Raw genomic sequence first — 288,358 nt, 5'->3', positions numbered from 1 at the left:
AGAATTCTAGACCGGACTCTGTGGTTTTAATTTTAGGCGATTTTAATCACGTGGACTTAAAGAAATCACTACCCAAGTTCAAGCAGCAGATTCATACTGCTTCCAGGGGTGAAAAGATACTGGATAAATGCTACTGTGTAATTTCTAATGCATATCATTCTATTGCTTGGCCCCCTTTGGGACTGTCAGATCATAACACTATCTTCCTCATCCCTCGATATCGTCAGAGACTGAAATTTACTAAGCCAACAAAAAAAGTGATCAAACAATGGTCTATACAACCACAAAACGAACTAAAAGAATGCCTTCATACTACTGACTGGTCTGTCTTTAGGGATGAGATCACTACCCTGGTCGAATACTGTGATGCTGTTACTTCATATATTCACTTTGCTGAAAATAAGGATATAGTTTAGTAAGGATTATAGAATGTTGTTGTGGTGGTGGTGGTGGCGCAGTGGATAAGACACATGCCTTTGGTGTGAGAGACCCGGGTTCGAATCCACTGTGAGACACCAATGTGTCCCTGAGCAAGACACTTAACCCCTAGTTGCTCCAGAGGCGTGCGACCTCTGACATACATAGCAATTGTAAGTCGCTTTGGATAAAAGCGTCAGCTAAATGAATAAATGTAAATGTAAATGTAAATGTGAATGTTGTATCTGGAGAGAAAAAGTGCTTTTCAGAGTGGAGATATCTGTCAGTATTCTCTGGCTAAATATGCATTTGAAAAGGCTGTTAGAAAAGCTAAAGCTGACTATAGGGCTAAGCTTGAAGCTAAGCTTGGTGTCCATGATAACAGGGGTGTTTGGCAAAGCCTAGGGCTGGATGATTAATCGAAAAATAATCGAAACCGAAATTCAGAGCCTATAACCAACGTAATTTTACCATGTCGGTTATTTCGGTTTTTTAATCCTATTAATATTTCCGCCCACTGTGTGTTAATGTACTTTCCCCTTAAAACATATGTTTATTCACGTAACTCCGCCCCGTCCAGTCTGCGACATTGAAGCAACATGAGCCCCTTTCACACAGCGCGTTGATCCCGGGAAATTGCCAGAACAAACACCTTCTGTGTGAACGCAAGCACGACCCGGGATTGATGCCAGGTTGGGGACATAGTAACATTGCCATGTTCAGTCCCGGAACGCGCGGTGTGTGAACCATAATCAATGCCGTGTCGTAATGATGGCGCTAAGACGGGATCGTTCGCCAGCGTGTAACGGTTCGTAATGCGCTAGTTTATGATCGAATCAGAGAAAAAAAATGCACAAGCGTGGTTTCTCGAGAGAAATAAGCAAACTATAGACGCCGCTGGGACATGTCACGTGTCTTTGCGGGTTGTGTGTGTCTGTGAACGCACTCTCTTGATTCCGGAAAATCACTGGCAGTGTGAATGAACCAAAGTCAAACGAACCCGGGTCAAATGCTACAAATTTTTTACAAATGCTACACAATATAAAAAGGATTAGTTTTTTTAGTTTTATACAAGTTATATTTTACTTTTAAGATGGTAATATTTACAATGATTTATTTTGTTTACTAAAGGACTATTTTCTACATTTTTAGGAAACTTTCTTTTTACATTAAAACTAAATTACTTTTTTATAAGACGTTTTTATTTCAAGCATTGTATGCTTTGTTTGATTCAATTGTTTGAAATATTTAATAAGTAAGCATTAAAAACTATCTGTGTGTTTCCTTATTTTAGAATCACAAGGATATGATTATGCATTCTTTCATAAAAAAAAAAAAACCGTGAACATATTTACAGTATACGCCTTGCCAGTGACACATGAGAAAGATTTTTTTTAAAATAATCGTTCAATAATCGTAATCGAGGTAACTTGTTCGATTAATCGCGATTATGATTTTAGCCAAAATCGTCCAGCTCTAGCAAAGCCTTCAACAGGTTACTAATTATAAAAACAATTATACAGTTTCTGATGATGACCCTTCACTACCTAATAAGCGAAATTAATTTTATTGTTGATTTGAATGTAATTCTGAATGTTCAGTCATCTCTAATTTCCTCAATGACATAGCTCCTCTTGAACCACCTTTTCTGATAGAAGAAACAGAGGTCAGATCTCTGTTGAGGAAACAAAATTGTAGGAAGGCATCAGGCCCTGACCAGGTCTCTGCTGCCACTATTAAATGGTGTGCCAATGAGTTGTCGTATGTCTTCACTGACATTTTTAATTGGTCCCTTAGAGTATGTAAAGTCCCAGCATGTTTTAAATCAGCTGTAATCATTCCTGTGCCCAAGAAGTCGAATGCGAGTTGTTTGAATGACTACAGACCAGTGGCCCTAACCTCTGTTATCATGAAAGTTTTTGAGCGATTAGTGGCTAATCATCTCTCAGCTACGTCACTTGATCCTCATCAATTTGCATATAGGGAGAACAGGTCTGTTGAAGATGCAGTTTCTCTTTGTACTCATAATATTCTTCAACATTTGGAGGGGCCAGCTACATATGCACGGGTTCTGTTTATTGATTTTAGTTCTGCTTTTAATAATATTATACCAATGAGATTGTGTGACAAACTCCTGGGGTTGGGGGTTAAGGAGTCCATATGTAAGTGGATTCTAGACTTTTTAACTGATAGATCTCAAGTGGTTAGGGTTAATGACCTTTTGTCAAAATCAATGTCCACCAGCATTGGCGCCCCCCAGGGGTGTGTTCTGTCTCCCCATTTATACTCATTTTACACCAATGACTGTTTTTCTCACCATGACTCAGTCAAAATTTTTGAATTTGCAGACTATACCACTGTGGTAGGCCTCATTACTAACGATGATGAATCGGCCTACAGAACAGAAGTGTCCTTTCTATCTGAGTGGTGCACAATTAACAACTTGTCCCTTAACATCTCTAAAACTAAGGAGATGGTTGTTGATTTTAGGAGCAAAAATATTAAGTCGCTCCAGCCCCTGGCCATCAAGGACAAAACTGTAGAGTGGGTGGAAAGTTTCAGGTTCCTTGGGACGATTATATCCTCCAGTCTCAAATGGAACCTTAATGTCAGCCAGATTGTTAAAAAAGCTCATCAGCGACTTTTCTTTTTGAGACAACTTAGGAAATTTAAAGTGTCCAAGGCTGGAATGCTTCACTTTTACAGGGCTGTGATTGAGAGCATTTTCACTTTCTCGATCACTGTATGGTGGGGTAGCTGCTCGGCGGAGGATAAGTCTGCATTGAACAGGGTAGTTAGCACTGCATCAAGAATAATAGGGTTGGACCTCCCTAAGATCTGTGACATTTATAACATCCGTCTACTCAAAACTGGTCTGAAAATACTCAAGGATTCATTACACCCTGCTAATTCCCTTTTCATCCCTCTACCATCAGGCAGAAGGTTAGGAAGCATAAGATCCAGAACCACCCGTTTTTCTAATAGTATTTACCCGCAGGCTGTGAGGGCTCTCAACTCACAACAACAATCTCTATCTACTTTACTTATACAGACACAGCTATGCCCTCCTTCTTCTTAGGGTCACTAAACGCACTAGCACTTTGTCTGATTAATTTTATTACTATTTATTAGCAGTAATCTAAGTATTTGTTCTCTGTTTAGATTTCATTTTTTTATTGCATATATTATGTTGCATTGTCTTGTGTTCGAGCCAATTCACCAAAATGAATTCCAGGCGATGTGGGTCGTTCTGGCAAAATAAAGACTTGAACTTGAACTTGACATAGACAAATGCAGATAACAACAACATTTCACAAGGTTACCACCACAAAACCTGCAATGTAGAAAGACAAAAAAGGGGGAAGAAGAAAAAATTTAAGTAGGTGGTACTTCATAATAGATGTTGGACTATTTTCATTGCCTTTCAATGTTTAATCTGAGGGGTTGGTGAGAAAAGAAGGATCAGAAGGGGCAAATGACAAGAATCAACAGACGTGACACAGCATCTGAATTAAGCCCCACATATTTACTCTTGTGCGCAAACTGGAAGGACTGTTTTTTGGCATGATGACTATGTTTCTGTTGTAGTCATAGGTCACGACTTACAAAATCCAGGGCACAAGAAGTCAACAGGAAGTTAATGCGATTTCTCAACTTCAACAAAAGAAAACTGCTCTGACTGCTTTAAATGCTGATGCTCCATAAACCAGGGAACTACACTGCGACCAAAATGGTCGCATATGCGACCTTTAGAAATGCCATTGCGACCCTAATTTTTAATGGGTCGCAAATGTATCACCGTTTGATTATTTTTGTACCTACCTAATGTTTTAGGCAATATGCTATGATTTACTATGAGTATTTATTAAAACAGAAATGTGTATTTTAAGAATACGTTTTATAACGCGCTCTGAGCATTCAACACATCAAGTTGGCTTCGCGGATTCGCGCTTGTTTAACTGAGAGAACGAGCAGAGAGAGAGTGAAAGCCCCAGTCGCGCGCGCGCTCTCTCTCCCTCCCTCGCTCATAATAATGAATTGAGTTGAATGAATATCTTTGAGAATACACGATGGTAAAAGGTCGGAAGACCGAAGTTTTTTTTTTCTGAACTACCACTGGTTGTGAATTGTGCTAAAATAACGTTGCCTCATCTTCTCTGAAAAGCTTTCCACACATTCAGATGGCATAAACCACTCTTTCAATAAACAAAACAAAAAATCTATCTGGTGATGAAATGTTTTCTGTGTTGAGACAAATCTTGTGCGATGTCCTAAACTGCCTGGATAATCACACAACGTGTGCCGTGGTCCGTTAATGACACGTCCGATTCGCGAACTGACTCCTTTGAACCGATTCACTTTAATGAATGGTTAAAATAACAACTGATCTGTCCAACACTGAACTCAAGAGTCATTCTAGAATGATTCATTCTTTCCAAGTAGAGCTATTCAAGTCATCTGGTGAAATTGTTTTTATATCGCAATATATATCGCAGAAAAATCAAATATCGCAATGTCATTTTTTTACCAATATCGTGCAGCCCTACTGTAAATTCTGTGGGCCTTCAATTGCAGGACTGTCCAAGTTTGTAACTGCGTCAAAACAATTCAAACACGAATCATTGAAGCTTCACAATGACATATATTTATTTTACTTTTCCTTAAGAGTTCACAAGTCTGCCCATCTGTGCCAACCATAGCATGGTGAAATCCAAAAGAAATTAATTTAGCACTTTATTGTGTAGGCTACTGTATTTTCTATTGCAGTAAATCTATCCCAACCATTTTTAAAGAAAACAAGAAGGCATGTGTTTTAAAAGATGGAGAGTAAAATAAAAAGCAGATCTGTATGCAATACAGTTTCACTATTGGTCATGATTATCCAGAGCGGCTTACTATATAAATAATTTGTGCGACCAAATCATGTTTTGCGCTAGTAACTGAAGAAGTTAGTAGCGCAAGTGCCACCAGTGGAAAATGTTAGTGTAGTTCCCTGCCATAAACATACAGACCTTATCAGTTTGTGCGCAGCAATTCTGTGCAACATTAAGGAGATTATCATGCAAGATTTACATAAACATCAAACTCATGTCGATTTCAGTGTCACTAGGTCAATCTATTAACTCCTAGCAGGAGACTTTGGAGAGGGTTTTTACTGTAAATAAAAACTTCATAGGTCCTATGCATGCCTGCTCTGGTATTTTCTTGAAACTTTGTATACTAAATTGTAAGTCACATTGGTAGGAACTTGACTCCTAAAACCAGAAATTCTGTATTAGATTTGTTAACTATGTGCTTTCCAAATGTATAAATCAAAAAATCTTTAATGTTGCCTCATCTAAGACATGAACTAGGAAGTTAAACTAAAATGTAGATTAAGCAAAAAAGCCTTTTAACACTGTACAGCCGAGGTAAAATGTGATATTCTAAGCTGTATGAAAAACCCTTTCTGACATTCACGACAGCCCGCTGTATTAAACATTAACATATTCTGAACTGAGGATATTATTAGAAGCGCATAGAATCAGGACGTCAATAATAATAATAAAAAAGACTAAATGAGCCACATCTGAGAATGTAATAGTCTCAGTATTAAAATAACTGGAGTAATGCTAAAAAGTGACAGCAGTGACATTCACTATACTGCTACTACACTTCTACCTACAACTACATTGTCATCATCAGACAAGATTTTGCCATTTTTTTATGTAAATTTATAAAACTTCTGTTTGGGTAGATTTATAATTTTGCTTTGTTTTTGCAGAAACTAACCTGTATAGCCTAATGTTGCTGTTGGTTATAGCAGTGATAAAAAACACCCAGAAAGGAATATAGCCTGCATGGTATTTAGTATTTCACGTTATCAAAAGAAACATAACTTTTCAACATCACAATATTTTTATATAACAATTTATTCTCTCAGTTTGTCCGTTGTTGCTCATTTGACCACTTCTGGGACAGGCGTAATAGTTAGTTGATATAACCATCTTTGCGATGGCGAATGCAATTCCATTCATCAACATAGCGACATTTGCACTCGGTTCTTATCAAAAGGATATTAAATACTTTAAACAACATTGTCAATATAGAGGTTTTCTCTCTATTTCGACAATGAAAATAGTTCTGAAAAAAGCAGAACTGTTGCGCTTCTCAGAATTAATATAATACTGCATGGCATTGTGATACTACTTGGTATCATGATAAATCAGCTGGTAGTACTTTAAGATGTGTTTATGGTATCGTGTCGAACCTAATTCACACGAAACACTCGTGAACTAGAAGAGATTACTTCCACTGTGCTACTTTTCCATGTTTTTTTTTTTTTATGTGCTAGACAGACGTCTTTAACCGCTGCGTTAACATCTTTTTTAGCTCAAAGAACACCTACATTTGCTCAAACTTTTAAGTTTTGATTCGGGTCCCGTCACAGACATACTCATAGTAACGAACAAAACCAAGCGTTTGCAAAATTTACAGATTGCACATATTATTTCACTCTCAAAAGGTTGTACGACCCCTGAAATGAATAATGTAAAAACATTCGACTATTTGTGCCACAATACCATTGTTACAGTTAGCATGACTACATTAAATCATGGTGAATGTTGGTAATTTGAGGACTGGAAAGCCTTCTATAACTTCATTCATGGCGCAAAGTTTCTCCTGGTACCACATCAGCGCTGCTTGATCTGATACGGTTTATAACAGTTCTGCTCTGAATTTGAATGCTCTCACAAGAACTCACAGTGATGCTATTAATTCGGCAGCTAATTTAAAAGCTTTCTCACTGGATCTCCCAGCGTTGTGTAGTAACTTTGTTGGGTGATCAAAGATCGACAAGCGAGTACCTGTTTGTGAGCTCGCATTGTCTATTATTGCTCCGAGCTGATAAACGGCCCATGGTGCGCAGCTCAAACGAGAGAGTGTGGTTTCGTTCTGCTTTTGTTTTCTTTGTCATATGCAACAGAAATCAGCTCTTATCAGTTGTGTAAAATTTAGTTGCACCGACTGGTAAAAGGGTCACAAAATATAACCATTTGGTCACAATCAGGAGCCCTGAGAATGTAAGAATATCTTAAGTTAACTGCTCCAGTGAAAATCAGTCAAGGTAAAAAAATGTGGTACTTCTGAGCGGGTTCTAGGCAAACACATGCCATTATTCACTCCATTGTGCAGCAACACACTGTTATTCACCAGTACGTTGACTCATCCATCATAAATGATTGCGGCAATCAATGTTAGTAATGTGTGTGTACTTACGTGAAGCAGAAGAAGAGTGTGGTTGATCCAACCAAGAAGGCCGTTGCCGCAGAGACCGGCACGTAGCGGCTAGGCCGGAGAGGCCTTGATGGAACGGTGGGCTGGGGTGGGGAAGTGGGTCCAGACACGCCCCCACTCATGCTGCCGCTCGGCATCACCCAGGGGGCAGGATGGCAGCACGCCCCGGAAAATTTTCCGTTTGGGAGTGTGTTTGTGTTGATGAGACAGCACAAATGCAAAGAAAGACTAAGGGAGAAGTCGTTGTCCTTGTAGCATTATTAAAAAAGGCCACAAGATGAGCATTGTTTTAAAAGTACAAAGAAAAATCCTTAAAAGAGAGAATTTGGAAAAAGTTTAAAATATATATATTTTAATAAGTTGTAAACTGAAGAAATTTTGGGTTTCAGCAAATTCTTAAATTAAAGTTTCTGATGTTTGTACGCATATAAATTATTAAATGTATAAAGCAAATTACTGAACAAAATTTGCACAAAACTTCTATATTTTGTCAAGTCTAAACATTACTATTTTGGTCATGAAAAATAATTATTGAAAAAGCAAACTTAATAGGCTTAGGAAGAAATCTATAAAATGCCAAGAAAAATGACTCGAATATGGGAATTGCTTTTTTTTTTAACTCAAAAATGTCTAACCACTTCCACAGTCTAAATCTTCAGTGATGCTTAAAAATGTAACCAAAAATTTGAAAATGGTTTACCTTATGAGAAAGATTTGGTGGTACTGTATGAAATAAGAGGTAGAGGAGAATAATGTTTAGGAACTTTTCTTTTTTTGATGCCAACAAATATTTTAAATATATATTATTTGAGTTTGATTTTTTGATAGGCAGCCCTGTAGACAGTTTAAGGATTTCAAAAGTTGCCAAATTGTTTCCTTCTACTGTGAATGGGAGTTGAATAGATCACCAAAATATACATAAAAAAATGAAATGGCGAGAGACAAAGAAAGGTACAGGAGGATTTTTCTCAGTTTTGGGGTAGTTCAGTTTTGAAGGGAGCAACGACAATGAAGGAATCAAACGGCAGTCACAACCGTTAACAGTTTCCCCCCACCGTCCGCACTATCAGAAAATATAAAAATGTCTCTCCTTCATTTCAACCAACATGTGCTACACTGCACCTTAAGAAATGGAGCCTTGTGTGTCTCTCTCCTGAGTCGAAGCATTGCTGATTCACAGGGTAGTTATAAAGAACAGGCCAGTATCTTCCCAAGTAAACAGGCTCACACCTGCATGGCTGAATAGATCAAATTCTCGCTCTTTGAAGAATGGTCCAGCAAAAAAAACTTTCTTAATGGAGCTTGCACAGAGACAAAAACAGGTGAGAAGAGCAGCACTTCGCTCGCACAACTCAAATCTCCAGGGAATTGATCCAGGTCAGTAGAGCAATTCTGAAATGAAGACGTTGGAGTGCAAAGGAATCCCAGGATGCACAGGTGCTTATGTGAGGATTGTGGGATGAGGGGTTCAAAGAGATAACAATGGACAAGAGTTCAACTTCTCTCTTGGGACAGTTCAGGGACTTCCTTATGCGTGTTTGTGTGTGTCAGGCCCAGCTGATGTCTATTAGCAGATGAGGAGGCATTACATAAGAATCTCAGGGGGACGCGGCCTCAAGGGAGCGCCTTGCGCCATGCCGACACTTCCTTTTCTGACTCTGTGGAGTTCTCTCCTCTTTCAGCGGACCATATGCACACTCATAAACAGAGTTAGCACGCACTCATTAAATGATGGGCTTCCAGAGAGGGTGTACTGGAGAGAATGGAAATAAACTCCACCTGAAAAGAACAAAAGATGAATTTTGTTTTAATTCTGAACCAAAAAAAGACTTGAGCAGCAACTTGAAATAGGGTTGACATGAACAACAAATTTGGTAAATAATGTGCCTAAGATTTATTTAAACAATGAAAACATTTCAGTTCATTTAATTTATTCTATAAGTTGTGTGTGAAAAGTACATGAAAAAGGTTTGGTTAAAATGTAAATTATAAATAATTCAATTTAAGTTGTCCTCGTGGGCTGCACGCAAAAATAAACAAACCGTGTGATCAATGTAAATAAATATCTATATATATATATATATAAAATGTAAATCCATTTATACACTTTTTAATGTCACATTATGTTTTATTGTCTCATCCAATTTGCCTCCTCGCTAGAAACGTAATGTTTGTTAACCAAACAGAAATTTGTTGTAGAGATGACATCACATAAGCTTTCACTAACAAATGTTATGTTAACAAAGGTGACGTCTAGATGTTTGCAAAGCCTCAAGGTTTTCTGTCTTTGTGTGTTTAGTCTGTGCACACTATCATAACTGAACTGTGTGAACCTGTAGGTCTACACATTGTAATGTCAAGTAAAACCTTTGATGTCATTGGGTCTTTGTTATCCATAAAACTGAGCTTAGTCGGTCTGACAATGACATTTTTGTGATTGTGTAGTTAAAAATGAACAGAGAAAAAAGGAGGAGAACATTAAAAGTAACAGCAGCATAGATGGTGGTTGACAGATGTCCTGATTAATTAATGAATAAAGGAGTGAAGGTGCAATTCAGAATAGCAATTAATACAGTAACTAACTCTTTCAGGAGAGACTCATGTTACTGTGTCTTATCTTAAAAGAGCAGCTTTAAAAGATTATATAAGATATCATGTGATGATTTTTATTTTTAGGGTGAACTATTCTTTTAAAATACCATATTAATCATAATCATATTATTTGTTCTCACAACACAATTTAAGAAACCTGATTTACAGTTCTGTCAGGTCTTAAAGCATTCCGTTCCAATGTTATTCCACTGCTATTACATTGAATCACACCGTTCTCCTCTTTGAAAGTGCCAATATTATGCCATTTTAAAGGTTGCTAATTTAGTTTTGTAGATCTCCTACAATAGATGTACAGGCATTCAAGGTAAAAAAAAACTTAAAATATATATGGCACATCACCTAATTTCTCAATGAGTGCAAATGATTTGTACGAAAATTCTGCTCCGATTGATCAGATGGCACAGTCTGTTGTGATTGGTCTATCGCTTACAGCGCGTGTTGGAAATGAAATGCCTAATGCCATATCTGAATTTCAGCTCCAGAGGCTTCCTCAGCGCTTTATACACAGTGGCATTAATTTCGTTAACGAAAAATTATGGTTGACTTTTTTCCCCATGACTAAGACGAGACGATAAGATGACACCAACGTCATTAAACGATAACTGTGACTATATTAACATGCATTACTGTTGTCGAATAAAAGAGACAAAATTTTACGATGTTTTTAACAGGCCGCTATGAGCTTTCATGCTTACAGTTGCCAGATTTCAAGAATTTAAATCCCCAATCAGAGCTTTTCTGTTAAAAGAATGTGCGGAATCATGATCTGAAAACCGACAAACAAGTAAGCTGCAGTTTAACGATCTTCATTTGAGATATTCTGCTTACATGAAAGTGTCATTCAGCCGGTCTGTGTTCTGCCACGAGCCACTTGCGTTATATTTCAGATTGTAGTTGCTGAATAAATGCACGCACTTGTGCACCCTCTGTGTGACAATACAAATACTTTTTTGCTGTTGTTTTTATAGAAAAACATTCATGTAATTTGGAATTATTGGATTTCATTTTTGAGAGAAGTTTTGTATAGGAAGTAAGTCCAATTTCTAAAAAAAAATTGGGTCGCTGTATAATGACCATGGTAAAATGTGGTTGAGAACCAATTGAGAACCACTGATGTAGACGTTCACAGGAAGACAATTAAGATAGGCTGGCATTATGCAATATATCTTTTTTACAACTGCACAAGTTGTTTTTACAACTGCACAAGTTGTTTTTACAACTGCACTAGTTCGGTCTATGGACAGTTTTGGGACATCTTTTCTTTAAGATCTGCAGAAGTAAACCTGCTCAGCCAAGCAGTTCAAACCAATTTCAGACAGCCTTGTTATCAGTTTAGCCATGCCTGACATTTGGTAACCTGACCTGGGGTTTGGTCTAAAATTTCCATAGCTGTGTAACCCTGCATAAGGTCCCAGGGACAACACTCCAAAGTATGTCAGTGTGGAGCTGCATATCTGAACAGCTTTGGTTTGTAGACACTGAGACACAACATAAAATCACAGACTTGGGGAAGCCTGATCCTAGATCAGCATCCATTGAAGCAGTGCATCCTACAGCAAGTACCTTTGTGAGAGCCAGTATGAACTACTGGATCAGGTAGTTGAGTCATCAACAGACAGGAAATCTGGCTGATATTTTGACCAGAATTTAGGAAAGGCTTGGTATGGTGTGTATGTTAAGAGAAATAAAAAAACAAGGAATCAACAAGACCAGAACACAATAATCATTAATCAGTCTATTGGTTTTACTTTCATATTGATGTGAATTATAAAATGTAGTGCACAGGGAAACATTTTCACAGCAAGATTGCCTATACTAGTCTATTTGGAAATAAGAAAAAATATAAAATATATATAATAATACAAAAAAAATCAATATATATATATATATATATATATATATATATATGAGCCCGTTCTCATCCTTTGGCGGCATATGTGACGCCATATGACAAAACGGCGAAATACTACGCACATGGCACCCTTTAGCGTGAATATAACACGCGAACCCAAGGCGTCAAAGTTGACTGGCATCCTTTAGCGTGAATATGAGACGCAGACCCTACCCCACACCTAAACCTACCCATCACAGTGCGTGTTATATTGACGATAAAGGGTGCCATGTGCGTAGTATTTCGCCGTTTTGTCATATGGCGTCACATATGACGCCAAAGGATGAGAATGCGTTATATATATATATTGCTAATTTGAAAGTAAAATGCGCATGGCTGCACCGGCATTCGTAATGAGGGAGAGTTTTCAATAGATTCCTATGGAAGTTGAGAAATAGGCACTTTTACATTCAGTCAGCTCCTCACTTTCGTGCTGGTCTATGACGCGACTCTCGTTCAGCTCACGCAGCATTGAGCAGACACATTCAGTCTTTAATTGTAGTGTCTATTCTCTAACTGAACTAAATTATTTTTACTACTATTAAAAAATCTAAATGAGGGTGGGCGCAGTAGGCAAGTGATGTAACCGGTGTTGCGGCTGAACACCCATAACATCTATCGCAGCAAGCCTAATACATATGTGCCTAATTTCAATGCTATGGCCTTTGGGTTTATGTTCAAAGATGGCCATCTGTAAGCAAGACTGAATGGATTTATATGAAATTGTAACACTTTACAATTAGGGTTGCGGCGGTGAGGAAATTTTCCCACCGGTTAATCGACGTGTGACAACACCGGTAATCGCGGTGTCACCGTGGGGGGCGGGGCGGGGAAGTTAAATAGCTTTTAAATGCGTGCGCGTTATACTTTCACTTTCGAAATAAGCGTCAATTGGCAATTCAGCGTCAATTGCTTGAATGGACAAAAAAAAAAAAAACTAGCTGATAATAAAACTTTTATTTATAGACAGAACTTTTATTAGCATAACGAACGAATAAAAATAACCCCATGCATAGGCTGAAAAAAGTGAAAATCGGCAAACTGGGCCCAAACAAATAAGAACCATAAAACATTTATTAACGAATAAGAAAATAAAATAGGCCAAAATAAATTACACAAAGTTTAAATAAGATAAAACCAAATAAATAAGACCCCATTTACACCTGGTATTAAAATGCGATCTGTATCCAGATAAGTTATCCAGATAATAAAAACCGCATGTTAATGCAAGGTGTAAATACGTTGTGATCGGATTGTGATCGGATCTGCCTGACCACATCTGGAGGTAGTCTGGCTGCATTGTGTTCGGATCTTTACTAGGTGTAAACGCAATCTGGTTGTTGAAACCACATATGTATATTTTACTCCTCCCAAAAATGCTAAAAAAAATAAACGTGTGAGAGTGTTATATAGGCTATTTCATGTCAGATATGACGACGCTACTGCAACACGCATTACCGCAGATGAGCAGCTGAGCGTCTATTCATCAAGCCAACGTGCAAACATCGCAAATAAAAGTGAAAGTAAGTCACAGACACAGACGCTTAACACACAATCATCTTCAAGTAAAAAAACGAAATTATCTTACCAGGGCTGTCGCCACTTTTTCTTATTGCTGTCTTTGATTTTGAAATGAGCTGATGATCAATAAAATGCAGCTCACCTCTGTTGCTTTCGGTGGCGTGCAATCCATTAAATCATAGCGCGGGAGTTGAAGTCGGATTTATATCCGTTTTGCAAAAACACATTTATGTGGCCAGGTGTAAATGGAATCGGTAAGATCAGAACACTTATTATCCGGATAACTTATCTGGATACAGATCTCATTTTAATACCAGGTGTAAATGGGGTCTAAGAGACGAATATAAAATCTCCACACGTGCTAAATGGAATTTGACTCCTGATGCTTGCTGATCATGACTGGCTCTTGGCACGCACTGCGCAGTTCAGTTTTTAATTATAATGTATGCTCTCTTCTGAACTAAATAATTGATAATTATTATTTTTAATGAATTCAAATAAATATTTTAGCAAAAACGAATACTTTAAAAAAGTCAAGACATCGCGGTGTCACGGTGGGAAAGTGATGTCACCGGTGATGGCGCTTAAAACCGGTAACACCGTCAACACCGTCTATCGCGGCAAGCCTATTTACAATATGTTTCCACTTGTAACATTAACTAAGGTTAATATAAGTGTTGTTCATTTCAAAATTTACTAATAGATTTTTACATTTTAAAGTTGCATCTCTTAACAATTGTTAATGCATGTATGAACTAACATAAATAATGATCAAGGTATAATTAATATATATATATATATTTTATATTCAAAAAGTACAGTACATTTTCATGGTTAGAATTTTTTTAATAAAGTTCAGCACTATATTATGTGTTATGTTTGTTTTCAATCAGTAGGCCTATCCATTTTAAAAACTATCGGTTGATTAATCGATTATCGGCCAGTGCGTTCCAACCTAGTTGTTATCAGTAAAATCCATTATCAGTCAACGTCTATTAAGCATGTTTAAATTATAAAATCATTACCACTGAGTGAACTGATGTCCACAAACCTACATTGATTATGCTTAAGTTTAACCCAAGTCACGTAAAGGCCTTAAACCTGAAAAGCACTATTTATTTTATTGGTATCTTTTCTATATTGAATTTATTTGTGCTATTGTTATAGTGTGATTATTTGACAGAAGTCCTTTTTTTCCCTGAACACAGCATATATTGAAACAGTGAACCTAAAACCGTGACAAAAACCAAACCGTGAGTAATTTGAACCATTATACCCCTTTAAACTTATAAAATATTGGATGACAACTCAGTGACAATTTGACATTTTATAACAGTCAAACAAGTATTTCACTAGGCTATACCTTTACATATATATATATAAAAAAAAATGTATGGGTTGCATCGATTCAGCATATTGTAAGTCATTTGATTGATGCACCAATCTTATTTTTTTTACATTGTTTCAGCCCTAGAAAAGATAACTTTTATCATGTGTTGCATTTGGTTTAGGACACAGTGTTACAGGTGGTTATTCAATGTATGCATTTCTGTCAACATTTGTGACATCAAAATTACAATAATTATGACAATTATTTCATATAAACATGGCTTTGTTGCAGTGTCATTTTTAGAATGAGAATGAGCTGAGTTTTGTAAACATGTTTATGAATGAGAATGAGTTTAGATTTGCTCCAAACAGATTATAGTTTTCTGAAGGATTAGAACATCCCCATGTCAGTGACTCTCCTGACACTTTTGGTTTTTATAAAACCTAAGAATATGGTTAAATAAGGCATTGCGGTCTGACATGTTTCGAAATGCAACAGCACAAAATGATGCTTGCATAGGTATGGGAATGTGCAATTATGTATTTGTGTAGAGTATGTTTCAGGTTTAAGTCACACAGTGTACGTATTCCTCCACTTCATTAATCCCTTTTTATGTGAATTCCCTTTCTTCTACTCCTCACTGTCCACTAACACAACAGAATGACTGAAACCTAAAGCCATGTGGCATTACACTCCCTGCCAACTGAGGCAACCTGCATTTCTTACAATCCAATAAATGCCTGCCAATTTCACATGGTGAGAGTGAAGCAAAGCCTCTCTTTGATTCAATAAGGAGAGAGAGATAGAGAGAGGGAGAGAGAGAGACATCTGTCACCCTTTTGAACTTTTTTATTTTCCAGTCTTCCCTGACACACCCCTCTGCACTTCAAATGGAAATAAAGATAAACACCAGACCTAAGCTGGTACACCTAGTTATGCGTAATACTAGAAAAACACACTGGACTACAGCCAGAAAAGATGATTTTCACGTGCACAGCTCAAATTCAGCACGTTTTCATTCAAACGTGAGTCACTGATGGCATGTAACCTGGTTTGTGCAAGGTTTTGTTAACAGAAATTACAGTAGGTGATCTGATGTTAAAGAATGACTCCCGTATGCCTAAAATGCAAAACGTGCAGAACTGATAAACATGATCTCATTATGCTAAGGTGGCACGATTAAATAGCTAAAAGGAACCAAAAAGCAGTGCGGCGTTGTCTTACTTTGAGGAGGTGAGTGTATCTTTTGGGTGTGTTTCGCTGCAGCGGCACTGTTTAGGCCCTGACATGAATCCGCGCGACGCCGATACCGAGCGCGCGGTCAAGGCTTTGGTATCGCGCGAAGCACAACGGGGCCTCGATCGATTACCTCAGTTAAACCGAATCGAAAATGCAATTTAATACACACATTCCAAGCTTTTACCTTAACACTGCAGCGAGTACATGTCAATGTAAAGTCAGTCTGTAGTCACACCCTTAAAAACACGACTTATTTTGCTACACGAGGAATGAGAGCAAATACATGCACAGAATAAACTACTCGTGTTTAAGGAAATCAATAAATTGTTAACATGAAAGCGTTAGATTGACATATTATCATAACTAGTTGTAGCACAGCTGGGCAGGACCATTAGCATGACAGCTAGCATTATATAGCCTCTTTTTCAAAACAGTGTTTGCGTTGACATAATATACAGGCCACTGGCGACCTACCTGTCAGTTCATCGGCGTCGCTGCTTTAGAGGATTGGTGTGTGTGACATCGGTTGTCCTCTTTAATAGATTAGATGATGGCTTTAATCTCCGTTTCAATCTTTGGGTGGTGGGGTCTTGCCGACGGCTCACTTAAGTTAGCCAGTTAGCCTGCGTCCAAAACTATGAATCTTTTGCCTTTTTTACCCACTCGAGTTTATAAAATCTGGGCGCTCTCGATAAGCATTTAAATCTATATTCTGTCGCGTATGACTTGATAAAGCTCGCGTAGCTTAAAGCTAACGACAGGTTTAACGTATTTTCGCTCAGCTCAGCTCAGCTCAGCTCAGCGCAGTGGCACGAGCTCCAGTCCACATCCACGAGCCTCCCAGAACAGTCTGACATCCCCGCCCTCCTGTGAGCTCATTGGCCGAGAGCTGCTGTCGGTCCATCCGGAGCTACCAATGAGAAGACGCAAGGAAGCGTTTGACGGGACTTGTCAAACTCACTCGTTCGATTCTCAGGTGTTTGTGAAAAGAGCGTAACGGACACCTGGACGAACGCTGGTGTAGGAACGTGAGAAGAACGAGCAGTGGTAGGACTTCCAAACGGTTTATGTTAATATTTTTTAGCCTGTAATGACCTGACAGACATAAACAGCTTAATGAAGGATAAAAAGTGACACAGTCAGTGACATATTAAATACGTGTGTCTGAGAGGGAGGCAGACAGACAAGACGCTTGTGTTGCTCTCAGGATTAAAGGGACAGCAGGAGTTTTACAGATAAGCGTCTCCCCCACCCACACTAATATCCCCACAAATCTGACCAACATCTGTCACTGTCACACCACCTCTTTTAGACCAAATAACACAAATCTACTACTCAGAGTACAAACCACATAAAACAAGAGCACCCTGACAGATGCCAGGGTTAGACTGTAATTTACTGGGAAATATACAGGAAAACATCAACTCTCTGACATGCCTATATATGGCCAAAATGGCAATAAGTGTAAAAATAAAGTAGCCAACTAGAATACAGTATTATGTCTGGCAATGGGGTATGCACACAATATCCTACATGATGTGTGACCTTTCAAACAAGTTCATCATAACAAATGCTAATCCATCTTTTAGTAGAAGCTCATGTATTCCTGTAAACAGACTCTGAATTTGGGCGTTCATAGGACACAGATTAAAGTAAAGTAACAACAATTTGGGGTGCAGATCATCTAGTGCAGCATTAACCCGTTTAAACCCCCATTTTTTCTTGCAATTTGAGTACATGCATTTTACTCCTTAGACCTCCTTAATACACAAACTTTATGCCCTCTTTGATTTTATGTTGATTAAATTAGTGAAATATTAGGTTTTATACTCGGTCACAATAGTGATCGGTGGGAAACACCAGTCAGAATTCATACAACTTCTTCAATTAGACCTATTAACACAACACATTCCAAGACATCCATAGCCTCGTTTTGTCTTTCATGAAGGAGGCTTAGTGGTGAAAAGGTTGTCATGTACAAAGATACACTCTGAAGGAACTTCTGCTTGTTCGGCTAGACCTCTATGGGCTAGACCATGACTACACTTTGTCCTTGGCCCTCTAATGGCCAGTTTCAGGGAGATGTGTGCACTCATTCAGTGCACTGAAGATGGGCCGTACTTTGTAGAAAGGGTTGTTTGTGGTCATGTGTGGGGAACACCAATTGGTTCTCATGAACATCTGCCTAATCCTCCAGATAGTTCACCTCTGCATCGCCATTCAATAGTCTACCTGGGCAAATGGGCCGTTACATCCTGGTACTCCCTATCTGAGCCATCACTATCACAGTCACTTTCAACTGTTTGAAAGAGCGGAGGGGGGGAGTGGGGGGTCACATACGTCTCTAGGAGGTTCAACACATCTGATAGTTTTAAACTGTGTAAAAATAAACAATTGATAACTAGAATTAACAGCCAAAACCTGTGTTTTCAATTGAAGCACTGTGTTATACTACCACTCACAATTGTGACAGTTAACAAATTTACACATCTTACTCTCAAAATGTATCAGTAGTAGATCCTCTAAAGAATATATGTACAAATTATGATAGTTCTATCTGTAAATTAAGGTGTTGTACATACTAGGGTAAGAGTACCTATTAAGCCCACCAAAATCTAAGTCTAGGTTTTTTTCATAGATACTGCAGTTTATGAAAAATCATTTGTTAAAATGCAAGATTTATTTCTCATTTGAAAATGTATTAATTAGTTGATGTACATTTTAGAATATAAAATTAAGATAATTTAGGAATTAAGTCAGAAGTCTGGCATGGGCTTAATTGGTACTTTGGCAGCATTTAAGCCCGCATGTGTTCCAAATAAGCCCACATCATCATTGATTCACAAAATATAAAAATTAATTGATTTTAAAGAAGTGAAACATCAATATATTTATTCAGTGAAAGGGAAGTACTAAAAAAATAATTTTGCTAATGTTTGATTAGAGCCCTTGTTGGGATGTTTAACCGGGTGTATCTTGGGAAGGAAGCCGAGTTGGGGCTCCATACTCTGGGCTTAGGGGGGCCTCCTAGTGGGCCCCCCACACCGGGACTATGCAGCCTTAGGTCGGCTTGACTCTGGAGTTATGCCCGATCAAAGTTCCACAGGAAGTGACCATATCTCGGGAAGAAAGCAGAGTTAGGGCTCAATACTCCTGGCATAGAGGGCCCATTGGGTGACCCCTCCATGCCTGGAGTTCGTAGCCCCAACTCGGCTTGGGTCCCGAGTTTTAACCGGTCAAAGCTGGACAGGAAGTGGCGGTATCTCGGAGCGGGACAGTCCCAGGGGCTCCGGACTGTGGGGAATGTAGGGTCCCTCTGGGACCTTTCCATGCCCGGAATCTCAAGCCTTAACTCGGCTTGTCTCCCGAATTATGCCCGGTTATACATAAAGGACTTTAGGACAAAACGGGCTCTATCTCATTTCAATGAATGTGTGTAATTTGTAGGCCTATCTAAATATAGTTGTAAATTAAGGTAGTAAGAAAGGTAAGGTTAAAATGTTAGTAAAGTAAAAGCACACAAAGAAATGTTATCATTAAACACTTTCAGAAAAAATAATCAAAGTTTCCAATTAGGGATTACTCATTGAAATACACAAGGTGGGTTTAAATGGTTCCACAGTGAGTAATGGTGAAAAAAGACAATGTTTTCCTTTAAAAACTGTAAGATACGTTTACAAATACATGCATGGAGCTTAAATATACTGTGGACTAAGTATCATAGTAATTTTCATTGTGCCCACATTGAGAAATGTTTCGTTTTTTTCATACAAGATTAGCTTCTGTTGGCTATAGTTTGCATGCGTTGTGTGGCACTATACCATTTTAGCCCATCTTTTTTTAAAAAAAGTTAATTTATGAAGATAATCTTCCCTACAAAACAATTTATGATGTATTTGTAAATGAATGTAAAATGAATCACACAACATTTATTGTTGGCAGTTCACATGCTTAATTCTTATGCAGTCTAGCCTTTCTAAAGCTAATGGTTTGACCTAGAGTAGGGCTGCAACAACTAATCGATAAAATCGATTATAATCGATTATGAAAATCGTTGTCAACGAATGTCATTATCGATTAGTTGGTCTGCTTACGTCACGGGGAGCGTTTACTGGTACGCACACACACGCAAGGTCTCTCTCCCTCAGGCGCTCTGCCGAGCGCGCGCGCTACACGGTTTGGAGCAGTCTCTTATGTCTCGCATGCGCGCTCTTGCTTTTGCGCGCTCTAGATTTCGCGAATTTGAACTAATTCGCGGGCATCAGGGAGCCGCAATCAATATGCGGGAGACTCCCGGGACTTCCGGGATGTCTGTATTTTGTCTCGAGCATCAGGTTGTGCAATCAGTTCGCTCCCAACGTAAGTGATGGATTAAAATAGCGCTACCGCAGAAATAGGTTAAATTAAAACGGTGTTTACAAAGTGAAGCATTAAATACAAACGGTGTTTACAAAGTGAAGCATTAAATATAAAGGCAGTTAATAACAGCAGCAGTAAAATATTGTTTTTTAGTCACTGTACTCAGTGGTTTTCAGCGAATGCTTGTGCACTAATGCATAATTTCTCCTGTCCTTTACTCAAGCCTGTTAGCTTGCTGGGTAACGTCACCTCCATTCCGTTCTCTTTTTATAGCATTTGTCTACTAAGTTTTAATTGTTTTTCAAACGCGATCTACTGCGGCTCTACATTCACACAATTGTTTTCAGTCTTTCTATATTTATTTAATCAATTTATCCTTATATTATATTATTTTCTATATTATATATATATAATATATATTATATTCTCTATCCTTATATTCCTTATATATAATTAATTTTAAATAAAAATTAAATGAATTATATATTTTAGATGTTTTTAGTTTGTTTTTAGTTCAGATATTCACATCTGAACAACATGTCTGTGTAAATTTGTTTTAACAAAAATTTTGTTAAAACATAATATGTTGGATATCATTTATAACAATAATCATGTTTGTCAACTTGCCATCAGCAATTATCATTAAAAACAATGCAAATATTGATATTAGTAAAACTCAATGTGTGGCTTTTGCACTTTTTAAAGTACACTTTTACACATAAATACCCTGATTTACGGTTTTATTTAGTTATAATAAAAAAAAATCTAATTTAATTTCTATCCGATTAATCGATTAATCGAAAAAATAATCGTCCGATTAATCGATTATCAAAATAATCGTTAGTTGCAGCCCTAACCTAGAGTTTAACTTTGAACGCAAACTAATAAAGCTCATCTTTCCATTTAAAGGAAAATTATATAAAATGATAACGTACTATTTGTTGATTCACAGAAAACAATACATGTATCTCTTATTTGATATAATATCAATGTAGTTACTAAAGAAATGGCTGAAAATTGCAGAAATGTGTTGATTTCTGAAGGGTCCCGAAACACCAAAGTTTTGGGGTGACTTGAGGTCCCCTGAGACAACATGCATATGGGTGGGGCTAACTCAACATTGCCAAATGTGATTAGTATGCAATAAAAAATGCCAGGGAAGTAACAAATCACTGGATTGTTTAAAATAATGAGCAGCATAAAATATTATTTTCTCTTTTTTTAATTTGACTTCAGAGTTGAAAGTGGGCTTAATGGGTACACTCACCCTACTTTTTGTAGTAGTCTGAGGAAGAAATCTTCTTCTAGATGTGCAAGCAGGAAGTAAACTGATCTGGTCATGTGACCTTTCACACTAGTCACATGACACTGATACATTTTAATCAAGACAATCTATTTTTCATTTAAAAGTCGAATTTCTTGCCGAAAGCCAATAACTTTCAGAGCTTCCAGAAAGAAGAAAAAAGATGCGGTCACAGTTGTGACCGGTGGGATTAAACGGGTTCATAGTGCTCAGTATACTCTTTTGTGTCTCTCATTTCTATATAAATATGTACAAAAAAAATCAGCATTTAGTATGAGGATGATTATTAATGTGAGATGCACATGTTTCAATAGCACCACTATCTTCACTTAAAATGGGATAAAATACTCTGTTAGTTCAATTTATATTTGAAAGGGGTTTCCTTATTTTCTCCTCTGCTCTCATGTAATGTTTCTGGATTTGTGGAGGCTTTTTGTACTGTGTCCATGTTTACATTATAAATGTCATATGAATGCTTAAATTGAAAATCTTCCAAAATGTTTGATATGTTTAAATTAAAGCTCCAAAAAGTACAAAATCACCACAAAAGTGATCCATATGACTCGCGTGCACATATTCCAAGTGTCATATTACAGTTGTAATGTAATTGTAAAAGTAATTGAAATAGCTCAACACAACAAATGTTTCAAGTGGTTTCACCAAATTAAATTGAAAATGCAACTTTTAATGACTTCTGCAGTCTCAAAATCATTCAACCCCCTGAATAGAATCCCTCACATTAGCACAAATCTGCAAAACAGGTGTTGTTTCAAGAACACTTGATGCAAATAATCAAGGGCATCATTAGTTGCATCAGGTGTGCTTGAGCTACAACACATGAAATACCTGAACTGCCCAGGTTTGTTGAGTGTCATGTTTGACTGCATGTTAGAAATACCGCTCATAAATATGGCTCAAGTCAAAAGAATGGTTCAAAAAGTTCAGATAAAATATCACCACAAGTTCAAAGTTAAATAAATAAATCATATAAATACGCCACAGAAGTTTTGGGATTCTGTTCTGTGGAGCGATGAAACTAAACTGGAACTTTTCGGCCCTATGGATCAGCGGTTATGTTTGGTCAGTGATGAAGCTGAGGCTGGGGTGTCATTGGACCTTCCAACAGGAATATAATCCCAAGCATACCTCAAATTCCACCAAGGCTTGGTTGCAGAAGAAGTCCTGGAAGATTATACAGTGGCTATCACAGTCACCTGACTTGAACCTCATAAAAAATCTCTGGTGGGATTTGAAGAAGGTGGTTGCAGCACGCAAACCCATGAATATTACTGAACTGGAGGCCATTGTTCATGAGTAATGGGCTAATATTCCTCAGAAATGCTGGCAGAAGCTGGTGTCTGGTTATACATCTCGTTTGCGGCAGGTCAAAACAGCAAAAGGGTTCAATAAAGTATTAAAGATGCTTGCCTTGAAGGGGTTGAATAATTTTGAGACCGCTGAAGTCATAAAGAGTTGCATTTTCAGCTAAATTTAGGGAAACCACATGAGACATTTGTTGTGCATATGATTTGTCTATTGCAAACGACTGAAAGTTTGTAAATTTTGCCATTAAACCTATTTTTCAATGGGGTTTGAATAATTTTGATCACAACATATGAAGTTATATTATACTTGATACTGTAATACACTTAAAATCTCACTCTTTGTTGCCAGTATTTGCAGAATGAAGAACGAAATTATAGAGCTTTCGAGGCTATATGAATGATTTGAAGTGGACTTTTGGTCTTCTTCCCGTGCAAAGCTACTATTTGACATCAGATGACTTTATTATGATTTACCACTTATGGTGTTTTTGTTCCTTTTTGAAGCCTGACAGTTGTGGTCAAAAATGTCTCCCTTTGTGTTCCACAGACAAAACCACTATACTGGGTAGGATCCACACAAGGGTGAGTAAATGATGGTAACATTTTAATTAAACTATTATTTATTACAAAAAAATTATAATTAATGTAGTATGTCAGAACAATCATATTCTGTTCCCCGCCCCTAAAAAATAGGCTGTTGTTGAATCATACAGCACTGCGAATTTGTGTCAGTGTATTTATCCAAAGCAACTTACACTACATTCAGGGCACACACTTTATCAGTTCATGTATTCCCCACGAAGCTTTGGCACAATATTACAGAAGTGAAATTTAAGCAGTTACATCTGAATAATACTTATTAATTTCTTATTTGTGTTCATTGCTTCTTGCATAACAAGCCATGTAATTCCGTGTTCAATGCATTAACCAATGCATTTGCTATAATCCTAAGGCCGTGTGTCCACCAAAGCGTTTTTAGCCGGCTGAAAACGCTAGACGCTCTGCTGAAAACGCCTATCTGTGGGCGCTTGAGAGCGTTTTGGCAGCGCCGCGTTTTTTCAATTGAGACGATTCGTTGCTATGATACCGAATATCCGCAGCACAGTTTACTTGTAACTGATTTGGCAGATAATTTGTTTCATCCTAAAAATTCATTTTTCAACCATTTTGTTCGGTTAGCTCTGCTGGTTGACATCGTTGTACAGAAAGAATGTTGTGACAGTTGGTCGTGTGATATTTGTCCCGCCCCTCCTCCACTGTGATTGGGCGGCTGTGTAAAAAGTGACAGTGATGAGCGCTGTGTTTTATCCAATGTTGAACAGTTTTCAACTCTCGGCGACCAGTAAAAAACGCAGAACGCTCAGCGCTTGAGCGTTAAATACTCGCTCAGCGCCTCGTTACGCTCATGGCGTTTAAAAAACGCGGCGCTCCCATTGAAAACAATTAGAACTTTACGCCAGCTGCGTGAAAAAACGCTTTGGTGGACACACGGCCTTAAGCTAAAACCATGCAGTGTTACACATACACAGTTTTAAAAATGACCAATTCTGTTCTTGTTCTTTATGTTTAACCTAGAAGATCAGCTGATTAATTCAGACATATATTTCTTACGATATGCTTTGTTTAAATATAATTATTTTGTATTCACCTAAAACAAAAATTGTTTTACTTTGCACTGTGTTCAAATCGGTTCAAATGCAGATATTTGAACAATGCTGCCCTCTGGTATCCAGAATGTGTATCTAATTTTGTGGGAAGGTGTATCACAGATTTGTGGGCAGAAGAAAGCAGCCCAATATTTCAAGATGTCCTTGCTGTAGCCTGTATTGCGTACACTCTCAGAAATCTTTTTCTAAAAATTGTACCTTTATTGTACCATATTTGTTTTTACCTTATTCAGCCTACTCAGGTACTAATATTTAGGGGTAAAAAAGGTACAAAGATGTCCTTTTAAGGATACTGCCCCAGTGACAAGCTGTTTTCCCCTTTAAGGTAAAATTATTACACACCTTTTCTGAGAGTGTACTGCATTAATTCCAATACGGATTGGATGTGTTTTCCCCCCCCAAGTCAGTCTAAGGTTAGGGTATAGGTTTAGGGTTTAGTGTCTGTAGCATTATGTAGGCAATCAGCACTGTGATTGAATGTAATGACATTTCAATGAGTAATGACATTTTAGAATAGACTGTTTGGGGAATAAAAAAAGCATTCGTCCACTACGTATTGGATTTAATGCAGTACGTCATCATCTACCAGTAATAAAAAAGCAACTTAACAATTAATCCGAAACATAAAAACTATGCTTTTATTGATAAAACCATCACTGACACTGATGATCGCTATACAAATAGGAGTTTATACATCAGCTAAAACTTTTATATGCCATCAAAATTTGAGAATTTTTATTTAGTTATTATAGTTGTTGTTGTTGTTGTTTTAAATCACTTTAGTGCATAGGCAACACAATTCTCGGTTATGAAATGAACAGACAGATTATAAACAGACAAAGCATTCCCATAGACCGAATCAACAGATTAGTTATTATTAATAAAAACCATACTGATCAGCAGAGGCAAATCTGGGTCATTGGATAACTCTGTTGCAAACTTTTTCCTCTTGAGGGCATCGGAAGACCACGAAAACTACAAATGGTCAGGATCAGATGCGGAAGCAAAAGGATTTAATGTCCTTAATGTAAAATGCAGTACATTCCAGGTGTCTCCATCTCCTGCCTCAAACAGTTGGGTGTTAATACTTATTTTCTGGTTAAATGTATATGCTTTAAAAACCATCACATAACTGATTTATCTATCTATCTATCTATCTATCTATCTATCTATCTATCTATCTATCTATCTATCTATCTATCTATCTATCTATCTATCTATCTCTGTCTGTCCATCCGTCCGTGTAGGAAGAAGATAGTTTTTCTCTAAGATTGCAAAGTCTGGCAGGCAAACGATTAGAGAGGCAGCGGATGACTCATTATCGTCGGCCATCTTGAGAGGGATGATAGGGGATCCGTCATTGTCCCAGGGCACAACTCTGCATCTGCCCTGGTTTATTTTTGACTCACTGAGATCCTTCTACGCACTGCCGAGACAAGCAGGAGCAAAAATAGGCTGAGGCGGGAATTGGAACAAAGAGAGAAAGGAGTTTGAAGAGGAGACATGAGAAAGGGTGTAGAAGAAGAAGAGGCAGGAATTTAAACAAAAGAGAATAGAATGACGAAAACAGCAGCAGGGAGGACGTAGACAAGATGATGCAGAGAGCGACAGTGTGCGTGCAGTGAAAGTAGGGGGATCAGAACATTTAAAAGACTTGATAATGAATGCAGGAAGGAAGACATAAATATGGGCATAAACGTGTGATTATTAAAAAGCTCTTTTAATAAAAATAGTATTCATTCTGTAAATCCTGACATATGAAATATATTTCTTAGATGGAAAAGTTTATTGAACCTTTAATCAAAATCTTTTAAAAAAAGTTTTAGTTTGTTTAGTATCATATTTAAGACAATGTTTTTATAAATGATATGATATAGGAGAACAGAGGTCATAAGCTAAAAATATGCAATTTAGGGCAGTTGCTGATATTTATATGGCCAAAAAGTAAGAAGAAATTCTGATAGCTTGTAATATAAATCAATAAGACCTTTATTACAGTATAGCAGACTATTTACATAAAATCCATCAGTTGTCACTCTATCTCCCAATAATATGTAGTAAGATGATATTTAAATGTTTAGTTTCATGAAAAAAGCTCTGTAGTTTTTTATTGGGGGGGGGGGGGGGGGGGCAACACATATAATGCAATGCAATACAGTGATGATTGAGAGATGTTCAAATAAACATTCCTCAAAAGTATGATGCATCATATTTCATGCTCACATTTTAACATGACATTTCTAAAAAAAAATATGTATGGATAATCAACTAAGCCTAATTCTTTTAATAGCCTAATATTTTTTTTGATTACTATAAAAACTTTTATTACTGAATATTGCCAACAATATAAAACGAGTTCTTAAGTTCACAGCAAAAACTACCACTTATCACAACCTGAAAATTATAATAAATGGCCTTTTACTCAGTAAAAAAGTATAAACTATCAACCAGATGACATAAGGCAGATAGAAGATTGTGTGCTTTTTTCATCAATATTTTGATCATGTTGATGATTTAGAGGCCCTAAATATTTTCTGTATCAAATATGATACAGTAAATTTATTTGGTTATGGGTAGTGGTAGGTTAACAGTCAGTACTAGCTTTAATAAAGAACATTGCGCAAATTAAATGTAGATTTTTGCCCGCTTGCAACAACTGATTCATGTTTGCAAATCTATTGGTCTGTCACATTAAACGTAGACATAATCCGAAACATTACAAAGCAGAACAAATCACTTTTATTTAAAACTGCCTTGAAAATTCTAATAATTGTAAGGATGCAAGCAGTATTACAGAAATCCAAATAAAGAGGGATAGTGGTATTTATATTACGTTAAGTGCAGCAGACAAACATCTAGCTTCTGTCTTTATTGACTGTGACGTGTCACGTGAGTCAGTGATGTTGGTTGCTCCAGATGATATTGAGCATTGAAATGACTCAAACTTTAGATATCACACAAAATTAGTGAGTATGTGACTACAGCTTCATCACAAAAAGCTCAGAGTATTCAAAGCACAATAAGAAAGAAAAGAAGCTTGGCGGATGTTCATGTCAGTGTATTAGTGGTGCCAGGGTCTGACTGATTATGACTCTGGATGCGGAATCAAAGGATTGACGGGAGTAGGAACAAATGGATGACGCTTAATTTGTTCATATGTTTCGTCATCAACTGTCTGGTGAAAATTTATTAATAGTGTAGTGTGGGTCGATGGGAAGCAAAACTAAAACTCTCCTCACAATACTTTTTTTCTCACCTGAAAGAAATATGCTGCAATTGAGAAGAACAACAGCACTAGACTGTTAGAATCAATGCCAAATACCAGGGACTTATGGGTACGCTTCCAGTAGTGTAGTGAAGAAAGAAATAGGAATTTGAGTAACAAGTAACATGGGCAGTTACCTCTTTTTCTTTTTTTCCCATTAAGATTTAGGTTTACAATTTATATGTATATAACAGAGTGCGGTTTTTAGGTGCTGTCTGTGAGTAGTCAGGATCTCAGGATATTTTCCTTTTTTTAGCGTCTTCTGCCATGTCATAAGATGTCAAGTGAAAAATAGTTCAGCTTTTAAAAGTGTCTGTAGACTGTCTCTGTGTTCTGCTCTGTCTAGCTGTTTTGAATGCAAGAGCACATCCCGTATGAACGGCCCCTTAGAGATGAAAGCTTGCATCTCATCTCCACTGTTCCGTCTTGAATCCTGATTTGGTAGTTAATGCAAACAAGTGTGCTTAATCTAGCTTTGCAGAAATACGTGTGTATTCACCTTCTGTGGCAGCTGGCTAAATGCATCACCTTTGCGTCTATTTTAGCCTGTATTTTACATAATATTTCAAGCATGATTAGACCTCGCTATTTGACGTCATGTCAACTACCCAAAAACTTCACATGCATTGAACCAAATGAGTCAAACGTTCCAGATGATGGAGTGGTGTAATGGAGGCCAGCTAGTAAGAGCTGTGCGAGCAAACCTCACTCCCCTGGCCTCAAGAGGCGCACTAGCGACTGATGCTAGAGGTTGCGGTCTTTAGTGCCCTTGTTAGTGTGCCCGCCTCCCATGCTGGTTCAAATCCCGCTTGGAGCGAAGCACGTAGGTTGCCATTGCAACCGTCTTTCTCACTCTTGATTTATCTTCAGTGCACACACCAAAAAGACACACACTCACATACACACCTTGTGTCCAAATATGCATATCCCTGGTAAATAATATGCAAAAAGCAGTATACTTTTTTATGGAGAGGTCACACTGGAGCAATAGCAAAGAACTGTAAATTCTGAGTGGGCGTTTCTTCAAATTTGGTTTCTATAATTTTGCTACTAATAACGTTTTTTTTTTTAAGTTAGTGTACCTGGTTGCCAAGGAGACAACAGTATCAGTGTGTAGAGCATGCTTGGAAAAAAAATAAATGTCAAGGTAAATAGAGAATATTTTATTGCAGGTCATTTTCAATTGAGCTGTAATTTTAATAAATTATGCAAGAAGTCCAATATATTCTGTATTTAGGATACATCAGATGCTCGTTAGGAAATTAGCCCTGGCTAAACAAAGTAGTCTGGCATTTTATTCCAAAAATGTTAAAAGTGTAATTTCCACCATTGTCATTTCCACAACAGAAATCAATTAAACACCGTACATAATTGGGATGTGCTGGAAATGACCTAATTTCTTTTGATGCATTCATTTTCAATGTTGGATGTTGTTATTTTGACTAAATAAAATAAGTGTGAAAAGTGTTACATTTATGTTTTAAATGTCCTCAGAGACAAAAGTTATTAAAGAATCACCCAAGTCCTATATACCAAGAAATTTGTTAATCATGGTTAAATTGTGCTTCAGTTGAGTCAATTATTTTTGCATTTGATCACAATGACGGATGTAGGATGGGGAAAAAAAATCTGAAAATAACAAATTGCTTGGCCCCAATACCTAAAGTCCCCTCTTACACTTACCCTAACCTTAAAGGGTTAGTTCGCCCATTTAAGACATGAAGTTGTATGCAATCATTACCAGCACTATAGTGTATACACACTGACCCACTCTGTTGTCACCCCCCTGGTCCGAGTTCTGACCGCTGGAAGTTTTTGAATGAAGTAATCCCGGCTACTTTCCGGGGCCACAAAACTGTGCGTTTTTACGTGAAAAAAAGATTTGCGTTTCAAAGCTTGATTAATTTAACACAAAAAAAAAAAACACGCCGGGCAAAATTCATACCTCAGTTTTAATGCGGCACTATTTTCCTTCCGTTTCTATCAATCCGCGCTGCTGTCAATGTCAACAGTGCGCACGTGACGATCAGCTCTTCCATAGTGTTTACACAATCGATCGACAACAAGGTAAAAAATATTAAATTAACAATGGTGCGAACTTGTAAATTCCCAGGCTGTGACAACAAGGATGTGCCGGGATCAAAGTTCAAATTTCATCGTTTTCCTGTATCAAATATGAATATGAGACAGCTTTGGCTGGTTGCCATCGGCTACTCAGCGGGAGCTAAATTATCTGGAATAAAGGATTTTCGTGTGTGTAGTGCTCACTTCAGCGAAGACGATTACATCTCCAACCAAGGAGGAAAAGGAAAAAACATGATTTTAAAGAGTTTTGCTGTACCAGTACCACGGGTAAGCTCTATTTACTAACTTTATGATCCCATGTCTAAACTGTACGGTAAACAAGATGATGTTTAGACTCCATTATAAAACACGTGAAAAGATGTGTAAAAAAAATATATATATATATATTGTTACAATTTGCTGTGAAAAATATTTGATTGAACACACCATTTGTCATTCATCCTGCCTCTTGCTACAGCTGTGGGCCCAGCATCAGATTGGACAACTTCTCTGTCCTCTCGCTCTCTCTCTTCCCGTTCTTTGTCCATCTGCTCAAGTTCGGCATCGGTATACTCCGGTTCATAAAGATATCCCTTTGTCGTTGAGTTAAAATTACTGTCTTCATCTGATCCGTCTGACACTGTGCTAAAATTAGTTTCATCATCTGAAGTTTCGTAGTCGGACATGTTGTCGGCGAGTCGCGCTATCAACAGCTAATCGTCACGTGCGCACTGTTGACATTGACAGCAGCGCGGATTGATAGAAACGGAAGGAAAATAGTGCCGAATTAAAACTGAGGTATGAATTTTGCCCGGCGTGTTTTTTTTGTGTTAAATTAATCAAGCTTTGAAACGCAAATCTTTTTTTCACGTAAAAACGCACAGTTTTGTGGCCCCGGAAAGTAGCCGGGATTACTTCATTCAAAAACTTCCAGCGGTCAGAACTCGGACCAGGGGGGTGACAACAGAGTGGGTCAGTGTGTAAACACTATAGTGCTGGTAAGGATTGCATACAACTTCATGTCTTAAATGGGCGAACTAACCCTTTAACCATGTAGGTCTGCTGATTGGCTTGCTTTTGTACCGACCAATAAAGCACTGTTTTTGTTATGCATATTAACATGCCCAGTGTTGTCAAGTCAAGTCACCTTTATTTATAAAGCGCTTTTACAATACAAATGGTTTCAAAGCAGCTTTACAGAGATAACAGGAAAGTAAAGTTGTAATAGTATTGTTAAATTAAAAATGAAATGTTAAATGTCCCTAACTAAGCAAGCCAAAAGCCAATGGCGAATGAAGGCGGAAAAAAAAGGCGACAGTGGCAAGGAACCAAAACTACCTCAGGTGACAGAATGGAGAAAAAAACCTTGGGAGAACCCAGGCTCAGTCGGTGGGCCAGTCCTCCTTTGGCCAACAAACGAACCGTGTATGATTATGATTTAGGCGGCATAATAGGTCAGAAGTCAGATTGGATCAGAACTTTCACAATATTTATCCAGTTCATCTGGTTAGGGGTCGGAGTCATCACGCCGGTATGGAGATGAGTTTGTTGAGGTGTCCATGAGGCCTTCACAGTGTTGATGAGGCTGGCACTTCAGGGATGCATTGTCGTCGTGTCCATGTGATTGTCCTTCATCAGATCTGGATATGGCCTGGATCCGGCAGACAGCGGTAAACCTCGGGATAAACAGAGAGACTAATATTAGCGTAGACGCCATCCCTCTTATGATGTACAAAATTAATCAGGATTTATGGGAAGTGTTCCCGGTTCCGGCTGATCTAAACTATGCAGCCTAACATTGCATTATAGCAATCTATAATGTGTTATGTGTATGCTAAGCCAAAGAGATGTGTTTTTAGTCTAGATTTGAACTGACAGACTGTGTCTGCTTCCCGGACAATGTTAGGAAGATTGTTCCAAAGTTTTGGTGCCAAGTAGGAAAAGGATCTACCACCAGCAGTTGATTTTGATATTCTAGTTATTATCAACTGGCCTGAATTTTGAGATCGCAATAGACGTGAAGGAGTATAATGGGTTAAGAGCTCGCTCAAGTACAGTACTGCGGAGCTAAACCATTTAGTGCTTTCTTAGTAATCAGCAATATTTTAAAATGTATATGATGTTTAATAGGGAGCCAATGCAGTGTTGACAGAACCGGGCTAATATGGTCATACTTCCTGGTTCTGGTAAGAACTCTAGCGGCTGCATTTTGGACCAGCTGTAGTTTGTTTATTAAGCGTGCAGGGCAGCCACCCAGTAGAGCATTACAAAAATCTAGCTTTGATGTCATGAACTAATTGTTCCGCATTTGTCATTGAGAGCATATGACGTAATTTAGATATATTTTTAAGACGGAAAAATGGCCTTTTACAGATACTAGACATGTGACTTTCAAATGAGAGATTGGTATCAAAGAGCACACCCAGGTTCCTAACTGACGACGAAGAATTGACAGAGCAGCCATCAAGTGTTAAACAGTATTCTAGGTTATTACATGTGGAAGTTTTTTGTCCAATAATTAGAATCTGTTTTTTCAGAATTTAGTATAAGGAAATTACTAGTCATCCAATTTTTTTTTTATATGAGCTATGCATTCCGTTAATTTTGTGAATTGGTAAGTTTCGTTAGGTTTTGAGGAAATATAGAGCTGAGTATCATCAGCTCTAGATTTCCTCAAAACCTAACGAAACTTACCAATTCACAAAATTAACGGAATGAATAGCTGATACAAAAATAAAAAAATTGGATGACTAGTAATTTCCTTCTACTAAATTCTGGAAAAACAGAGATTCTAATTATTGTAACTTGAGTTACGTAATCAGAATACTTTTCAATGAACTAGTAAAGTAATGCAGTACTTTTAAATTTACAACAAAATATCTGACTTACCTTTTCAAATACTTTGTTTTTCCATTTATTGACTGGCAACTCTCCTGTCCCTATGTTGGGAGAAATTGTAAGTAAGTGCAGAGGCGTTGTGTGTGCTGTGTGTAAACATGATGGTTATTGTAGTTCTAGACTAAATGTGAGCAGGCATTTACTCACTCACTTGCAAAAAAAACAGATTCAGTATTACTCAAAATGAATAAAAACAGTGAAAAGCAAACTCTGAATATTACAGAAACCTGCAATAATTAAATATAATAAATTACACAAATATACTTCTATTTTTTTCATTCTTTGACAATCCACTTTAACCATACTAATAAGCAAAAATGACTTTAGATAATCACATTTGTGTTTAAAGAAAAAAAAAATATATTATTGCTGAACTTTCTTCTCCTGCATACTATTCTTCTTCAGTCCAGAATGGCAAAACAGCTGAACATCTTTTAACTGTGCCCTCTACTGTACATTTGTGAATTTTCATTTCTTTCAGCCTGAGGCTTATTCATTTCAATTTTGGTGTGAAAGGGCCTTTACATTTGCCAAAAATATAACTTTTTTGTTTTTAGTAAAAGGTAAACAAGCAAGGTGGAGTGCCCAGGTGAGAAAGTAACGCAAAAGTAATGTAACATTACTTTCCATAAAAAAGTAACTAAGTAACGCAATTAGTTACTTTTTAGGGAGTAAAGCAATATTGTAATGCATTTTTTATGTGGGTGGCGGATGAACCCAGGCGCAGACAGGATGCGGTGACACAACGTTTAATAATAGACAAAAAACAGGGAAAACAAAACCCACGTGGGGGCAAAACGGGACTGGAACAGGAATGACTAGTCTAAGACTTGACAAACTAGACTATAAACTAACAACAGAAACAGGTACAATAATACACTAGACAAAACTCACAAGGTACTCACAGGTAAGTAAACACACAGATAGGAATCACAGTATCAAACAACATCAAAAAATGAACCGACACAGGACAGCAAACACAAGGGGATTATAAAGGGAACACTAATGACAAGGACAGGTGAAACTGACTAGACAATGACAAGACGAGGATAACAAGGGGGCGGGGTTATGTGACGAGACAAGACAAGCACATGGCCATGTGCTTGTACACAAAGCATGGGTCTGTCATGACTCTGCCACCAGACCAAAGAAATCAAAAGACATGGCAGAATCATGACAGAACCCCAACCTTAAGGAGCGGCTACCAGGCGCTCCTCAAAGGGAAACTAAACACAAGACAAGACAAACCGTGACATGGATAAAAACCAACAAAACATGGAAAACACTAGTTAAGGGCATAAAAGAAAAAACAATAACAGGGTTAGGGTGGAACATCAAAAACAACATACAAGGCAGGGGAGATGGAGGAAACAAAGTTCTTAGGGGGCAGTCCAGGGTGAATAGGTGGACTAGGGGTCTTGGGTTGACGAGGTGATGATCTTGGGCGGGGAGTACGGGGAGAACTGGATGGGCACACACGAGGAACAGTCCGAGGGGAGGTGGAGACAGGGGAAACAGTTCGGGGACTAGTGGCAACAGGGACAAACGGAGAAACAGTCCGGGAATTAGTGGAGACAGGGGCGACCGGGAAGACAGACTGGGATACTGTATTGGTGGCAGCAGCAACAGACTCAGAGGATGAGGAAACGGGACTCCTGACGGGGAACATGGCAGGCGAAGGGGCAGGACTGGGTGCAGCGCTCTGTGGCAGACTTGGGTGCAACGCTCATAGGGACAGAATCGGGGGCAGTGCTCACAGGGACAGGATCAGGTGCAGCGCTCACAGGGACAGGATCGGGTGCGGCGCTCACAGTGGTAGGCTTGGGAATAGAGCTCACAGACACAGTGGGCTCGGGACAAGACATGACGGGCACATCGAGGATCTTGACAAGCTTGGCAAGGTAGTCTGCTAGAGTCTCGGCAGCAATGATAGGCAACCTCTGACGAGCAGACACCGCTTGCAGGACTGCTTCTGCAGCTTGATCGGCCGCAGCTCTCACAGAGGCAGATTCGGTAACCGGGAAACCAGCTGCTGATTCAGGAACAGCACTTGCAGCAGCAGATTCAGGACAAGCGTTCACAGATGCCGCCTCCGGAACAGTGGTCACAGCTGCAGACTCAGGAACAGCGCTTAGCGTTGCAGCTTCCGGAACAGCGCTCTCAGCCACAGACTCTGGAACAATGCTTATAGTTGCGGCCTCAGGAACAGCGGTCGTGGCTGCAGACTCTGGAACAGCGCTAACTGTTGCAGCCTCAGGAAAAGCGGTCGCGGCTGCAGATTCAGGAACAGCGCTTAATGCAGCAGACCTGTATTCTGAGCTCTCAGTTGCAGCAGCAGGCTCTGGAACTCCGCTTGCAGTAGCGGGCTCTGGAACTCCGCTTGCAGTAGCGGGCTCTGGAACAGCGCTTGACGAAGGATGGGAGGCTCCCCTCTTCCTCTTTCTCCTAGGTCGGGAAGCAATGGTTACAGCAGGACTCGTGATCGGCTGGACGGGCTCAACGGAAGACAAAACAGGAACTGGGAAGACCACTTCTGGTAGGGTGAGCTCAGATGACGATGACTCCGAGGGGGAATCCCAAGAAACCCGTCTCCCTCGTTTACCACGGAGGTCAGCGGGTGTGGAAGACGCCTCTGAAGTCGTGGGGGAACCAGCCTAGTCCCCAAGCGTCGCGATGCCTATCATTCGACCCTCGGGAATGATAGGTAGGCGGGCAGAAGGTGAAGACCTCGAGGATGCCGCCTCGGACTCCTCCCGGGAGAAGTGGTCATACAGACGAAAGAAGTTCGACAAGATCCACTCACCCTCGGGTGAGTATGGAAGGGTGACACTCCTCTTGTTGAGGGGAGAAGACAACCAGACTTCTCTATGGGGGTCCGGATAACGCTTGGCAGGGACGGGCAAACGGTCTGCAGGGTTCAGTCTTGGTCGGTTCATTCTGTTATGTGGGTGGCGGATGAACCCAGGCGCAGACAGGATGCGGTGACACAACGTTTAATAATAGACAAAAACAGGGAAAACAAAACCCACGAGGGGGCAAAACAGGACTGGAACAGGAATGACTAAACTAGACTAAGACTTGACTAAGAACTGACGCTTTTGACCATGCGTCAACATGCCGACGCACATGGCACCCTTTCAACGTCAATATGAGACGTTCATCCTCGGGCGTCATCTAACTGACGCTTTTGACCATGCGTCTAAATCCGACGCACATGGCATCCTTTAGCGTCAGTTAGATGACGCTTCCGTTATGGGTAGGTTTAGGTCTGGGGTAGGGTTAGGGTTAAACCACTAGGAGGCGCGTCTCATATTGACGCTTAAAGGGTGCCATGTGCGTCGGCATGTTGACGCATGGTCAAACATGGTCAAACACGTCAGTTAGATGACGCCTTGGGATGAGACTGGGCTGGAATCACAGTATCGAACAATGAACCGACACAGGACAGCAAACACAAGGGGATTATATAGGGAACACTAATGACGAGGACAGGTGAAACTGACTAGACAATAATGACAAGACGAGGGTAACAAGGGGGCAGAGTTACATAACAAGACAACACAAGCACATGGCCCAAATAACAGACCATGCGGTTGTACACAAAACATGATTCTGTCATGATCCTGCCTCACGACCAGGGAAAATCAAGAACACTAAGGCAGAATCATGACAGCATTACTTTTAAAAGTAATTTTTCTCCAACACTGAACATACCTCCCTATACCATCCTACATTTCAAGTCTGTGAATTTATTCAATTATTTATACCACACTACTACACTTCTGTATGATGCACTTCAGTGATGAAGCAAGTTCTATATCGAATACTATATATAGTTTAAAAGTATGCATAGCAATATGCTAACACCTACTATTGTAGTTTTAACTGACAGCTATAATCAGACTTATATGAATGCAGTGAATGTGAGTGTTTAGGATTAAGGTCTTTGCTTTAAGTTTCACATGAAAGCAGTATCGTCAGACAGTTAAGTTGCAGGTATGTGTGTGAGATTGATATGCAGGCAGTGGAAGCACGTGAACCATCCACGGTCCAGTGATGAGAGCAATGACGCACTCCATTTAAAAACCGTCTGCCTCACTGCAGGAAGAGTGCAGCGCTCTTTGAAAGTGTGATTAGAGCTAAATGATTGTGTATGTGTGCAACCGCGCAAGTGTGTGACTTTGCATACGCAGTTCTTAAACTCTCCAAATGTCTGTGGCGCCGGAATCTGCCAAGAATGTGACTCAGATATCTCACATCTCCTCTCACTCCTCCCTGCATTTTATTCACCGCTTCACACACTATTTCAGCCCTGCTGATGTCTCTTGCAGTCTGTCTTTCTCTCTCCTTTTGGTACCCTTTCAAGTTTTAATGTCATCCACTGTCTCTTTCGTCCATTTACGCAGAGGAATATGAGTTTGATGGTGCTCATACTTTGAAGGCACATCAAAACATACAAGATGACAACCTGTCAATGTGTTTAATGGATAAATGGGAGTTGGGTTAGGGAGTTGACGCACTCTCTCCACTCTTTATTTTCATCACTCAACAGATATTCTTACTGGTAATGAGAACATCATTAAATGCTGGGCATCTATTACAAATCTATACTTGGGTTCATTATTTAACTAAGTACCTGTTTCTGAACACCTTTAATTAAACCTAAAAGACGGAGAAAAGAAGGGAGTGTCAAGGGAGATGAGTGATGTGAAGATAAAGGTGACATGCTCTTGTCAAGAAGAGCTGGAAAAAGTAAGGAAGCAGAGGGAGTGAATTGGAAAATGTTGGTGAGGGATGGGTGAGAGAGGAGCTGATGATGACATACAGAACCGAAAGAACGAAAGAAGAAAGAGTGTGAATAAAACCGAATGTGTAATAAAGAAAGAGAGCTTTGAGGTGTGCTGAACTGCATGCTAGACAGAGATGTGGGAATGTATTACAATTATTGATAATTTATACTGAATGAAATCCCAGCAGCAGCTAGAAATGAGAAATGTGTGATAAGTTTGTAATCATGTTTGTTAGAGAGAAAATGTGATTTCAGCTCTGCAAAAGTGTGCACCTCTCTGCATAAATGAGCTGAACAACACACTAATGGTTTGTTTGTTTGTAAATGTTAAAACATTCGAGGAACTTTATTTATTTGACATTTCTTTCTCGTGGGGGCGATTATTAACACTTGCAAACACTCACTGTGATGAGCAACTTCCGGTAAACTCACTTGCACACAAACACACACGTGTACAAACACAAAGTAAGTCGTTGCCACTCCCATTTCTGTCTTCCTCACACATTTCCCCCATCCAGGCGATGCTATGACTCATTCTTGAACTAATATTCAGTGATATGACGTGGTCGCCACCCCTCCTTTGCTAGCCAACTCATTGTGTCTCATTGTTAAGTAGCGTGGCCGACAGCCAATGTGAATGCAGATGGTGGGTGGGATGGTGAAGGGACAATTTGCGCAACTGTACTCCATCCAATGGGACATCAAGATTCAGATGTCTTGCAAAGGCCTGATTCAAAAAATAGCCTCATGCATCATAATTGGCCATAAACAATTTACTCAATTGATGGATGATTGACTGGTTGAATATAGTTATCAGAGTCTGGAAGAGTCTACAAAAGCATAATTCATATGACACTGACATATTTAATCTGCAATCAGTGCTAGATGTAACGCAAACAGGCTGAAGATTAAGCATTGGATGGAAAATGAAACAGCCTGCTGGCAGTAGTTTTTATGGACATTTATGTGGAATTGAGAGAAAAAGCACTTGAGCCTCTCACAGGGATTGTGTGTGTGCGTTCACGTTTGTGTTAAGCACAGCCTGCCTTTGCACATGGTGGGAGACTGAAGCAAGCTTTCTGCATCTTGCTGCTCTTTCAGTGGGACCAATCTGCGGAAGACTGTAAAGCTTCAGAAAGAAAGAAGAAAGAAACAGAAAGAAAGTCTTTCTGAATCTTAATTGACAGAAAAAACCCAATTCAATAGCACAGCTGGAGTGCTTTGTGAATACCTTTTCCAATAACATCATCATTTTGCATCTTTTTGTCAGCCTAAGGGGTGCGTTTACTTGCATTGGCCAGTGTGCACACGTCTTGCATACTCTGCAACTCTGAAATGAATTGAAGCTCTGAATGGTGGCCAGTGCGTTGCGTGGTAACTGCATGCTATAGTGAATGATGTTGCCTTCAAAGAACTTTACAAGCAGTGAGGAGTAGATGTGTGTACACCAGTGTGTCTGTCTATTTGTCTGTCTGTATGTGTCAAGGGAGGTCAGACTGAAAGTTGCGAGGGAGAGAAGGCACATGTAGAGTCGTAGCCGCTGGATGAAGATATAAAGAAAGTACTCCCACACCAAAGATGTTTGATATCCACAGATAAGCATTTATTTATTTGTCATGCTTTCTGTCCGTCAATTTGTGTTGTAGTGAAAAGATTCAGCAGCTCATTTTTTTCACATTCTTACAATCAACTGCATACATTCTGGGTAAAAAGGTATAACTAATTCTTTGGTCATCTTTAAGCGACCTCACAGACATGGTCGCTCGAGAGCACCTCAAGGCAGTTTGACCTTACCCGTCCAGCTGAGATATACATTCACACTTCATAAAAACAATACATTTGTCATGGAAACATCTGTAGGACAAAAAGAGCAGTATTATCTGCTTCTCTACTGTCTCAGGGTAAACACAAAACAGGATATTGCTAGAATTAACAGTTGACAAAAAAAAATCTTTCCGATCTTTACCTATTAACTTTAGATTGCATTTCTCCTTCTTTATCAGCATGTCCATCCTTTTTCATCCATCTCTTCGCCTCTACCGCCCACATCCACCCCTGCTCTCTTTATCTCCTTTTCCTTTTCCTTTTCTCTCTCCTCTTGTCCTTGCTCTCTCTGTTTGTTTTCCCTTAAGCCTTTCGATTCTGTATTGCAGTTCGAAAGAGGAGGAAAAGGGAATAGGCAAGAACCAAAGAAATCCATTGTCTTCAGCATGCCCACAAAGAGCAGCCCAAACAGTCTGTATTTGCACCTGCTCTCATCACAACAGTGACCAATGGTAGACATAATTCTGAATGTCGACCAATCTGTCAGTAAGCACATTTTACTGATATTCCAATTGGCTTTGCTCAATTAGTCAATTCACATCAAGAAACAGGTCTTTCCACAGTGTCCTCAATATATTGCCTTGCCTTGGATTCAGTCTTAGTTTTAGCATTTTGCCTATTCTTTTTTGACTAGCTGCAAGCTGTTGATTGACTGGTTTGATTTTAAATCAATACTTGAAATGAAAAAGGATGGCATTTGCTGTTATCCTGATAAAATCAGTTAAACTTGGATTTGAACAGAATAATAAAAGAACAAAAGTCTTGGAAACAATGTAGGTTGTGTATTTTACAGTAATAACATAACATGTTAACAGTATTTTGACAAAATTGTGATAAAAAACAACAGCATTCGCACACTCTTGTCTTGTGTCATTGATCTTTCCATGCACTGACCATTGAAATAATATCACAGACATTACTCACAGTGGCATTGTTGGCCATTCAGAACAGTGACAAACATGTGGCCTTTCATAGCGCTATTTACAGCTCCCTCTGCCAAGATGTCATATTTACACAAGTGATAATTGCTGTCATAGCTAGTTGGTGATGTAATGAAATCTTTCGCCTTCTCTTGTGCGTACTCTCTGTCTCTCCTTCTCCTGCGCGTGCTTTCTCTCTCTCATTGTGTGTCTTATCTTGATTTAGCTGCATTGTAACACTTTCAAACTCCTCACTCCAGTATGCTTTGTCTATCTTGCTTTGTTGCTGCACGCCATTCCTTTGTGCTTTTCGAGCCCTGAATGGGTTTGAGACCCTTCTGTTATAATAGAGGAAATATTACATTCGATCACTCCCAAGGGGAATAAAAAGATTTGCTCATTATGCTATTGTTACCAGTAACTACTGAAAAAATTGAGCTATAGCGTTGTTGGAAAGAGGGTGTCATAGTGACATCACAAGCTATAATTACAACTATCATAGAAGCACTTAGCGTGGCTGAAAAGTCTAAAAGCATACAAATATTGTATGTAAACATAAGATGGAAATTTCTATCCTCTGTCTGCACTGACTGTGACAGAAATGGCTTAGAATACACTTGTCCTCAAAAAATAAGGACCGAGTATCTGCTAAACTAGCCAAGCCCTGTGAACAGCTTTCATTACTTTCCATTAAGGCCCTTTACTGCCCAACGTTCCCTGCTTACCCACTGTATCCTAAATCAGTGTAGTGCCCTCTAGATACCAGGAACTAGAGGCTCAAACTGAACAGAACAAAGATACAGGTGAGGTTGATTGTAAACAGGAATCAAGGCATTGAAGAGTTAAATCGAGCAAACAGGGTTTTCCCTCCTCTAGAGAGGAGAAAAAATTAAGGGGAAGAGTTCTTCTGACATATTCAGCCAAACAGAAGATGGATGCAGACAGTCAAGACAGACATGGAGAGTAGCAAGAGAACAGAAGATGAGGAGCGAGAAGAGGAGGAAGATGGTGGCAGAGAGTCAAATTCGGGAGGGCACTCAAGCTCGAAGCAACGCAGGGAGGTGATACCCGCATCTTCATTGCCGTAGTTGGCCCAATACTCTTCTGGGTCAAGCTTGGGAAGCAGAGCCTCTTCCTCCCCAAGCTCATACTTTGTGGATGTAGATGTGATAGAGGGATGTTGTGATTTTCCTCCATTCAAGGGGTACGCCCTGGTCTCTGAGCTTTTCTCATAGATACCCTTGGAAGTGCTGACGGGCTTGTTCTTGGAGAACCACCAGCGAGTCTTGGTGCTGAAGGTGGTGGTGGTGGAGCCAGCGAGGGAGCCGGGGTCGGGAAGTGGGCACAGAGCGAAGTCCATTTCCCTCAGGAAGCGCAGGTCCTGTCCACGACGAGGAGCTGGGGAAGCGCACAGAACCTCTGAGCTGGACAGACGGGAACTTCTGAAGAACTCCCACAGGGGACGAGCCTCGCAGCCGCATGCCCAGGGGTTGTTGTTCAGCCGCAAGAACTCAATGGAGGAGATGTCACGCATGGCCTGACCGGGCAGCTCTGCCAGGGAGTTGTTGAAGAGAAAGAGCATGGTGAGCCGGCCCAGGTCGCGGAAAGCACGACGATTGACCTGACGGACTCTGTTGTCATGCAGTAGCAGGCGATCAAGGTTGACCAGGCCATGGAACACATTCTCGGACAGAGTGCGGATGCGGTTGCCGTGCAGGAAGAGCTGACTGAGGTTGATCAAGTCGGCGAAGAGGTCATCCTGGATGAAGTGGAGCTGGTTTTCCTGCAGGTAGAGGAACTGCAGGCTGTAGAGCTTGTGGAAGATGTCATGGGGAACGGCGGCTAGCCGGCAGCGGTGCATGTGGAGGCTCTGAAGCTTCTCCAGGCCACGGAAAGCTCCACCCTCAAGGCGGTGCAGGTGAGGGTTGTCACCCAGATCGAGCTCCTCCAGATCACGCAGCTCGCTGAATGCACCAGCCTCAATCCAGGTGATGTTGTTGGAGAAGAGCCACAAAACCTGGTATGTGATGAATTGATGGACAGAAAGGAAAGGAAAAGGGTAGAGGGGAGGTAAAGGTAATGAGGTGAAGATGTTGAGAAGGAATACAAAATTAGTAAATTACACAACCAAAAGGACTGATACCTTTCAAATGTATATTTACAAATGTAAATATTAAATGTTCTGTTCTGTCACATATATAGAGCCCACATACACTTCCTTACCTGTGTGCCAAAAGCAAAAGACCCCACTCTCAGTTCAGTGATGCGGTTGTTCTGCAGAAAAACGCGCTGGGATTCGAATGGCATGCCGTGGGGCACAATGGTGAAGTTCTGCGCCTGGCAGCTCACAGTCATGGGGGTCGGGTAACACACACACCGGTGAGGGCAGTTCTGCGCAGGCACGGGTTTTACCACGACCAGCCAGACAACCAGCCAGAGCGAGAGCGCGCCTGATGGAAAGAGAGGAGCGCGTCACTTCACTTAGTCTTATTAGCGCATTGCATGTTTCCTGCTTAATGTCTAGAAGGGAGCTCTCCTGGTCCGTAAGTCTCATTTTATGTACGTGAAAATAAAATACAAAAGATAACAATGACTACTGATTTTTGAAAAATGTTTAAAATTCATGAATCTCAAAATGAATTTTCTACAGATAAACTAAAATGTTTCCTTCATTATTACAACTTATTTGTTTCCATCCATGTAATTTGTGAAAATCATTTATCTTACTACACGATATTATTATTTTCAACTCCTAAATTTTAAGTTAATTTTCACGTTTTAATTTTAAATTTGAACTTATCACTGCAGATTGTCACTTACAAATGTAATGCAACAATTCAGATTTTTTTTTACATCCAATTACTTCAATCATTATTCTATCCATCTAAATGTATTTCCAAGTTCAGAAAACATTTAACTTTTAAATACATGCGTACACTTGGTACAAATAAAATATTAATGTAAAGGACTAAAACATTAATGCAAAACATCGTAGCACCAAAGAAAAATACATTCCAACCAACTGTCCCTGAGTAAAGCCTAGCACATTTATTCTAAATTCTTGAATTATTTTAAATGCATTCATTTCCATTAGAACAGGTAAGAAATGTAGCTAAGCATTTAAAAATCACATTCATACTAAAGATGAAAATTGAAGAAGCAGAAACTCACTCTTAAAGTTGTGCGCAAAGGAGCGTTGGCTCCGCGTAAAAGTTGATGTTTCCATTCCGAACCAAAGCCGAGAGCGAGTTAGCCTGAGGAGTTTAGCCACTGATTCCCTGCTATCTCCGCTAATGCTCTGGTTCCCGAGTCGGAGCGACTGAGAGAGTGCCGAATGATGGGTCCTGGGCCCATTTTATACCCGAGCACAGCGCGCGCCTACGGCTGTGGGCACCACGGAATCTCTCATACGTCACTAGTCGGGTCAAGCCCAAGCGAGGGTGGCAAACGGAAAAGGCGGGACGGAGAGAGGAGGGGAGGGCTCTCGCGCACCAGTTTGGACCGAGGGAAGTTCGACGTCTTAGCTCAGAGTTACGATTGTGGAGACGTAGTTTGAAAAGGGTGGGGGTGCGCAGGCACGGCGCCCGGTAATGACTGAACGAAGAGCATGCGAGGAGGAGCGCACGAGGCACATGAAAGAGGCACACAGCTCGTTTTTTGGCTTTGCATCTGCGTCTCTTTGGATTATGTTGTCCTCCGCATTATTAATGAAACAAACGCATTGTTTATGCTCTAGAGACATAAGAGTCATGACTTCAAATATAGAATATGAAGCTTTAACACTGAGATAGTCGTTAAGGGATTAAATAACGGGAGACTAAAGCAATTACTGGCATTTACTGTTGAAAGGAAAGAAAAACCAATACCAAATTTGTTCAAAATATGTGCAGCTTCCTGGAGTCTTAAACCAATGGAACGTTATTTACTCCAAAGCTTTTTGCAATGTATGTATAGGTATAGGCCTATGCTATAGCACTGTCTGGCCCATATCCAATTTATATTAGATTCATTAAAAGTATATACAGTATGTGGGAAGTGCTTCTTATGCCCTTGCATTCCTGTATATTCCTGTCCTGATAATCTAAGGCCAGATGTTCATTTCTCCAGAATAAACCCAGACGAGTTCATGTAGGACCCTGACTCAAAATAAACAAATAGATGGACATGAAATATTGATTTGAGTTGAAATTATTATATGTGAAAATTAAGTGTGTCCAAGAAAACTGAACTCAACCATATTGATCAACCTGTCCGTTTTTAAGTTATATTGCTTCTTAGGTTTCTTGTAGAGACTACGAAGAGAGCAAACACACACACACATCTAGGCTATGTAGGTAACAGGGTTTCAGGGTGAGTGGACAGGTATACAGTACTGCCCTAGACATTGGTCATTATTCAGAGGTAATTCAGAATACCATGACTGACCGACCAGCATCAGAGAGCCTGGTAATAAACAGACAGACAAACTGAAAGACGGTAGACCCGAGGATGTCCATGTTGTTGTTTAGTGCCTCCTCCATTGGCTCATGTTCTGGACACCTCTCTCTTTTCCTCCCTCCCTCTCCACCTCCACAAAAACTCAAGATGACTGGAAGAACAGGCTTTCCCCGCTCCACCTACACCTACCAGCTGGACGTGTGAGTGTGTGTGAAGGTTTTCATGTCTCATGTATATTACCCTATCGCCAACAGTAAGCCAAGTGAATGCCATGACTGACAGCATCTGTGTTGTGGTACAGTCGTCTAAGAAAATGAATGAAAAAGCAACAACAAAAAGACAGAGGTGGGGGAAGAATAGGATAAGGGGGAAGTACTGAGTGTGGTTGGAAAGGAGGAGTTTATGGAATTAAAAACATGGGAGAGAAGTGACACATGACTCATAGTGAAACAAGAGTGAAATGGGACTGCACTTAGAGGGATGTTGCGCATAAGGCTTGATTAGTGTGCGGGCCAGCAGCCTAATGCATGAAAGCTGTATCCCCTGTAGTTTTCCAAGAGTGGCTTTGTAGTGCCCTAAGGGAGTGCTCTACAGTGGCAGCCCACATACAATGACAGATTTGCTTTGCCCTGTTGCACAGAGATAGCAGAATAAAATCAGCACTGATAACTTTAGAGACCTGCGTCATGACCCTCATTGGTTTTCTGCGTGTTATAGAAGCAAATTTGGGGCGAATGGGTGGTTTGGAGGAGTCTGATCCCCAAATTAGGGGGAAATTTTCCCCTAATTCTGCAATTATTTATTAACTCTCATTTTCTCCATACAATGAAACTGTAAATAGGGTTCAGTGTTGTTTGGATTCTTAAAAAAAAATCTTTTGTGTTTGTGTGTTCTGCAGAAGATGTAAAGTCGTACAGGTTTGGAACAACAGAAGGGTGAGTAAACATGTGTGCGTTAACATACTCTTTTAAGAATTAATGTAATAAAATATAAAGGTTTACATTTACTAGACAACATAAGTGAATTTAATTTGATATTTTATTTAAATATTTTGGTCACACTCTAGATCAGGGTCCAATTCTCACTATTAACTTTGACTTTGGAGGAGAGGGTGGGGGTGATTATCTATAAAAAATAAATATATTTTTTTAAACATATTTTTTGCCCACTGGAAATGGAAATATATAGGAATGAGGACAAAGTAAAATAATTAAAGATATGAAAGTTTCTGTTGTCTATCAAGTAAATGGAGGTGCAGTGAGGGATGTTGTGTGTACGTACTACATTATCGGGATGATTTCATATACTGAGGCCATCACTGTTCTGTTCCAGTGTACTGTAACTCCCTCAGCATGGGTACAATAATAGTCATAACAAAGCCAATAGCACTGTAATCAGACTTCAGGAGAATCTAATGATGTACAACCACAATCAAATGTTAAAATCCCCTGGGGTACCTTTACTCTCTCTCTCTCTCTCTTTCTCTTTCTCTCTTTTTCCCTCGCTTGCTCATTATTTCTTCCTTCCTGAACTCTTTAAGTCTTGCTGCTTCTGGCACCAGTGCCAGGAGTTTGTTTCAATCTTCATCCTCCTGTGTGCATACTTTGTGGTTATATCTTTATTATCAATGTTTGACCATTGTTTATTTTGTTTTTTGAACCTTAATCCATGTATAAATTCACATATTGTACCAAGAGCCTATGCTAATGTAAACTGTCATCACACCTACACTCATCAATTAATTCAATGAATATGTATGCACATATGCAGTCTATATGTGTAAATAACTTCTAAATGTGTTATCTGTGTTTTAGAATGTATGACAGACGAAAATGTGGATTATGTCTTTATTAGATTGGCTTTATAGGCCCTCTGAAAACGTGCTTTGATTGCTCTGATAAGATGAAATCCATTTTAGAGACTTTAGCTGGGCAATTCAAAACAAAGTGTCCACTAGAGATTCGGCAGAAATTTTTGCTGCTATTGTCTAAAGCATTAAGGTTTGCTCAAGTGGATCATCTTGAAGACTGTTAAATATAATGAAAATGCTGCCATGATTGCATAAGAAACAAAAAGTTATAGGGCTTTACAACAATCCCATTTGGATCATGAGGCCAAAATAATGTGAGACACTTGTTCAGTATAGAGTCACAGAAAGACCCAAACCTTAAATTCAAGCGTTTGGGCACCTTTGGCCTAACACACTAGTTTGATAGGGACCTGTTATGAACAAATTGCATTTTCATCTCAAACCAGCATTAAATGCACAATTAAATAATATATATATATTTTAAACCTTTTTTATTTAACAAGGCTACAGCTTTATATTATATGACTCACAGTGAAAATATTCTGTTCACAAGTGATATTTCCCTTGAGTTGTCCACTTCTTCACAGATCACATATTTCTCATACCATATTTTCTTCAAGTCTCATATTTCATCATATTCTTGCTCTTTACCAGCACCGTTTGGTCCTTGGTAAACAAGGTCACTTGTAAACTTTATTAGTAGCAAAAGTTTTCACACAATAAATGCTATAATGATTTTATTATAATGATTCTACAGTACATGCAATAATTCATATTTTTAGGGAGATAACATTGAAACAAGACCTTTTTTTTAAATTAAAACAAGATTGTTTAATGTGAACTAACATTTTTTTTTAAAAGTTGGATTTAAAAGTGCCCATAGTTAAAGAAACGCCTATAGTTAAAGAAACACCCATTTGCATCTGGAAAGTTTTTCAGCCTTTTACATCACTGCCTACTATGACAACACAAGATTATAATTAGTTAGAGACGTCAAGTCACGCTTCAGACAAAAAGAGAACGACAAGCTGTCAGACTCTTCCTGTCTGTCTTGACAGAAGCATTGTATTTAGTTAATCGTTTTCTTTCTCTCTCCCCTGCCTACTTACAGAGCCACTTCCTCTCCGTGTTTCTCATATTTGTTCACGCTCTCTTTAAAACAGCTGTCATGCACTCTGCACTGGCCATGAATTACTGATATCATCAATTTCTGTTACAATACAAAAATCGATCAAACTAAATCTAGTGTTAAGTATTAAAACAACATCCATGTAAGGAAAGATAGACACTTTTTCAAACAAAAAACTCATAAAAAGAAGTTGAGGTTCAGTTATGATTTCTCCACACGTAATGGAACATGTACATGATTATGAACTTCCTAGATTTGAAGTGTAAAAAATAATCATAATTTTAACGGTAAACGACTGTTAAAATGAGACCGTAAAAACTTTTTAATTGGTTAATGGTGAATTTCTTTTAAAATACTGTTAAATAAAGTTTTTAAAATGATAAAGAGCAAGTCATCTTATAATTTACAGTGAAAATCCATAATTGACATTCTCTGAATTCTCTGACAGCTCACATTTGATGGTTCTTGACTGTTTCTTCTTTGTTTTGTTTTCCTTATCTGTTATGTAAAAATAAAGATTTATGTTAGATCTTATGTTGGTAAATTAATGTTTATTGCATTATTTTAGTGTCATGTGTTACCATGGTAATGTTTTGTTTTTGTGTGCTTGACTCTGCGTGAACCTTCTATGGCATTTACATCAGCTTGTAGAAAGTTGTCATGAACTTTGATTCATTAATAAGTGAACTTTGGGTTGCACTTTATTTTACAGTTAGTACACTGTCAATGTACAGTATCTTGCAGTGTATTTACCCACAAAAGTACTGAGTATAGTGTAAGGTAACTAAATGGGTTAATTTAAAGCTCCAGTAGGTAACTTTTGTAAACAAATATTTGTTAAAACTGTCATTATGTCCTGACAGTAGAATATGAGACGGATAATCTGTGAAAAAATCAAGCTCCTCTGGCTCCTCCCTGTGGTCCTATAGCCATTTGCAGAAATACACCGCTCCCGGTCAGATACAACCAATCAGAGCCAGGAGGAATGTCTTAGCAGTGTAAATCACGCTCGTGTACGCGCTGATCACCCCTCTCTTGCACAGCGCGAGCGCGTACCGTCGTTCGTGACTCTCCTGTTCAAACTCGTTCATCCAAATGAACGAATCTTTTTTCAAGTCATTTCGTTCATTCAACGAACAAAATGACTCGAAAAAAGATTTGTTCATTTTGATGAACGAGTTCGAACAGGATCACGAACGTGCATCACAGAACAGAGCAAGGCGAGCATTTGTGCTTATAAAACTTAAAGTTTTTTATTTATTTTCGAAATGACCGATCGTCTCGCTAGATAAGACCCTTATTCATCGTCTGGTATCGTTTAAAGCCCTTTGAAGCTGGCGTGAAACTGTCATTTGGTCCTTGAAACGTTTGTGTCCTATTGAAGTCCATTATATGGAGAAAAAGCCTGGAATGTTTTCATCAAAAACCTTCATTTCTTTTCGACTGAAGAAAGAAAGACATGGACATCTTGGATGACATGGGGGTGATTCAATTATCAGCAAAAGTTTTTTTTCACGGCAGGCTCCGCTGTGGGGGAGGAGCTGTGGAGGGAGGGCTGTAGCGTAGCAGAGGGCAAGGGGGTTGGACCTGTAAGTTGTGCTTGTTCAAATTTTCAGGCTAAGTCAACATTTTCTCAAAACTCCCTACTGCAGCTTTAAGGTTTAGGGGTAGGATCAGGGTTAGTAGACATACATCATCGCATGTTCTTGCGAAACAGGACAGTAAATTAAAGTGCTCCCGAATTTTTTGGCTTTCTCATTATCGCCTGTTTTTTTGTTTTTGTTTTAGTTTTGGTGGTTGTCAGGGCATTATAAAGGGGCAAAACAGATTTAAGTACTTTAGTAGGTTGGTATTTTAATATAATATTGCTAAAAATAAATTCCCGGTTAAGTTCTTGCAATCACGGTTGCTTTTGTTTTTTACCATAAATGAAAAAAATAAAATAAATAGTATGTGGTTATTCTGCTGTGACATCATCGTCATTTTCTTGCAAATGCCCCTTGTTTTGATATTTTGTTACCTAATGCACTTCTATTCAAACGTTTTTAAGTATATGTGTTTTGGCGGCCAGAGTAAAACAAACGGAAAAGGTATAAGATTAAATACAGTAAGCTGACTGTACACATAATACACTGAATGTGTCACAATACTAAAATCAACACTAGACTCCTTTCTTTTGGAGTCTGTGATGACATCAACCAAGCAAAAAAAAAAAACACATAAAGCAGCCTAGTTGCGCATTCAAACGCTTTGTGTTTAAATGCCTGATGCCTGCGACTTTGAATTCATTTGAAAAGATTTTTTCCCCACATATAGCGTAGCTACTGTGGTTTGTGTCAACGTCGTACACCATGATGAGAATACTACAAGCATGAAAAGGCCTTCATGTGATTCAGTGTGAATGTAAGACTATAAAATGTTCATCTGACACTCTCAGATCTTTGTACAGGGCGAGATGGTTTATTAATTATGTATTGCAAAGTGCAAAATGCGGCTCTTATACACTAAGAAGCTGAATGTCTCTGATGTTTTTTATAAAGTATATCTTGTTAAAGGCTGTGTCACTGTGCTGTGGTTTTCATCCTCAGTATCTCATCATGGTATAACAAAATTATTTATGGGCTACTCAAGCTTCTATCTAAAATGCTAAACTGAAGCTTTAAGTCGTTACTACTGTTGTCTTTATATATTTTTACCACAGTTTAATGATATACTCAATTGGCTGGGCGATATGTAAAAAATATTGTAATGATAATCGCCTTAAAAAATATCAATTATATCGTCTACCCAAGCCCCGCCCCCAACATACACCGTTTGGGTTTGGCTGCACTTTTTTTTATTTTTTATAGCCTGCGATTCAGTTGGTTTAATTTAATGATTGAAATGTTAAAGGTTTTACTTTGGATAGTTTGAGCTTAAACGAACATAAAATATAGCTTTGCTGTTATGTAAGTGTTGCTAATAATTTCCACACTGTTCTTATCGCATCTGTGTTTGAAACGAATTTCGTTTCGTGAGGAGAACTGTTGAATACAACTGAACAGAACAGAACCCAATTTGGTGATTGTAAGAATGGTGAATGCATGTTGATGTCAGGGTGTCTTGCCTTTTTGTTTTTCATAAGGTCCGATGTTTCTTCCTTTTTTGGCATTATCGCCTGATTTAATGATGATACGTTTAGCTTTCTGACATTTAGCGCTGTTTTTAAAAGCAAACTATAATATATTTGTTATTTGTCTAAAATTAGGGATTAAAAACGAATTGTTTAATTCTGCATGAGCAGAAACGCTTTCTGGTTTTAGAGTTCCAAGGTCACCTTAAGCCACTTACGAAATAAAAATGACTGCTTTATTTATTTAGAAACAGAATAAAAATGATATGTGGGTATATATATATATATATATATATATATATATATATATATATATATATATATATATATATATATATACAGGTCCTTCTCAAAAAATTAGCATATTGTGATAAAGTTCATTATTTTCCATAATGTAATGATAAAAATTAAACTTTCATATATTTTAGATTCATTGCACACCAACTGAAATATTTCAGGTGTTTTATTGTTTTAATACTGATGATTTTGGCATACAGCTCATGAAAACCCAAAATTCCTGTCTCAAAAAATTAGCATATTTCATCCGACCAATAAAAGAAGTGTTTTTAATACAAAAAAAAAAAGTCAACCTTCAAATAATTATGTTCAGTTATGCACACAATAGTCAATACTTGGTCGGGAATCCTTTTGCAGAAATGACTGCTTCAATGCGGCGTGGCATGGAGGCAATCAGCCTGTGGCACTGCTGAGGTGTTATGGAGGCCCAGGATGCTTCGATAGCAGCCTTAAGCTCATCCAGAGTGTTGGGTCTTGCGTCTCTCAACTTTCTCTTCACAATATCCCACAGATTCTCTATGGGGTTCAGGTCAGGAGAGTTGGCAGGCCAATTGAGCACAGTAATACCATGGTCAGTAAACCATTTACCAGTGGTTTTGGCACTGTGAGCAGGTGCCAGGTCGTGCTGAAAAATGAAATCTTCATCTCCATAAAGCTTTTCAGCAGATGGAAGCATGAAGTGCTCCAAAATCTCCTGATAGCTAGCTGCATTGACCCTGCCCTTGATAAAACACAGTGGACCAACACCAGCAGCTGACATGGCACCCCAGACCATCACTGACTGTGGGTACTTGACACTGGACTTCAGGCATTTTGGCATTTCCTTCTCCCCAGTCTTCCTCCAGACTCTGGCACCTTGATTTCCGAATGACATGCAAAACTGAGCAACAGTCCAGTGCTGCTTCTCTGTAGCCCAGGTCAGGCGCTTCTGCCGCTGTTTCTGGTTCAAAAGTGGCTTGACCTGGGGAATGCGGCACCTGTAGCCCATTTCCTGCACACGCCTGTGCACGGTGGCTCTGGATGTTTCTACTCCAGACTCAGTCCACTGCTTCCGCAGGTCCCCCAAGGTCTGGAATCGGTCCTTCTCCACAATCTTCCTCAGGGTCCGGTCACCTCTTCTCGTTGTGCAGCGTTTTTTGCCACACTTTTTCCTTCCCACAGACTTCCCACTGAGGTGCCTTGATACAGCACTCTGGGAACAGCCTATTTGTTCAGAATTTCTTTCTGTGTCTTACCCTCTCTGCAGTCTTACCCATGATTGCGGTTTTGAGTAATGAAACAGGCTGGGAGTTTTTAAAAGCCTCAGGAATCTTTTGCAGGTGTTTATAATTAATTAGTTGATTCAGATGATTAGGTTAATAGCTCGTTTAGAGACCCTTTTCATGATATGCTAATTTTTTGAGACAGGAATTTTGGGTTTTCATGAGCTGTATGCCAAAATCATCAGTATTAAAACAATAAAATACCTGAAATATTTCAGTTGGTGTGCAATGAATCTAAAATATATGAAAGTTTACTTTTTATCATTACATTATGGAAAATAATTAACTTTATCACAATATGCTAATTTTTTGAGAAGGACCTGTATATATATATATATATTGTTTATTTTTTAATCTAAAGTAAAGTATAACACTCCCAAAATGCTGTAACAGAGCTGCCAAAATTGTAAACTCCAAATGCATGCATGAGATATTCAAAGCAACTCAATTTCTTTATCCGCAATATAGGGCTTAATGAAATTGTATTTTAGTTTCAATTACAATGATCATGTTTGTGTTTTTTTATTAGGCCTAATTATTATGTGCAACATTTAAATTAATATTTAGAAACGGGTAACTTTTATTATACTGCAAATCAAAATAAAATAGACCTAGGCTACTTGATAATATTTTTCGTATATAGTCATTTTTATACAATTTATTTTGTTCTGCAGACGAAAAAATTAAACTATTTTGATATTCAGAATAGCAGAGATTCTGAATTCTGAAGCCTATTTCTGAATTCTGAAGCCTATATTTTAAAACGCAGTGCAGCTACACAGTGAACACAGCAGAGCGTCTAGCTCGCCCATTGGCTATGCTGCGGCAACTGCACATCCAATGAGCCAATGGGCGAGCTAGATGCTCTGCTGTGTTCGCTGTGCAGCTGCACTGCATTTTAAAATATAGGCTTCAATATTTCTTGAGTAAATGAGTTTCCCCACTGCATATTAGCTACGCAATACTCGCTCCCTACTCTCCGGGCACCAAGGTTACTTTAGTAACAGAGTATGATATCTCTGCTATTCTGAATATCAGAATAGTTTAATTTTTTTGTCTGCAGAACAAAATAAATTGTATAAAAACGAATATATACGAATAAAAAAATCACATAAAGATCAAGAAATCCAGAAAAAATGTTTAACAAATTTAAGAACATAAGGATAAATGATGTTTGACAGGAAACGCATCTCAAAGTCACACAGACTCATTTTACCATTGGAGCAGTCAGCGCCGAACAACAGGCAAATATAATATTTAGCTAATTAAAGTTACAAATGTTCAGTGAGTGATTATCTTTTTCTTTTGTTCTTTGATCAACATTAAATGTTGGCAGCGAGTGCACTAGCTATATGAGAGGCGGCGCTTTGTGCGCTTTGGATGTTTGCGCAGCTCCCGGGAGGGTCCGAAAACCAGTCAGTATCTGGTGTGACCACCATTTGCCTCAATCAGACATGATTATTGCACAGGTGTACCTTAGGCTGGCCTGGTCTCAAATGTGCAGTTTTACTGTATTGGGAGGGGGTCTGGGGGATACCCGGAAAGCTGGATCCAAATGCAAAAAAGACCAACAGAGACCAGGGAACCATGGAAACAGAATGAGCAGCACCAAATGTAAATCTATTTCGGATAGGACTTGACAAAGAACACAAAAAACACTGGGGTTTAAATACACAAAGGGTAATGAGAAAACAAGACACACCTGGGAATAATCACATAACTAATCAACTAGAAAAACTACAAAGGACTACAAAAATGCCGCACAGGACAGGAAACAGGAACAGGGTAAAATACTAACTAAAAGTCCAATAAAAAACAACAACACACAAAACACAAAAGCCAGAGAACATGTAACAATAGGTATCTTTCAGTATCTATATCTTTATCTTCACTCTTAAAAATAAACGTTCTTTATTGTCATCTGTGGTTCCATGAAGAGGTTACCCCGAACACGGCAAATTTTTGATGCTTTCTTTATCCTATGGATAACTCTTGAGGTTTGTCTTGGAGTTTAATGAGTTGAATCAGGTGTGTTTGATTAGGAAAACATCTATAATGGGCAGTGTTTTCTATAGGCCTGCATCTACACCTACATCTACGCGTAACAAACTCTTCCCTTCCAGTTCTTTTTGCAGTTGTTGCATAACCCTGACCCACATCCTTCAGTCCATTTCTGTTATTTTCTCACTCATCTGTTTCCTCTGCCTTTGATGATCCATAGTCACTGCTGAGTGGCTGCCTTCATTTTCTCCCAAATAAAACCCTCATTGCACAGTAGTCTCCAAAAGCAGGCTCTCTCACTCTCTCTGCGGTTCCCTCTTTCTGCTTTTCTTTCAGGCACACTTCTTCTCTTTAGCTCTTTCTGACATATCCCTTTTGTGATTCTTTCTAACTCTCTTCCTGCCTCATTCTTTCTCACTTATTTTGTTTTGCTTTTTCGTCTTCTGGTGACATCTTCACTGTCCTCCTCTACCGTGCTGTTTTCCTCTCTCACTCGTTCTTTTCTTCCTCACCTTCTTTTCTGCACTGACTCTTTGTCAGACTCAAAGAGAGGGATGCAAGTGTTAGTTTGCTCACTGCCTTCTGTGTGTGGGCAAAGTGTGTGATGTCTTTGTGTACAGACACAGCTAGAACTGTACGACCCTGTATGTGTGTGAGAACAACTAACATTGTGGAATTGTGCTTGTGTGTCACTCAGCTTGAACCACTACATTGTGTTTATGTGTTTTTCTGTGAATGTGACAATGTTATCATATCTGTCATTTCCTGTTTTTTATACAATCAGACTCAGTCCTCTAATTTGATTGGTCGAGTCATGAGTGATATCAGAGACCTAAGGAGGAGACCGACCACACATAGAAAAATGATTGGAGGAATCTTAATGCTCAATACCCTTATTCAGAGTGCCCTTCCAAATTAGATTTTTGTGCCTATTCAATTGGAATTTCACATGCCACATAAACGTGAACATGAGTTAGACGTTGTTGCAGAACTTGCATGTCTTGATGGGCAAGAAAGGGTCGTAGATGTGTGGATCAGGGTGAGTAGCACTGACTGGTGTACTTGTTTGGTACCCAACTTAGATGAAGGGATGTGGCTGTCAAACTTCAGAATGGACACATTCACCATGATTTGTATAAAAAAATAGTTGAATGCTACACATAATGATGTAAGACAACATCTGTTTTGCAAAACCCATGTTGCTGTTGTTGTTTTTTGGCATAATATGGCTACCTGTCATGATTCCTGTCTTGTATTCCCCTTGTCTTGTGTGGACTTTAGTTTGTTATTCCCTCCTCTGTGCCATGTTTTGTAGTCCTTTGTAGTTTTTCTTGTTGATTAGTTCCTGATTGTTCCCAGGTGTGTCTTGTTTGCCAATCTCCCCTTGAGTGTATATACCCCAGTGTTTCCCATGGTCTGGTGTTGTCCTTAGTGAATGTTTGGTGTGAGTTGGTGCAGTGTCCGGATTCTCCTGTGTTTGGATTGTTTTGCTCTTTGCCTGGTTTCTTGTTATGCTCCGCTGGTTTCTTGTTATCCTCCGCCTGGATTTACTTTCTGATTTTTTTGTTAATAATGATGGTCAAACTGCACCTGGATTCAATGCCCTGTCTTAACTGGAACAGCCTACGTTACAGCTACCAATGCAACATCATTGCCATCAGGCACGTGTACAGATAGACCCTAACTGCTGCTCAAGCACCTGACCTTTTGGCGTCTGACTAACTTTTTTTCTAAGACTAAGACTTTTTGTATCTTATAGTTTTTTGTTGAAAATCGGCCCGTGGCATCAATTATCAATTAAGCATGTGCCCGACAACTTATTCTTAAAAATTCTGCGATACTGCACAAGTCCTTCTCACTCTCAGACGTCCCTGTCACAGTCACCACAGTGCAGCATCCAAGTCTTCACGTCACATTGGCCAAGTTACGATTGTGTTTTCCCAAAACTTCTGCACTGTTTGTCACTGTTGTGGAATGAAACAACTATTAAAACATCTTAATACAGCCAACCTAACTCTATTAGGCTTTACAACAAACAAGGTAGTTTTGCATTGACTTAAAATAGCGTCATGCCACTGAAATGAATAAAAAATGCCCCCAAAATTCAAGATATGAATACTCTGTATGAGTTCTTGTATTTTGTGCTTATAACATAATATATAGATGAGCAACAATACACAAGCACTAGACAATAATCATTCAAACTATTTTCTTGAATATCAGTATGATTATAACTATGATATTAATTTTATACAACAGTCCAATAAACAATAAGTTGATTTATATAAATTGACCATTTTTAGACATAACATTGTCAATTTTGGCTGTTTTTGCTCTATTTTGCCAACAGAAATAGTTCCAAACAAAGCAGAAAAGTTGAGTCTCTCAGCAACACATGGTAATGTTTCATAATACACCGTTTTTTAACTAATCGGGTAAGTCAATGATTCAATATCCCATTCATGAAGTTGACATGAACAATTTGAAAAAATTGTTTGAGCGAATGATTCTATGATTCACTTATTATGACTTGCCACCACTTACTCGCGGTTTAGGAAGTGGTTTTAGTAAGTGGTTTATGTCATTATCATTTCATTTCCCCCTACATTTCATATTTTTCTATTAAAATGTTATATTTAGAGCATTCATCTCATAATATTATTTAGGCAATTGTAATTGCAGTGTAAATGGATATTGATCAATGGTAAGATGGATTTTGTGCATACTCATTTCAAATAGTGTAATTCATTATAAGATGATTAATATTTACCTTTATTTTTATAAATAATTATAAGAGGGGTGCCTTTATTTCACTTGAGCACCTTCCCCCTAAAATGTCTGTGCATGCCCTGCCCTGATTGCCATAGAAACCAAAGCAGAAATTCTGGAAAATGAAATAGCGCCACAGGACACACAAATCGAATCTAAACAGTTGTGATGCACGGTGTGGACAGTCAATGATTTAGATCAGATTCCAATCAGTTAAATATTCGGATTTGTATTCGTAGCCCCTATGGAGGCTATAGGAATGGAAGTCCCACATTTTAGATAAAAACTGTAGGACTTCAGTCACACTTTAATTAATAATGATAATTAATAGTTAGTAAGGTGTTAAGTGTAGATATTGGGTAGGATTAAGGGATATAGAATATGGTCATGCAGAATAAAGCATTAATATGTCCTTTATAAGTACTAATAAACAGCCAATATCCTAGTAATATTCATACTAATTAGCAACTAGGTTATAAGTGTCACCGGGACTTCTATTGTTACTCTAGAACAGGGTTTCATACAGGGAATGTGCTCTCATAATCTTTAATCAGATTCCCCTCCCATCAAAATCAAGTCCCACTCTACATTAGATCTTTTTCAAGAAGCCGCTTCACTGGCATACTGTACATCACAATAGGAAGGAAGAAAAGACTATCGCAACTTCTGTTTCATGCCAACTTTATATGATTGAAATGTTAACTCAAAATCTCACAGGGTACTTTAAGTAAATGTTTTATTTCAAAGGGGTTCGGTTGACAAATAATTTTTAGCCTATAACATAAACTTAGCCTATAGCTTTTAGGATTTTCCTGTCCATTCAAGTAACAGAACTGTCCAGAGGTTCTTCCAAAATAGCCATGAAACTAACTTGCTGTAAAGGGACTTTTATGACAATCAGTTAAACAACCCATATTTCACTGTTGATAGCCTATCACTGTCATGTCATGGAAAGAGAGCACGATTGCGTACAGAGAGGCCTTAAAAGCTGCTAGATCTGCATATTTTTCAAACCTATTAGAAGAAAATAAACAAAACCCTAGCTATTTATTTGAAACAGTTGCTAAACTGACGAAAAATAAAGTTTCAAGCCCAGAAGTTTGCAAGCTGCACAGCAGCAATAACTTTTTACTTACAAGATTGATAATATCAGGGAGAAAATTATAACTATGCAACCGTCTACTACAGTATGGCATCAGACAGTGCATTGTAGTCTCGCTGACGAAAAATTCGATTCATTCATTGCTATTGGAGAGGAAGAATTTTCAAAACAGTTAAATTATCTAAATCGACAACATGTATGTTAGACCCTAGGGGTGACCCCGAACAGTCGAAGATTCGGTGCATCGATAGGAGGAGCCTGATTAGACTACCAATCTCACAGTCGAATCTTCGCAGAGGTTATATAAGGGTGCTCAATGTCTGATTTCACATAGAACTACCAGTTTTCTGTCAATACGTTAATATAGGGTGGCTATTATGATAATGCTGTAAATACAAATGTGCAAAGGAAGAAGCTTTAAATAAATATTTTTAACGTGCATGAATAAATCCAAACACCCCCGTGACAGAATTAAGTTTCACTTTCGATCCGTGACCGATAGAGGAGGTTTTTGGCGGCAGGGATTTAAATCTTTAAAAATGTCTGGGATAAGAAAATCTGAAGTGTGGATGCAAACCATCAGAAAGGATAATTTCCCAGACTGGATTTAGCATCAGGAAAACCGTGATCGCACTTCTGCAGGCAAACGTTAACAAGTTGGTTTTCCTCGGGACATTCTTTTAAAACGCGTATAGTGTATGGCAAGCCGTTTTAACTTTTATTCATTTCCAGGATATGAATTCTTGATATCAACAATTCAATTTTTGATATCAACAATTACATTTTTGATATCAACAATTACATTTTTGATATCAACAATTACATTTTTGATATCAACAATTTAATTCTTGATATCAACAATTTAATTCTTGATATCAACAATTTAATTCTTGATATCAACAATTAGATTCTTGATATCAACAATTGAATTCTTGATATCTGTAATTGTATTTTCACTAGTGAAATGTCACCATAGGCTGCCATTCAAAATTAATTGTTGATATCAACAATTGATTTCTTACTAGTAGAAATATAATTTTTCATATCAATAATTACATTGTTACTAGTAAGAATGTGAATTCCTGATATCAATAATTCAATTGTCACTAGTTGAAATGACTATTCTTGATATCAACAATTTAATTGCTACTAGTAAAAACTTTCATTTTTGATATCTGAAAATGTATTTCTGATATCAATATTATTTCAGATATCTAAAATGGCTTTCTTACTAGTAACAATCACATTCATGATATCAGAAATTAACATAGTCACTAGTGAAAATGGAATTATTGATGTCAAAAATGAACATTGTTACTAGTAGCAATTCAATTGTTGATATCAAGAATAGACATTTCAACTAGTGACAATTGAATTCTTGATATCAAAAATAAAGGTTTTTACTAGTAAGAATTGTATTTCTGATATGTGAAATTGGAATTGCAACTAGTAAGAAATCAATTATTGATATCAACAATTAATTTTGAATGGCAGCCTGTGACATTTCACTAGTGAAAATACAATTACAGATATCAAGAATTATAGTTTTTACTAGTTGAAATACAATTCTTGATATCTAGAATGAGCATTTTAATTAGTAAAAATGTGATTGTTGATATCAAGAATTAGCATTGTTACTAGTGGAAATGTAATTTCTGATATCAAAAATTGCCATTGTTACTAGTATAAATCTAATTCCTGATATCAATAACTATAATTTTAACTAGTTAAAATTGAATTGTTGATATCAAGAATTCATATCCTGGAAATGAATAAAAGTTAAAACGGCTTGCCATATATAGTGGGCTACCTCATTAAGAAACCATTCAATGTGCAGATAAGCAGATGAACCCAGAATATGAACTCAACGTGTTCCTCCTATAGAAAGTCACGTAAAGCGTTTTCTTTATAGGCTAATAACGGTTTTCAATTGGAGGAAAATTAGCGTTTAATTAAACGCGTTGCGTTCATATTCTGGACTCATCTGCTTTTCTGTAGGCTATACAGTATGCTTTATTAATGGGTGTGTATAGAATTTGATCTTTTAATATAACGGTCTTAGGACATTAATTAAACGTTTTTCATGTTAAGCGTTTTAGAATGTATTTTATCCGCGCGCACAATTTGAAAAGACTGAAACGGACACAGAGACACAGACTAGATTTTCTCTCTCGATCAGGTAACGTTACGGTACAAGTGATTAAAAACATTTCAGCCGGTTCTAATTTGATTTTTGGATGCTGTGAACATGTTTAGATAAACTGTCACTCGAGTTTAGCGTTTATTGTTGTTTCTGCAGTTAAAAAAACAAAGTTGACCATTCTGGCTATACTGTCGATATTTTAATAATATCTTTATTTTTTTAATTTATTGATCAATAATACATTTATAATCTAATTTAACTATTCGTGGCTTGTGTTTTGAATATATGTTCCCCTGCACTTTAGGCACTTTGCACACATTTGTTCTGCATCTTGTGACTTGATTCAGACTTATTTCGTTTTTTTTTTTTAGAAAGGTATATTCTGTTCTAATTTAATTCTGTAAATTAATTGTTGATTATTTTTCGGTGCATAGATGTTGCGCTCTGTAGGCACAGGCAATTTAGCCGATTTAACTTGATTTGCATGTGAAATGCAAATCCTGTCTGCAGTGTGGCCTTTCTGCAGTTATTTGTGTTATTTCTTAGTGCTATTGGTCCGAAATGTTTTTCTAATTTTTTTTCTGTATCTCTGTGTGATGTTCTGTACATCGCGGCTTTAAAATGTTAAAGCCCCGCCCCCTCCCCGACCCCCCACACACACACGATTCGACTATTAGTCGACTATAGAGAAGACGTGACGATTCTGATTCGACTATGAAAATCCTTAGTCGGGGACACCCCTAGACCCTATACCGACTAAACTATTGAAAGAGATGCTTCCAGAGGTCATATATCCTCTTCTCAATATCATTAATTCATCTTTGTCATTAGGATACGTACCAAAACCTTTTAAGCTGGCTATGATTAAACCGCTTGTTAAAAAACCGAAACTTGATCCTACAGAATTAGTCCAATTACAGGCCGATCTCGATTCTACCTTTTCTGTCAAAGATACTAGAAAAGTCAGTATCCTCACAACTATGTACCTTTTTGAAAGAAATGATATCTGCAAGGATTTTCAGTCAGGAATTAGACCGTGCCATAGTACTGAGACAGCTCTCAGAGTCACAAATGATTTGCTCGTATCATCCGATCGTGGTTGTATCTCTCTATTAGTGTTACTCGATCTTAGTGCTGTATTTGAGACTATTGACCACAACATTCTTTTAAATTAGCTTGAAAATTATGTTGGCATTAGTGGAGTTGCATTAGCATGGGTTAAATCATACTTATCTGACCGTTATCAGTTTGTAGCAGTAAATGAAGAGATGTCTTATCGATCAAAAGTTCAGTATGGCGTACCACAAGTCTCAGTATTAGGACCGTTGCTGTTCACTCTGTACATGCTACCCTTAGGAGAGTTTTCACTGTTATGGTTATGATACTCAGCTCTATATTTCTTCACGCCCTGACAAAACTTACCAATTCACAAAATTAACGGAATGCATTGCTGATATAAAAAACTGGATGACTAGTAAATTCCTACTCCTTAATTCTGAAAAAACAGAGATTCTGATTAGCGGACAAAAAACTTCCTCACATACTAACCTAGAATACTGTCTAACACTTGATGGCTTCTTTGTCATGTCTTCGTCATCGGTTAGGAACCTGGGTGTGCTCTTTGATACCAATATTTAGTAATATTATGTACACAAAAAGTATTCTCATCGCTTGATAAACTTATGGTTGAGCCATTGTAGTCACTTGGACTATTTTAAACATTGTCTTTACTAACTTTCTGGGCCGGCAAATTTCGATCCCATAGAAGCCTATGGAGGAGTGATCCACCTCTCAGATTTAATAAAAAATATCTTAATTTGTGTTCCGAAGATGAACAAAAGTCTTACGGGATTGGAACAACATGAGAGCGAGTAATTACTGACAGAATTTTAATTTTTGGGGGAACTAACCCTTTAATAGCTTAATGATTATATATGCAAACAAACGCATGAATTGAACTGCCTGTCTCCGAAAGCTGAGAAATTAAGGTAGAACGGCAGCAAGGCACATCCAAATCCAATGATCATATCACATCCTGCCTACAGAAATACCTTATCTGATCGATTTTTGAATGCAGCATGTATCATACACAGTTTATGATGTCCGTTAATCTGTGCATGTGATTCTGTAACTTCAGCGATTAAAAAAAACAATGGCATCTGAATGTTGTGGCTGGCATTTTGTGCATGAATGTAGTTTTTTGCCACATTTTTCATTCTCCAGTCCCTCCTGGGTGTCTGGTGGTAGTTGGCCCCGATTCAAAACAATGATTTCAGGGTCTCTTCGTCAAAAGGCGCGATGACAGAACTGTTCAGTGTAACTAAAAAAATCAAGTCCCTTCTGGCCAATCACAGCGAATTTCGCTGCATAATCCATTACTTTGGTCGGTCATTCTGTCACAAAGATGAAGAAGATGAAGATGAGAGCCCACAGGTTCCAATATGAAAATGTCTTTAATAATAAAGTAAACTCAGGTAAATACATAAGGTGTAACAGTGTGTGCGTAAAACAAACGCAAACACGAAAAACGACTGACAACTGAGAGTGAACTGGGAGGAACTTAAATGCATCAAGGAATCAAACTAAATGGCAAGCAGCTGTGAGAATAATCAGTGTCCATAGAAACTGAGTTGCACGAAACAAAGGCAAAGACACATATGTGACTAACAAATACAACCTAAAAGTCCATGAAAATGAAACTAAGAACAAACACAACTGAATATGTGAAACAATATATAAATTAGAAAGATCAATTGATCATATAATCAAGATTCAAGGCATTTTTTAAACTCAGTTTAATGTAATTTAAGGTGAAGTGAATTAAACATCTAAGTTAATTGTACTTAATTCAAGGCAGTAACTTTTTAAACTTTTTTTTACACTGTAGCCATATAGACATTAAAAAGAAATAAACACAAAAATACAAAAATACAGTCATCCTCTTGGCAAAGTTTTTATTCCCAACAGATTAAAACTTCACATGGATTTTTTTTCCCAAATAGAGGTAAATAAATATCATATATCTTCCTGTTTGCACTTTTATACTCTTATCTAACACTAACTCATTTTCTACTGCTAAAAATACCCTCTATTCACATATGGCTCTTCCCCCAGATTCCTCAGACTTGCCCCAGCATCCCAACGCAGTTTCTGGCCTCTCAGCCTCATGCACTCACTCATACACACACTCTCACCCCTCTCTGCTATTTATTTTTAACCCAGTCAATCAGACACTGCTCACCGATGACGCAGATCCACATGCAGCTCTGACACCATCAGCCAGAGAGAGAGAAAGAGAGAAGGAGGCTGGCAAAACGGGGACAAGCTGTGGCAAAGAGAGGAGACGGAGGGAGAACAAAGTGCTCAATAATGATTGAAGTTAAAAATCCTCATAATTTACACCTGAGTGCATCAGATACTATAAGTGACAAGTGGTTAAAGAGTGTACTGTTAAAATATTTAACATCTAAACTTATTATTTTTAATAACTAATATTTACCTAATATATTCGGAAGACACCATTAAAACTATTTTTTAAGAGTCCGATCAGGTAGAAACAGATCTTTCGTGTAGCCTAACACTTTACCTTTTGTATTATTATTATTATTATTATTATTTCAGTGTAAATATGCAGCTTTGCAGGTGTCCTCACTCTTTGCCTATTCTCCACTATCTCTCTGTCACTTTCTCTCTAACTCTCTCTATCTCACTGATAGGTTCACACCCACTCCTTTGTTAAACATTGAGACAAATAGCTTACATCACTCTCGGCGGAAAGACTTTTTAGGAAGTTCCATAAAAAGAACTGCTTCTCCCCCGGCTAACTCACAACACAGCCGTGACGCAAGAAAGAGACCTGCCGTGCGCACACACACAAACACACATACAGCTCTTGTAGGCTTTCTGTATGCATGTGGTTCAGAAGGAGAGAGATGAAATGGCAAAGGACATGTCTGTAGATTTTCTGTGTGTGTTTAAATGGAATACAGAAAACCCATTTGGCAAAGAGGATATTGCACTGTAAAAGGTTTTTTTTAGGAAATTAATCTGCTAATCTGATTTAACCGATGATAAATATGATGCAAGTAGCAAGCCAGTTATTTTTGCGTGGAAAAGTACAGAAAAATGTGTGGAACAAGACAAGTAAAAGAGGACTGACAAAGCATAAGCTTCTTTGATGATCTAATTGTTAGTACCTTCTTGTGGTGGCTGTGTAGTACTACAAGAGTGAGATTCAATTAACTTAGCATCCCACTGAGCAGTGTGATAACTAGCTTCCCTCTAAATCATTCCAGCATCTGTCCCGAATCATCCTCTATCTGCTCTTCATTATCTCTCAGAGTGTGAGGAGGGAAAATGTGTGAGAGACCGGCTGATCACACACTTAGGATGTGGAGTTACTAGATTTCCCAAGGTGCCGGATGTGTGTGTGTGTGTGTGTGTGTGTGTGTGTGTGTGTGTGTGTGTGTGTGTGTGTGTGTGTGTGTGTGTGTGTGTGTGTGTGTGTGTGTGTGTGTGTGTGTGTGTGTGTAGATGTTTACGTAAGTAAGATTTGGGGCGACTGACGTCAATGAAAGGGGTGGATTTTGTGTGGAGCCGGGGTGAATCTTAATTGTGTTTGTGTATTTGTTTCGGCCTTGTGGGAAAGATGATGTCAATTTCAAATAAATTATTAATTCATTCAGGAAGGTTTAGAAATACATACTCATGCATGTGTATGGAGAAATTGGTCAGATGTTGTATAAACCCACAATCATTCTGTTCATGATGACAGAAGCCTATATCTGTCTTATTTTTGTCTGATTTTTAGATGCTATTAAATTTAATTCCAATCCAAAGAACAGACAGACAAAACAAACACTGTTTTTTTTCAGTGCACGGGCAGCACATGCTCCAAACATTTTGATAATAATCACCTTGTGCAATTATCTCAGTTTAATTGACTTGACAGCTGACTCAGAATCTTCATTTTAAAAGAGTAATCATATTTTACAGTAGGTGAAAAAGAGTATGTGAAATCAATAACAGTCTGTCTAAATTCACAGTACTCATAAAAACAGTCGACGAAAAGTTACTATTTTCCATGAGATTTTGAAGTGCACATTCAATGGACACTTTACTATCCCATGAATTCATGGGAGAGGATCTGTGGATGGTGACGCAACTGACACTGAAGTTCACATGTTAACATGAAAAATGGAGTATGTCCAGATTGCATTCATACTACATACATTTCATACTATGTGGAATTTACTTTTTCAACAGTCGCAATCTAAGTACTTCAAACAAAGATGTAATTTCTGATGGAGTCGGAGTTTCCTGTATTGGTGGTAGAGCTGCATCATCTTGAATCTACAATATATAATTAAACCCAAAATATATTAAAGTCGATAAATAATTGATATTTTCCGCCATGATGCTTTTGAATGACTTGAAATATGATTGAAATAACTTCATAAAGGAAAATACTGTTAAGTGCAACATGTGCAGCTCAAGTCTGTCATATAGGCTATATAAAATTATGAGAACATTATCATTGTGTGCATGGGACTTGGCTTTTAATGGTGAGAACTTTTGTTTTTGTAATCAGGCTCTCAAAAATTATATAAAAATCTTGATTTAGATTTATCGGCCAATATATCAGTTATCGGCTTTCAAATATTAAGAATTATCGGTTATTGGTATCAGATAAAATTTTCATATTGGTGCATCCCTAGTAAAAAGTTATTAATTGATAAAATTATTCAAAATTGCAATCCTACCCCACTGCTAGGAACAACATTATGTCGAATTTCAGATTCTCTTTTTCAGATCAATTACTATTATCTTTAGACCCATGCCAACTTGAATAATAGTAGAAACGGAACACTTAAATCACTCTTATAATAATGTGCTCCGCTCTGTTAATGTGTTCTGACTTGAGACAGAACATTTTTTGTTCTTATGTTAGTCATTTTAGTCTGAGTGGAAATGTGATCTGATGTATTGATGGCAAAGGGTGGATGCCTGCATGGATATAGACAATCAGCAGTGATATCAGGGAACAACAGTCACAGGTGTCACTTTTATTACCATTCCAAAAAGGATGTGGAGATTTTTACATGGCCTTTAGGTCAAAACACCCCTCCTCCTGCCACCCACCGCCCAGCCCCCAACCACCCATGTCAATCATCATCCCTGACCCATACAAGTCAGGCATCAGTTAAGGCTCGTGGTGATGGACTGATTTCCTCTGGGGAAAAGTGAATGGAGGATGAGGAAGAGGAGGAAGAGGGAAGAACGAAGATGATGGGAGAAGAGGTGAAGAGTGGAGAGAGAATAAAGAGGGCTCGGAAAGATCATCTGATATCAGCAGCCACATTTTCTATTGTCACTTTTTTTCCTTGCAAAGCCCTCACTCCTCCTTTCCCTTCCCAGGATGACTCATACAGGTGGTGCGCTCCTCCTCTCCTTCCTGGCCCTCCCCCCTCCACCTCCTTCATCTTCTCCTCCTCCTCTCTTTCTCTCTCCCCTGTTCCCTCTCTTTCTCGTCCTCCCTAGCCCTCACTTTGTGGCCAAAGTGTAACAGCCGTCTGGGTGCCACTGCATGTCACGGATGCGCCTGACGGACTGCATTTGGGGATGGCGAGCGCCAAACTCATTAAAGTGACGATATTCGCCCTTCTCCAGCAGGTACTGGCTGCCACGGTAACCAGGATACTGGTAACCCACCCAACTGAATCAAGAGGTGAGGAAAGACAAACAGACACCACAAACATAGAGAATAAATAAAAATGAAGAACAGAATTCAGAATAGTGAAGAGCCTCATATCAATTACTTATTGTAAAAAAATCACACTTGAAATAATTTTAGTCATATTTTAATATTAGAAGTATTAATACTGTTAGTTTATCTAGGTGGCGTAACTATAAAGCTGATTTGTGTAATGCAAGGCCAAAGCAATGACTGTTTTCAAACAGGTTTCTGGAAAGCCTGCTGTTACAAACAGATATTCCCGCCAAAACAATCTCATGGTAGTTCGTAAGTATTTCATTTTTTTGGTAAACTGAAGATTAATACGTATGATCTGCTTACGCCCCAGTGACAGTTATGTTTAGTGGTAGGCTTTTAAAATCACACGTTTTTCCTGTGATGTTTGGTTGGTCCCACCAAAAAATGTTTTGATAGTGCCACATTTTATACACTTTTTAAGGGCTAGGAAAAAGTGTTTTAACATAATTAAATAAAAAACTACAAACTTCTGCTTTAAACTCGGTGGATTTAGGAAGTGAGTGTATGACTTAAAGATCACACACTTCAAATTTCTCTTATCAGATCTATTTTTTATGTTCAGATATCACAGTCAACTTGCACTCAGATTTCTTCGATGCGAGACCACTTACGTGCCACAGCTGACCATGATGCTGCCAACGCGGTCGGTAAAGCCGAAGGTGTACATACTGGGCACATCGTCATCGATAATCTCCATTTTACGGCCCTTGAACTCACCAACTTCAAACAGACAGATCTTATGCTTTTCTGGGTCCTGTGAGGAGCACAAACAAGGAGTTTAAGGTATAATATTTATTAACAAATTAATATGGATTGAAAAATTATTACTTTTTAGTTTAAATTTGATGAAAATAGTGAGTGATAGAGGACATGAAGAGTGGGAAGAGATTATGAAATGTTGGGAGCCAGATTCAAACTTGCGTTCCCTGCAAAAGCAAGCGCCATTTCTCAGTGTGTCAGTGAATAAATAAATGAATACGGATTTAAATATTTTTGGCCTTTTTGCCACTTTTATGGATTCAGTGTGTGTGAGATGGGGCAGGAAATGATAGGAGAAGAGTGTGATGGAATTAGGAAATGTTGGGAGCCAGATTCGAGATTCAAATTTGCATTGCCTGCAAAAGCACCATGACTCAGTGTGGCAGCGAATACATCCATGAAAATGGATTTTTAAAAATCATTTTTTCTTTTTCAGTTAACCTTTAACCTTTTTGCCACTTTTATGGACAGGAACAGAATAGAAATGAGATTCAAACTTGCATTTCCAAAATGAGCAAAATGATTCAATGAAACAAACTGAATAATGTTTTGACGATTTTGCACAAATCAACTAAATTAAAATATTCATACACATGTATAATGAATATAAGGGATGAATACCATTTTGACAGGTCTGAAGGACAGCAGGTAGTCGTTCCTGTGGCAGTTGCTCCAGCAGTCCCAACGGGGGTACTCACCCTTCTCTAAGATGTACATCTCTCCGCAGAAGTTCATCTGTTCCCAACCCACCCAACTTAAGAAGAGAAAGAAGGACAGAGAGAATGGAGGAAGTGTTGAAATACAGAACAATCGGTAAGTCACTCATATGTATCACAGAAAGACTCACGGGCCACACTCCACGCGGAGGGAACGCACTCTATCCATGCCCATTTCACACACGTTCATGCACTCGTTGGAGATCTCGATCATGCGGCCCTGGAAGTTCTCCTGATCGAACACATACATCTGAACGAGAAGAAAGAGAGGAGACAACCAGGTCATTTTTGCTTGTTATGCAACTATAAATTAAAGTTGACAGTTTTAGTTTAGCTTAGCTTAAAATACAACACCCACATCTATTTCTATGGAAACTGAATTTTGCTCAGCTGTTTGCCATCATTCACATTTGCAATTTCATCAGTCTTCACATGCGACCTTTATGCATCTGTAAATATGGTACGGTGCATACCTTGTAGTTTCCCACACCCGTCTCGGTTCTCTTTTGAGTCTGAGCAGCCTTCCCATCAGGCTGGGAGGCGGGCTTGGACTTCTCTCCACCAGTGGACATGATGACTACGATAAGAAAGCATATGTACGAGTGGAGAAATGTGAATAATTTGCAGCCTCCTAGCTAGACATATTTATTGTTGGACATATAGTGATGTCAAGTGCTAAATATTGCTCAAAGCAATTAACGAATCCCATTCGAGTACATTTATAGCCCCTGGATAAATTCTTCACCCACTCACTTTGAAACACTTTTACAAAAGTGTTATAGTTGTGCAATGCTCATACGTAACATAATTTGCCTGAGATTACTAATTTAGAAATATATGACAAAATGTTATATTATAATGTCGTTCAAGCCAAATATTAAAACTGAAACATGGAATAGGACTTCTAAGGTATCTGATGTAATACTGACGAAATATTGACTGATCTAATTCTTGTCTTTTCTACAAAATATTTGCATAAGATATTAAATTAGAATGGCCCCTGATTCTCACAAGGCTTTATACATAAATCTGTTTAATTAAACCAACAGCCACCCCAGTAAGTAATTAACAGTCATTTTAAATGTGCATTCAGGGTTTAATAAATATATAAAACTCATCACTTGGTGCTGCTTTTTTTTATAAACTACTTTTAAATTTAATTTCACCTTATCTCTTTCTCTCTCACTCTCTTCATATTCACATCATAGACACAGCTTTTTTTCTTTTCTATATCAATTTTTCTGTTATGACTAAAAGGTTACAGTTCACCCTGACAATGTAAAAAGTGCTATGCTCAAAAAAGGATTACATTTTAATTGCTTTCTACTGGTGACTAATGTGTCAAAGCTGTTCGAGATATTCTTACACAAGCTGGACTTTCTTTGCTGTAGACTTCAACCAAATGAAATGTGGGAATGCCTTTCTCTAAGTTTGTTTTTGCTCACAGACCCCAGTCTCTTACCTGTATGTTAGTCAGTAGCCGCTGTCTGTCTCAATCAGTGTATCAGTGTGTGTATTGAAAGCAAACATGTGTCCCTTTTATAGGCTGGCGCCTAGCATGAGGGGATTAGGCCCACAGAAACAAACTCGCTGAGCTCACCAACCCACACACAGAAAAGAATCACCCCATCATCAAACACAGAGAGAGAGGGAGAGAGAGATTGAGAGAGAGAGAGAGAGAGAGAGACAGAGAGAGAGAGAGAGAGAGAGAGAGAGAGAGAGAGAGAGAGACAGACAGAAAGAGGAGAGAGGAGTATAATTCTTTCTTAAACTCAAGGTGAGCTTCCACAGTTATAAAAAAAAAACAAAAAAAACTTCTTGTGTCGGTGTGTGTCCAGTTCTGAAACTTTACAAGGTGACTACAAAATGAAGCTGTTGGATACCTTCACAGGACAAATTCCAGACTGTGAAATGATGTACATAAAACCTGATGAAAGTAAACATATATAGGGAAAACTCACATTTGATGGTGATGAACACCATAGCCAAACTCTCTCATTCCAAATTGAAGGCTTAGATTGGCATATATTCCACTCTTTTACGTTGGATAATGCGATGATATTTTTCATAAAAGACTAATTCAATTGGTGCCATAAGTTCATTATGGTTTTGTCTCATTTGCAAACTGCATTAGCTTTCAGCCACAGTACACTTACAGTATGTTGTGTTAAAACTGACAGAACAAAATTGCATTTGTCAATGTAATGGAACACCAGAGCCAAACCTTCAGGCACTAAATTGAAGACTTGGCGAATTTCCAAACATACACTGAATTTACTGAATTTATTTTTCATATCTTCAGATATTTTTGATGCCAATTAAAGTTTTTGTACGAAGTACATTAAGCTGCTTATGCAGTCCATATGTTGTGTTAAAGCTCTGGCAACCGTGCTGCAAACTGTGATTTTTTTTTTTTAGTAATATGCCAGCAAAACTGCACCAATTAAAATGGAAGTTTCATGGTTGAGTGATACTGTTATCCTAATAATTGCAGCTTAAAAGCATGTTACAAAAATCCTATGTGGAATAGCCTACATACTTTTATACACAGCCACAAAATGTCAAAATCTGCCTTTCCAAGATGATATCTTGCTGAATTATGCAACACTGTGTGAGGTCCATAATGCCTGCAGTCCATCACTTACTATGCTTTTTTAATAGTAACTATGCATTATAAACTGCATACATTCAGTAAATAGTAAGCTAATATTTCTGAACCACATATCACCTTAACACTTCTGTTGGTCATATAATGTGTGGACAGTCATGAGCAGACATAATGTGACACTTGTTACCACGCTAGGCTACATCCTGATCCTACAGTCTGGACAAAGACATTCTGACGAATTTAGACTGGTAAACTTATTACTAAACACAATTGAATAGGATTCTATGATGTCTTATACAGAATATAGAAAAAGAGAAGAAAAACAATTCCAAAACTTAATAAAAAACTTAACCTGCATAAATCAGTATTTTGTGTATGACTGTTCCCAAATATAGTTACATCTGTTAAATATTGAATTTGTCAAAACTGAGCTTTCTGAAGATTGAGCTGTCGTGACCTTAAGACAGAAGCCAAACAGATATATATGTTTCTGGGAGGTTTGAAAGAGAGGACATCCACACATGCAGTTGGTCAAATCCCTGTATTCTCCACCAATAGGCCGCTCATTGTGTACCATACGATGCACAGTGCTGACCGATAGGAATACAGCCGTTTGAGCTCCATTGTGCGGTTCAATGTGTCTGCATTCACACGCACCACGGGCGCGCGCGCGCTCACTCACTCACGGCTTCATCAAATCCACTGCGCTGACGGCGCGAAATGCTCCACTACTCTGGACTCACAATAAAGAGAATGATCTCATAAACACACCCAAACACACACACACACACACATACACGCAAACACACACACATACACGCAAACACACACACACTCTCTCTCTCCCATCAGTTTCAGAGTCGCGACGTGCACCCAGCTGTGATGGTCGCTATAAAATAGAAGCGCCAAATAATCATAAAACTCCTCGCCAAACGGGACTGACGAGTGTCACTGTAAAGTAGGACAGGACAGGTGGAGATTCAGGTAAGATAAATCTAGATTAATAAATTGAATCCGTGTTTTGTGTAAATTAAAAGGGAAAATTTGCTATTAAAATAATAGCTACTATTTAAGTGCCAAGTCAAACTTCGTCAGCTTGAATTTTGTGTTTTGGATATTGGCTAAAATTAAATAGCTTATATTGCCAACATCAAATGAGTTGTCATTTGAAGTTCTTTATATAGGCCTACACAGGCCTAAGTTCCGCTAAGAAAAGGAGTGCACAATGCAGAAAACAATCATCCGAGCAAAGAATGCTGGAACATACTGTAGCCTATACTGTTGCAATATTAAATAAATGCAATATATAACAGGCTTTAATTACTCTGCAATCCAAGTAATGTTTTCTATGGACAAGTTCACTAAAATATTGTGCTATAATGTAACATGTCTTCTCTCTCACAGAACTCAAATTTGTGTTTCTTACTGGTTATTCCTCTGAAGGATTACCTTCCCTTTTCTTTCCTGGGAACTGCTGAGCATATAGCAATATATTGCCAGATTTTCACTGCAAAAAGTTTGCACAAAAGTGATTCAAGAGAGATGAAATCCTTATCAGAATCAATTATTCTGGAGAGCTGTAATAGAAATATATCAATGTAAAATTATACATATTATAAAAATTATAAATACTTGGAATCAATAGGGATCCATTTGCAGTCCTTATATGAATTGTCTAAAATGCCCAAATGCATGTCATTCATACAATATGTCAGTATGTAACAACAGTGCATGTCCCAAAGTTTGTTTTATAGTAAATTACATTTGAAGAATGTTTCAGCCTTCCCTCTTGTGCAGGAAAGAAGATGAACAAAGTAACTAAGATCCAAACAAACCCACCAATGTCTGTGATAGACATGGCTCCTTGCTTTAAGGTAAAAACCTTTCCACACTTTCTCTAATGCAAGAAGCACAATGAAAGAATGAGTAACTCACTATTGATTCTTTGTCTGAGAGTAAGAAACAAGGCGCCAAAACCATCAATGATTCAACAAAGGCGGCTTCTGCTTAGGTATTGATTTTGAGACTGCAAAGATGAATGTTTTGTGAATGGTTGCTGCGGCTGCTTCTTGTTGTCCAAGATGTGTAGAATTCTGTATTGTTCAACAGATAGAGGACATAATGAAAGGAGTGGAGGCCTGTGGTTTTGTGTGTAGGAAATAGAGGTTTTCCAAATTAGATAATGGAACTGTGGCATGTGCATGTGTTTTCCAGGTGACCGTGTTCGAGCAGGAGCATTTCCAAGGCAAGTGTCAGGAACTCACCTCAGAGTGCCAAAACATCCAGGAGCGTGGGTTTGACAACATCCGCTCTATCCGTGTGGAGAGCGGCGCGTGAGTCGCCCACTCTGTGTTAATGATTGCAAAATCTTGCCAGTTAGCAAGGAAATTACGCTTTTAGATGTGAAAGCTTTTAAGTGTTTCATCCTGAGATGATTTGTAAAACGTGAATTTGTATAAAATAATAAAATTGAGAATAACGGAGCTGCCGTAACTCAAGATTACTTGAGTAGTTTCAGGCTTGTCTTTTTCATGCTTCCTTTAGGAGAAGAATTTACTTAACTTAGGCTAGTTAACAAAGCAAAAAAGACTAACATTATATAAGCTAAATACCTGACAATAATAATAAATGTTTCTTGGGCAGCAAATCAGCATATTAGACTGATTTCTGAAGGATCATGTGACACTGAAGACTGGAGTAATGATGCCTGAAATTCAACTTCGCCATCACAGGAATACATTACATTCTAAGATTTAATTAAAATTAAAAATACTAAACACTTCTTTTAAATAGTAATAATATTGTACTATATTACAGTTTTTACTGTGTTTTTAATCAAATAAAAGCAGCCTTGGTGATCAGAAGAGGCAACATTCAAAAATATCTTAATTATTCCAAACTTTTGACCAGTAGTGTAAATGTTTTAATTGTCTTTAATTCTGTGCAGCTGGGTGGGATACGAGCACCACGACTTCCAGGGGCAGCAGTTTGTCCTGGAAAAAGGAGAATATCCCCATTGGGATGCCTACAGCGGCAGTCTGGGCTACCATGTGGAAAGGATGATGTCCCTGCGCCCCATCTGCAGCGCTGTGAGTGTGTGAGCGCATACTGATGCCTTCAAGGTTTATTCTCTAACTTTTCTAAGCAAATTCACTGAGTTTTGCCTGACTGACAATGAAACGAAAAGAGGCAATCTCACAATGAATGACAGAGCTGAGCCATTTCAAGGGACTATTGGACTTTCTTGGATAAGCAACCACGTAGCAACTGGCAAAACACCTTAGCAACTGCAAATCAAAATCAGAACAAGTTAGAAACCGTATATAAACTCTGCAGGACAGTTGCCCTCTAGGACCGAGCTTGGTTGGACACCCCTGTTTTAGATGGTTTTGAAGTGCTCGACCTCATTCAAACAAACAGGTGTCTCTCATCAAAACCATTTCATTATAGCTTTTCCCCCCATTTCCTTCCAATCTCTCTCTCCATTTGTAGGTCCACCAGAGCAGTCGCATGGTCATCTATGAGAAGGCCAACTTCCTGGGCCGCAATGTAGAGCTGTGTGACGATTACCCGTCTCTGCAGGCCATGGGCTGGTGCGACAAGCAAGTGGGCTCCATGCATGTGCAGTGTGGCGCGTGAGTAACACTCAACAAAACACCATTAGTGCCAAACTACTGTTCTCCTGAACATTTCTCATGCTCAACAGCTGCGCTGACAATACACGTACACACAACACAGATGAGACCAGCGTCATTAGCTCACATTCCATAGAATCCAGTCCTTGTACTTGTGAAGTGTTAATGATTTTGCTTTCACAAAACAGTCCAGTGCAACATACCGTCAGATAAGAGATCACAGAGATCATGCATCACAGCAATACATTGCCTGTGACCGCCTCATCTGTTATGTAATGATGTTATGTCAACCTTTCAGTGCACATCATCACAGAAACTGATAATTTAACACAGTGATCATTTTCGTTTCGTTTTTACATGGCGAATTTCCAAGCAAAAGTCTAATTATGATTATTTTTACTCATTACATGGGGCTGGGTGAAGAATATTAATTTCTCAATTTTAATCGATTCTCATTTTGAAGAACCGATATCGATTCTTAAATCCCAAGAATCGGTCTTTCAGTTGATGAATTAACCAAACTTTGTAGCGCGCCTCCGGTCTAATAAATCACAACAAGCTTTGTGCTTTGTTACTTCTGATATGAAACATCTCAGCTTTCTGGTTCTGTCAATTTTATTACATAATTAAAACAATAAATACTTTTTTGGCGCACCAAAAATAGCACCTTCAGTTCAAGCGAAGCTGCGTGTGAACCGATCATCTCTTCGGCTTTACTATTAGTTACAGCATGAAATAAACATGAATGAACATCATAAGGAATGTTGAAAGATACAGTCCAACTAAATCTGTATTTTGTCTAATGTAATCGGTCTATCAGCGTTTCAACCGCGGAGAGACGTCAATAAAAAAGCTTGTAAACAATGTCACGTAATGCTACATTTACCTCAGAAAAGCCATTCAATGTCCAAAAACTTGTTATAGTTTGCTAGAAAAATTTAACAGAGAGTTTTGATAAATATATGCACTATGTTGCATATTCATTGTATTTTGACTTAAAGGGATAGTTCACCCAAAAATGATCCCATGATTTGCATACCCTCAAGCCATCCTAGGTGTACATGACTTTCTTCTTTCAGCTAAACACAATCAGAGTTATATTAAAAAAATATCCTGGCTCTTCCAAGCTTTATAATGGGAGTGAATAGCTACTGAGATTTTGAAGGCCAAAAAAGCGCATCCATCCATCATAAAAGTAATCCATACGGCTCCAGGTTAATAAAGGCCTTCTGAAGCGAAGCGATGCGTTTTTGTAAGAAAAATATCAATATTTCTAAACTATCTATAAACTTTATAAACTGTAATTAATGGCTTCGGGTAACAGCCGTATACAAGTCTAGTTCTGGCGGAAGTGACATCTGACCCGATGCAGGAATTTATTGACGAACGTGGAACCAAAATCACAAATTAGAAGTTTAAAATGAGAATTTTTACAGAGAAATGTCAGAGGAGCTTGAGTTTGTTGCCCAGCCCTATTTGTTTGAATCGTGAGAGGTGTTTATTCTCACCTAAGCTTACGCTTACACCGGAAACTAGACTCTCTCGTGAACGCGCGCGGTCAGACGTTACCGGAAGCCAGTGATAATAGTTTATAATTTATGCCAAGTACTGTACCTGATAGGCCCTAATTAATCCATATCAAAAATAAATCGAATCGCAAGCTTGTGAATCGAAATCAATTTGTAAAATTTGTGTCAATGCCCAGCTCAAATATTAAAATTCTAATGCACATTAGAATCCGGATGAATTTGATTCAAGATACTCTTCTTCTATTAAAACACTTTTTTTTTTACATTCCCCCTCCAAACAGCCTGTCATATTTCGTGCAGTCGCTGCATCTCATTTCCTTGCTTAATTTTTTTTTTGACCTCTCCATCTGTCTCACATCCTCTGTTTCCCTGCAGCTTTGTGTGTTACGAGTACCCTGGCTACCGAGGACAGCAGTACGTTATGGAGTGTGACAAGCACAGCGGAGACTACCAGCACTGGAAGGACTGGGGCTCCCACTGCCAGACCCCTCAGATCCAGTCCATCCGCAGAATCCAACATTAATGCCTGATGGGAAAAACGGAAGGAAATGAGAAGTGTGCAGAGTGAGGAAGCAGAGGAGTCACGTCAATCATTCTAGCAGCAGTCATTTTATGAGGTGCAGTGTGGCCAATTGTAAAACCTTCACTGATTGCACGTAGTTTCCACTTGTGGTGCTCTAGTACTACACAAAAATACAAAAAAATGTTTAATGACACAATATACAGACACACATCAATGCTCTTTTATGAACTCATATTGGTAAGTGCACAGAAGCACAGTGGAGGACACCGGGGAGTCAATATCAGTAAAACAAGGCCAGATGTATATCTTTATATGCAAACATGTCATGGTGTGTGACGTTTGAGTGCCATATGGGGACAAATGGGAGTGTGTCTTAGACCGTTCGGAGGATGACGGTTGACTAATAAATACATATGCACCTCAAACTAGCATATTTGGTCTTTTTGTCTGTTTGCGTGTAAACTGATGGCATGTAAGTGGCCACTAACCAACTGTAAATTATTTTAACTGTCCTCAGTACAATAAATAAAAAAATCAAGAAAAAAAAATATTTCAGATTATATTATATAGTCTTATTATAAAATGGATACAATACATGCTAACAATATATTAACAACTGACATGAAACACCTGCAATGCTGGTGTTTCAATATTTTCAATTACTTTATAATATTCCATAAAAAGAATAGAATTATTCCATATATAATATGTAGTAAATGCTTTAGAAACATAACAAGGCTTATGCTGGGGCGATTATGACATGCAAATATTAATGCAGATTCAGCTTTACTAGAATCATGTGGACATTTCTTTTTTTGAATGATTTGTATGTATTTAATAACTGTTTAGAACAGAAAAAAGGTATGTACATGTGTAACATTTTAAATTCTAATTTAGTCTTGACAAACCAATTAATTCGTTAAAAAAAAGAAAGAAAGACAATCCTCCAGTCCAAATCTGCAGGTTTAATGTTATTGATGAAATTATGACATGATAAAATATAATTTTCAGTTTGTGTGTCAGCACACATCAATAAAACATTCATATGCGTGGATTAATATATCAAACACATTTATGTTCAGTCATGCAAACTGTTGTGTCTCGTCAGTAGCTTTAAAAACAATGCCCACTAGTACAAAGTTAGCACATTTAGAGAATTATTGGTGTATTTTATTTATGTTTACTTAAGCTTTCTTAGGTAAACTATATATGCTTTAGTTTCATTAGTAAATCACCCATTTGGGAAAGTCTTTTCAGCTGAGTGTTAGTTTTTCCCCCCAAAATTTAAATTTGGTCATAATTTATCACCCTCATATTGTTCCAAACCAATATGATTTATTTTTTTATCTTCTGCTGAACACAAAATAAGATATTTTGAAGAGTATGGGGGAAAAATATCTTCCTTTGTGTTCAGCAGTAGAAATAAATTCATACAGGTTTTTAACAACATGAGGGAGAGTAAATGATGACAAAATTTTCATTTGTGTGTGAACTATCCCTTTAATTGTTCTTACTGACTGTTTAATGTGTTTTTAAAGGGTTTTACATATTTTTGCTTTCATAGCGAGACACAGAAGCAATGGTCAAACAACTCCTTAGAGCCCATGTTTACATAAAATGCAAAGGAAAAGCAGAGCAGTGAAATGCAAAAACATGCTTTCTGTGATCAGCCCCTAAGAATATAACTGCAAAAGCACCTACATGCAATGCAAATGAAAGACAAAGACATACTGAAATACTGTACACAAACTTTAATTACATCATTTTGAATCATATTCATATTATAGCACATCATAGCTTGCTTAAAAACATTCTAAAAGCAGCATTTTAAATCTTATAATCTGTCATCGTTATTACAATATTTAACATTGGTTTTATGACATCATATATGAAAATGAAATGTACCGCTTTTTGGTTCTTCAGTTACAATGAGGAAAATAGCCATGAAGTGGATGAAGAATTTCTGCACACAAATAAAAAGGAATTAGAATTAAATACACAACTCAAGCGCATCACCTTGACCAAGTTCAAATTGGAGAATATCCATTTCTATGGCAACAAACCACCTAACCTTACAATCTATCAGCAGTTTCCTCTTTTCACTTCCCATTTCAATGAAATGCTTGTATCACTTCTACTTTTATTTATTTTTTTACTGTGGACAACTTTGACCTTAATTTTTTTAATCGGTGGCCCACACTTTTTCTTTCCAAAGAAAAAAAATTGGATTTAATAAAAAAAAGTCAGAAAACGTTTCCAATACCATTGCTTCTCTTTCAATCTGGCTATTCAGTATTTTACAACTTCCTCTCATCTTTCACCTCTCCTTTTCTAGTCCCTCATGTGTTGGACATAGTCCTCTCTCTCTCCGGCCTGCTCGTAGGCAGCGTTGTCTTGTCTTCTCCTGCGGTCCCTAACCCCGCTCCTCTCTGGTCCCGGTGAACCCTGGGAATCGCTGCCTGTATTGTTGTCCTCCACAACCAACATTCTCTCATCCTCTTCTTTCTCATCATCGTCAGCATCACTCAGATCCGTGTCTGATTCATCAGAATTTTCTTCCTCAATGTATCGGTAACCTTTGACCTTTGAGGAACGGGATAGTAATGCAAGACATTAGTAATGAGAGCGATATGGAAGTATAATAATGATGAAATCGGAAGTTTATCCACCTGTAAGAGTAGTCAAGGACAGGACTAAAAGGACAGTTTAGACACAATTTCTAATAAACATTTGTGCTTCAACAAAAATAAAACATAGTAAGTGCTTTTTTTTTTTGGTTTACAAATTGAGGATAGAGTTTACAGAACAACTGAATTCAACTTCTAACAATAACGTGAACAATATTTTTTTTCTTCTAATAAATCTCTCACAGACTCATTAAGGTCACCATGAAATCAAAATGGGGAATTCTTATTGTTTACAGAATGTTGCAGTGTTTATTATAAATTATTTATCCATGAACATAATTTTTTAATTTTTTTATTTATTAATGTGCACCTGTAATCTTTAATCAAAAACTTTAACCTCTCCTCGAAACAGCCTCTGTTCTCTTCATTTTGTGTGTGACTAATATCCTCCACATCTGACTGTAAACTTGTATTCTAATCGGACTCCATTTGGTTAGCAACACCAATAAATTCCCAAGGATGAAATCAAGTCCCGCCAAGCATATTTATTTTTCATTCCAGAAGCCATTTCACTCGAATAATCAGAAAGACAATACTACCATAACTTCCGTTTCGTGCCGACTTCAATGGCTGAGTTACCTTGTGTCGTGGACGCGGAATCCGTGGCAACCTAAACGGGATTTTCTTCGCCAGGCGACGCTCCATCTGCGCATAGCATAAAGATGCCACTATGAGAGCAAACAACAGGAGTCCGAGCTTGGCCTTGGAAAGGGACCAGAGTCATTGATTTTTAGCATTGATCAAACATTGATTTTTAATATGTAAACAAAAAATCTCCAAGGTGCAGTAACATATAATGAATTTTGTGGACAAAATCCAGTCATTTCAGTAGAAATCTGTGCGATCGGGAGTTACGCGTGAAGTTCCCCACGCAGATTTCACTCATGTTCAAGTTGGTCATGCGAATGTTGGTTTGAAACTAGCTTCTGTTTGAGTTGTACTTCTTACATCTTAAATAGACTTTTTTGGCCATGCAATGTTGCTAAAATATCGCAAATGTGACCGCACAGATAGGACTCCAGACTGCGACTAAAATGACCACCAAAATGCAACAAATAAGTGTGACAATAGTTTAATGCGGTTTCATCAAATATCATCTTATTAGAGTGTCCAATTTACAAACTAAAAATCTATTATCTAATTCCAATGGTGTAGAGATGTATGAAGCACAACTAACACAGAAATCACTTTCAAACAAAGCAGCTTTCTGTTGTTCAGCGTTGTGAATTCATATGACTGACTGAACCCGATGTGCATATCTGCAAGATATTTCGTCATCACATGAAATTCCCGATCATGTGGATTCCTATTGAAATGACTAAACAATGTCGAACAGCAGTAGATAGCCTATGTGACTGCGCCTTCCGTCAAAAAGTTTCACGGGATGGCTTTGAACTTGAATCAAACTCAGTGAATCATTCAGAATCAAGTGACTTCATCACTTAACCGCTTACTTTCATCAATCTCATTCGAAATGTAATGAACTGTAATGCATACTATGTATATACTGGCTCGTTCTCATGTGACAATGTGTAGTTAAGGGTAAGTGATCAACTTATAATAGTATTCTTAATTTTTTTAAACAAGCAGAACTATTTCGTCACAAAGTGATATTTATATGGCACAAAAACAACCAGGATCTCAAAAGTAACAACATTAATTTGAAACTTATTTATACTAAATACACTGAAATACCACTAAATCACTTCTGAACAGCCACCTTTATCAAGCGATTCTGTAATTTGTAAATTAAACAAGTAATTTTTGCACCCTATTATTTTTGTTTGACTGGCATCCTGTTACAGTAAATGCAAAGTATGCAATCAAAACCTAAAGAAATAAAGGCCTTACTCGCATAGGCAATGCAGACCAAAGGTAGACGATGAAGATGGCAATGGCCTGCCACCAGTGGTAGATGGTGTAAACAAAGTCTAGTCGCTCCTTGTCTTCATACAGCATCCCCAGCAGAACTACACACAACAATGTTATGTTAAATGTCATATCATTGATGTGATTGTAATCTAACCTCTTCCAGAATCGGTCTAGATGGCTATTTCCTGTATTTTTTTCTCCTTTCCTGTATGTTTTGAATGTATAAATCCCATTTGTACTCACTGCTCAGTCCAGTCTTGTTGAAAGCAGTGCCCAGACCCCAGAGGGCAGTGAGCACCAACAGATATGGAAGATAGCTAGGTGTTTTGGGTTGGGGCGACCAGCACATAAGGGTTATGATTAGCACAAAGTGCACGAAAGCTCCCGACAGAAGAATAACCGCCCTGGGAAAGCGCAGCAGAATCAGGGCCAGGCCCGAACAGATTGAGGATGACAAACCATACACCATAACCAACAACCACAGCTTCTCCATCCCGACCGAACACACTCCATATGACTGAGAAAGAGAGGGATTAAAAAAAGAGAAAATCTGTTTTAGGTTATGAGTGATTGTGCGCTGTTATTTTAATAGCATAATTAACCTAAATACCAGGAAAATTGGTTTACTTGCGGTTCGTAGTTGCTTAAATGGGTAGTTCACCCAAAAATGATTAGGATCTTTAAAATTAAGTTATTTTTTTAATTAAACCCGAGAGGTTTCTGTCCATCCAGGTAACCAAAGCTTAAAAGATTCAAAAAGGTCATCAAGGCGTCATAAAACAAATCCATATGAATCAAGTGGTTTAATTCAAGTCTTGTGAAGAGATACGATCACTTTATATGACAAACAGATTTAATTTAGGCTTTTATTTACATCTAAACAATGATCGACAGATACATATGGTAAACGTGGAAGTTGAACCAATGAGGTTTGTTATAGCATGTGACATCACACAAACTTCCATGTTTACCATATGTGAATTGCTCTATGTGTGTATTTATATGTGAATAAAAGCCTAAATTAAATCTGTACATCATATAAAGTGATCGTATCTCTTAAAGACTTTGATTAAGTAGCTCTACTCATTAGGGTTCATTTTATGATGCCTTTATGACCTTTTTGAATATTTTACCTGGACTTTCAATGGAGGGACAGAATCATCCCAGGGTTCTTAATAAAATTATCTTGATTTGTGTTTTTAAGATTAACCAAACTCTTATGGGTTTGGAACAACATGAGTGTAATGTAAATATTGACAGAATTTTCATTTTTGTGTGAAATAACCCTTTAATTTTGTAGAATGGCAACACAAAAAACTAAAAAATATTCAGGGCCGAGAGCTGACACTGTGTGACTTCTGGTATTCAGATTTTAACTGTATATTTGACTAACGTACAGATACACATTCTATTTTCTCTCACCAGTATGAGTCCCTGCACGGCGAACAGCACTTCAAAGCCAGAGTAGATGAAGAACGGACAGAGCAGACGGATACGGTAGTCACGTAAGTGCTTGAAGGGCAGCTGGAAGATGTTCCCCCAGCCGATGCTGCGAAGGTCAATTTCCTCTGTGGGCCGATATGCAGCTCCACACAACACCAGGAACTATTTGGGGAACATTGGAAGCACACTGTTAAAATGGTTCACTCAAAAATGAAAAATCTAATACCATGTGATTACTTTGTGTGAGGAACATACCAAAATATATTTTGCTGATATCAAACGAGGGCAAGATTTAACGTTAACTTAATTCAGGGTTATTATAGTTAACTTAAAATTGATTTATAAAATTTTATCAATCAGTTGAATGTATATTTTTTATGGTTTTAGTTTATTTTATTTCAGCTAGTTCCCAAGGCAAATTTTCCTAATTAAAATTCTTAAAAACTATATAAAAATATTAAAAAAACTAATAAAAATGACAAAAACACAAAACAAAATGACTAAAACTTTTTTTTAATTAAATGGAACGGATACAAATAAAAACTAATTTAATATATTAATAATAAAAAATACAATCCCAATGATACTAAAATAAAACAGACTTAATTTAAATTAATGTCAAAAGTTATAAATTCAAAACCAAACATAATTGATGTCAAACCAGATTTGATGCATCTAGTGCTGCTACAGTACATTTGATTTGAAAGCTACTTTGGGCACTCCAGCGGTTAAAAACAAAACGGCATGTTTTTTGAGGAAAAACATTGTTTTGGTTGCGCTTTGGCTCTGTGTGACTGTGCGGATGAATATGGTTATCCTACTGCTCATAAAACATTCAATACTAAAATATATCCAGTTTAGATGGAAAGGATCTCAAGCTGACTAGCTGACTTACCGTAGCTATACCCATTAATAGACTCGGTACTTATTTGAAAATAAATTCCAGCACAGCGCTACAACAACCATCATGAAATGACCCTTCACAATAGATAATGCTTTACAATGAACTCTGTTAGAGAGCTACATATGGGAGTTTAGGGTATGTGTTCAGTAAAATACCTTACTCGCCTGTTAATAAAAGCGCCATTTCCGCGACGCTTTTACAACATTTCAAATCCCTCAGTTCTCGTCATCTCCGAAAAGCCAAACTAATGTTGATTCTGGTTTTATCACGAGCTCTGTCACGTTCTCTTTTTGCCAGCAGACTCGCCTCTGTTCTGCGGTTTTTATTTTTTTTAACTGGTGATTCCCCGAAGGTTGGAGATTTAGCTGGTCCATGTCAAGCTTTCTCGCTCGTTGAGACAACTAACCTATGAAGCCGAAGCACCTTTTCTCTATTTAGGGATGTGACGAAACATACACGAACGAGTGATGCAAGTACACAGTTTCGCATGTAAAACATCCCGCTTGGTCTAAAATATAAATACTTATAATAGCACTACAATAGTGAGTCAGGGTGATGGTGTATTGAATAATTTAAATTTTGTTAATATATAAAAAAAACAGTTACATAGTGTACCTTTTATTGAACAATGATCAAATTTCAGTTTGTTCACCCCACAAAGATTTGGAATATAGTGCATGCGTCATTTTGTCAATTTGGAGCTTGATTGTCATTGACTCGTTCACTTTCACTACATGGAAACTATTCATAAAGAAAAGAAAATCAGTCACACTTTTTTTAAGGTGTCCTTGTTACAGTGTAATTAAACAAATAAGTACTGAGTAATATTAATTAACAATATGTACTTTAGGGTTAAGATTTGGTTGTGTTAGTTGCTTGTAATTATGCATAATTTACTGTTTTACTACAGTAATAAAGTCAAGTGTTACCAGAAAATCTTATGGATTCTTTTGAATAACTTAAGGCTAAATAAAAGATTTTTATTTCTAAGGAAAGACATTCCTTTTTTTTTATCTGTATTTACTCAACAACAAAAAAAGGCCTCAAACTTTGGCTCAATTTCAAATGTCTATGTGAGAGGACTATCAAGGTCAAACTGTTGTTGGCTATAAACTGTATCTAGGGTTTTACTCACTGATTTAGTCCTAATTTTTGGGGGGTATTTAAGATGATGCTGAGAATAGAGACATCATAATAGTGATAATAATGAAAATAATAGTCTTACAATAAGCATGGCAAGGAAGGCTGCTCCCATGAGCACACTCTCCACCTCGATGAGCAGCAAAGAGCGAGGCAAACTGCGCAAAACTGTCTTATTGAAATTCTCTATCACGCCTTTCCCACTAGCTCCTGAGAGAGAGAGAGAGAGAGAGAGAGAGAGAGAGAGAGAGAGAGAGAGAGAGAGAGAGAGAGAGAGAGAGAGAGAGAGAGAGAGAGAGAGAGGATAAGATGAGATAAGAGATAAATAATGTATCTAACAAGACTGCAAATGTTTTAAACTAAAGTTTAGTCTGGATGAATAAAGTTTAATAGACTTCAGGCTGCTTCGTTCAGGTTTCAGGTTCACTATACAATAATGGCAAGTGGTTGACTTTCCACATTTAGCAGTGCTGCTGGTGATGTGGAGGGATTGGCTATTTTGCTATTTCAAATACTGGTTTAAAAAAAAAAGGCTTATCGTCATCTCTGCTGAGAGCCAGGAAGAGCCAGACATACATTGAAGAGCAGATGTGCTGACGCCATGGTTTGCAGCAAGTCAGAAGTGTGAAGTTTCTAATTGCCAAATGACTGATTTTTTCCCATCAGATCCAACTGTCTGTAAATATTCTTGACACATTCGATTTTATTTTGAAATATATGTTCTCATTATCAACACATGAAACTAACACATATTCAAGATGGTTTTGATAAGATTTTTAAATTGTTTTTTTTTACTTGACTGAAGTGAATTTAAGGAATGTAAATATTGGCAGTTCACTCACTTTATTTTAGGCCATATTTAACATAATATATTAATTTAATTGATGAACAATGCTGAAAATTTTTTTATCATGGTTTCCACAAAAATATTAAGCAGCACCATATCAGCAAAATAAAATGATTTCTGAAGGATCATGCAACACTGAATACTGTATAAATAAAGTAATAATGCAGCTTTGCCATCACAGGAATAAATTACATTTTAAAACTGATTCAAATAATAAAAAAAAACATCTTTAAAATTATAACAATATTTCACAATACTGTTTTTTGATCGAGTAAATGCAGTCATGGTGAGCTTCTGTAAAAACCCTTACATAATCGCACTGACAAACTTTTGAATGGCAGTGTATAAATAAATAGCACTTGGTATGATAATTTGTTATGTAATTCATACATTTATAAGAATTGGCTGATGTGTCAATTCTTTTTGGGGCCACCGCACATGGAGATTGATCTTTTTCTGTCACTGAGTTACTCATTTTCAAGTCTTGTAGAGCTGGTGTTCAAACAACAGCTGTTGAGGTGAGATATTGTCTTTCCACAGTGTCAAAGTTTTTCTTGCTTTTAAGTTTTGCTGCTCCCTTATAAATATATCTATCTATCTATACCTTAAGCTGGGTGCGGTAGTTTCATAGATTCTTTTTTATAGGTATAACTTCCAGAATTATCCAACAAAAGGACTCAAAGTTTTAAAAATCTTAGTTACTTTATAAAGTTTTTTTTTTTGGCTGTTCTAGTTCTACATGACTTATTCTACATGAATCAAGCATGTCAAAACTCCACAAAAGGACATGAGAACTAATACTATGCAAATACTGAGCACCTAAAATGTCAGCGTTTCAAGCTAAAATGAGGACACCATTGAGAGAGACGACTTTACCACACTGTGTGACTTTGAAGAGCGTGTGATTGTAATCATTCAGATAGTTATTGAGGAACAGCACCATCGGGAACTCGGCAAACACGAAACTCAGCTGTAGGGAGAGAAGAGAGACAGAGAGTGAACTATAAATAACTGCATGTTAATGCACAAACCCACATATGCAGCCAGCATCTGACACACACACACACACACGCAGCTGTGAATACACACAAATACTTTAGTTATGATGGCAAACATAACTAATCACAGGCTAACCATTACTGCTTACAGCATTACAGTCCACATTTTAAGAGTGCCTTGAAACTGCTTATCTTAACTCACATGGAAAACAATGTAGAAGACGGACTGGAAAATGATGATGTAAGGATGGAAGGCTCCTTTGGGGGGCTTCTTCTGCTCCTGGACATGTTCGTCCTTATAGTTCACATACTCATAGTACTGCTGGGCCATTCTGATAAGCACACGGGTGGGAAGTTAGATACAAATAGATGTATAACTGAGTAGTGAGCTTTTTCTTAGAACATGTGAGGAGCTAAGAACTGCTAGCTAAATAATCTGAAAAATAATGACCAATCAGGTTTCCTAAATACTTCCAGTTTACCAACTTGGTTGATTTGATGTTGGAAATCAACCTACAAATGGCTTACAGTAACTGCTAAAACTAGGATCATTTTTTGTTTGAAAATATTACACACAGCTAAGGATTCACTAGTTTTATGGAGAAAAATGGAGCGAAACTGGAAGAAAACAAAACTAGAGGTATTTCGCATATCATGGAAGGAGAGCTCGATTGCATACAGAGGCCTTAAAAACGGCTAGATCTGCTTATTTTTCAACCCTATTAGAAGAAAATAAACAAAACCCTAGGTATTTATTCGAAACAGTTGCTAAACTGACGAAAAATAAAGTTTCAAGCCCAGAAGTTTGCAAGCAGCACAGCAGTAATGACTTTATGACCTTCTGCACTTATAAGATTGATAATATCAGGAAAAAAATTATAACTACGCAACCATCTACTACAGCATCGCATCAGACAGTGTAGTGTAGTCTCACTGACGAAAAATTAAATTCATTCATTGCTATAGGAGAGGAAGAATTTTCTAAACTCATTAAATCATCTAAATCGACAACATGTATGTTAGACCCTATACTGACTAAACTATTGAAAGAGATGCTTCCAGAGGTCATATATCCTCTTCTCAATATCATTAATTCATCTTTGTCATTAGGATACGTACCGAAAACTTTTAAACTGGCTATGATTAAACCGCTTGTTAAAAAACCGAAACTTGAGCCTACAGAATTAGTCCAATTACAGGCCGATCTCGAATCTACCTTTTCTGTCAAAGATACTAGAAAAGTCAGTATCCTCACAACTATGTACCTTTTTAGAAAGAAATGATATCTGCAAGGATTTTCAGTCAGGATTTAGACAGTGTCACAGTACTGAGACAGCTCTCAGAGTCACAAATTATTTGCTCGTATCATCCGATCGTGGTTGTATCTCTCTATTAGCGTTACTCGATCTTAGTGCTCCATTTGATACTATTGACCACAACATTCTCTTAAATAGACTAGAAAACTATGTTGGCATTAGTGGAATTGCATTAGCATGGTTTAAATCATACTTATCTGACCGTTATCAGTTTGTAGCTGTAAATGAAGAGATGTCTTATCGATCAAAAGTTCAGTATGGCGTACCACAAGGCTCAGTACTAGGACCGTTGCTGTTCACTCTGTACATGCTACCCTTAGGAGATATTGTTAGTAAGCATGGCATTAGTTTTCACTGTTATGCTGATGATACTCAGCTCTATATTTCTTTAAGCCCTGACAAAACTTACCAATTCACCAAATTAACGGAATGCATAGCTGATATAAAAAATTGGATGACTAGTAATTTTCTACTACTTAATTCTGAAAAAACAGAGATTCTAATTATTGGACAAAAAACTTCCTCACGTAATAACCTGGAATACTGTCTAACACTTGATGGCTGCTCTGTCAAGTCCTCGTCGTCGGTTAGGAACCTGGGTGTGCTCTTTGATAGCAATCTTTCATTTGAAAGTCACGTGAATAGTATCTGTAAAACCGCATTTTTCCATCTAAAAAATATATCTAAATTACGTCATATGCTCTCAATGACAAATGCAGAACAATTAGTTCATGCGTTCATGACATCAAGCATGATTATTGTAATGCTCTAATGGGTGGTTGCCCTGCACGCTTAATAAACAAACTACAGTTGGTCCAAAACGCAGCCGCTAGAGTTCTTACCAGAACCAGGAAGTATGACCATATTAGCCCGGTGCTGTCAACACTGCATTGGCTCCCTATTAAACATTGTATACATTTTAAAATATTGCTGATTACTTACAAAGCACTAAATGGTTTAGCTCCCAGTACTTGAGCGAGCTCATAACCCATTATACTCCTTCACGTCTATTGCGATCTCAAAATTCTGGCCAGTTGATAATACCTAGAATATCTAAATCGACTGCTGGCGCTAGAATCCTTTTCCTATTTAGCACCAAAACTTTGGAAAAATCTTCCTAACATTGTCTGGGAAGCAGACAGTCTGTCACATTATAGACTTTTATAATTCAATGTTAGGCTGCATAGTTTAGATCAGCCGGAACCGGGAACACTTCCCATAAATCCTGATGTACTTTGTACATCATAAGAAGGATGGCGTCTACACTAATATTAGTCTCTCTGTTTATCCAAGGTTTACCGCAGTCCGCCGGATCCAGGCCGTATCCGGATCTGATGAAGGACCTGAGCATGGACACAATGACAACGCAGTCCTGAAGTGTCAACTAGTCTCTCCCTTGTGAAGGTCTCCTTCCCTTTACCTCTCTACTAATAAAAACGTTGTCGGGATAATTCCGATTCACGTGGCTATGTGGAAGCGATAAAATATTCTCAGAGCCACCAGACACTGTTTTATGCAAATGAATGTCTGGATCGCATTAAATAATTTTCTGTTAGAACGGTGTTGTGTTAGCAACACCTAAGTTAATAACTAATGATCGTTGCGACGGAAGTGAATCAATCAAAACTAACTTTAGCTGGACAATAACTTTATTCTAGAGCTTCTGTAAAGCCAAAAACAATCTCTGTTACTGTAATTTCCTATTATCACTGTAAAGCTGCTTTGAAACAGTCCATATTGTTAAAAGCGCTATATACAGGTCCTTCTCAAAAAATTTGCATATTGTGATAAAGTTCATTATTTTCCATAATGTAATGATAAAAATTAAACGTTCATATATTTTAGATTCATTGCACACCAACTGAAATATTTCAGGTCTTTTATTGTTTTAATACTGATGATTTTGGCATACAGCTCATGAAAACCCAAAATTCCTATCTCAAAAAATTAGCATATTTCATCCGACCAATAAAATAAGTGTTTTTAATACAAAAAAAGTCAACCTTCAAATAATCATGTTCAATTATGTACTCAATACTTGGTCTGGAATCCTTTTGCAGAAATGACTGCTTCAATGCGGCGTGGCATGGAGGCAATCAGCCTGTGGCACTGCTGAGGTGTTAAGGAGGCCCAGGATGCTTCAATAGCGGCCTTAAACTCATCCAGAGTGTTGGGTCTTGCGTCTCTCAACTTTCTCTTCACAATATCCCACAGATTCTCTATGGGGTTCAGGTCAGGAGAGTTGGCAGGCCAATTGAGCACAGTAATACCATGGTCAGTAAACCATTTACCAGTGGTTTTGGCACTGTGAGCAGGTGCCAGGTCGTGCTGAAAAATGAAATCAGATGGAAGCATGAAGTGCTCCAAAATCTCCTGATAGCTAGCTGCATTGACCCTGCCCTTGATAAAACACAGTGGACCAACACCAGCAGCTGACATGGCACCCCAGACCATCACTGACTGGGTACTTGACACTGGACTTCAGGCATTTTGGCATTTCCTTCTCCCCAGTCTTCCTCCAGACTCTGGCACCTTGATTTCCGAATGACATGCAAAATTTGCTTTCATCCGAAAAAAGTACTTTGGACCACTGAGCAACAGTCCAGTGCTGCTTCTCTGTAGCCCAGGTCAGGCGCTTCTGCCGCTTTTTCTGGTTCAAAAGTGGCTTGACCTGGGGAATGCGGTACCTGTAGCCCATTTCCTGCACACGCCTGTGCACGGTGGCTCTGGATGTTTCTACTCCAGACTCAGTCCACTGCTTCCGCAGGTCTCCCAAGGTCTGGAATCGGTCCTTCTCCACAATCTCCCTCAGGGTCCGGTCACCTCTTCTCGTTGTGCAGCGTTTTTTGCCACACTTTTTCCTTCCCACAGACTTCCCACTGAGGTGCCTTGATACAGCACTCTGGGAACAGCCTATTTGTTCAGACATTTCTTTCTGTGTCTTACCCTCTTGCTTGAGGGTGTCAATGATGGCCTTCTGTACAGCAGTCAGGTCGGAAGTCTTACCCATGATTGCGGTTTTGAGTAATGAAACAGGCTGGGAGTTTTTAAAAGCCTCAGGAGTCTTTTGCAGGTGTTTAGAGTTAATTAGTTGATTCAGATGATTAGGTTAATAGCTCGTTTAGAGACCCTTTTCATGATATGCTAATTTTTTGAGATAGGAATTTTGGGTTTTCATGAGCTGTATGCCAAAATCATCAGTATTAAAACAATAAAAGACCTGAAATATTTCAGTTGGTGTGCAATGAATCTAAAATATATGAAAGTTTAATTTTTATCATTACATTATGGAAAATAATTAACTTTATCACAATATGCTAATTTTTTGAGAAGGACCTGTAAATGAAGGTGACTTGACTTATAATTCTGCCCGATACCAATAAACAAATACCAGTAATTATTTTCATGTTATGGCCAGTAACCACAAAATATATATACACAATATCAACTTAAAGAGGCGCATTTTAAAAATGTCTAATATTTGCCAATAATTAATATGGTAACAATAAATCATCCATCACAGCTGCACCTTCAGTTTTGCGTTATTTTGCAATATTATGCTAAATGAATTAGTGCAATATTAAGTAGTAAAATAAAGTACTCTAAATGCCTAAAAACATGCTTAAAATTATTGACATATACAAACAGTACCGTTCAAAATTTTGGGGTTGGTAAGATTGTTTAATGTTTTTGAAAGAAGTCTCTTCTGCTCACCAAATTTGTTAATCAAAAATACAATAAAATGGTAATATTGCAAAATATTTTTACAATTTAAAACAGCTGTTTTCAATTTTAATATATTTAAAAATGTATTTCAATCATGTGAAGGAAAAGATAAATTTTTAGCATCATTACTCCAGTCTTCAGTGTCACAAGGTCCTTCAGAAATCATTCTAATATGCTGATTTGAAGCTTACAAAACATTTCTTTATATTATTATCAATTTTGACATTGTTCTGTTTAATATAGAATTTTCTTTCAGGATTCTTTGATTAATAAAAAGTTCAAAAGACCAGCATTTATTTGAAATAGAAATCTTTTGTCACATTATAAATATTTTTTTACTGTCACTTTTGATCAATTTAAAGCATCCTTGCTTAATATAAGTACTAATTTCTTCCAAAAATAAATTATTTTGAATGCTGGTGTGATCTACGCACTGCTTTTGAACACCCTCACCTGGTAATGTAGTTTCCCAAGGATGCCCACAGCGGAACAATGACAACACCAATGGCCACAGCTGATGGTACAAGAGTGTAGTATCGCTCCCAGTAATTGGTTGAAACAAAAAGAGCATAGATGCCTGAAGCTAGGAACATCATCCATTTCGTCCCCAGAAATCTGAGGAAGAAATTGAGAAACAAACCTCAATTAAAAGTGAAAGAGTGGCTGCACTGGACTGTAATTATCAAAAGTCATTTTTAGTTTACACCATGGGTGTGAGAAGACCTTTGGTGCCAAAACTGCTCAAGCATTAAGTGGACAGTAGATGAAGAAGTGCTGCTAATAACAGTGTTGGTGGGTGACAAACAAACATCCAGAGAACCAAACTAAATGAGAAAAGCGGAATAATGTAGTTTGCATACACTAACAATATACAGGTCAGAAAACACTAACAACAGTCAGCATGCTACCTAATGAGCACCGGTGTGTAGAGCAAGCCGACGATAGGCGTAACGTTGATGCCCATCAGCATTTTGTTGTCGATATCCTCCAGCCCTAAGGTGCCATACTTGACCTCTCGGTACGTCTCATCGTAGTGCAGAATTAACTGCATCTGTAACAGACCTACAGAGAAACAATCTGTGAAAAAACAGGCACAACATTCCCAAATCCTCCTTTTACTTATGGCATGTGACGAGATTTGTCAGCTGTTCCTCAATTTCACAGTCTCAGACCAAATGAGACATCTTTGAGCGTGTTTATGCCAATTAACTTGCTAAAAAAGACAGATGAGTGAAGAGTCACTCAAGTATGCCATCCACAAAGCATGTCATATTCATTGGAACTGCATGGAAGCAGACAGTGCATAATAAAATCCCACTGAGACGTAGAGTCCTACTCAATGTCGTATTTACAGTAGAATCTTTTTATAAAACCGCGCACGCAGACTTTGAGGAGTATGAGGTCATCGTTGGACTGAATCATACTGTGTGCCTGTGGTGTGTGATGCGCAATGGCTGACCCATGTAAACACTGTAGATGATCATTCCTCCGCAACTGGCCCCCACCACGTTCTTCACTACACCCAGCCTCTTTCGTCTGTAGTACTTGCGCTCCTCCTCCTCCTCATCGTAGTCAGGATGTGGGCCGAGAAACTCCTCCACCTGTTAGTAGAGGAAAGGGCCAAAAGTCAGAGACCACAGTGAAAATTCTTCTTTTCATTTAGACTTGGAGATAAACAAAGTGTCAGGGTTTTGTTAAAGTTAAACAGAGAAAAGCTTTGATGGAAAGTGAAGATTTAGCACATTTATGACATTGACCAGTTTTATATTCAACTTTTTACTCAAGTTGTTTTTGATAATATATAGTACCGTTCAAATGTTTGGGCTCAGTAAAATTAAAACTTAAAGATGCATTAAATGATCTAAAGTGTCATTTATAATGTAACAATACATTATATTACTATAACTATAATAATATTATTTCCAATAACTGCTGTTCTTTTGAACTTTTTATTCATTAAAGAATCCTGGGAAAAAAATGTATGATGGTTTACACAAAAATATTAATCAGCACAACTGTTTTCAACATTGATAATAATAATAATAATAATAAATGTTTCTTGGGCAGAAAATCTGTATATTAGAATTATTTCAGAAGCAACATGTGACACTGAAGACTGGAGTAATGATGCTGAAAATTCAGCTTTGCCATCACAGGAATAAATTACATTTTAAAAAAGATTCAAATAGATTAGAAAATGTATTTTAAATTGTAATAATATTTCACAGTATCACTGTTTTTACTGCATTTAAAAATATATAATAATAATAATAATAATGTATATATATATATATTCCAAACTTTTGACCAGTAGTGTAAATGTTTTAATTCTGTTTGATTCAATCATTTGTAAAGAAAAACACTGTAATAAATATATAAGAATAATATTTAGTATCCTAGACATAAAATTATATTAAAATAAACTAATTCAATTAAAAGACGTACAGCGTGTAAAATAACATAATATTTCATATTCTATTACCCTCTAAACAACTGTTGCTTTGATTGAAGAACACTTTTCTTGAAACTTCTAGAATCATTAAAATGACCAGAGGTTAAAACTTAATTATCTAATCTGTTGATTCTTTTCTCCTTACAAAAAGTTTCAAGACGTCTTGTCGTCATTACAGCAAAAAGTACCAGAACAAATATCATGCTACACAGCCTACATGGCATGCTACATGTCATATAAAGTCTCGAGCTTACGCTACCTGTCCCTGTATGTTTCCTTCAGGACCGGGCAGCTGCACTTGATCATCTCCACCAGCAGGGGGCGCGTCGTTGACTTCAGCCTCGCTGTACACGTTGTCTTCAGTGGTCACTGCTGCCATCTGGCGGCCGCACTGCTCTCTAACCACAAGAGAGATGCAGGATAGGGAGATCATTGATAATGACGATTTCAAAAATACAACAAATCAAAATAAATGTAGGTGAAACAAAGAGAGAGAAAATTTTTACATTTTGCGCTTGTATGGCTGTGTTATATAAAGTAATGCATACATCTATTCTTGGAGGTAATAAAAAAACGAGGTTTGGGGTCGGAAAATATAAAACAAGTGTACAAAACCAGTTCATTCGATGTCAACACCGCTACATTTTAAAACATTTAGCAGTATAGGTAATGTTGTATGCAATGAAGCTTGACGATGCCGTAGTGCGAAGCAAACATTAACTAAAAAGCAAATAACTCACCACACTGGTAGGGATGAACTTCGCTACAACGACAAACTCTGCAACGTCTTTTAAATGATTAAACTCAACGTTAAGAAACTTATATCGAGCCTTTAATAAAACTTTCCCCTTTGAAACAGGTGCGTGCGGGTTTTATTAAGAAAACAGAGAAGGAAATGAAAGTCTTCTCCTTAGTTCCCCATTTTCTTAAAGGGATAGTGCTTCGATATGTCGGCTATCAGTATTACACAAGCAAATTGGAAGACAGCCTGTTTGTATTCTCTTGCACAATGTCTGTGAAAGGAAATAAATGAGGAAAAGATAATATTTCTATCAACATACCAAACTAATTTGCATATGCGGTCTCATTTTTAATATACAATGAGAAAGCTTGAAATAAAAGTGCTCTTAGTTGGAAGTAGGACCATAACTTAAAAAACGATCTTGCCAGAAGTAGATGGTCATCAGGGTACATTTTGACTCTTTTATGAGTAGGCTACTGTGAATTCGGAAATACTTCTTTTAACACGTTTTTGCCTACTATACAGTCATGTGAAAAAGAAAGTAGGAAAAACCCTTTTGAATTCTATGGTTTTAGGACATAATAAAATCCTCCGTTCCTTGGCGTGCCCTAAAATTAGGTAAAAACAAATTCAGATGAACAACAACACATGACATACTACACCATGATATTTATTTAACAAAAACTAAACCAAAATGGAGAAGCCATGTGTGACAAACTAAGTAAACCCTTACTGCTTCAGGAAATATTCTGAGTTTATATATTCAGGAATATATTTCTCAGTTGTTCAAGCAGCCATTATCAGGGCCAAGCGCTAAGAAGACTTGTTATATTGTAATAATATTTCACAATAATATATATAGGCTGCAAACACTTAAGATGGGTTTGGTGCACAGAGGGATAAAAAAGTACCCCATGTGTAAAATGAAATACTCTGCTGTATCTTTAATGCTGTGGGCCTAATTTTCTGCCAGAGGTCCTGGACATCTTGTTAGGATACATGGCATCATGGATTAGATCAAATACCAACAGATAAAAAATCAAAACCTGACAACCCCAGCTAGAAATCTTATAATGGGCCATGTTTGGATCCTCCAACAAGACAGTGATCCAAAAACAAACATCAAAATCAAAACAAGAATGGGTAACAGAGCACAAAACCAAGTATCTGCAATGGCCATCCCTGTCCCCTGACCTGAGCCCTGTAGAAAATGAGTGGGCTGAACTGAAGAGAAGAATCACCAACATGAACTTGTGAATCTGAAGGATCTGGAGAGATTCTGTATGGAGGAATGGTTTCTGATCTCTTGGCAGGTGTTCTCCAAACTCATCAGGCATTATCGGAGAAAGGAGGTTGCAAAATGTATTTTATAACAGGGGGCAAATAATTGTTCCCAATGTGCTTTGGAGAAAAACATTTATTTCATAATGTGATTCCTCCCCCCACTTTCAATTCTTTTACTTCAATGAAATGTTAGATTTTTGCTAATTTTACACGTCTTTTAATTTTAATAAAATATAAAAAGGATTAACAATGCAGATTTTATTTTTACAGCCATCTTAGATCATATTTACCAATGGGACAAATAATATATATATACACACACACACAAAGTATATTTTTCTTTTGCTCATTTTGAATAAATAAAGGGTCAAAAGCTAAACAGATTGGTAAACATTTTAATTTTGTAATGCAGTAAAGGTACATTTTGTAAAATGACTCAGAGAATGTAAGAAATTACAATGACCAGTGTCAACATAAAAAAAAGTCACCTACGATTTCACAAGGACACAATTTCACAACACTCAAAAAATCTCCCGAACCACATAACGTTTTATTCCTGTGATGTTAATAATGTTCATGCTAACAAACTAACAACTCCTGGTTGCTGTATCCCACCTCCTTCCAAAAGTCTGAATCTTTTGGCATATCTAACATTGAATCAATATTTGTCTCAATATTGTTCGTTATAATATTTATATTGATGTCCACGCTGCCTGATTTCCCTGTCATGGATGTCCAAAGTGCCCACAAACCCCATCCAAGGCCTTCAGCTCTACCCTTGGAGTCCATGTCGGGTCTTATCCAGTGCCCGCAGCGGCCTTCCTCATCACCTCTTCATCCTGAACGGAAAGCTCAGTGAGTTTACGGCCAAGTCTCTCATGCAAGTCCAAGTACTTGGCAACACAGCGGTCCAGACACACTGCTTCCCCCTTTGAAAGTTCTGCTTCCTTGTAATGAGGCGGAACACACTTCTTGTGACATGCACTGGTCATTCTGCATGAGGAAAAAAGACAGGAGAGATGAGATGTCAGACCATTACCAAGTTGTTCAAAAGTTGCTGATTGGATTGGTCAAATCTTGAAAATGGGTTCCTTAAAAAGAAGAATTTTTGTTTTTTAAATTGGATTAGATCACAAAATCCAGCCGTGGTTTTGATCTGGATCAAAGCGTCAGTTTGTTTTTAAACTTTTTAAGCAAAATTGGGATACCTTTGATTAAAAAACTCTGGATTATCCACTTTATATAAACTACATTAGACGAAACAGTCGAAAGTAGTTTCTAACAATTGCATCCCTTATTGCATGTAGGGATGAAGGAGATGTTGGTTTATGTTTTTCTCTTGAAAACCCCCCCACATTAATTCTACATTGTAGATTTGTTTGAAATAAGGAAGCCATTTATTTATTAAAATCTTAATATTTTTTTCCCTTCATTCATTAAAAAGCATTATTATAGACATACACTGTAGACATAAATCATTACAATTAAAGTCTAACTAATTCCTTTGTTGAAACCTGGAAGCCACAGAGAACACAATTTTAATAAACAGGTCCTTCTCAAAAAATTAGCATATTGTGATAGTTCATTATTTTCCATAATGTAATGATAAAAATTTAACTTTCATATATTTTAGATTCATTGCACACCAACTGAAATATTTCAGGTCTTTTATTTTTTTAATACTGATGATTTTGGCATACAGCTCATGAAAACCCAAAATTCCTATCTCAAAAAATTAGCATATTTCATCCGGCCAATAAAAGAAGTGTTTTTAATTAAAAAAAAGTCTCAAATTTCAAAAAATTAGCATATCATGAAAAGGTTCTCTAAACAAGCTATTAACCTAATCATCTGAATCAACTAATTAACTCTAAACACCTGCAAAAGATTCCTGAGGCTTTTAAAAACTCCCAGCCTGTTTCATTTCTCAAAACCGCAATCATGGGTAAGACTTCCGACCTGACTGCTTTCCAGAAGGCCATCATTGACATCCTCAAGCAAGAGGGTAAGACACAGAAAGAAATTTCTGAACAAATAGGCTGTTCCCAGAGTGCTGTATCAAGGCACCTCAGTGGGAAGTCTGTGGGAAGGAAAAAGTGTGGCAAAAAACGCTGCACAACGAGAAGAGGTGACCGGACCCTGAGGAAGATTGTGGAGAAGGACCGATTCCAGACCTTGGGGGACCTGCGGAAGCAGTGGACTGAGTCTGGAGTAGAAACATCCAGAGCCACCGTGCTCAGGCGTGTGCAGGAAATGGGCTACAGGTGCCGCATTCCCCAGGTCAAGCCACTTTTGAACCAGAAACAGCGGCAGAAGCGCCTGACCTGGGCTACAGAGAAGCAGCACTGGACTGTTGCTCAGTGGTCCAAAGTACTTTTTTCGGATGAAAGCAAATTTTGCATGTCATTCGGAAATCAAGGTGCCAGAGTCTGGAGGAAGACTGGGGAGAAGGAAATGCCAAAATGCCTGAAGTCCAGTGTCAAGTACCCACAGTCAGTGATTGTCTGGGGTGCCATGTCCGCTGCTGGTGTTGGTCCACTGGGTTTTATCAAGGCCAGGGTCAATGCAGCTCGCTATCAGGAGATTTTGGAGCACTTTATGCTTCCATCTGCTGAAAAGCTTTATGGAGATGAAGATTTCATTTTTCAGCAGGACTTGGCACCTGCTCACAGTGCCAAAACCACTGGTAAATGGTTTACTGACCATGGTATTACTGTGCTCAATTGGCTTGCCAACTCTCCTGACCTGAACCCCATAGAGAATCTGTGGGATATTGTGAAGAGAAAGTTGAGAGACGCAAGACCCAACACTCTGGATGAGCTTAAGGCCGCTATTGAAGCATCCTGGGCCTCCATAACACCTCAGCAGTGCCACAGGCTGATTGCCTCCATGCCACGCCGCATTGTAGCAGTCATTTCTGCAAAAGGATTCCTGACCAAGTATTGAGTGCATAACTGAACATAATTATTTGGAGGTTGACTTTTTTTGTATTAAAAAACTTCTTTTATTGGTCGGATGAAATATGCTAATTTTTTTAGATAGGAATTTTGGGTTTTCATGAGCTGTATGCCAAAATCATCAGTATTAAAACAATAAAAGACCTGAAATATTTCAGTTGGTGTGCAATGAATCTAAAATATATGAAAGTTTAATTTTTATCATTACATTATGGAAAATAATGAACTTTATCACAATATGCAAATTTTTTGAGAAGGACCTGTATATATATTTCCATTAAACTACAATATAATGCAATATTTATAATTACATTTTTCTCTTTTTTCATGTCACTCAATATTGCACAAGGCCTATTATTAAATACTACTACACGTTTGCTGGTGGTAATGCCGTAAAGGAGTCCAACCCCTCGCGACATATCTACTCTGCCTTCTCTTAAAAACTAACTTTTTTTCCAAGGTAAAATCTACATATGGTTCCCAAAAAAAGTATTGTTTAGTGTAAAACGTGTTAAAGATTAGCGAAAAGGCTATCGATTTATTAAATAAGCTATTTCCTCACAAAAGCTGTTTATTCAACGTAGTGAAGCCTCTCCTCCATTGATATCCATAAAAAAAGGCTCCTCTCTCCAGGAGCTGAGTTTGAAAACATTGAAAAATGTGTTTTCCTGGTTGTTTATGAAATGAAAAGCTACACACTCCATAACTTAGGGTTAGAAGAACTGTTGCCAAACATATAACATGCTAGAAATATTATTATCACTGCAATAATAATTCAATCATTGACTAAGCATTTGCCTATTTAAATTCAAACAGACTTTTTTTGGCCGGGGAGTGTATTAATAATAATTGACAGATAAAACGACTATCAAAATAACCGTTAGTTGCAGTCCTACTACATACATACAGTACACAACAGAATTAAATGCAATGCATTAATGATCTAACTGCTCAAATTTGATCTCTAACTGCGGGCAGAAAAGATCATTCGAGTTGTACGCATACTGTACTAGGGTAAATAGAATTATTTGTAAATTGTATGTGAACTTAAAGTATATACTGCTGGTATTGTAACTTTACTTATATAAGACAGAATATGCAAACATTTAGAAAAACTTAGGAAGACAGTGAAACTGCTTAATACCTGAATGTAAAACTGTTACTGCAAAAACGACAAGAACTCTGACGGCAGCAGTAACGTTACAGGCAGGCGTAGTGAATAACACTACAGCAGGTTATGGGTTATTATCGCATCAAATATTAAGTTTGATCGTGCTTTAAACGATTCAAGAATGCGTTCTTAAACAAGGCCTGGTGTCTAAATAAGATCTAATAATGAAATGATAAAACGTATCATGCATATAGCCATTAGGCCAATTGTTACTACAACATCTACAAATTACTATTCAATAGATACTTAGTCTACTACACAAGTCCATATTTTTTCCTGATGTCAGATATCGAAAACGTCAGTAATCTGTCAGAAAGCATGCCGTCACACATTCAAACCATCAGAGCTTCATACCGGTTATACATGTCAGCCATCATTTCGACCTCCAGCTCCGCGGCGAGCTGCTGCGCTTTCATGGGGTCCATCTCGGCAAATAACCTTTCGGTTCACCCTCGCTCAAAACCCACCGGACAGCGCGTGGGTCCCGTTCAACAAAGAGCCCAGACAGCTTGCTTAACCTTCAGTGTGTGTCTGCTTGACCGGACCGGAGGAAGTACCCACGTGGATCCTTTCCATCCAGCGTTGTAATTGGCACTTCCGCTGACAATAAAGTTTTCCATTCAAAACCATTGCTACATTTGCTTCGTTGCTCCTTCATTGCTGTTTTTTTTATTGCAATATTAACCAACAGAACAAGTCGATACATACAAGAAATATAAACAATCTTTCAAAACAAAACAGAAATTAAGGTTCGGAATACATTAAGAGAGGAAATGTGAAAGAAATGTAAAGGAGAGAAAAAAAGGAAAAAAATTAAGAGAAGAGGGCACAAAAAAAAAAAAAAAGCATTAAGGGAGAATATTAAACATGGCACAAATTCTGGATGTTTTCATTGCTTTCTTGTTAACAAGTTGAAATTGTATTTAAATACATCTTCAATTCTTCTTTGAAAAAGCTGAAGTGGGGTTTACTTTTCATATATTTACATTTATGGATATGAAACTTTCCATTATATAAAAGAAGGTTTATACAAAAACGTGCATTAATTAGATTCTTGTCTTTGATATAAAACCCAAAAAGAATGTGTCTATATGATAAAGAAAAGTTACAAAAAACCCTTTGGACAATCAGAGCATCAATATTATTCCAGAAAGATCGAGTAAAAAGTTATTTTTACCGAGTTATTTAACTAGATAAAATCTTTGAATAATTTTATAGGATATTTCTTTAACTTTATTTGTTAGAAAGAATTTCTGAGGAAGTGACCAAACATATGTCCATTTAATATCATCAAAAAGGTTATTCCAATAAGAAATGGAGGATGGAATTGAAGTAACAGGGTCCAAAAATAACGAACTTATTTTATAATTGGATTTATGCATTGAAAAACAAATAGAACCAACTGCAGTAGATTCAGGACTAGGGGGATAAACAGAGGTCACTGTAGAACTATTATTGTTTCTAAACAGCATACAGATTTCCAAAGAGATGGCCTTGAAAACTATATTAAATTCTTTACTAGATACTGGGAATTGGTATCCTGAAACAAAATCGGAATAATTAAATAAATTACCTTCACTATCAAATAGCTGGTTTACTAACATCACTCCATTATTGAACCAGTTTTCAAGAAATAAAGATTTCCTCTTATGTAGAATATTACAGTTGTTCCAAATTAAAAAATTGTGTGGCGAGAAATTATGCTTGTAAATAAGTCTCCAAGCCATAAGCATCTGCTGATGATAATTGGAAAGTTTGACAGGAAGTTTACTAACTGAATAATTGCACATTAAAAGAAAATGTATACCTCCTAATTGAGAAAAGATATATCTTGGGATTATACTCCAAATAGAAGATTGGTTGTGAAGGAAACGTTTAAGCCAATTAATTTTTAAGGTATTGTTAAGAGAATCAAAATCAATGAAATTTAAGCCACCTTTATTATAAGAATTCAAAATAACTGATTTTCTAATATAATGAGTTTTATTTTTCCAAAGAAATTTGAGCAACATTACATCAATCAACTTGCAAGTAGATTTATCCACAAATAAAGACTGAGCAGCATAGGATAAGCGGGAAATCCCTTCTGCTTTAGTAAGCAGAGTTCTGCCTTTCAAAGATAGATCTCTTAACAACGAAGTTAATTTTTTTGTGTGTGTTTTCTCCACAACTGATTGCACACAACAATTGCTGTTGTAAATGAATGTATGCTCTGCTTGTTGTATTTTTGTGTAATGAAAAATACTACATTGTTTGTATTAGTTTATTTTAACTGTATTTTTTCATTTTACTTGCTACAACTGGAAGTCATAGGAATTGGTAAAAAGTGAAGCTATTACCAGAGCTCTCGCATCTTTTTACCAATTCCTATGACTTCCAGTTGTTATTACACAGATATTTTTTTTTAATATATATATATAGAAATCACACTTAAAATAAACAATTTCTAACTGATAAAATGTTTTATAGCTAAGCAGCAGCACAACTATATATATGTATATATATATATATATATATATATATATATTTACTATAACAATTTTTCAAATTACCTGATATTTTAAGGTTCCTTCACCTTGAGAAATGTATTTTGTTATATTTTATTCTGTTTTACTTGACGCTTACTTATTTCTTATCAAAAATGTCAGATTACAAGAAAGGATAAGTAACACAAATAAAGTCAGACCAAAATAATTATACCAAATAATTATGGTAACATGTACACAAATTAAGCACACATCAAAAAGTGTGATATGACCTTATGATAATATAGACATTTATTTTAATTTACATAATTTTATATGTAACTTTATACATGTGTGAGACAGTCAAAAATAAATTAAGATGCCAATTCACTTTAGTAACATCAAACTGACAAAATAGAGAATTCTCAACATTGGATATGTTAGACTTTAGGTTTTGAGAACTTTCAAACATCTGCTATTGACTTCAAAATGTGAAAAATGTATGCTTAACATAAACATAAAATGTAATTCTGTCTATTCTCCAGTGACATCTACCTCCTCTTCTTCAGAGGTATCCAACTCGTCCTCTTGGTCCAGAAGACCCTCAAAGGGCAGAGTGACAACCTGTCCAGCTGCCAAAAGCCCTAATGGAAACTCTTCTACACACTCCCCTAGAACATCTACTTCAATATCTTCTTCATCTGTGTGGCAGTCATCTTTTGATTCCGAATCGGCCCCAACGGACAGCACCATTGAGACATCTTCACTGCACACATTGGGGCCGTGAAAGTTCGAACCTTCAGTTTGGACAGAAGGAGCATCTGTGCTTATTTCTTGAGGAAAAGCTATGGAGGACAAAACAGCAGGATCAGGAATATTGATTATTATTATTATTAACAATGTAAATTTCGCAATTTACCTCCGTTTGATGGATCATCTGCAGTCTTAGCACTTGCGATTTGTCCTTGACTCAATTCCTCTTCCAAAAGGGTCTGTCCATCGAACATCTCAGCACTGTATTGGCTCCCCACCACATCAATATCATCATCATCATCATCCGACCCATTGGTGGTTTCCCAACGTCCCTCATATTCCTCTACAAATGTATGTACTCTCAGAACTTCAGTTTCTTCTCCCATTTCTTCGATCATCTGATCGTCTTTGTTCCAACCTAAATCCTCCTTTTCATTGTTCTCCAAACAATCGGTCACCCAGTCAATATCCTGAGTGTCAACATGTGCTGCCTGAACTTTCTTTTCACTATCTGATGTCATCTCAAATGAACGCTCATTAGAAACTGTAGTTTCCAAGTCATTTTTGACATGCTCTGCTTGTGTAATATCAGTAACAACACAGTCCGTCTTTGTGGGTGAAAAATCATGATCAGCATCATCAATATCCTCGTCAGGTGTCATGACGTCCTTCATTATGTCCTCCTCAGATGTTAGCAGGACAGAAATCTCAGTTGCATGGTCCTGAATGTCTTTTCCCATCTCATTTTGGTAATTACTATTCTGTAAAACAGTGGCTGTTCTACTTGAGTTTCCCTCCATGGAAATATCTCCGTCTTTACCTGAATATTTCACATTATCTCGCATGTCTCCACATGTCAACAGTGACCGTGCATGATTGTCAGATACCTCCAAGTCTTTCTTTTCGTTTATCAGCATAGACATCTCTGCTTTTTTCTCCCCACAAATGCCCTTTTTGATCTGTTCACTGCCATTCATCACTAATTGACTATTAACGTCATCACTTTTCCCTCCTTGGAATTTTCGATGGCTAAAATTTGATGTTAGCTGCTGATCACAATTCAGAGAACTATTACATGCGGGACTTGCAACATTTGAAAGAGCCTGGTGGAAAATTTGATCAAGGATACTTGATCTCAAGGGTCCCTTCGCCTGGCCAGCATTTTTAAAGTGAGAATTCGGCGTTGCCTGTGCAAAATTGCAGTTAACATCTGCTTCTTCCATTTCTGTTGAGTCTTTCTCCTGCTGTGTATTTGGTTCTTGCTTACTACCCTGTTCAATCTTATTGTCTGTCTTAGTTTTTTCCACTTCACAATCATCTTGGCCTGAAGTGGGCATTTTCTTTGCGTTGTTACACAAGTGAGCTACAGGAGTTTTTGTGGATTTAGGTGGTCTGCCACGACCACGTTTTACAACACCAGTGAGATGCTGTGTGTCTAACAGAGGCATTTTCTTACTGAGAGGTGAAGCAATTTCTCGTCTTCTCTTCACAGCTGCTGCTAGTCTTGTACTTGCACTGGTCATTCGGGTACTGACTCCATATGTGCCAGAATTTGATTGCCTAACGTCTCCACAGTGGAGCTCATCACATTTGGATATCGTCGGTTGAACCTGATCCCCATTTTCTAGGTTTTGGCACTCTGTGCCCCCTTTCACTTTTGACTTTTGAGTTGCAATCCTCCGTTTTCTCGTCTTTCTCTGTTTAGGACGCTCACTAGCATCGCTCACATCAGGCTGAATGCTGTTTGAGCTACTCCCACTGACTAAATTATTGTCTGAAAAGGAAGTCTTTAATTCTTGCCATTCAGCAAGGTCAGGGCATGATCGATTTCGGCAGGCGTAGAGGTCATGCTGTGGACGTGGGCAGGAAATATCAATCATTGAGCTTAGAGGGAAGCCCAATATCACTGGTGATTCAGAAAGCCACAAGGGAAAGTTTTGTGTTTCAGAGTCTTGCCTGTGTGATGGTTTTGATGGTTCTTGTTTTGATGGAACATCACTGTCTCCTTTTTCTGATTCAAGGGGGGAAAGGCATTGTAGTAGTTTGAAATCTGGCCTATCATCGGGTATGCTGGTCATAACAAGGCTAGGCATTTCACCTGTTGCAACAGAGTTTGGGACAGCTGTGTCTTTTGGGATTAAACTCAAGCCTTCTATAAGTGAGGGGGTAGAGTTTCTTGACGCAGTTGCCAGATTCTGAACTTGGTTCAAGTGGTCATGTTCAGGTGACTGAGTCAGGAGCACGACTGTTTTGGATCTTGACTGATTGTGAAAGCCTGAGTGGTCTGAAAAAAACAATTAGTAAAGTAAGTAAACAAAAATGAGTTAATACAAAATAATGCATGCACACATTTTTAGTCTAAAATAACATGAACCAAAGACTTTACCTTCATCTCTTTGTCCTGAAGACCCAACTGGTGTTGCGGTCTTGCTAACATCAGATTCCCTCATCTCTGGGTCACAACTTTGCACAAAAAGACAAGGACCTTGAGTAGAGGCCTCAGCGCCCTTTTGCCCACCTTTTTGTTCCTGAAGAGGACCTAGCTGATCTTGCTCATTCAGATTTCTGTCCAATGGCACCAACGGAAGGATGTTTAAACCCATCATGAACATATCCTCCAAGAGCATTGCAATATGTTCATCCGATTCGTCTGCTTGGGGAGGGCTGGAAGATAATGTTGGTATTTCCAAAGGGGAAGAGACAGAAATGTGATGTGGAGTACGAGGACATTTATCTGAAGAGGAATTAGAGGGTGAAATATGCGGGTCCGTCTGTGGGGTGAGAGTTCCAAGACTTTGACCAGGAATCACACTAGATGGGCAGCTCTTTAGTCAGATATAAAGTAAAAATAAGATTATGAAAGGAACATAGTTGAACATATTGAAAGGAAATTTTGCTGTAGAAAAGTGTCTCTCTATAATATTATACATTATTATATTATTTATTAGCATTATTACTCCAAAATCTTCAGTGTCACATGATCCTTCAGAAACCATTCTAATATGCAGATTTGGTGCTCAATGAACATTTATTATTATTATAATCAATATTGAAAACAGGTGTGGTGCTTAATATTTTTTTTTTATGGAAATTGTAGTGTCGTGGTGAATAGTAATGTAAGAGTTCTTACTGTCACTTCTGATCAATTTTATTATTTATTTCAAAAATAAATAAAATATATATTTTGCATGATGAAATTAATATTTTTTTCAGCAAGGATACATTTAAATTGATCAAAAGTGAGGGTAAAGATTTATATTTCAAATGCTGGTCTTTTGAACTTTCTTTTTATCAAAGAATTCAGAATTTGTTTTATTCCTGGTTTCTCCACAACTGTTTTAACAATTGCATGTGTCTGTCTGTGTGCGTGTGGGGCAACAAATATAGCACAAAGATTTAGAATATAAATCCTTACCTGAGTTCGAGGTCCACACTCTTTCGCTTCTTCTGGCTTCTTCTCACTCTCACCCTGGACGGAAACGAGGAGGTTACTCTCCCAGCAAGCTCCACTCCTTCTGCTCAGTTTTATCTTTACTTTAAGCTGGTCCAGTTTGGCCTCTTTCTGTTCAGTAGTAGTGTTTTTTTGTCCGTTATCTGCCTCTAAAAGCTTTTGGAAGTCTTTACCTGAAACATTCCTACTTTTTTCCACTACTCCAATTTGGTTTGATTTGGTCCCTTCAACATTAAGAAGCTTAATCTGGTTTTGTTGACGAGCTAAATTTTTTAATTGGCTTTCTCTCTTTGCCATTTTCCACCTTTTCTTAGCCTTTGTTTTATGATGGTCTGATATCGATGCTTCTGTCATGTCAGCGAGGGAAGGAACAGTGGCATTACTGATCAAATTTAAACCTCTAGTTGGACTAACTTCTTCCAAAAACTGCGATGGTGGCAAATCAGGCTCCAACAAGCCACAAGGTTGCACTGAAGTCACTGAAGCAGTACTGCTCTGCATCTTCAAAAGTTCAGACACGATTTCACTTTCCTGGCTCTTCACGCGGTCTTCTGTCCGTACACCAGTCTCTTTCCAACAACTCCCAACATCCACAACTCCTCTGTCTACCCACACTCTCTTTTTTTCAAAAAGGTTTCTAAGTCCAAGTCTGTGGGCAGCAGCCATTACTTCCTCATGTTCACTCCGACTCTCGATCTCCATTTCCCCCGAGTACAGAAACCCAACTAACTTCAGTAAGGCATGAGATCCTACAGCCTCAAGGCTCAGAAGTCGGTTCTGCCCCGCATGTGGAGCAGGGGAAGTGGAAAGGATTCTTGAGAAGATGGGGCTTAGGGCAGCTAACAGACAGCCGTGAGCAGGAACACAGACACCTGAAGAATTGAAAAGCATTTTTAGATAATAGAAAAAGCATTGTTTTCGTTTCACTGTTCCTTGCTTGTGGAATAATCTTCCCAATCCTATTCGGATAGCTGAATCCCTGACAATTTACAAAGAACCAGCTTAAAAATCATCTGTTCAGTGAGCCCTGCTGAAAAAAATCTTGACACTATCATCTCACAATTTGTTAGCTTGTACCAGCGGTTCTCCAATTCATTGCCTCTAAGATGAATCACTTCTTGTATTCCTCAATAAGTCGCTTTGGATAAAAATGTCTGCTAAATTCATAAATGTAAAAGTTTAGTACAAATTATTTTTCAATGACCGCAATATAAAATAAATGTCTATAACTAACAATAACATCTTAAATTTGAAAATTTAAAGATAACAAAAGAATGGCCCAGCAAGCAAAACAACTGCCAAAAAAAGAAAAACACAAATCAAATCAAGTTAAATATTATTGGAGCTAATATTATATTGTTGTAATGAATCAAGGTCAATGATGTGCTGATTAAACAGCTTTTGTGTAAAAAAGAATAAATGTAGGTCAAAAACATTTTAAGATGCGTAGGATACATTTATGATAGTAGACATTAATTTCAATGGTCTCTGTCAACAATTGCTGCAAGTAATAAAGTTGACAGCTTTTCCCAGTGCCACAGACCCAGTGTTTGTGATCTCTGCTCTTACCCTCTGTCTGTAGAAGAGTGTCACAGAAGATGCTTCCCTGCTGCTGCTTCTGAAGTTCACCAAGTAGGAATAATGCAAAGTCAGGATGCTGATACTTCCACATGCTGGCATCAACTTCAGTCTAAAATACATTTAGAAACTTCAAAACAAAAGGTAAGGCTGTTTGTGATCCAGAAAAAATTCCACATTCTTCAATTTTGCGAGATATACTTGTACTTACTTTGTGTTATCAATTCAGATCCAACGTAGACTAAAATAGTCAACATTTGGACAAGTAACGTTAGAGGCTTTTACATTGCTTTGACAGGCCTATAAACATAGATAGAAGACAAAGAGACTGTGTTTGAAAGTCTGAGGACTGGTCGGACAATTTTAAACTAAATTCAAAACATTGTATTAAATTGCAAATACATGTATCAGTTCAGCCATACTCTCGATCGCGAAGGTCACAAAATGTCAACTGATCCTGATATCGCTAGTATTTCCGCGCTAATTGCACGTGCTTTACCAATACTTGCTAATATACCGATATTATGATCCAAAATAAACAAACAATTTTACAAACGCAAACACAGGTGATGTGTAGGACACGTGAGCCGCTGCATTGCTCTACTACTCGGTAGCTTCAGAGGTGAGATTTTGAACTCAGTGATTCGAATATTTTGAATCGTTTCAGCAAAAAGATCCACTCACTGAATTGTGAACATAACGTTACGTTGATACGCCAGCGCCATGTGAGATCATCTTAAACGAGTATGTTGAGTCATTTGCTACGATTTTATTGTTGAATCATTCACTACTTAATTGTGTATAGAAGTTTATACACATTCATAATAATTATTGCGCCTCTGTTCTCTCCTTGGTGTGTTACTCGCTGATGTTTTGTGTGCAATTGCAGTGCTTCCCAACCCCCACTAGGGCTCGCTAAAGAGGGGTTAACAAGCAAACTACTATACAATCCTCTACTATTTGTATTACGGTTTAATATATTAATCATAATTAAAACTATATTTGTTTACCAGGATTTGAAAAATCTCACGATAAACTGCCATGTTAGAAATTAAGATGCATTACGCATCGTGTTTTCCTTTTTTGCGTGAAAATATGTTAAGTGATATTTTACTAGCGAGCGCTGAGGGAAATTATATAAATTAAAGTATGAATGAAATATATGATTTATCTTTGAAGGGAACTGCCCTAAGGTGTTAGGGGGGTATTTTAACAACTCACTTACCCCATTATTTCCTGTGCAGAAACTGTTGCATACAATTTGACAACACAATTTATTGTTATTTTAATACAATTGTTTTGAAAATTCCTTTGAAGGCACGGAAAGAATAAAAACAGTGCCGGTACATTTAGGCACATTATAACGTAAATTATGCAGGGAACCTCTTAAGGAAGTGTAATGTTTATACTGTAAAAATTATTTGGCGCTTTAGTTCAAATAAACTATTAAAGCTACAGCCTCTTAAAGCTACAGTCTTGTTGCGGAAGAACATTGTAGCCGGAGCTACTTTTCTCTGTTTATGTCTGTGACGTGTCACGCAGGCACTGGGCTACTCCGCAGCGGTACGACCCGAACGATCAAAAATAGTCAGAATAAACACTTATTATAGGTGTACTGTAGTGATTCAGCGTAAGACAAAAACACGGTACTCGCTCATTATATACATTTTGAACACAAAAAAAGTTACGGACAGCAGCTTTAACCAGGGAGCCAGTGGAACTAGGGGCCTCTAGGTTACTTAAAACGATTTAAAATAAGACAAAACAAGCATTAGTATAAGCTCAACTAAAAACTAACATATTTCCTATTTTTAGTTAATCTTCTAAAGACCTGTATATCTTTGAGAGAAAAAGGGTCCTTCCCAGTCTTGGAAAACCTGGATATGTGAGGTAGCCTAATTTGTGTTTGAATTCTAGACTTGGAAAAGTCACAAATTAAAATCTTAAAACTCCATGCTCATTCCTATAATGTATGCATGTGTGTGTATGTGTATATATATATATATATATATATACATCATTTCTAGTTATGCCAACGTCTAAAATATGTTACCGGGTGAGTGTGTGTGTGTATATATATATATATACAGGTCCTTCTCAAAAAAATTAGCATATTGTGATAAAGTTCATTATTTTCCATAATGTAATGATAAAAATTAAACTTTCATATGCTTTAGATTCATTGCACACCAACTAAAATATTTCAGGTCTTTTATTGTTTTAATACTGATGATTTTTGCATACAGCTCATGAAAACCCAAAATTCCTATCTCAAAAAATTAGCATATCATGAAAAGGGTCTCTAAACGAGCTATTAACCTAATCATCTGAATCAACTAATTAACTCTAAACACCTGCAAAAGATTCCTGAGGCTTTTAAAAACTCCCAGCCTGTTTCATTACTCAAATCCACAATCATGGGTAAAACTGCCGACCTGACTGCTGTCCAGAAGGCCATCATTGACACCCTCAAGCAAGAGGGTAAGACACAGAAAGAAATTGCGGCGTGGCATGGAGGCAATCGGTCTGTGGCACTGCTGAGGTGTTATGGAGGCCCAGGATGCTTCGATAGCGGCCTTAAGCTCATCCAGAGTGTTGGGTCTTGCGTCTCTCAACTTTCTCTTTACAATATCCCACAGATTCTCTATGGGATTCAGGTCAGGAGAGTTGGCAGGCCAATTGAGCACAGTAATACCATGGTCAGTAAACCATTTACCAGTGGTTTTGGCACTGTGAGCAGGTGCCAGGTCGTGCTGAAAAATGAAATCTTCATCTCCATAAAGCTTTTCAGCAGATGGAAGCATAAAGTGCTCCAAAATCTCCTGATAGCTAGCTGCATTGACCCTGCCCTTGATAAAACATAGTGGACCAACACCAGCAGCTGACATGGGTACTCCAGTGCTGCTTCTCTGTAGCCCAGGTCAGGCGCTTCTGCCGCTGTTTCTGATTCAAAAGTGGCTTGACCTGGGGAATGCTGCACCTGTAGCCCATTTCCTGCACACGCCTGAGCACGGTGGCTCTGGATGTTTCTACTCCAGACTCAGTCCACTGCTTCCGCAGGTCCCCCAAGGTCTGGAATCGGTCCTTCTCCACAATCTTCCTCAGGGTCCGGTCACCTCTTCTCGTTGTGCAGCGTTTTTTGCCACACTTTTTCCTTCCCACAGACTTCCCACTGAGGTGCCTTGATACAGCACTCTGGGAACAGCTTATTTGTTCAGAAATTTCTTTCTGTGTCTTACCCTCTTGCTTGAGGGTGTCAATGATGGCCTTCTGGACAGCAGTCAGGTCGGCAGTCTTACCCACGATTGCGGTTTTGAGTAATGAAACAGGCTGGGAGTTTTTAAAAGCCTCAGGAATCTTTTGCAGGTGTTTAGAGTTAATTAGTTGATTCAGATGATTTGGTTAATAGCTCGTTTAGAGACCCTTTTCATGATATGCTAATTTTTTGAGATAGGAATTTTGGGTTTTCATGAGCTGTATGCCAAAATCATCAGTATTAAAACAATATAAGACCTGAAATATTTCAGTTGGTGTGCAATGAATCTAAAATAAATTATATATTATCATTACTTTATGGAAAATGATGAACTTTATCACAATATGCAAATTTTTTGAGAAGGACCTGTATATATATATAGATAGATAAGTCCTTATCTTTAATCCACATCCAATAAATCATGAAGGACTGGAAGCTCATGTAAATTCATCAGATAAAAAGGGTGGGAAATTCTGCAATCCTGAAATTTTTTTGATAGAAAATAGGAGTGTCAGTGGTTCAAATATTGTTGTTGACAATGACAATGGAGGGTCCTTTGAGTCAAAAAAGGATGAGAACCACTGGTTTAGCCTAGTTGTTTCCAATACTATTTTTAAGCTGACTAGCAGTTTATGATTTTTTTTCTCCATCCAATTTAAAATTAAGTTCTCGCTGTCTCCACTAATTTGCAATTTGACTTAAATTCTTTTATAAAAAAAAATCAATTCCATAATATGTCTCAACCATATTTCCCAGTAAGCAGCAACTCTATAAGGTCCTAAAATGGATTTATCAAATTGATCTCATACATTACATCCTCAAGTGAAGAATTTTAAATGAATGTATTAAATGTGTTAAAGTACAAAAATGCTCTGTGAATCACACAAAAATTCACTGTCAGAACCTTGAAAAAAAATCATTCTTTTATTTAAAAAAAAAAAAAACAGTATTGCTAAGTTACATGTTCAATCCACGAAAGAAAGGTGCAATGTTTAAGACCAAAGGTAAAGTGTTGAAATATATGAATTATTAATCAAGATCCATTTTACTAGTGTTGCAGAGAAATGGCAAGTTAACTGACAGAACATGACACAAAGAATTTTTTCCTTTCGTCTTTAATTAAAAGATATAAACTGTAAATGCATTTATTTAAAAAATAAAAATGATTGCATATGCATTCACCCACAACACCCCAGAAAAACAAAATCAGCCCCAATCATAAAATACAGAAAAGAAAAGAGCAACAGGACAAAAACCAAAGGAGGAAAAAAAAAATAATTAAAATTAACAAATATTCTCTGGTATATATAGTTAAATGTGCTTTTATTTTATCTTATTTTCTCATCAAGCTAGAATCAAAATCTGAGCTCTTGCTAAATCCTGCCTGAAAGAGATGCAATTTTTGTGATTAAAAAGCTCATTTATCTGCCTCCCTCAACACTGAATAATCGATTAATTCCTCATTCTTGTGAACAGCCTCCTCTATCAGGACTCAGACTCCAACCTTTCCTTAACTGACTGTAGTGTCTTGAGAAATTGTACTACAATTGGCAAACAGGAGATTAAAAAGGCATTGGGGAAAAAAAAAACTTTAAAAAAAATCCACTGACCCCTAGTGCTATTCAGTAAATATCTACAACAGACTTACTGAGCATTTGAATATGCAGCCTAAGAAACAAGCACTGTATTTATGGATTGCAGAGAGAGAAAAAAAACAATGGATATACATCCTCAAATGTACATTCGTTTCCTCTCTACACAGACAGGCACTGAAACCAAGAGGCAGACGGGTGGCCGAACGTCCCTGTTCACCGCTTATCACAAACACACTCACACGACGCAATGAGCAAGCGAGGCACTCCAAGTATGCTGAGTGGATTTGTGAGATGCAGTCATATTTACACATTCATTTATATTCAGACAAAAGTGAAAAACCACGAACTGGGTCCACCAGCAGGGCCGTTTCACGACATATTGAAAAGTGGGAGCACCAATCTAAGACCAGGACTACAATTTGTCTCCAAGAGTTCTTCTGTTGCTTTTTAATTGTGTTTATTAAAAAACTAAGGGGGAGGAACTCTTTAGTTTCCACACAGAAACTAATTGTTGTCAGTGACAATTTCAAAGACCAAACCAAAGGGGGGGGGGGGGGGGGGTCCCCATAGAGCACAACTGTCCTCATCTACCACTAGAGATCGTTCTTGAATGCTACTAGTTTAAAAAAATAAAATTAAAAAAAAGTCACCCAAAAATCCCTCTGCCTCTTTACTAATGCTTCAACGCTTTTCACAACAACCTCTTCCTAGAGACTGAACACTCAATGAGACTATCCACAAAAACCACAGATGGATAACTTAAGGGGAACTGGTGGTCATCTAGTGCTTTTAGAAAACAATGACCAAAAAACAAAACAAAAAAAACTCATGTCCGTCACAATGCGTCAAGACATACAACTTCGAGATATTCTATATACATTATTTTCTGCAGGCCACATATGACTGATGCAATTTGGCATTACCTTTTTATCAATGTGAACCACAAAAGCAGGATGAAGCAAAATAATCAAAATACCATTGATCCAATAGATGCATAAGCTATAAAAAAAAGAAAAGAAATGGTTTATAAAGTTTGATAAGCTGGGCATGTGACTATATAGACATTTTAGTCCCTAGTGTTTCCATTATTTGACAAAAAGAAAAAAAAAAGTGGTATGGACTAAAACCAAGAGGAATTCATTGTGTAGTGTCCATTTTAAGTAGTGGCTGTTCTCAATCACATTGATCTTAATAAGAGTAGGAGTGACAACTAGAGAATGTTGAAAACTACAGAAGGGTCTTTGCAATTAGTGGCAATGGTCCCGTAAGTGATGAGATCAGAGGCTCAGCAGGGACAGTAGGCAGGAGGAGGAAACTCACGGCGGGTGATGCACACTATCAGTTTTTCTGTGGAGAGAAACAGATGAGACGTGAAGGTCAAGCGTGGTACTCTATCATTGAGTTCACTAATAACAAGGGAAAACGATTCAATAATGCGTCATCAAAGAGCTGTGATAAGAATTTGTGTATATTACACAAATCACATCACCCATTTTGTGACAGATAAAACCACTGATACATCAGTCATGTGACCAAAGTAGACACATGAGGGGAAGAGATCAGTGTTGGGGAGTAACTAACTGATAGTAACGACGCTGCTAATGAAACATGACACTGGCTGAGCTGTTTTCTGCATCGCTTTTTTATTAATGTAAATCAGTGCAGTATATGAAATATTTGCCTTTGTTTTTGACACTAGAAATTTGATGCATTTGAGATCCTTGTTTAATGCACCAGATAAATAAATATATACATATGTACATGCATATTCAATTATAAGAAAGCATAAATGAAAACAATTTATATTCATGATTTTACATTGTCTTCTTGCAGTGAAATATTGACTTGTGTTTGAGTGTTTTTGTAAATGTGATTAAATTGAAATGTCATCCTATTTGAGATCCTTGTTTTTGCACTTGATAAATATAGCTAAACTGTAAAAAAAATTACACTCATAAAATAAATGAAACAAGAAAAGTGTCAGCAGCTTGTATTCCCTAACTACTTTTCGGTACCTGTAACTTGACTAATTCAACTACCACTAAATTTGGAGTAGCTTCCAGTTGGAAAGCTAGTTTTAAAAAAAAGCTTCCCCAACACTGGAAATTAGTAAACCCATTTCCACTGACGTACAGAATAACAAAATACTGTTAATGAGGGTTAGAACCACAAATACACTGAGCGGCGCACATACACTTAAATGTACACATGAAGCCCATGCAGAAGGTGGACACACATACCATGCGTGCTCATGCACTGAGTGGGGGGAGGGGAGTAGCCTAACCATCATAAGAGTCCAACAGAGGCAAAGAGCCCCGTCTCTCCCCATACATTCCTCCCTGAGAGTCAAAGAGAAAGAGAGATTGAACCAGGATAAGAGAAAGGCATCGAAGAAGAGTTGAGTGATAATAGAAGGAGAGGGGGAGTGTGAGTGTTAGTTGAGGTGAGAACCCCTGTGAGTACTATTAGTGAAATTACAGTAGGTTAACAAGTTTCAGCTTGAGTAGTGTGTGGGTTTGATGATGTCTGGTGTGCAAGGAAGATAGTGAGAACAAGTTGTTTGTTGTGTGTAACTGCAGAAGGGTGGACGTTTCCCTTAGAAGGTTTGCGTTACCTGAGGTGCGTCTCTGTCAGAGCGATCCAGCGTGTCGTCTAAAGTGTTTCTCCGTCCTCTCTGGTCTATCGTAGAATAAGCGTCTGGAGCCACAAGCAAAATTGATCATTTGAAACTGATCTCACACTTAGTGAATCACAGCATAGTGATTGCATAGATATTGTAGTAAATTTGAAATTTTCCACTGCAAAATGCATGCATTCATTTCATATGCAGTGCATGCATATACACACACACACATATATATATATATAATTATACACACACATGCATATACACAGTATATATGAAATGTAAACAATTTCCCCCAATTTTGAACAGTATGTTTTATTTTTGCAGGAAAGTGATACTTTTATTCAACTAGCATGCATTCAATTATTCAAAAGTGAAGTAAAGAGATAGACATTTATACGTTTACTTCACTTTTGAATAATTTAAAGACATTTATAATGTTACAAAAGATTCACGTTTTCAAATAAATGCAGTCTCTGTACACACACACACATATGTATGTATGCATGCATGCATGTATCGAAACACACAAACACATACATAAACATCACGAAAACTCAACGGGAAAATGTGACTAAAAGCTCTTTAGACCTTTTAGACCTTGAGTATATGCATAAAGTATGAGAATAAAGTATGTGCATTTTACCTGGTCCAATGTCATTAAGTGGAATCATGTCTCTGTCCTGTTTGCCCCCTAACAAAGAGACACAAACACTACCAGTCAAATGGACATGCAGGATACAACTTTGTCTCTGATCTGACTAACACATTAAAAGCCATTCAGCAGGAATATGTTGTGTTCTTACCCCTGTCTATTAGCGGCAGGGTGCTGTCCTCGTATCCCCCGTTGCTACGGGTGTTGTTGTTGGGAGGGTTGAGGGTGACCATGAAGTCGGTTTTCTTCCAGCCGTCCTTCTCCAGCGTGCGGCGGAGCTCTTTGAAGCCCCACACGATCTGCAGGACCTGCCCAGCGCCACGTACCTCTCGATCTGAACGGTTGCTGTATGGGGAATATACAGATTGTGAAATATAACTACAGCTCATAAAAAAGCATTTGTTAAAAAAGTTCCTCTTCCAGGTTCCTCCAATGTGACCAGCCAATTAACACAAAAACAGACACACACACACACCTGTCTTTGTTGATGAGCACCAGTCTCTCGATACCCTGGGAGCCGCGCAGGGATTTGGCCGCATCCACGCTGGAGCCGATCACTTCGGTCATCGTGCTGAGAACAGACACCACCGTCTCCTCCGAGAGCCCGCGCACAGGCTGACTCTGACCACTGCCTGGCAGATTGGCCACCAAGTTAGGCACTGAATGCTTCCCTACACAGAGAGAGGAAGATTGTGAGATTGTGTCAAAATCACAGGAATTAATTATTCAGACTGTACAAATATGGCTAATTTGATGGTAATAACACTGAATGGACGCAAATACAAAGGCTAGCACAAACAAACAAGTATTATTGGCTCACAGACCTAGCAGCTCACGGTTGCGAGCGTCAATGGCCAGGTTCCTCAGAGCTCCAGACATGGCTCTGACCACACGGTCGTTCCCATGAGACAACAGCTCCGTCATCATCGGCAGGCCATGTTCCTGTCTCATCGTTGCTCTAATGTATCGCCCATACTGACAAAAATAAGGACAGAGATCAAATTATGAAACAGATTTCCGCTCTTCATGAAGCCAATCAAACAAATATTAAGGAATAAATGGTGATTGACTAGGGCTTGTGGAGAAAAATTATGGAAAAATCATTATTGATTCTTATGATTTATATTAAGGTTAGATTTCAAAAAGTTGATTAGTAACGAACATGAAGCAGAGCAACATCTCACTCAATCTCAAATTCCCCCCAAAATGAAAATTCAATGGCCACATGGTCATTGAAGCCTAAAAGTTTGTGTAATTAATTCTGTGTTGAATCCAAATGTATTTTATTTTTCTAAACATAATGTCTATTGGATGCTTTTCTCATTAAACACTATAATGACTTTAAATTATCTGTTAGAGGTAATTTCTCAGCCAAATTTTATGTGCAATTAGATAAATTACATGTGGCGATTAATTAGATTTAAAAATTGTAATCACTTGACAGCCCTAATATAAAGTTTTTTGTTTCATATCTGCTTCTTTTGGATGGAAAGATATTAAGAAATAAATGGTGATTGACTAGGGCTGCTCGATTATGGCAAAAATCGTTATTGATTCTTCTGATTAATGTTAAGGTTAGATTTCAAAAAGTTGATTAGTAACGAACATGAAGCAGGGCAACATCTGACTGTGTGATGGAGCCTAGAGAATGCAGTTAGAATACCCCAAAATTCAAGATATCAGGACAAAAATGCCTCATTGTGATATAGTTAAGCAATATCACACAAGTAATGAACGCAATATCACACGCTGTTTTTGTCCCGAATAAGTGTGAAAATGCAAATGTGATATTGATTTTATTAGGGGTGACCCCAAACAGTCGAAGATTCGATGCATTGATAGGAGGAGCCTGATTAGACTACCAATCTCACAGTCGAATCTTCGCAGAGGTTATATAAGGGTGCTCAATGTCTGATTTCACATAGAACTACTGGTTTTCTGTCAATACGTTAATATAGGGTGCCTATTATGATAATGCTGTAAATACAAATGTGCATAGGAAGAAGCTTTAAATAAATATTTTTAACGTGCATGAATAAATCCAAACACCCCGTGACAGATTTAAGTTTCACTTTCGATTCGTGACCGATAGAGGACGTTTTTGGCGGCAGGGATTTAAATCTTTAAAAATGTCTGGGATAAGAAAATCTAAAGAATGGATGCACACCATCAGAAAGGATATTTTCCCAGACTGGATTTAGCATCAGGAAAACCGTGATCGCACTTCTGCAGGCCAGTTGGTTTTCCTCGGGACATTCTAAAACACTTATCGTGAAAAAAGCTTTTAAAACGCTAGGGCACTTTTACATGGCTTAGTTAATGTATAGTAGGCTACCTCATCAAAAAACCATACAATGTGCATATTAGCAGATGAACCCAGAATATGAACTAGGTGTTCATTATATATGTATCACTATAGTGTTCCTCCTATAGAAAGTCACGTAAAGCGTTTTCTTTATAATAACGGTTTTCAATGGGAGGAAAATTAGCGTTTAATTAAACTCGTTGCGTTCATATTCTGGGCTCATCTGCTTTTCTGTAGGCTATACAGTATGCTTTATTAATAAGGTGTGTATAGAATTTGATCTTTTAATATAACTGTCTTAGGACATTAAGCCGTTAAACATTTTTCATGTTATGCGTTTTTCATGTTAAGCGTTTTAGAATGCATTTTATCCACGCACACAATTTGAAAAGACACAGAGACACAGACAGAGTGAAAGACTAGATTTTTTTCTCTCTCGATCAGGTAGGGTACAAGTGATTTCAAAACATTTCAGCCGGTTCTAATTTGATTTTTGGATGCTGTGAACATGTTTAGATAAACTGTCACTCGAGTTCAGCGTGTATTGTTGTTTCTGCAGTGAAAAAGACAAGTTTGACCATACTGGCTTTACTTTCGATATTTTAATATCTTTTTATTTATTTATTTATTGATCACTCGGGGTTATTTAACTATTTGTGGCTTGTGTTTTGAATACATGTTCCCCTGCACTTTAGGCACTTTGCACACATTTGTTCTGCATCTTGTGACTTGATTCAGAGTTATTTCGTTTTTTTTTTTTTAGAAAGGTATATTCTGTTCTAATTTAATTCTGTAAATGAATTGATTATTTTTCGGTGCATAGATGTTGCGCTCTGTAGGTACTTAGAGCCTGCTCGCACAGGCAATTTAGCCGACTTAATTTGATTTGCATGTGAAATGCAAATCCTGTCTGCAGTGTGGCCTTTCTGCTGTTATTTATGTTATTTCTTAGTTGTATTGATCCAAAATGTTTTTCTACATTTTTTTCTATATCTTTGTGTGATGCTCTGTACATCGCGGCTTTAAAATGTTAAAATCCCGCCCCCTCCCCGACCCCACACACACGATTCGACTATCAGTCGACTATAGGGAAGACTTTACGATTCTGATTCGACTATGAAAATCCTTAGTCGGGGACACCCCTAGATTTTATACAACAGTTCAATAAGTAATTTATTATTATTATATTTTAGACAATATTGTTTGCTTTTGCTCAATTTTGCCAAAAATAAATAAAACAAATTATAATATTGTTTATAAAGCCAGAGCAGAACGTTGTGCGTCTCCGAGCAACACACAGTGCTTTTTAATTTCTAAACGAATCCGCATTTTGAGCGAATCAATCAGGTGAACCAATGATTCAATGGCCCATTTATAAAGAGCATTTACTTTATTCCTCAATGAATCAGTTGTTTGAATGAATCAAATGAATGACTCGTTGACTTATGACTTACTCATGTAGACATTTACCGCCACCAGTTTCTTATTTAGAATATCATTTAGTAAAAACAATTAAATAAATAAAAATTCCACATTTCTATATTCATAATAATAATAATAATGTGTTGAATCCAAATACATTTTATTTTTCTAAACCTACTTTTTGTAATGTCTATTTGATGCTTTTCTTATTTAACACTATAATGACTTTAAATTATCTTTTGGGGGTAATTTCTCAGCCAAATTTGATGTACGATTAGATAAATTACATGTGGCGATTAATTAGATTTTAAAATAGTAATGACAGCCCTAATATAAGTTTTTTGGTTCATACCTGCTTTTTATGGGATGAAAAAGCTCATTTTAAGGCCTGAAAGTTGCAGTATGCAAGTTCTGAAATGTCAGCATTATTGTGTGTACTCACAGTCCAACGGCCTGCACACAGGTTCTGCACGGCTCCCGCGGCGGCTTCCAGAACCGATGGGTTCTTACTCTCTTTCAGAAGAGAAGTGTACACGCGCACCACCTCTGGCTGGAACAGCAATTCATAACCTACAAAACACCACAATTATAACATTTCATCTATTATCTAACTACCAACAATTCAGAGACAACAAGACTCAACTGTCGTTGTACCTTTGGCTGGTGAGCTTCTCTTTGGAATGTCAATCATATCTGAAGTTCCATCATCCTCTTTTTTTCCTGAACAAAGCAGACGGCATGAGCAACAGAGATGAAGTGACAGAAATCGTATCTGTCATTTAATGATAGTGATGTAATTTATGACAATTTAGAAGCAAAAGTCTGAAGAAAACCATCTTCAAAGATTTAAAAAGGGGATTTTCTTTAGACAAAGAGTTTCATTAGAGGCAGTTCAGACAAAGGTTATATTTATTCCCTTAGGGAAAGCCCCAAGTTGTGTAATGATTAAATGACTAAAGACTTGATGCAGACAGCTCAGTTTTCACAATAGTATATGCCAAAGTGTCAAAGTGCAAGTATAAAAGAATCAGTCAATTGTCTCTTAAAATGTCTCATAAAACATTAAAAGTGAAGGTGTGTAAGGAGTGTACTTATTGGAAATGCTGAGCGCTGGCACCCTCTGGTGGTTACTAATGAAATGTTTTAAAATGCAGCAAGCATTTTAAAGGGCCACAGTCACGCAAAATCAGATTGCAGAAAAAATTTTTTTTGGATCTCGTCCCTCCTTTCCCAGTTTTCTAGAATAGCCAACTATTTTGTATATTTGTGGTAAAAACTGTTCGATGAATGGTTTGGATGATACCTCAGAAGGCAGCAGCCTATATAGGCAGAAGTGTATCTCGCTAGGTTTTAAAACAGTGATAGTATCCAATATCATAATACATCCATTTCCTTCCGATCAATAAAAACCTTGTTTGTGTGACTTGTCCCCTTAATAGGCCTTCTTACTTTACAAAAGTAGTGCAGCTCATAAAACGAATGTGAAACGGGATGAGAAATAAATTATTTTCCCTTAAAACATTTCCCATTTCAGATCCAATTTCTGAACTTTGACAGGGTTAATAATGGGTTACAATGAGGTGAAATGTAAGTGATTTCCATAATAGCAAAGCGAAGCCTTTACTTAAAAAAAAAAGAAAAGAAAATAGTGAAAAAGGTAAAAAGAGAGAAAAGCTTACCTTTGGAAAACCACTCGTCTGTTACAGGATAAAAGGATGTACGGAATGAGAGCAGAAGAGACAGATACAGAAGAAAATGAGGATAGTTTTGGCATAAAAAAAATTGCAATAGTGCCCCAGCCACCATACAACTATTTAGCAACAAACCCACAAACAAGGCACACCACACAATTCGTGCATGCTTCATCTCCTTTGTCTGCAAACAAACTTCTATATGATCTGACACATATCAAACTAACAGGCTTAAAAGACTTCAAAGTGTGTACTAAGATTTAAAGACTAGGAATAAGCACGGCCTCTTGGCTTGGTTTACACGAGACAGAGATTGTGGACTGGAATGCAAAGATAGCAAGTTAACTTATATTAATTGGTTACGGCCCACAGCTAGTGCCAGCGTTTTTCTTTAAATGAATCAGACGCACACCTTTGCCCTTTCGGGAGCTGAAGCAGCCGCCCTTTTGGGACGAGGCGGGGCCATGATTGACAGGAGTCATCTCCTGATAGCGCTCAGAGCCTGGTATCTCCCGATGAACTTGATAGGACAGATTCCTCAGCAGACACACGCTGTTCTCAATCAGCTGCACACAGACATAACAAACATGATCAAATAATAAATCATTTGTTGGAGATTGAAGCAGGACAACTAGAAATATTTGTATAAAACAGTTGAAAAACCAAAGAAAAGGCTGATCCTACTATGTATATAGTAATATTTATAATTTGCAGATTCTTATTCCACTCAATGATCCACTAACCCCTGGTTTCACAGACAAGGCTTAAGCTAGTCCCAGACTAAAATGCATGTTTGAGCCGTTTCAACTGAAAGCAACCAGCACTGACGGATCTTAAAATATTAATATTATTCCCATTGTTTTGTCTCAAGATGCACACAAGTAAAGTGTTTTCCTACATTGTGTTAAGCTACCTAAATGTTCTAATTGAACGAAGGCTTAATCCTAAACATGTCTGTGAAAGCACCGCTAGCAGCACAAATCTTGGGCCATCATAGATATGACAATATAGGCTCAAGCAAATGGTGAAAAAATAATCTGTTCAGGCAAACAACTTTTTCCAATAAAATTAAAGAGTACATCAAAATATTTTTGACATACACACTACCATTCAAGTTCAAATACTGTTAAGATTTTTTTCTAAGAAGTCTTTTTTTTTTTTTTTAAGAAGTCTCTTGTGCTCAACAAGGCTACATTAACTGATCAAAAATACAGTGAAACATTATTCTAACTTAAAACAACTTTGAATATATGTACTTTAGAGTAAATGTACTTATGCAATTTATTCCGGTGATTTTTTCTGCATCATTACAGCAAGTCTTCAGTGTCACATGATCCTTCAGAAATCATTCTAATATGCTGATTTCCTGCTCATGAAACATTTCTTACCAATGTTGAAAACAGTTGAGCAGCTTAATTTTTTTCAGGATTCTATGATTAATAGAAGGTTAAAAAGACCAGCATTTATTTGAAATGGAAATCTTGTGTAACATTAAAAAGCATCATATGACCCCTTTTAAATATTTATAATGTTTTCATTTAGCGTGTAATGTATCTGTTTGTGCATGTACGTATACGATCTGCAAAGGTTCAAAGTCTTCCACAAAGAGATTTAACAGAGAACATGGATCGAGGTGTTTTAGACAGGTCTGGATCAAAGTCCATTTATTATTTCTGCAAACATCTATGTCACAATGTAAAATATTAGCATAATTCCCACCCAAAGGCAAACGCAAAGACAGAAGGTGTGGTTTCGGTGAATTGAAGTGTTGTCATGCTTGCAAAGTAGGTTCCGAATAATTGGCTTGATCATCTACATTTTCATAATCTGACTTGGGCTCGAACTGATATCGTAAAACTGACGGCATTATTATTTACTGAGCGGTCACAGTTGCTTTAGAATCCTTGGTAGCTGAAAGTCCCGATTAGGTTTAGGGGCGTGATACTTCCGACATGTGCTTGAGATGTTTGGCCAATCAAAGTGCACTGGGTCTGCAGGCCAATCAGAGCTTTTCGAAAGGAGGGGTGTTTTAGAAATCCACACGTTTCTGACAGACTGGGAATAGAGGAGACTCGATAATATCCCGTATGTAAAAAGCATGCTAACCTATTATACTACACCCAATAATCAAAATAATTAAATTTTTAAAATGGCTTCAAATGAACCCTTAAATGCCACTTGAGTAATTATTTCTCGCTAAATAAAAGTATCAATTAAAAAATAAATCACTGTCCCCAATCATTTGATTGTAGTATATAATTGTACAACATTGGTTTAAGTTATAAATTTATTTTCAAAATATTAGCATATTATGACTAGTGTGTGGGCTCATTTAACTAGTCCTGTATAAATAGCCAGGTTGACATAAATTTACTGTTCAAAATTGCAGTGAGTAATAATAAATACAACCAGCAATGCCTTCTTCCCTCTTTGCTCTTCCTGGAAACATGCTTCTCCTGTCATAAAAGATCAGTGCGCATGAAAGTGCAGTTCTCAAAACATTAAGAGTCACAGTTCAGTTGTTACCTTGTTGTCCACATCTTTACAGTTGATCTGTGACTGGACGATGTACATGAGAGAGTCGACCAGTCCAGAGCACTCCCTCAGCTTCCTCCTGGCCTCGCTCCGCTCCGAGCTCACATTCCTGAGAGCGAAACGTCATGCAACTAATTAGTACACTGCCTGTTTAATGTTTAGCAATGTTTGGCATGCACAGAAACTTTTCGCTTCAGGTCATCACCTAAAACATATCAACCAAGTGTTTACAGATGGCATCAGGAAAGTTGAGCAATGAATGAGAAAGCGAGGGTTAAAATGCAAGACACTGTTAGCTCTACTTAAATGTAATCACGGTGTAAAACCACTCCTCTGACTGAACGGAGCTCTTTCTAAAAGCCTAATAGGCGAGTGGGAGAGGCGAGGGACACTTTCAAAGAGAAGCACTCAAGAGAAATAAGTGGATTCAAAGATCACATTTCTCACTTTTGTCCAAACTTTGTCCTGGTTCTTTCACAGCCTCAGAGGTTGTTGCTCTCACACACAATTCAAGAGCATTTCCTTTGCCCTTCCTGTCTTTCTTACACATCAAAATGCAGCTTCCTCACACAAACACAACTTTTCTTGACAGGAATTCTTTAGCAGCATTGAGGCACACCCCTCCCCCCTATAAAGTCTTTCATTAATCTGAATCATGAAACTGTTCCTTCCCAACACATCCTAATCCAGTCCTCCGCCCATCTCTCTGTGTTCCCGTGGCTTGACTGCACCACCAAAGTCACGTGTTTGATTCCCAGGCTGATTAAGGGCATTTTCACACCTGGCTCGTTTGGAGCGTTTGTTTCAGAAACTAGTGAGATTTCTCCCTTAGTATGGTTCTTTTAAGCATATAACTCTGAAGCGGCTCACTTGTGGCGAGAAAGCAATCCGACCCAACGGACCAATGAACCAGGCTATATCACAATGTATAATGAGCAATGCATGAAAAGCGGCAGTTTGCTTTGCTCCAGATTCATTTTGAGAGGCATTCGCAAAGACAAAGTGAAATGCCTAACTAAAACTTGGTCGGACAAACATTTCAGAGCTGTCCAAAACACAACAAATAGAGGCGAAGCCTTGATTCTTGCACAAAACGATAAAGTAAATAAACGGCAATTACAAAGAAAGCCACAATAAGCCCATGGAACATATGACCTTTATCGGAACATGATCAGGTGCACTCTGACCAATGTGAGGAGAGTTGACTCGCACATGAAATTTTGGTCCTTTAAGAAATGTTGCTTTGTGAAAGCGAAACATGCATTAACATTATGTACCTTAAACAGCCGGTGGTGTTGGTGAGTGCAGTCTCCCACTCCAGGTGTCTGGGTTTGCAGCTCTCTTCTCCACCTTCGTTCCCCCTCTCCCAGCCCGAGTGCGGAACCATCACCTCATCGGACAAGGCGTGCAGCGCGTGATCCACAATCTCCATCTTTACAGAGTCATGAGACGACAGGTTCCACAGCGTGCCTGTAAGAGGACGAGCCATCAGTTACTGCCAGATGTAACTATTAGTTTTCAACGATCCTTCAGAAATCATTCTAATATGCTGATTTTGATTATAACCTGATACTTTTTTCAGGATTCTTTGATGAATAGAAAGCTCAAAAGAACCACATATTTGAAATATTAATCTTCTGTAACATTATAAAACCTTGATTTACAGCACAAAGGAGTGTGTACCTGTTATAGTGTCGGTAAGGTCCTGATCTCTCGTCTTCCTCAGTAGCCGCACCAGTGCGGGAATTCCATCACAGTTCTTGATGGCTATCTTGTTATCTGAATCTCGCCCATATGAGATGTTCTTGAGAGCTCCGCATGCTGCGTAATGGACCTCCTTCTTTGGGTTATCCAGCATGGACACAAGGGCAGGAATCCCCTTCATTCGTCTTACATCTGACTTCACCTGCAAAGATAGGCAAAGAAGACAAATCGCATGGAACTTGTGTGCTACACCCTGAGTGACTTCGCCATCCATGCCAAAACCCAGCACTAGGTGATGAAACACTTCACTACCATGTAGACGGGGCTACCCAACATATTGTGACTAGCGTCCTGTGTAAGTGTGTACTAACCTTATCATTCTTAAAAGTGAGATGTTGCAAGTAAGCTGCAGCATTGCTTTTGACAGGGTCCAGGCGGTAGTTGAGCATAGCGATGACTTCAGGAAGTTCAGGTTGCCTCCATGCTGTGGGGGCGGGGCCTTTACGAAGAGTGCTGTCCAATGATGCCATGCTGCCTCTCTCTCCCTGAGCCAGTGGAGCTCCTCCTCCCCAATAATACATATCACCAGCTCCACTCATATCACCATCCAGTGTGCCCTCATATGACCTACGCAAAACAAGCAGCAGCATGTATTAAGTGATTTTTTTTCCCACACCTTAATAAATTGTCCAAATGTAAACTACTTGCTTAACGTTTAACAAACACACTAACCCTGTCCGGCGTGGAGGTGGTGGATGGTGTGGATGTGCCAGGCGGGGCATTGTGCTGTAATGCATGGCCGGCCCCATGCCGTAATCGGGTTCATCATATCCCAGGCTCCTCTGATCATCCTCTAGGCCGTAGGGGTCTGGGACAAAGCGCTGCATGCCAGAGATCTCCAAAGCACTGCCCATACGTCCTACCTGGGGCTGGGCCGCATACGGGTCCAACTGCGGTCGGCTGTGAGTGCGGTAGGCAGAGTCCAGAGTCCGGTAGCCATCCACAGGCCTAAAGAAAAAGAAAGAGTGCGCTCATTTGTACATCTTCACTACTGTCAAAAGTAAAAAAAATTGTGTATTTGAAAGAGGTCTCTAATGCTCAGCAAGGCTCCATTGATTTGATCAAATACAGTAAAAACTTTTACTGTTTTTATATCTTTTAAAAAGTAATTTATTTCTGTCAAGGCAAAGCTTAACTTTCTCCAATCTTCAGTGTCACATAATCCTTCAGAAATCATTCTACTATGCTGATTTGAAAGGCACAGACCTGTAGCGGTCATCCATCCGTGTCCCTCGGCTGAGACTAGTGTAGACATCAGAAGGAGGGCCGCTCCGGTAATCATCATAGCCACCTGGAGGTCCGTAGTGGTAGTTACGGGGGACAGTAGAGGTGGGGTAGTCCATGGGGCCAGCCGGTGGCCTGTACACACGGTCCATTGGGGTATTATAACCAGGTATCCCAGTGACTGAACCAGTGCCATCTAGGGAAAGTGTGTCGGAAACTGAGGGAATGACTGTTCGTGTGGTGGTTGTCTTTGTGACCTTCTTTACCTGATAAAGGAAAGTGAAAATTATCTTTCAAACTTGAAAAACATGAGTCCATGCTAGACAAAATGTCACCAGTTAAGTTATATTGTATGGCTACAGCAAACTTACTGTGGTCTCAGTGCGACGTGTGGTTCCATCATCATTAGTTTCAACTGAAATAATAGGCAGCGCTTCATGGGGGTCCTCAACTGTGACCGACTCAACGATATGACCAGGGTCCAACATCCTGTACTGTAGAACAGGCACACAAACAAAAGAACAATAGTGAGCATAAGCTAAGAATAGGAAGTGTCACACAAACACCATCTGGCACAATCACAGGTGTATGTCAATGACGACGATAGCAAGTTAGTGCAGAAGCAAAATAATTCATTGTAAAAATATGCGCAAGAGTATCTTTCAAGTAAACGGACACCCAGGATTCGACAATAAGGATGGCCTGGGACCAGTGCTGTTTTAACACTACATACTGTTCATTGTACATCTGTTTTTATTAGGAATGCTGCTCTCGTGTACTCGTACTCATTAAAATGCTCCGATACCAAAAACACGCAGCATGTGTAGAGTTCTGTCAACAGAACAAACAGATATGGAGATATGTGCATGTTGAGTGCACATCCCTTTTTCACAAACATTCCAAGTTGTAGTTCGGTTGGATGTCTCAAAAAAGAAAGTAAGACGATGCAAATATTACTATCATTACTTGACGGTAAAGTGGGAGTGAGAGAGAGAGAGAGAGAGAGACTTGACTTTAAATAAAATTTAATATAAAAATTCTCTCAAGACATGAAATAGCATCTTAGAAAAAGTAACACTGGTTTTAAAAACAAAAATCAGAGAGAGAGAGAGAGAGAGAGAGAAAGAGAGAGAGAACCACAACAATAATTACATTTTAAATTAAGATATTAGGCTAATCATAATAAATAAATTTCATTAAGATTTTAAAATTGTGTTTTTATAATTACTAATAATTTAATTTTAAATTATAATAATCGTCATCTTTCAGAACTGAAATCCACAGAATAGTTCATTGCGGACACCCCATACTAACCTGAGTCCCGTTTATGTATCCCTCGTTTAATTTGAGACGTTCTAACTCCGCATCACCAGTGACACGGCCGTTCTAGAGAAACAGAGAGAGAAATGATGACAGACACAAAAACATGCATGTAAAACAGATGAGGAAGGCGTGAAAGTGGCCAATGGTCATGGCGGTGTGAACAATGCTAAACATTCAGAACGACCACAGATGGCAGGACCGCGAGTAAATACAACAGCATATGAAAAAGACATGACCTTATGAATGTCCATGCAAAGGATAAACACTGAAGACACTAAAAAACAACTTAAGTTAACGAAACCATTGCACAAGACAAGAGAAACATGACAGTGTTGCGAAAATTAATTATGAATACATGGATGAATGAACGCCAGGAATGAGATGGGGTTTGACGCTACCAGATTATGTTACTCATGCTTTTACACAACAATGGCATGCAACACCATTCACACTTAAAGCACAAATTCTCTACGCGTAAACCAGGGGAAGTGGGCTGCTGTACTATTCCCGCTCCAGTACACAGAGAGAGCCGTGAAAGTAGACTGTAATCCTAGCTGACAGTCGGGCTTGTGGGAACATGTCAGCAGGTAGAAACTGAGCCTGCCTAGCATGCTAATATCTATACAACTATGTCAACAGAGAGGAGATACACAGAAGATGGTGGCATTCCAAACACTGCTGAACAGCTTCTTATCTTTACATATGTGTATGTGTGTGTGTTTGTCTTTCTGTGTCTCTCTCTCTCTCTCACACACACAAAGAACAGGAGAGAAGATTTTTTTTCCCCAGAAGGAATAGTTCTACCAAAAATAAATACGGTGTTATTTACTCAGTTGCTTTAAACCTTCTAAAGCACTTGGTAGCTTTTTGTGATGAACAGACCAAAACTTCAATCCTTACGTCATATCATTCGCAATTCACAATTATCATTCGCATTTGTGTGGAGCATGTTGAATGCAAATGTGGAGCATCAAGATGTGTTGCGCCAAAACATTAACAGTGTTGGGTAAGTTACTCAAAAAAAGTAATCCATACAAATTACTACTTTAAAATTGTAATTTGATAACATTACTGATTACTGCATGTAAAAAGTAATCAGATTACTAATTACTTTACTTTCAAGTTACTTTGAAAACCTATTAAAACTACAAGAATACACTACAAAGTGAAACTCAGTTCTTTCCGTAATTTAATATTGCAGAATACAGACATCCCAAGTCTCCTGGAAGTTGCCTGTAAATTAGGTAAAATCTCCCGGAATCTAGAGCGAGCGAGAAAGAGCGCGCATGCGAGACAGAAGAGAGGGCTGTTTCTCAATATGTTCTTGTGGACTTGTGAAACGTCATCAGTCGCTGCCCAAGTACTGTTCCAATTCAAAGTTCACATCTAGCCAAGTCCAGTTCAAGACCCCTGATGTGTTCCTGATCCTCCCCTTTTACCCAGGATGCATTGAGAGGTGACTTTGTAGCCTATTAGAGAGCTGACTTATGTTTGACTGAACTGTTTGCTTTATTTCTAATTGTACAGCTTCTTATACTTTTTAGGCTACTTATACTTTTATACTGGATATTATTGAGCATTAAAACTGACATTTAACAAAAAGAGACAGGGTTGTGTAATTTTATTTTATTTATTTTAAAATATATAGAATATGTTTTATATTTATTTTACTATACATTCTCTTCACTGTATGTGCAAGTATAATAAAATAAAATGACAAGCCTGTCTCGGTTAAATGTCAGTTTTAATGATCAATAATGTTTCATATTTTTAAAATGAAAACAAAAAGAAGCAGGGTTGTGTTTTATATATCCTGTTGTTATAAATATATGCAGTGAAGATAATCAATGTACGCGTTGCCTGAACCACATTTGTGTGGCCATCAATATGTTTACGTTTTTTTTAAATGAAAAGAGGCAGAGTTGTGTTTTATAACATATTTTGTTTTATTGTTGACGAAAAGAGGCAGAGTTGTACTTTACACCATATTTCGTTTTATTGTTGCCTGAAATATAGCTACATAAAGAGATAACCGGAGTAGCCAGAGCGTGCTGAGGGATGCGATCAAGAACGCCGCGGTTCCGTTTGCAGAATAGCCGGACTCGCGCCCTCGGGAGTTCGTTCTCCTGAGTCGAAATTGGCAAGTCTGAACTACAAAGGACGCAAGTCCGAAGTTTGCGTAGGCTACTTCTATTGAGAAACGGCCAGACTGTGCTCCAAGCCGTGTAGCGCTGCGTGTGTGTGCCTCATGAAATGCGTTCTCCGGTATTTCATTAAAGCGCATGCTGACGCAGCCGGCCAAACGTGATTAGAAATGCATTTTACTAAATATTTTTTTCTTAACAATACATAACGCAAGTAACTTAATTTTATTGACATCAGTAACTAATCAAATTACATAAATTTAAAATGTAATGAGTTACATTACTGCGTTACCACGAAAAGTAATTAGAAAAGTAATTAGTTACTTTGTAACGCGTTATACCCAACTCTGGACATTAATGTCAAATGGCACTGGTTCTTATGCTCCGTATTTAAAATGCAAGTAAGTGCAACACGAATGAAAGTGACACCTGAGAGCTATGACAGAACAAAAGCTTTTCAATTAACTTAAATTTAGCGTAGAAAGACGAGGAATGTAGCAGCCAGAAAGTTTGGACTGCAACTTTGAGTTTTTGACCCATTTATTATTTAGCCTAATAAATAAAGCGCAGCCTAGACATTTTGCAGAGTATTGTCATGTTCCCCGTAAGACAGTTATAGATTTGAAACTAGTGTTGTTACTGCTAGATAAAAATATTAAAACAGTTTCTGTAAATGATACAGTAGAAATATAAATTACATTAAAAACATTATATATTAGATAATGTTGGCAACTAACTGAAATAAGTTCAAGAACTAACATTACTTAAACTGACATAAGTGATGCTATAAATGACAATTAAAGCTAAAACTAAAATGAAAATATAAAAAAGCCAATTCAATGAATAGTATATAAATACAACTAAAATGGTGTATAAATGAAATTGTTCATTTTCAGATTAAGTATTCCTTCCAATTTTGTGAGATGTCTTAATCTGATGTATCTGAGAGCCAAGAGAAATAAAAGTTGTGTATGCATACACAATGTATGTTCTAGCTATGAAATGAAACTTCCAGAGTTTCAACTCACTTGTGCACAGTCGACGCCCTTAAAGGAGGGGGCGTGTCTAAGATCATACAACCAATCCAAGAAGTCCTCTAGTCTACACAGTGAAGTAAACTGAGAAAGCTGAGATTAGGACGATACTTCATGTGTTCACTTTGAGCAACTTCCAACCGAAAGATGGAGCTTTCTGAAATCCTCTGTACACAAGAGACACTCATCTTACTAAACCGGTTTGTTATCTCTCCGCTCACAGACATCAGCGGAAGGGGGTTTTGATGTTGAGAAAGTTTCTGAGATAAGGGAGACATTCATCATGAGGACAGTGAGCAAACGGGAGAGAAATTCCTCTTCATTAAAGAACATTCATTCCGCTAAATCTAACAGACGGGTTAATGACACATGTACGATGTACAGACATGCGTTTTGTGAGAACCAACAGGGTTGACATTCAATGATGTGGTGAGACAAATTGGGGACATGAAGAAACATGCAAGGGAAACATGGCTTTAATAAGCATGGCTTTAGAGTTTTCTGTGATGCCACACACGCGTTTAACTGCAGAATGATGCAGAGGGCAAAGGATGGGCGGCCAATGATGACGAGGAAAGGATGCAAATGGTTGGTTCTGGTGACACTGAACGCAACAGTGAAGGATGGGTTAATCGCCATGCTCCTTGAGGTGCCAACTAGGACGCATTGGTGCAGAGTGATGCGGCATGGGTGAGATATTGCAGGTGATGATGAGGGGAACCCTGCTGCTGCGTGATTGGCTGGAAGGGCGTTACCTGCAGGGTGGGGAGGGGGCGGGGTAGGGTACCGGAGGGCCCCACGCTCCTCCTCTCCTCCTCCAGAGCTCGAGTCAGACGCTCAAACTGCATCTCCTGCTCTCGCACGGAGGCCAGGAGAGATGCTGCATTCTCACACTGCTCCATACACACTGAGAGAAAGAGGACAGGGGTTACACACTCTCATCATGAGATCGAGCGCCTAACGCGCTCCATAAGTGCCCTAAAAAAAAAGGAAGAAAGAAAAGAAACGTGCGCTCCACGCAGTCAAACAGACTCAAAAACATAGCTTAAAGTGGTGTGCATCATGTGACCCATGCGGCAAGCTAAATCAAGAAACAGTAACAGGGAGAGACAGAAAAGAAATGTGAGAGATAGAGAACATGACAGACAGAAAGTAAAAACTGTGAAAAGAGCGCAAGCAAGACAGGTGCTAACAGAGCGCTTCAGACGCAGGCGTGATCACGCTGCCACCTCTGGGTGACAACACAGAGGAAACCAGACCGGTTTCAAGCTCGCTTATAGGAGAGTGATTCAGATGCTGTGTGAGAAGAGATCATGTAGAGGCAAATAGACGAGTGCAGACACAACAAGGAATGAGCCAAGGTCTATTCAAATCAAAAATGGCTCCACGGAAACGTACTGCAGATAAATTAAAGCCATAAGTGTCCTTTCTACGGTGCTGTCCTTTCTGGAGGACATTTCACTGTCTGACAACTGAAAACCATCTCAGTGTTTTTATGCTTAAGGAAAACCAACAACTCTAACTAGCACAGCAACAGTACCATGGTACAGTCAGTGATTGGAATGGATAATAGTACTTCAAGTTAATTAAAAAATTAAAATAGTCCAAATGAATTAGTAATATTAATGGTACTTTCTGATATACCAAGATACTTAATTATAACAATTGAAGTACCATGAGAGATTCTAGACCATGAAGCTTCAAGATACTTAAAATTAGGGCTGCAACTAACGATTATTTTGATAATCGATTAATCGGACGATTATTTTTTCGATTGATCGATTAATCGGATAGAAATTAAATTGGATTTTTTTTTTTATTATAACTAAATAAAACCGTAAATCAGGGTATTTATGTGTAAAAGTGTACTTTAAAAAGTGCAAAAGCCACACATTGAGTTTTACTAATATCAATATTTGCATTGCTTTTAATGATAATTGCTGATGGCAAGTTGACAAACATGATTATTGTTAAAAAAATACATATTATGTTTTAACACAATTTTTGTTAAAACAAATTTACACAGACATGTTGTTCAGATGTGAATATCTGAACTAAAAACAAACTAAAAACATCTAAAATATATAATTCATTTAATTTTTATTTAAAATTATTTATATATAAGGAATATAAGGATAAAGAATATAATATATATTATATATATAATATATAAAAGAATATAATATAAGGATAAATTGATTAAATAAATATAGAAAGACTGAAAACAATTGTGTGAATGAAGAGCCGCAGTAGATCGCGTTTGAAAAACAATTAAAACCTAGTAGACAAATGCTATAAAAAGAGAACGGAATGGAGGTAACGTTACCCAGCAAGCTAACAGGCTTGAGTAAAGGACAGGAGAAATTATGTATTAGTGCACAAGCATTCGCTGAAAACCACTGAGTACAGTGACTAAAAAACAATATTTTACTGCTGCTGTTATTTACTGCCTTTGTATTTAATGCTTCACTTTGTAAACACCGTTTTAATTTAACCTATTTCTGCGGTAGCGCTATTTTAATCCATCACTTACGTTGCGAGCGAACTGATTGCACAACCTCATGGTCGAGACAAAATACAGACATCCCGGAAGTCCCGGGAGTCTCCCGCATATTGATTGCGGCTCCCTGATGCCCGTGAATTAGTTCAAACTCCCGAAATCTAGAGCGCGCAAGCAAGAGCGCGCAATGGAGACAGAAGAGACTGCTCCAAACCGTGTAGCGCGCGCGCTCGGCAGACCGCCTGAGGGAGAGAGACCTTGCGTGTGTGTGCGTACCAGTAAACGCTCCCCGTGACGTAAGCAGACCAACTAATCGATAATGACATTCGTTGACAACGATTTTCATAATCGATTATAATCGATTTTATCGATTAGTTGTTGCAGCCCTACTTAAAATGCTATGGTACAGGTAAAAATAAATAAATATATATATATATATATATATACACACACACACATATATATATATATATATATATATATATAAAACACACACACAATGATACTGAATAATTAAAATAAGTTCACTAGCAACAAGTACTACCATGATTCATAATAATAATATAATAAAACCAATAAAATATTATTTGTAATTCATTATTAATAATGGCAAAACAAACATGGTACAGTTGTGGTACTTTGTAGTGGTCGACCGATATTGACTTTTTGATGGCTGATGCCATTATCTTAGACAACATTTCTCCCAAATTTCAAATAAAAATAGTGGAATGTGATCAAGAGGAAGGTGGATGGTCACAAGACAGAACTGTTAAACTGAGACCGTAAACAAATAAAGAGAATGGGAGCGCTGGGTGCTCAGACATTCTCAGCACTGCCAAAATTAAAATCTGGCGAGCTGTCAAAATGACAGTCCCCCTTCAAACACATCGGCCGATGCTGAGATTTAAAAAAAATGTTTCGTTTTTTGTATTATCTTTAATGCATCTCACTTCACCCTTGACTTGCTTTAATATTAGACCGTTCATGCCTTTAGGGTGTACTCACACTAGGCACGGTTGCCAGGAACCGGGCCCGAGTACGATTGTCCCCCCTCCCCACTCCCCCTCTGGCCTGCACTCACATAGGGTTTCAGGATTCGTGCCGGAGCACGCTTACGTCATTATAGTGCGACGGTTTCGGAATAAACAAGACGAGCGGCGCTCTCTGAACACAATGGAGTCCATCGCTCGGTTTTCTTTGTGGATAATTTTGTGTCGTTTGGTCCACAGCCCTCTCACAGCCTCTTTTTAAACAGATGTGTCGCCTTAGTGGCGCGAAAATTTTCACGTAATCGTGCTGCTCGTATGAGGAGGTTTGCAAGGTACCAGCTGAAGTGCAGCAAGGACTTTGCAGCTTTGATTACGGACTACAGTTCCCGTACATCACGCGTCCTGTTCCGTGCTCCAGCACGGTTAGCGCTCACACTGCATGTGAACCGCGCCCGAGTCCAACTGAACCGTGCTCTGGCCCACCTCTTCCAAGCGGGCCAGGGCCGGCCAATCGAGCCGCGCCCGGGCACGGTTCGGAGCACTCACACTAGTCAAACGAACCGCGCTTTGGTGGTCAAACGCACTCGGGCACGGTTCAAACTGGCTAGTGTGAGTACACCCTAAAACTAAAAGCTTTTTTAAAAGCTGGAGATGGTCAGAGGTTTGTTAAACATAGAAGCTCTCTCGTAAGATTCTCTCAGTGGAACTTATTGTGATATCAGTAACAGTGTATAAATAACTACTTATGTGACTTCATGCTGCATTTGCTCATTAGCACCAGTTATATCTGGGTGGGGTGCAAATGCTGCTTGTGAACAGCAGGTGAAAAAAAACCCCGTGAGCTCTGTAGAGCTGATCTGAGCACTGATTTCAGCACAGCGTCATATTACAGGTAGCGGAGTCAATCTGAGCTACAGGTTCAGAGGTTTTAAAGGTTCCTTGGAAGAACTACCAAGAAAAAAAAAGCATGCTGCTTTGCGCAACGTATATTAGCTTACAATAATGACAATAAAGGGAAGAAAGTGAGAAATAATTCTACGGAACCTGACTATTTCCAATCATTTACAATTGAACTTCCCAAATTCTCAAGTTTATTACGGTTAATCCAAAGTGAAAGAGAAACGAGCCCAAGCTGCACCTGCCCTTATCCATGAATCAATACTATGCATCATTACAAAATATAATCAAAACATAAAACAACATGCTAAAACATTTGTTTGAATACATAGACAAGCATGTTGTACATTTTTAACAAAAGTAGTAGGGATGCAACGATACATTTGTCATAAGTTAACCTATCCAAATCCAATACCCAAATTCTGAATATCAGCCGATTCAGAACCGATACCAGTGCTTTTTTTTCTTTCTTGATCATTGTAGAATTTCAATACCTCTCTCTGTTTGAAATGTGATAAATCAATTTTTTGTGTTAAACAATCCACTAAATAGCGCCAGGCCAATTTTAGGCTAGACATAGCCCTATAACAGTTTGAAATCAAAAACTTAAGAGTTGACACGTTCATGCGTGTCCAGTGACAGCCAAACTCTCCTGTCTCCAAGTAACGCAGCTTGCAACCTTCGCATTTTCACATGCCTCTTAACAAAGAATAGTGAGCTAAGCCCAAGTATGTGGTATCACAAATGAAGGACAATAGTTTTGAGTAATGGAAAGATTATCAGTGAATAAAGGCCTTATATTTCAGCAGCAAATTTATGGCTTCAGAACACTTTGAAACAACATGAGGTTGAGTAAATATTGACAGTTTTAATGTCTTCATAAAACTGACTTTTGAAGCATGAGCCATACAGACCACTTTAGTGTACTTAAGTCTTTTTTTCTTGATGCTTTGTTGTATAGAAAAGAACAGCATGATAATAATTCAGAACATCTTCGGTCGTTTTCCACACAACAACGTCACACTGGTGAGTGAATGATCATTTTTTTTAGGCGGACAATTTGAAATAAAAGATCTTCTCTAAAATAAAGATCACAAGTCTCTTAACACCTAGTCAAAGCACTCCAAAATAGATGGATCTTTATGGGAATACTAGGGGTGTGACGAGACTGTAAGCTCTCGAGAACAAGACGTGACGAGATTTTTACAAAGTATCTTTAAGAAATCCTCAATTACGAAATACATGACAAGAAAAATAATCTGCTGGTGCATTTGAAATGTTTTAACTAATCATTTCAATAATTCAGTCATTTCAGTTTTACTTTGTTATCATGTGCAGTAAAAGACAACAATACTCTAGTGCTGTAAAAGAATGAGTCTCTTCAGACCTCAGAACTGTACATGATTTATGAGCTTCTACAACTTTTGACCTCATAACTGAACTCCTTTCCACAAATTGAACATTGAAATAAAAACAGTATAAATAAAATAAGTTTTTTTTTCTTCTCAGTCTTAAGTGCAATCAATATAGTCCAACCATAATCAAAGTTTTCTCTCAATATTCAAAGTACAAATAGAGACCAAAATTCTTTTCAAGCTAAGAGCTAAGAGGTGGTTACAACTAAACAGCCCAGTCACATTTTAATCTCGCGAGATCTCGTCACACCTCTAGGGAATACTGAATCAAAGACCTTGTATAAAGACCTTGATGTTGTCAATTGGAAATTGACTGGATTCTGTAATGCTGTGATGTCATGTGAGTGACAGGTTTACCTGCCCTTGCGCCAGAGAAGACCAGTAGGTCCAGTCATCAAAGACGTCCCACAAGAGGGAGGGGAAGTGGTTTTGATTAAAGATTACAAGGGCACGTGATACATCATGTGCATTGATAAATCATTCATAAATACTGCAATATAAAAAAAATTAAATATAAGAATTGTCAGTTTTGATTTCATGGTGACTAATCTTGGCTTTGAACCTTCATCTACAGATCCGCAGGGATTGAACATACCCTAAATCTGCAACAAAGCCACTGCAAAAATAAAGCACAAGTCAACTGAGAATTACAAAGCATCCACTAAAGTGCAAACAGAAAAACTACTGTGCGTGTCAGAAACTATTTTAAGGAGACCACAAAAGCACAACAATCCAAGAGCGAAAAAGAATGCCCAACACACACAGTAGCTATCATGAGAGCGGGATTGAAATGGAAGCAAGCAGGAGTCAAGGCCAAAATGTACAAAACAGCAGCATAGGAAAAGCTCCGCCCCACAGAGTGCTGTAGCCACTGACGATTCAGGCAGCTAACTCAACCCAGCACACGATAGAGAGGGGAAATATTTGCAGCTGTCTGCTTAGTGGTTAACAGAACAATAGAAAATCTGTGTCCACTACAGAGAATCGGTTGAGAGAGGGACAGCAGCGGGGTGTGCATATGCCGTGGTGACTTTAGTTCGCTGACGGGGATGTGGGTGGGTGTGATCGCATTGTCCTTGAAAACACATACGCAGCAGTCGGTTTCAACTAGGACTGAAACTGTTTTTCCACCCCTCTTCGACTTTCCTCCCCACAAAGCAAACAGACTCTTGTAGAAAGCGAGGAATGAGCGCGCACACACACACACACACACACACACACACACACACACACACACACACACACACACATTCCAGCTTGTATTGTGGCATGTCAGATCCTGTCTCCGCTCCTCTGGCAGCTCAGAAATAACTGGAAAATACACTTCCCTTCCTTTTTCCTTATATGTCGCTCTTTCGTTGCATTCTCGATGACATATGTCCTCATTCTTTCCCTAAGTATCTGATTGAAGAGTGTGTAACCCATGACTCATTCACATCTCAGACCGTTTCGCTCTGATGCATGCATCATTTAGACAACAAAAGACATTGATGCACTCGTAGAGTTCAACACAGAAGGGAGTGTCTAATCTGTGAGCTAGAGCTCTTAGGAATACTTCATTCTGATTAGATTTTATTATTTATGCAGTGTTAGCATCATATCTTTTGTATCACTCTGTGGTCTCAGCCCATTATCATTTTAACTTAAATTATTATTTCCCATCCATTTGTTCATATAGTAAGTAGTTTGTAATGTGCGATGATGTACAGTAAGCTGGACATTTTCACAAAATAAGCCCTGTTCAGGATGACAGAAGGGGGATGTGTTTTTTTGTTTGTTTTTTTCACGAATAGGACCAGCTGAATGCATTATTAATAAAACTCCTTAAAGGGTTAGTTCACCCAAAAATGAAAATTATGTCATTAATGACTCACCCTCATGTCGTTCCAAGCCCGTAAGACCTCCGTTCATCTTCGGAACACAGTTTAAGATATTTTAGATTCAGTCCGAGAGCTTTTTGTCCCTCCATTGAAAATCTATGTATGGTATACTGTCCTTGTCCAGAAAGGCAATAAAGACATCAAAGTAGTCCACGTGACCGCAGGGGGTTAGTTAGAATTTTTTGAAGCATCGAAAATACATTTTGTTCCAAAAACTAAAAAAAGCAAGTCTTCCCGTGTCGAAATCCTTAGACATGTTTGCAAAGATTGTTTTGTTTACAGCGTGCATCTCCCTCAGACTGTAAACGAAGCTCGGCGCACCAGATAACACGTCAGCTCGTCTTACGTCAGCGGACTCATGAAAGCGGATTGACAACAGAACCGGAAGAGAATACAATTCTGAATAAAGTCGTCGTTTTTGTGATTTTTGGAACAAAATGTATTTTCGATGCTTCAAAAAATTCTAACTAACCCACTGAGGTCACATGGACTACTTTGATGATGTCTTTATTGCCTTTCTGGACAAGGACAGTATACCATACATAGATTTTCAATGGAAGGACAAAAAGCTCTCGGACTGAATCTAAAATATCTTAAACGGTGTTCTGAAGATGAACGGAGGTCTTACGGGCTTGGAACAACATGAGGGTGAGTCATTAATGACATCATTTTCATTTTTGGGTGAACTAACCCTTTAATTGTAATCTTTGGGTACGAATATCAATGTTTCCCATACTTTGATTTATTTGTGGCGCCCCGCCAAAATATCAACATTGATCACCACAAATAAATTTCAGTGCTTCCCATTCATTAACTAGACTGTGGCAGCCGGTTAAATGTTGTGTTTTGCGCAATTGCTGTCAAACAAACTAAAATATAAAGTGCGATAAGTACGCACTTCGTTCACCCGATCAGCTCCGCAGGTTCGATTCTCAATACCGGTTCACAGGGAATGAATGCAGTGAACTCCATCTGTGCATTTGCTGAGTTTAGCTTGCATTTGGGAATGTAGCGGGCACCAGTTACGCACCATTTACACATTTGCATAGTTGACGATTTTCAATAAGATGCATTCATAAACTTGTTTTCCGCCAAAATAAAAGCTTGACTCAAGTTTCTGGCTAAATAAAAGCTCATGGGTTTATCTCTTCCAACTCAAAGTGCACCAAATTAATTTAACCGGTCAACCGACCACAGTTTCACAAAATCCAGTGGGAAACACTGAATAATACAAACATGTCCAAGATTGGTTACATGTACGTGATTTCTAATAAAGGAACTTACCCACTACATTTGGATAGTGGCTTCAAAAACGGTGTCCAAAAACCATTAATTCAAATGAAATCTGTCGGAAAAAAATAGACAATTCAAATTCTAACTGAAGTGGCGACAGACCATATCTTCCATATTGTGATGTACAACAGAGTAAAAATGATCATCGATTTGGATCAATGCATTGGTTGTTGACTGGATGGAGGCAGATCTGAACATGACCTTGTGGTCGACTAAAGGAAAGGGTCCTATGTGCATTATGTGTGAGAAGTCCGGTATACATCACCAGAGTGGGATCTGTCATTTCTCGAGTTATGCTATTTTGATGAAATATTACAGGGTTAAATAAAGTACTAAAAAAAGGAAGAACGATATCCATGCATGTTTCTTTCACAATAAGATTAAGGGACATCTAGAAAACATAGTATATTTATCAAGATGAATATCCATTTCATGCCAATTTGGATGCAACTACTTAACTGTAATCACAAGGAAGTGACATTGCAAACTCAGACAATAAAGTCCACAAAACAAGTAGTGTAGCGGTATAGTCATAACGTCTGTAGTAGATTTAATGCAAAACCTAACAATCTAAATTCAAAGCAAATATTTAATTTTTTAAAGCATATTTTTAATTATTGTCTTTAAAAAAAAAATACATTTACTTAGATCTTAAAGACAAACTAGCAGACAGGATATTACACAAACATTGAACTTGAACATGTAATTGATGCCTTCCAACCTACGGATGCTGCATTTTTCAAGTTTCGAACACAGCCTGTGTGCATTACAAATAGGCCTCCACAGGACGCTATACCAACTGCAAGAGTTCTCGTCTTCTAAGGAGAAAACTGCCATGGGACGACTCTCTAAATAGACCTGACCTAGAACACCCTGAAACACTGGCGAAAAATCACGATATAACACCACAGGTACTCGGTGTGCTGAACTATGCAAAAAACATCTGGTAAAATGCCAGTCCATAATAAGAAAGCATGATTCATCATGCACCAAAACCCCACCAAAACTGCCCTGAGCTCTGGTGGGATTAAAGAGAAAGTGCCCTGTGTGACATCAACGCATCATCAAAACCACTTGATTCTAGGACTCTGGCAGTATTAGACCAAGCCTAAGTAATTTAATTAGTCAGGTGCTTAATCATTTGCGTTCTCTAATGGGATAGCAAAGGAATTAGACACCTAAGCCACTGACCATCCAAACTCTAAACACCTTGGGCCGAGATAATACTTCTAGTAAGATACAGCATTACAGGACAAAGTTTAACACATTAAGGACAAGTAAATAGATCATGCTGTATAACAGATTGCAGCTGCAGCAGGCAGTCAAATATGATCATCATATATGCATGTGGGAGGCAATTCAGACAACAGCTGCTGACTTCTGCTCCAAATATGTGGATTATGGGAAGAAAAACAATAAGCTGACTATGATGTGCCTTTATATGGAGTGACTTTGAGACAAAGTCAATACAGGTGTCGAGTAGGAAAACACCATTTAAATTCACATACCAATGAGAGAATTCCAATGATGGCATTTGTAATACTACTTCACCAAACATCACACACGCTTTTTGGTTCCTGCTGACTCAGGCAATGCTGAAATGTAAAGAGCAACACCCTCAGCACTGGCCTGGCTCCAAACTAATGCTCAGTGAACTTTGGTACACACGCAGCCAACTGATCTATGATCAGCCATGTACTTTATCCCACTAGGCCTATAACTCAAACCAGTAACCACTACCCATGCTTAGTGTGTTTTCAAATCTCAAAGCATTAGGGAAGCATACTGACCTTTTCAGCATGCACATCAATCAGTCATTACACATTATAGCTTTTACTTCTCATTCAGACAGCTTGCAGTCACACCGCATACACCAGGAAATGGGAGTGCCAGTGAGGAAATGGGAGTGCCGGTGACGTAACACTTTTTAAACATCAACCTGAGAACGTTACTTCAGGTAAAAGGTAACAACCATGGGTGGAGCGTCTTTTCTTTTCCTGTCACTTCCTGGAATTTGAAAATTTAAAGTATAGTGCTGTAACCACTAAGGGAAAAGAAGAGGACGTGCTTTTTTAAAACAATGCACTCCTTGCTTGGAAGAACTATTACTATCACTATGTCTCTCCACACAGCTCTTTCCTTTGCAAGAAATGCAATAGAACAAGCACCAATTCATTTTTATTTTGCCAAATTGGTCCAACAAAGATACAATTCATATATTGGAGTGGACCATTTTTGATAGAACTGAACAATTATCATAATATGAACTATTTATGAGTACATAGGACTTCCCAATACATTTGGATAGGGGTGTGACTGTTATTATATAACCGTCAGACCGACGGTTATAGTTGAACACCGTCATTAGAACTCTATAACCGCCAAAACCGTGTTATTAAAATATTTTTTACAAACATTTTTTTTTATCATAGAGAATGTTTAAATACTAATATCAGCTTACGAGGGAAACGGAGGCAGAGTTAGTGGTGGTGCTTCTGCTGGAGATGATTCGGGAGAAAACTCTGCCCCTTTACCGATCAGAGTGCGCGCTGACACGGAGTAAAGCCTTGTTTATACTCGACGTGTCCGTTTCTTTTACGGTCTATGGTCCGTACGAGCGCGAAGGTGTGCGCAGCAAAATTGACGCGTTGGGTGCGCAAGACCCCATTTCGCATTGCTGTGTGCACAGCTTTTTTTTGTAACAGCGTGCGCGGCACCGCATCCGAGGATGAACGACTTCAAGCCGAATCTGCCCGAGCATGTACGTCTCACCGCACCGGCACCCTTGCGCGTCTAAATTGCAGTTCATTGCAAAGTTTTTTTTGTTAAGGTTTTGTTTACTGTGTGAGATTTATTCAAAACAAAGCACGTTCATTGTAAAGTTTTTTTGTTTTGTTAAGGATTTGTTTACTGTTTGTGAATTTAATGGAAAGCACATTCACTTCTAGTCGTCTTGCTGTTCATTTTAAATAAACGTAGAGCAAGTAGATCAGTGTCTGCTCCTTTATTCAAACTAAGTTGTCCTATAATAACTATAGACTGTGATAATAACAGACGAACGCTGCAACGTTAGAGCTCGTGTGAATTTCACGTATGGAGTTAAGGAACAACCTCGATCCATCAGGAAACGTCACATAGGTCGCTGCATTTCACTGCACTTCGTGACATTTTTTCCTTTTGCGTGAAGAAGTTGTTCGCCGGAGATGTGTTAAAAGATAGCGGAGAGCATTCATGATTATTAGGCTGCCTGTAGAGCTGCACGATTATGAAAAAAATCATTATTGCCGATTATTCCCTTGAAATTGTAATTGCGATTATTAATTACGATTATCACAATTTACATTGAATATATATAGGCATATTATAATACATGTTTACACAAAAATTGTTAACACACACACACAAGTACTGTCCCCCTTTACTTAAACTCATAAATTGTATGACTCATAGTAAAGACTAGAAAAACATTAGGACTATGGTAAAGCAATTAAATAGCAGTCCCAAACTAGTTTTTGTTAATAAAATGTTGATATGAGCCACCACAGTCATTTAATAATATAAAAAAATAACACAAAGTGAAAATAAAGTGGCATTTTTGGGTTATGGAAACGACAGTTACCATGGTGAATACACAATACTAACAAGAACTGTTAATGAAACAGCTCCTGGTGAATAGAATGAAAATCATACCTGCATGTAAATCCTTCTCAGCTAACACGTGATTTATTGGTATTTTACTTTTATTTCGTGACTTACTAATTTACATTGTAACGACGTTGCATGCTCGTATTTTCTTTTGCACTTTATACAGTGAAGCGATACACAGCGCGCGCCGCCGCATTTGCGCGTGCAATTGAAGAGTGCGCGCTACGAGCACAGTATAACGGCTGACAGGACAGTAAAGTCCGTTTTTCTGAGGTGAAAGACTTTTTATTTCAGCGTATACTTACGTCGCTGCCTGGTATGTCATATTGTGCTGGGTTTTCTGAAGTAGTCGTGATTCGCCTCTCATAACATAATTATGCTCTAAACACACACACGCAGAGTGGATTTTCTTTTGCAATCGCGGCCTTGAGCGATTACGTAATCGTGGCACCCGTAATCGTAATCGCAATTAGAAATTCAATTAATTGTGCAGCCCTAGCTGCCTGTATAGTAATCATCCTGGCGCCGGGTCTGAATGAGTCATTTACTCTTCAAAATAAAATACTTTATTTTACTCATATAAGACTGCTCTTATGAGGACACTCGACAATACGGACAGTTTGGCATAATTTGTATGTGTTATGGTTCGTTCAAGCCCGAAAGAGAACTCGATACTGACGCACCTTTTTCTGTGGGGTGTGTGTGTCTTTACTTTAGAGGAACGAGTGCGTGCCACCTTGCACTTCTGATAGTCTGAGGAGCCACTCGTGTTACTACTACTCTCGGCGCCGCGATCTTTGTTTTGGGTCTGACGAATCGACGCGCATATTTTGCGTCGACGTATTTTTTGCGTCAACCTAATCGATGACGTCAACGCGTTGTCCCAACCCTAGTGAATAGCCACTGTCCCAACATGAAGTAACACCTTACTTTTACAGTTACAATATATATATAAAAATATTATGCATTGTATGCATTTAAAAAGTTAGCAATATAATAAGTTACAAAAGGTCTTGAATTTATTCTGTAAGATCTGTAATTTTAGCTAAACTTCATAGTACTGCTACACGATTAATCATATCGCAATCGCAATGTCAAGCCTATGCGATTATATGAGGCAAAATGCTGCGATTTTATGAAATAAATGCATGTGGACATGACAACCCATTCTCTCTAAAATCTGTTTTACCGCTAATAATAAGACCAGACAGTTTCAGTTTAGGCAATGGCACGTGTGGCGCGTATCCTCACGTCGTGACTTTTTACGGTGTGCAGCGGAGAACAGGTGAAGATGATGCCGAGCAGACGGACACTGAACTGATGGCCAGAAAGGATTCTACCTCTATTCAATGGCGATATTTTGGCAATAAGATAACCAACACTGAGCAGAGAGAGCAGGGCTGCCAACTCTCACTCATTCAGCGCGAGTGTCACGCAATTGACAATTTTCACACGCACTCACGCCATATCCATTTTCTCACAAAGAGAAAAACCGCGAAGCAAAAAGGACACTGACAGACTAGACAGAGCAGGTTACTTTTGATAGGACCAAATTCTCAGCTCTTAGATTCTATCAATTTTATTATGAAATTCAAACAATAGCATTTTAGCGTTTGTAAATTTTACGTGACAGTCAGATCGCGGTCATGAACCAAACATCTCTTACTCTTTACTAGTTAATAGTAAATAAACACGAATGAACAATAGGTGCGTTGAAAGATAGTATAACTTACCGAAATGTGTATGCCTCAAACAACTGGAGAACAATGCCACATAATGTTACATTTACCTCAGGAAAGCCATTCGATAGGATGTTAGTTGGCTATACAAATATATATATATATATATATATATATGTATATGTATATGTATATGTATATATATATATATATAGAGAGAGAGAGAGAGGAGTATTTTGCTAAATATGTTTTGACAATCACAATACACATTCTACTTAATGGGCCTTCAGCAACTCTAGCTATTTCTTCGCTGATTTTCACTTTTGTTGTTGCATGTTTTCTCTACGAGCTCCCCCTACAGCTGTGAGGCGTATATTTCACAACAATGTCATAAAATAACTCACTTGCGGCCCCTCCTCCCCCTTTCTACCGCTGCTCATGTGCATTTGTTATTATCGGAGCCGGCCAACTTTATCATTTGGAGCTATGTCTACCGAGGTGGGTAATACATCATACACAGTTTGTGTTTCTCGCTCGTTCTCGCTTCTAACGAGACTTCCTATTTCCAACTTACCGGGACGTTAGTCCCCAAGTTGCAAGGGTGGTTTTCCCTTCAAAGTCACCATTCTCACCAGAACAGGTTATTAAACCATCCAAATGATTTCTAAACAGTTTTATTAAGTTGAAATAGTTGCCGAATGCCCCTTTAAATGTCCTTGTTTGTCTGGACAGAATGTTCAAAATATCTTATTTTCATGAGCATACTTGTTCTTATTTATTTTATACTATTGAGACAATAACAAGTTTGCAGTAATGCAAAGATGTCAACTTCCTTTTGTAAAAAATATTATTTTAATTTGAAAACACTGTGCATTTAGTTGTTGTTGCTAGTTTGAGTTGAGAAATACACATTTCAGCATTATCACTAATATGAGTGTACATTTTCCTTGAGAACCAAGCATGACTCATATCACAATCGCAATATTGACCTCGATAATCACAATGACATTTCCACCGAATCGTGCAGCCCTACTTTATAGACAAATTTGCACACCTAATGGCTAAGGTCCTGAACAGTTGTTTTAGTGTTTCAAAACAACAAAAACTCAAATCTCCTAGTCAAATTTACTACACTCATTTCTGCATTCAACAATTCAATGCTTAATTATTCTGTACTTGTATGAAACTCTCTTCAGATCCTGATAGCAATCAATCATAGAAGTGGTCTAAATATTATTTATTTAAAAAAACAAAAAAACAAAGTACATATCTTCTGTTGAAGTCTCAGGCCCCCCAAAAAAGTCCAATCATTGCATTAGGTCTGAATTGCATTAGCCTATGTTTTTTCCAAACCTCTGTGCACCCTGCTCACGCAGGTATCACACGCCATCAGCGCGTTCCATGAGGATATGCAGTTGTAGACAAAGTCACAGAACACCGCAAACAAACAGGAGCCACCTTTTACAGTTCCTCCTAAACCAAAACAACAAGCTTTTGCTGTGTTCACGCCATGTTTTAAACCTAATTTAGAGATGGCAGTTCCTGTGACTCTCTACTCAGAGCTGTTCATGTCCTCAGACTCAGATTATGTGTTTCTATGTCAACACTATCAATGTCTAAATTAATCTGCAAAGTAGTCAGGTGGTACAAGTCAGAGCTCTGCAAGTTATTTACGATCAATATTATTGTAATACTATGTGCTTGGAGACATGAGGTAATTTAACACACTCTCGTGCTTTGCAGAGTCTGCTTTTGCAGTGCGCGTTTATGTGTTTGAGGAGGCGTGGCTTTGGAGACGCTTTGAAGGGAGGGTGGGATCCATAGACAGTAAAAGAAATGGACACAGCGACCCCATTGATTTCAACGGAGAAGACTGAAGCCCAATTATTGCACTTCCTGCCTGATGGCCGAGTGACTGCGCAGGCTCAAACTGAGCTTGACGACAGTCAGACAGTTGTAAATCTTCTAGTAGCTGTGCCAAAACAAATCTGAATCACCTAATTCCTCAAAAACGTTGTTGAAATATTTTGTCCCGTTGCTTTTATGGACTCTCTATCTATGGGCTCCTCCCTTGACTTTATGCCTCTACGTCCCCCGATTGCCTCATAGACAGTAAAAGATTGCCTGCGAGCTTCTCCTCCTGTCTATACGGTAATGTCTCTATTGCGCGACAGAAAGTCACCTGGTTATGAAGCAATCGTTAGCCTATTTTTACAAAAACCGCTTCTACAGGGCCATAATGTAAGATACAAAGTAATGGAGCCTTTTATACATTGCCGTGTTTCTTTAGGAATAATAATGGACAAATGAAGTCTTTGGACGCCTCAGATGTAAAGTTATTCGCGGTCAAAGTGACGCCAAAATGAATGGGAGTCAATGGAATGCTAAAAGCAGGTGAAGTTCTGCTACAATGACAGCTCCCGCGAGGCTTCAGTTTCCGGCTGAAGGATTACCCCCTTGGTGGGATCTAATGTTTTCAAAGCTAGCCTCTCCAAAATTGCCTAGCCAACTTTTAATGTATACGGTTCAGATTTGTTCTTTAGAGCTAGTACTTTTTTAAAATTAACAAATCTAACTTTACTTAATTTTAAAAGTCACTTTAATGATTTATTTTTGCATTGACACTACAATTCAGTGCTCTTATGTACAGGTAAGAAATGTTAACTGCATTTTGTAAGTGTATCCATGTTACTTAAGAAATGATTAAACGTTTTTTTTAATAACAGCGCTCTGTCCTTTCGCGCTTGAAAGACACACCCTGCATGGTGCTCACATTATAGCCGGTCATTACAGCGGTCAAACTATTTGGTTACCCGTCATTGAGTCGACGACTTCAAAGACACGCCTCCCCTCACAGTTTTTGACCAATTCTTTAGTAACGACCGGGAGAATTGAGCTCCCTCAAAGGGTGGGGGCGTCCCAAATCGGGCGAGTGTACACATGTACCGGGCCCTCTCAGGTCAAGGTAGACGAGTATGAAAAATCCCAAACATTCCTGCTTTGAGGCTTTTTGCTCGGGGTCTGATAAGCATCATGAGCGGCACTGACTCATGCTGAGCTTCTCATTGGACTCTCAGACTGGACGTGAGTTGAAAAATCACACACACACACACACACACACACACACACAGTTTAACCTGCTGCTTCACACGGGTTGTGTGTAAATGAGAGTCACTGATAACACACACACACACACACAGAGAGAGAGAAAGAGAGAGAGCGAGAGAGAGAACCGCGCCTTTCCCTTCCCCCACATTCACGCCATTTCAAAATACTAACTCAACAGGTTCCCAAACTTTTTTGCAATGATTATTACATATACCCGATGAGTTAACTGACCGAATTTCGCCCTCTTCTGGGGGAAAAAAACACACTAGTCAGACGGAGTCAAAGTCACGTAAACCGGAGAAACAGTCTTGTTGCACCTGTGAGTCTCCGATCAGTTGAGGTAACTTAAAGCAGTAACGTGAAGTGCGAATGTGATACTCCATATTTGAATCAAAACATGTGAATAGATCCAATTTACTGCGTTAAGAAACACAATTAAACATTAAACACAATTAAACAAAAAAATATATTCATTCTCACGGAAGTAATAATTAAAAATGCCATTAAAGCCAGTAATTAATTAAGAATCACACGTATTCGTTAAATTTTATTTAAAATAAATATATGACATAAATTGGCTACTATATTTTGCAACTCGTGTTATCAAAAAAACATGCTTTTTATAATGGTCAGGTGACTTCCGCAAACTCAGGTGTGTTAGTGGGCCTTGACCCGTTTTACTTCACTGCGGTGAACATTTCAAACTCACTGCCATTTATTCACCCACAAATGCATCTCTATCCAGTTTAAATACACATATAGAAATCATACTGACAACCCTATCAAAATACCTTACGGTCCTGACAGTGCAAAATTGAAGAAAAGTCTCGATGAGGTGTAAACTAACGTTATTGAAATCGTCACATTATAGATAAGAGGCACTGAAGCTAACGTTAATCCCAATGCAAACCAGTTTCGGGATTTATTTGCAGACATTATGTTTTTAAGTTGAACATTTAATTCAGGAACATCATAATATTTACTAAAGTACACAAAACTAGAATTCTCAAAACCAATAACTTTATCTGTTCCATTTATCCTGGATATCTGCAATAAGGTTGGGGGGAACACCGAAACCAGACTACCAGGGTCTTTTTCAAGAAGCCAGCATTACAATAATAGGAAAAGACTATGCACTCGATTTAGAGAGGAACTTTAGGGAATTCCAGGGAAACAAGCTTCCTCCGTCCCAATGATCCTCACGCTCGTGCCATTTCGATTAGCACAGCTGCTAACGCCACTAGCCTGCTAACATGGAGAGCTGGCTAACTTTGTTCTACTCCACTGTTAAGAGGCCAAACAAGGAAAACCAGAGGACGACAAAGAAAGCCAACAGAGAGATCAGAACAAACAGAAGAGTTTCCATAGTGTCTACCTTTGTTTTTGGTTTCGTTAAAGTCCCGATGTGAGGTCGTGGCCTATCGAAACGGGCTTCTCTGTGGCCAGTTTCAGATTTTCCAAGCGGTAGGAAGTGATTGTAATTCCAAACGTTTGCTGCTCTATATTTGGGCGTTTCAGCCCCACGCTACGCCAGATGCATCTGTCCTATTTTATGAGCTCGCTTTCTAACGCGTGACCTGTAACGCGTTTCCCCTGGATGAAGCAAAACAAAGAAGAAACGTGATATGAACAAATTTAAGCAGTCTTTTTAAGAACCCACCAATCTATCTGGCTCCCCTTGTTCACTCCTCTCTTTGCTCGTCGTCCCACTGTGAAGCGTCTGACCCCTCCCCTGTGAAACAGGAGTTCAGCTCACCGACACCGCTTGGGCGGAGACGCGAGTCTGACTTTTTAAAATGCAAGGGAAAGACAAACGTAATTTTACACCGCAAAAAATTGTTCAATAAATGTAAACGTTCGTTGTAGTGAAATTATTCGTTGTCGTGTGAATTATCAGGCATTGTTAATTTGCCTCGAAACGACTCTTCACGGCACCTGTGATACTTCGTGTTGGATTGTTTGGAATCGAGTTAGGAGAATTCCACCAAAAATTAATAACTTATGGGGAACAATAACAAAAAAAAATTATATATAAAGAATTTAAATAAAATAAAATAAATAACAATAAACAAATAAAATTGTACGCTTTGATAAAATAAACAATAAATAACCTTGGGTACTAGCCTATACGTTTTTCTTGCACAATTTAGTCGTATGTAGGTTAATATTTATTAAATCACTCCGTTGTTAATAAATGAATCTGTCATATTTATTCTTTCATTTTACTTTTTGTTTATTATTTGCAGTTATTTCTGTTTCTTTTTAGTATTTCCTGATTTTAGTTCTCTTATTTAGCCTATGAGTCTGTATGATGGTATGCAAATCACATAATAGGCTACTTGAAGCATCATTTAGGGTTCCTCAGATTGCCAGATTACAAGGGTTCAAGCAGTGTTAATTGTCTTTTGATTTGTATGAATTTGAGTGTCTTTTGATTTGTACGAATTATCATTATTCTTTTTAGTAGCCATCACATGCATTTTCAAGATGATCTACAAAATATGAGGTTGGGTAATTTACAAATTTGACTCTAGTGCAGTTAGAGAAGAATATTTCTGTTCTGTTTGATTAGAATCTTGATGGACCTTCACTTGTGACTGACATTGCATTCAAAAACATGTGAATTATTAATGTCTTGGTCCATCTCATTTCTGTTCGTTGTTTAGAAGACGTCCTGAGGTCACTATATATGGATGTGTCACTTGAAGGTGTGAGAAACAGACTATTTTAGAATTACAGCATAATTGAAGAAAAAAACAGTGATATTGGGTGTTTGTGATGATAGCTGGTTCATGCTTTTAAATAAGCTTTTTAAATGTCAATGAAAAATTATCTGTTGACAAAGAAAATTGTCTGTGTCTATTTTTAAACTTGAAATGGACACGCTGAAGGCAAATGTCATAAATAATTAACTAATTTCCTATATTTCTTAATGACTCATGATCAGACTTTGTGGGCCAGTGAAGCATCAGTCATATGATGGTCATTGTAATCTGAACCTTTCATTTCAATGTGGGAGATTACAGGAACAGGAGTTCCCCACCCAGGAAATCAAGCTCAGCTGATATTAAAACTCAGTTCAGATGTGGAGAACTGACCTCGACACAACCAGTCAGTATGGGAGTTTGTTGATTGAAGCATTCAGTAGTTGAGTCAGAGTCAACCAATATAGCTCCTTATATGTTCATAGGTAACTCCCTTAACCATAGGCCACACAAAAACTTTCAGCAGCTACAACATAGAGAATTCCAGAGTTGTCCATGTGATGTTGCACATCAGTGACAGTTAAAGTTCACTTATTGGTAGCCACTGGGCAGTTTGCTGCTAAAAAAAAACTAGCCCAAAGTATATGGGAGCAATTTAATCGCAAATCAAATGAGGTTTAAGATCACTGCAACAGTTAATATTCCATTTCTCAGGCTTGATCAAATATTTAATAATAATGGATATGATGCAAAGCTGCGTAATTGCTATCTTTTGGTAATTTTGGATTGTGCTTTTGGAAAGTATTAATCTGCATAGTAAGGCATATAGGTAACCCCAAACCCCCCTAAAACAAATATACAAATATCTAATCTTTATTATGACACACTTTTAGAAATCCACACTGATGCACACTGATTAATTATACTCCAGTTTTAGGCCCCAACATAGTCTGAGGCCATTACATACATACTACCGTTCTAAATTTTGGGGTCAGAAGGATTTTTTTTTGCTTTTGAAAGAATTGAATACTTTTATTTAGCAAGGATGCATTAAATTGATAAAAAGTGACAACAACATTTATATTGTAACAAAAGATTTCTTTTTCAAATAAATGCTGTTCTTTTGAACTTTCTGATCATTAAAAAATCCTGAAAAAAAGTACCACAGTCTCCACAAAAAAATCAAGCAGCAACTGTTTTCAGCATTGATAACAATAAGAAATGTTTCTTGAGTAGCAAATCAGCATATTAGAAAATGATCATGTCACAGACTGGAGTAATTATGCTGAAAATTCAGCTTTGTCAACAGAGGAATAAATCACATTTTATATTAAAATAGAAAACAGTTCTTTAAAATTGTAATACATTTTTACAATATTTCTGTGTACTGTATTTTTGATCAAATAAATGCAGCATTGTGCGCACGAAATCTCCCAATTGTTTATTCTGTGTCTGCTTATAATAGTTCTCGATGTTCTCTCAGAATGCCACAATTAAGGTCAGAGTGGAGTCCATGACCATCTCAAGGACTGACAAAAAAATAAAATAAATATAAGCAATAAGGCCTTGGTTTGGAGCTCAAGCAGATTCTTTTAACATCAAGTAGAGAATCTTCAACTTAAAAATGGAACCAGATCTGCTGTATAAATTCAAGATGTGGTGCATTTCACACCTAATGCAGCCTTTCTTGAAAACTCCCTGAGATACAACATCATCAACTAGATTGTCACCAATGAGGATGAGAGCTAGACTAGGAGACTCAGATCAAAATTATAAAAGGAAGCAACCATCTAGGATTGTTCATAATGTCACAGGACAGAAATGTAGAGGATTCTGGTTTATATTTACATCACAACCTGAATGCAAACTCAGCTGCAAAGGCTGACAGACAAAACCAAGAAAGAGCTGATTGCCAGTTTTTCACTGATCTGAGAAGAAGGGGATGCTGAGAGGTTAGGATCAGTCGCAGAATGTTTATATCTGCCAAATGTGGCAGTGTATGAAATAATTGATCAAACTCTGCATGGTGCACCACAAACGAATCATGATTTTGGTTGGTTAGAGTTCTCTTGGCTCCATCTAGTGTCCATCAGATGATTCTACAGTGATGTCATGTAACTTAAATGGATGATCTGATGGGAAAATGTTACAAAGCAAAGGTATTTTCTTCCAAAACTCAGATGAGAGATAAATTACATTGAGAACGCCTAACAATTTTACCATGATGTAAGATCAAAATAACGATGTAATCAAGGCATTGTCTATACTCAAAAAAAAAGAATATATGTTTTTTTTACTGACAGCTACATGTTTATAATAATTATGAAAAAAAGCGTATTTTTAAGTGTCTGCGTATTTGTTTTTTGATTTTGTAAGCACTTTGAGATTTGATGTCAAATGTATAGTGCATTCTAAATAAAATTCATCATCATCATCATCATAATTACCTCATAGGTTAAAAATCTTTGTCATCTTCCAGATTTTGATCAATGTATGACTGTTTAGCAGTGCATGTGCTTAGCCTTAACAGTGCATGTTCTTATTGGATGATTCTATAGTGCTGAAAAAAAATTCTGTTTCAGTATTATAGTATGTTTTATCAGTATCATTAGACTGCTAGTAGGAAACTTTTCCAGTTTAGTGTGTCATGCGTCTGTGCTACTGTAGGATATTTTTCAGAAAACATTTTTATTTTAGTATTTTATTTAGTATGTGCCTTTTCTTTTGCCCACAGGCACAACAAACATTTTATCCAGATCTTCACCTTTTACATAAATAACAAGTGTATTATTACTTTTAGCACCTGCCAAGCACGTTCAAACACACACAGGCTTAATGTCAATCCACAAGAGGGAGCCAGATGGCCACAAGATTTAATTATTTATTCAACCAGGCAGGGTTGATGTAGGTCCATCATTTAACCTTTCCTGGCCATATCCTTGCTTTCGCATGCTCTGCTTTACCTCACACAACTGCACAACAAAGAGGTGGCACTTTGGACTGAAAAAGGGTACAACATTTTGTAAACAGAGGTCTTTTTTATATAGTAGTCATGCATTTAGTATTTAAGTATGTAATTATTTAAAATAATAACTGGTATGGACTGTTGCTAATAAATCTGTAATATTAGTTTGTGCTAAACATTGTTCGTGTGCACCTTTACCTTTGAGTAATTGCCAGGCTCATGAACGCGCGTAGACGTGCCCGTGGTTTAGAACGGCTGTTCAGCTCGAAACGGGAATTTGCAGCGCTTCAGCAATTCCGTCATTCACATCAATGTGGCAGAAGACCGTTGTGAGTAGATGTCTACGCAAACCCACTTTGTATGGAGAAACTATTTAAAATTTTATTTCGATTATTTGACTGATGCCTACAGACTTTGTGTAGCTATTGCTCAAAACCGGAATGGAAAAGGTGTCAACAGAATTCATTTAATTTGAGATGGTTTTAATTTGATTTGACGCTCCTTTATGGTTATGTCGTATATCGCCTGCATATGGGATATATTTTACATTATACGTAAAAACGGTGGACGAGGAAAACTTGTTCTTGTTTGAGAGATTAGAGCGCGAAGACATGGTAATCTGGATTAGTCAACTGTCCACATAGCATGTGTGCCATCAGTGATCAACTTCAGTTTTAACCTAATGTCACATTTTAAGAAAACTAGACACTGCAGCAGCATGTCTTAACTGCTAAATCACAATTATGTAAGGGATAGTGTGATTATCATTGTGACAAGACCTCTTTCGTCAGGGTCTCTTTGCTATAACGTTAACGTGGACATGAGACATTTATTTGAGTTAAAAGCCATGAAATAAAAACGGACAAATCTTTTTTTTAATTGAATATTTGCAGTATTTATTATAAACGATTTATCAGTGCACATCTTTAAAAAATAAAATAAATAAAAAAGGTCCATATACCCGCGTAATCTTTTACGTCCCCTCCCTAAAGACCTTATTCAGAGCAGCGCCATGTGAGGGATAAAGCTCCTAGATCATTTATAATTTTTCCCCGCTCTGATTCTACTGATTTTTTTTGTCGTCAAATGAAGAGATGTACCTATATGTCTATCCCTCAGAGTCTTTCGTTCATTCCTGTTAAAAAAAACTAAAGACGGCGTTGTTGTGAATAAGAAAGTACTTCCCTACTATATAGTATGTGAGAAACAGTATGCGAACAGAGTGGTATGTCCGAATTTAGTATTCGAAAAACAGTTGGCGAAAAGTACCCGGATGACCTTACTTCCGGCGTTATTCTGAAGTGTGCATACGATGGACACTTTAATATGGCTGAATCCGAAAACACCCCCTAAACCCTCAATCACTATTCCCTTCGTTAGTCCACTAATACAGTTCACTTTAAGGAGTGAATGAAAACGAGTGAGCAAATTCTGACAGCTGTTTAGTGTACAAACTCTGTACACTCGTTATTGCAGTGCATTGTGGGATTGAGTGAGTGCACTTAATAACGTCCACTATGGTTTCAGACACCACCAAATTGCTGTCTCCTCAAATAATGCCCTATTTGAGTATAGGCGGCGATTTCGATGATGTGATGTTTACTGGGGCGAGGGTGGGAAAAACCTGTCACTCACATGAGGTCAGACCGTCACACCAATAGCAAACCACAACCCAATCAATTCATAATGGACAAAATCAAGTCCCACCCTACATTTTTGTTTGTTTGTTGGAAAAGCCGTTTCACTCAGATATACATCACAGCATGGAAGAAAAGACTATCACAACTTCTGTTCCATTCCGAATGTAAAATTACATATTTCTTTTTTTTGTATCTTAAAACATAAATGTAAAAATGACATATGAAAACAATTTTCATAACACTTTTAATTTATTATTACTGTTATCGTATTATTCTGCAATTCAAGTTAATATGTAAACTTTTCATCCATTCAAATTTTTAGTGGTATTGTTTTGATTGGGATTTCCCAAGCCTCTATTCATCTATCAATATTTTATTCTCGCAATATAATTTTTATTACAGACTATATGTCTCATGACCACAATATGGTGCTAGGTAAAGATTGTAATTTGCAATGCAAAAAAGACAAAAGTGATACAAAAGTAGCACAGGTAAATATCCAGTTTAGGCGTCATTATACAAAAACACTTCACCACTCAGTGCTGACCAATTAGAATCAAGTATTTTAAGGAGCCGTGTCATATTGGTAGATAATATGACAGATATCTGTTTTGGCAGAATTCTTTATATTGATTACATGGAATAGCACCGGTAAAATTAGACTTAAAAGACTTGTCTTCTTGCAGTTTTACATAAACTTCAGACTCATGCATAAAGAGGGTAAAAATTGCATACAAAGATGCTGAGAACAAACATGCATAAATGGGATCACACAAATAGCTAGTATTAATAGTAATAAATCCCTCCCTGTAGTGAATCTTTATGCAAGCACCTTAAATGTTGTCAAGTTGTTTTCAACAGCAGATCTATACCTTCCAGAAGAGCATGCTCAACTTCAATTTAGTTCAAACACGTGGCAAGCTTTATCTCTACCGCCATATATTGGCTTGCATGGTGTGTCTCTGGTCAAATATGAGCAAGCTGTAACACACAAACAAGAAAAATGGATCAGCTAATTTAAACACATATATTGGCAAGCATATACAGTGTGCTTTCCTATACAAGTGGATAGTTCTAAAAGTGTTCCTGACCCTGACGGTGTGGACGCAGAGGATGCTGGGATGCAAGGGATCATCTGGGACGGGGGTGAGGTACAAGTTGACTCTGGCTACAGGACTGCTGGAGTGCTTGTGTTTCGCTGGAGTCGTGTTTGGCTGGGCGTCTCTTGTGTTTGTCCTGAAGACAGATGGCTACTTCAGCGATCTATGCATCAATGTGACAGATGCTAGCGGAGAACTTGGCTCAGGTGAGGTCATTTACAATGGTTGCTTTTAATGTATTAGATGGTTCACTTAATTTTATGCATTTGGTGCGTTGCTTATCTGTTTTTCGCTTTAGATTGCAGTCTGCAAGATGAGCATTACTCATTGGTCTTTACTGTGGCCTCCTTCATGAACAACTTTCTCACTCTGCCCAACGGATTTGTCTACGACCACTTTGGCACGATGGCAACGCGATTTTTGGCTATGTGAGTTAGTCCCTCGTAGGATGTAAAACAGAGATCAGGCAAGAATTAACAGAACTGCTGTGTCTCTCTGCAGTGGAGGCAAGAAGTTTATCTGATTGTGAGTGGGGTGTGCTTTAAGCAGATAGTAGAACTCATCGTGGGCGTTTGACTGGACTCCAAAAACAGAGCTTTGTGCATTGCAGCCATTAAAAAACAGACCCTAAGTAAAAATTTTTTGGAACTGCCGGAAATATTTGCAAATGTAAGGTGTTGTGTAATGTTAAGCGGCACTTGTTCTCAAAACGTATAAAAAGGTAAACACTGAATCACCACAATAATATTTGAGCATTTTATCTGTTAACTGTCACACCCCCCCCCCACTCCCCCCCCCCCTTTTTTGGCATAGATTTGGTTTTAGTTCATCATGAATGCTTTGGAATACAGGCCTAAGGTTGGTCTGTTTTTAAAATTCAGAAGATTGTTGCAAAAATGAGAGCACTTCAAAAAATGAAAGTGTAAAAAACTAATAGAATTTTAAGTTTACTGTAGAGCAAATAAACTGAACAAAACCTTTTTTTATTTTATACAAAATATATATCGTGCAAAATTTGGACTTTAAATAAAATTGCTTACCAAGCTGTGATCCAAATTTTAAGTTGATATCACGAGAATTGAGCCCTCTGAAAGGTTTTAAAGTGGCATTTCCAGGACGGCAATGTTTTCACAGGATGGATTTTTGAATATGATGATTAATAAAATATGTGATAGGGAAAAGGTCAATAAAAAAGTTGTAAATTATACATTTACATTTTTAGTGTACATTTGTAATACTATTGCTAATGATTTAATCATTGTTTTGTAGATTTCTTTATACAACCGGCACCTTTATTGTGGCATTCTCCAATAAAGGTAAAGACTGACTGAAAAAAGTTAAGTAATAATCACACATGTCATGGGCCTATTCGGTATGACTAATTTTCCTCTCTTTTTCCTCAAACAGTTCTCTCTTTTTTGCTTTTTCCTGCTCTGTCCTTCATAGCTGTAGGGGGGATTTTATTTCTAATGACAAATATGCAGGTATGTTCATGAATGATTATAGTTCATACATGCAATACATTAAGGGTATGCTAAATTGCTTATATTAATTATCCTCATTACAGGTGGGGAACCTTTTTGTCACTCATAGATCAACCATTATTACAGTCTATAATGGGGCCTTTGACTCTTCATCAGTTATCTTTCTGATCATTAAGGTACACACACACACACACACACAGAGATACACAAATGCATGCAGGTGCTGGTCATATAATTAGAATATCATCAAAATGTTGATTTATTTCAGTAATTCCATTCAAAAATTCAAATTTTCTGAGATACTGATTTTGGGGTTTTCATTAGTTGTCATTTATAATCATCAAAATTAAAAGAAATGAAGACTTGAAATTTATCAGTCTGTGTGTAATGAATGAATATAATATCCAAATTTCACTTTTTGAATGGAATTACTGAAATAAATCAACTTTTTGATGATATTATAATTATATGACCAGCACCTGTAAATAGGCCTACGCAACGTTTTTATCAGCTGTTCATACTGCAACCCATGAAACCCTGTATAACCATTTCTGAAGGTGCTTTATGAGAAAGGGATCTCTCTTCGCTCTTCATTCCTCTTCCTCTCGACCTGTAATCTTATTCATCTCCTCCGGACTCTCTTCCTTATGCCAACATCACACATTCCCTATCCCATCCCAGAGGACTACAAATATGGGTGAGTGAAACGTTAAGCGGAGTTTATATTACCGTGCTGTAAGACTGGAAAAACTGGAAGGACTTTAAGAGAGGGCCACTCTCTGAGAAAACAAAGGAAATTAACATTTGAAGTCCCCCTCATGCACTATTGAGACGAAGTTCTCACCTCCCTCATCCTAATCTACAATACATTTCTCTCCCCCATTCTTCATCCTGGCAGAGATCTCCCAAACTCACACAAGAATCTAACTGGTTTAATATGAATGAATATCATCGAGTTTGACACATGTTTGGTATTATTTGAAATGTCTCAGTGCGACTGGTACAAATTTCTCATTCCCAAAGAAGTAAACCAAAAGGCAATAAAGTTCTTAGGAAGTTTATAAATATCTTCCACACTGGAGGGTGTGTCTTTCAGTTAACACCTTCTGACCATTTGACTGAATGCTAATTTTCCACTGCTAGCAAATGGTGACTTACAAGTAAATTTCCACTGTGGATGATGCTTAGATTTGAAATGAGGTCTGGGTATAGAATGAAACGCAGCGAGAGCTCGGGGCCTTTCTGTATCTCAGATCAGCCCGTGAATGCTGAGGGACGCTGAGACTCAGCATTCATGTATGTCTTTGTCGGGTTCGCATCTCTTCTCTTTGTTCTAGAGCATTTGATGTTTTGCTTTGATTATCTTTGAATTGGTTATGAAATGGTAATGATACGTTTACCTGACATATTAAATTGTGATATTTGATTCTAATTGAATTTGACATTATTTTCATTCAAGAGTTTAAATAGACTAGTAAAACATTCGCTCACATTTAATGATGCACTGATATCATTAAAACCTTTTTCATTTATGGAGTCAGATGAAATAACGAGTTAATACATATGAGAAAATGTATTGCATTTAACCAAAAATACTTTGCCGCGAGAAAAGACAGTAACATGTGAGACCTTCACCGCTAATTCGAATACCGCCATTGGATCGAATTAGACGGCCTTACAGTGCGAAAGTTTGGGGTCAGTAAAATAATTTATTTTATTTAGCAAAGATGCATTATATCAAAAGTGACTATTACATTGTTACAGAAGATTTCTATTTTGAATAAATTCTTTTGAACTTTCTATTCATCAAATTTACATTAAGCAGTACTACTGTTTTCAACATTGATGTTAATAAAAAATGTTTCCTGAGCATCAAATCAGCTTATTAGACTGATTTCTGAAGGATCATGTGACACTGAAGACTGGAGTAATAATGCAGAAAAATCAGCCTTGCCAACACAGTAATAAATTAGGTTCTAAAATATATTAAAATAGAAATTAAATATTGTAATAATATTTCACAATATTAATGTTTTTACTGTTTTTGTTGAGAATAAGAATCTTTCACAATAATAAAAATCTTACTGACCCCAAACTGTAAATAATAAGCAAAATTCTGGTTTACTTGAAATGTGTATATTATTTGCAAAATTAAAATAAATAAATAAAAATAATTCTATAAAAATTTGATACATTATTGTATATAAAATAAATATAGTATCTACTTTTAGTATATTTTACATTAAATAAAAATAGACTTAACTACATAAACTTTAAATAAAAATAATAGTTCCAAAAGAGGGTTTTCACAGCGATGACATACAAGAGGCATTTTTGGTTCCCGTAAAGAACCTTTTAGGTCTTTACTCAAAATAACCGTTTTTCTTAGTGTGATGAACATTTTAATAAAATTTTTCACAATAAAAAACATTTTTTCCAATGGAAAGATTCCATGGATGTTAAAGGTTCTTCATCATTGATGCAAATAAAGAACATGTGCTAATGCATTAACTAACATGAAGTAACAATGATACATTTGTTACAGTATTTATTAATCTTTGTTAATGTTAGTTGATAAATATACAGCGGTTCATTGTTAGTTTATATTAGTTCACAGTGGATTAACTAATGTTAACAAATACAACCTTTGATTTTAATAACGTATTAGTAAATTAATATTTACTAAGATTAATAAATGCTGAAGAAGTATTGTTCATTCTTACTTCATGTTAACAAAGGTAGTTAACTAATGTTAACTAATGAACCTTATTGTAAAGTGTTACCCATTTATTTTTTCAGAGTTTATAGTACATAGTTCATTCTCATAATCTTAATCCACAGTAACTCAAATGCAAATCCTTTTATACAGGATGAGCTGTGCTATATCAAATAGCTACAACGTTGAGCAGTACGAGGCAAAGCGAGACCTGAGAACAGAGGACAGAGGAAACAGAGGTGCAGATGATGCGCCACTGGAGACCGACTCACTACAGCAAACACACAACTCTGAGAATGGTGCTGCTTGGCCATCATAGATCTTACTTTGGTAGAAAATAATAGAAACACGATTGCTGACTTAAAGTTTTTTTTTCTTTCTGTAGACAGTTTTAGGAGATGTGTTCAGTCCTGGTTCTTCCTGTGGCACCTCATATGGCTGTCAGTCATGCAGCTTCGGCATTATTTCTTCATCGGAACTCTGAATCCGATGCTGAACAGGCTGGCCAACCAAGACCCAGTCATTGGTAAACAAATTGTTTTCTCACTACGATGATGCTTTTCAATGAATTCTGTAAATCTTTGTTAATGGTAGGACTTTCTGTAACTGGAATTGGAATGACAGGAGGAATTCAACACAATCACACATCAGACTTTGGGGTGAATTTAAGAATTTGGCTAATTAAGTGATTTTGCACCATGCCCCATAAACTTTTATATTTTAATATATTAAATATTTAATCAATTTTAAATATGTGTGTAGTGTACATACATTACCCGTTAAAAGTTTGAAATCATTAAAATGTTTAATGTTTTTGAAAGAAGTCTCTTATTCTCACAAAGGCTGTTTTTTCGTGTTAAAAATACGGTAAAAACAGTAATATTATGAAATATTGCAATTTAAAAGAACTGTTTTTTATTGTAATACATTTTAAAATGTAATTTATTAATGTGATAGCAAAGCTGAATTTTCAGCATCATTATGTCCCATGATCCTTCAGAAATCATTTTAATATGCTGATTTCTTATTCTTATCAATGTTGAAAACTGTTTTTGTTGCTTAATATTCTTGTGTAAACTGTGATATATAGATACAAATTAATATAATATATAATTTATATAATTAGTATAAATACTAATAATTTCTGTCAATGACATTTATAACTGATTATTAATATAGTCTTATATTTCTGGAAATATCCCATATGCTGTGTGTATAACTATTTGTGTGGGTAACTTTTTAGAAAAAAAAATGAATTATTATAAAAACTATACTTATAACAGTTTTAATAAATGTAATTTAAATTCTACTTTTAATTACAAAATTGAATTACAATTCTGCATCCTTTTTGCTACACCAGTTCAAATTCAAGAATTTAATTGGATTTTGTTCAATTGTCATTACAATTCTGAATGGTATTGGTAACTCACCTGGTAGGAACATTTTCAAAAGCCTTACTGTGATAGGTGCAGAATTGATAGGTTATGACTATGATTTCTTGACCTCTTTTTCATTCTCAGTGAGCGAGTACACCAATGCGTTTGCTTTCACCCAGCTCTGTGGAGTTCTCTGTGCTCCCTGGAATGGCCTGCTTATGGACAGACACAAAAGGAAACCCCTAGGTCCAGGTCAGCTGACAGAGAAATCTGAAGATCTGACTTCTAACAACACTTGTTTACACGAGATCCATTTCTCATTCCCACATCTTTTTGCAGGCGTTTCAGAACGGGAAGCAGACCTGCACTCGTCAGTTCTGTCTCTCCTCCTCACCTCTCTGCAGTGCCTCTTGTTCTCCATCAGTGCAAGCATTCCGTTCCTCCCTCTCCAGTATGTCACATTCATCCTTCAGGTCCTTAACCGCTCTTTTCTCTACGGAGGGAATGCTGCATTCATCAGCATAGCGTAAGTAAATGGGTGATATAAATATCTTGATTGTCGCTAGACTGGCAGACTGAGTGCAGTGAATCAGAATTTCTACAGGTTCCCGGCCCGCCATTTTGGAAAACTGTATGGGCTAGTGATGTCCCTATCAGCTCTGGTGTCATTGCTGCAGTATCCCTGCTTTGCCCTCAACAAAGTTCTTGGAGGAGACCCCTTCTATGTAAATCTCTGATTTCCACAACACAATGTCAGCTAGAAAAGAGCTCATATACATACAGTGGCCCCAAAAGTATATAGACACTTGCACACACAAAAATCAAGTGTCATTATGTATAAATATATAGAACAAGCGAAATATATATATTATTATATATCTAATATAATGTAAATTAATACATTTAAGGTTTGAAATACTTTTTTGGGGCCACTAGATGTTGATGCTTATGGAAGCCAATTTCTGCAAGAAATACAAAATGCTTCGGTAAATCATAATGACATAAAAAGTAAAAAATGATGATATACAAAGTCATAATTATGAAATAAATTTTTTTTTAATGTCAGAATTATAGCTTTTATCTCAATTTCCACTTTTTATGTCATAATTATGACATTTACTTCATAATTTCAACCTTTTATTTCATAATTATGACTTAGTACGCTGTCAAAAATGTAAATAAAATATAAATATATGTGATAAAACAAAGATTATTGAAGTACATTTTACAAGAAAATGTTTTTCTACTTCAATATTTCACGTTTAATTAAAATGTGTTACTTGCCGTAATTCACTAGCAATTTCTGAGTGAAAAAATTTTTTTGGCATTAGTATGACTTTAATATATATAATATTAAGCATATATATATAATAAGCATAAAAATGTATTATGTGGGAGAAATGGGCTTCCAAACAATACCTGCGACTAAGTTTTAAATAAAAGCCTATCAAAAATGAGTTCTTCACATCAAATTTGAAATCCATCCATACAAAATATCCTTTTTTGTACAATTTCCAGCATTTGCCTAAATATTAAAATAGTATTAAATCTTCCTGTGTAAATTGGACATATTGTAATGCTTTTATTGTAATCAATAAATGATATTGTATTTCTGTAGGTGAACATCATCTTGACTGTCCTGACTCTACTGGCCTTCATTCATCCTGTCTATGTGTTTCTTCACTGCAGAGAACTGGCAAAACAGAGAGAGAATTCACAGAGCATTTTAGAAGTCTCGATACATGAAATATCAATGTATTAATTTAAATCACTTCATCTATAGAAATATTTAATTATGCAGATCTGTCTTGGCCTTAGCTTTTGTGAATGACAAAGGGAATAGTAACTACGCATTGTGATTAGTAGGGAGGTTAAGTGACTTTTGACTTTAAGTCATGATGCACAGGTCCCCTTTGGTATGGAAGTACCTTAGGGCCATAGAAATAAATTTATCCTAAGACACAAGTGAGATCACATTTTGTATCTTGTATCACATTTTTTAAAAATGGCCACCGACCATACTTGAGAGGCCCATTTCTTTGCTTCTGTTATAGCTATAATGACAAATTTGGTATCAACGGGTACATTTTTGTGGTCAAGGAGTCCAATAAAATAGGTTCCAAGACTAAAAAACAATAATGTTGTCCTTAACATGACAATTGGAGGTGAAGTATGCAATTTTTTATTAAAAAACGCATGCCAAACACACAGTCCATTCACAACTTAATAATTTCTTCGTTTAGGTCTGCTTCGCATGCGCCCTTTACAGCACTGGCTGAAGACGCGGGTCCTGCGTCGAGCATGGCCATCCGGTCGTTTATGTCTCAAGGTAACTCAGAACTGTGTCACAGCTCTGGAGCCCTGGAAGGAGGTCGACTGGTATCATACAGGTGTAAACCTGGGAGTAATCTCTAAACTGATAGTGGTTTCGACAGACGCCTCCAATTCGGGCTGGGGCGCCCTCTATGAGGGCAGACCGACTTTTGGCCTGTGGTCAAGGCAAGAAAAGAGCTTGCACCATATCCTTGTCCGCACGGACAACATGTCGGTGGTTTCCTACATAAATCGCCAGGGCAGTCTGAGATCACGGAACTTTCATGCACTGGCAGAACGCCAGGGTTCAGAGCAAACTAATCTCGCTGAGAGCGGCGCATGTGCCAGGCCATCTTAATGTGCGTCCAGACAGGCTGTCCAGGGACAACGTTCCCCCAGGGGAATGGTCCCTCCACCCTCAGACAGTTCAGCTGTTGTGGGACACCTTTGGCACAGCAGAAGTCGACCTCTTTGCGTCTCAAGACAACGCTCAGTGTCCAATATGCTTCACAAAGAACAAGGACGCGCTGGCCCATCACTGGCCCAGCCGCCCTCTCTAAGCTTTCCCTCCGATCATGCTGTTACCACAGGTAATCAAGAGTATAAGGGAGAACTGTGTACTTCTAGTAGCTCCGTTCTGGCCGAACCAAGTTTGGTTTCCGGAGCTGATAAAGCTTCAGAGCTTGCCTCCGTGGCCTGTCCCGTTGAGGAGAGATCTCCTCTCATAGGCCGGGGGTACGATTTGGCACCCACGACCCGAGCTTTGGGCTCTGCATGTGTGGGCTATCAACGGGTACCCGTCAGTCTCCCCGACGGAGTGTTAAACACGATTACGCAAGCTAGAGCGCCCTCTACTAGACGGCTTTGTGCTTCCAAATGGTCAGTGTTCTCAGGTTGGTGCTCAGCTCGCAACCTGGATCCACAAGATTGTGGGGTCTCGGAGGTTCTCTCCTTCCTACAGGAGCTCTTGGATAAGGGTAGATCCCCATCCATGCTCAGGGTATATGTGGTGGCTATTGCTGCGTTTGTCAAACATTCGCATGGCCAGTCACTGGGTAGGAACGACCTTGTAGTCCGCTTCCTCAGGGGAGCTAGAAGGATGAACCCTCCATGCCCCCCCTCGGACCTTTCCTTGGTCCTGGTGGCCATGAAGGGTGCCCCTTTCGACACCTCTACAGTCTGTGGACCTTAAGTATCTCTCATTTAAAACAGCCTTTCTGGTGGCTATCACCTCAGTCAAGCTGGTGGGTGACTTACACGCACTTTCTGTTAGCGCGTCGTGCCTTGAGTTTGGGCCTAATGACTCCAAGGTCATCCTCAAACCAAGACATGATTATGTCCCCAAAGTACTTGCCACTCCTTTCAGAGCACAAGTCTCTGTTGATCTGACAGCGAGTCTAACATTCTCTCGTCACAGGCGATTTTTGAGATTCGCCTTCGAGGGCCAGGCATATCAATACACAGTCCTACCGTTCGGCCTGTCCCTGGCATCCTGTATATTATGATGTGCATGGACGCTGCTCTCGTGCCCCTGAAACTTCAGGGCATACAATTTGAATTATTTGGACGATTGGCTGATTCTAGCTCGATCTCATTCAGAGCTCATAGAACACAGGACCATATTACTCGAACACCTCGAGAATCTTGGTCTCACAGTCAATTGGGCGAAGAGCTCACTGTCCCCCAGCCAGGAAATATCCTTTCTGGGCACAGAGCTGAACTCGCTGTCAATGACAGCGCGACTATCGCCAGAGCGCATACTGAACATTGCGGCACTATAGTCCCGCTCAAGAGATTTCAGAAAATGGCCTCATCATCATCAGTACTCCACCTTGGTCTGCTTCGCATGCGCCCACTGCAGTGGTGGCTGAAAGCACGAGTGCCGTCTCGAGCTTGGGCCTCGGATCTGTTTCGCCTCAGGGTCAATCAGAAATGCGTCGCAGCTCTGAAACCTTGGAAGTTGACCGACTGGTACTGGAACCACCGCCTCTTCAATCTGACATTCTCTCTTCGGATCTGACAGCGAGTCTGACGTGAATCTCCTTTGCCTGGTTAGGGCCCTTAGAATTTACGTGGAACGTCAGGTGCTTTCAGACTGTCAGGACAGCTATTTGTTTCGTTTGGTGGCCGAACTAAAGGTCTAGCTGCCCATTTTTATATCCCCATATCATATGAACTCAGGGCGCTCGCTCTTGGGTCAGTGTTGTGGTAGATTTAGCAAGCACAGCGTTTTAAATTGGATTCCCGTAGCGTAAGCTAGCTTACGCAACATGAGAGTACTCTCGTAAGAGAACGTCACGGTTACTAACGTAACCTCGGTTCTCTCTAGAAGAGGGAATGAGTGTTGCGTAACCCTGCCGTGCTTGTGCTACCATCTGGTTTCGCTTAGGTCGATGAAAACCAAGGAGCATCTTATCGAGCTCTGGCTTATATAGGCATAAGCCACGCCCATTCGCCCGCACGCACACTCATTGGTGCTTACGTCACGTGCAGTGCCTCGATAGGTTGCAGCAGTTGCCGCATAGCATCCAATAGGCGTGCGAGCTGCCTCGCCTAGGTCTGCTAGCTGCAGCAAGTGTGTTTTAAATTAATAAAAATTATAAGGATAATTTTTGGCTTCAGTATTCTCGAGAAAAGAGGTTTTCCCTCTAAGGTTTTTTTTTTTCCATAGTCAACTAGCTAGCTATTTATTAGTTATCTAACATTAAAAACATTTTTCTATTTAATGAGAAAGTCATACGAACCTCAAAGTGTTAACCTGTCACCTCTGACCTTCAACAGCTGTCACAGCTCCTGGTGCAGATGGGATCTGTTGTTGCAGGAACTGATATGCTATAGGCTACTCCTGACTGGTCGAAATCTCATGGTACTTAGGACAAATGTAATGTACAGAAGTAGCTGCACTGCTTAAATACAGAATTAAAATTTTTGGAACGAAAAGATAAGTAAAGTCACTCTGATGACAATTTTTATATGAAATGTGCATATTTACCCCCAATTGTCATGGTATGGGTACATTTTTTTTTTTTAAACTTGAAACCAATTTTATTGGATTCCTTAACCCCAAAAATGTACACTTTGACACCAAATTTGTCATTATAGCGATAACAGAAGCAAAGATATGGGCTCTAGAGTATTTTCGGCGCATTGGCGGCCATTTTTGAAAAAACATGTTTATTTCTGATACAAAGTGTGATCTCACTTGTGTCTTAGGATAAATTGATTTGTATGACCCTAAGGTACTTCCATACCAAAGGAGACCTTTGCATCATGACTTGAAGTCAAAGGCCTATTTTTTGTGCTTAACCTCCCTACTATATTGTGTATTCACAACTTTTTACCACCAAGATTCAAATGCTCAGAAATAAGTTAACAGTCAGAGATTTAAACAATTTCCGTTTAATTGAATTAGTTGTTGAATATTTACAATCTTTATGAATACAGAAATAACAATAAAATATTTAAAAAAAAATTTGTATAGTTCAGTGCTGTTGGCAAGAACAGATAGTTAGAAAAAAACATTGGTTTAAACACAAACATATGCAAAGGGAGATCACATGGGTGTCAGAAACAGGTTCTTACAAGGGATCTCCATGGCAGTTGTGTTCAATAATTCCAGACTTTTCCGGAGTTGTATGATATACAGTTTTGTTTGCTAATATCCTGTTGTTCCCACAGGGAAAGCATAACAAAGCCCTAAAAGCATCATGCAGGAACTCTAGATCCATTAGCCAGTGGTTTACTTTCCAAAACGCACATAATACTGATTTATATTTGCCTTTGCATTGTCAGTCCACAATGACCATGTGCATCTTGTATACAAATGTCAGTTAAATAAATTTTGCTTTTATAGAAAATTTGTGCTACAGACTGTGGTCATACCCTTACAATTCTAAACAGAGGAAACCTCTTCAATAAATTAGTTAAGTTGTTGTGGTCTAATTTGACTTAGTCTTTTTAGGTCATGGTTAGTTGGTCGGAACATAGTTTTCCTCTTTGTCATAAAAACAAGCCAATGTATGAAATAAAGGTCTCTGTATGGAGAAAGAGTATGGTTTAATTACTTAAGGTAGTTAAAGAAGACATTATTTCACTCTTCACATTAGGAGTTGGCAAACTGATGGTTTTCTCCCTTTGTCATGAGTCCTCTAAGTTAGCGAGACATCATTCGGACAAACTCTGTGGAGGGTAAGGTGAAAAATAGTTAGTTTGTCCATGCAAAAAAAAAAAAAAAAAAAAACTTCTATAAAGAGTAGAACTTTATTTGATACATTATATGTGTAGGTCACCTCAATTTAAATAAATGGTCTTTTTGGCCTGGGGAGTAAGTTTTAAGTTATGAAAAAATGCTTTTTTATATCATAAGATTAAGGGAAATGTTATTTCTCATTTAACATTAATGCATACAGTTTCATCCATTAAACAATGTACTAAAAAGAAATAATAAGAGACGAAACGTTCCTCTTCAATTAATCAGCTGAATTATCAAAGTACTTCAGGTTTGCAAATGTCTTTGCAGTGCATCCTCTTGAATCTACATTAGTGCAAGCTTTGTATATTTATCAACATGCCATATAAATATAATTTACTCATACCATATGCATCTTTTATATATATTAAAGGTGCAGTGTGTGATTTTTAGCGACATCTAGCGGTTCGGCTGCGAGTTCCACTGAGGGCTCAGCCCACTGTTCACCCCTCCCTTTCGAAGAAGCTACGGTGCCTGAAACTGGACAAACATATTGTTGTCTGAGACAGCAGAGAATAGCCAGAGTAAGCCAAGAGTGTGTAACATTGTCACTGTTTCTGTACTTCAGTCCATTATAAACCACATCATGGATAAAGTTTACAAAGCCATAGTCAGGTGAGGATCAAGGGTCTTAATATATAATATAATAATAGTAATCAGCTGATTGTCTCACAAACGTAACCACATTTACCCCCACATAGCAAACCCATAATACAGCGAGGGAGAAGAACCACATGAAACTATGCAACTATATATTGTTTCTAACAGGAAAGTAAAAGTTTAGCTGGCTCAATATGATCTGTTACTGTGGCTGAGCTGGTTAAAGCGTAAAGCCTTGTTTAACCTCGACGCTCCGCATGAGCCCAAAGGTGCGTGCAGCAAAAATGGCATGATTGTACAGCGCGGGCGCCTAGACACCATTTACTACACACAATAGGCTTTTTTCTCTGATTTTGAAAACTCATCGCGATCGACTTAAAATGCTTCCAAGATCGACGGGTTGGTGATTCCTGTAACGTTACTGTTTTACGGTCAATGACTAGAGTACTAATCAGCTGTCTCACGAACGTGCAGCACATTTATCCCCACATAGCAAAGCCATAACCCAGCGAGGGAGAAGAACTAAGTTACATGAAACAATCCAACTACATATTTTACACCACTGACAAGGGAAAAGTCACTACTCACGGTGTTTATGGCTAGCTTCTAGCTTTCTGCTGCTTCTCTTTCAAGGTACGAAACGCGCTCTGTAACGCTGTTTGTTCGCTGTCGGCTACAGTAGAAACATGACGTCACAATATGTCGACCTTCATAGAAGGGGATTCCCGCGGTTATGTAGATATAAATGTCTCATTCTAAGGTAATAAAAACATTACGGTTTATTAAGTAAGTTCTTTATACACCACTGAAAACATAGTTATGGATGTCATATTGCATTTCTGTTAATAGATACTCAATTTTTTTACACATTGCACCTTTAACATAAATACAGGCTATATAATGATTTACCTGAATACACATGCAAGAATCAGTTCAAAATTCAAGAATCTATAGAGAAAAATTCCCCTTCTAACCTTCAAAGTCAACCAGGCCGTCTCCATTGAGGTCAACATCCCTGAGGATCTCATCAATCTCTCTGTGGTTGAGCTGCTCTCCCATCAGCTTCTTCATGGCTTCCCTCAGTTCAGCCAGACTGATCTGACCATCTCCATTGGAATCAAACTGAGAGAAAGAGATCAATTCAAAGAATAGTTTAGAGAGAAAAGTGTGACTTCAGAAGACTTGGGAATACAGTATGCCGTTGACTACTATGGTGCTTTTTAGTGATTTTCTGCTATAGATTTCTGCTATAGATAGAAGTCTATCATGTCTACACCTGGGTGTGAACAGCATTAGGATGCATTAAAGAAATTTAAAAATTTGCTAATTCGACCACTCCAGACACGTCAGTGCGTCCGCCATCTTGCAATGGTCAGCGTGTCGTCATTCACAGTAAAAATCAATGATGTCACAACATTGCGCAGCTTCTCGTTGTGAAACCACTGATAATTTAATTCCCAAAGAAATTAGATAATGTGAGAATGTGTGTTTAAAAAAAAAGAAAATTATAAGTATTAACTCAATATTAGGCTACACGTCTTTACTACGTTACTTTTAATGTTCTTACTTTTTTGATCAGTTTTTAAAGAGCGACTCAACCCCTGGTTAGAGCTTGACTCCACCCACTGGCAATATTTGAAAAATGTTGAAAAAGTGTTTTAGGGTTTAGTTACCCTTTAATTTTTCTCACAAAGCTGACGTCTTTGTCTTGTTGTATTGAGTTAAATCATCTACTTTCACATGCGTCTAACTACTGTTGCAGTCTGCAGATGCTCAGTCAACTTGCTCTCGAATGTTCAAGGACCGGCTTTGACCGCTCCAATATGGCGGACGGCTTACTTACATATATATATATATATATATATATATAATATATATATATATATATATATATATATATATATATATATATATATATATATATATATATATATATATACATATATATATATATTAAAATAGAAAAACAGTTATTGTAACAGTTAAAATGCAATAACATTCACAGTATTACAGTTTTGTATGTTTGATCAAATAAACGCAACCTAGGTGAGCATGATTACTCAAAACATTTCAGTTAATTATAAAGGGGTTAATAGTTTATCTATACAGGTATTGGATCACCAACCTCTCTAAAAGCTTCTCTCAGTTCTTTCACTCCAATCATGTCTGCAGTCTCAGCCAGCATCTTTGGGCCCATCAGGTCTACAAAGTCCTCGAAGTCCACTCTACCACCACCTAGTGAACAAGCACAGGATCATGTAAGAAGTTATATTTATGCTCCTCTTGAGTGGGTTCTTGAATATAACTGAGTATAACTGAGATAATAATTAGCCAAAGTATAATGATAATGATAAGGTTGCCACTCACAGATCTGCTGACTGAGTTCAATCAGCTCCATCTCTGTGGGCATGTATCCCATCGTCCTCATGCACTCGCCCAGATCCTTACAGCTAATGAAGCCGTCCTTATCTTTGTCAAACTCGCGAAAGGCTTCTTTCAGCTCTGAAGGCAGAGAAAGAAAGAGAGAAAGAGAGCATCTTCCTGACTTTGTTGACATATATTATTTAATCTGCCAGTCCAAGTATTCTGAAGGATAAAGGTACGGCACTCATATAATTTGTAGAAGGAATAGTTCATCCAAAATTACTTGCACTTATGCAATTGGCAAGCCTAAGCCAAAGCATTCTTTTTCCTTATAAGAAGACAATGAAATCCTATAGTAAGCAGAGTCTGTCAAGCTCAGCCGTCCTTATGTCTTTTAAGGTGTGAGAGCAGACAGAAATGTAATAATTTCAGTCAAAAAGTTTAGAGACTGGAAAGAACCAATTCCATTTACTGTTATATGTACCATATATTATATATATATATATGGGGAAATGTGAATGAGAGCTATGGAACAATCTTTGAATTTCTTCTTTTGTGTTCCACAGAACAAATAAAAAGGCTTGGAAAGACATGAGTAAATGTTTGAGAAATGATTTTCATTATTCGAGTGAGTTATTCCTTTAAATGTATCTTACCAAGGGATTAAGAGGAGACTGAAGGTAATTTTTTATATATAAACAGAGAGAGGTAATGCCAAGAAGCCATGTGGAAAGAGGGAGAGAAGTCAATAAGCGAAGGAACCATATTATTTTGGTTGGTGGGAGGGGTTTATCGCTCTTAATGAAATAAAGCATATCAGTGATGTTGGATATTTCTGTACCTTCAATTTCCTCTGGCCGTAGATCTCTGTCCTGTAGTGAGTACAGATTTTAAAGAGACATACAGAGACAAACTATTAGGACAAACACATTGCACATTGATTACGTAGACAGCCACACACACATACATGCTTGTTGAACTGTCACTCAAAGCACATTGAATGAAGGAATGAATGAATGAATGAGGCATTTTAAATAGCGTTTCCATATGCACTACTGTACACCCAAAGCGCTTTACAATCATATCAGGGGTCTCTCCTCAACCACCACCAGTGAATGTTAGGTGGAGAGGAGAGAGTGATAGAGCCAATTCAGTGGATGGGGATTATTAGGAGGCCATGATTGGCAAGGGCCAATGGGTGGAATGTGGCCAGGGCACCGGGTTTACACCCCTACTCTTTTACGAGAAGTGCCATGGGATCTTTAATGACCATAGAGAGTCAGGACCTCGGTTTTACGTCTCATCCGAAGGATGGTACCAGGGATTGGTACATTGTGCCAGGTAGCCTCACGCACACCTGTCATTGTCGCTGAGGCCAACCATCTGCACACCGTTGCATGCACAAGGCTCTGATTACTGGTCATCACAGGTATGGGATTGCCCACATTTTAAATTAAGCTTCACACATAACGTTAATGTATAGCATTTTCTCTTCTCCTTTCCAGGAATTTTTTCATCTGATCCTGAATATTATGACATGTTCTTCTGAAGAATATCCATAAAATCCTGCAAGTTTGGGACTGTTTCAGTTTAGGATATGATTGTGAATTTAATATAATGTTTGTCTATGATTTTAACAACATATTTCCTAACATTAGAATAATCAATATTTTTTCTTAGAATAAACAAAGGTTTATTTTGTGCAGTTTTGGTAATCACACCTTGATAATATTAAGATCCTTAAGCAAAACCGATCAAGGAGCACAGTGTTATGATATTATGGATTATATCTGAAGTGATCTAAGCACAGAAAAGCACACACATTACGTGTCGTCAGATATTCATATTCGTGGAAATGGAGAAACTCAGTCATTAAAACATTATCAGCATAACTCCAAATATATAAAAAAGAACAAGCAGAGCATTTGAAATCTCATCTGAAACAACATTTACACATTACATAAGTGAGATAATAACAAATGGTTGAGTGATTTAGATTTTGATCTGATTGACTGAGCCTGTGTTTTGGCAGTGGCCAGCCAGAACATATTCACACAGCTGGGGAGTATTTAGGCTGATTACTACCATGAATTGGCAAGCATGATGAAAGCAGCAGTAGGATAAGGTCACTATGGTGAACAGATTACAAGGGTCCAGGTTGCCAGGCAACAAATGGAGTACACATTGTATTTTTTGCGAAAATCAGGTATGTACAAACATAGTTTTGACATGGTCTGTTCAACAGCCTCACTGAGTGTTGCATATCCTCAGCCTACTTTAATCAGATAAGACAGAATATATTGAGATATTACTTAGTGATATTATTTGGGGAAAAAGGCTTAAGCTAGATAAATAAAATATGTCACAAACAATTTCAGGGAAATTTTCCATCGGTTTTGTCTTTATAGCCATTTCTGCAGCTTACACCCTGCCCAGAGTTTCTACACAAAAAGGATTCTGGGATTATCAGACAGATGTAGACATTGATATGAAACATTAAGCTACTATGACACTACACACTACTTTTTATCTTTATCTTTGTGTATTTGTATTTTTGTATTTTTATCCACCCACCAGACTAACATAAGGATCTGATAGAACAGCCATTGGTAGTAAAAAAAAAAAAAAAAACTGTTCGCAAAGACATAATGATTGTCTTTTTCTGGTCCAGCAAAGATAAGAGGTTTAACTAAGATTGTCCCATGAGTAAAAAAGAACATTATGCTAATGAAATATATGTATATAGAAAGCAAAAGGATATTACACAGTCTCAGTCCCATTAATCAATACTTTCGGGTACAGGATCTAAATTACAATCTTCAAAACTACTAACTTCTTCATTCACCCAAACCTACTTCACTGGTTTTCACATTCAAGCAGAGGTGTACAGTGAGCATTAAAGGTGCAATGTGTAATGTTTCTGAGGATCTATTGACAGCAATGCAATATAAGATCCATAACTATGTTTTCATTGGTGTATAAAGACCTTGCAAAATGAACTGTTATGTTTTTATTACCTTAGAATGAGACATTTATATCTACATAACCGCGGGCGCCCCCTTCTATGGAGGTCGACAAATTGTGTCGTCATGTTTGTACCGTAGCCGACAGCGAACACACAGCGCTACAGAGCGCGTTTCCTCACTACCTTGAAAAAGAAGTTGTCAGTGGTGTATAAAGACTTACTTAATGAACCGTTTTATTTGTATTACCTTAGAATGAGCAGTTTCTGTCTACACACACCGCGGGTTCCCTTACATTGAAATGCGTCGACATGTTTCTATTGTAGGCCTAAACAGACAAACGCGTTTAGTTACTATGTTGCTCTTCGTGCAAGGAAGCAAGCTTAGTTCAGCGAATAAAACACTGACACAATGATGAACAAGTAATAATAATATTCTCAATAACATATAGTTTTACTGAATAATTAAGTAAACATAATTTCTTAATTTATCTTTATAAAGAAACCTCATTGCTGAACTGGCTACTCTCTGCGGTCTCAGACGATGACATATTTTCCTGTCGGCCACCGTAACTTTTGTTGGTTGCAATTCGTAACCTCACCACTAGATGCCGCTATAATAAAATTAAAATCACACACTGCACAGTTAAAAGCAGCAGTCCGTAATGTTATTTGTGTTCAAAATTGTCTAATAATTTATTTTAATGAGCGAGTACATCATGAATCCATTTTATTCTAACCGTGTTTTTGTCTTATCCTGAGTCACTATGGTACACCTATAATAAGTGTTTATATTGGGACTATTTTACACTGGTTCGGGTTGCACCGCTGCGGTGTAGCCCAGTGACTCGTCATAGGCATAATGACGCAATCCTCACACTGATTGATAAAGCCTCACAAATAACATGCAAGTATTGAGGTCCCAGACACCAGTCATTTTGTAATAGCCTATATTTATTATTTCTTCCCTACACACCAGTGTGAATACTGATATTTTTGTTATTGCATTTCAAATAGGGCCAATTAGGCTACTATTAATTACGTTTTTAACTTACAAACAGCCTACTGATGTTTTTGTTAGAGTATTTACAATATTATACACTATTATTTGTGCATAAACATATCTGGTTATAGTAATAAACATACTGTTTGATTAAAAACAAAACATTTTGTCATCCTTTCTGCAAGCTTACAAGAGCGATAAAATCATTAAATGTGAAGAGGGGCCCTAAAATATTTTCTTGGGAAAAAGGGGGTCTCAGACAAAAAAAGGTTGGGAACCACTGCTCTAAGCGATGTCACGCGTTTTTTAGGCCAAAACATTTTTGTCACATACATCAAACATCTCCTCACTATCCGCCAGCTGCCTGTCGCCTGAACACACTGTAAAAAAACGCGGTCTCTGCAGACACACCAGGTTCCACAAACGGCAACAAAAACAAACTGGGCTAACCCGCACCACGAAACATAACAAACTGTTCCAGCCAATAAACGACAAGAAGGGTTTGGGGGTGGGGTTTGGGGGGTTAGTGCGTGGATGAGGAGGAGGGAGGGTCTAGCTAGCCTCCGTTTTGTTTCACAATACTTCGAACGTCAACAAGAATTGACGTCACCCGACATCGCTTAGAGCACCTTTAAAGACATTCTGATCTAAAAATGACTGGTTCATACTTGGGAGTAATGTTTTATAACAGATTGCATTTATGTCTATTATGGCCACTTTAAAGTGAAGTTTTACTTTTAAGTGCATTTATATTTATGACCATATATTCTTAAAAATGCTGCATGAAGGACTTGGCAACAAAACCTGACCTTGACTCTCTTTTGGACAAGTTATTCCTCTGACAACGGTGAATCACATTGCACAACATCCTCTAATATGTGAGAAGACGGGGTCATTATGGAAGTAATGGGGTATATGACTGAAAATGGAAAATACAGACAATAATAATGAGATTCCCTGATGGAATTCTGACACTGACTTTCTGTGTCCTCACCATGCATTTGTATAAGAAAGGTGCATTTATAAGTGTGTGTACATACGATTTGAGACTGAGCGAAGCTCTGTCGGAGGAAGACGCAGGCAGGGCCCACGATGTTGTGTAGCATTGTGCAATTCTGAACCAGAGCATTTATCGGCTCCTCAAACTGCTGCCCATCCCCCAACTCTTCATCATCCTCATCCTCCGCTGCATCACCGCTGCTTCGTAACATGGCGGCTGCCAATGGCAGGCCACTGCCTTCCAGGGGCGGGCCCCCCTTTGCAAAGTACCATTTTATTACACACCAGACAAAAAACAAAAAAATTGCAGTCTGACAAGTTCTAATGCTGAAAATTTTACACTACTGTATGTGGTGAAATTATCTGTCAAAAATCATCCCACTGATGTCTATACTATAAATTACTTCTGTTTAAAAATTGTTTTTTTTTAAAGAATCTGTTAAAGGGATAGTTCTCCAAAAAATGTCAGTCTTTCTTCCGTGGAACACAAAAGGAGAAGTTTAATGAAAGTGGATGGGGATCAGGAGCAGACGAGCTTCAAAACAGCACCATACAATCATAAATGCCAATGAAGTTTGCTCTATATTACAAGTCTTCTGAAGTCATGCGATTGCTTTGTGTGAGAAATCTTAAAAATCTTGCTTGACAGCCATGGTCCCCATTCACTTTCATTGTAATAGTGCAGCTTGGACATTCATGCTATATATGCATGGATGAAAGAAAGTCATGTTTGAAACAACATGAAGGTGAGTAAATAATGACAATTCAATTTATCATTTCATAGATACGACCATTCAAAAGTTTGGGTCAGTAAGAATTTTTTTTTTTTTAAGAAATCATTTTATTCAGGAAGGGTGCGTTAAATTGACCACAATGATGAAAATAAAGACATTTAGAATGATTATTAAAAAATATTTTTAAATGAGAATAGTTCTTTTTACGTTTTTGTTCATCAAAGAATCCTGAAAAAAATGTTTCAAGGTTTCCCAGAAAATATTAGGCTCCACAACAGTTTTCAACATTGATAATAATAAGAAATGTTTATTGAGTACTAAATCAGCAAAATCATTTATGAAGGATCATGTGACACTGAAGACGGGAGTAATGGTTGCTGAAAATTAAGCTTTGCCATCACAGGAATGTTTTAAAATGAATTAAAATAAGTCAATCAGTTGTCTTAAATTTAATAATATTTTACATTATTACATTTTTGGTTACACTTTATTTTAAGATGTCATTGTTACAGTGTAATTATATATTTAAGTACTGAGTAATGTACTTACTATAGGGTTAGGTTTTGGTTGAGGGTTAATTGCATGTAATTATGCATACTACTGTTAATACTATGGTAAGTAGGCCTACATGTAACATATGTAACAAGGACACTGTAAAATAAAGTGTTTCCCAGTTTTTTTTAACTGTATATTTATGAAATAAATGCAGTCTTGGTGAGCATAAGAGAAATCAAAAACATTAAAAAAAATCTTACTAACCCAAAACTTTTTTAAAGTTCGGTGAACTGTCCCTTTAAGTTTGTACACTATTAGTAATTTTTCTGAATTCACACAGTTGATTTCAATACCTATACATACTTTATGCCAAATATCAAATATGCATAAATAGTAGTTTTCTAAATCAGTCTTACTAAACTACAACTTTCAAAAAACAATAACCTATAGACTACATCTACACCCTTTTTAAAAGCTCATTTAAAAACAGATATCTTACCTTCTTCATACTGCTTCTTTTAGATGGTTTTGCTCCCATCATTTGTATTTCTCTAATTCTCACTGCTCCAACTCTTTCTTGTCATCTCTGTCCCTCCCTCTGTCTCTCCCCCTCTCTCTTTATCACTCCCTCTTGGTTCCTGTCCTCAGATTATTACATAAACTTTGTACAATCCCCGTCATCAGAATATCCCAAGTGGGGGTGGAGTTGCTTAAGCAAGAGGTGATGGCTAGTGATGTTTAAACCACTAAAAACAGTCACGCCATGTTTTGGGATCAGTAAGACCTGCTCCCTCAGCCAGAAACAGTTTTTCCTGGGTTTTCTGAGTGCTCTAATCCTGATGCTCTCGAATCTTGTATCTGTTGTCTATTTTCTCTCTCCCTCTGCATGTTCTTTCTTTCCCCTTTCTTTCTCTTGCCATGCTATTTCACATCCTCATGTTGCCTTGTGACAGACTCTAATCGCACTGCAAGTGAATGTTCTGGCATGGTACAGAATAGAAAGGGATGGAGGGATGAGGAGAGAGAGAGAGAGAGAGAGAGAGAGAGAGAGAGAGAGAGAGAGAGAGAGAGAGAGAGAGAGAGAGAGAGAGAGAGAGAGAGAGAGAGAGAGAGAGAGAGAGAGAGAGAGAGAGAGAGAGAGAGAGAGAGAGAGAGAGAGATAAACGAATGGTGGGCCAGGCAGGGGTGGGAAAGGTCTTCATAATCCGCTGCATTCCAGATTACATGGTGAGAGCAATGCAGCTGGCAGTGCTGATAAGGGAATGTAGGGTTGTAGAAAGATTGTAGAGAGCAGGTATCAGATGGTTTTAAGAAAGGCGATGAGCCACAGCGTCAGGGGTTGGAGGTCAGAAGAGAGGATAAATGGATGGGTAGATGAAGTCAAATGAGTACTTATTGTAAGTGTTTGTAAAAATGACCAAATTTTTTTTACAAGGATATAATAGCAATAGAGATAGAGTGTAGATCCAATAGAGATGGAGTGTAGTTGTCACCAGGGCCATGCACAGACATTTTGGAGGCACCCCCTAATAAAAAAATAAAGTTACATATTGTTGATCGAATTTTAAATAATGTCATTAATTAATTAAAATAAGAAGGCCGATTGCATTACTGCAGCGCAACGAAGGCTGTCCCAATTCAAAGGCTCCTTCAAATCCAGCCTTTGTTTCCTGTGCAATGAAGGATACAACAGATGGATACTTCGAGTCCTTGTCTACCCCCAGAATTCATTGCGCGCCAGTGACGACAGGATTTTTGAGAGAGAGAAATATGCAGAATTACACTTTTAAATGAAAGCATTGGGTTTCAACTCACTCAAATATCCTATGTAAAAAAAAAAATGAATTGAAGGTGCAGTGTGTGATTTTTAGCGGCATCTAGTGGTGAGGTTACGAATTGCAACTAACAAAAGTTACTTTTTGGAAGCTGCTAGGGACTGGAAAATGCTGGCTGATCTTGATCAACGGCTTATTTGTCCACCTGACACTGCCACCACTAACCTCCGACCAGATATTCTTTTGTGGTCTGGATCAGCACGCATTGTTCACCTGATAGAGTTAACAGTGCCATGGGAGGATGCGGTAGATGAGGCATATGAGAGGAAGAAACTGCGGTATGCTCATCTGGCCACTGAAGCAGAACAGCGAGGAAGGAGAGTCCGGGTTTATCCAGTGGAAGTGGGTTGTCGAGGATTTGTGGCACACTCCACAACCCGGTTCCTCAGAGACGTCGGATTCAGTGGCCAAGAGTTGCGTCGCACAGTAAAGAACTTATCTGAAGCGGCAGAGAGGAGCAGCAACTGGCTGTGGTTGAGACGGAAAGAGTCTGGCTGGCTGTGTACGGCCGCCATGCTACGGTTTTGTAAAATTCTTGAAAACTTGAAGAGTCTGATGGTTTATTTGTATAGTTAGCATTGTAATATTATGTTCCTGTGTATTTTGCGTGAATGAGGATTGGTGTCTGGACAGGTAGTATGCCATACGGAACCGTTGCCACTGAACCTGCTTTAATGACGGCAGTGGTGCTGGACAGCCTTAGTCAAACGGGTTGGCGCGTATGATCAGGTTGTGGAGAGGTTGTGAGAGATTGTGGTTAGGTCGAAGGAGCAGCCTCAGCAGCAGGAGGGATGTAAAGGTCAGTAAGCTGGGCTGAGTTGAGTGGGGGACGGAGGGGGGTGACTCTGGGACGCCAGAGTCACTGTCGAGCCCTCTTGAGGTGTCGTGGGCTAGTCGACGAAACACTGAGAAGGGAAGGTGCCCACTTGAAGACCCTAGAGTTGTTCCCTACTCATCTCAATCCAGAGGGTTGTTATGGGGGGACCGCACTGTGGTTGCAGCCGGTGTGTGTGCTGACGCGCAAATAGACTGCAGCTATTAACACCAGACAGAAGGAGATTCACATCACCATATGGAAAGTAGCGTAAATGGATGGAGAAGCATAGGTTACTGAAAAGGTTACTGTTTTTCCCCCCCAGAGATCTCTTGGCCTTTTCACCAGAAGAAAGATGAGTTTTTAGACCAGATCAAGGTATTACTGTATTCAATCACACATGCAGTATTGTGTAATCTCTTTAGATACCAAGCTAGATAAAAAAAAGTATTTCTTTCTCACTCTCTTTAACCATAACTAAGATATTTCAAGATTAAATTAAAGTCTGTCATGTAATACAACAGAATAGCATTTCAATAATATCACATTGTTTACTAAAGTAGCCTAGATCTAGAAAAAACAAGCACAAGGGCAGTGTTAATTCAATGATTTATGCAGCGTGGCCTTGTATGAATATGAATGATTTAAATATGAATTACTGATGAACTATTTATAAAAGAGGAATCTTTAACATCCAGTAGAATAACAGAGCATTATATTTTGCTTTCTTCACAATTCTTTGTATTTACCCTCAGCAGCTGCATTATGGAAAGATAACCACTAGGAGGCACCAAACAAGCATGTTTGTGATAGAGACCCATGCGGAATTGATTGTGGGGAGAAATGTACAGAATTGTGGGAATTTAGTATTCAATTAGTAAAATAAAAAATAAAAAAATAAACTAGTTTTAAATAGGCCTAGAAAAAGTACCAGACAAGACTCTCACCTGACTTCCTGTGTGTATGTTATTTTCTTGTTTTGTTTTGTTCTAAAGGCTTAGTCCGTAAATGCTTAAAAATAGTTTTGTAGACATATGCAAAATGTGTGTATGTACAAAAATATAACTATTTATATTAGCATTGATAAGCAGTCAAAAAGTGAACAAATCAGAAACTGGCCAATCACAATAAATAATCAAATGACGCAACGTCACTTGCTTTCGTCCAGAAATTAGCCCATAAAATGTCTAAACGGAGAAGAAATTTAATTCTTCTCTTTCCATAGGCTAAATAAAAACTATCATTATCAGAGGTAACTTTTCAAGTTAGTAAGCTTTTACTTTACTGGGTCATAAAACATGCTCGTGTTGAACGCCAGTTCAAGAAAGACTTTCAATTAGTGAAGGATCTCGAAAAAGGCAAAAGACTTAGCCTAACAACAGGGCCACAAATAAATTTGCCACAATGAAGCAGTGGGAGATAAAGTTTCATAAGTAGATGTTGTGAAATGAGACTGTCCAATTATCTTAAATGGCATACTGTTTTGGCTTGACAAGTGTTTGATTGTGAAAACGTAGCCTAGGCTTAAACAACTATAAAACCAAACCAATCTCTGTTACCTTAAATTATATGTTTATCTCTGTAAAGCTGCTTTGAAACAATCTACATTGTTAAAAGCGCTATATAAATTAGGATGACTTGACTTGACTTAAACATATGGTTATATGAGAACTGAATTGGAAACTTAAAAAAAAAACATAGCCTACCTTTATTTTTGATTTTTGTTACTTTTAAGAAACGTTTTATACATATATTTATAATACATATATTTTATTGTTTTGACATTGTTTTGTCCTTACGACCTAAATTCTGTTTCACAGTATGACTCATTTTATTTCACGGTAACGATATATTTCGCGATAGGCTAGTTATTTATATAGTTATTCTTGAAAAACCAACAAAAAGGGCTTTATGTAATAAATAACCCCAAATACTTTCGAAATGAAAACCTAGTTTGATTTTTCTATTATTTGGTAAATTATTTATTTGGTAAACTATTTTGATAGCTAAATATACTAAACAAAACACACTCATCAACTTTTAGATGAACTGCCCCCAACTCATAGGTGCAATTAAACTTTAAATAAAGTGTTGCTGAATAATTTTTCAATCTCATGTTATTGCTTTACTTAATCAATCAGTTTATAATATTGGCTATCTGAATATTTTACATTGAGCTATTCTATTCATAATAAATGAGTTACTTCCTTTTAATTTTGTAGGATATTAGTAATACTAGTTATGTTTAAATGTGTTCCCTGGTACATTTTTGCCATGTCTGCTTATTATACTGCGTTTTTAACGGGCTTGTTTGCTCTTTTTGTGATATCTTGTAACAGGTCACCTGGAGCTTTAATCAAGAGAAGTTCAGAAGTGTCAAATACATCAAGTTCAGAAGGGACTAGAAGGAGAGCAGCAGTATGAAAATTATATAAAATTTAAATTATACACACCTTCTAACTGCGTCATTATTTTAGCCCGGTGAACACTGACTCACCGCGCTCCCTCTCAGTGCGTGTGAATTTAAACTATTGAGTTTTCAGCTCATTGCTCTTTTCTCATTTGTATTCTGATGACATTGAACATATTGTTAATACATTTTATATATTGTATACAAGTTGTATGTCATAAAAATGTAATCTCTGTATGTTTTGCGAAAAAAACAAAGTTAAAATAAATAAAATAAAATAAAGTCGAATTTTGAGCTGTAACAAAGAGTATAGAAGAATAACCTTCAAGGTGGTAGGGCATTGGGATGCTCACCAGCAATAAGCACGTCCCAGCTGGGTTCGTCACTCATTTGGTTCCCCCGGAAATATTTCCGTTGTGGTCTGTGTTATTTGCAGTGCGTTTCTGTATTTGGTTGTGTTGTGAATATTTGGAGCACACGCGTGTTGTGAAACTGATGAAGATATTTTTTCTATTTGCATATGTTTTTTTCTATTTGCATGTGTTTTTTTCTATTTGCATGCGTTTTTTACTATTTGCACGCGTTTTCTTCAGTTGCAGCACATTGAGCTCCCTCGGCCACCGTAAACTCGCGCAACATAGTAATTTTGCCTCAGATACAGGATTATACATTCGCTTTAACAAGCAGGTTGTTCATTACCACGGCAACCGCTTGCTGTCATGCTGAATGCGATTTTGGTATTTAAAAAGTAGCTATGCATAAGAGACGGAAAGATACAGATAACTATACATTATTTAAGGTTATTTCTATTCGTAACGATATTGATATATGAACTGTTCTTGTCAAGTAAGCTTCAAGCTTTCCCCGTTGCGAAAGTGCACTCCTCTAAACTGTGGCCTACAGGTGCTGCGCTCTAGTTGATTGCTGCTCCTTTCCCCCCGAAAATATCACGTAAACAACAACCCTTTAGAAAACATAATTCCTTTATGGATCCTCTTGATTTGCTTTCTCCATGTTTCTTTCTTTGACAAATCTCGCTGCACGCACGTGAGTTAACCACACGCACAATATTTACATGTCATGGTATATGAAATAAAACAATCTGTTACAGTTGACATTTTCTACCGCGGCAGGGCCGTAGTAGGGCCACTTTTCAGCCCGGGGTCCGGTTTCACAAAGGTATTTTAGATTTTAGACTCATAGACTAGTCTAATGCAAGTTAGACTGTTTCACAAAAATAAAGACTGACTTAATTTAGACCAAAAAAATTAGACTCCGTACCCCCAGGCTAACTTAGGTCTAAGACTCTATGTTATCTTGGCAAGCAGCAGTAACAATCAGTTACATTACAGCCAAAAGAAAAGGTAAAATGGCTCATAAGTTGTGGTTTGCTGATGACATTATGGAGAGAGCTATGAGAAGGGAAAGGGTTTTTAGGATATTTACTCTTAAATATTTATTTTTTGGCATCTTGTACCATGTTTTTGTATCTTTTCTGTATGTCTTTAACGCTCTGCTCAACGGTCGGATTAATGCTGGGAACTGTCATAGCAATCTTTTTCCAAATTAAGCATTACTTCTTGTTACTATTCTCCGCTAAATTTCCCAAGTAAAATGTCATTGTAACTGTTATACTCCTCCAACAAACACATATTTTCCACTGGGGTAAACTGCACTGAATGGTTGAATGTGCTTACTCGATCCGCCATGTTTTTTGTTTTGAAAAGTGTCTTATTTTACCCAGAATGCATTGCAGTGTAGTCCTACTTAAGATAGTCAGAGTCTTAAGTGCCTTGTGCAATGGTCGGATTTAGATGTATATCTGAAGTCTGACTATCTACTACTCTATCTAAGACACAGTCAAAGTCTATCTTTGTGAAACCGCCCCCCGAGAGTTTCAGGCCTAAGACTGGCCCACTTTTTCCATGTTGGTGGAAATTGGATAAATAAAAGCAACAGCTCAGCTCTTACTATTGTGTAAAAACATATTTTCCACTGGGGTAAACTGCACTGAGCAGTTGAATGCGCTTACTCTATCCGCCATGTTTTTTTGTTTTGAAAAGTGTCTTATTTTACCCTGAGTGCATTGCAGTGTTGTCCTACTTAAAGGAGAACTCCGGCGCAAAATGAACCTGGGGTGTAATAACACATTGGTACCGAGTCGAAAGTTCTCTGAGATTTGTTTTCATGATAATCGAGTGTAAAGAGTTTTATCTCTAAAAACTGTTTAGCTTTCAACGCTAGTATATGGGGCATATAATAAGTAAAAAGAGATCGCTAGTTAATACCCCCAACAAGGCTCAAAATAGCCCCACACTAAAACGGTAGCTTAATGAGGGTCTCTACATACAAACCGAAGCACTGAGAACTTTGTAAGTGTACAGACAGTTTAATAATAATATACTTTATAAAGACAGTACCATCGCATATACAGGCAGGAGCCATCTTTGGGAAACAGTCTCAACCAGTCGAACCACTAACGCCGTGCTAAGTGAGCTGAACTGTGAGATTCCAAGTCACAGTTCAGCTCTTAGCAGGGCGTTCGTGGTTCGACTGGTCGAGACTGTTTTTCAAAGATGTCTCCGCGATGGTACTGTCTTTATAAAGTATATTATTATTAAACTGTCTGTACACTTACAAAGTTCTCAGTGCTTCGGGTTGTATGTAGCGACCCTCATTAAGCTACCGTGTTAGTGTGGGGCTATTTTGAGCCTTGTTAGTGGTATTAACCAGCGATCTCTTTTTACTTATTATATGCCCCATATACTAGCGTTATAAGCTAAACAGTTTTTAGACATAAAACTCTTTACACCTGATTATCATGAAAACAAATCCCAGAGAACAGTCGACTCGGTACCAATGTGTTATTACACCCCAGGTTCATTTTGCGGCTGAGTTCTCCTTTAAGATAGTCAGAGTCTTAAGTGCTTTGTGCAATGGTTGGATTTAGATGTCTATCTGAAGTCTGACTATCTACTATCTAAGTCATAGTCAAAGTCTATCTTTGTGAAACCCGCCCCAGAAGGGCATATACCAGGGGTGTCTGACTCAGATTAGGCATTAGGCCGGATGTGTTGGAATGAGACCTCATGGGGGCCGTCATTGTCATGGTCATTATCATTTTTCTGCATGGGTATCATACTGTGGTAATTTACTCCTTTACTACATCCACTTCTGAACAAACAATACTGGTTTATCATGTACCGTCATATACTGCTCTTTCTTACATTAAATAACTTTAATTCATATTGTTTACTCTGGTATCCTCTCTACCTGTCCCTGTAGTCATGGCCTCCTCATTTTCAGTGGGGGACTGGCTTATCTGCTGCTCAGAAGCTAAAAAATAATTAAGAGGTCATTTTACTGCATACACAGATCAAGCTTGAGTTTTGTTATCAATATTTGCAAAGTCTATGAATCGCCATATATTGGGTGGTACAAAAAGGGTAATATTTTAATTAAATTTTATATTTTGCTTGTGAATAGGTTGACAACGTAACAGTTATTAGCCGAATAATCACGTTGCAGCGTTGCTAATGCTAATCATTACTAGGCCTATCTCTATTTACCTGTTACCACTTGTGTTTGTCCTCTTGAAAATAAATCTGTAAGCTTGGCACATTTGGCCGCATCCTCCTCCAATGCCTTTCTTTTTTAACCTGGCTTTTTCAGCCCCTCCTGGCCTCTTCCTCCCATCCATCCTCCCTGACGCGTACCGTTACGGTAGGGCCGGCCCAGCTATCAGTAACCTGAGAAAACGTTTTGGAAAAGACGGGCTATGGACCCAACCAACTCTCTTTGCGAGGGGAGAACTGTGACATGGTACAACCCTTGCAGAGGCTGCGTGCTGTGGTGTCAGAATGCGGAATGTGTGTAGCCTAATTTAAAGGGTCACTTCAGGATTTAGCATTAAGCTTTGTATCAGTAGAAAACCAGTAGTATTTTCGAATTACCGTGCTTCCTCCCCTCATATGACCCTGATATAAGAGATTTATGTATTTTTAGTCTGGAAAAAATCCTCCGATGATGCAAAAATCGTCATTTTGCGACATCGGAGGATTTTTTGGCCAGATGCTAAAGACTACAGCCAGTAGAAGGGGCTGTCCCGCATGTTCTCAACCCGCCCATAGAGGGTGGGATCTCAGTCACAGAATGTACACATAGTGCCAGCCATCTTTTTTTGGAAGCTAAGCTAGCAGGCTCTTGTTCTGTGGAGAAAGCTGAGTAGTAGGGGTTACCATCCTCTTTTTCCCTGGACGTCAAGATCATCCAAAATGTCCGGGATTCAGCTTTTGCTTTCTGCAGTCGCCATTCATTGTTTGCATGCATACCTTTTGTTTCAATCTAACTGAATTCATTCCGATTGGTTAATCTGAATATAGTGTTTACATGAACGCTAAACAATTGATCGGTTGATGTGCGTTTTAACATTGCCAAGAAAATTCCCGCTCCTCCATGAGAGATACGAGACCGGTGCGTCTCACAGGTGTTGCTCATCGGTAATCACGCCACCGGCCTCGCGCCGTTCTCCCGCGGCCCTCAGTCTCGTCCTGCATGCCACAGTAAACATGATGAATGGCGACTGTAGATCGCAAAAGCCGAATCCCAGACATTATGGGCGATCTCGAAAACCCGGGCAGACTCATCACACTCATCACGGAGACTCACTAGTAGCCTAGCCTTGTTGTTTAACATCTGCGCTCTGTTACCAGTAGGCGTGGCCTCCTAGGGCAGTGAAGCAATTGCATTCTGGGAGTTGTTGTCTTTCATCCACTTTAGCCAAAAAAAAATTTTCTGAATTTTCTCAGTCTAGAAAGCTCCAAATTCAACAAATAATTTCACATTTCTTCTACATAAATGACCCATTTTAAATACACATTGATCTTCCCAGAGGTGAAGTGTCCCTTTAAGAGAAGATAGACAAACCTGAGCGTGACAAATGTAAAAAAACAAAAAAACAAAAGTGAAGCGGCCCACCGGGAATTCTCCCGATTCTCCCGATTATACCCACCCCAGGCCTGTACCGCGGTAACGATACCGTCATACCGCCCAGCCCTAAGTTAGTACATCTCGTTTGTAAGCTGGTGCATCAAAGAATGTTCCTGACTCTAAACCTTCATTTACTTTGATCATCAGTGGAATAATGCATCTCTACTTTTAGATTAATGGATCAGCAGGAGTTAATCTGCACAGCGCACAATTTCTCACTCTGTGGTGTATATGATTGTACATTAACACACTAAAACCCACTTTCTGTTCATCCCCTTTACTCACACTTACACGCATATGCAGATTAGTATTTTCTTAGGGGCACATGACCGTAAGATAGCAAAATGTCATATACTGTAGGCTACTTATTGCACAACAAAGCTTTTATTATATGTTACTACATGTTTATGTTTAAATGTTCAAACGCTAATATATTTATTTGAAAAAAAGTTACTTTTGCATCAGTGTTCTGTTATTAAATGATAATATTTGTATTACTTTATTCTCTGAACTATTTTGGACATATCTACAATGTCAGTAAATAAAATACACTAAATTTGTAACAAAAAATTGCTTAGAATAATATCATAGTAAATGACTATAATGGCTTAGGGAATGTTGTAAACAAAATTTCATTTGGAAGTTTAAAACATGTAATAAAGAACCAGCCAGCTATACGCTGTACAGAGCAGCTCCTAATTGGGTTACCCATGGTGACTTGGCCTCTGATTGGTGGATTCAATTATTTTATGGCAAAACAGTCAGACAACTGACCTATGGTGAAATGTAGAGCGTCGCTTTCTGTTGATTCATACAGCTTCTGTAATTTGTGTGTTTATGTGTGTGGGCTATTGGAGATTTGGGTTGTCTGCTGTATATTGGTGGGCTGTCGATGGATTAAGGCCAAAACATGAGAAGAGACAACAGGGAGACATAGAAGTAGAGAGGAAAAAGGATGTCACCTGAAAGCTAAATGTTTGTGTAGCTGTTAGCATGTGATGTGTCTTAAATTCACAGAAATATTTAATACATTTTTCATACTTTTTAGTTGATAAATTATAGCTTGAGTGGAGATGACACACAATAATACATTTTTTTCTTATTTGATCACACATGACTTTAGCAGCGCGCACCACATTTGAGGGCGGTTGTAACACAATATTTAGTGAAATATTTTATGATTATTTTACACTGTATTAAGAATATTGTACTTTTATATGTGCTTAATATTTTGAATTAATATTTTATGTTGATTTTTTATCGTTTAAGACTGCAAGTCTGGGTCTGGGAAGAGAATAAAACGATACTCGGTTATTAAACGTAACCTCGGTTCTCTCTAGAGAGGGAACGAGTATTGCGTAAGTTTAGCTTACGCTACGGGAAAGATTCATCTTCTCGAGATATTTAAGCCAAAAAATTATCCTTAATTTTGTATTCATTGTCAATGCAGTGCACCAGCTAGCAGACCTAGAGCAGGCCATCTCGCATGCTCATTTGCTGCCCTGCGGGCAACTGCTGCAGCCTACCAGTGAGCCCGGCGTCACGCCAAATGAAGGGCGCCCGCGCCTTGATAGCGTCACAGCCCGCCGGAATGGGCGTGGCTTAGCGTATAAATGTAGGGGCTGTAGGCTGACTTCCCTGGTTTTTCATCGACTGAAGCGAAGTCGCTCGTGGCGCGAGCACGGCTGGTTATGCAATACTCGTTCCCTCTCTAGAGAGAACCGAGGTTACGTTTAGTAACTGAGTATCGTTCTCTTACGAGAGGTTCTCTCGTATTGCGTTAGTTTAGCTTACGCTACGGGAACACTTTGTCAACGCCGTGCGCGCCAAGCATCCACCATGAGACCCCGAACTTTCAGGGGAACCCCATAAGTGGAAAAAATAAGGTGGCCAGCCACACGGGCCAACACTTGTACATAAGCACACATAGGGAATACAGAGGAGCGCGCCGGTCTGTATAGGCACATGGCACATACCCTACTAGTGCAGCTCAACCTGGAGAGCTGAGTCACGTGAGAGTGATCTGAGCAGGAAGATCTGGGCACAATACACCTCTCCTTCAAACTGACAAAAGTTTAGCCTGCAAGGCAGGAACTTCTAGGTTATAAAACCTGACAAAGGTAGACGGAGAGCTCCAGCCCGCCGCTACACATATGTCAAGGATAGAAATCCCACTGGACCACGCCCACGACGAGGCCACGCCTCTCGTGGAATGAGCCCTGATGCCCAGAGGGCATTGCAGACCTTTTGACGCGTAAGCAGCTGCTATAGCGTCCACTATCCATCTGGACAGGCTCTGTTTCGAGGAGGCGAGACCCTTGGTGCGCCCACCAAAAGAAACAAAAAGCTGTTCTGAACGCCTGAAGGAGGCGGAGCGCGTAATGTAAAATCTCAGCGCCCTGACAGGGCAGAGGAGATTCACCTCACTTTCGCTGTCAGATGCTGGCAGAGCTGACAGCAAAATAACTTGCGCTCTGAATGGAGTGCCCATCACTTTAGGAACATAGCCATGTCTAGGTCTGAGGATGACTTTAGAGTCATTCGGCCCGAACTCAAGACACGACGCGCTGACAGACAGCGCATGCAGGTCCCCCACACGTTTTACTGACGACAGTGCAGTCAGAAAGACGGTTTTCAGTGATAGATATTTCAACCCCACGGAGTCTAGTGGTTCAAATGGAAAGGCTTTCAGGGCCTCGAGGACCAATGAAAGATCCCACATAGGAACCGATGGGGGGCGCGGCGGGTTCATCCTTCTAGCTCCACTAAGGAAGCGGATGACCAACTCATGTCTTCCCAGTGACTGGCCGTGCGTCGATTCTGCAAACGCTGCCACGGCCGCCACGTATACTTTGAGCGTGGATGGGGACCTCCCCTTATCCAACAGCTCTTGTAGGAAGGTGAGCAAATATGCCACCCCGCATGTCCGTGGGTCCAGACCTCTGTCGGTGCACCATCCGGAGAACACCGAAAATGTAGACACGTAGAGCCTTCTCGTGGAAGGAGCTCTAGACTGCGTGATCGTGTTCATCACTCCTTCTGGCAGGGCAACGAGTACCCGTTGATCAACCATGCGTGGAGAGACCAGCGCTCTGGATGGGATCGCGCCGCGAGCCTGAGAGAGGAGATCTGCCCTCACCGGAATCGTCCACGGAGCTGTAAGTGACAGCCGTGCTAGTTCCGGGAACCAAATCTGATTCTCCCAACGCGGGGCTATGAGGAGCACCGAGTGGCGCGTTTCCCTGATTCTCTTGATCACCTGTGGTAACAGAGAGACCGGAGGGAAAGCATATAGGAAAGCATATAGCAGGAGGCTGGACCAAACCTGGGCCAGCGCGTCCTCGTCCTTCGAGAAGAACGTCGGGCATTGAGCGTTGTCTTTTGACGCAAATAGGTCGACTTCCGCTCTGCTGAATAGGCGCCACAGCTTCTGGACCGTTTGGGGGTGCAGGGACCATTCCCCTGGGGGAACATTGTCCCTGGACAGTTTGTCTGTGGCGTCGTTCAAATGGCCAGGCACATGCACCGCCCTCAGCGAACGCAGGTGCATCTGACACCAAATAAGGAGGCGTTCCGTCAGATTGCAGAGATTTCTGGATCTGACACCGCCCTGACGGTTTACATAGGATACCACAGACATGTTGTCCGAGCGGACAAGAACATGTTGGGCCTGTATGAACGGGAGGAAGCGCTTCAGCGGGAACGCTCTCTGGCGGGCACGAGACTTACATTCATAACCTGCTTTTTTGATCGTGTAACAGAGTGGGCAGATAGTGGGCACAGACCTGTGGACACATTTCTTACATTCAACACTCGAGCGGCTTTTCTGCGCTTTATGAGAGTGTGCTCTGTGAGTGACACGAGATTCGAAGTGCTTGTGTGTAGGGGTGAACACTGGGGCGTGGGCACTTTCACTACACTTAAAACACCGGCGGTGTGAGCCGGACCAGACATTATACTCTTTTTGTGATTTCTCTGGGTCGCCGTGAAAACGGCGTTTGTGTGCAGGCGAGAGGGTGAACAAACCGGCTCGTTGGCTGCTAAATGAACCACTGCAGTAGCCTGTTTGAAGGGGACTGAAAGGGAAATAAACTTTGACGGCGGTCCGGCCGCAGCGGGACACGCGCGTCTTTTCTCTCTCTTTGTTAGGAGGGCTACGCGTGCTCAGTCTTCAGCGTGATCTTCTGCCGAGGCCCTCTGGAGGGTGGCGGTCTGTGACGGCTGTCTAAGCGCGACCTAGGGCGGCCGCCCTGACGTCGCTGCGAAGGCTGAGGCTGTGCTGGACGCAGGGCGCTGGCTCGCACAGGAGGCTGGCTTTGTCTCTCGCGAGAGCGGCCTGTAGCGGAGCTCGAGCGTTGTGGCAGGAAGAAGTTCATGGCCTGCGTGGTCTTCTGTCCCTCAGAAAAACAGTCAACGATCCCGTTCACCGCTGGGCCGAGGACACCAGTGGGGGAGAGCGGCGCGTTCAGGAAGGTGGCTCGCTCAGTTTCCCTCATATCCGTGAGCGTCAACCAGAGGTGCGTCTCTGTTACAGTCAACGCGGCCATGGCTCGTCCAATGGCTTGAGCTGCGATTTTAGTGGCGCGGAGAGAGAGATCCGTCGCACTTCTCAGGTCTGTAACCGCAGCTGGATCCCGGCCCTTCTCATCCCATTCACGGAGGAGGTTGGCTTGCAGGATCTGTAGCACAGCCATGGAGTGGAGAGCAGACGCGGCCTGGCCGGAGGCGGCATATGCGCGGCCGACCAAGGCGGACGTGGCTCTGCAGGCTTTTGACGGGAGGGCTGACCGTGACCGCCATCTCGCGGAGGGCGGGCAAAGGTGCGCTGCGACCGCCTCTTCCACAGGGGGAATAGCCGTGTACCATTTAGTACGTCAGAAAGATATCCGTTTTGTTGTTGATCATAAGCACCAGTTGTGATGTTGTACAATGAGGACGTTGTCACATCGCTGGAAATAGAGTCATCAGTGTCCCAATGTGTAGTGAGCCAGGGTCCTTACTGTCCTTACCATTGCCCGAATTTCGTGAAAACGATTTACTGATTCACAAACGCGGGAGCTAATTGAGACGCACCCCATGTCTACATGCCTAAATGCATTGAGCTGCCATGTGATTGGCTGATTAGATATTCGCATTAACGAGCACATGATTAGATGTATAAAGTAGCAGGTAAGTGTACATATAAAGCAAATGAAAAAAAGCATAAATAACTAATCTGATTTTCATTTTCCAAATAAAAAGCTGAAAACTGTAGTTGTAATCACCCCATGGGACAAAAATTGCTTGTACATAGATATGAATTTTAGTGGAGCAAAATGGCAGTGACATTGTGATTTCAACATCTGGTATAATGTTGCTTACACAAATTAAATTTATTTTGAAATCATGTAGCAAAAGGAACATGCTTTAGGTTTAGTGTGTGATATGTTGGACATTCTTATGTCACCACTTCTAGTGTCTGATATGTTATTACGATGGCCAAAGCTGGAGTGTTCACAAGAGAGTTCTTGTGTGAATCAGTTTTCAGATTTGATCTCTTGAGTCGTTAATCTCACCCATATAATCCTGTCCTATTCTTTTTATTTCATCCCTCACTCTCTTCTCCGAGGCGTTCAGCCTTCCTCCTTGCCTCCATCCCAGTGTTGCTGTTTTTCTTTGAATGAATGATATGATATCCAAGATTCAATCTTGTAGATGAGTTACCCATGCTCAGACTTATGTTTTTCTTCATAAGATTATATATTATTATTAGAATCTGAAACTTCAAAAAATAACATTTAGTGTATTGTTGTTACTTCTAGTTTTATTATAATAATTTTCTAACCTTTAGTATATCTGGGCCTTTAGTCATATTTTTTTTTTGTTGCTACAATGTTATTTTTTTTGCCAGGTTATTTTTGCCACATTTTTTGCCAAATGTTATTTACAATGTTATTTTTTTGACAATTTTGACATTTTGAAATTCTTAATTTCTTAATGTTAGTATGTCAATTTAATTCAGTTAGAGAATTTGAAGGGTGAGAGAAATTGTGGTTTCATGCCAAGTTTGATTAATCACACTCTAGCTTAGTGAATGAGTGAAAGGTGAAATAAAGGGATTTCATGGAAAGCTGTGCTAGGTTTGAATGCAATGCATTCATTATGTTTGGGAATACAAGCTTTAAAGAATGCAGTGTGATGAATAATAGATAATACCTAATACACTTTAACCTTTTCCTCTAGCACAGCCCATAATCCCCTGAAAGTAGAGAGTTTGTACGAAAATTATTATTATGATTACTGTTGTGTGAAAGGTTTAAGATTCAATGAACTGCTGGCTGGAAAGAGTAAACATGAGGGAATGAGGAAGCAAACCATTCTGTGTTTTCTTCAGATTTTCAGCATAAAGTTGCAATGAACCTCAATAGTGACATGTTTATTCTGCTGCCTTCTCCTTCCTCCTGATCACTTAAAATATTTTAGCTCCCAATAAGTAATATAATTATATACAAATGTCTGAGTACAATTTATTAGGCATCAGATTTTATCAGGGCAAAATTGCGTATAGGATTTTTATTTTGGCAAATTTTGACGTCCACTTGGAAGATCTATGCTGTCATACAAGGTAATACATGACATTTCTTTTGAAAATGAATATCAGACAGAAAGACATTTAACATTAAAGGGAATGCACAACCCAACCCGCAACTGCACATAATCCAGACTTCAAAATCACACGAGCAGATTTTGGACTGTGTTCACAGTATCCGCCAGCATAACAAACACTGTTAAAGAATGAATATTCTTATAGATGCTGATATACCGCCCTCCAGCATTGTCTCTGCTAATGCTGTTTCCCACCATGCATTAACAATCACAGCACCGCTTTTGAGTAGTATACTGTATGACAGATGTATGAGAGTTTTCAGTTGAAGTGTCATTGCTCAAAAAAGTGTAAATCGCATCATCAAGCACTTCGTAAAGAACCACTTTTGCTTGAACCCCTGCATGATGTTTACTAGCTTTGTACTGAAATAACTTAATATCATCCTTAATTAACTGTGCCAGAGTTCAGCAGACCAAAACGTTTGTTTTAAATCAAGAATATGACTGACAATACAACCGCTCAGTTCAGCTCAGCCCAGCACATAAACATGAATAACTGCTCCTGTGACACAGCAGTGCATACCTGACCAAAGACAGATGCCACAATGGGTCTGAGTTTCCTGCGCTCCGTCTCTACTCTGAAGGGCTCTGCCTCGGGTTCAGTGGGCGAGTTCAGACTGAGGGTTTTGGTTTTGGGCGGGCGTTTGAAGCTGCCGCCACCCGAAGAGGTGCTCCATCTCCTCAGCTTCTCGATCTTCTTCCTAAAGGACCCCTACATGGAGCAAAAGAGCAGTTGATCAGAGAGCATGTGATCAAATTTGAGCTCCATTTATGATTTGTGGAGACCGGGACTAGCTATCACACAGGCTATAAATCAATAACTGTGAGGTTTTGAGGCAAGTACAGTTTCACACTTGTTTTCTCAAACAATTGTTGCATATGTTGTGCTTTTTTGTGAATTTGCATATTAGAATGATTTCTGAAGGATCATGTGACACTGAAGACTGGAGTAATGATGCTGAAAATTAAAATTTGACATCACAGGGTATTATAAAAGAAAAGTGATGTCATTTAAAATTTTAATAATATTTCAATATTGTTTTACTGTATTTATGATCTGATAGCCTTGGTGAGCATAAGGGACTTCTTTCAAAACCATAAATAAAATCTTACTCACCCCAACATTTTTATTCGTAAAGTATATTTAATACTTCGATCAGTGTATATAATAGTGTATATATATTATCGATTTTTGCAATAATGGCTCAATTGTGTTCAAAAGTTTTATTTCGTGTACAAAACTTTCATGTATATGCCTGTACAGAAAGCCAGCTTCCGCTATTTACTTCAAACCTGTCTTTTTCATTAACATATAATGTTTGTTACACATTAGTACTGTAGTGTCATTCTGCCAGATGTACTACTTTTTCAATCATATTCGCATAAGTCTCAAAAGGTCACGTACCTTTTTGACAATCTTGTCCTGAGGAACATCAATGGTTTCATTGCTGCCTGCTTCCATAGACATTTTTCTCTGTGATGACTGATGAGCATTAATGCTTGTCTATGGCTCTGTGTTTCTGCCTCTCACTCTGTCTGTTTAGATTCTGTTGCAGGAAATTACATTGAGTGTTTCCTCTGAACATCACTCGCCTCCTCTCTCTCTCTCTCTCTCTCTCTCTCTCTCTCTCTCTCTCTCTCTCTCTCTCTCTCTCTCTCTCTCTCTCTTCCTCGCTCATGTTTTTTTCTTTCATTCATTCTCCATCAGTCTGTTTCTTTTTAATATGGTCCCTCTATCTCTCGCTCTCTCTCACTCATTCATATGTAGGTTCTCTGTCTCCTCCCCCATTTGCTGTATAGATGCTCTGTCAAATTGTCATGGTGAATATTTTTCCATTGCCTGACACAATAATACAAGAAAACATCATCATGAGACAACTTGATTCTAATAGTTTAAATTTATTTTTTAGTTAAAAGAAAACTGATTCTCCAAACATATAATCCAGTGTTATTTTATACCACAATCTCACCTTTTGTGTTGTGACACAATTTTGAAGGCAAATTAAAATGCGTTTCTTTTTATATATTCATATAAAAACAACTATATTAATTTTGTCTCATCAGACAGTAGGTTGATGTTACCGGCATTGTGCGATTAGACTGTAGATAAGGAGAAATGTTTTATCTCTCATTCTTTTCCTGGTTTACATCTGATTTAATCCTTTATCCTGTTTCCCGCTCTCTCGCAAAATCCTCTTACACATTCATGTTCATGGTCTATTTTTCATCCTCTATTTCCACATAAAACAATTTATTTACATTTTCACATCTACATGGGTCATTCTAAATTAAGTAATTTACCTTCTAAAAATATTGTTGAGGATTTTTTTTTTAAACAATAATAATTTTACAAGATATTATTCATTTTTGGGAATGATGACATTATCTTTAATTGTATTTCTATATGTATTGTTTATTTTAATATGTTTAATATTTACATCTGAGTTCATGACAATTTCATATTTTACCTAAAATTGCTTTCTAAAAAAAAACACTTTAAATTGATCATTTTTATGTTTTATGTTCTGTGCCATTTGCTACCCATGAAGCCAAATGCTGAAAATCTAATAGAAAATTGTAAACTTTTTTATTGGAGTTCAATATTGTCAACAGGATGCATCTTCTGAAATCAGTCCTTGATCAAAGACTAGATGTCCGGACAGTTTCAGTAGGGGGTAAGACTCACATTACACAACAGTGCTTCTGTGGTGAAGGTTTTTGGCGTGTACTTAGACATGCATAGCCCACACATTAACAGTAATGTTATGTAAGATTAGAAGGGGACAAAGAAGAACAAATCTGATTCCTATGATTTGCATGGTACATTTTGTTGATCTCGAGGAATTTATATCACAATCAAAGAGATGCTAGAAATGCTTTCAGTCGGTAATCTGGTTTTGGTGCAACAACCAACAATTGTCATTATGGTCTGCTTAATTTAATGAAAAGCATTTTTAATACCCTTACAAAAAATAAATACACTTCACGTTCATTTTATTAAGTATACTTAAGTAAAGTTCATTGTACTAGAAATAGAAGTGCAATGTTTCAATACTACTAAATTGGCACACTTTTAGTGTATACAATAATACTTTTAAGTATAATTTAAGTGTAACAGTAGTAAACTTACACAACTAGTTTACAGCTAAGTTTTTCTTTTGTACTGCAACTATACTACAAGTGACTTATATACTGATAGTTTACTAGTCCGATACTTGTAGCACGTTTTTTGACAAAGTATAGACTGAGTTTGACTACTAGTAGTTTTATACTGCAAGAATACTTGTTTTCTTTAAGTGAACATAATATCATACTTATAGTTGACTATTTATATATTATTTTTGCATTATGTTCCTATTTAGGTATTCATTTTTATACCTTTAACTATACTTTAAAGGGTTGACGGTTCTAAAAATAACATTATTTTGTGTATTTGGTTTAATGAAATGTGTTTACGTGGTTTTAGGTAAAAAAAAAGTCATTATTTTACACATACCGTACATTATTGTAGCTCCTCTGTGCACTGCCTTTCTGAAACGCGTCAATTTTTACAAAGCTTATCCTTCTGAAAAGCATGGTGTGCTCTGATTGGCCAGCGATCCAGTGCACTGTGATTGGCCCGACTACCTTAAGCAATAATGACAGGTGATAATGTCGGTACTTTATCACCGGTACTTATCAATTTGAGCGTGAATCTGATCCTGAAAATGATGACCAAGCTGATCGATCAACTTTGCCAGCGTGACCTCTTTTGGAAGGCCAAACAAAGTAGTTTGTCTTTCGACATGGCGGCACCGGTGTTGTGCCGAATTCTGACCCCCGCCAAATTAATACCCCCCTACAGGCCCGGGGTGGGTAATCGGGAGAATCGCCAGTCCCCCGCTGAAAATGAGGAGGCCATGACTAGAGGGACAGGTAGAGAGGATACCAGAGTAAACAATATGAATTAAAGTTATTTAATGTAAGAAAGAGCAGTATATAACGGTACATGATAACCAGTATTGTTTGTTCAGAAGTGGGTGTAGTAAAGGAGTAAATTTCCACAATATGATACCCATGCAGAAAAATTATAATGACCATGACAATTCCAACAAATCCGGCCTACTGCCTAATCTGAGTCTGATAGACTTAAACCCAAAGATAGATAGACTTTGACTATGGCTTAGATATAGTAGATAGTCAGACTTCAGATAGACCGTCTAAATCAGACCGTTGCACAAAGCACTTAAGACTCTGACTATCTTAAGTAGGACTACACTGCAATGCATTCTGGGTAAAATAAGACACTTAATAAGACCATGGAAAAAGTGGGCCGGTCTTAGGCCTGAAACTCCCGGGCTGAAAAGTGGCCCCACTCCGGCCTTGCCCCCCTAGAATTGGTAGGTTTAGGACTAGTTGTGGTGGAGGGGTTAGGATTAGGGGTGGGGTTAGGATTAGGCAATCAGGTACTGACTTCAACGAGGGGGGTAATAATTTGGCAAGGAGTCGAAATTCGGCACAACACCGGCAGCGGCAACAACAATACAGCGAGAATAAAAGTTACGCCTTCTTTCTTTGCGTATACATTTGGCCGGTGTTATGAAACTCTGCCCCCACACACTGATGTAGATTTGTGGGGGCGTGTTTGAATGAAGCGTTTTAGGAAGGTGTGGCTGAGCCTTAAGTTACAAAGAATATCTCTTTGGGTTTGAGACTTTGAGGTTTGTAACTCTGCAGATCTTATACATGCCCACACATTCACATAACACACGCAAGAAATCGCATCATATGACCCCTTTAACTCTTTTTTTATTTTAAAAACATTTTATTCTAGCTTCATGCATCCTTTTTTATCAACAATTGAATGCGGGTAAGTTTTATAAAAAAAGAAAAATTTTCAAACAAAAAGCTGATGAATGATGATCAAAACATAGATTGAGTAGATCGAGTCCATCAACACCCCCAAAGCTTCACAGTCGTTTCCTCTTCATGGGTTTGACATTTCATTCTGTAACATTTGGCAGTTTTTATTTTTATGCTGTTTAATGTTTGATGACTGATCACTTGTTTCTGCTTCTTCACCCGTGTTTTGATCCGGAGTTTGTGTAATATTTCAGATGACAGTGAAAACATCGATAGCCAGAACATTCAGTCAATGGCAGGGAAAGAGTAAAGTAGATTTGAAGTCAATTCCTATTTATCATTCCGTTGTTTGGATGAGACGTTAAACCGATGTCCTGACTCTCTGTGGTCATTAAAAATCTAAGGATGTCCTTCAAAAAAGAGTAGGAGTTTAACCCTGGCATCCTTGAAATTATCATGGCCTCCTAATCATTCCTATATATACTTTGCCAAACTACTTTGTAGACTTTTCTGTCAGTATAAGTCAAGTAAGTGCAATTTTTAAGTATATTTTTGAGAAGTACATAAAAGACTGAAAGTCTTTCTTATTTTTAGTTTAAAAGAAGTATACTTATAGCACATTTGAATAAACTTCATTTTCGTAAGGTTAGCTACGCCTATGGGAAGAATATGAAAATGTGCGTTTTTGCTAAGCATGACAATATTTTTATGACAATGAGGCAGTGAACACATACACTCAAAACAGCTTGTTCCCACATTCCCTTTGTCCCAGAGTAGCTGCAAGCTGCTAGTGACGCATACATGGAGTTTTAATACCACTAAGAGCATCTGTTTCATACTGTTACAGCACAGACCTCACTCTTTTACAGCTTAAAACATGAACTGTTCCATCTGTCCACTCCATTCTCCATCCGTTCTCTAATTTCTACTTCGCCCACCACCCCCCTCTCACATGATCTCAACAACTGCTGCTAATGAAATCTGGCTAGTGACATTTCTCAAAATGTATTTGTGATGGCACATTATCCTGCTGGAGTAGCCATCAGAAGATGGTACACTGGTCATAAAGTCATGGACATGGTCAGCAACAGTACTCAGGTATAGGCTGTGGTGTTTAAATGCTGCTCAATTGGTACTAAGAGGCCCAAAGTGTGCAAAGAAAATATCCTCCACACCATTACACAAGCAGCAGCCAGAAACGGTGATACAAGGCAGGATGGATCCATGCTTTCATGTTTTATTTTATCAAGCAAACAATGCAATAAAGATAAATGCATAAAGAAAACAGCCGCAAAAAACAAACATAGATGTTGAAAAAGCAAGTATCAGACAAATAAAACGACAAACAAGAAAAGAATGCACAATACGAGAGGAAACAAATGAGCAAACAAACATATAAACAACATAAAACAGGAAGCAATATGGATGAACATGCATATCTCTACACACACACACACACACACACACACACACACACACACACACACACACACACACACACACACACACACACACACACACACACACACACGCGCACACACGCGCGCACACACACACGCACACACACACACACACACACCTATTTTCCCATTAAAAACTGCATTTGGATTCTCAACCTTCGTGTCTCGGAGCAGTTCGTTACAGTAATACTGATTTTATTTTTTCAATTGACCAAAATTATTTTCTTGGTGATAACTAGACACAGAAGTAAGGGTGATGTATGTTCCAGTGGAGGGTTTATTTGTAATGTGTCTCCTAGAAGACATAATGACGGAATTGCCAGGATATTACGTATAAGGTAAACAGATAATGTTCCTGTAACTTCTTTCCAAAATTTGGTAATTGAGATTGCAGTGTTCACTTTTTGTTGGATTCTGATAATCCCTTTTTAAACGGTTTATGTTGGGTTGAGTGTGTTCTGTTTATTACTTTAAATTAGATTAGTTGTATGTTGGTATTTCTGCTTAAACTAAGTGTAGGCCTATTTAAGCAGAATTGTTTCCAGAAATTTACATCTGTGATTATATTAAGGCTTTCATGTTATTTACAATAGATTCTATCCCTACTATCTAATGTCACAGCAGAAATCAAGACTCATCAAACAGATCTTCTTTTGTCCAATTATGATGAGCCTGTGCAAATTGTAGCCTCGGTTTCCTGTTGTAAGCTGACAGGAGTGACACCAGTGTGTCTTCTGCTGCTGTTGTCCATCTGGTTCAAGGTTGTGCGTTCAGAGATGCTCTTCTACATACTTTGGTTGTAAAGAATGGCTATTTGAGTTACTGTTGCCTTTCTATCAGCTCAAACCAGTCTGGCCATTCTGACTTTCCCTCACTGGATATTTTCTCTTTTTCAGACCATGTTCTAGATGGTTGTGCATGAAATAACAGTAGATCAGCAGTTTCTGCAATACTCAGCCTGTCTCTCACCAACAAATAAGCCATATTCAAAGTCACTTAAATCACATTTCTTTCTAATTCTGATGCTCAGTTTGAACTTCAGCAGATCTTATTGAACATGCCTAAATGCATTGAGTTGCTGCCATGTGATTGGCTGATTAGATATTTGTATTAATGAGCAGTTGAACAGGTGAATCTAATAAAGTTGGCTGGAATGTAGCAGAAGGTCCATACTTTTAAATACAATAAACAGAGTCAAGCAAGATTTTCAGTGAATATCAACTTAAATTCCAGTCTGTTCTTTGCTGTCATATGGCTTCCATAGACTAAAAATGTGAAAAACAAGTTTTATGTATTTTTTTAATAATGCATTTATCACACCTTTCCCCCCTTTGACAGTTTGTTAGCCATTTCACTGTATGGAAAAGAACAACATAAAAATTCTTGTAAGAGCCATTTTGTCTTTATGTAGACCTTATGTAAGTGTATGTCCACTACAGGAGGACAACGCATATTTGTGGATTATATGTGCACATCTTTTCTTTTGGTAAGGGGCCATCTACCAGCGTGAGGAAAGACACTGGAGCTGCTCTTCAAACGTCAGCAGAGGAGCTTTGTTCATATGGCGTCCAACGTGAAGAGGTATGTTTAGTAGCGCTACTTATTGTTGAATGGCCATTTAACTTTGTGTGCACACAACATGGGGACATAAATCCAATGCATTGGTTGTCAAAGAGTATAACTAACTTTGCGAACTAAAACATTGTTGCTTTGAATATTCTGTGGATTATGGAGCCGGCTGAAACTGAGCACAGGTCTATGGAAGGGCCTCAGTTGAACAATGGTATTTTTACTGATGTTGATGTTCAAATAGACAAACAAAAACGTGTTGTGAAATTAACTCCTAAAGCATTTGTAGAAAAGATTGAAAGGTTGCAGAGTGATAGAAAATCTGTATTAACCAAAGCTACTAATTTAAGGAAAAAGATACAAGGTCTGATGCTACAAAGAAATGTAAAAGAGGTTCAAAATTCTTTTATCGATCTTTTAGATTTGTGTGATGAAGTAAAAGGTATTCAGGGTTCTTTGATGGGTATGTTACCTGAAGGTGAGAAGGAAAAACATGACACATGGTTTAAGGCAAAAATGATTGTAAATAATGATTTTATTTCTGAAGTTAAAATGTGGGTATCATGTAATTTGGAAAAGGAAGAGGGGAAAGCATCTGCAACTACATTAAATCCAATGGCAGAGGAGTTTGAACTTATTGGATATAGCAAAACTGCAAATAAAGTACCAGCACTGGATCCCTCTTTGACGTCGTCTGTACCATATCAGGAAATTCGTCAGCAGCCTTGGCATGAATGTATGGACTCAGAAAGGCGGAATTCCCAGCATGCACTGGGAGACACATCAGTTCAACCTCGTGGACCTTTTGCATCTGAAATGATTTCTCGACCCACATCAGTTCAACCTCGTAGACCTTTTGCATCTGAAATGATTTCTCGACCCACATCAGTTCAACATGGACAAGCATCTGAAATGATTCTTCGGCCACAAATGGAGAGCCAGTATGGTGATATTGGCACTATAATGCAAAGGCAAAATGAAATAACATCAGCTCTTGTCCAACAGCAACGTTGCTCATCTTTACCAGCCAGAGATATACCTTTATTTGATGGAGATCCTTTTCAGTATGTTTCGTTTATCAGAGCATTTGAAAAGGGAGTGGAGGAGAAGGCAAGCAGTAGTGATTGTTTATATTACTTGGAACAGTTCACCAGGGGGCAGCCAAAAGAGTTAATATGTAGTTGCCTACACATGACCCCTGACCTTGGCTATGCTAAGGCAAAACGGCTATTGCAAGAACATTTTGGCAATAAGTACAAGATTGCCACTGCTTATCTGGAAAGAGCCTTGTCTTGGCCCTCAATAAAAGGGGAAAATGTCAATGCTTTGCAATCGTATACCCTTTTTCTGCGTGGTTGTTGTAACGTCACTGAGAAATTGCAATACCTTCAGGAGTTGGATATGCCAAGTAATATGACAGCTATTATGTGTAAATTGCCTTTCAAGCTCAGAGAGCGGTGGAGAACTGTCGCACACAACATTCTGGAAAAAACTCAATGTAGAGCTTTGTTCAAAGATCTCGTGGAATTTATTGAAAGACAGGTTGGCATCCTAATGGATCCCTTGTTTGGTGATATTAGGGATTTGCCAGATACCCACGAGACCTGTTAATCGGCCAAAGCTATGTCCAGAAGGCAGAATTAAAGGAAACATCTTTGCCACTAACGTTGCACCAGTGGAATCTGGGGAAACCGTTAAGAATATGAGGACCCAATTGCCACTAAACAATTCTAAAGTGATTCCATTATGTGTGTGGTGTGCTAAGCATCATGTATTGGAGTACTGTCAACAAATTCAAAAGGAAGAAGCAAAGGGAAAAGATGTTCTTTCTAAAGGAGAAAGAGCTTTGTTTTGGTTGCTTAAATGCTGGGCACATGAGTCGTAACTGTGGCAAGCGGTTGACTTGTAGGATATGTAGTCAGCACCATCCCACTGTGCTTCATGTTGACAGATATCCAGCCAATTCTGAGGAGGCAGAGGCATGCAAGTTCTTAGGATCTGCCAAAACATGTGGTCATACAGGGGCCGGAAAAGATCACTGTCTGCTTTCTATCTTACCTGTTCAAGTCAAGGCCAGTTAAGGAGATCAGATAATCCAGACGTATGCATTCCTGGATCCTGGCAGTTCTGCGACTTTTTGTACCGAAATTCTTATGCAGCGGCTTAATCTTTCCGGTAGAGGAACTCAGTTTCTCTTACAAACTATGGGACAGGAAAGAGTTGTATCAGCATACTCACTCTCAGGTTTGGAAGTGTCTGCTATTGATGGTAACATCTTCTATCAGCTTCCACAAACGCTTCCACAGAAACAAATGCCTGTAAGTTCTGACAATATTGTGTCTAAAGGAGATTTGTCTAAGTGGCCTTACCTGGCAAAGGTTAAAGTTTCCCACATAATGGCTAACGTTGATTTGTTGATTGGAAACAACGCTCCTAAGATGTTGGAACCTTGGGAAGTCATAAACAGCCATGGGGATGGCCCTTATGCTATGAGAACGGCATTAGGTTGGGTCATCAATGGTCCTTTGCATGCAGGCAGCTTTGAGGCTGAAGACTGTTCTGTGGTGGTTAACAGGATTTGTGTGTGTAGATTGGAGGAGATGTTATTTAAACAATACAACCATGACTTCAATGAAAGAGCTGCAGAAGAGCAAGGATTGTCAAGAGAGGATATTAGGTTTTTGGAGATTGCAGAGAGTTCTGCCAAGCTTCAGGACAATCATTATACCTTGAAGTTGCCATTTAAAAAAGAAAATGTGTATCTTCCTAATAATTTCTCTGTGGCAAAACAGCGGATACTTGGATTGAAGAGGAGATTCCAGAGAGATGATCAGTTTTATCAGGAGTATGTATCATTTGTAACTGAAATGATCAAAAAAGGATATGCAGAGCAAGTACCCACTCATCAGCTTAAAGGTGAGAGTGGCAAGGTGTGGTACCTTCCTCACCATGGTGTACGTCATCCCAAGAAGAGGAACTTGCGGGTGGTTTTTGATTGTGGTGCGGCATTCAATGGAACATCTTTGTGAAATTGGGACCTTGTAAAAGGACTTTATTCAAACACATTGATTGGAGTTCTCTTGAGGTTTAGGCAGGAGTCTGTAGCGTTCATGGGTGACATACAATCCATGTTTCATCAGGTTCGGGTGGCAGAAGAGGACCGGGACTTCATCCGTTTTTTGTGGTGGCAGAGCGGAGATTTTACAAAAGAAGTGGCAGTGTTTCGCATGAAGGTCCATCTCTTTGGAGCTGTCTCTTCTCCGAGTTGTGCTGCCTTTGCTTTGAGAAAAATCGCAGATGATCATCAATCTGAGTTCAGAGAAGAGATTGTTCAAACTCTCAAAGAAAACTTCTATATAGATGATTGCCTTAGGAGTGTGGCTTCTGAAGATGAAGCAGTTTGTTTAGTTAAAGATCTTTCCATTCTCTGTCAGCGAGGATGTTTCACTCTGACAAAATGAATTAGCAACAAGCGCACTGTCCTGCAAACCATTCTCGAAAAGCATCGAGCCAAAGAGTGGAAGGAGCGGATCTGGACAGGGACAGCCTGCCAGTTGGGAGAACACTTGGATTGCTGTGGTGTGCGGAGACTGACTCATTTAAGTTCAAAATTGAGGTCCAAGAGAAGTCTTGCACAAGATGTGGGATGTTGTCGGTTTCGAGCTCGGTATATGATCCACTTGGGTTTTTGGCACCAGTTGTGCTACCTGCTAAGATCATGCTACAGGAGTTATGTCGGAGGAATTACGGATGGGATGAGACTGTGCCCTACGACATTTTGCGTGACTGGACAAGGTGGTTGACGGAGCTAAATGCACTGTCTGAATTCAAAGTTGAGAGATGCGTTAAGCCCATAAGCTGTGGGTCTTACATACATGCTCAGCTTCATAATTTTTTAGACGCAAGCGAACAAGGGTATAGCGTGACGATGAAATTCATATTGCCTTCCTCATGGGCAAGGCCAGAGTAACACCTTTAAAGGTCATCACTGTTCCCCGTTTGGAGTTAACTGCTGCTGTGCTTTCTGTTCGTGTTGACCTGATGTTAAAGAAAGAGCTGAGGCTCCTGTTGCAAGAATCTGTCTTTTGGACAGACAGCATATCTGTGCTCAAGTATGTCATGAATGAGGACAAGCGTTTCCATACTTTTGTTGCGAACAGTGTCTCCATTATCAGGGAAGGCACAAAGACATCACAGTGCGATTTGTTGGCTCAAAGGTGAATCCAGCTGATGATGTGTCCAGAGGAAGGAGGGCAGGAGATTTTAAGAAAAATAGATGGATAGACGGCCCCAGGTTTCTGTGCAAACCAGAAGAGGATTGGCCCAAAAATCTTGTGCAGACTGCAGTAGAGGTTGACGACCTCGAGGTCAAGAAAGAGGCCATTGTAAATGTGGTAAATACTCAAGGTTCACTGAAGGGTACAGATTGGCTGATGGCTTACTTTTCAGATTGGAGGAAACTTCGAGTAGCAGTTGCCTGGTTACTTAGGTTGAAGAGGATATTATTGCTGAGAAGAACTTGCAAAAGGATGGAGTCAGATATTGCTGATGCCAACAAGCAGAGTGCATTGGTGCAAGAGAGTCGGATGTTTAAAGGTGCAACAGGAGGACAAATCTTGTCGGCAGAAGATCTTATGGAAGCTGAGCTGGCTATAATCTGCTACTGCCAACAGCAAAGATTCCCTGAGGAGATCACTGCTTTGTCTTCTGGAAAGGATATAATAAGCAAACAGAGTACCATCTATAAGCTGGACCCGTGGTTGGATGATGGGCTTTTGAGAGTCGGAGGGCGGCTGACTCGAGGCTCTTTGCCAGAAGACACAAAATATCCACTACCCCTCACTAAAGATTAGCATGTGGCTACCCTCATACTGAAGGAGTTACATCAACAGCTTGGCCATAGTGGGCGTAACCACATGTTGTCTACATTAAGAAGGAGGTATTGGATCGTTGTTTCTGTAAAAGATATAATGGCCGGATGATGGGGCAGAAGATGGCAGATGGCTGACCTGCCCAAGGAGAGGATTCTGCCAGACCATCCGCCATTTACTAACACAGGTGTTGACTATTTTGGACCAATAGTGGTGAAGAAGGGAAGAGGCACAGCGAAGCGTTATGGTGTCATCTTCACCTGCTTGGCCAGCAGAGCAGTTCACATTGAATTGGCCTCTTCTCTTGACACATATGCCTGTATTAATGCTTTGCGCCGATTTATCAGTAGAAGAGGGCAAGTGGAGCATCTTCTATCAGATAATGGTACAAATTTCATAGGGGCAAAGAGAGAACTTAGGGAGGCACTTTTATCATTGAATAAGGCTAACATTCAAGGAGTTTTATGCCAGAAGGGCATTAAGTGGAGTTTCAATCCTCCTGCTGGGTCCCATTATGGTGGGGTTTGGGAACGGGTAATCCGCATGTTGAGGAAAATCCTCACTGTCGTTCTCCAACAGCAGATGCTTGATGACGATGGTCTCCATACAGTCTTGTGTGAAGCTGAGGCTATCTTGAACGATCGACCAATCACCAAATTGTCTGATGATCCAATGGATCTTGAAGCTCTGACCCCTAATCATATCCTGTTGCTGAAAGGAAAGCCAACGTTATCTCCTGGATTGTTTGATGTACATCATTTGTACATAAAAAGGTGGAGACAGGTCCAGTGCATTTCAGATCTCTTTTGGAAGAGATGGGTAAGAGAATACCTACCTTTGCTGCAGGAGAGGCAGAAATGGAATAAAACTAAGAATAGCCTCAAGCCTGGAGACATTGTGGTCATTAGGGATCCAACGGCGCCTCGAGGCTCCTGGCCACTCAGAGGTGTTCGCTCTGTGCGTTTACAAACTAAGACCAGTATTGTAGACCGGCCTGTAGCAAAGCTTTGTTTTTTACACTAGTCTATGGGCTAAGGCATCGGTTCCCAACAGGGGGGTCGCGGCCCACAAGGGGGCCTCAGCGAGCTCTGTGGGGGGTCGCATCATATTTTGAAAAGTTTTGAGCAATGAGCATTAAATAAAAGTCATTAACTTTTTTCTGTTCAAAATTTATATAATGAGCGAGTTCATCATGAATCCATCAATCCGTGTTTTTGTCTTATCCTGAACCACTATGGTACACCTATAATAAGTGTTTACATTGGGACTATTTTACACTGGTTTGGATCGCTGCCGCTGCGGAGTAGCCCAGTACCTGCGTGACTCGTCAAAGACGTACACAGAGAGAAGTAGTTCCGGCTACAATGTTCTTCCGAAAGACGCATTATTCTGTTTATTATTCTGCAAGTTTATTATCGCTCGCTAAAGCGCCAAAACGTAAAAAAAACAAAGCCTCACATTGATAAAGCCTCACAAATAACTTGCAAGTATTGAGGCCCCAGCAGCAGTCATTTAGTAATAGCCTATATTCTTTCTTTTTTTTTACCTACACACCAGTGGAAATATTTGTTTTTGCATTTCAAATAGGGCCAATATATCTCCTAGGCTTACGTTTTTTAAATTACAAAGGGCCTACTGATGTTTTTGTTATTGTATTTTCAATATTATAGGCTATTATTTGTGCATATCTGATTATAGTAAGCATACCGTTTGTTTGAAAACAACATATTTTGTCATCCTTGCTGCAAGCTTACAAGAGCGATAATATCATTAAATTTGAAGGGGGGCCCTAAAATATTTTCTTGGGAAAAAGGGGGTCTCAGACAAAAAAAGGTTGGGAACCACTGGGCTAAGGGATTTTGATATAAGCATCATGTGTGTTTATTGTGCTCACCATTTGTAGTTAGGTGTGGCTCTTTGTTATGTGTTGGGAATTGGTATGTTTGATTCATCCCAATTAGGAGCCGGTATGTAAGAGCCATTTTGTCTTTATGTAGACCTTATGTAAGTGTATGTCCAGTAGGGGTCTCTTTTTGGGTAATTGGTTACTGAATATAGGTAGGAACCTTCCTTCAGGTGATAGGTGTTGCTGGAGGGAAGGTGCACACAGTTTTTTGACCGCTATGCTATGCTATGCCATGCTAAGTTATTCTATACCGTGCAGTAGGAAATCTGTACTGGTGAAGAACTTGGAACTGTGGATTTATTGACTGTTTGTTGGACTCTTGCTTACTATAAATCAAGACCAGTCACGGTAAAATAAATCTACAATGTAAGCATATTAACTTGTGTGTGGACATTGCAGTAAATAACAACCCGAGTGTGCGCGTCCATTAACAAGCACCCTCCAGCAGCCCTCAGCTGCTTTAAGTAAAGGACTTGGCTGCTTACAATTCTGATATCTCTGATACGTGCAGCAAGTGAGTCAGGCATTGATGGCCTATCAGAGCTGGTGGTATGGTAAATTTAAGTCCATGCATGCGTATGATGTCACCAAGTGGATATAAATGATGAACAATAGTGGACCAAGAACTGAACCTTGAGGGACACCCATATGAAAGTGGAGCAGTGGCAGATTTATGTCACGTTTTGGGTTTTGTTCCTTGTTCCTGTTTCATGTATGTCATGTGATCCCTGGTTCAAGTCATGTGATCCTGCCATGTGTTCCCTTGTCTGATGTGTCATGTTGTCATTGGTTCAATGTTTCATTGTTCACGGGTGTCCCTTGTCTAGTCGTTAGTCTTGTGTATTTAAGCCCTCATGTTTGCCCTGTGTCTTTGTTGACTGTTGTAACCACTGTCTAGAAGCCCCGTTCCCATTCTCTATTTTGGAAATAAATCTGCATTTGGGTTCACTTCAACTTGCCTTCAGTGCACTATTCATTACAATCTCCTTGTATAGTGATATAATACTTTCTGTTGCTGAGGTAGGAAATGAGCCAGGAAAGTGATGATATCAGAAAGGCGAGAGATGAGTATTTCATGGCAGACTGTGTCAAATGCAGAATTTAGATCAAGTAGCATCAAGATGTTTATTAACCCCGAATCCATGGACAGAAGAATGTTATTAACCACACGCAGAAGAGCAGTTTCAGTGCCATGAGATGGGCCAAATCCTGACTGAAAAGGTTAAAAAATTGTGTCTAGTCTGTATTCTAGTTAAAAGGTTTCCTTGATAAAAAGACTAGCTCAGACAACACTAAATAATATGACGAGAAGCTTCAAGACAAATATTAAAGTTTTAATGTAGTCTCTTAAAGGGCTAATATTAATGTATATTGAGGGAATTTGCAGTCCAGTTTCCCATGCTTGTATACATAAATGTTTTTAATAATGTATATGTGTGGCCTGATTTAAAATGAGCATAAATCTTGTGTGTATATAAGTATGTAGTCAGTAATCTGAGCAATGTGAGAGAACAGAGACATGAATATGGGCCATGTTTCTTCGTCTGTGATTGAGAGATTTTTGTTTTTACTCCAGTGCCAAGAACTCTTTAATATTCTCAGAATTACAACAACCTCAGAGGTAATCCAGGATGACTATGGCTTAAATCAAACCCTGTGGAGGAAAGAGACACAGAAAAATATAAAGGCTTATAAGGCCATCCCATGATTGTAACCTCTAGTTAGTTGACCGTAGTCCACTCAGAAACATCATTCATCAGTACCAGGTAATGTTATTCTTGTGGGACAGCTTTTAAAGCCGAAGAGGTTGATGGAGCCCTGGGAGTCACGCTGGATGCGGGGAACTCTGGGAGGGGTTGGAGAGCTAAGTAAAGTGGGAAACGATAGATCTTTTTTTCTTCATCCTGCCAGTAACCAGCACTAATGGCCCAGCTTCCTCCACCAGCGCCTCAAAAAGCGCCCCTAGACTTTGGTGGATTCAAGTGCAGAAGTTTGGACAGCTACAATTTTAGATAATTGGATTCAACACAGAGTTCAGGAAAGTGAAAGTTGTTGCGACAGGTAAGGAAACCTCCATCACATCCACGATCTCTGTCTTGTACTGAGGCGTCACCTCCAGGAAGCAGAAAACGTGGTAGGGCAGCCAGCACAGAATAAAGATTGCGATCACCGTTTGAGTCTAGCGCCGTTTTGTCCGCCTGGTGAAGACAGGCTGCAGAAGAACATAAAAGATTTCTGTTTGTCATTGCTTGCACTTTCTCATTGTCAGTCTATTTTTTTTGTATTAAAAAAACACTTCTTTTATTGGTCGGATGAAATATGCTAATTTTTTGAGATAGGAATTTTGGGTTTTCATGAGCTGTATGCCAAAATAATCAGTATTAAAACAAGAAAAGACCTGAAATATTTCAGTTGGTGTGCAATGAATCTAAAATATATGAAAGTTTAATTTTTATCATTACATTATGGAAAATAATAAACTTGTAGCGACAATGAGTCTTACATTAAATTAGCTCAAATTATATATAGGGAATTTAATAATTAATCATGAATGATTAATATATTGCATATTACAGTTAAATTATCGAAGCTGAAAATAGATCGATTGTATATATGAATGATCACCATAATGGGTTATGGTTCGTCATTAATATATCAATAGTCTTATTACAGATCGATTATATGAGATAACCTTTGTAAGACTGGAAAAACTTGAAGGACTTTAAGAGAGGGCCACTCTCTGAGAAAACAAAGGAAATTAACATTTTAACTCCCCCTCATGCACTACTGAGACGAAGGTCTCACCTCCCTCATCCTAATCTACATTTCTGTCCCCCATTCTTCATACTGGCAGAGATCTCTCAAACTCACACAAGAATCTAAATGGTTTAATGTGAATGATTATGATCTAGTTTTATACCTATTTGGTATTATTTGAAATGTCTCGGTACGACTGGTACAAATGTCTCATTCCCAAAGAAGTGAACCCAAAAGGTAATAAAGTTCTTAGGAAGTTTAGAAATATCTTCCACACCCTCCAATACTGGAGGGTGTGTCTTTGAGTTAACACCTTCGACCATTTGACTGAATGCTAATTTTCCACTGCTAGCAAATGGTGACTTACAGCTAAATTTCCACTGTGAATGATGTTTAGATTTGAAATGAGGTCTGGGTATATAATGAAACGCAGCGAGAGCTCAGGGCCTTTTCTATATCTGAGATCGGCCCGTGAGGCTGAGAGTTGCGAGACTCTCTGCCTCACGCATTTCTAGTCGGGTAAACTTTTTCCTCTTTGTTCTAGAGCATTTGATGTTTTGCATTGATTATCCTTGAATTGATTATGAAATTATAATGATACATTTACCTGACATATTAAATTGTGACATTTGATTATTCTAATTGACTTTGACATTATTTGCATTCAAGAGTTTAAAAGAATTAGGGGTGCAACGGATCAAAAAACTCACGGTTCGGATCGTTTCCCGGATCAGAGTCACGGATCGGATCATTTTTCGGATCAGCAAAAAAATAAAAAATAAATTGCCTCATGTCTGCACCTATAAACACACTGATAGCTAGGCCTTTCACGATAACAAATTTTGCTGGACGATAAATTGTCCAAGAAATTATTGCGATAAACGATAATATTGATAATAAACGATAATATTGTCGTTCTGAGACCATTTTCATCTAAAATAATGATAATGGCATAATAATGCAGGTATACCTTTTCAAAGATCAATAAACTTATTTCTATAGACTATTTAACACTGAAAACATTTTAAATATCCGCAATAAATGAACAAAACCAAAAACAATAAAAGCAATGGACTCTCATTCTCTGTTAACAAAAAATGCACTTACCAATGTGTGACTTATGTTCACACTGAGAATCATATGCATCATGTACTGTGTGAGCATGCGTCTCATATGAGTATGTGCGCTAGTGTGTGTGCTCGAGTCTCATGAGTATGTTCGCGGAGAGTTTGTGTGTGTGCTCGCGTCTCATTGAGTTTGTGCGCGAGTTTGTGTGTGTGTGCTCGTCTCATATGAGTATGTGCGTGGAGAGTTTGTGTGTGCGCGAGTTTGTGTGTATGCGCGAGTTTGTGTGTATGCGCGTCTCTCATGATTATGTGCGTGGAGAGTTTGCGTGTGCGCGCATCTCGTGTGTGTAAAGTTTGCGTGTACGTGAGTGAGCGACTTTAGGTGTGTCTGTGCATTTCATATGTATTTGTTTGAGCTTTCAGCAGTATACATGCATGTTTGACTACTTAGTATAGGTGTCTGCAAGTGTTTCATATATATGTGCGTGAATGAAGTTTGATTTAAGCCGTAGATGGCACCTCATATGAGGGAGAGAGAGTGCGCGCGAGAGAGAGAGGGTCGAGCGAGGGGTAGTGCTGCGCGAACGCTGTTTGTGATGGCTTTAGCCCGCTCTGATTGTGCAACAAGGGGTTGCTTAAATGCCGCGGTGATAAGCGGTTGTTGAGCAGCCTTCGTTTTCACTCCTGTGAGTGAAACATCGGGGCGATGTCGCTTCAAATGCGTGGCCATGCTGCCACAGTGCCTACACACCGTCACGGGTTTTATCCACTAACCTCTTTCCTTAATCATTATATTTGACAGGGAAGCCAACATGCTCCCATACAGGGGATTTAAATGACGCGGGGCGTTCAAGCTCCTCCGTTCGCCATGATCACGCTGTGTGTGGATTGAATATGCGCACAATTTTTTTTTTCATAAATCAATCCGCGGATCACGCGTGTGCCGAACCGAAGATATTGATCCGAACGGATCACGGATCAATGATGATCCGTTGCACCACTAAAAAGAATAGTAAAACATTCGCTCACATTTAATGATGCACAGATATCATTGAAAAACCTTTTCATTTTATGGAGTCAGATGAAACGAGTTAATACATAAGATAAAATGTATTGCATTTAACCAAAAATACTTTGCCACGAGAAAAGACAGTAACACGCAAAGACCTTCACCGCTAATTCGAGTACCGCCATTGGATCGAGTTAGACGGCCCTACAAAGTGGTGACCTCGACGTGATGTCGCAACAAATGAAATTCGCGAGCAACGTCTTTTCCAGCAAAGTATGGGGATTTTAAAATCAACACGAGGTTTGAACATCTTCTCTTTCTTCTGCCGCTGTGGTAAGTCAACTTTTTCTTCCCTTTTGAGAAGTGTTGAGAAAATGTTGTTTGCATTGTTACGGTTCGGAGAGCCCTTTGTTTAGTCCGGAACTGAAATACGTGAGGACGTGATAGCGGCAGCGCAGATGAAGAATGAAAACCCTTGTTAATCGATTAAAGATATCCTTGTTTGCCTAAGCAACAAAAAACGAAACCTAAAATCGGAATAACATCTTCCAGATGTTTTTCGTGTAACGTTACTTGATGAGGAGCTGTAAAACAAACCCTAAAAGTTTTCAAATCAGCCGCATGTTTGTCGCCATTGTTGTATTGGCTTTGTTGAAACAAACCAGCAACACGTGAAGAGAATCAGCAAACAGAAAGAAAAATCTAAGTTTGTAAACGATCGAAACACAAATGATTTTATAAATAAAAGTCAGGCCGATGATGCATTGTTTATAAAAAGCTAAATTTGGAAAAACAGGATGATATGATTTGCAGGCTAAAATCGGATCTCAAGGCTTAGCTAAATGCTATTGTCCATGCTGTTTCCAAAACAAGGCTAAGCTAAATGCTATTGTCCATGCTGTTTCCAAAACAAGGCTAAGCTAAATGCTATTGTCCATGCATTCAAAAAACACTTAACCCTTTGTGTGACCACCAGCCCACCGTGGGCCCTAGGCCACATTGAATAATATTCTATAATAAACCTAAACTAATCTTTACAAACTTTATATTGCATTTGAAAGCTTCCACTTTAACACAGATGGGATTAAAAGGCAATAATGCAATAATTTGTATTTTCAAATTTGGAGTTGTACTTCACACATTGTAATGCACTCATAGAACACACTTTATAGTTGTTTGTGCTACTATATGTGCACATAGGCTAATTGTAAGTTTATTCTTTAAACACAGGATTGCTTTATTGTGGGTGTATTTGGAACACTTAGGTAAAGGCTGTTGATGTTGTATTCTAGGCCATGTATCCTGTGTGAACTGAATTAAACAAGTGTGTGTCTATGCTGAATGTGGTTATAATGTGATTCACAATGAATTTGAAAGTCAGAAACAACAAACGCGCATCTCATTAATTCTTGAAAGTCCCGAGACAGAAATACTTTTCATATTCGGAGAACGAAATATCATCACGTTTGAACTAATTCTGGATTGCTCTGAAATTATTTTTCAAAATAGATTACAGGATTCGTATATTTCCACAAGTTTGCGCCAGACATTAGTGACGACTAATACTGAATATCAGATTCAAGTGTACTTGAATGAGGGGAACGAGTTATTTCCGTCCAGAATCAGCAAAATGCTGTTTGATCAACCTGGATTCGGGTGCGTTCCATAACCTCTGTTCCTGAGGTGGCGTTCAAGGGGGCTATTCAAGTGTCTGTTATTGTGTACGTGTGAATACGGCACATCTCAGATATTTAGCCAATTACCTCTGTTTTGATAAGTCAGACTGGCGAGATTGTGTCGTGCATCCTTAGAAGAAGGACTGCAAAGTGATATAGCTTCCTGATCTATAAACGAAAAATATAAAGTAAGAGAAAATAGAATAATCAAACGTTAAAATGACTTTGCCTTCATATAGTCTGAATTTTTGTATCCTTGGTGGAAAACTCCCATAGCTGCGATAAAACCACGCAAAGGAACATAGATGAGAATCAGAAACTGTGAACGCGCATCTCATTAATCCTGAAACAAAAAACCTTTTCATATTCAAAGCTTCAGGGAACGAAATTTCCCCAAATATAAATTGGAACATGTATAATGATCCTGTCCTGTTTACATTATGGGCCGAAAAGGTCGAGCCTACACTGTATAAACTCAATAAAAAAGGTCTTAACATGGACGCTATTGAGAATGAAATTTCCACTTGGTGGAAAACGGTGGGTAGTAAGCAGAAGAAATCAAAACATGGTGAAATAATTGAGGCTTTAAACTTCATGAGTTATAAACGGCTAGATAAGTCAACAACATTTCTATCTTCGCTTATGGATATTAAATGTGAAGAAGTGCATTCTAAAAATGCAGAGGCAAAAATGTCTGAGGCAAAGATTCAAGATCTCCAAACACAGCTAGATAAATTACTAGCTGAGCAGTTAGCCCTGACTGAAAAGTGTAAAAATCACAAATACACCATTGCAGATCTTAAGACTAAACTAAATGCTAAAAAGTGCATGTCTCCCAAAACGCTCAACAGCGATGGGACTAAAAATGTGCACTTCTTTAATGAGCCAGCCTGCTCTAACAATCCTGTATCTTTTCAGACAGGTGAAGAATGTGATAAAGTTTTGAACAGAGTGCCTGTTTCAGCCTTTAAGGTGATACGGCACCCAAATGGCACAGAGTCAACCATTCGGCGTCCTCTAACGGTAACTGAATGTAGCTTGTTTAAAACCGAGATCGGACCATTCCCCTTGAAAGGGCCATTCGAACCATGGTGGAGACGCATTGTTAGTCTAAAACATGCATTTCAGCTTGAACCAAAAGATATTTGGCAAATTGTTATCAGCTCAATTCCAGACGTTCTGAACTATAAGATACCACAGGCTTTGATGACAGGGAACATTGTGCAGTCAATGTATCAAGATGAGCCTGAGGATGAAATCTTTAATAGACTAAAACAATGTCTTCGCGATCTACGTGGTTGTAGTCCTGTTGGATGGGAATTGATTTTCAATCGGAAACAGAGTACTGAAGAATCGTTCGAGACGTATGCAGAAAATATGTTTGAACTGTTTGAGGAGTATTCTGGAATTGAAGGTGTTAACCACAACAATGTAGCTCTCCTTGATTTACTACTTACAAATGCAGGACCGCGTGTACAGCAATCGCTCATGTATGGTGCTTCTCCAGCAAAAAATACATTCGAAGGTATTGTTAGCTGGGCAACAAGAATTGAGTCACGAAAACAGATGCATGGTGAGGTAGCTGTGTTAGAATGTCATGAAAATCCTCCATTTGCAGGAGAATACAGAAAGCCACACAGTGAAAAACTGAGCAGACTCTGTAATTCCTGTCACAAAACAGGCCATACAGAGGAAAAGTGCTGGTCATTGGGCAGAGGCAGACCTCCACCCTATTTCAAAAAACGCAGAAAACCACACTCTGATGACACAAACCAGCGCTCTGCAAGCAACCAAAGCTCAAATGCATCCCTCAGTGAGCTAACAACTTTGGTCACTCAAGGCCTTCAGCTATTAGACTCATTTGCTAGTCGGGTAGCAGCCCAATAGCAAATGGCTTAATAGTTTATCATCTAAATTCATTGAATCTGTCACATTTTTCCCTTAAATGTATTGAAACAAGAACGAGCAGAGACTCTTCAGAGACCAGAAACAATATAATTTCATTTATATTCTTAAATTATAATATACATTATATTGTAATCGCCAAACAGGGCATTAATTTGAAAAATATGACATTAACATTCATCCTTACAGTTCGATTTCGTTAACCTGCTACCCAGTGCCAAAAGGGCGGAGGTGTGTTTTAATTTTTTGCCTTTGAAAAACACTCCCGGAAGTGTGGCACAGGTAAGCAAATTTACAAGGAGGGTGTGAACTAAACATCAGACAGACCACAGCCTTTTGCAGGTAACTAGAGACCTGCACTAACCAAACGTGTGAACGACACCATGAACTAATTCATGCCCACAGATCTGGCTGTAATGAAAGCAACTTGTAAAACCCGAAAACTGGGATCTCTAATGCTGTGACACAGCAGACTGTGAAGGCTCGACTGCAAGAGCAGCTTTAAGGTGTCACACACTGCACCGAAAAAACAGCAATAATTCAGACCTGGTCAATGAAACTCGGTTTCATGTGACAACTGGAATTAAAATTGCAATGGACATGATAATGGAGCAAGCAAAATAATTCCACATGTCTGAATTTGAAACCGTTTGAAAACATCAGAATTAACTGTGGTTCTCTCTGCATTTGTTTCTGTCAGGTTTACTTCTGCAATTCCTCGGAGGACGGATGCCAGTACGGGCCGGACCTCACGATTGTTAGAACATAACCTTCGGGAGATGGGTGAAAAGACACTTCAAGAGGCCATTAACATCTCACAATAGCACATCACTATATAAGCATGGCCTCCCAGTATAGAACTGGAACTAAATTTACAACACAATTATCATAGATTAGATTCCACCCATCTCCTAGACATGAACACTGAACACACACCTCCATCACTACACCCTCACAGCATCATCACCTGGAATAGATCAAGTCTATCCAGACTAAATACTACACATCATGAGAAGATAAAGATGACATAGAATCCAAAAGTGTCACTTCACTAAAGATCTGGGAAAGCTGATCCCATGACATAGCATACGCTATTCACAACACTCTGCCAACTCATGGGAAAACACTGGAATATACATATTAATGGCTACAGTCACAAATCAATGCAATCCATCAAAAAGCAGAGGCAGACCTGCTATTAAATTTCAAAATGTTTAAACTTTCTGATTGTTATTAGGGTGGTTGGAAAGTCAGAGGGCCCCTGATTTCTCAACAAACCACTAATAACAGAAACATCAGAACTAAGTAGATCGCTTTGTGTGAACGCTTCAATCAATTACAGAATTTACAATTCAACCCTGTCATTGACTGTGACTTAGCCAACAACACACACACATACACACACACACACACACACACACTCTCTTTCTCTCACACAAACTCTCACACTCTCACACACAGACACACACACACCCTCACACAAACACACACTCTCACACCTGTTGCAAGGAATGAACAATCTCCATTCTTGAATACATTTAAGCATGTTCCAAGTCACTTCTTATATTTGCATAAGTGGCTGACATTGGAAGATTCCTGAACAAACACTGATTATTATATACAAATGCATTTATTGAATAGTATTGTTGTTATTACATGACCTCTTGATCCATAGAATCTATTTGATTGCTTTGATTACACTGACCTCTTGCTGCATTTCCTTTATATAATTCAGACCAAAAAATATTTATATTTAAGAATTGGATATTTAATATGAGACATCCTTACCATTCAGGACCTTGAGAAACATATGAGACAGATGTACCATTCGCACTTGCTGACAAGAACATGGTATTTTACATTGAACATGACATGATTTTGTTTTGTTGCATTATGCGTTTCTATGCATTTCTTCACGAGTTCAAGTTCATATGTGTTCAATCGTGAAGCGGACATTTAAGATGCTTTTCAGATGTCTCACACAAGGCAGTGTGAAGCCAAGGAGAGCCCCTTCATCCATCGAGGTCTGCCCAGACAACCACACCGCTGAAGGTGACAGGATTGGTCAAGAAGGGTCAGATTATCATCATGGGGAAGGTGCCAGAGAAGCAGAAGTTTCTCTATGAAGGAATGACACGTCGACTGAACAAGTCACAAAGGTCCAGATTGACTCTATGAACTTTGCTCACATTCTAGGCTGAAACGCAAGAAGAAAACCTGAACGCATTCATCCACCTGCTGAACTCAAGCTACATACACCTGGCGAGACCAGGTGTTCTGCAGGTGAACAAAGCCCTCTGAGCTTCTACAGATGCTAACATTGCAAAGACAATTTTTGAGTTACGTCTCGAGGATTACAACAACCGTTTTACTGTGACCACGTAAGTGTTCATCTGAATTTGACCCACGTGGTCAAGAGGCCAATCTGTAAGACTGGAAAAACTGGAAGGACTTTAAGAGAGGGCCACTCTCTGAGAAAACAAAGGAAATTAACATTTGAAGTTTGAGTTAACACCTTCGACCATTTGACTGAATGCTAATTTTCCACTGCTAGCAAATGGTGACTTACAGCTAAATTTCCACTGTGAATGATGTTTAGATTTGAAATGAGGTCTGGGTATATAATGAAACGCAGCGAGAGCTCAGGGCCTTTTCTATATCTGAGATCGGCCCGTGAGGCTGAGAGTTGCGAGACTCTCTGCCTCACGCATTTCTAGTCGGGTAAACTTTTTCCTCTTTGTTCTAGAGCATTTGATGTTTTGCATTGATTATCCTTGAATTGATTATGAAATTATAATGATACATTTACCTGACATATTAAATTGTGACATTTGATTATTCTAATTGACTTTGACATTATTTGCATTCAAGAGTTTAAAAGAATAGTAAAACATTCGCTCACATTTAATGATGCACAGATATCATTGAAAAACCTTTTCATTTTATGGAGTCAGATGAAACGAGTTAATACATAAGATAAAATGTATTGCATTTAACCAAAAATACTTTGCCACGAGAAAAGACAGTAACACGCAAAGACCTTCACCGCTAATTCGAGTACCGCCATTGGATCGAGTTAGACGGCCCTACACCTTAAATGGAATTAATTTAGTTATCGAACAATCTGTTTGTCCAGCAAACGGCCGTAAGATTAACTTATCAATTTTCAACAAAAAGTATCTCTTTCTTATAATTCCAAAAAAAGCTATTTTCTGGCCATGAAAAATCACCTTCTTGTTATTATAAAATTTAGGTTACTGAAATAGTAACGAATTGTAAAGCTTTGTAGCAAAAGGGTCGAACACTTCATTGACTTTGTAAAAATGAGAACTTTAGACAATTAGCAATCAAGAATATAATGGTTTTAATAAAATGAAACTACGGATACAGAATTCTACATGAGAGAGAGAGAGAGAGAGAGAGAGAGAGAGAGAGAGAGAGAGAGAGAGAGAGAGAGAGAGAGAGAGAGAGAGAGAGAGAGAGAGAGAGAGAGAGAGAGAGAGAGAGAGAGAGAGAGAGAGAGAGAGAGAGAGAGAGAGAGAGAGAGAGAGAGAGAGAGAGAGAGAGAGAGAGAGAGAGAGAGAGAGAGAGAGAGAGAGAGAAACAAACGGTCAGGATGAGAGAGATCACCGGGGTGATCGCAGCATGGCAAAAATCACAGACAATAACCCTTAGAGAGGCAACAAGAAATCACATCAATCAAATCAAATCAAAAACCTATACTTGCGTATATGGTTCTCTTTGTGTGAGCTGAAGAAAGCAGAGTCGTGTGCGTGTTTGTCCTTCGGCGCTATAGGCTTGTTCTCTCGTGTCTTCCGGGCGAGCAGACTCGCGGGAAGTTTTAAAGGTTCACCGAACGTGAAGTTACCAAGGAAATCGTTCAGAGTTCATCTCCCTCGGGAGGGAGAGGCGAAAATGAAAATAAAACTTAGTAAAGAAAGGAAAAGAAAAGAAATGCGGTGTAAAGCTCCCCAAGGAGCCATGGGACCAGGGACCTCTCACAGGGAAAGTGCTCTCTTCTTCTTTTGAAACTCCTGTGTCAGTTTCTTATAGAGAGGAGGGGTTCACGCCTGCTTCGTGTATGTGAACCAATCATCTTAGAGCATCTCAAGCGGGAAAATTTCTTCTTTGTCTTGTCAGGATAATTGATGATGCTATAAAATTTTGTCATTTCTAGCCAGAAAGATTGTACACACAGAACAATACATTTTACTGTAATATCCTATGTATGACTGGTTTAGTCAAAACAAGACGGTCAAACAGGTACCAAGAATGGCCGGAAAGAGTAGAAGAACATAAAGTTACATTCATATGCAGAATTACACACATTTAATGTTCACTCACACGACTATAAAGCCATAATACCGGCTACCATGACCTAGGAAAGATCAAATTCATGTTTATACATTTCTTAAGTGGTTATACTTATAGAAAATATAAGATTGCAGAGTCTATTAGTCTTTCTTCATCAGAATTCAAGTGGGAGCTGTGATTCCCTTGGAATTCCTTTTGGGGGTCATAAAGTTTTATGACCTAGCAAGAGGGCGAGTTACAGAAGATGATACTGCTAGGTAATCTTTCTTTAGAAATACACTTAAGATTTGAAGTTACAGACCAGTCTCCAATTACATCTATAGAATAAGACAAAACTAATTAGATATGCATGCATACAGGAAGGTTAGATACAATTCTGTGTTATATACATTAAGGACATTCCTATCCTAAGTTGCACACAAAGGACGTTTGTGTGCGGGTATGTGTGGTGTGTGTGTGTGTATCCTTAGGGCATATTGTCCATCCGTGGTGTGCACCACGTGAGGGTTTCGAGAACAACGGGGACCTGTTTCTTGATTGCGCAATGCGTCATAAATGGAGTTAATCAATGACCTGCTGGCAGACATTGGGGCACCATTTCACATGATTCAAGGTTTTGTGAATTAAACATATATGTGTTCATATTTGTTCAGTAGTGAAAGGAAAACAGGATTCGGTCAGTCGCTACAAACTTTATCCCAATATGCTAATTTTTTGAGAAGGACCTGTATAATGTCGGATATTTGTTGATATTAAGTAATTTAAGCAAAAGATATTGTCTGTTTTATAAATGAAATTATGGGTCGGGGATAATTTCACTGGACAAGTATGACTAAAGTTAAACGAAAACAACTTAGAATATTTTGAGCATTTCGATGCAGCTTATGAAAATTAATGTTCTGCCAATAATAATGATAATGATTATGATTCGGCTATTGTAATTGAATCCGCCACTGGTGGACTGTAAAAGAATACAGAGAACTGCTTATCAGCTCTGTTTGCATTCCTGATTGGGACACACTGCTTCAAGGGTGTGCAGTAAGTTGGAGTCGTTTGCAAGCTTACAGTGATCAAACTATAGGCAAGGTGTCGGATGCTGTAAGTTGAGGCTGACAAAAACCCATCAGATGACAGAGAGTGTTTTTAATTGTGGTCAGCAGGACCATTTAACACGTAACTGTAAATGCCCACAGAGAAGGCGTTTGAAAATGTGATAGTGACACATTTCTGGTAATAATGTGGGTTTGAAAGTAGATCAGTGTTTATATGATGATATTAACATTTTCATCTGAGAAAAAATAAGAGATAAAAACCAGGTCAGAAGATTGAAGTCTTAAAGTGAATCCTTTTGAAGAAATGATCTATAATAGTGATTTTTATATGTGAACTGATGAATACAGTTTGACGTAAATGTAATCACTCCAACAAATATGAGTTGCAAATTGTAAAAGTAACTAAAAGGATGATTTAAAATGATAACTGCAAAAGATGTATGTGTATCAAAATGTATCATAAGCAGAGTGTGATAGTCTCATAAAGGTTAGTGTGAATCCCGATTGGAAATTGATAAACTCCTAGGAAAAAATTTAAGTCAGATATTAAACTATGGTAATTGAGATGAAATGTGAAATGTTATCGAGAACTAGAATAATTATTTTTATTTAAGATCAAAAAAGCAGATACAGTATTACTGGATTAACAGTTGCTAAATGTAAATCGTGCAGAAAGGCATCTGATTAAACAAACAGCTTGTTAGTGTTTTTCACGTAAAGGAAAAGTGTTCTGGTTAAAGGGTTGATAATTAATGTTGACCATGAAAGAACTAAAAGCTGATGTTTTGCTTTTAAAAGATAAGCTTGTGATTTGGCTGAAACAGTTTACTTATCTGAATCTGGTGTCTGCTGTGGCTGAAACTGTCAGCGCGACAGATACTCAATATGAGTGGAAATTTGTAATGTCTAAATTCCCTGATGTATGGGCAAAAGACACCTATAAAATTATGTTTATTTGAAAACGTATGTAAGGTTTGACAAATGTATTAAGCTGGGCTAGAGTTAAAAGATAGTAGATAAAGTTTGATGTTAGAAGTTTATGAGAGGGCACTGTACCAGTCCTGAATGTCTCAGAGTCTCTCTCTCATTCAATGTCAGCTAAAAGCTGTTATCTGAGCCTGTGTCATAAGTGACAATAAGCTATTTATAGCAAAGCACAGTGTTTCAGTTGAAAATCAGAGACGTTAAAAGAAATCATTGCCATTCAGAGGGCAATTTGTATTTGCAAATGTTTTTGATTAATTTTAGGACCAGTAACTTTGTCTCATTTTAGTCTCCACCATTCAGGGCCGATGGCTCCGGCTACAGATGTAGATGTACACCCAATAGACGGATGTGAACTAAATTCACTGAATATAAGCAGTGTTAGGTTGCTGGTTTTAAGATGTTAAAAGGATTTTAGTGATTTAAATACTGCTGTTATTAACCTGTCTCCCTGTGTAAACAGTATTAGGCAGTCCGAATGGCTCTGGTGACTCTTGAATGTGCCTTTCCTAAGCTCCAGAAAACAACTGATTATGTTGGAGAAAACTGATTTGGTAATGGGAGGAGCGGTTACCAGTGAGCACGAGGGGGATTTCTCAATGACGGGCAAGATCTTCGTTGGCCTAACAGAGGACAACCTAAGGCAGGGGGTCACCGCTGCCACTGAGCATCTCCTGAAGGAGGTGTTTTACGTGAGATGGTTACGAGAGTCGAGCGGATGGCTGTGAAGGCCGGAGGATCCTTATATCATTAAGGGGGGATGAAGCTGTGAGAAGTTATGGCAGTCTGACCCAGAAATGTAAGTTCCTCTATACCACTCACCAGAAACCGCATACATTGTATGGCTGGTTTTTCATTGTGACAAGTGTCTGCAACTATGCCAGGGGACAACACCGTGAAGAGAAGAAAATTAAAGATAAAGAGCTAATGGGAGTGGGCTTTCAAGAGCCAGCTGACGACCATGAGGTGATTGCCATTATTTGTTGTGGAGACAGTAACAAAACTTAATCATATGAGGGACATGATGTTGGTTGCCTTATGGGAAAGAAAAATGTATAGAAGAGTTAATTTTGAGCTAATATGTCTATAACCTAGTTTTAACTCCTGAAGGTCGTTGGACATGGTGGCGGCTAAAGATGAAGACAGCTTTGTAGATTTGAGAAAAGTCTGGATAACAAAGTTTAATGGTAAAAGGTTATTGTAATGAATTTAATATTACATTGTGTCTAAATTACAGTCTTAGGAGGCTGTTGAAAATAGTATTTGTTTATAGTGAGAGAGACTGCTTGAGTGGAGGAAGAGATGGTAACTGTGTCTGTCTTTCTGTTATCGGCCTAATAGAGCAAGCTGAAGCAAAATAGTGATAATGAACCAAAACAACCCAGCTGACTTTTCTAAAATCAAATGAATAATGAACAGACATGAGTTGAAACTGGTTAAGACCATGTACAATTAGGTAAAAGCTACAGTAAAATGTGAAGTTTAAAATCTTACTTAATTTAAATATTTTTAGAGATGATATAATGAAAAGCGAACATTGAAGATGAACAGTTAAAATATGTGTCTAATATGAGTGTGTGTGATGGTAACTGCACTCTGTTGTGTATGTGTTAGTTTGGGGTACTAATACTCTGTCTGAGTAGTGTGTAAAGTGTGTCATTAGCCACTAAAATGTGGTAAGGCAAATGACAAATTTTAAAGAAGCTGTTAATTCTGTTGAGTCCATCTGATGAAAAGATGATGCAGAACATGGGACGTGTTTTAAATGGATTAGTTATCCACCTCTGTCTGCTACTGGTAATTATGAATCAATCTATGGATTAAAAGCATTTATGTAAATTGGATTTGTGAAGTTGTAGATCGTCATCCATCATGGGTTGAGATAAACTAAAATGTTATAGATTTGAAGGCAACAACAAAGTGACATATTGGCTAAGTCAATATCAAATTATCCAGAGAGTCCTTCACATTTATGATTATTGTGAACAAAGGGGGAAATGTTGTTTGACTGACATTGACCAAGCCTGTACAGCACGACCTGACCTGACAGAAACAATGGATGACTTTGAAAATGTTTGTAGATGACTGGCTTAAGAGACCAAACAACAGGCCTGAAAAGCGGGATACAATGTAAGACTGAGGGCCGTTGCCCTTCAAAAACTCTGATAAGAAGATGTGTTTGTTGCTTTAAGTAATATTTTTGTTTCAGAGGCAGAGAAAGATGTCTGGAGGAATTTTGGCTGAAGGACAACGTTTGGGTTAGTGATGATGGCAAACTTTATCCAAACACCATTATGTTAGATTGATGCAAGAGTTGAATCATTGCATCAAAAGGGGGATGGTAACAATTGCCAAATATGGCCAAAATATGGTTTACTAGGGGACAATATATGTTGGGAAGACACTGTGCTTCACTGGGTAAAAGCCTGGCAAGAGGCCATTCTTCTCCCTAACAAAATTGCTGTCTGTAAGTGTATTTGCAGGACTGTTTCAACAGGAAACGCCAGGGCAGACGCGGCAGTGAAGGCCGCGGCAGCACAGTAGACAAAAGAAACTATGTGTAGCTTACTATCTGAAAATAACCTCAACATTTAGTTTTCTTTACAGAGCATGCAGACTTTTGATACAGGGCAGAATGTTCCCAATAAAATAATGGCTATGGATGAATTTGACTAACTATCCTGGCCTGGGTTATTATTGTGGCAGAAAGAAACAGGGCCACACCTGCGCAGCGCATAACTGAAATTTTTTTCTTTTACAGAATGTCAGGATGGATTGCAGCAAACAGAACTGATTCTGTTCCAAATGTATAAATATTGTGTTGTTGACATGAGCAAAGTGGGTTGAATGTTTTTCAGGGAAAAAGGGACTCTGAGTGCTATTAAGTGAGCAAGAAATTATTCAGTGATAAGATGATTTGTAAAATGAGAAGAAACAGAGTTGAATTGGACAAGTGTTGAGAATAAACTTGAAATTCTTTATGCATATCATCAGCAAGGTGAACAAATTGTGAAAATTCCACAGGTCACACCAAAAGGGACAACCGGCCAGACAAGCGGTCACTAACAAAACCTTAAGGTCTCCTTACAGGTCAAAGCAGGAGATGGTTCACTCCAGTGGGGGTGCATCGTGATCTAAGGAGCAAATCTGGTAATGATCAGAAAATGGTTGGAGAGTGGGACACCTGGGTCAAAGCCTCTCACCTTAGACACCGACAGGCCTCAACCATCATATAGAGCACAAAGTGAGGGATTGAAGGCTCATGCTAGTAACAGCCTCCCTCACCGACGAGGGAAAGATCATGGCAACGACTCGCAAAGAGTCACCCTGGTGAAGACAGAATGTCCATGGGGCAAACGAGATGACCAACACACCTGGAGGAAGATGCACCAACTACTGGTTTGAGTTTAGCAAAATAATCTGTTTTTGTAATGATTTTGATGATTTTATTTGATTGAATCAAAATAGGGCTTAGATCAAATGATTTGATTGGTTAAGGATTCATTAGAAAATATTTCAGGTAAATTATAGGGATTATTATTGAAGAAACTTCATGATTAGGCTTTCCATTAAGGGTAAGAAAGGCCGATCATGGGAGAAAATGTATGGTAATAACCTAAAAGATGGTCCGTAATGGAAATATTTGAGTTAATTTTGAACAACTACATTGGTTAAAAGAATGGATAAAAAATATAAAACCTTTTCTGGATAGATTTTATTAAATATGGTGTTAAATAGAGCTTACTAAGTAAAACCATTGGCTGAATCGAATTAAAAGTTAGGAAATTATGGTTAGGAAAATGGAGGGGATATATGGAAATGGGCGCGGATTGATGGTAAATTCATAAGATTGGTTAATCTTTGGGGGGTACTGGTTGCAAAACTGAACGACCTATTTCAGCGATAGGATTATCAATATTGTTATGTTTACCATGCATTATAATGTGTGTTTCAAGCTCAATACAGAGAATGGTTAAAGCTGGGAGTCTGTTCAATTGGAAGAACAAAATATGATGATACAAGTAGTGGGAGCTACTGTGACGTGTTAAATTGTATGATTTTCTTTTATTTTTCTTTCGTTCTATGAATGTTTTTGATATGAACAGAAGGTTAAAAGCTGTGGTTATCCGCTATGTGATGACGTACAAGGAGAGGGGTCGAAATGAGGGATTTTATTCTACTTTTATTTCTTTGTATTTCTTAGCCTGTTGAAATGCCATGTGGGTTTCAAGATGTGTAATAGTAACCAGAGATGAAGAGTACAAGTGTGATGATATGACTTAAAATTTGTTCTATTATTTTTATTATTATGATTGGGTAATCTGAATGATAAAAAGGTGGGAATTGTAGTAGAAATTTTAATAGTCATTGATCCCAAACAGGTATCAAAGAACCTATTCAATGTATAAAAGTATATGTGTGTACGTGCTTGTGCGTGACGTTTCAGGAACATATGGGACAGGACCTCTGACCGGTCAGTTTTGGCCAGCTTATTTCAGTACCAGTTTGTGTCTTTAAGTAGAAACTGAACAGCAGTAAGGACCTTATCTGGGTGGGTGAAAGGTACAGCGGGTGAGGAGGAACCTTGAAAAGAGTATAAAGGCTGTCTCATATCTTCCTGTTGTGTGTCACTCTCTTGCACAACGTAACTTCTGTGTACTAGACTGAACCTATTCTTGCAAGAATAAATACTTTTCTTTTTTATTAATTTGACTCTGAGTGCCTCTTACGCAGTGATGATGTTTAACAGGATTTTTGCCACAACACTGGTAACACCTCTAGCAAGCAACTAGCTGGAATATGCAAGCATATAGTGCCTCATCTTTACCAATACAGTTCTATGAATCAAAATCTTCCATAATTCACCCACAAACACATACACACACACACCCATTAATGTTTCCTTCCTGTTTGTCTCTCTCCTCCTCTCCTGTCCTCTTCTCCTTACAGGGCCTGCCACTCTTTGTCTCTCTCCCCCTCTCCTCTTCCTGTGATGAAAAGGATGCAAACAGTATAGGTCAACTTGTCAAAAACCTGAAAGAATCTGATATCTTAACTCAAGTTTCTTCCCCAAATGTTTTTTTGTAACTCTTCTTTCTACTCTCTCTTCTTTATACTAAGAAAGTCTGTACTTATGTATTTAGCACTTTATTATTAAAGGCCATTAGGCACATTGTTTGATGATTGAATGATAGTGAAATAGTAGTAGACACATTACAAGAGGCTGTAAGTTTCTGGTATAATATTGGTTGCTTACAAATTACAATTGCTGGTGTATGACCTGCAGTGTTGTGCAAGTTACTTCCAAACTGTAATACATTATGCATTACTTGTTACTGTTATTTAAAAGTAATTCATTACCTTACAATATTACTGTCTTAGAATTGTAATGCATTACATTACTCCTTAGGCTACTTTTGAGTTACTTTCACCAAAATAGCTATACAGTAGTAGGACGTAATATTCTAAGGCTGTAACAATATGCAATAAGAAACACTCAGAACCACGAACCTGAAGAATCGCGACACACCCCTTCCAACTCCAAGAGTGATCCTTCCCGTCCAGATCCAATGCTACCACATCTTTAATTTACTATTAGTATTATTTGAATTTTGAAGTTAACATTATAAAATGCGTAGACCTACACCACAAAACTAGTTGAGGATAAATTATTTAAAATTGGGGAATTCCAGCATTATGGACGTGACATTTGCGGTCAAAACTTGAAATATAAATTCTCAGAAAATGCATTTAATACCAACATATTGAAACGTCTGTTTATCCATAGGCTACGCCCTTAAAGGAGTTCAGACATTATAAAAATATCAGTCTACACATGCGTTTTATATTTAATATGAGGGAAATACACACGCATTCATGCATGACAAAAAAAAAAAACTTTTAGCAGGCAAAATATTTTTTTGTAATTCTGTGAATTACACTGCGCAAATCAAAAGTAATAGCCTACTACCCACCGGATGAAGAAGGGTTGGCTCTCCACAGAACATAAAATATTTGCATTTATGAGGAAAAAACAATGTAAGGACGTGACAGTTCTCCGTTACGGACGCGACTGCTCTGAAGCGGCACTAAAAGATTGTTTTAAAACTTCCACAGAGACCTCAAACAGAAGACACAAAGCCTTTCTTTAAAGGTGCCATGTGTAAGAATTGAGGTAAAAATATCCAAAAAATGAGCTACACACATCAAAAGAATGAGAAGACATAAGGGCGATGATGTCATTAAAAAAATGACAAGTTATAGTGCTGCAGAGATATGAACCTGAATTAGCATGCTAAATTACTAGCCACGGCCAGACAGTTGTCATAATACCAGTTTCGGCCATGGGAGGCGGTATGCGGGCAACATAACCACCAGCCAAACTGCAATACACGAATAACTCGCACGGCTTGTGGGCGTACTTGAACCTGATGTGTTTGATAGTTAGCTCTACCAACAGATCCGTTCCGGTTTTCACCTGTTATCTACCAGAGACCGTCTCTACCAAGCTGATGATAAAATGTAACATTAGCTAATTATGTTATTCTTATTAAATTCCTTTCCTGAGGTAAATCTGACATATTTGTTCTCCAGCTATGTTATTGACCTCTGCACGCTGATTAAAAAATATGATTGGTCGATATTATGTATGAGGAATACATTTTGGTAAGTTGTAGCCTACTGTATCTTTCAACAGTGTTCGTGTTTTTTACTATTAGCTAGTAGAGATGATCGATTCACGTGTGCTAGGGATCTGTCAAAACGGCGCCAAAGCGCCAAAACGGTATTTATTGTTTGAATTGCGTAATAAAATTGACAGAATCTGAGAACTGAGATTTTTTTACATCATAACTAACCTGCTCTGTCTAGTCTGTTGGTCTCCGTCTCCTCTTTGCTTTGCGATTTTTCTGTGCGTGACTATGCGTGGCTATGGCTCTAGGGTCGTTGTGAAGGTAGGGGCGGAGCATAGAGACTATGCCGTTTCTCGTTTGTTACTCTAGAGTAGACCAACTCATTTTCTGGAGGTATACTGCCCCCATCTGGTATGGAATGTGGAGTATGAATAGATTTTTTGGCGGACATGACACAAGGCACCTTTAAAGTGAATTTCGATTTGCACTATTTGTATCTTAATTTTAATCAATGTTTTTGATTAAATTTTAACCAATTGCCTGGATTTAATAAATAAGAAGTAAATATAGCAGATAATAGATAGGCTAATCACGACATGGAGGCGCCTGCGCGTGAACTGGAGCGCGTCTCATAAATTAACCGAAACTCAGTGTATAAGGTAGCCTACTTCATAGACCTGAAAAATATATCTATACTGAAATGTCTGCTTGTAAACAGAACAATTCAGAACGAAAGAAAACGGACTGCTCTCTGCTTATGAAATGTGCATTTCTCTCTGGCGCATTCACTAGCCTACTGCAAAGATCGCGAGTCAGCAACGTCAACTTCATCTTTATTAATAAACAATTAAAATGTCTCCTTGCTATTTTTCACATATTCATAATCATTGCTTTTGCCGGTTCTTTGTGACAGCTTTTAGGTGCTTTATCGGCAGCGCCGCCGCCCTGACATCATGTTACGTGAACGCGTCAGAATGCGTTTTTTTTACAGTCTATGGTCACCACCGCATCAAAAACATGATTGCGTGATGAAAACATGAAAAATACCACCTAAACACAGCCTAACTGTTTATAAAGAAAACACAGAACAAATAAAGTAGCCTAATGGGCATACGTCCATCTCGCGAATGTCTTCTTCATGCAATCTTCACCCATTAGCCGCTTTTCCACTGGCCAGAGCGAGCACAGAGGCCGAAATCATGCCTCACAGCACTCCTGTAAAAAATAAATTGCTATACAAATATATCAGACGCTGCCACGCTGCCATTTAGTCTTTATTTACAAACTTGGACACCACATGCGGCTATTGACTGACCATGAAACTTAGCCTACTTGCATTTTTCATTCTTTAATGTCTTGCGGTCTTGGTGTTTTTTTTGTTTGTTTTTTACAATTAAAACTAAAAGTGTGTTGTAACGCAAGCGTTACTGAACATGTACCGAGTAAAATATTACTGAAAATTGATTAGTAATGCCTTACACTACTGCGTTACAGCAAAAAGTAATACTTTACTGTAATGCATTGCGTTTGTAACGCGTTACTCCCAACACTGATGACCTGTCCAACTATTTACATACATGTAAGTCGCTTTGGATAAAACCGTCTGCCAAATGCCCTAAATGTAAATGTAAATATCAAATGTAAAATAAAGCAGCTTGTTTTTTGTTGTTGTTTTTTTTATAACTATAATTTCATGTAAGTTGTTCTATCTCTCTCACTCACACACACACAGCAGGGCCGGCCCGTGGCATAGGCGGACTAGGCAAATGCTAGGGGCGCCAAAATGAGTGAACGAGTGAATTTTTATTTTATTTTTTACTAATACTATTTTAAAAACATTAATTCAAAATACTACAAAATAAAGCTAAAAAAACAAAAAAAACCACAAAAACTTAACTAAGTCCCCCGTCTCTCGTCCGGCGCATCAATCTTCCCCCGCCCAGCGAGTGCTTGAAGTGCGTCAGAAACAGAGCGCGCGCGATCAGTTTACTGTTGGTAATTTGTTGTGTAGCGTTGCCCCTCGCTGCATCCAATGTAGACAGCATTTCTTTCGTTTAAGGGCACTTAACACACTCAAGCACCCCGTAGAAACGGGCCTGAGTGGCAGCTCGCGCCAGGTCTAGACATGGTGAAAGTTACCTGATTGTGACGGATTGCCAGATTTACATGACATATTTTAGATTAGCATTATAGTCTGCAATAGATACAGTGCCAAACGGAAGAGAAGAGGATAAAAGGGGATAAAGACAGAGGTAATGTAATGAATGAACAGTTTATCTAATTGCATAGTAGTAAGATATATAATTTAATGGCAGTTATTTTTACCTTAAAAGGGTCATGAAGTGGTTTTTCAAAAAAAATTTATATTGTTGTCTGAGGTCAACTTATGACGTTCGCTTGGTTTTTACATTCAAAAACATCAAAATGAATAAGTAATAGGCTATTTTCTACCCTAGTTTTGAGCCTAGCTCAAAAACGCTCGGTTTTTATGGGCGTCTCGCATTGAAGACTTGGAAGTAAACGCCCACTGCTGTGAGTGGATAACAGTTTTGCATAATAACGAGTTTTAACTCACTCGTCAGTGCACGTGGGGGAAATTGTTTTGAAAACTTCCAATGTTGTAAAATGGCAACCGGAATGATTCTCCCATACATGTTCGACCCAGAGTCCGATCCCGAATCGCAGGACAATGAACCAACAACACCTCAAATACAACGGATACTTCAGCCTGTGACAGTGTGGTAGTTATTGTTAATTGTTTATGCTACTTCTAATGTAGGCTATCTTTAATGTTTTTATAGAAATTTTACTCACATAAGTGTGGTTGCACCATTCCTGTCGGATCCAATATAGAAGGCACAGCACCGTTTTTCAATCTTAATCGGTCTGCAAATCCTGTCTCGACCTGTGTCTTGTTTACAAAACAGTCCTCGGCGAAATGAAGCGAACAAACGGACAATGTTTTACCCACATCAGCTGGAACCTCATTAAAAATAAATTTTAACCATGCATTCCTATTGGAATCCAGAGGAAGTTTATGCAGCGATTGTCTTCTTCCACAACCAGGCACTGCACAATATTTAGTAAACGGCATGTTTACTGCTCGGTAGCTCGATCCGGTTTGTCATCACTAGGTAGGCCTATGTTATTTAGCTATGCGCGAATCGGTGGGCGGGGCTAAACCGGCCGTGTTGAAGTAGGCTTTGATCTTCCTCTGCGGGGGTGGTGTTTTATCCTCTTTGACGTCATAGTTCCCCAGTTTGAAAAACGAGTCGTTTGCTGAGCCTGGTGTCAATAAAAGCATTTATTGGACTAACAAGGACGTTTTCAGTTCTGAAACTTACAGGATATTCTTATAATATGGTGACCTCTTAGATGTCAAAAGCTCAAGGAAAATTTGATTTCTCAGTTCATCACCCCTTTAAACTTTAAGCTAACAATTGTTCTGAGTTCTCCAGAGGCCCCAGACAGTGTGATTTGTAACATCACGTCAGTTTTTTTAAGACGCATTCACTATCACTTTTATTAATTAATGTTTTACTCTACCTTTGTGCAGTTTTGAGGGGGATATATGGCATTTTTAAAAATTTATTTGCCAAAATTATTAATGATATTTATATAGGCTACAGGTTTATTAAAAGTAGCAACGTTTTATGTGAAATTAACATTAAAGAAGACATTTCGCAGTTTCATTCATGGTGAAAACATGAAATGTGCCATAGTTTACTGGAAGATTGCTGCCATCAACTGCAAAACAAACACTTTTGCTAGCGCTCAATGAATAGTTTGTGCATGAATGACATTTGGACGATGACATCACTGTTTTATCCAGAGCGGCTATATATACTGAACAAAATTATAAACGCAACTGTTGTGGCAAAAATTCTGTTAAACATCATCACTGCGTAAGAGACACTCAGAGTCAAATTAATAAAAAGAAAAGTATTTATTCTTGCAAGAATAGGTCCAGTCTAGTACACAGAAGTTACGCTGTGCAAGAGAGTGACACACAACAGGAAGATATGAGACAGCCTTTATACTGTTTTCAAGGTTCCTCCTCACCCGCTGTACCTTTCACCCACTCAGATAAGGTCCTTACTGCTGTTCAGTTTCTACTTAAAGACACAAACTGGTACTGAAATAAACTGGCCAAAACTGACCATCCCTAAGGTCAGAGGTCCTGTCCCATATGTTCCTGAAAAGTCACGCACAAGCACGTACACACATATACTTTTATACATTGAATAGGTTCTTTCTCTTATGATACCTGTTTGGGATCAATGACTATTAAAATTTCCACAACAATTCCCCCCTTTTTATCATTCAGATTACCCAATCATAATAATAAAAATAATAGAACAAATTTTAAGTCATTTCATCACACTTATACTCTTCATCTCTGGTTTTCACATAACTGACCACTCTCTTAAACATTTGTGAAATAACATTTGGAAAAGTAAAAAGCTTAGGCTGTTATTGTGGGGATAGTCCCTTAATTATTAGCAAGCAAGTAAAGACTTTACCTGCGGCCGGGCTGAATGAATAAGCACTGTTATTGCACTCCCGACCTAGGTCGGACCCTCAGTCACCTCAGTATAAACAAGAAATAGTGTATAGTTTAAGTAGGAAACACATCAATTTAACACCCTGGTTATCATTACACATCTTGAAACCCACATGGCATTTCAACAGGCTAAGAAATACGAAGAAATAAAAGTAGAATAAAATCCCTCATTTCGACCCCTCTCCTTGTTCGTCATCACATAGCGGATAACCACAGCTTTTAACCTTCTGTTCATATCAAAAACATTCATAGAAAGAAAGAAAAAGAAAAGGAAACATACACTTTAACACATGTCACAGTAGCTCCCACTACTTGTATCATCATATTTTGTTCATCCTACTGAACAGACATCCCAGCTTTAACCAGTCTCTGTACTGAGCTGGAAACACACTATAATGCATGGTAAACATAACAATATTGATAATCCTATCGCTGAAATTGGTAGTACAGTACCCCCAACCCCCCAAAGATTAACCAATCTTATCCATTTACCATCAGTCCACGCCCATTTCCATACATCGCCTCCATTTTCCTAACCATATTTTCCAACTTTTAACACCATATTTAATAAAATCTATCCTGAAAAGGTTTTATATTTTTTTATCCATTCTTTTAACCAATGTAGTTGTTCAAAATTAACTCTAATATTTCAAATACGGACCATCTTTTAGCTTATTACCATACATATTCTCCCATGATCGGCCTTTCTTACCCTTAATGGAAAGCCTAATCATCAAGTTTCTTCAATAATAATCCCTATAATTTACCTGAAATATTTTCTAATGAATCTTTAACCAATCAAATAATTTGATCTAGCCCTATTTTGATTCAATCAAATAAAATCATCAAAATCATCACAAAAACAAATTATTTTGCTTGTTGTGAATTCTCTCCCTTTAAGTGTTAAGTTGACTGTGTGTGACGTTTTAAGTTGCGTTGTACGCAAATAACGTAGCGCAGCGTTCGCAATATGCACGGACTCAGTGTAATTGCCTATTCACTAAGCTACTTGAGTTGAGCGATCATATCGCGTGAACACATTCACATGTTCAGTGTTTATGTACAAGATAAAGTTTGAGACAAAGTAAGTTTTCCTTTTTATGTATATTGTTAATAACATAGATTGTCACTGTATCCCAACTGGGCTAAGTTAGACCATGTTTGTGATGTAGTTGATGTTTAGCGATCTTTCTAAGTGTAATTTGATCCTGCTTAACAAGCAAATTAGCCCGCTAGCATCGCGGCTCGTATTGTTTATGTTTAGTTATTACCTTTAAGTGCATTTATCCTTGGGATAATATCCTTTACTGGTTGTAAATTATTACTGCCTGTATTAATGAGACTGTTTCATTGCACTATGCAGTTTGTTATTGTATGTAGACTCATATTAATATATTTCTACATTTATATTTCATGTATCAGTGCACTTTGCAGATGTTTATATTTGGGTTTGCAATCTCTTAAGTTGTTGAATATGCTTAGACAGTGAGTATTTATTTCTGTTATATTATTTATTTCAGAAACTACCTCAAATACACTATTATGTGTATGGTCACTCTTGTGCAATAAACGACTAAACTATACCTGATGACTCCGACTCCCTGACCAGAGTTCTGCAGCGGTCAATAATATAATCCACCAGTTTTCAGTGGGGCAATCCCCAACAAATGGTCCTTCGAGCCGGATCTATTGACTACTGCAGTGATGTCATCGGAAGAGCGATCAACCTCTCTCCCTCATGCTAAGACGTCAGACAGACCCTCACGGCATCGTCGCACACCCAAGCATCTGGAGGAGTATCTCCTTGACTACAGCCATCACCGACATGCTCTTTCCTCCCCACCTACAACAGAGGTGCCAGCGGAGCAGAGAGGAGCAGCAGCCGCAGTGGGCATAATTAGTCAACCCACAAGCTCCACAGACTTATTAAGTATGAGTTCACTGAGGGAATTAATGAAGTCTATCTCCGAGAAGGAAAGAGATGAGGCTGCTGATATGGCTGCGCTTCAGAGCAAACTCAAGCAGTATGAGAAACGACAGCATCGGCGTCAGGAGCTGATGAAACATATCACATCATTCCTGAGGGAAGAAGGGGATGAAGAGGTGCAAAGTGTAAAGCCTGCCACACCACTGACGAGATCACCTCCAGAAAACTCACCTGATCCGACCCCTTTATCAAGTCATTCCTCCTATTCATCACAGTCACCTGACATTGAGTTACATACCGAAGTACAAAGACATGTGAGTGCCACACAAATAAATGTAAGCACACCTACTGCAGAGGCAGAGCACTTTAACCCTGGTTTTGTACCAATACAGCCAGTCACTTCACTCCCTTTGTACTCGCCAATGTCGTCTGGTACGTTACCTGTCGCTGTGCACCAACACCAACATGCTACAAGAGCAGACACTTTGCCACTACTGCTTAATACACAGTTTTGCCCTTATGACGATGCTGGATCTGCCTTTCAGCCTCAGGTGCAGCCACAGCTAGTAGCTCCCACGCCAACCTACCAGCATCCCAGAGTGCCTTACATCTATACAGCAGTGGCACCTTCTCCACGACAACCTGACACGGCTCCACTTGCATCCAGTTTTTCAGTTCCTCACTATACTACAATGCCTCCTGTAAGGAACTCAGCTTTTTGGAAATATTAATAATCAATAATATCTTGTTATTATTAATTATAAATATTTGGGTCAGTTAATTGGATTAACTTGATGCGGCTGAATTAATATTACAATCAATTAATCAGTTCTTCCAACGAACTCTTTTGATTATTAATTTATTCTAAGAAAAGGGTATCTTCCATGGCCACCGAAGAATAATTATTTCTTCGCCTGTACAGTACTTTGAGCCAGTAGCAAAAACCGTGATCGTAAAGTGACTTGTATTGCAAACAAAACAGAACCAAATACATATTATGTACAAGTTTTATTAACTAAATATAGATATTTATATGAATATAAATAAACTAAACAACATACACACATGAATACATAAATAGGTTAGTGATAGGATGAAATTGGAAACCGGAAGAGGGTCAATGAGAAGAACCATCAGAATTTCATTTTCACATTTCATTGAATTGAATACTTGCATTTGTAATGGGAACAATTCTTGAAGTTGTTGAAAATTGAAGTCGTTGATGGTTCCGGCAGTGTCAAGTGGAAGTTGGTTGAGCGTTCTCTTTCTCCAGGACCGCATGGCTGGTTTGGGCAAGGCCTGGGACTCTGTTGAGGCCACGCCGAGCACCCAGGAGAAGTGAGGAAGTCAGAAGGATGGGTGATTGGAGTCGTTGTTGGTTGGAGTCTTTGTTCCAAAACTCTTGAGATTGTCCTTGGTTCTTTGTGAGAGAGTCACCTCTCTCCTGCCTGAGCCCATATCTGGTTGGATTGAGGCCTGCTGGGCCCTGGGGCCCCCGTGGAGGGGGAAGGGGGTTCCCCAGTAACACCAGAACAGTGTTCCGGCTGGATGAAAGAACTAAGAGAGGGAGGTCACATGTGGACTGTCTCTAATAAGGCCTGGAGAAGATCCTCCCCTAAGGGTTGAACTCGACCAATCAGAAAGGGGACATGTCTGAGAGGGAAAGTGGCTCTTAGTTGATTTATGGATCTTTGTCCCCAGCATGCTTAGACTGTTCATTCAAGCTCAAATAGACATAACAAATTCACATTGCATTCTAAGAGAAGGTGATGTACATCAAAGTGTGTGTCATTAAATGAGGATTAATTTGCTAGGAAGCATGATACAGGTGAGGTTATATTGACCGTTGGGTGGTTGTTCAACCACATACACCCCAATCAAACATACCATGTTGTTATACCTAATAGTACACGAGACAGTAAATCATCACAGTTTCTGTGAGGCATGTTCCTTCATAGATCAGAGTAACACCGCAAAGTTTATTTAATTAAAGATGGTCTCTCTCTCTTAAGCATGTGGCGCATGTGGCCACATTCCTTTGAGGTCGTAAAGTCTGTTATCAGTCTTAAAGTGTTCTGTAACCGGACACCCGGCTGACAAAGTAACTTCATTTGTGAGGTTAGTTTTGGGGGAGAGTTTCATAGACCTTTATATTCATTAAATATAGTGAATATGAATAATTAGTGTGTGTCTGATTGGTCCAGACCCTACATCCCCCCCTTTCGACCGTTGTTGTCCCCCTCAAGGACAACCATGATCGAAGTTGAAAGTGCCGACAGATCAGACACACCTTTGTCATAGAAGGCTGGAAGGCCATGGTGGCCTCTGGTTGCTCGCGTCTTCTGGAGTGGTGGTCGTTCCACGGCGGTTGATGTGGACAGTAGCCCAGTACAGGTCTCTGCAGCAGGTGTTGGGGCAGAAGGTGCCTTGACTGGGTATCACCTGTCATTCTGGAGTTAGGGTGAAATTGTGGTTCTTGGAGAAGGATGAGGTTTCCAGCTTTGATTCAGGTTTGGCCTCAGCAGGGCAGCGTGTGTCTTGGATCAGAGACTGCAGACCAGCTGAGTTTGAGTAAAGTCATTCTGGAAGACAGTAAACAGCTGTTTCATGGAGTTCACTGTCTGGTTCAGCCGAACGCTGTGGGTGTTGAGAATTACCACAGTTCCCTTCGATGTCTTGCCGATGGACGGCAGGGAGGCACTCTGTGTTGTGAGTTGCCCTTTTAGCTGTGGGATTTCAGTTTGAATTTCAGCCACACGTTGTCTCACGGTGGCTAGGTTCAGTGCGTTGACACTGGACATGCCAATGTTAACAGAGTTCCGACGGCAGTGGCGGTTGTGTCCATCTGGCTCTGCTTGTGTGACATTTTTTTTTCAAGTTGGTTGAGCATGTGTTCGACATTGGCCTCAGCGTGGGTGAGGGAGTGGAGTCGAACATACACTCTCTGGGTGTGGGTCCTGCAGTTGGTGATAAGGAGTCCCGGTTGTTCCTTCGGGACGCTGCCTGATACCGGACCTGGTGAGATGACCGACTGCGGCTGTCCTCTGGTTGGCTGGAGGCACAGGAAGACTAACCACAGCAGCATCCTGGAACAGACAAAGGGGAGAGGGAGAGAGAAAGGGAGGAAAGATCTCAGCGACTGTCGTCCTTTGTTGGCTAGGACAGTCTTTCCGCTTCGAGGACGCCGGTATGCCAATTGCTTCGGTGTTCTGGTGCTGCGGTGTGCAGCACATGCTGCGTCATGGGCATACACTGGCATGAACCCCCCTTTTGCACTGTGGCACCACAAGCTTTGGCGCAGCGATGTCATCAGGTGCATAACACAGAGTGTTGTCCTGTGCACGCAGCGTGTGCTTGTTGATTTCAGTTGTCTGGGGCACCGGTTGTCGGTGGGTGCAGACGGCGTTCGTGGGTGGTTGGAGGGGTTAGAGGTGGTTTCTCATAGTGTCCATTGGTTTGTCATAGTCTTTGGTAAGCTGGAAGGTTGGGGTCAGGTTAAGCAGAGGCTCTGTGACATTTTGGCACACTTGTGGTGAGAGACTAATTCATGACCCTAAAAGTTCAGAACCACTGTTTAATGGGTTTGCTAGATATGTAGCATAAAGTTAGGTGTTTCATGTGTATCTAGCTAGTGATGTGTCTCTTGTATCTTTATCATCTTAGCTGTGGATGTTAGGAGGCTAAGACTTGTGTGGTTCCTAGAGTATTTCCTGGAAAGGGCATAGCCGAGATGAAATAAATGACTTAAGATGGTTCTTATGACTAAATTATTTCTCTGGACTTAAATGGTGGTTCACTGCGGCTTGACGAAGTGAAGGATAGGAGGAAAAGGGACAGCTTTCCTATTCAAATTATGCTTATTATCAATCCTCAGGACTATAGTTATGCCCTAGTAATTGTTGAAATTACTTGTGTCGCAGGGTCACAAAAATGAGTGCACTTGTTGAAAATAAACACAATCACAAATAAAGGTGTCTCTGTTTCCTTTCTGGGCCCAATGGGAAATAGAACCACATTCGAACAAGAGAGGAAATGGAATTAAATCATATAGATGACCGAATAGACAAGGGAATAGCTGACTGCTATTATTATCAAAGTGGAAATAAAAGAATAAAATAAAAAAATAAAGTAAGTAATCAAAACAGCGGTAATGATCTGAAATTGAGAATAATCCATAGCACTAGTGACTAACCTTTAGATTTGCCTGGACCAACACTCCCTAGTGGGTCACAGCTGTTGCGTGTTTAAGACCACACCGTGTGTGTCCCTCCAAAGGTTTAGTCAATATGCTGATGAAAATTCTCATAACTATAATAATTCTACTTTAGCTACACAGCTTACATGTAATTAAACTTGGGTTTAATTGCCAGGGCATCTGCAAATTTAGCCTACAGCGCTCAGCAAGGACTATGCCTAAAGCTTCTCAGCTGAGAAGAATTGAAAGTAAGGAAAGAGAAAAATTAGAAACCCTAAATGGGGTTAAAGAAAGTATTTTAGAATACTTTGCGCTGTATACATAAAAGCTGTAATTAAGGCTTCAAGTAAATGATGCTAACCGCTAACTGTAGAAGTTATTATGTAGCTTAGCCTAAGCTGGATGGATGCTAGGTTAGCTTAGCTTAGCCTAAGCTGGATGGACGCTAGGTTAAGTTAGCTTAGCCACCTAGGCTGGTTTGATTACAAAATGACGTCACGAGTTAGCACTTCCTGTGACAAGTCGTTGTCATGGGAACCAGTGCATGTCAGAACAATTCAACAGTACCTGAAGAATGTCTACACATTTTACTGAGTTATGCATGTTTAAACGGGTTAAAAGGGGGCGCCTATACTTTAAGTCTTTCAAGAACTTGATGTTACATTCAGTAAAATGCTAATGTGTTTTGGCATTTGCTAATTTTACTCATGGAACTCTTCTCTTTACTTTACACAACTTATTCTATTCGTTTACAAAGTAAGGAAATAGATTTGCTGTAAGTCAAAGCTTGTCTAAGCCTATATAGTTACGTCCCTCTCATGCATAAATGCTGACTTTTCAGCGAGTGAACAGTTTTGATCGCTAGGTAGCTCTCTGCTTGTGGATGCAGCTAAAAATTTAGGTGAATTACATCAATCTAACAATAATTTGTAAGGCCTTTACATTGTAGAAAGGGGAGCATCACCCAGGTCTACGTGTATATAACACTGTCCTGAGCTTTCTTTGTCAGAAACAGGTTTAGCAATACTGCAATTTGGATTTCTTTAACCAAAGCAGGATAGATATCGGTACAGTTTACAAGCTGCTGAGATGAGATTCCTTTGTCAAACAGACTTACGCTTTAATGCTGAACTTACTGATACCAGTTGGAAATCTAAGACTCTTTCACTTACAGTAGAGATGTCAATTCCCGCTATCGTTTTATCTGCATTTAGACAAGCCAGCAACCAGTGATCAAAATGCGTATCGCATGTTGTGTTCCAGTTGGACCGCAATGGTCAAATGCACGCCTGTAGGTTAACAGTAGTTTAAAACTCAGGTGGTTTTCCTACACTATGGCGTCAAGGTATGCCCTATTTGGAGCTAGTGTTTCCTGTAACCCTTCATTGTCATGGAAACTAATGTGTAGCAGTGCCAATTCAACCAGCATGTAGCAAATGTTTGTTTCAAAAGAGTCGTGCATAGTCTGTTGGCAGGTGAGGCTTACACGTCCATTCAAGATTTTCTTTATATCAGTAAAATTCTACTTTTACTAATGCAGAGTCTTGCTGTTCTTTGAGCACACATTTTCATCTACTTTAAAAGTTTTATGTCCTATGTTGACCAGGGACTTTTTAGCAGAGTCTTGCATTGTTTTCATGCTGTGTGCCTTCTGGCTTTGCAGTTCAGAATCAATGGGGTCTTAGGAACCTTTTCTGGGGAGGCCTTCTGTGTTAGAGGCCTTCTGCATCAGGTCACGCATCGTTGAGTGGGCATTGCGTGGGGGCAGGTGAAAATATGGTGACTAACTGGTTTTGGAGGAAAAGTTTCTTGAAGCTGGTGTCCTCCTCCGTCACAGGTTCGTTGTAAGTTCCACAGAAAACTCGTTCGGAGTCGGTGGTGGTAGCACAGGCCCTTCTAGGTCTGTCCTGCTTGGTGTTTGGGCAGGGCCCAGCTGGGCTGGACGTGTCTAGATCAGATGGAGTCTGTCTCGGTGTGCCACACCGGCTGCAGGTGCAGACTGCAGGTGAAAATCAATGTCTCGTGGATTGGCAGGGATGTCTCTGACCTTTCACTTGAGATTGTTGAGTGTCACTTCATGTGCCATTTCAGGGATTGTCTGAGTTACCTTTTCCTCCTGCAGCTGCAGGGGCTCTCAGGACACTGTCTGGTGAAGTGTTAAGCCGAGGGCTTTGGCTCTTCCCCCCCTTTGTGCAGGGCTGGGGAAGCTTACGCTGCTAATGTGAAGGTCAGCAGGGTCCATCTTTCTTGTGTGGTCCATTTGCAGTGGGTTGGACTGTTGCAGCTCTCTTTGGACCACATGGAGTGCGTCAATAATGTTACAGCATCGCTAAGTCAGTGTTCGGACTTCCGCTGCACATTGATGGCTTTAGCTCTCTTTGAGTTCAACCATTTCTTTAAGTTCTTTGAGTGAAACAGTTCTTTACCCGTCGGTTTGCAGGTGCTCAGAGCTGTCGTCCGCCTGAAAACTGATGATCTCTTTCAGTTGCTCTGCTCTGTCAGGGTCCTTGCATCTGTCCTGTGCCTTCTCCCGTTGAGCAGGGTTCGTTCTCTGTGGAGTCCTGTGGCTGGCAGCGTTAGTTCATTTACCTCCTGTTTGAGGCCTGCGGGAGCATGGCCAAGGAGAAGATAATGCTGGTCAGCTCTTGGTGGCTCAGGCTGGGTGTCAGACGTCTGCTTTCATTGTTGTCTAACTGTTCCTTCCTCTGCCGTGGCAGGTCGTTGCCTGCTTCAGGCTGAAGGATGTCCATGACACTGCTCTGCCGGGTCTTCAGGTGGTCCTGGTGGCAGGGCTGGGTGTCTGAGGCCTACTGGAACACTTGTGGGAACATGAGAGAGAAATGGCAAAGGCAAATGCAAGTTTCTACAGAGGTGGTGAGCTATCTGTGTGGGAGAATGGCTATGTGGAGCAGCTAAAATTTAGAGTTGGTCAGCACAAAAAAAAAAAAAAAAGTTTTGAGTATTAGTTGACGTTGACGTGCTTTAAGCAGCATCGACTGATGACTGGGCTCTTACATGTCATAACCTATTACTCAAAAATGCTGATGGTTCTTCTCACATGTTGTGCTACGAGAGTAACAGATAGAGCAAAACCAAAATAAAACAATGGGATGAAACCAGAAAAGAAGAGGAAGAAAGGAGTGTTTTACCTATTTAGGTTTAGCTAGGAGACATAGGTAAACAGGAGTCACTTATGGGTTATGCTGCTGTTAGACTAAGCTACCAGGGACACATCAGACATCTCAAGGTCCAAAAGAAGAAGAAGAAACAATGGGAAGTGTTTCCAGTTCTGTCTGGGGCCTACTGTGCGTTTGTGTTTAGCCGTACTTCATGTACTTAGCTTGGTGCTAAGGAGTGAGGATGGGTAAAACACAGACAGGAAGTAGGATATTAATGACCTGTGTAACTCGCTATGGAAACAACAGTCGCTAGATATTGTAATCCTATAGAGAGAGAGAAGATGAGGATAGTGACTAGTGATCTAAAATAAGGTAAAGGTAAAGTTAGAACGTCCTTATAGCTCTAAGAAAACTAAAAGGAAAGGGAAGCGTATCAAGTAATTTAATTAAATTTCAAATTTAGTTAAGCCCTTCTTTTTTTCTTTAACTGAATATAAGAATTCAGGCTGAAACAAACGTAAATAACTAAATTGAAATAAAATTAAAAAAAAATTAAAAAATGTATGTAAACATTGCGTGTTCTCATAGCTCTGGTAACTAGAGGGGAACTTGACTAAGCAAATTGATTTAATTAAATTCCCAATTTAATTAAATTCAATTTAACTGAATAGGACTATTCAGGCTCAACAGGTGTAAATACACAAAATAAAATAGGGGTAGATTTAAGTAAAAATAAAAGAAACACAAATAAAAACCCAAAGTATCTGGGTTTCAATCTGAAAGTGAAACCAAGAGGAAGGGGTCGAGAGAGAGAAAGAGAGAGAGAAGAGGGTGGTTTAACCCTCTTATGAGACGTGCTTCGTGAAGCTCTGACACCAGGGTGAATCATTCGTCTCAAATCATTCGGAGTGTATCACTGCTAAGGTCACGTGATTTTATTAAACTGGGCTTCGTTACGCGTCATAGCTGTTTTAAATTTCAACGGTTCGTGAACCATTGTGTATCTGGTCTCTATGTGATCTCGTATCACTTTATAGATTCGTACACATTTAATGACGCATTTGATAAAGGGTCTGATTGACTTTCAAGTCAAGCTTTCATAAAACGAGCCCTACGGTTTACTAAGATATTATGCCTTGAAAGACACCTCATATTAAACGATATTAGGTAGCTCGCGGATTGCCATTACCTGATTACACCTTTTGATAAAACCTTTGCGATTGGTTTGTAAAAGGTGTTCCGTTGATTTGAGTTTCCGCTACACTTCCACTGTTTTGACCAGCAGGGGTCGCCAGCGAGGGCGCTTCAAACAAAGAGTCATTTGTGACTCAGTTGACTCCTTTGATTCAAAGCCTCGAGGAGCTTTGACTCTCATTACTCGTGTTCAAATCACTCAGTTCAAATCACGCAAAATCTATAGTCTTTGGTTTAAGGTTACACTTTACGCTCTAACGTGTCTAAGTTTTTAGGCGGTGCTAAAACTATCACTCGAGGTAGAGGGTTTTACTTGTAAGTCATGCGTGTAAGTTAGGATTGAGGGAGCTATTGGCTACAACCGTCGCTTGTTTACACGAGGGTCTGTGAGATTGGTGCTGTTGTCAGAAAAACTAGATAGGAACGCCTGCTCGCGTTCCGGACGCAATGCCAACCAACAACACAGATCGTTCGGAGCAGCGATCGAGCTGTGCTGACAGTTTGCACTGAGTCTCTCGCTTAGACACGACGTTGCGTGTGAGTGACTCTTTTTAACAAATCAAAACAGCACCGTTCTTTCACAGACAATGGCAAATTACTAGTTAGCTAAGCTAGAATTTATACCACTAATTCGACGCGATTGTTTCATATGAGCGCTTCAGCGGTTTAATATGAATACAATGACGTAACGCATAATAAGGCCTTAATCGGTGATTGAGGAACATCGCTCAGATCACATTCAAAAATGCTGAAAATGGAGATTTCTTCGTCCATATCAGGTTAATTAGTTCTGGTACCATTTATGCGCGCGGCTAATCTGAGATTTCTTCGTCAGAGAAGGCTTATGCTCGATTTATATCTGAAATTAGGCTTTCTTCGCTAATATCAGGAGTTTCTTATCGTACGATTTAAATATGCCTTATAGCATTTGTGAACTTTCTGCCATTCGTAGGAAGGCATATTCAAGCTATAGTTTTGCTGATTTACTCAGAAACTTGTACGTGCATGTATGAGATGTTAATAAAACTTATGGGACAACATATGATTGATTACTGTCTGCTTGCATACAATGTTTAATACGATGCCTTAAAATTCTCCACCATTATGTAAGGAACTCAGCTTTTTGGAAATATTAATAATCAATAATATCTTGTTATTATTAATTATAAATATTTGGGTCAGTTAATTGGATTAACTTGATGCGGCTGAATTAATATTACAATCAATTAATCAGTTCTTCCAACGAACTCTTTTGATTATTAATTTATTCTAAGAAAAGGGTATCTTCCATGGCCACCGAAGAATAATTATTTCTTCGCCTGTACAGTACTTTGAGCCAGTAGCAAAAACCGTGATCGTAAAGTGACTTGTATTGCAAACAAAACAGAACCAAATACATATTATGTACAAGTTTTATTAACTAAATATAGATATTTATATGAATATAAATAAACTAAACAACATACACACATGAATACATAAATAGGTTAGTGATAGGATGAAATTGGAAACCGGAAGAGGGTCAATGAGAAGAACCATCAGAATTTCATTTTCACATTTCATTGAATTGAATACTTGCATTTGTAATGGGAACAATTCTTGAAGTTGTTGAAAATTGAAGTCGTTGATGGTTCCGGCAGTGTCAAGTGGAAGTTGGTTGAGCGTTCTCTTTCTCCAGGACCGCATGGCTGGTTTGGGCAAGGCCTGGGACTCTGTTGAGGCCACGCCGAGCACCCAGGAGAAGTGAGGAAGTCAGAAGGATGGGTGATTGGAGTCGTTGTTGGTTGGAGTCTTTGTTCCAAAACTCTTGAGATTGTCCTTGGTTCTTTGTGAGAGAGTCACCTCTCTCCTGCCTGAGCCCATATCTGGTTGGATTGAGGCCTGCTGGGCCCTGGGGCCCCCGTGGAGGGGGAAGGGGGTTCCCCAGTAACACCAGAACAGTGTTCCGGCTGGATGAAAGAACTAAGAGAGGGAGGTCACATGTGGACTGTCTCTAATAAGGCCTGGAGAAGATCCTCCCCTAAGGGTTGAACTCGACCAATCAGAAAGGGGACATGTCTGAGAGGGAAAGTGGCTCTTAGTTGATTTATGGATCTTTGTCCCCAGCATGCTTAGACTGTTCATTCAAGCTCAAATAGACATAACAAATTCACATTGCATTCTAAGAGAAGGTGATGTACATCAAAGTGTGTGTCATTAAATGAGGATTAATTTGCTAGGAAGCATGATACAGGTGAGGTTATATTGACCGTTGGGTGGTTGTTCAACCACATACACCCCAATCAAACATACCATGTTGTTATACCTAATAGTACACGAGACAGTAAATCATCACAGTTTCTGTGAGGCATGTTCCTTCATAGATCAGAGTAACACCGCAAAGTTTATTTAATTAAAGATGGTCTCTCTCTCTTAAGCATGTGGCACATGTGGCCACATTCCTTTGAGGTCGTAAAGTCTGTTATCAGTCTTAAAGTGTTCTGTAACCGGACACCCGGCTGACAAAGTAACTTCATTTGTGAGGTTAGTTTTGGGGGAGAGTTTCATAGACCTTTATATTCATTAAATATAGTGAATATGAATAATTAGTGTGTGTCTGATTGGTCCAGACCCTACACTCCAGTAGTGTCAGTGCCTCAAACCCTGCACAGTGCTTCAGTTCCTGCCATGAACATTCCTGCTCTCGCAGGCACTTCTCTACATCCATTGAGCCAGCCACTGAAGCATTCAGAATACTTGGTGCCTCACCGCCCTTTGCATGCTGCCCCCCAGCCAAAGATTCCTGATTTTGTAAATGACAACGAAAGGGAATTTGCTAACCTGAAGTTAGCATTGGACAATCTTCTTGAACCTCATGCAGAGCTAGACGAGAAATACAAGTACCACATCTTGCTGGAACACCTTAAACTGCCTGAGGCACAAATGATTGGCCAGTCGTGCCGCCATCATCCATACCCGTACTCTGCAGCTATGCAAGCTCTTCAGTTACAATATGGCAAACCCCATCAGCTAGCGCAGAGCGAAATAGCAGCAATCCTCACAGCACCAGAGGTGAAACCAAACGATGCTCGCAGTTTCCAGAGTTTCGCTCTCCGTGTCCACCTCTTAGTGAGCATGCTGTTATCGTTGGAGGGACCCAGAGGGATGGAGTTGAACTGTTGCTCGCATGTGGATCGTTTGGTTAGTAAGCTGCCAAAGTACTTGCGAGATGGTTTCATAGAGTTTCTCCAGCTACAAGGGAAGCTCAACTCCCCCAGTATTAACCCGTACAACCTACAAGACTTCGCAGGGTGGCTCCACGTCAAAGCTCAGCAACAGAGAATGTCTAGTAGGTTAGTGCAACGCTACCAGTATGAAAGGGATCCCAGCGGTTCAAAGGAGAAGAGTGCAGCTAAACCAAAAAGCCAAACTACAGCTTTGTATCATGGTGCAGCACCCATTGAGGATAAAGCATCTCCCAGTCCTAAGGTGTCTTGGAAGAAGACCCCCCTCAAAGTCAACTGCCTTTTCTGTGGCAGGAAAGACCACTACATCACTCGATGCAGCAGTATTAAAGAACAGTCAGTGGCTGATCTTTGTAAGTGGATTTCAGAGGGGACCCGCTGCTGGAAATGTGCCCGTTCCCATGCGCCTGAGACATGTAATCTGAAGAAACCCTGCAGTGACTGTGGTGGTATTCACCTTCAAGTGCTTCATGGCGTGGCCCGAAGGCATGCAACCGATACATCATCAGCTACCTCGGAGAGCCGTATCTACCTTCTGCCATCCTTTGCATCAGGCAGAGTCCTTCTGAAAGTTGTGCCTGTGCTGTTGCACCACAAATCAAAGACAATAGAGACTTTTGCTATCTTAGATGACGGAGCACAGCGCACCATGATCCTACCTACTGCTGTCCAGCAGCTCCAGCTTAAAGGTGAACCTGAGACTTTAGCCCTTCGTACAGTCCGACCAGACACTACTCACCTCAATGGCTCAAAAGTCACCTTTGATATCTCTCCAAGAGGTAACCCAGAGAAACGCTATCAAGTGTTTGGGGCATTCACAGCTTCTGGCATTGATCTGGTGGAACAGTCATACCCAGTTCAGACTCTTCAGAGACGGTATGCAGATCTAAGAGGAGTTCCGTTACAGCCATTTCACAAGGTACGTCCATTGGTGCTCATAGGTTCAGACCAAGTTCACCTTATTACTGCTAAGGAGCCTATTCGTCAAGGCACCAAAGGGGGACCCGTGGCAGTTTGTACAGCTCTCGGCTGGGCACTTCAAGGGGCGGAAATGAGTACCACAGGCCAAGAACCAGTGCAGCAATGTTTCTTCATCTCCACTGACCACCCAGACGATCTTCTTTACAGAAATGTGGAGAGGTTATGGCAACTGGATGTGCTGCCCTTTCGTAACGAGAAACTGGTTGTCCGGTTTAGGCAAGACAAAGAGGCTATAGAGTTGCTTGAGTCTCAAACGCAGCGAGTCAATGTCAAGGGAGTACAGCGTTACGCCACCCCTCTTCTGTGGAACCCAAGTGCTCCAGAACTTAAGGGCTCCATGCAATCTGTCCTTGCAAATCTGAGGAGCACTGAAAGGAGACTCCAGAAGGACCCTGAAAAGGCTTCAATCTATTCAGGAGAGATTGCCAAACTCATCGAGGCAGGTTACGTAGTCAAGCTCAACCAAATGGAAGCGACACAAACAGAGGCATGGTACCTGCCCCATCATCTCGTGAGTCATAACAATAAGCAACGACTGGTGTTCCACTGTTCTTTTAGATACCATGGCCTGTCCCTGAACGATCAGCTCCTCCCAGGTCCTACACTTGGACCATCGCTGTTAGGAGTACTCCTGAGATTCAGACAGCATCCTGTAGCAGTAAGCTCAGATATCAAGGGCATGTTCCATCAGGTTCGTCTATTGCCGAAAGACAGGCCCTTTCTCCGTTTCATTTGGAGAGATCTGCAGAGTGAAAACCCTCCAGATGTATACGAGTGGCAGGTTTTGCCATTCGGCACAACAAGTAGTCCATGCTGTGCCATCTTTGCTCTGCAACACCATACTTGCAATTCTGAAGCCAAATATCCAGGGCTACAACAGCTAGTCCACCAAAGCTTCTACGTGGATAACTGCCTGACAAGCTTCCCTACTATCCCAGCAGCCAAACAAACTGTGGATCAGTTACGCAGCATGTTAGCAGAAGGAGGGTTCGACCTCAGACAGTGGGCTAGCAGTGATCCAGTGGTGGTAGCTCATCTTCCGACGGAAGCCCGGTCATCAGCCACAGAGCAGTGGTTAGTGCAAAACCGCGTTGAACTTATGGAGCCCACATTAGGCCTCAGGTGGAATTGTGCAGCTGATACCGTTTGCTACCATTATCGGCTCATTGAGCATGCAGAACTGACGATGAGAGCTGCTTACCAGGTGTTGGCGTCCCAATATGATCCACTGGGGTTCATACTACCATTTACCACCAGAGCAAAGGTGATCATCCCACAGCTGTGGGCTAAAAAGAGAGACTGGGATGACCCAAATCTACCACCAAACCTTCAGGCTGCCTGGACCAACTGGGAAGGCGAGCTTAAACAACTCAATGCAGTTTCCATTCCTCGCTGTTACACGCCAGCCTCCACAACTGCTGCAGAACAGCACAGGTTACTTCATGTGTTTTGCGACGCCTCTGAGAGAGCGTACGGGGCAGTGGCATATTTGGCCGTTCAAACCAGCTGTGACATTCATGTTTCCTTCATAATGGCCAGATCACGGGTTGCTCCTAAGAGACAGCAGTCTATACCTCGCCTGGAGCTCTGCGCTGCCTTAGCTGGAGCTCAGCTGGCCAAACTGGTGAGGGATGAGCTAACACTCTCCATCAATCAGACAATTCTGTGAACAGACTCCATGACTGTGTTAGAGTGGATTCAGTCAGACTCCTGCCGGTACAAGGTGTTTGTTGGGACACGAGTCACCGAGATCCAAGAATTAACAGACCACAGCTCATGGAGGTATGTTAATACGCAGGATAACCCAGCTGATGACATAACGAGAGGTAAAAGCCTCCAAAGTTTGGCCGAACCCAGCCGATGGAGGCAAGGGCCTCCATTCTTGAAACAGAGCCCAGAGCACTGGCCTAAAAGACCTGAAGTTGCACAGTCAGAAGTTGTATCCGAATTGAAAGGCCTAACCTGCTACTCCGTAATGGCAGTTGAAACAGAGTCCAGCCTCCCTGATGTTACGCAATTGAGAGTTAGTGGGGGCAACTCTACAAGCCTGTCAAGGGGCGGCCGCGTCGAACAGTGTGATAATGACTAACAGGGAGGCGGAAGCTGTCCCGCTGAGGGCATGTCAAGCTCAGAGCTTCCCGGAAGAGATAGCTGCCCTACGGGCACAGAAATTGATTCCTGTGCACAGTCGATTAGTCAACCTCGCTCCAGAGTGGGACCCCCTGACCAACATGATACGAGTTGGGGGGCGTCTAAGAAGGCTTGCAAACTCAGACCCAGAACAAATCCACCCTATTGTACTGGACCCAAGACATGCAGTAACAAAGCTCCTTATTCAAGAATTTGATGAGCGTCTGTTACATCCGGGAGCTGAAAGAGTCTACGCTGAGATACGAAGGCAGTACTGGATTCTCAGAGGACGCCAGGCTATCAAGCACCATCAACTCCATTGCCAGCCCTGTCAGCGTTGGAGAGCGCACCCAAAGGTACCTCAAATGGCAGATTTGCCACCAGAACGCCTCCGTCTGCTCTGTCCACCCTTTTATTCAACGGGCGTTGACTGCTTTGGCCCATACCTGGTCAAAATAGGAAGGCGGAATGAGAAACGCTGGGGCCTGATCTTCAAATGTCTCACAACCAGGGCAGTTCACATCGAGCTTCTTAATTCGATGGACGTTGATGCCTTCCTCCTTGCACTCCGCCGGCTCATAGCCAGAAGAGGTCAACCCCGCGAGATTCGTTCAGATTGTGGTACCAACTTCCGCGGGGCAGAAAGAGAGCTACGGGAAGCCTTCTTTAGCATGGAGTCAGAACTCCAAACCCATCTGGCAAACCATCAAATTGATTTCAAGTTCAATCCGCCCAGCGCTCCACATTTTGGCGGAATATGGGAGCGTGAAGTCCGCTCTATAAAGAATGCTCTCCAGGTAGCCGTTGGTAACCAATCACTCACAGAGGATGTTCTGTCCACAATCCTAGTGGAAGTGGAGGGGATTCTCAATTCAAAACCTCTGGGATATGCCTCAACAGATGTCGCCGACATCGATCCAATTACTCCTAACCTTCTCCTTATGGGGCGGCGGGATGCATCTCTCCCTCAGGTGGCATATGCTCCAGGAGATATGGGGCGGCGGAGGTGGCGTCACTGTCAAAACATGGCGGACCAATTCTGGTTACAGTTCACCACAAACTACTTGCCTACGCTTCAGACCAGGCAGAAGTGGCATAAAGCTTCAGGAAACCTGGAGGTCGACTCTATTGTACTGATTGTGGATCCTCAACTCCCGAGAGCTCAGTGGCCCATAGGCAGAGTTCGGAAGACATTGCCCAGCAGTGATGGATGTGTGCGAACTGTTGAAGTTGTCATTGACGGTAAAGCTTACATTAGACCAGTTGCGCGCTTGATACAGTTGCCTGCTCTAGAAGGTAACACTAAAGACAGTTAGAGAATTCCCTTGATAACCCATTTGCTGCTCAATTGTGGGGGCGGCTGTTGTGAATTCTCTCCCTTTAAGTGTTAAGTTGACTGTGTGTGACGTTTTAAGTTGCGTTGTACGCAAATAACGTAGCGCAGCGTTCGCAATATGCACGGACTCAGTGTAATTGCCTATTCACTAAGCTACTTGAGTTGAGCGATCATATCGCGTGAACGCATTCACATGTTCAGTGTTTATGTACAAGATAAAGTTTGAGACAAAGTAAGTTTTCCTTTTTATGTATATTGTTAATAACATAGATTGTCACTGTATCCCAACTGGGCTAAGTTAGACCATGTTTGTGATGTAGTTGATGTTTAGCGATCTTTCTAAGTGTAATTTGATCCTGCTTAACGAGCAAATTAGCCCGCTAGCATCGCGGCTCGTATTGTTTATGTTTAGTTATTACCTTTAAGTGCATTTATCCTTGGGATAATATCCTTTACTGGTTGTAAATTATTACTGCCTGTATTAATGAGACTGTTTCATTGCACTATGCAGTTTGTTATTGTATGTAGACTCATATTAATATATTTCTACATTTATATTTCATGTATCAGTGCACTTTGCAGATGTTTATATTTGGGTTTGCAATCTCTTAAGTTGTTGAATATGCTTAGACAGTGAGTATTTATTTCTGTTATATTATTTATTTCAGAAACTACCTCAAATACACTATTATGTGTATGGTCACTCTTGTGCAATAAACGACTAAACTATACCTGATGACTCCGACTCCCTGACCAGAGTTCTGCAGCGGTCAATAATATAATCCACCAGTTTTCAGTGGGGCAATCCCCAACATTGCTAAACTCAAACCATTAGTTGGTGCATCTTCCTCCAGGTGTGTTGGTGATCTCGTTTGCCCCATGGACATTCCGTCTTCACCAGGGTGACTCTTTGCAGGGAACTACACTGCGACCAAAATGGTCGCATATGCGACCTTTTGAAATGCCATTGCGACCCTAATTTTTAATGGGTCGCAAATGTATCACTGATTATTTTTGTACCTATGTTTTTAGGCAATATGCTATGCTTTACTATGAGCATTTATTAAAACAGAAATGTGTATTTTAAGAATACGTTTTATAACGTGCTCTGAGCATTCAACACATCAAGTTGGCTTCAGCCCCGCGACCGTTACTTAGATTAAAACGTACCATTGTATCAGTGCTGCGCGAGCTCTCTCTCTCAGAAACACGGACGTGCGCACACAGAGAGAGAGAAGATAATTGTAAAATGAAAATTGGCTATAGTTTAAATTTTGTTCTTGCTTGTTTTTTTTCTGTCAAAATGTCAGAAAGCATTTTGTATTATCCATCCGTGTTTTTAAAATTCGTTAAATGACGGCCGTTTTACTGCTAACACAGCCCTCATTATAGGCCTATGTCGTATTCATTTAACTTATACTTGATATTATTTTTATAATAAGTGATTTGTTATGCTATTATTGGACTTCTTTCTATTCATTGTCAACTGTTTTCTATAAATATGTTTGTATTGGCTAACATTTATTCAGCTAATGCGTGTCCTGTTTAAAATGTGCAATGTTCAAACGCAAAGACAGCACGTCACAAATAGAAGCCGTTTTCCCTGGATATTGGAATAATAAATACAACACTTTTTTTTTCAGCATTTTTTTTTTACTCTTTTCTAGGGGTTTCTTAATTTTAGACAAGTTGACCAGCACACATTATATGCAATGCAATATAATGCATGCGTGTCCTATGTGTGACATATTTTGCACACAGGTAAAGGTGCCCAATATCAGTCATTTCTAAAGTAAAAAAAAGAAAAGAAAAGTGTTTTTAAAAATATCTCTTTATTTGATTATCAGTAAATTTGTTTTCTATACAGAGATATCGACCATAACAGCAATATTAATATCGGTTATCGGTATCGGCCACAATTTTCACATCGGTGCATCACTACTTACGAGTTCACGAGTCTGCCCATCTGTGCAAACCATAGCATGTTGAAATCCATTTTGCTCTTTATTGTGTACAGTATTTTCTATTGCAGTAAATCTATCCCAACCAATGTTAAAGAAAACAAAAACAAGGCGGCATGTGGTTTAAAACATGGCAAGTAAAATAAAAAGCACATCTGTATGCAATACAGTTTCATTATTGTTCATTATTATCCAGAGCGGCTTACTATAAATAATTTGTGCGACCAAATCATATTTTGCGCTAGTAACTGAAAAAGTTAGTAGTGCAAGTGCCACCAGTGGAAAAGGTTAGTGTAGTTCCCTGCTTTGCGAGTCGTTGCCGTAGTCTTTCCCTCGCCGGTGAGGGAGGTACGTTACTAGCACGTCCTTGAATCCCTCACTTTGTGCTCTATTGGATGGTTGAGGCCTGTTGGTGTTGTCTAAGGTGAGAGGCTTGGACCCAGGTGTCCCACTCTCCAACCGTTTTCTGATCATTACCAGATTTGCCCCTTAGATCACGATGTACCCCCACTGGAGTGAACCATTTCTTGCCTGCTTTCACCTGTGAATGGAGACCTTAAGTATTTTGTTAGTGACCGCTTGTCTTGCCGCTCGTCCCCTTTGGTGTGACCTGTGGAATCAACAACCTGAAACATTATCTCCGGATAATTTCTTGCTCACTTAATAGCACTCGGGGTCCTTTTACCCTGAAAAACACTCAACCCACTTTGCTCATGTCCACAACACAATATTTATACATTTGGAACAGAATTAGTTCTGTTTTCTGCAATCCTTCCTGACATTCTGCAAAAGGAAAATCTTAAGTTATGCGCTGCGCAGGTGTGGCCTTGTTTCTTTCTGCCACAATAATAACCCCGGCCAGGATAGTTAGTCAAATTCATCCATAACCATTATTTTATTGGGCACATTCTGCCCTGCATCAAAAGTCTGCATGCTCTGTAAAGAAAAACAAATGTCGAGGTTATTTTCAGATAGTAAAGTACACGTAGTTTCTTTTGTCTGCTGTGCTGCCACGGCCTTCGCTGCTGCATCTGCCCTGGCGTCTCCTGTTGAAACAGTCCTGCAATTTTGTTATCAGCGTGTGCAGCACACTTACAGACAGCCATTTTGTTAGGGAGAAGAATGGCTTCTTGCCAGGCTTTTACCCTATTAAGCCCCTTGTCCTCCCAACATATACCGTCCCTTAATAAACCAAATTTTGTCAATTGTTATCAAAATTGTTACCATCCCCCCTTTTGATGCATGAATCATCTTGTGCATCAATCTAACATAATGGTGTTTGGATAAAGTTTGCCATCAACTAGTGTTGTCAAAAATATCGATATTTCGATAAATATCGATACTGAAATATCGTAACGGTACCAATACTAATTTCCCGAAGTATCGATACACCGATACTAGCCGAGGGGTCACTTTCACTTCTCGCCAAAGGCGCGTTGACAAACACGACACGTGACGCACTCGTCTCATTCGCTCTGGTTAAATAGCAAAAGTGAATGGGAAGATGGCGAGTGCGGCGCCGCGACCGGCTTTGGTTGATTGATAAAGAACACCGCGAGCGGGCATGCCGGAGAATAGCGCGGACACGCGTAAAAAACACACCGCGAGCGGGCATGCCGGAGAATAGCGCTGACACGTGTAAAAAAACACACCGCGAGCGGGCATGTCGGAGAATAGTGTGGACAGTGCACGCGCTACACACCGCGACCGGGCATGTCGGAGAATAGCGCGGAGACGCGCTTCACACTCCAATTTGATACTGTTAAGTGCTTTGACACAATCTGTATTGTTAAAAGCAATATATAAATAAAGGTGACTTGACTTCATGCCAATCCATTGAGCATTGTTTCCGCGTGTGATGCACGCACGTTTGCATTTAAATCTGTTCATCAAATTACGTTAATGTAGGCTATTAACCAGCATTTATGACCGATGAACAATGCATTTGTTACAGTATATTTTAATCTTTGATTTATGTTAATATATTAACCAGCATTTTTGACCGATGAACAATGCATTTGTTACAGTATATTTTAATCTTTGATTTACGTTAATATATTAACCAGCATTTATGACCGATGAACAATGCATTTGTTACAGTATATTTTAATCTTTGATTTACGTTAATGTATTAACCAGCATTTATGACCGATGAACAATGCATTTGTAACAGTATATTTTAATCTTTGATAACAGTAGGTAATAAAAAAGCAACGGCTCATGTTAGCTCTTGTCCAATGAAATAATATTAACAGATAGAACTCAGGACATTTTTTTCATGTAAAATATACCTCATTGTCATGTTCTAGACTTGTTATATTTAGCTTTAAATAAAAAAAGACCCCCTTAATATTGTGGCAGTTTTTTTCTCTGTGGTATCGTAAATGGTATCGAATATCGATATTTTTCAAGGTATCGTATCGAAGTTAGAAATTCTAGTATCGTGACAACACTACCATCAACACTAACCCAAATGTTGTCCCAAAGCCAAAATTCCTCCAGACATCTTTCTCTGCCTCTGAAACAAAAATATTACTTAAAGCCACAAACACATCTTCTTATCAGAGTATTTGGAGGGCAACGGCCCTCAGACTTACAGTGTATCCTGCTTTTCAGGCCTGTTGTTTGGTCTCTTAATCCCGTCATCTACAAATATTGTTTCTGAAAATTCTGTTTCAATTTTTTCTGTCAGGTCAGGTCGTGCTGTACAGACTTGGTCAATGTCAGTCAAACAACATTTTCCCCCTTTTGTTCACAATATTCATAAATGTGAAGGACTCTCTGGATAATTTGATATTGACTTAGCCAATATGTCACTTTGTTATTGCCTGCAAATCTAAAACATTTTAGTTTATCTCAACCCATGATGGACATCTCTCTACAACTTCACAAATCCAATTTACATAAATGCTTTTAATCCATAGATTGATTCATAATTACCAGTAGCAGACAGAGCTGGATAACTAATCCATTTAAAGCTCGTCCCATTTTCTGCATCATCTTGTCATCAGATTGACTCAAAACTATTAGCTTCCTTAAAACTTGTCATTTGCCTTAACCCATCTGTAATGATAAAACCCTCATTCCAGAGGTTAATGACACAATATACACACTATTCAGACACAGTATTCGTACCCCAAACTAACACATACAAGACATAGAGTGCAGTCACCATCACACACACACATATTAGACAAATATTTTAACTGTTCATCTTCAAAACTTTAAACTTCACATTTTACTGTAGCTTTTACCTAATTTTACATGGTCTCTTAACTAGTTTCAAAGCATGTCTGTTCATTATTCATTTGATCTTAGAAAAGTCAGCTGGATTTTGGTTCATTATCACTATTTTGCTTCAGCTTGCTCTAGCAGGCCGATAACAGAAAGACAGACACAGTTACTATCCCTGCCTCCACTCAGACAGTCTCTCTCTCTCTAAACAAATAATCTTTTCAACAGCCTCCTAAGACTGTAATTTAGACAAAATGTAAATATTAAATTTATTACATTAACCTTTTACCATTCACCTTTGTTATCCAGACTCTTCTCAAATCTACAAAAGCCTGCCTTCATCTTTAGCCACCACCATGCCTAACGACCTTCAGGAGTTAAAACTATGTTATAGACATATTAGGTCAACATTAACTCTTCTATACATTTTACTTGCCCATATGGCAACCAACATCATGTCCCTCATATAATTAAGTTTTGTTACTGTCTCCGCAGCAAATAATGGCAATCACCTCATGGAATCAGCTGGCTCCTGAAAGCCCACTCCCGTTATCTCTTTATCTTTAATTTTCTTCTCTTCAGGGTGTCGTCCCCTGGCATAGTTGCAGACACTTGTCACAATGAAAAACAAGCCATACAATCAATGCGGTTTCTGGTGAGTGGTATAGAGGAACTCACATTTCTGGGTCAGACTGCCGTAACATTAATTTTCACCTCACAGCCCATCTCACCTCTCAATGCTCTGCTGACCCCGGTGGCCTCCAGTAATCAGCGCTCAACTCTCATACCTTTCTCACAAATAACACCTCCATCCGGAGTTGCCCAGTGTTCGTGACCCCCTGCGTTGGGCTGTCCCCTGGCCAGGAAGATCATCCCGTCATTGAGTAGCCACTCGTACACACGTACACACTGGTGACCGCTCTTTCCCAATACAATCAGTTTTCTTCAACAGAACTCAGCTGTTTTCTGGAGCTTAGGAAAGGCACGTTCAAGAGTCACCAGAGCCATTCCGATTGCCTAATAGTGTTCACAGGGAGACAGGTTAATAACAACAGTATTTAATCACTTAAATCCATTAACTATCTTAAAAGCAGCAACCTAGCTACTTAGACTATACTCAGTGAATTTAGATCACAACCGTACATTCAGTGTACTTCATCTGTAGCCGGAGCCATCGGTCCTGAATGGTGGAGACTAAAATGAGACAAAGTTGTTACTGGTCCTAAAATACGTTAATCAAAATGTCACCTCTATCGTTTAAGGTCTGTATTATTATTTTAAAGACTTCTTTAAAGTCATTCAGTTTTACATTTAAAACATTTACAAATACAAATTGCCCTCTGAACGGCAATTGTTTCTTTAAACATCTCTGTGTCTATGATTCTCAACTGAAACACTGTGCTTTACTTATTATCACAGATAACAGCTTTTAGCTGACTCATTGGATGACAGAGACTCTGAGACATTCGGACTGGTACACTGCTCTCTCATATACTTCTAACATCAAACTTTTATCTACCATCTTTTAACTCTATCCCAGCTTAAGGCATCTTTGCCAGAAATTACATGTGTTTTCAAATAAACATAGTTTTACAGTTGTCTTTTGCTCACGTCAGGGAATCTAGACATTACAAATTTCCATTCAGATTGAGTCTCTGTCGCACTGGCTGTTTCAGCCACAGCACACATCAGATTTAGATAAGCGAACTGTTTCATTACAGCCAATAGCAGACTCATCTTTTGAAAGGAAAACATCAGCTTCTAGCTCTTTCATGGTCAACTTTTCAAGCTGTTTGTTTAATCAGATGCCTTTCAACACATTTTACATTTAGCAACCGTTAATTCAGTAGCCTACTACTTCTGCTTATTTGTTCTTACATAAAAATAATTATTCTAGTTCTCAATAACGTTTCACATTTCTCAATCTCAATTACCATAGTTTAATATTTGACTTAAGTTTTCTCTTGGAATTTATCAATCTCCAATTAGGATTTACTTTTTGACGAGGCAAGCACTCTCTGCTTGTGATACTTTTGCAGTTATTGTAAATCATCTGTGAGATTAGTCTCTCTATATACTCTAAAATCTTTTTTTAAATGTTTAATTACAACACAATCATCCTGTTAGTTACTTTGATATATTTTGCAACTCACATTTGTTGGAGTCATTAATTTTACATCAACCTGTATTCATCAATTCACTTTTAAAAATTACTATTATAGATCTTTTCTTTAAAAGGATTCACTTTAAGACTTCAATCTCTTGACCTTGTTTTTTTTTCTTTTTTTTTCTCTTATTTCTCAGACAAAATGTTAATGTCGTCATTTAAACACTGATCTACTTTCAAATCCACATTATTATCAGAAATGTGTCACTATCACATTTTTTTTTAAAACACCACCTCGGTGGGCATTTACAGTTACGTGTTAAATGGTCCTGCTGACCACAATCAAGACACTCTCTGTCATCTAGTGGGTTCATGTGTCAGCCTCAACTACAGCATCAGACACCTGTCCTTGACTATAGTTTGATCACTGTGAGCTTGCAAACGGCTCCAACTTACTGCACACCCTTGAAGCAGTGTGTGTCCCATTCAGGAATGTAAACAGAGCCACTGATTAAGCAGTTCTCTGTATTCTTTTACAGTTCACCAGTGTCGGATTTAATCACAATAGCCAAATCATAATCTTCATCATTATCATTGGCCGCACATTATTTTAATAAGCTGCATCGAAATGCTCAAAATATTCTAAGTTGTTTTCACAAAGTTTTCGTTTAACTTTAGTCATACTTGTCCAGGGAAATTATCCCCGACCCATAATTCATTTATAAAACAGACAATATCTTTTGCTTCAATTACTTAATATCAACAAATAACCAACATTGTACATTATTGATTTTCAGAATTTTTTGGTCAAAGTTGTCTTTACATTTGACTAATTTGGTATTATCATCAACAACCCTAATTACAGAACAAGTACTTTTATCTAACATCCGGAAACCGGGCTGAATAAGCAAACCCTGTTGCTGTACCCCCAGCATAGCTGGACCCTAGGTTCAAAACACAATGGTTATCAAACTAAAACTAAACCTAATTTCAATCATTATTTTACCATTAAAATATAGAATTTTTCCCCATTTTGCTTAATGAAACATTCCTTATCTTTATATCACATTAGTCCCCGTTAATCATACTCAATGCCTTATTTTTATTCTGAAACTCATTTTTCATACCATTTAAACAGTTAATTTGACTTCCATAAATTCTGTCAGACATTTTATTTTCATCACATATAGTTTTCTACTATATTCCTTCCATCAAGTCTCTCACCCGTCATTGTGACACTTGAATTTCCAATCTTTCCCTTGTTTTGATAACAATCCCCTATTTCACACAGACAGCCTTATTGCTGCTTGCAACTTCAATCCGTATCATATAAATTTAAGTTCTCAGACATCTAATGTCATGCATCCATTTACTGGATGAAGAAGTAAAACCCTATTTCTCTCGACAGTTCTTTTTTATCTGCCCCTTTAAGACAACAATCCATTGTTTGTCCACATTGCTTACACATGTTGAACACAGCCATAACAACCTTTTTTGTTTCTCACTGCCCTGTTCAACTGATTCTCGCACTACTTTCAGTCTAGTTGTGCTCAGTGTTCCCTCCCTGGGGAAATCATGGTATTTTCTCAGTTTTTTCAATATCTAAAACATAAATTTTCCCCCATAATTTTCTCATTTGATAGAAAAACCGGTGTATCAAATTTTGCATGCTTACCTTGAGACTTCCCCATATTGGCTGCTTCTCTGTTCTCTGTGGATTTCTCTTCAACGCGCGTTTTCCTGATCTGTTAGGCGTCCCCAACAGACCCGATTTTTCCTTTTAACCCAAATCGGTCGGGTTGCACTATTAGTGCCCTCCTAATTAAGGTTTACCAAAAACTGTTCTGGTTCCCCCTAATTAGCCTCAGTACCTAAAAACAATTTGCTCCGTGGCGGAACAACTAATTTTCAGGTTACCTATCTGTTTGAAATCTCTTGATCTGTTACAGACCTCAATTAATCTCAGATAATTTTCTCTCGTATCTGTTTGAAACCTCTTGATCTATATATAGATCTCAATTAATCTCAGATTACGTACCACAGAAACAGCCCTCAGCCAATATGGTTCACTCACATTTCATACCCGAAACAAAATACTTTTCCCCAAAAGAAAATATTTTAGACGTCTCTTACCAGAGATATGTTGGTTGCCACGGGTTCGCTTTCTTTTGATTCCAGTGGAGCCCCTCCCGGACCCGATAGCGGTCGGCCCCTCTCTCTCAAGCTTACGAGGTAGAGCTGGAACTGCTCAGTCCAGGTGGCCAAACACCGTCCGCTCTCAGGTCCAGAAGGCACTTCCAAGGAATCCCACTCTGACACCAAATTGTTGTGGCAAAAATTCTGTTAAACATCATCACTGCGTAAGAGACACTCAGAGTCAAATTAATAAAATGTAAAGTATTTATTCTTGCAAGAATATGTTCAGTCTAGTACACAGAAGTTACGATGTGCAAGAGAGTGACACACAACAGGAAGATATGAGACAACCTTTATACTGTTTTCAAGGTTCCTCCTCGCCCGCTGTACCTTTCACCCACACCCAGATAAGGTCCTTACTGCTGTTCAGTTTCTACTTAGACACAAACTGGTACTGAAATAAACTGGCCAAAACTGACCATCCCTAAGGTCAGAGGTCCTGTCCCATATGTTCCTGAAAAGTCACGCACAAGCATGTACACACATATACTTTTATACATTGAATAGGTTCTTTCTCTTATGATACCTGTTTGGGATCAATGACTATTAAAATTTCCACAACACAACAAAACTGTAAAGCTGTAAATCTGCCTTGAAATAATCTGTATTGTAAAAAGTGCTATAAAAATAAATGGGACTTGACTTGAATGCTAGGTGTAATGCTCTTGCTATTTGTGTTTAGGCTGTAATGTGTGTGTGTGTGTGTGTGTGTATGTGTGTATATACATATATAGGATAAATAATCATGAACACAATGACAGGGCGAAATGGGCTGTGATGCATGGGGCACCAGGTAAAATCTTGCCTAGGGCAGCAAATTGGCCAGGGCCGGCCCTGAGACACAGTATACCTCCTCCTCAGGGGCTCTGTCTGTCTGTCTGTCTTTCTCCTCCTCTCCTCATGGGCTGCCTGTCTCTCTCCTCCTTAAGGCTCTTTGTCTGTCTCATCCTCTCCAATCCTCCTCAGGGGCTCTCTCTGTCTGCTTTTCTCCTCAGGGGCTCTCTGTCTGTCTGTCTTTCTCTCCTCCTCTCGTCTCTGGTTGCCCTTAAAAAGACTTCTTCCTGGCTTTTTGATGTTCTGAACATTCATCTGAAAATGCTTTGCGCTTTTTAACCCTCTGCAGTTCATCTTTATATGACTGGCACACACTGGGAACGTTCTTTGCAGATCTTTCAAAATGGCCACAAAGGGCTTTAGATGCATCTGCACGGTAACTCCAACGTGTTGATGACAGCAATTTCAACGTCATATCTACCTTGTTGTCTGCATTATTGAAGAATCTGTTCCATCTACGAGTGCAACCCGTACAAAATGCATATAGGGACTGCATGAGGCCAAAGAACTGACTTGCATGTTGAGCTGCCTTCAATACTGTTGAACCCACCAAATTGAGAGAATGTGCTGGGCAGGATATGTAATGGATTAATGGATTTATTTTCTTCAAGTAAGCCTGCAGCCCGTTATAACGCCCTGACATATTGTCATACGCAGTTGGCAATATCTACGCTTAAATTGTCAAGCCATTATAGTGTCAGCCAGACTCTCCCCTCCCCTGTGTGACTCTCAATTGGTATGAAGCCAACAAATCGTTCGATTATTTTCCCCTCTTTACTCACAAATCTAAAAATTAATGTCAGCTGGTCAGTATGTGACAGGTCAGTAGAGTCCACTATTACAGAAAAATACTTTGCCTGCTGTACCTCTGCAGCTATGATAGCTTTTACGTTGTCACCCATTTGCTGAATCTTCTACTCGCCTTCTACTCGCCTCGGGAATTTTCCTCTTTCATTCTCGTGAATGTTTACATCCCTCCAGACGCGTGCGTGAGCGCGGCGCTACAACAGCTGGCTGAACAAATATCTGAAACGGAACAAAGGTACCCAGACTCTCTTTTAATCATTCTTGGGGATTTTAACAAAGCAAATCTTTCCCGTGAACTACCAAAATACAGACAGCACGTTACATGTCCCACCAGAGACAGTAATATACTGGACCACTGTTACACCACAATAAGAAATGCATATCACTCCGTCCCACGGGCAGCTTTGGGGCTCTCTGATCACTGTTTGGTTCATCTCATACCGACCTACAGGCAGAAACTGAAATCAGCTAAACCTGGAATAAGGACTGTAAAAAGATGGACTAATGAAGCAGAGCAGAATCTACAGGCCTGCTTTGATTGCACTGATTGGACTGTTTTTGAAGCTGCTACCAATGATCTGGATGAGCTCACAGATACTGTAACATCATATATAAGTTTCTGTGAGGATACATGCATTCCTACCAGGACATTCTTATCATTCACTAATGATAAACTATGGTTTACTGGGAAACTCAAACACCTTCGTCATGCCAAAGAGGATGCTTACAGAAGTGGGGATAAAATCTTGTATAACCAGGCCAGAAACAGATTGACAAAGGAGATCAGAGTTGCTAAAAGGAACTACTCTGATAAACTGAAAAACCAGTTTTCATCCAACGACCCATCATCAGTCTGGAATGGCCTGAGGAACATTACCAACTACAAGTCACCATCCCCTCGATCTGTGGACAATCAACACCTGGCTGACGATTTAAATTCATTTTACTGCCGGTTTTAAAAGCCCTCATTCACACCACACACCCGGTCTGATCTGCACTTCACACATTCAGCATCACCTCCTGTTCTCCAATTATCACTCCCCCCTCCTGCCATCCAACCTGAGCTTAAGGTCTGTGTGGAGGACGTGAGCCGAGTCTTCAAAAAACAGAAGACTAGGAAAGCCTCAGGCCCAGACGGCATCTCATCTGCTTGTTTAAAAGCCTGCGCTGACCAACTGGCCCCGGTCTTCACGCAGATCTTCAACAGATCATTGGAGCAGTGTGAAGTTCCCTGCTGCTTCAAACGCTCCACTATCATTCCTGTCCCCAAAAAACCCAAAATCACTGGACTTAATGACTACAGACCTGTCGCTCTCACGTCTGTGGTCATGAAGTCGTTTGAAAGACTGGTGCTGGCCCACCTGAAGGACATCACTGGACCCTTGCTGGATCCCTTTCAGTTTGCTTACAGAGCAAACAGGTCTGTGGATGATGCAGTCAACATGGGACTGCATTATATCCTGCAACATCTCGACAGACCAGGGACTTATGCAAGGATCCTCTTTGTGGACTTCAGTTCGGCCTTCAATACCATCATGCCTGGTCTTCTCACAGCCAAACTGACCCAGCTCTCCATACCATCCTCGATCTGTCAGTGGATCACCAGCTTCCTGACGGACCGGCAGCAGCGAGTGAGACTGGGGAAACACACATCCAAGACACTCACAATCAGCACTGGTGCTCCCCAAGGGTGCGTTCTCCCACTGCTCTTCTCCCTGTACACTAATGACTGCACTTCTAAAGACCCCACTGTCAAGCTCCTGAAATTTGCAGACGATACCACTGTCATCGGTCTCATCCGAAACGGTGACGAGTCTGCTTACAGACTGGAGGTTGAACAGCTGGCTGCCTGGTGCAGTTATAACAACCTTGAGCTGAACACGCTCAAAACAGTGGAGATGATCGTGGACTTCAGGAGGAACAGCTCAGCACTCCTCCCACTCACCATCATGAACAGCACTGTGGAAGCAGTGGAGTCATTCAGGTTCCTGGGCACTATCATCTCTCAGGACCTGAAGTGGGACAATCACATTGACTCCACTGTGAAAAAGGCCCAGCAGAGACTGTACTTCCTTCGCCAGCTGAGGAAGTTCAACCTGCCACAGGATCTGCTGATTCAGTTCTACTCAGCCGTCATTGAGTCTGTCTTGTGCGCTTCCATCACTGTCTGGTTTGGTTCAGCTACCAAATCAGACATCAGGAGACTACAACGGACAGTCCGGACTGCGGAGAGGATTATTGGTGCCCCCCTGCCAAACCTCCAGGACCTGTACTCTTCCAGAGTGAGGAAGAGAGCAGGTAAAATCATCACAGACTCCACTCACCCTGGACACCACCTGTTTGAACTGTTACCGTCAAGACGGAGACTCAGATCACTGGCCACAAGAACATCTCGGCACAGGAACAGTTTCTTCCCACAGGCCATTTCCCTCCTGAACAGTTAACACACCTCCCAAGGCATATGCCTGTAAGTGCAATACTCCCACTGTTTAGTGCAATATCCCACAACTCAGGTGATACTTATATGTAGATTTATTTATTTATAATATTCAAAACACTGTAAATAGGTTCATAATCTGTAAATCTGAAAATGTCTATTCTGACTAAACCCAACTGTGATAGTTTTATTCTCATATATTTATATTTTTATTTTTTATTCTTATAATTTGTAGTATTATGTTTCATGTTGTATTTGTATATGTCCACTGGAAGCCTCAGTACCAAAACAAATTCCTTGTGTGTGCAAGCACACTTGGCAATAAAGCTCTTTCTGATTCTGATTCTTTCTGATTCTGAATCACGTCCTTGCATATAGTGGATGAAAGATAGGATGTGCTGGCTCTACCCTTCTGTCCATACTTATTAACGTGCTCGGCGAGGAAAGGATTAACTGAGAGATGACTTCCAGAATGCCAAGAAAGTTACCATTGTGTGGTGAGCCAAGTATCTTTCACTTAAAAACTTTATGACAGCCACAACCTGCTTGAGCACCTCCCGCCAATACCGCTTCTCTCCATCTAGCTGCTGCACTAGTTTAGCATTCACAGTCCCGCTCCCAGTGACAGAAGCGCCGAAGCAATGCTAACTTGCAATTACAATGCTCTGTGCTTTTCTCATGCTCACGCATCGTTTGGGTTGTTTCCTAGTCAGAAAAAACACTAACAAATTGATTTTTTTTTTGGTAGAAAAAAGCATACAGGCAAAGCAAAAAATACATTACCTGTAGATGGTGAATAGGTGATCCAGTCCAGTCTATTTGGGAGTTGACATCACAGCAGATCATTAGTATGGGAGCGCACCTTACCACCCAAACCTCCATCATGGGTTGAAGCTAGATATTTGCTCTTTCTATTATGAAAGGCAGCAGGTCCACAAAATTAGGATGCCGGTCAGGCCGCTATTCTCCTCAAGTTGTCATGGCTAAAGAGGACAAGCCGCGATGCCGAAGCCGCCACCCCTCGCGCATCAGACCGGAGATAGAGAAGCACCTGCGACTGCCCCCCTTACCTGGACCCATCCCATCTGTTCACTACCCGTCCTTCACGATTCCCTGACACAACGAGGACACCAGATCCCCATTTTTTTTAACACGTTATTTCCCCATTTTTGGAAATTTTATGTTTATTTATGTTAATAAACACCACTCCCATGTCTGTCGTTTGCTCCTCCCGCCACAATATTTTATATCTGTGATGGCAAAGCTGAATTTTCAGCATCATACCCAGTCTTCAGCATCACATGATCCTTCAGAAATAATTATTGTGCTGATTTGGTGCTCTAATTTTGTGAGAAAAAAAAAAAGAATAACCCAGTTACTTTGACAGTGACAATTAGGGCTGCAACTAACGATTATTTTGATAATCGATTAATCGGACGATTATTTTTTCGATGAATCGATGAATCGGATAGAAATTAAATTAGATTTTTTTTATTATAACTAAATAAAACCGTAAATCAGGGTATTTATGTGTAAAAGTGTACTTTAAAAAGTGCAAAAGCCACACATTGAGTTTTACTAATATCAATATTTGCATTGTTTTTAATGATAATTTCTGATGGCAAGTTGACAAACATGATTATTGTTAAAAAAATGATATCCAACATATTATGTTTTAACACAATTTTTGTTAAAACAAATTTACACAGACATGTTGTTCAGATGTGAATATCTGAACTAAAAACAAACTAAAAACATCTAAAATATATAATTCATTTAATTTTTATTTAAAATTAATTATATATAAGGAATATAAGGATAAAGAATATAATATATATTATATATATAATATATAAAAGAATATAATATAAGGATAAATTGATTAAATAAATATAGAAAGACTGAAAACAATTGTGTGAATGTAGAGCCGCAGTAGATCGCGTTTGAAAAACAATTAAAACTTAGTAGACAAATGCTATAAAAAGAGAACGGAATGGAGGTAACGTTACCCAGCAAGCTAACAGGCTTGAGTAAAGGACAGGAGAAATTATGCATTAGTGCACAAGCATTCGCTGAAAACCACTGAGTACAGTGACTAAAAAACAATATTTTACTGCTGCTGTTATTAACTGCCTTTGTATTTAATGCTTCACTTTGTAAACACCGTTTTAATTTAACCTATTTCTGCGGTAGCGCTATTTTAATCCATCACTTACGTTGCGAGCGAACTGATTGCACAACCTGATGCTCGAGACAAAATACAGACATCCCGGAAGTCCCGGGAGTCTCCCGCATATTGATTGCGGCTCCCTGATGCCCGCGAATTAGTTCAAACTCCCGAAATCTAGAGCGCGCAAGCAAGAGCGCGCATGCGAGACAGAAGAGACTGCTCCAAACCGTGTAGCGCGCGCGCTCTGCAGAGCCCCCGAGGGAGAGAGACCTTGCGTGTGTGTGCGTACCAGTAAACGCTCCCCGTGACGTAAGCAGACCAACTAATCGATAATGACATTCGTTGACAACGATTTTCATAATCAATTATAATCGATTTTATCGATTAGTTGTTGCAGCCCTAGTGACAATATTAAGTTAACTGAGTAGTTCACAAAAAGAGTTTACAGATTTCTTACAACAGAACATTTACCAACAATTTCCCCCCAAAAAAGGAATAAAGAAGTAGAAAATGGGAAATCATGCAAATAGGAAGCTGTGGTGAATAATGATAATCCGATGAGCAACTCTTCCTACTGAACCGTCTTAGTCTCTTAACTGTGTTAGTCCTGTCTGTGAGGTTTCTGCTGTAGCTATTTTGACTTCACAACACTTTCATCCAAGACCCCTCTAAAATAACATCATCGTAAGGTATGTAAAAATGTTGTTATCAGTTTATGCATGTGCGTGGATGATCAGAAGCGTTTTAAGTTAAAGCATTTATCATTAGGCTATTTTGCTTTTGTCTTGTTATTTCTTGAGTCCAAAAACCGCATGCAGACCAAGTGTAACAAAAATGTTTACCAACAAATTCACACATTCTCTTGCCTTAGTATTTAAACCACATCAATTTTACATTAGTTCACAGTGTCTAAAAACATTACATTAAAAAGGCTTTCGTAACAATACATTTATAGTGTTGCTGGGATTGAGATTCATTGGTAGGCCTAATTTTGTATTAAACAGGAACTGCACGTATCTCACACTTGTGTAATAATTGATGGTTTAGTAGAAATGATAACTTCTGTGATGGATTTTTAATAGATAAGATAGTAAACTGTCTTTTAGAACTAATCATGTTTCTGACTCTAAAAATATGACCTTTAGATTATCTAACCTTAAGATTAATTTTTACCTGACCTCCCCTTTGGGTCTAATATGACCCTATGACAAAATAAACCTCACGTCCCTTTTAGGCATCCTAAAATTCTAACATTTGGACAAAATATACTGTTCGAAACTACTGAAAACTCATGACTTTGGTTGTGTAAGTGTAAAAATAACAAATGGTAAATGAAACTAGACAGATGTCTAACCTTAAAACCTTTTGGTTACCTAGAAACAAGAGGGCTTGTCAATGAAGAACCAATCAAATTGTGGGGAAATTATATAATGTTTCATTTCATTTTGCCATACCCCATTCTATAAAAACTGTTGTATTCGTGTTTACTGGTGGGATTCTCAATGGAATTTGTCTGAGATCCTGCGGCCGTGCTTAAAGCTTCTTCTCGGGAGAGATTCTCTGAGAACTGTTTGGGAAGATCTCCCGGCCGTGATTAAAGAATTTAGAGGACATTTGCTGAAGTCTGTTTGTTTATTACTGCTGCACAGGTTAGTTAAGGGAGCAAGTAGGGAAGAAGGAACTCAAGGCCAGTTGTCGACTGTAGACGCAGAGCTCGATTATAAAGTATTAAACTAAATTAAGTTTTTCGAGCAGATGGCATCGCAAGCTTGTGCAGTGCTAACAGAATACATACCATTTGTGCGTGTATTAGAAAATGTAACATTCTGCAGTTTATTTTTAGTAATTGTTAGGCAAGTTCATGATTTCAGGCATCATACAGTAGCCAGCAACAATTATAAAGCGTGCGTGCCTTTACTCTAGGCTGGTTGCTATCATGGTTGCTATGATCGCGTCATCAAAAACACCATGCATTGTCCGGTAAAATTTATTCGATCTGTGTCGATCACAGTGCTTTTTTTTTGTGCTATTTTTGGCAGAATAATTTTGGTTGGACTTGGACTATCACCCTTTTGTGTGCGTGTCATGACACCTCCCCCTTTCTACTGCTGCTCATGTGCACACATTTGTCTTCAACACCATGTTTCTCGCTTCTCACGAGACTTCCTATTTTCATTTTACCAGGACGTTAGTCCCCATGTCTTTTCTCGCGGCAAATGTAAATTCAATAAATTTTCTCATATGTATTAACTCATTATTTCATCTGACTCCATAAATGAAAAAGGTTTTAATGATATCCGTGCATCATTAAATGTGAGCGAATGTTTGACTGTTCCTTTTAACTATAATGTAAATAATGTCAAAGTCAGTTAGAATAATCAAATATAAAAATGTATTATGTCAGGTAAATGTATCATTACAATTTCATAATCAGTTCAAAGATAATCAATACAAAACATCAAATGCTCTGGAATAAAGAGGAGAAATGTTAACCCGACATTTAAGAAATATATGAAGCTGAGAGTTTCGGCGACTCTCAGTCTCACGGGCTGATCTGAGGTACAGAAAAAGCACTGATCTCTGGTTGCGTTTCATTATATAGACAGACCTCATTTTAAATGTAAACATGAGTTCACAGTGGTAATTCCCCTTAATCACCGTCACAGACTTACTCGGGGCAACCCTTTGTTATAATTTGCATTGAGTTAACACCTTCTGACCATTTGTCTGTAAGACACACCCTTCTGTGTGCAAGATATTTCTCTTAAATATATAACTCTTATATAACTCTTAAGAACTTTATTACCTTTTCGTTTACTTCTTTGGGAATGAGACATTTGTACCAGTCGCACTGAGACATTTCAAATGATACAAAACATGTATAAAACTGCATGATAATTGTTCACGTTAGAACCAAAAGATTCTTGTGTGAGTTTGGGTGATCTCACCAAGAGTGGGAGAGTGGGGGTAGAGGGAAAGAGATGTAGATTAGAATGATTCTAAGGTGAGACTTGCGTCTCGAATGGTGCACAAGAGTGAGTTCAAATGGTAATTTCCTTTGTTTTCTCAGAGAGTAGCCCACTCTTACAGTTCTTCCAGTTTTTCCAGTCTTACAAATGGATCTAATTTTTTCCTTGGAAAAAGTAACTTGCCATGCGGGGCACTTGAGCATGTCACTGCCTGCCCTCTCCAACAACAGCATTTGGTAACACTTTATTTTACAATGTCCTTGTTACATATGTTACATGTAATTACCATAGTAATAACAGTAATTTATGCCTAATTACATGCAATTAACCCTCAACCAAATCCTAATCCTACCCTAACCCTATAGTAAGTACATGTAGTTAATTAATATTACAGTCAGTGTACTTAAATATTCAATTACACTGTAACAATGACACCTTAAAATAAAGTGTAAACCCAGCATTTACTTGGAAAACATGGCAAGGGTTGTGGGAAGAGCAAAGAATAAAACAAACTGAAAGAATTCAGTGATTGTATAGACAAACAATTTTGCTTCAGTTTTCTTTTTCATTATAATTTGTAATGTAGGCTATACTAATTTAAATGAAAATGTTGAAAAAGGAGGACCTCAAAAGCTCCATGAACTTCACAAGTTTGGGTAAAATATGATGTTCATGTTATCTAGCATGATTAAAGAATGTTACAAATAGCATCTTATACTTCAATTGAAACGGATGTCTGATCTTTTGTACAAAGGCCAGACATTTATTATTTATCAGCATACTCCAGTCTTCAGTGTCACATAATCCTTCAAAAATCATTCTATGCTGATCTGGTGCTCAATAAACATTTCTTATTTTCAGTGTTGACATTTTTTTCACAGGTTTTCTGTTAAAAGAACAGCAGTTATTTTATATACCTAACAATGTAAAAATCTTTACTGTGTTTTTGGTCAATTTAAAGCATCTTTGCAGAACTTTTTTAAATTTCTTTCAAAAAAGACCCCACATTTTGAACTATATTGTATGTAAAAACACTGCAACACAGAGCGAGAGCTAATCTTAAATCAGTTCTATTCAGTGTGTCATTCGTAATCATTTTTTGCATTTTATATATATACAACAATAAAATAACATTTTATATACTTTTCAGGATTTCTTGATTCCCTGTTAATTTTACCATAAAATGCAAGACAATGACATTATTTTAGTTTTTCAGGTTGACTGTGTTCCATAGCATAGTAAGTTGACCTAGGGTGTGTCTCAATCAGCTCCCGAGCTTGGGAATCAGTATGTTGTGTTCACGAATTTGGGCACTAGTAAGGACAGTAAGGATCCTGGCTCACTACATTTGGGACACTGATGACTCTATTTCCAGCGATGTGACATTGTACATCATCATCACTACTGAGAGCTGATATCTTTCTGACATTACTTGTAATGTGATTTAAAGTTTTTTTTTTATATACCCGCAACATTTCAGCTGTAAAAAATATAAATAAATGTTAGCTAGATTATGTTTATTGCATGTCTAGTGATGTATGTATGCTGAAATATAATAAAATTCATGTGATTTAAGTTTTGTGATTTATTTGAGACAGCCCCTGACAGGAGTTGCCGACTCCCTGCAGTGCCCTTACTACTGAACTAGGGAGCTGATTGAGACACATCCCAAGTTTCCTAGTGTGTGCCCGTTTGTTCCCGTAGTTACTGATTACATTCCCCAGATGTTTATTACATCATTACCTCTTCTTGTCTATTTAAGCCCTTAAGCCAGGTGCACACTATACTATTTATAATGGTCCTTTACGATTGCTGTTTGTCAGACTGTATGAACATGATCCTCGCTGTAAGAAATCTATGGCTACTGACCATCCATTGCTACTGACGCCAGCTACCATGAGCTGGGCGGACGTGATGGACGCCGACGCCCTGGATATGCCTCCTCTGTTTGATGGTCTTCTCGCACAGGAGGAAGAAAGGACCATGTGTCTAAAGTCAAACCTTTTCTTAATCATAAAACTCTAGAGATGGCTGTTCATGCTTTTATCACGTTTAGACTACTACAATTCACTTTACTGCAGGATTTCATAGTCTCAAATTGCTCGTCTTCAACTAGTGCAAAATGCTGTTGCAAGATTCCTTTTTAATAGCCTTTTTAACCCCAATTCTGAGGTCCCTTCATCAGCTGGCCATTAATTTCAGAATTGATTTTAAAATCCTTTTATTTGTTTATAAATCTCTACGTAACCAAACCCCCAGCTATCTATCTGAACTGCTGCAACCATATACTCCTTTTAAAAGTCTGAGATCAAGCGATAACAACCTGTTATTAGTCCCACATTCCAGACTCAAACGCAGAGAGGATCGAGCATTTTCTGTTGTCGGGCTACGGTTGTGGAACAATTTGCCGTTAGACATTAGGATAGCCCCTTGCGTGATCACTTTTAAGTCATTTCTAAAAACGCACTTGTTTTCCATGGCCTAAATAAGGTTGGTTAGTTTTACTATTTTCCATTGAGTCTGATACTGTTTTTGCCACTCCTGTTCTCTTTCCATTATATATTTGAGTCTGATACTGCCTAATTTTCATTTTTTGAGTCTGATACTGTTTTTCCATTTTTTGTCTGATACTGCAATCTCTGTTTTACTGTTTTATAGTAGAGTCCGATACTGTTTTGCCATTTCTGCTTACTATTTTATATTTGAGTCTGATACTGTTTTGCTACTTCTGTTTTAAGGCTGCTTATTTGTGTTGTGTTGTTATGCAGGTATTATTTTCTTTTAATTCTGCTGTTAAAGCACTTTGGTCAACCAGTGGCTGTTGTAAAATGTGCTATATAAATAAAATTAACTTGAACTAGTAAGGCCGTCTAACTCGATCCAATGGCGGTAATCGAATTAGCGGTGAAGATCTTTGCGTGTTACTGTCTTTTCTCGCGGCAAAGTATTTTTGGTTAAATGCAATACATTTTCTCATATGTTCTCATATGTACATATATGTGAGCGAATGTTTTACTATTCTTTTAAACTCTTGAATGAAAATAATGTCAAAGTCAATTAGAATAATCAAATGTCACAATTTAATATGTCAGGTAAATGTATCATTACAATTTCATAATCAAATTAAAGATAATCAATGCAAAACATCAAATGCTCTAGAATAAAGAGGAAAAAGTTTACCCGACAAGAAATGCGTGACGCTGAGTCTCGCAACCCCTCAGCCTCACGGGCCGATCTCAAATATAGAAAAGGCCCCGAGCTCTCGCTGCGTTTCATTATATACCCAGACCTCATTTCAAATCTAAACATCATTCAGTCAGATGGTCGGAAGGTGTTAACTCAAAGACACACCCTCCAGTATTGGAGATTGTGGAAGATATTTCTAAACTTCCTAAGAACTTTATTACCTTTTGGTTTACTTCTTTGGGAATGAGACATTTGTACCAGTCACACCGAGACATTTCAAATAATACCAAACATGTATAAACCTTGATGATAATCATTCACATTTAACCAGTTAGATTCTTGTGTGAGTTTGGTTGATCTCTGCCAGGATGAAGAATGGGGGAGAGAAATGTAGATTAGGATGAGGGAGGTGAGACCTTCGTCTCAATAGTGCATGAGGGGGAGTTCAAATGTTAATTTCCTTTGTTTTCTCAGAGAGTGGCCCTCTCTTAAAGTCCTTCCAGTTTTTCCAGTCTTACAAACTTGAGGACTCAGAGGGTGATGCTAGCTCTGATCTCCTCAACTTAGACATGGATGATGAGGAAGAGGAAGACAAAACTCCCTTCCCTGTCCAACAGTCTGGACGCCCTAGCAAGATGGAGTCGTCCTCACAGGCAGACAGTTACTTGCACGAGGTGTTTAAACAAGTTTGTGTAGCCCCTTTAAGAGGAAGCTCCCGGCCAATGCATGCGGCGCAGTCAGTGTTCGCTGAACGCAATGGCTTTACTGTCGATGTACAAGGCCGTGATTTTGGAGTAGATGGTGCGACAGTTAGACACAGGAGTGCAGAACCCAGCACTCTGGGATGAAATATGTGATATGAACGATCTAATTCTCCGTTCTTCCCGTGGAGCAGTTCAGTTGCTTTCGTACTTAAAGTGGTGGACTCAGCATATAGATGTCCAATTACAGAACTTTACACTCTTCTCCGGAGGATAAGAGATTGAATTTGTAATGTCCAGTTAAGGATGCTTCATGTGTATGTGGAGAGGATCATGGGCCTTACTTAGGGGAGTTTTGGTTCAGGATATCTGTGCGCCAGCAAGTTGGGCTACGCCGCATACTTTAGTGCTGTTTTATAGACTAAATGTGTCTTAAGCAATATTTATCACATACCATACTATAATTGTTATGAATAGCAAACATTGTGCAATCCGGGAGTGGTCTATATCTCCCGTAATGAAAGTCAGAGCGAAGTTAGAAAAAGAACAATGGGTTACTTTACATAATCCTGGGATCTTTGATTACAGAGTGAGTTGTGTCACCAACACTTCCCTCCTCGCATAGGAACGGGAAGAAAAAGAAATCTCTCTATAATGACCTCCAAGTCGTGGTGTCACAGGAGCTTCCATAGTTGGTCACACCCAAAGCGATTCCCATATGGAACACCTCACTCTGTTATCAAAGTAAAACCATGGTTTTGTCTTACATTAATGTTGCATGTTTGGTTAGTCTTTTATTCCTGTTCCAGTATTCTCCTGAGTGTCAGTTAATTAAATAATATATATTTTGAGTTCTATGTCATAGTGTTTACTGACCAGCAAAACATGATAAACATATTTACTGGCATATTATAATTGAATAATGACTGACTTGTTGAAAACTGAAAGAAAATAAGAAAGAAAACCTGTGAGATACTTGTGTGAATCAAGAACCACGTAATAAATCTTTTGAAAGTAAAATGATTCAGGTTTTTTGACAACCTAATTGCTAAGTGAATATTGTAAATTGCACCTTCAAATTCCTAAAAGTCAATATTCAGTTAAGGAACTTCAAGTATGAAGTGCATCCACAAAATATTTAAGCATATTAGTGTGAAAAAAATATATAAGTGTCTATTATACTGACACCTAAAAATAAAAGTAACTGATGCCACTTTATAAATAAAATAGTCATGATTAATTTGTTTCATACAATTATTTTCAATTTTTTCCAAAAGTACAGTTTGTTTGTGTGTAAAACCTTTCTTTAATGAGGGAAAATTTAGTTGGTAAACCTTTAAATTAAAGTAAGTGAATAATACAAGAATAAATATTGATGAGATTATTAACTAGTTATAGTCACAATAATTTGCATAATTAATGCATAAGGAACATTCATTAAACCTGTAATGCCATATGGTTAATTTTATTTACTGAAGAACTTCCTGAAGTTTCTGGGACCTCAATGTGCGAGAACAGGTGTGGTCCTATTGTGGAATGTGAATATTGTTTCCAAAGATGATGATACACAATAAAACTCTTTACTGTTTACTCTTTACTAAAGTCATAAAGCAAATAAAAACAATTTTTTTATGTGAATGGTCAAAGGTGGTTTTATAGATTGGAGCCTCACTCAACAGTAGTTTTATCACTGCTGTGGATATTTAAATGTTTGGGGGATTTCATATCACATTTAATGAAGGCTATCATAGGTATGATTTATACTTTGTGTGTGTGTGATATGATACAACATTTTAAAGGCAGCCATGCTTTAATAATATAATTCCTCCATAATGGTTAATCATTTGCTTAGGTCTGATTGCATGAAACCTTAGAGATAAGACCTAATGTATATGTCATCAGAGCCTAACAAGGATCCATTATAAAGGGACAGACAGGAGGAACCGAGACAGATTGAACGTAGAAGGTAAGAAATAAGGTCTATTATATATTCTATTCTATTCATTTTCTATTATATTATTTATTATGGATACATTTCTTTAGCATAATATATAATATAAATAATATAAATATATAATATGGGTCTATATAAACATTTTGTAATATTTTTAACTTAATTACACTCACTTCTCTCTACAGATTTTAATTCCTTCTTTCCCTTCAATTTGTCTACTGGTTTAGTTAATTTTTTCCTCGTGAATAAAAAAAATATTCTTTTTTTCTTCTTTTTTTTTCTCACAGCAAGCATTACTCAATTATATTCTTGACTCAGATGATCATGAAGTCATTAGTACCCATTTTGGCCCTGATCACACTAGTAGTGTCCAGGGTGCAGGCTTTTGTGTCAGTCAGTGTTAGCGGAAACACCCATGTGACTATTACTGGTTCTGCTGTGATGGCAAAGATCCACGAGGTGTGTAAAGCAGTGGCTGAATCAGAAGGAAGAGAATTCAATCCAACGGTGAGTTCGTGTACAAGTATAGGGGCATAAAAAGTACTATAAACATACCATAAAATTGTGCGATTCTTCTGAAGACAAACATTAGTTTGAGAAATGTTTGTCATCATTTTTCTCAAAATGATGATAAATTGAATTAAAATGATTCCACTTCAACACAGGGCTCATCACCTGAAGAGCTGCTGCGTGCGTGTCTGGGCACGGCCACAGGTGAGGTTTCAGGTGCCAAGTTTCGTACGGCACTGAATCAGATCTACATGCAGAATGGATTTGTGGACCGTGATTTCATGGACAGTGCACCACACCACTTCAATAATGAGGCCTTCGCTGAGGGGCGCAATCTCATCGCTCAGGGAACTGCAGCCATAAAAGCGAATGTCCGCACTGACAACCTTCAATCTGCCAGAGAAACACTAGGGAGAGTGTGTCACACACTACAGGTGGGTGAGAGGGAGATACAGTCAGTGACTATGACAAGCCTATTGCTACAAAATTGCTCAAGAACATGGTTTCACAATCACGGTGGTTTCACAATTTTGGTTTCAAAATCACGGTGGCAAAAGTAAGGGGGGGCAGTGCTCGGGGTTGTGACTGAAGACGGTGACTGAGTAGTTTTGACATCACATTTTTACGGAAGTCACAACAGCTACTTTATCCAGGCTGTGTGCATTTGTTTGTGGATTGACTGTTTTGAAACGTATATGGTAGTTACATAGCCCCTAGACCTCTGTTATTACGAAAAAAGCCAGGCAATTTCATTTTTGACAATATGGGACCTTTAAAAGAAATGTTCTCTAGCAAATGAAAAAACTTAAGCTTTCAATATTAATATTATGTTAATAAAATTTGTCAACATTTACTTGTATTAAAAATGCAGGAACGCACACACATAAACAGTCTCATTTCATATACAGTAGAACCATAAACGAAATAAACCATAAACTTTTCTTAATTACCAAAAAAAATGGTTTCATTATTACAATTTATTATAAGAAATGTTTTGTTTATGGTTGTGACAAGTTTCTCTAAAAGATGTGTTTTCAAGCTAAATTACATTATATATATATATATATATATATATATATATATATATATATATATACATACGCTTTAATATCCTTAATAATATTTTACGCATTAATCTTACATTTATTTCAGGATTTTTACAGCCACAGTAACTGGGTTGAATTAGGCAACACAATTCCATATCCCAACCTCATCAGACCGGATCTCAACATTGAGAACATTGCAGGTAGATAAAGCCAGTAGGTGTGATTTATGAGAGAGACTCATATGTGGAAATTATGTGATTAGACCATTCTTTCAGTGTTGACATGTCCAATGTTCATGTGTAATAGCTCTTAAAAATCAATTTTCAAAATGAAAATTAGAGATAAGTAAACAGATGACCTGGTGCATAACTGATAATAACAGGTTACACTAGGAGTATTTCATATTGTATTGATGAATCTACGTTGCCTGTTCCTAAACAGCAAATAAGTAAATTAAGGACGTGTTTGTGATTTATGTGTGTTGTATACTACTGTAGATATGTATTTGTTCATGTGCAGACATTGCAATGCCAACATGCAGTGACTGTGCCAGTGGTACATGCCCAAACCAGCTGCTGCCTGCTATTCTGAATGGGAAGTACCTTACTTCAGGATACATGGGCTTGTTCTCCTCTGACAAACCTGAAGGTGAGGAAACATACATAGGTTTATTCCAGAAACCCGCATGGGCATATATACTGTAGAAATGTAAATGTAAGTCAAAATGTATTAGTAACTACTTCCACTGCTTTTTAGGCTAACAGATTAACTTACAAAAAACGTTGGTGTTTTATTAGCTTCTTAGAATGAGTGGTTGTAGGTTGTTATGTGTAAACAACTGAAAAATATTGCTGTGCAGGTAGACCTCACTCCCCTTATCTCAAGAGGTGCACTAGCAACCAGACATGGGCAGTATTTCAATTAAATGTATTTTAAATACGTATTTAATTACTTTAGTGTATTTTGTAATTTGTATTTTGCAGGTGTGGAAAAAATAAAATGTAGTTTGTAACAAAATATTTTGAGGGAGTGTATTTTGAGTATTTCAAATACTTAAATACTTAAGAAAAATCACCATAGTAAATGATTTTGGCATATTTTCGGTCTGATGTTGGCAACGTCCAGGTTAGATGCACGAAAATCACGTGACACCCTGTAGACCGGGCTCCCTCCAAGAAGTGAATGAGTTTTGAACTCTTAAAAACAGCATTAAGGTAAAGTGTTTTGTGAAAAATATACAGTCTACACACACACATATTGCACACTGAACGGCATTATAGAGAAAATAATTGTGCCTTATGAGATCAATGCACTGTGTCGTCATTCATAAAGGGACATCATAGACCCTACCTATTATGAAACAGCGCGTCTGTCATATTTCCACTGAAATCTCCATGCTAAGCAAGTGTTCACAATATAACATCCACCTGCAGTTTTTACACGTTTTTAAACGTATTACATATGAGAAATATTGATATTGATTTTGTATAAAATAATCAGCAATCCTATTGTTTTTCAGTAATTGCGCACGCAACGCGATTCTACTATGCAAAAAGGCACACGGGGTCAGGGCAGTTAGAGTCTCATGTGTAAAACAAACCCACACATGTTATGATTAATATGATTAATCATATATATTATGATTAAAATGTAATTTTGATTTTGTGACGAAAATTCTCGGTCTGTTATTTTTACAGAAAAAACGCTTTTATCATAGTTTTTGTCCAACTCCTTTGACTTGTATTGGATGTTCTGTGAGGTACGGTATTGGATGTTCCGCCGCCGGAAACGGAAATTGGGTTGTTTGTATTCTTTCTGTAGTTATGCAGTCGCGGTATCGTAGGCTATGGTAACCAAACATTGGCAAATTTGCTTTATCGCCACCAACTGGGCTGGAGTGTCTATTATTCAAGCTCTCAACGGAAGAATGTCCGGTTGTGAGGCGTTTGGAAAAATAGGTCCACAGTTTTACAACGAATAGTAAAACACCTGTTGGAAAGCATCTTTTGCAGCGATTTTTGTGCGAGCATATCAGTGAACACCCCAGACCACTCGGTGAGTTTCACGTCTTTGTAAACTAAAGTTTAATGCGTTTTATGAATGATTCTTCCAGTGCCACTATGAAACCATTGTGGAGGTGGGGGGTGCTAACACAGAAACCGAAAATTCTCGGGACAGCAGCATTTGTCCAAATTTCAATCTTAAGCGTTCTATTTCATCAGAAACGATCCTAAAACAGGACTTTAAGTGTAAAATACCGAACTTGTCCTTTAAGGCACGAGTAGAGTAACGGTGATAATATGGCTACGTAGCTTACATCAAACACGCTTTGCTATTAAGGGCAGCCTACCACACCATTGATGTGAACTTAGCTTTACATGCCATTTACGTCAGAGGGAGCTATTTCAGGCCCTGTAGAGGTTTAGTGAAATGGCCATACTTTTTTTTTTTGCTACTTTGCCATTTTGAATTTACACATTTCTCATATTTGTGTTCTTGCTACTTTTTGTGTTATTGACCTTTCAGTAATAAAAAAAAAGACTTACGATTATTGTGGGAGTATTTTTGTAATTTCAAAATACTAATTACTTGTATTTTATTTAAATACATTTTTCACATTAGTATTTTGTATTTTATTTTGTTACATTTCATGAGCCAGTATTTGTATTTTGTAACAAAATAGTTTTTGATGTATTTGTGCCCACCTCTGCTAGCAACCGATACTACAGACTGCGGCCTTTAGCATCCTTGTTAGGGTGCCCGCCTCCAATGCCTTAGACGCTGGTTCAAGTCTTACTCGGATCGGGGCGAGTAGGATTGGAGGGGTTATATTTGTTGCCTTGACCCGGATGGGAGTGAGGTTTAGGGGGGTGAGTGTAACGGAGGCCAGATAGAGAGAGCTGTGCAGGTAAATCTCACTCCCCTCATCTCAAGAGGTACACTAGCGACTGACTCTACAAACTGCTGTCTTTCGTGTCCTTGTTAGTGTGCCCGCCTCCCATGCCGGAGACACTGGTTTGAGTCCCACTCAAAGCAGGGAGAGTAGGACTGGAGGGGTTATACAGGTCCTTCTCAAATAATTAGCATATTGTGATAAAGTTCATTATTTTCCATAATGTGATGATAAAAATTAAACTCTCATATATTTTAGATTCATTGCACACCAACTGAAATATTTCAGGTCTTTTATTGTTTTAATACTGATGATTTTGGCATACAGCTCATGAAAACCCAAAATTCCTATCTCAAAAAATTAGCATATTTCATCCGACCAATAAAAGAAATGTTTTTAATACAAAAAAAGTCAACCTTCAAATAATTATGTTCAGTTATGCACTCAATACTTGGTCGGGAATCCTTTTGCAGAAACGACTTCTTCAATGCGGCGTGGCGTGGAGGCAATCAGCCTGTGGCACTGCCGAGGTGTTATGGAGGCCCAGGATGCTTCGATAGCGGCCTTAAGCTCATCCAGAGTGTTGGGTCTTGCATCTCTCAACTTTCTCTTCACAATATCCCACAGATTCTCTATGGGGTTCAGGTCAGGAGATTTGGCAGGCCAATTGAGCACAGTAATACCATGGTCAGTAAACCATTTACCAGTGGTTTTGGCACTGTGAGCAGGTGCCAGGTCGTGCTGAAAAATGAAATCTTCATCTCCATAAAGCTTTTCAGCAGATGGAAGCATGAAGTGCTCCAAAATCTCCTGATAGCTAGCTGCATTGACCCTGCCCTTGATAAAACACAGTGGACCAACACCAGCAGCTGACATGGCACCCCAGACCATCACTGACTGTGGGTACTTGACACTGGACTTCAGGCATTTTGGCATTTCCTTCTCCACAGTCTTCCTCCAGACTCTGGCACCTTGATTTCCGAATGACATGCAGAAATTTGCTTTCATCCGAAAAAAGTACTTTGGACCACTGAGCAACAGTCCAGTGCTGCTTCTCTGTAGCCCAGGTCAGGCGCTTCTGCCGCTTTTTCTGGTTCAAAAGTGGCTTGACCTGGGGAATGCGGCACCTGTAGCCCATTTCCTGCATACGCCTGAGCACGGTGGCTCTGGATGTTTCTACTCCAGACTCAGTCCACTGCTTCCGCAGGTCCCCCAAGGTCTGGAATCGGTCCTTCTCCACAATCTTCCTCAGGGTCCGGTAGCCTTTTCTTGTTGTGCAGCGTTTTTTTGCCACACTTTTTCCTTCCCACAGACTTCCCACTGAGGTGCCTTGATACAGCACTCTGGGAACAGCCTATTTGTTCAGAAATTTCTTTCTGTGTCTTATCCTCTTGCTTGAGGGTGTCAATGATGGTCTTCTGGACAGCAGTCAGGTCGGCAGTCTTACCCATGATTGCGGTTTTGAGTAATGAAACAGACTGGGAGTTTTTAAAAGCCTCAGGAATCTTTTGCAGGTGTTTAGAGTTAATTAGTTGATTCAGATGATTAGGTTAATAGCTCGTTTAGAGACCCTTTTCATGATATGCTAATTTTTTGAGCTAGGAATTTGGGGTTTTCATGAGCTGTATGCCAAAATCATCAGTATTAAAACAATAAAAGACCTGAAATATTTCAGTTGGTGTGCAATGAATCTAAAATATATGAAAGTTTAATTTTTATAATTTTTATCAATACATTATGGAAAATAATGAACTTTATCACAATATGCTTATTTTTTGAGAAGGACCTGTATTGGTGACTTAACCCGGATGGGAGTGAGGTTTAGGGGGGTGAGTGTAACGAAGGCCAGATAGAGAGAGCTGTGCAGGTAAACCTCAGTCCCCTGATCTCAAGAGGTGCATTAGCAACTGACACTAGAGACTGCGGTCTTTAATGTCCTTGTTAGTGTACCCGCCTTCCACTCAAAGCGGAGCAAGACCGGAGGGGTTACATAAGCAGAGGCTGTATTAACCAAAACATTTCTAACTTTTACCAAATTTGAAAAAACATCAACAGATAATTCAAAATGTCTTTGACAGATAAAAAATAAGTTATCATCTGTGTTTCCCTACTTAAGAAATATTTTAAAAAAGGAGAGTAAAATATGTTTAAAAATATTCTTAAGTGTCACAATTTCATTGTTTGTCTTTTATGCGTGTGTGAAAGGTAAATGTAGCCATGGTGGGGAGACTGATCTCAGCAGTACCCAGAATCCTCGAGGTGGGATCAGTAAAGATGGACGTAATGCTGATCTACACAATAATGCTGTGAACCTGGCATCTGAAGCCACCCTGGAGCTGCTTGAGGACATACGTGGAGCTGTAGGAAACAAGGACTACCTTCGGTATGGGGATAAATTCCTTATATATCCTTAGACAAACTTTCTTAAACATTTAAGAGATATTATTACTTGCAAAGCAAAATGTTATGTTCTCCAAACAACCTGTTTTCTAGACTACAATACTTTTACAATTACAATGATGATTTCTGATGGATCATGAGACACTAAAGACTGCACTAATGGCTGCTGAAAAATCAGCATTGCCATTACAGCAATAAATTACATTTTAAAATATATTCAAACAGAAAACAGTCATTTAAAATGTTAAAATATTTCAAAATACTGCTTTATTTACTGTATTTTTGATCAAATAAATGTAGCCTTTGCGAGCATATGGATAGATCGACCCCAAACTTTTGAATGGTAGTGTATGCGGCATTCCTAATTTGTAAGTCTAAATAATGTAAATCACTATTAAATGTAATGTGAATGCATTAATGTTCAAATTTAAAATTCATTAACCAGAATAATAATTTGTTCCTCCATAAGGCTGATGGGTATTGCACGATCTGCAGTGCTGGCTTTTGTGATTGACACCACAGGCAGTATGGCGAACGACATTGCAGAAGCCAAGAGAGTCACCTTCAACATCATTGACAGTAAGAAAGGAACTCAAGATGAACCATCTGAATATATTCTGGTGCCGTTTAATGATCCAGGTGAGTGCAAAAAGGGTTTCCATTAAGCATTGGAATACATAACACATAGAAATACTTGGTAAAAATAAACCTTATAATTACACTAAACAGTTTTATTGAAACCTTTCATTATTGAATGCAATTTAAAGCTGCAGTCCGTAACTTTTTTGTGTTCAAAATTGACAAAATGTATATAATAAGCGAGTACATCACGGATCCATTTTCCAAACCGTGTTTTTGTCTTATTCTGAATCACTACGTAACACCTATAATAAGTGTTTATATTTTAACTATTTTAGACCGGTCGGGGCCAAGTAGCCGAGTAGCCCACTACCTGCGTGACTTGTCACAGACATACACAGAGAGAATTAACTCCGGCTACAATGTTTTTCCGCAAGACGCATGCAGTTCTGTTTATTAACATCTAGAGCACCACAAGTTACGGACTGCAGCTTTAAAATCGGTTTATTTTAATAGCATCATTTGTTCGTCATCTTTAGTTTTTCCCCTCAGAGTTTGTTGTTCTCTGTGAAGAAAACATGCAATCTGCCTTAGAATTTGACCAAAATTAGGTACTTTGGTCACACTTTAGATTAGGGTTCAATTCTCACTATTGTCTATGTCATTTCCCTCTATAAACGATGGGTTACTTAACGTAATCCCGGGTTCTTAGATAACAGAGTTAGGTGTTTCATTATGGGAATCGCTTTGGGCGTGACCCATTACGGAAGCTCCTATGCCACCACGTCTGTCTTTGACAGACAGGTTGACCTGAGATCAGGCTCCACCCCCACCTATATCACTCAGGTCGACCCATAACGAAGTCATTATAGAGAGATTTCTTCCCATTCCTGTGCAAGGAGGGAAGTGTTGGTGAAACACCTCATTCTGTTATCAAAGAACCCGGGATTACATTAAGTAACCCATCGTTTTTTTTCTAACTTCTCCCGGTGTTTCACTATGAGAGATATAGACCACTCCCCGATTGCACAACGTACGCTATACCTCATCATATGGGACCTGATGTGCTGGCTCCTAGCACTACATGAGCTAAGGATGGTTCCGACACATTCAGTCTATAAAATCACACAAAAGTGTGTGGCGTAGTCCAGCTTGCTGCCGCACAGATCTCCTGGACTGAAACTCCCTT

At 38.8% G+C, this 288,358-nt stretch overlaps 11 protein-coding genes across 42 annotated transcripts in view; 3 read left to right on the top strand and 8 right to left on the bottom strand.

Annotated features, from left to right (window-relative positions):
* Positions 1-17,141, bottom strand: part of zdhhc5a (zDHHC palmitoyltransferase 5a) — a 35,946-nt gene extending 18,805 nt beyond the window's left edge. For 2 of the 5 annotated variants that reach the window (XR_013207812.1, XM_077246487.1), the window contains exons 1-2: positions 16,764-17,136; positions 7,678-9,474 (exon numbers count right to left, since the gene is read on the bottom strand). Coding sequence is in view for 4 of the 5 variants with exons in the window: in XM_077246487.1 (XP_077102602.1) it covers positions 7,678-7,832 (155 nt within the window). In the remaining variant the exon portion in view is untranslated. Of the gene's footprint in view, positions 1-7,677; positions 9,475-16,763 lie in introns of all 5 variants that reach the window. The other 3 variants (XM_077246486.1, XM_077246488.1, XM_077246485.1) reach the window with 3 other exon arrangements.
* A 22,399-nt stretch (positions 17,142-39,540) lies between these two features.
* Positions 39,541-44,145, bottom strand: rtn4rl2a (reticulon 4 receptor-like 2 a). The gene is made up of 3 exons (XM_077246458.1): positions 43,875-44,145; positions 42,927-43,153; positions 39,541-42,720 (listed from the first exon to the last, which is right to left on the bottom strand). The coding sequence occupies exons 1-3, from the start codon at positions 43,927-43,929 to the stop codon at positions 41,620-41,622; spliced, it is 1,383 nt and encodes a 460-aa protein (XP_077102573.1). The 5' UTR covers positions 43,930-44,145; the 3' UTR covers positions 39,541-41,619.
* A 23,163-nt stretch (positions 44,146-67,308) lies between these two features.
* crybb1l2 (crystallin, beta B1, like 2) lies at positions 67,309-69,584 on the bottom strand. The gene is made up of 5 exons (XM_077246484.1): positions 69,486-69,584; positions 69,144-69,262; positions 68,918-69,050; positions 68,149-68,291; positions 67,309-67,480 (listed from the first exon to the last, which is right to left on the bottom strand). The coding sequence occupies exons 1-5, from the start codon at positions 69,582-69,584 to the stop codon at positions 67,309-67,311; spliced, it is 666 nt and encodes a 221-aa protein (XP_077102599.1).
* Positions 69,585-72,473: 2,889 nt separating this feature from the next.
* cryba1l2 (crystallin, beta A1, like 2) lies at positions 72,474-77,736 on the top strand. Its single transcript, XM_077246483.1, has 6 exons — positions 72,474-72,604; positions 73,418-73,494; positions 73,835-73,953; positions 74,568-74,709; positions 75,113-75,255; positions 77,160-77,736. The coding sequence occupies exons 2-6, from the start codon at positions 73,426-73,428 to the stop codon at positions 77,305-77,307; spliced, it is 621 nt and encodes a 206-aa protein (XP_077102598.1). The 5' UTR covers positions 72,474-72,604; positions 73,418-73,425; the 3' UTR covers positions 77,308-77,736.
* A 1,307-nt stretch (positions 77,737-79,043) lies between these two features.
* unc93b1 (unc-93 homolog B1, TLR signaling regulator) lies at positions 79,044-95,654 on the bottom strand. 2 transcript variants are annotated; one of them, XM_077246477.1, is made up of 14 exons: positions 95,433-95,641; positions 94,952-95,090; positions 93,700-93,841; positions 93,149-93,302; positions 92,694-92,855; positions 87,401-87,530; positions 87,077-87,170; positions 85,439-85,563; positions 83,289-83,471; positions 82,110-82,383; positions 81,846-81,964; positions 80,574-80,696; positions 79,629-79,890; positions 79,044-79,270 (listed from the first exon to the last, which is right to left on the bottom strand). In XM_077246477.1, the coding sequence occupies exons 2-13, from the start codon at positions 95,069-95,071 to the stop codon at positions 79,639-79,641; spliced, it is 1,878 nt and encodes a 625-aa protein (XP_077102592.1). In that variant the 5' UTR covers positions 95,072-95,090; positions 95,433-95,641; the 3' UTR covers positions 79,044-79,270; positions 79,629-79,638. The 2 variants fall into 2 exon arrangements, with proteins under 2 accessions (XP_077102592.1, XP_077102591.1); XM_077246476.1 differs by having other exon boundaries at positions 79,044-79,890; positions 95,433-95,654.
* Positions 95,655-97,097: 1,443 nt separating this feature from the next.
* Positions 97,098-101,458, bottom strand: timm10 (translocase of inner mitochondrial membrane 10 homolog (yeast)). Its single transcript, XM_077246456.1, has 2 exons — positions 101,201-101,458; positions 97,098-97,711 (listed from the first exon to the last, which is right to left on the bottom strand). The coding sequence occupies exons 1-2, from the start codon at positions 101,269-101,271 to the stop codon at positions 97,516-97,518; spliced, it is 267 nt and encodes an 88-aa protein (XP_077102571.1). The 5' UTR covers positions 101,272-101,458; the 3' UTR covers positions 97,098-97,515.
* Positions 101,459-103,648: 2,190 nt separating this feature from the next.
* Positions 103,649-109,739, bottom strand: LOC143753761 (uncharacterized). 5 transcript variants are annotated; one of them, XM_077246451.1, is made up of 7 exons: positions 109,650-109,739; positions 109,305-109,393; positions 109,085-109,223; positions 107,480-108,387; positions 106,451-106,889; positions 104,231-106,348; positions 103,649-104,156 (listed from the first exon to the last, which is right to left on the bottom strand). In XM_077246451.1, exons 3-7 carry the CDS (start codon positions 109,185-109,187, stop codon positions 103,846-103,848), a joined length of 3,879 nt encoding a protein of 1,292 aa, XP_077102566.1. In that variant the 5' UTR covers positions 109,188-109,223; positions 109,305-109,393; positions 109,650-109,739; the 3' UTR covers positions 103,649-103,845. The 5 variants fall into 5 exon arrangements, with proteins under 5 accessions (XP_077102566.1, XP_077102569.1, XP_077102570.1 ...); XM_077246454.1 differs by having other exon boundaries at positions 103,649-104,108; XM_077246455.1 differs by having other exon boundaries at positions 106,451-106,835.
* A 3,515-nt stretch (positions 109,740-113,254) lies between these two features.
* Positions 113,255-151,830, bottom strand: ctnnd1 (catenin (cadherin-associated protein), delta 1). 16 transcript variants are annotated; one of them, XM_077246464.1, is made up of 20 exons: positions 151,734-151,814; positions 133,423-133,574; positions 129,481-129,552; positions 128,538-128,660; positions 128,149-128,432; positions 127,615-127,890; positions 127,254-127,509; positions 126,862-127,084; positions 126,456-126,648; positions 125,170-125,287; positions 123,056-123,209; positions 122,632-122,649; positions 121,607-121,672; positions 121,395-121,522; positions 118,050-118,200; positions 117,701-117,896; positions 117,377-117,570; positions 117,217-117,264; positions 116,559-116,641; positions 113,255-115,291 (listed from the first exon to the last, which is right to left on the bottom strand). In XM_077246464.1, the coding sequence occupies exons 2-20, from the start codon at positions 133,567-133,569 to the stop codon at positions 115,283-115,285; spliced, it is 2,739 nt and encodes a 912-aa protein (XP_077102579.1). In that variant the 5' UTR covers positions 133,570-133,574; positions 151,734-151,814; the 3' UTR covers positions 113,255-115,282. The 16 variants fall into 16 exon arrangements, with proteins under 16 accessions (XP_077102579.1, XP_077102578.1, XP_077102580.1 ...); XM_077246463.1 differs by having other exon boundaries at positions 151,449-151,806; XM_077246460.1 differs by lacking the exon at positions 113,255-115,291 and adding an exon at positions 116,185-116,283 and having other exon boundaries at positions 151,734-151,807.
* Positions 151,831-158,266: 6,436 nt separating this feature from the next.
* On the top strand, positions 158,267-170,229 carry slc43a3a (solute carrier family 43 member 3a). Its single transcript, XM_077246478.1, has 13 exons — positions 158,267-158,337; positions 158,449-158,689; positions 158,782-158,911; positions 159,753-159,799; positions 159,891-159,967; positions 160,051-160,143; positions 160,525-160,664; positions 162,837-162,982; positions 163,069-163,209; positions 164,204-164,311; positions 164,399-164,585; positions 164,664-164,784; positions 165,678-170,229. The coding sequence occupies exons 1-13, from the start codon at positions 158,269-158,271 to the stop codon at positions 165,819-165,821; spliced, it is 1,644 nt and encodes a 547-aa protein (XP_077102593.1). The 5' UTR covers positions 158,267-158,268; the 3' UTR covers positions 165,822-170,229.
* cabp2a (calcium binding protein 2a) lies at positions 165,669-198,055 on the bottom strand. 3 transcript variants are annotated; one of them, XM_077246480.1, is made up of 7 exons: positions 197,877-198,055; positions 196,995-197,183; positions 174,427-174,457; positions 173,589-173,723; positions 173,347-173,456; positions 172,196-172,343; positions 165,669-165,752 (listed from the first exon to the last, which is right to left on the bottom strand). In XM_077246480.1, exons 1-7 carry the CDS (start codon positions 197,937-197,939, stop codon positions 165,715-165,717), a joined length of 714 nt encoding a protein of 237 aa, XP_077102595.1. In that variant the 5' UTR covers positions 197,940-198,055; the 3' UTR covers positions 165,669-165,714. The 3 variants fall into 3 exon arrangements, with proteins under 3 accessions (XP_077102595.1, XP_077102594.1, XP_077102596.1); XM_077246479.1 differs by lacking the exons at positions 196,995-197,183; positions 197,877-198,055 and adding exons at positions 178,591-178,806; positions 180,278-180,391; XM_077246481.1 differs by lacking the exons at positions 165,669-165,752; positions 196,995-197,183; positions 197,877-198,055 and adding exons at positions 170,412-170,551; positions 178,591-178,806; positions 180,278-180,391.
* Positions 198,056-271,487: 73,432 nt separating this feature from the next.
* The window catches only part of vwa11 (von Willebrand factor A domain containing 11), a 26,237-nt gene continuing 9,366 nt past the window's right edge, over positions 271,488-288,358 (top strand). The window contains exons 1-8 of one of the 6 annotated variants that reach the window (XM_077246446.1): positions 271,488-271,620; positions 279,690-279,753; positions 280,060-280,248; positions 280,407-280,685; positions 281,404-281,497; positions 281,817-281,945; positions 286,396-286,573; positions 287,060-287,229. In XM_077246446.1, coding sequence (XP_077102561.1) covers positions 280,060-280,248; positions 280,407-280,685; positions 281,404-281,497; positions 281,817-281,945; positions 286,396-286,573; positions 287,060-287,229 — 1,039 coding nt within the window. In that variant the 5' untranslated portion in view covers positions 271,488-271,620; positions 279,690-279,753. Of the gene's footprint in view, positions 271,621-276,225; positions 276,391-279,622; positions 279,754-280,028; positions 280,249-280,406; positions 280,686-281,403; positions 281,498-281,816; positions 281,946-286,395; positions 286,574-287,059; positions 287,230-288,358 lie in introns of those variants that run through there. The other 5 variants (XM_077246450.1, XM_077246449.1, XM_077246444.1 and 2 more) reach the window with 5 other exon arrangements.

This window comes from Siphateles boraxobius, unplaced genomic scaffold, assembly GCF_051911475.1.
Source record: "Siphateles boraxobius isolate OS27281-9 unplaced genomic scaffold, OSU_SipBor_1 29, whole genome shotgun sequence".
Taxonomy (NCBI): domain Eukaryota; kingdom Metazoa; phylum Chordata; class Actinopteri; order Cypriniformes; family Leuciscidae; genus Siphateles; species Siphateles boraxobius.
This window is presented reverse-complemented; position numbering and strand designations above follow the sequence as displayed.

What these genes read in the sequence shown, in the direction of transcription:
- cabp2a (XM_077246479.1), bottom strand. Translation starts at nt 180,319, where the DNA reads ATGATGGGAGCAAAACCATCTAAAAGAAGCAGTATGAAGAAG. An exon ending in AAAGAAGCAGTATGAAGAAG is followed by an intron (nt 178,807 to 180,277) that starts GTAAGATATCTG and finishes TACTTTGCAAAG; the next exon opens with GGGGGCCCGCCCCTGGAAGG. An exon ending in TGAACTCAGTCAGCAGATCT is followed by an intron (nt 173,457 to 173,588) that starts GTGAGTGGCAAC and finishes CTTGTTCACTAG; the next exon opens with GTGGTGGTAGAGTGGACTTC.
- slc43a3a (XM_077246478.1), top strand. Translation starts at nt 158,269, where the DNA reads ATGCTCAACTTCAATTTAGTTCAAACACGTGGCAAGCTTTATCTCTAC. An exon ending in TAGCGGAGAACTTGGCTCAG is followed by an intron (nt 158,690 to 158,781) that starts GTGAGGTCATTT and finishes TTTTCGCTTTAG; the next exon opens with ATTGCAGTCTGCAAGATGAG. An exon ending in TTCTAATGACAAATATGCAG is followed by an intron (nt 159,968 to 160,050) that starts GTATGTTCATGA and finishes TCCTCATTACAG; the next exon opens with GTGGGGAACCTTTTTGTCAC.
- ctnnd1 (XM_077246460.1), bottom strand. Translation starts at nt 133,569, where the DNA reads ATGGAGCAGTGTGAGAATGCAGCATCTCTCCTGGCCTCCGTGCGAGAG. An exon ending in GATACATAAACGGGACTCAG is followed by an intron (nt 128,661 to 129,480) that starts GTTAGTATGGGG and finishes CCTGTTCTACAG; the next exon opens with TACAGGATGTTGGACCCTGG. An exon ending in CTGACAGAGACGCACCTCAG is followed by an intron (nt 116,284 to 116,558) that starts GTAACGCAAACC and finishes TTTGACTCTCAG; the next exon opens with GGAGGAATGTATGGGGAGAG.
- cryba1l2 (XM_077246483.1), top strand. Translation starts at nt 73,426, where the DNA reads ATGAACAAAGTAACTAAGATCCAAACAAACCCACCAATGTCTGTGATA. An exon ending in ACATGGCTCCTTGCTTTAAG is followed by an intron (nt 73,495 to 73,834) that starts GTAAAAACCTTT and finishes TGTGTTTTCCAG; the next exon opens with GTGACCGTGTTCGAGCAGGA. An exon ending in ATGCATGTGCAGTGTGGCGC is followed by an intron (nt 75,256 to 77,159) that starts GTGAGTAACACT and finishes GTTTCCCTGCAG; the next exon opens with CTTTGTGTGTTACGAGTACC.
- crybb1l2 (XM_077246484.1), bottom strand. Translation starts at nt 69,584, where the DNA reads ATGTCCACTGGTGGAGAGAAGTCCAAGCCCGCCTCCCAGCCTGATGGG. An exon ending in CGGGTGTGGGAAACTACAAG is followed by an intron (nt 69,263 to 69,485) that starts GTATGCACCGTA and finishes CTTCTCGTTCAG; the next exon opens with ATGTATGTGTTCGATCAGGA. An exon ending in ATCATGGTCAGCTGTGGCAC is followed by an intron (nt 67,481 to 68,148) that starts GTAAGTGGTCTC and finishes CTCTTGATTCAG; the next exon opens with TTGGGTGGGTTACCAGTATC.
- timm10 (XM_077246456.1), bottom strand. Translation starts at nt 101,271, where the DNA reads ATGGACCCCATGAAAGCGCAGCAGCTCGCCGCGGAGCTGGAGGTCGAA. An exon ending in ATGGCTGACATGTATAACCG is followed by an intron (nt 97,712 to 101,200) that starts GTATGAAGCTCT and finishes TTCCTCATGCAG; the next exon opens with AATGACCAGTGCATGTCACA.
- LOC143753761 (XM_077246451.1), bottom strand. Translation starts at nt 109,187, where the DNA reads ATGTGGAAGTATCAGCATCCTGACTTTGCATTATTCCTACTTGGTGAA. An exon ending in AGTGTGGACCTCGAACTCAG is followed by an intron (nt 106,890 to 107,479) that starts GTAAGGATTTAT and finishes ATCTGACTAAAG; the next exon opens with AGCTGCCCATCTAGTGTGAT. An exon ending in AGATGATCCATCAAACGGAG is followed by an intron (nt 104,157 to 104,230) that starts GTAAATTGCGAA and finishes TGTCCTCCATAG; the next exon opens with CTTTTCCTCAAGAAATAAGC.
- rtn4rl2a (XM_077246458.1), bottom strand. Translation starts at nt 43,929, where the DNA reads ATGGAAACATCAACTTTTACGCGGAGCCAACGCTCCTTTGCGCACAAC. An exon ending in CTTTGCGCACAACTTTAAGA is followed by an intron (nt 43,154 to 43,874) that starts GTGAGTTTCTGC and finishes TCTTTCCATCAG; the next exon opens with GCGCGCTCTCGCTCTGGCTG. An exon ending in CTTTTGCTTTTGGCACACAG is followed by an intron (nt 42,721 to 42,926) that starts GTAAGGAAGTGT and finishes ATCACATACCAG; the next exon opens with GTTTTGTGGCTCTTCTCCAA.
- unc93b1 (XM_077246476.1), bottom strand. Translation starts at nt 95,071, where the DNA reads ATGGCAGCAGTGACCACTGAAGACAACGTGTACAGCGAGGCTGAAGTC. An exon ending in CATCTACAGTGTTTACATGG is followed by an intron (nt 93,303 to 93,699) that starts GTCAGCCATTGC and finishes GTTTCTCTGTAG; the next exon opens with GTCTGTTACAGATGCAGTTA. An exon ending in TCTTCTACATTGTTTTCCAT is followed by an intron (nt 87,171 to 87,400) that starts GTGAGTTAAGAT and finishes CTCTCCCTACAG; the next exon opens with CTGAGTTTCGTGTTTGCCGA.